The following is a 288,358-nucleotide window of genomic DNA, read 5'->3' as shown; positions in this document are numbered from 1 at the left end:
AGGGGAAGAGGTTTGAGCCTTGACCAGGGATACCCAGTAACCTCTGGAAGCTAGAAGGTTAAGTGGGGAGGCAGTGTCAAGTTGAGACTGTTCCCACGAGGGACTGCAGAGTAGAAGATCGTCCACGTATTGTAATAAGGTGGACTCGGAGTGATCATGATGAAACTGTTTGAGGTCCTGAGCTAGGACCTGTCCAAAAATATGGGGACTATCTCAGAAGCCTTGTGGCAAAACTGTCCAAGTGAGTTGTTCAGAATATCTTGTGTATGGGTCCGTCCAGGTGAAGGTGAAAAAATCTTGGGAGGGGGTCCAGAGGGATAGAAAAAAATGCGTCCTTGAGATCTAGGACTGAGAAGTGGGAGGCCGAGGCAGGGATCTGCGATAAAAGGGTGTATGGATTTGGAACTATGGGATGGATAGGGACGATGGCCATGTTGACGAGGCGAAGGTCTTGGACAAGGCGGAAAAATCCGTTGGTTTTTTTTTAACAGCTAATATGGGGGTATTAAACAGGGAGTGAGTGGGTCTGAGGTACTTTTTGTTTAAAAGATCTTGAATGATGGGTTGGAGGCCTATGAGGGCTGAAGTGGTTAGGGGGTATTGGGCCTGACAGATATACTGAGAGGGGTCACGTAATTTGATAGAGGCAGGAGGACATAGAGCCATGGAGGGGCTTGTAATGTCCCAAGCTTTGGGATTTACAGGGTGTATGAGGGCGGAACTGGAGCTTTCATTGTGTAGAGGGGGGTCGTCAGCTATGAGGGCCATCAGAAAGGGAGTACTGGGGGCTGTGGGAGTGGATATAGTTATGGAAACATGGAGGAGAGAAGGGATGTCCCGTCCTAGTAAAGGGATGGGACACTGGGGCATAACCAGGAAGGAGTGGGAGAAAGGTATGGGATTGTCTTGGATTGTGCATAAAAGGTGAGGGGGGGGGTTTTAATGGGAAAATCTGTTTACCTCCTACCCCGACTATAGGAGTAATGGCAGGCGTGGTAGGGCCCCAGTATTCACGCAAGACTGAGAAGGTGGCTCCTGTATCTAGGAGGAAGGAGATGGGGTGACCGTCTACTATTAAAGTAACCCTGGGCTCCTGTTTGGTGATGGAAATGGTCGGGCGAGAAGCCCCCAGGCCCCGTCAATCTTCCTCTGCCAGCCCCACTACGGCAGGCTTAGGATGGGGGTTGTTCGTCCAGCCTCCCCTTCGGGTGGCTGGGCAATCAGACCCCCAGTGGCCCTTTTTGTGGCATCTGGGTCAAGGGGTGGTAGGAGATCTGGGGGAGGGGCACGCCCTTGACCAATGTCCTTCTTGTCCGCACTTGAAACAAGCTCCTGGGGGGGGGCTTGTTTGTAGAAGGGCGCCCAGGTTGTGGTTTTATCAGCTGGGCCAACATTTGGAAATTGGCCTGATCAGCCTTTTGTTTACGGCATTCTTTCTCCCCCATCCCAGTTATGGAAGACTTTAAAGGCCACTGTTAGGATCTCAGTCTGTGGGGTAGTGGGGCCCTGTTCTAACTTTTTGAGTTTAGCTTTAATGTCGGGGTAGCTTTGAGCCAGGAAGTATGTCATAAGGACATGTCTCCTGTCAGGCGTTTCTGGGTCCAGGCTGGTGTACTGTAATAGGGCTTGAGTGAGTCTGTCTAAGAACTTGGAGGGAGCTTCCTCACTCCTTTGAATTATGTCTTAGAGCTTTTGAAAATTGACTACTTTATGAGCTGCATTTTTCAGACCTGCTATTAAGCAGCAGGTGAAGATATCTCAAGAGCACAGACCCACGGCGGTGGGGGACTGAAGGGTTCTGGCTCAGTCTATGGGGGAGAAACAGGTGATGGGGGCAAAGACGGAGGAGGCTCCTGGGACTTAGTTAGAGGGGGGCTGAAAGGCTCAGGCTTGATCTGCAGGGGGGTGAGTGGGGGAGGAGATGGTGGTGGAGGAAGGGGGAGGGACTGTTGTAGGAGAGGAGGGGGAAGGGAGTGAACGGGAGGCTTCTGCGGGGGAGACGGCTTGCGGGCTAGGAGAACTTGGGGGGAGGCGGGGTGAGGAGGCGGAAAGCTTCGGTATAGGGAATCTCCTTCCATTTTTTCAGGCGCTGGCAGAAGTTAAAGAGATCGCGAGGGATGTTAGGATCAAGAGTTCCCCCTGCGGGCCATTGGTTGTTATTGTCTAGGGGGTATGTCGGCCAATCTTGGGAGCAGTATTTGTGGAGAAGTTGTGGTTTTATATCAGGCGTCAGGGAGAGGGTGGCTAGATACTTGAGCAGGCATTCAAGAGGTGAACTTCCAGGGAGGGATGAGGAGGCTCCCATGGCTAAAGGACAGAGAAGGAGACAAACAGGGGAAGACGAACGGAGACCCTCGGACTGGGAGCAGACGGCAAGGAGACAAAGGGCGTCCCCGATGATCCTTGGGGGTCTGCGGAAACTCGTATACGAGTCGGTTTCTTAGGAAGTGTGGGTCGTCACCCAGACTTCTCTAAGGAGGCAGAGTGCCGGAGTCCGAGGTACCTAGTAGTAGTTGTTTTCGGCGGAAGGAACGGAAGGAGGAGGGGGGGAAGGGAGCGTTCTCATCCGCAAAGGAGTCACCTCGTTTATGGCTGTTGGAGGGGGGCCTGAGGGTCCGCCGCAGCCGTGAAGGCCTAAGGCGGGGAGAGCTCCCTCCTCGTCCCCGAGCGTCAGGGCCTTGCTGGACGATCACGGTCAATGGCGCTGCGATAGCTCGGGGAAGAGCGGCCCGCTCCGGGGGAAAACTTACCCAAAGGCCAAAGAGGAGTGGTGAGTGTGAGGAGCCAGCGCCGGAAAAAGAGGATGAGGGCAAGCTGCTTCTGGTGTCGGGGGGAAGACGGGGCCCAGTTGGGGTGTCCTGTCTCCCGGGTTTCGGCACCAATGAAAGGAAAGGAGCGACACACAGCAGCAATTCACCGGAGAATTCCGCTTTATTAGGGAAAGGTGCTGGGTTATATAGGAAGGGGCATGAGCTGATTGAGGTGTCACTTCTACGGGGCTGGTGGCTATTGGCTAGGTGCTGGGAGTGGGAGGGGGGCGAGGTGTGATTGGGCTTCAGGTGGCGCCGGCGGGAACCAAGGACCCAGAAGAGAAGCAGGAAGTTCGCCATCTTATGGGTGGGGGCACTTCAGGTCCAGTCTCATACCCAACCCAAGATGGGATAGGTGGTTATTACCTTTATCGGGGCCATTCCAATGATGGGTTCTGTAGCCAGCAAGGTGTGATACACAGTAGCTAGTTGTTTTTCTATCAGTGTATCGTACCTCTGCCCCCTTCCAGAGTTGTGACCAGAATCCAACAGGTTGGTGAGTTCATTCATGCCACTGCCAGAGACTCCAGCCATAACTGTCTTCAGTCACATGAACGTCCAGTCCACAGGGCCTTGATGGGTCTATCACAGGTCAAGGTCTGCCAGCCTTGACTGCCTGTTTTGCTGTAGTAAAGGCAGATGCACATGTCTCATCCCAGTCCCACCTGATGGACTTTTGTACCAACTGGTATAAGGGTTTCAGAATTTGTGCCAAGTGTGGGATAAACACTCTCCAGTAGCCTAGAAGACCCAGAAACTCCTGTAGCAATGCTCCAGTTGTAGGGATAGGAAAGGCCTGGACTTTATCTATAACTGCTTCTGGTATAACATTGGTCTTACCCGACCAGTTTGAAAGACAAACCAGGTCCCTGAACCTTGGTGCTGTTCACAGCCTATCCTTTCTCCTGTAAATGTTGCAGCAGTCTAGGTGCTGCACCTTCTAGATCTGAAAGAGAATGGGATGTGAGCATGACATCATCAATATAATGGTGGATTCTCCCATGTAGCCAAGTCCTGGGCGACAAGTCCATGACAGATGGTGGGGCTGTGGAGGTATCCCTGTGGGAGGATGGTGAAAGTCCATTGCCATCCTTCACACATGAAAGCAAACTGTTCCTGACTTTCCTACTCAATGTCAATGGAAAAGAAGGCATTATCAAGATCTATCACATAATGATATGTTCCTAGTTCATGGCTGAGGGTATCCATAAAGCCTGCAATAGAGGGGATAGCAGCATGCATAGAGGGTATGACTTTGTTCAGTTCTCTGTAATCCACAGTCATACACCAGGAGCCATCTGGCTTTTTTTACTGGCCACACTGGGGAATTGAAAGGACTATGGGTGGGCTTTATAATACCCACCTTTTCCAGCTACTGGAGAGTTTCTGCAATCTCTTTATGCCCTCCAGGCAGTTTGTATTGTTTGGTATTAGTCACCTGCTGAGGCACAGGCAAAGCTACAGGTGGGTGCCTAGCATGTCCCCTCAGAACTGCCTTTGCCATGCATACTCACAGTCTGAACTCACCTGCAGTGGTCTGCAGCCATAGACCCTGCAGGATATCAATCCCCAAAATATACTCAGGAGTAGGAAATATATACACCGTATACTCTTGTGGGTAGATGCCCTATTCCCAAAGGGATTTGGGCTTTTTTCACTCTGATAGCCTTCCCCCCATATCCATGTATGATAGTGGGGGTCCTGGGGAACTGCTCAGGGTTACCACGAATCAGTGAACATTCAGCCTCTGTGTCCACCAGAGCCAGGACATGTTGTATGTTCACTGGGGACCAATGGATAGCTATTTCAATATGTGGCCTCCGGTCCCTCAGGGCAGATACCTTGACTTTCCCCCCAGTCAGACTATATTCCCCAATCACCTTCATGTGTGGGCTCAAGTGAGGTTGACTCGCTCTCCAGCAGGAAGTCTTGCAAACACACAGGCCAGACTCGTGTCTCTGTCTCTGACCTCTGCCTCTTTAGTCTTAATGGCTGGAACTGCTGCTCTGGTTTCAGCTGTTGCCATAGCTCTAGTAAGATGCTATTGGACTTCCTATCTAATTTCCTTCTATCTGCTCCTGCCTGTATTAAATTAACCCACATCTGTCCTCATAACCTTCATGGGGCCCTGTAAATTCTCTTGTAAGTAACAGGTCTTATTTCTTTCCAGATTCTCATTGCTTCAACCTCTCCTAAGTCTGCTACTGTACGTGTCACCTCACTTATGGGCTGCCCTAAGTGAGGGGAAAGAATGGCCACTAGAGACCCAAAGAGGGATGTAGGAGCCATTTGAAGTACAATATTTCTCATCTTCATCTGGGCCATAATTCTCTGGACTACAGATGGCATTTCCTATGCCTAGCTGTCATAACACCTGTTGGAATTCAGCATATGTCTGCCCATCTAACAGGAGAGGATGGCAGATCACCCGGATTGGGCCACACAGCACAAAGTGCAGCCATAAGCCAATCAAGGAGGGAGTGACTCCCTAGGGTCTGATGTGCATTTTGTAATCGCTGCATCAAGGCAGGCTGCACTGTCAGGAAGACAGCTTCCCCATCTCTGATCCCGACAGAACAATTCCATCCACCTCCAAGTTCCACAGATGCAGGAGCCAAGCTGATATTGACTCGGAGAGCTTCTGCCTAAACCGGGAGCCCAAATCCACCAGCTCAGCCTGAGTATAGGGGCGGACCATAGAGTGCTCCACGACGTGGGGAGGGGGCTGCTCCTCCCCTTGGGGAACTTTCAGCTGCTAGGTCTTTATTTCCTTTACAACCACTGGGCATGCTTCCAAACAGAAGGGGCCAGTGCCTCTGGCACTAACCCTTCATCCTTCTCCAGCTCCTCCATTTCTGGAGCTGACGGCATGTTTCTCTCCCCTCCCCCGAGTGCCTCCTCTGCTACAACCTGTACCTTTTCTACTGTGCCTCGCAGCAATGCTACCTCAGTCTTCAGAAGCTCTCTTACCTTCACCTCAGTGCTTTGTAGCTGATGTTCTCATGCCACCTCCACCTGTGCTTCCCTCAGGAGTTTGTCTTTTTTCCTTGATGGCCCCTTCCTCCTTCAGAACACCTGGCAGTGCTGCCATCTCATCTCCAATGGCACCTGGCTGCCGGCACTCTCGTGCTGCCTCCTCTCCTGTCAATGTCATCTCTTTATTCAGGGATTCCACAGAAGCCTGCAGCTCACGTTCTCGTGCCACCATTTCTTGGGTCTCCTCTGTAGACCTTTTTAATACTGTGAGAAGCAGCCAACCCACAGTCCCTGCTGCCTCATGGGCACTGTGTTTCTCAAAGGATCTGTTTACTATACCAAGGGCCACCCCTACTGCCTCAAGTGTCACCTCCACTTGCCTCCAGTCCTGGGGTGGGGCCCAGTCCTCTAGGAGGCAAGCCACCTCAGACCACATACCCATTGGGGGACAATCCACTGTTTCCCTCTTCACAGGGGCAGCCCGCTGAAGCACCCCTCCCATAAGGGCAGCCTGTCTTTTTCCTTGGTCAACAATGAATCGTGCCGACTATGCCAATTATCTTGCCAATAGGTTTCAGCCTTGGGCAAGTTCACTATGGATTCAATGTGACCAAAGAAATTGAGTCCAAAACGTTATTTGGTGTGAAAGTGTTTATTACCCAGCTTGTTCTCCCTGCAGTAGGTCAAGTACTAGTGTCTCTGCCTCTGCCCAGAACACTGGGCTGAGCTCTCTATATAGCACAATAATAGCTTATTGCCTAAAGGTGTGGAAGTGGTAGCCTAGTAACAGGCCAGTTACATCATCAGGTGGTTTGAGTTCAGTGAGGATCCTGGCCACAGGAAACCCAACTTCCCCACAACTGGGCTATGTAGGAAGTATGTTTAAAGCTGTACATGTAACATGATAGGAGATTAGCAGGATTATTGTTTGAAGATGAAAAATGGCAACAATTCAGGGTAAAGAAATTGCTGAAGTTTATGACAGGAGGAATCTAGACTGGACTTTCTTCAGTTAAGCATGGTGACAGAACCTTGTGGTCAAGAGGGCTCTGGGACCATCCCTTCTGAATTTGAAGTCGGGTTCTCCTGCTTCATAATCACAGAACTTGGCCAAGTGCCTCTATTTACTCATTTGCAAAGTGGGTATAATAATAGTTCCTCCCTTAGAATGTTGTTATGCATATACCTAATGTGACCCCCAGTGATTCTTACCTAGTAGAGTGGGTTCAAGGAGAGGGAGCTGTGACTCACTTCTAACCAATAGAATATGACAAAGATAATGGGATATTACTCATTTGTTTATGTTACACTGTATAAGACTCAGACCTGGCAGACGGGTTAGAGCTCTTCGTGAGCTGAGTGAAGTAAGCAGCCGTGGTGAAGAAGCACACAGGGAAAGGAACTGAGAGTAGCCTCCAGGTGTTCTCCAAGATCTAAGGATGGTCTCTAGCCAACATCAGCAAAAACCTGGGGCCCACAATAAGAAAGAGGTGAGGAAATTAATTCTGCCAGCAATCTGAATAACCTTAGAAACAGATTCTTCTCCAGGTGAGTCTCCAAATGAGAACGCAACCACCTGACAGCTAATTGCAGCCTGGTGAGACTCTGAACACGGGACTCAGCTAAGCTGTGCTTAGGCTTTTGACCTGCAGAAACTGTGAAATAATAAATGTGTGTGATCTTAAGCTGCTAAGTTTGTGATACTTTGTTACATAGCAGTAGAAAGCTAATACATTATCTTATAATGTTGTTATACATACTAGTTGGGTTAATATTAGGAAAATGCTTTCATTTCAATTATATAATCGTATTCTGGGTGACCTTTTGTAGGGAAAATGGAAGTTCCTATGGCCAGGATCCTCACCTGACCTTCTTCTACTTGATGATGTGATTGGCCTACTGCAGTAGGCTAATGCTTACACACATGTTGGCAATGAGCCATTATTGTTGGTGTTACTATATAAAGAGCTCCACCCAGTGCTCTCGCTGGAGGCAGAGACTCATTGCAGACTTTCCAGAGGCAGATGTGATTCTAGGACTCAACCTGCCACTGTGAGAAAAAAACCTGGTATAAACCCTTTTATCCCCAACATTCCATTGTTGTTAGTCGGCCTCACTGAATCCAGAATGAACTTGGAGCAGAGACCCACCAGTGAGACACTAGTTTATTATCAAATACCAGTTGAGCTGCTGGACTTCTTGCTTCTGCTTATGACTGTAGTAGAGACATGTGTTACCCCTTTAATTGTCTCAAACTCATGAGAAAACACTTTAAATAAAAGATCCTATTCTCACCCTCGTTTGGTAACACAGCCTTCACCACCCTATTCCTAATAAGAATGTTTAAGGTCCCCTTGGGTTATAACTATGCACAAACTGGTTAACCAACTACAGCCTCACTTGGCATCTGCCAAGTCCTTACAGAGCTGCTCAATCCCCCAATGGTGAGAACCAAAGCCGAAGTCACATGATGCAATTATCCCCAGTGCTGCAGAGTGTTAGGGTTTCATGTGGAAGTGAGGATAATTGCCTTGTTTCAAACCCTGTGCACTTTGTCTCCTGGTCCCCAAAGTGGCATGGCTTTTTCTAAGAGTCCTACCAAATCTCTTATGAAACTGAATCTATATCTCTAGTCCTAAACCATATTTTAGAGAAAGGTCCAAACCTTCTTTTTCCTTGCAGTCTAATCACCTAAATCTCTTATTTGCCTAACTCAGTTTAACCCTTACACCTCAGTTAAACCTTCCTCAATTGTCCAGACTGGGTTATATCCCCATTGTAAGTTCCCATCATACACTATCTTTCCTTTTTGCATTATTTGCTTAATGGTTTTCTAAAAGATACATATAAGATTATGAGCATGAGATCATGTGTGTCTTTTGCTTACTGGTATATCAGAAGTCTAGCACAATGCCTGGGACTTAGTAGGTACTGAATAAATGCATGTTAATGAAAGAAGTCACATTTTATAGAGGAAATTGAAGCCCAGAAAGGTTAAATAATTCCCATGGCACAAAGCTAGTAAGAGCCAGAAACAAGATTCAAGCCTAGATTTGCCCACTTCTAAAAACCCTAATCTCCCAACCACCAGAACCAGGAACATAGCCCATGTTCTACTTCCCAAGTTCTCAAAAGAAAGCACAAGTCAAACAAATCTGAAGGTAGGATTTTGTTCTTACATCAGAATAATCAACAAGCTTTTCTGTGCAGATCAAAAATTGAACTAAATATATGCTTGGAAATGCAGTTACCCACTGTTGCCAAGAAAGTTGTCATTATCAGGTCTGAAGCAGAGAAGCTTCCCGGGGTGTCAGATCCTAGTAACAGACCAAAAAATTTATCAGCAGAATCAGAAAGAAAAGGTCCCACGTTACATTCTTATCTCCCCAGAACACACTGGAGGAAGAGGATGTCACCCAAAGGACTTGGAACTGCTGCATGAGGACAGGCCAAGAGCTTGAGGTCATGGCAATTTCCATGTGTTGAAAAAGAAAGCAGTTCTAGATCCTGGAGTACAAGTGAGCCATCCCCCAGGGCCTGTAATCCAAAGGGAGGCCTCTGAAAAAACATACAGCTATTGATAATAACCTACATATATTGGGCTCTCCATCCATCCATCTGTCCATCTGTCAAATATTTACTAGGGCCCTACTATATACTGGGGAATTTTTTAGTTTCTGAGGAGATAAAGAGGAATGCAACAGATTGATCCCTTGCCCTCATAGAATATATGTTCTCGTGCAGTGGAGTTTAAGGGGAGGAGACAATGAACGAATAAATATTATGTAATATAACATTAAGCATTATTAAGTGTTATGAAGAACAATAACAGGGTGAGATAAAGAATGACAAAGGGAGATTTTTAGATAACATGGACAGGACATTTTGCTAAAGTGCCAAAAAACATGGGACAAAAAAAATGATTGCCCATGATTCTATCCTCTGATGTACATACTGGTGCTCCTACAGAGAGGGAAACTGAATGGTAATAAATGAACTTGAGTGTCCAAGAGTCAGACTCAAACTCAAGCCCATCTGATGCCAAAGCCTGCATTCTTGGCACTTAGGCTTTCCAATCCCAGGGATTTGGACTGGTCAGAGCTGAGCCAGATAAACCCTGGCTTGTTGCTATTATTTTTGCTCTAGCACAAACATTTATGAAGTTTGTATGATATATGGGACTCTGCCCCAGGCTGTGGGAAATCACTCTGTCCCTGCTTTAACAGGAGCATACAGTCTGGTGGGAATGTGGACAATTTAGTGGATACTTAGATACAGCAGAGTAAATCTGGGTCAGCACTGAGGGGTCCCTTGGTTGGGAGCTCTAGTGAAGGGCAGAGCTTCTCAGCCCCAACCCACAGCCTCGGGGCCATCCCTGCTCAGCTATACCCTGCTCTGGATCTTGCTCTATGATACATGCCACTGCATATCCCTTCCCAGCTCCATGGTCAGTGATGTCACACTGCTGGTTTGAAACTGGCCACCATAGAAAAATTTGCACCATGGAAATTGCCAACCACTACAAATCAGGGCTTGGATCCCCTGGAGAGCCAGTTGTTGAACATTTACCAGCACACTACTAGACACACTCAAGTATAAGAAGCACTGATTGTGGGAAGAGAGTGGTTTCAAATCAGCTGTGCCACTCACCAGCTGGGGGACCCGAATGGTTTCTAAACCTCTCTGAGCCTAACTTTCCTAAGCTTGACACTGCAACTGATAGTATCTTTCCCCCTCCCTGGCCCTTCTTGCCTGTGCCCCAACCTAACACAAAGGAAAAGAAAATATAGGAAAAGAATTACTACCATGCTTGGCGTGTAAGAAGCCTTCTGTAAAAAAAAGTTAGCCCTGTAGATGATCTGGGGAGCTCAAGGGAGTCTTTCCCTGAAGAGTGGCTCTCATATTGAGTATTGAAATGAACAGAAGTATTAGGCAAGCAGAAGGGGAACAGGGGAAATGTTATGTGATTAGGGAAGCTACCCCAGTCAAAAAGAATCATTGAAAAGGAGGGTGAAGGAAAAAGGTAGAGAACATGACACTTTGAGACACCCTGGGTGGTTCCACTTGGCTAGAGCAGTAGCTACCAAACTCTTTGATGTTGGGACCCCTTGTCACTCTCTGGCTTTTATACCCTCTGTGGCTCTCCATGAACTCTGTAAAATGCCATCTGGCCCCTGCTTCTCTTTCAAATCTCATCTCTCCCAACCATCAGTTCCTACACTGCACACTTTGAATTTTTATTCACTACATAAGAAGTTCTCAAGACATGTTGCAAAGACTCATGGAGTCCCAAGGTCTTTTCAAGGTCAAAATATTGAGGTCAAAACTATTTTCATAATAATACCAAGAAATTATTTGCTTTACTCACTTTCATTCTCTCATGAGTACACAGTGACATTTTCTCAGTACCTGGCACATGGTGGTCCTGCAAATTGGTTATTTCTTTGTTTTCATTTGCTTATCTTTCTCTAATTTGTAAATGAATTGCATAGGTTGTCTCCCTGCTTGTCCACTCACAGTTTATGACATTCATTTGGAATGGTACAATGTGTGGGCTTAAAGTGAAAGGCTTGATGCAATTTTATTCAGGCCTGCTTGTCTAATACTTCTGTTCATTTCAATACTCAATATGAGAGCCACTCTTCAGGGAAAGACTCCCTTGAGCTCCCCAGATCATCTACAGGGCTAACTAATTTTATGTGGCCAGGAAAATTAGTAAGATTGAAAAATATAAGGTAACTATTCTGCAGCTTGCCATGGTAAAATGTGAACGGTGTAGAAATCTGTGAGCAATATATCAAGCATCTACTCTCACAGTGCTTCAGGAACAGAAGAAATCTTTCACCAAGCTGTACAGTCACTGCACAGGGTCTGCCTGTGATCGCAATGATTAGTACCAATACTGACCACATGAATCATGTGGGTGTGTGTATAGTCACAGGGTGCCCTGATGAGCAGGGACTGTGGTTGGCAAAGGCTCATATAACTATCATTCATTCATGCATTTACTCCACAAATATTCATTGAGTACCCAACTGAAGACAAAGCAAGGAATTAGATCCAGTGGGAGGTATAAAGTGGAATGAGATTAGTGTCCTATCTTTAAAGAACTTGGACTCTAACACAAATAAGGAACAGCTGTTGAACTCTTATGTCATTGATTTTCACAATGAATATTAAATCACATGCTATTACTACATTTCTCATTATACAATGGGAAAGCTGAAGCAAGGAGGCTTAAGGCCAAGTCCCTAGAACATGTGCTCCAGCTGGGGAATCAGTGAAAGTCTCCAAGAGGATCATACAGGTGTCCTGGGTCTTTTACAGTGGGCCAGCAGGGAGCATGCTGAGGAAGGGAAACGAGGCGGGGAGCTTACTAGACCACATGGGGCCAGAGACAATATGTGGAGAGTAATGGGAGATGAGGGAAGCATGGAGCCATCCTGGCACACAGTTGGCATTTCATAAGTATCTGTTGAATGAGGATTTGAGGAGAAGTACTAATAAAAATACACAGTATACTAGAACTGTGTATATCTACATATACATATATATATGCATATGTGTATATATGTATATATATACACATACATATACACGTAGATAAATGCATACATATACTTATATCTGTAGCTCTGGGCTGGAGGGGTTTCCCAGCTCCCAGCAAGTTCTCTCTGGATTCAGTGAGACCAAATAATGACAACAGAATATTGTCAGGTTAAAAGGGTTTATACCAAGCTTCTTTCTCATGATGGCAGGTTGAATGCTAGAGTCACATTTGCATCCAGCAAGTCTGTATGCAGCAGGCCCATCTCTGTCTCTGTCTCTGTCTCTGCCTCTGCCTCTGTTTCAGTTTCAGGTACTCTGCTGAGTATTGGGTAGAGCCCTTTATATAGCACTGACAATAATAGCTTATTGCCAATGGATGCATAAGCATTAGCTATGCAGTGAGCCAATTATGTCGAGTAGATTAGGGTCAGGTGAGGATCCTGGCCATAGGAACTTTCATTTTCCCTACAACATATATATATAGGCAGTGAAGAGCCAGAGAATCTTTTAAAGCAAGGGATTATGTAATAAAGAGAATGGCTTAGAAGAATGGATATGGCAGAGGGTGTAGCAGAAGAATTGAAGGAAAGGGAGAATATATAGTTAGGAGGGTTTTGATATTCAAAGAAGAGATAAGGGCTGGCTTGTTTCAGCAGTGGATATTCTTTAAAACACCTTTTCACATTTAAAGTAGCTCATGCTCCCTATAGGAAATTTGGAAAATACAAAGAAGTATAAAATGAAAGAAAATCCATAAGACCAATTGTCTTGCCAATAGGTTTCAGCCCCAGACAAATTCACTATGGATTCAATGATTGAAAAAATGACAAGGAAACATTCTTGGGGTGAAAGAGTTTATAGCCAACTTTATTCCCACAGTGGCAGGTCAATCACTAGAATCCCATCCACTCAGAGCAAGTCTGCATGCAGCAAGCTGGTCTCTGCCTCTGGGCCTCTCTGCCTCTACAGCCTTCTCAGTGTCTGTCCTTGGTGCTGCCACCACTCCAGTCTCATCTCTGCTCTCCTGCAGCCTTGCAGCCCTGCAGCGGTGCCGCTGTGTCACACAGACCACTGGGAAGAGCTCTTTATATAGAGTCAATAACAACTTATTGCCCACACATGTGCAGTGAGCAAGCTGACCAGGCCAGATGATAATACTGGCCATAGGAACCTTCACTTTCTCCACATCAATACTCCAGAGTAATTACTCTTAACATATTTATTTATGTCCAGCTATCTTTCTAGGCATATATCCTCCAGGTAAATGGAGAGATAAAGGATAAATGGACAGATAGGTAGGTGGATAGATAGTTGGATAGATAAGATAGATGATAGACTTAATTGACAAAATTGGAGTCATATTGCTTGTAGTTTTGCATTTCGGGCCTCCCCTACTTCTACCCCCATGTTCATATTGGGAATGTTTTTTCCATACTATTAAACATTTCTTTAAACAACCACAGATTTAGTTTATTGAAATATGATGGAATTTAAGTAATTTGCTATCGTTGGATATTTTCTTTGTTTCCTATTTTGTTTTTGTAGTTACAAATAGTGCTGCTTGGAGCAACCTTGTACATTAGCCTCAGTGTTTGTCTCTGAGTACTTCAGGTTCAATTCTGAAGAGTGAAATTACAGGTTAAAGAGTATAAGCATTTTTAAGGTTCTTGATCTGTATTTCTAAATTGCTTTCTGTAAAGGCTGCAACAATTTGCATATCCACCAGCGCTGGGCAAACATCCTACTGGTGAATTGTATGTTTTGCATCAGCTTTAAAGTATCTAGCCCTGATTGTGTTGATTATGCCAGACCAGTTTCAAATTGGATTTCAAATATTTTGACTTGGATTATGTGTCAGACCAGGACAGTTCTTTCTTGAAGCCAGGCTTGTGCAATGGACTGGGGATTAGATAAGTAATCATTTATATTGCAGGAGTGGAAATGCAGGCTGACGTCGTTGAGCTCATTGCCTGACAGAAAGGAATGTAACTTGGAGAAAGCCCTTTAAAAAAGTGGGAGGATTGATTTTTCAGACACCTTATTGTTAAGTAAGCTTCAGTTTAGGCAGCCCTGATTATTTGGGTCCTGATTACTCTGATTTTTTTTTTTAATCCCTTTTCTGTCCTCTCCTGGGATTGATCAAATCCCAAATGAACTGGGATTTTATCAATTGACTTTTCATCAACACCTCCACCAGAGAACTGGAAGAAGGAATAAAATAACAAAAAGTCAAAGCTGCCCAGGCTTCTTTTTTGATTGGTGGGAGGATAAAATGAGCAAGTATGTGAACACTCTAATAATCTCTGCTCTCTTTGACTCTCAAATCACAGGAAATTGAGAAATTGTCTTAAAAATGATTGGGAAGGTTTTTCTTTCAATCACAAAAGATCTCTGATTTTTTTTAGCTCTGGATGTTATACATCTAATCTTTTGAAACCTCTAATGTACAAAACAGGTCTCATGTTTCTCCAAGAAACTCCCCAGAATTTCGTCATATGTCATCCCACTCATCATTATAACATGCCTCAGTTTGCTAATCTGTATGATGGGCAGGAGGGCTCCTGAATTAGGAACCTGAGTTAGGTTCATGAATTAGGTTTGTGAATTAGGTTCTGGTCAACTTAACTGCAATTATTCTTTGCAGTTCATCCAGGATGAATGCCCTCTGGGAAGATTGGGGGAACAAAAGATCCTCTCTCCTTGGCATTTTCTGTGGGCAAACTATATTCCTTCCCATTACTGTTACACTGTTATAAGTGCTCTACAGATACTATCATATCCAAATGAGAACAGGTACTATTAACAGTGCCACAGTTTACAGACGAGGGAACCGAGGCACAGAGACTGAATAATTTGGCCAAGGTCTTACTCTTAGTAAATTGCAGAGATGAGTTTCGAAACGGAGCCGGCCTGGCTCCAAAGTAAGTGCTCTCAGACATCATGCTTTGCTGCCTCTGCAGGAGAGCCTTTCTCAGTCCTTCCATGGTTCAGATCCCACTGACTTGGCTTCCCAATGTTGACCCCTGAAACAGGTCTATGTCTCCCTTGCTTCACACCGAAAATGGGAACACACACATACCTCACTCTGGTGGTGTGAAGCATAAATAATAAATTGTTTGTAAAATAACTTGATTCATTTATTTGCACTTGCTCACTGTGTGAATTTGTGCAAGTTTACTTACTCTCTCTGTACCTCAGTTTGTATATCTGTCAAATGGATGTAATAATATCCATTCAGAGGACTTAGGGTAGATACATAACACCAGCAGCATAGCTCCCTCTTCCTTGCCTCAATCTTAACAAAAACCCTTTGGGGAAGACAAGGAAAGTATGATTATTCCCAAACTGTAGATTAAAAAAACAAAGATTCCGAGAGCATAAACAAACTTGCTGAAGGTCAGGGTGACTTTAGCCTTGCCTTTCCTGTCTTGAAGTATCCATGAACCAAGGAACCAGGGAGACACTTACAGAAATCACCCAACTGACCACCCGTGGTGTGTTTCCTCCTCTCTGTCCAAAGGAGGCGGAGCCTCAGGCCCAACATACTTTAGAATCTTTGCTTGTAATAAACCTTCTATGTGCTGATGAGAGACAATCATGAATCTTCTCTTAAATTGCTTCTCTGCTCCATGAATTTTAACAACCTAATTCTTTAGTGTAGAAACTTGGCTTCTTGTTGTCCATGGTTAAAATTCAAGTCTCGGATTAGTGGATACATTATACCACCGGGCGGCAAGAGCAATCAGGCCATTCATCCATCTGCGTCTATTTAGGTCAGTCTTTTTCACCTGTAACTGATGAGCCCTTTGCCCTGGTTAACTTCCACATGACTCTTCTCCCTAACTCTCCCAGAATGATGAGAGCCCAGAACTGTGGCTGCTGCAGGGGGTGGAAGGGAGGCCACAGCTCCGGAGCACCTGCTATGTGCCAGGCTCTGGGCGAGGTGCTATGCGTGCCTGATCTCATTTTACTCTATCCACAGCAATCCCTTCCCTGCTCTGCTGATTGAGAGATCTAGATCACATTTTCCAGGAAAAACATGCCAATACGTTGGATTTAAAAATCAATATTCTCTGTTTAGACATCGCCGTGCTGGATCCTTCCTCAGCATCCCTCACCTGACCTACTCTGTGCTCCATGCCACCAGTCACCTGATTGAAGTACAAATCTCAGTGGGTTTCTGCCCTGCTCAGAATCATTCCCTGGCTCCCTATGCCCACAGTTTTCTATCCAATAAGGCACAAAAGCAATCATGCTGGAATTACAATAATAGAGAAGGGCTGTTGGAGCACTGGGAGGGGAGCAATTCATGCTGCTTTGCTGGGGGAACAGTGGAGAGCAGAGGAGGCATCTCAGAAGGCAGCTGAGCTGGGTTTGGTGATGTGTGCAGGGGTCTCTCTAAAAAGAAGGCAGCGACATGAACAAAGGCACTGAAAGGTGGAGCCTGGCTCTGGCTGCCCCTGGGACATGTAACTGGTTGTTATAGCACATGGACTCTTTCTCTCAGGGCTCTGAGGAGCAGCATAGCAGTAAGCAGTGATTTGTTACAGCAAGGCTGTCAGGCAGCTTATCTGATATGAGTGCCCATGTGAACTGCATGGTGATATATGAAACTCAATTTCTATACCAATACAGACAAACAGATTTAGTAGCGCAGTTAAGAAGAGCTTGGGAAAAGCAACTTCCAGAGGAAGACCAAAGCTACCCCTCTGTTGCCCCCCTGCCACCTCTACAGAACACAGCATCACAGATCTGGAGAAAGGCTGTGGAAAGTAGAGCCCCAGAGTTGGGGCAGAATTTCCAGTGTGATAGGGGAAATCATTAAAGAAAAAAATAACCTGGAATTCAAATACCATGTTGTTACTTTAGCTTTTCTCTTTTTGCCTTCTGTATTTGGTTTTGGAAATATCTCCTGTCCTGTGAGGCTAAGAAAGGAGTATCTGTACCGTGGAAAGGCCAATTAGACGCCACAAGGGCACCAATAAAGGGGCTCAGGGAAAAGGAGACTTTCTCGGCTGAGGCATCTCCTAGTCTAGACTTAGAGCTCAAGGGGCAAAGAGAATCCTTAATATTTTCCCAGCTCTAAACAGTGTAACCAAGTACTCCATAGAAGAATTAGGTGTAAATCATAGCTAATAATGAAGAAGGTCTATTTGCCCAGGCTCCTTCTCTGTGTATGTTGCTTTCACGAAACTTGGCAGCCTAAGTTGGAGTTGGAGATTTGTTTCTGAAAATAGATTGGTCCCGAAGTTTAGAGTTGCCATGCCCAGAGAAGAAAATAAGAGGACTCAAATTCAAGTTTTATGATTAGTTTATCTGGCACTCTGGCAGGCTAGTACAGAAACCCTCAGAAAGCTCTCAAAGCAAGTGTGAGAACAGTCAGCATAGACTGCATTCAGCTGAAAGCAGAATTCCCATTGATAAATGCATTTAACTCACCCTCAGCCATGTGCCCCCTTGCACTGCTTCTATATACCCTTATGTCTTCTCTCTAGGTTTGTGCATGTATTTGGATAGTCTGTAGGTAACAACTGGTCTATAGATTTAATGCAATTCCTATAAAAATTCCAGCATGTTTTAGGAGACAGTAATGAGCTTGTTCTAAAATGCGTATGAAAAGGAAATGTGCTTAAATGGACAAAATAATTTTTTAAAGGGGATAAGTGAATAATAAAGAATATAGAGTTCTATTAAGATGTTGAGACTTAATAGAGAGTTAACAGTACTCAAGAAGTATGGCATTGGCAGAGAGATAGGCAAACAGATCAAGAGGACAAACAAAACAGAGAGCCAAGAAATAGACCCCTCAACACATGCCCAACTGGTCTTTGGCAAAGGTGCAAAAACGATTCAATGTAGGCAGGCCAGCCTTTCCAACAAATGGTGCTGTAGCAATAGGGTCTAGGACTGAAGTGTGTCCCCCATTCATATGTTAAAGCTTTTAGGGCCACTGTGACTGTATTTAAAAATAGGGTTTTTAGGAGGTATTTAAGGTTAAATAAGATCCTAAGGGTGGAGCCCTAATCTGATAAGATTGGTGGGCTTATTAGAAGAGAAAGGGAGAGAAATCTTTCTCTTCCATGCAAGAAGGCAGCTGTCTGCAAGCAAGGAAGAGCACTTTCACCAAGAACCCAGCCTTGATCTCAGACTTCTAGCCTCCAGAGCTGTGAGAAAATTAATTTCTGTCGTTTAAGTCACCCAGCCTATGATATTTTGTTAAGGCAGCCTGAGCTAACTAATACAGACAAAAAACAACCTCAACCCTACACCCTGTACAAAAGTTAATGCAAAATAAATCATGTCCTTGAATGGAAAATGCAAAACTATTAAACTTTTGAACAGAAACAGGCGAAAACATTTGGAACCTAAAACTAAGTGAAGAGTTCTTAGATTTTACACTAAATATGATCTGTAAAAGGAACAATTAATAATTCATCAACATGAAATCCAAAATTAAAAATTTTTGCTTTGTGAACAACTCTATTAAAAGGATGAAGAGACAAATATACAGATTAGAAGAAAATATTTGTATAGCATCTGTTGGACAAAGTATTTCTATCAAGAATATATAATGAACTCCTAAAACTTAATATTAAAGTTTTTATCAATGAACAGGCATTGATCAAAGATATTCAGATGGCAGATAATCATACAAAAGATGGTCAGCATCATTAGCTATTGGGGAAATACAAATTAAAACCTCAATGAAATATTTGCTGCCCTCTAACCAAAATTGCTGAAATTACAAAAAAAGGTGATCACACCAAATGCTGGGGAGAATATGGAGAAACTGGCATACATAGCTTGTGGGAACTTAAAATTGTACAGCCACTCCAGAAAACAGTTTGGCAGTTTTTTTTTCAATTTTGGTATCATTAATCTACAATTACATGAAGAACATTTTGTTTACTAGGCTCCCCCTTCACCAAGTCCCCCCCAAATACCCCTTCACAGTCACTGTCCATCTGCATAGTAAGATGCTGTAAAATCACTACTTGTCTTCTCTGTGTTGCACAGCCCTCCGCGTAACCCCCACTCACTATACATGCTAATTGTAATGCCCTCTTGCTTTTTCCCCACCCTTATCCCTCCCTTCCCTCCCATCCTCCCCAGTCCCTTTCCCTTTGGTAACTATTAGTCCATTCTTGAGTTCTGTGATTCTGCTGCTGTTTTGTTCCTTCAGTTTTCCTTTGTTCTTATACTCCACATATGAGTGAAATCATTTGGTATTTCTCTTTCTCCCCTTGGCTTATTTCACTGAGCATAATACCCTCTAGCTCCATCCATGTTGTTGCGAATGGTAGGATCTGTTTTTTTCTTATGGCTGAGTAATATTCCATTGTGTATATGTACCACATCTTCTTTATCCATTCATCTACTGATGGACATTTAGGTTGCTTCCATATCTTGGCTATTGTAAATAGTGCAGGGATAAACATAGGGGTGCATCTGTCTTTTTCAAACTGGAGTGCTGCATTCTTAGGGTAAATTCCTAAAAGTGGAATTCCTGGGCCAAATGGTATTTCTATTTTGAGCATTCTGAGGAACCTCCATACTGCTTTCCACAGTGGTTGAACTAATTTACATTCCCACCAGCAGTGTAGGAGGGTTCCCCTTTCTCCACAACCTTGCCAACATTTGTTGTTGTTTGTCTTTTCGATGATGGCGATCCTTACTGGTGTGAGGTGATATCTCATTGTGGTTTTAATTTGCATTTCTCTGATGATTAGCGATGTGGAGCATCTTTTCATGTGCCTGTTGGCCATCTGGATTTCTTCTTTAGAGAACTGTCTATTCAGCTCCTCTGCCCATTTTTTAATTGGATTATTTGCTTTTTGTTTGTTGAGGCGTGTGAGCTCTTTATATATTTTGGATGTAAATCCTTCATCAGATCTGTCATTTATGAATATGTTCTCCCATACTGTAGGATACCTTTTTGTTCTATTGATGGTGTCCTTTGCTGTACAGAAGCTTTTTAGCTTGATATAGTCCCACTTTTTCATTTTTGCCTTTGTTTCCCTTGCTCAGGGAGATATGTTCATGAAGAAGTCACTCATGTTTAAGTCCAAGAGATTTTTGCCTATGTTTTTTTCTAAGAGTTTTATGGTTTCATGACTTACATTCAGGTCTTTGATCCATTTGGAGTTTACTTTTGTGTATGGGGTTAGACAGTGATCCAGTTTCATTCTCTTACATGTAGCTGTCCAGTTTTGCCAGCACCATCTGTTGAAGAGACTGTCATTTCCCCATTGTATGTCCATGGCTCCTTTTATCGTATACTAATTGGCCATATATGTTTGGGTTAATGTCTGGAGTCTCTATTCTGTTCCACTGGTCTGTGGCTCTGTTCTTGTGCCAATACCAAATTGTCTTGATTACTGTGGCTTTGTAGTAGAGCTTGAAGTTGGGGAGTGAGATACCCCAACTTTATTCTTCCTTGTCAGGATGCTTTGGCTATTTGGGGTATTTGACAGTTCCATATGAATTTTTTAACTATTTGTTCCAGTTCACTGAAGAATGCTGTTCGTAATTTGATAGGGATTGCATTGAATCTGTATATTGCTTTGGGCAGGATGGCCATTTATTTTTTCTTTTTTGGTCTTTTTTATTTTATTTTATTTATTTATTTATTTATTTTTGAAGAACATTATGTTTACTAGGCTCTCCCCTACCCCAAGTCCCCCCCACAAACCCCATTACAGTCACTGTCCATCAGCATAGCAAGACGCTGTAGAATCACTACTTGTCTTCTCTGTGTTGCAAAGCCCTCCCCTTTCCCCTACCCCAACATTATACATGCTAATCATAATACCCCCTTTCTTCTTCCCCGCCCTTATCCCTCCCTACCCTCCCATTCTCCCCAGTCTCTTTCCCTTTGGTAACTGCTAGTCCATTCTTGGGTTCTGTGATTCTGCTGCTGTTTTGTTCCTTCAGTTTTTCTTTTGTTCTTATACTCCACAGGTGAGTGAAATCATTTGGTATTTGTCTTTCTCTGCTTGGCTTATTTCACTGAGCATAATACTCTCTAGCTCCATCCATGTTGTTGCAAATGGTACGATTTGTTTTCTTCTTATGGCCGAATAATATTCCATTGTGTATATGTACCACCTCTTCTTTATCCATTCATCTACTGATGGACACTTAGGTTGCTTCCATTTCTTGGCTATTGTAAATAGTGCTGTGATAAACATAGGGGTGCATCTGTCTGTTTCAAACTGGAGTGCTGCATTCTTAGGGTAAATTCCTAGAAGTGGAATTCCTGGGTCAAATGGTAAGTCTATTTTGAGCATTTTGAGGAACCTCCATATTGCTTTCCACAATGGTTGAACTAATTTACATTCTCACCAGCAGTGTAGGAGGGCTCCCCTTTCTCTGCAACCTCACCAACATTTGTTGTTGTTTGTCTTCTGGATGGTGGTGATCCTTGCTGGTGTTAGGTGATACCTCATTGTGGTTTTATTTTGCATTTCTCTGATAACTAGCGATGTGGAGCATCTTTTCATGTGTCTGTTGGCCATCTGAATTTCTTCTTTGGAGAAGTGTCTGTTCAGCTCCTCTTCCCATTTTTTACTTGGATTATTTGCTTTTTGTTTGTTGAGGTACATGAGCTCTTTATATATTTTGGATGTCAAGCCTTTATCGGATCTGTCATATACGAATATATTCTCCCATACTATAGGGTACATTTTTATTCTATTGATGGGGTCCTTTGCTGTACAGAAGCTTTTCAGCTTCATATAGTCCCACTTGTTCATTTTTGCTTTTGTTTTCCTTGCCCCAGGGAGATATATTCGTGAAGAAGTCACTAATGTCCACATCCAAGAGATTTTTGCCTATGTTTTTTTCTAAGAGTTTTATGGTTTCATGACTTACATTCAGGTCTTTGATCCATTTTGAATTTACTTTTGTGTATGGGGTTAGACAGTGATCCAGTTTCATTCTCTTACATGTAGCTGTCCAGTTCTGCCAGCACCATCTGTTGAAGAGACTGCAATTTCCCCATTGTATGTCCATGGCTCCTTTATCAAATATTAATTGGCCATATATGTTTGGGTTAATGTCTGGAGTCTCTAATCTGTTCCACTAGTCTGTGGCTCTGTTCTTGAGCCAGTACCAAATTGTCTTGATTACTATGGCTTTGTAGTAGAGCTTGAAGTTGGGGAGTGAGATCCCCACCACTTTATTCTTCTTTCTCAGGATTGCTTTGGCTATTCAGGGTCTTTGGTGTTTCCATATGAATTTTTGAACTGTTTGTTCCAGTTCGTTGAAGAATGTTGTTGGTAATTTGATAGGGATTGCATCAAATCTGTATATTGCCTTGGGCAGGATGGCCATTTTGACGATATTAATTCTTCCTAGCCAAGATCATGGGATGAGTTTCCATTTGTTAGTGTCCTCTTTAACTTCTCCTAAGAGTGTCTTATAGTTTTCAGGGTATAGTTCTTTCACTTCTTTGGTTAGGTTTATTCCTAGTTATTTTATTCTTTTTGATACTGTTGTGAATGGAATTGTTTTCCTGATTTCTCTTTTTATTGGCTCATTGTTAGTGTATAGGAAAGCCACAGATTTCTGTGTGTTAATTTTGTATCCTGCAAATTTGCTGTATTCCAATATCAGTTCTAGTAGTTCTGGAGTGGAGGCTTTAGGGTTTTTTACGTACAATATCATGTCATCAGCAAATAGTGACAGTTTAACTTCTTCTTTACCAATCTGGATTCCTTGTATTTCTTTGTTTTGTCTAATTGCCATGGCTAGGACCTCCAGTACTATGTTAAATAACAGTGGGGAGAGGGGGCATCCCTGTCTTGTTCCCAATCTCAGAGGAAAAGGTTTCAGCTTCTCGCTGTTCAGTATGATGTTGGCTGTGGGTTTATCGTATATGGCCTTTATTATGTTGAGGAACTTGCCTTCTATACCCATTTTGCTGAGAGTTTTTATCATGAATGGATGTTGAATTTTGTTGAATGCTTTTTTCAGCATCTGTGGAAATGATCATGTGGTTTTTGTCTTTCTTTTTGCTGATGTGGTGGATGATGTTGATGGATTTTCTAATATTGTACCATCCTTGCATCCCTGGGATGAATCCCACTTGATCGTGCTGTATGATCCTTTTGATATATTTTTGAATTCGGTTTGCTAATATTTTATTGAGTATTTTTGCTCTACATTCATCAGGGATATTGGTCTGTAATTTTCTTTTTTGGTGAGGTCTTTGACTGGTTTTGGTATTAGGGTCATGTTGGCTTCATAGAATGAGTTTGGGAGTATTCCCTCCTCTTCTATTTTTTGGAAAACTTTAAGGAGAATGGTTATTAGATCTTCTCTGTATGTCTGATAAAATTCCGAGATAAATCCATCTGGCCCGGGGGTTTTGTTCCTGGGTTGTTTTTTGATTACCACTTCAATTTCTTTGCTGGTAATTGGTTTGTTTAGATTTTGTGTTTCTTCCTTGGTCAGTCTTGGAAGGTTGTATTTTTATAGGAAGTTGTCCATTTCTTCTAGGTTTTCCAGCTTCTTAGCATATAGGTTTTCATAGTAGTCTCTAATAATTCTTTGTATTTCTGTTGGGTCCGTCATGATGTTTCCTTTCTCATTTCTGATTCTGTTGATGTGTGTTGATTCTCTTTTTCTCTTAATAAGCCTGGCTAGAGGCTTATCTATTTTGTTTATTTTCCCAAAGAACCAGCTCTTGGTTTCATTGATTTTTCTATTGTTTTATTCTTCTCAATTTTGTTTATTTCTTCTCTGATCTTTATTATGTCCCTCCTTCTGCTGACTTTAGGCCTCTTTTCTTCTTCTTTTTCCAATTTTGATAACTGTGACTTTAGACTATTCATTTGGGTTTGTTCTTCCTTCTTTAAATATGCCTGGATTGCTATATACTTTCCTCTTAAGACTGCTTTCACTGCGTCCCACAGAGGTTAGGGCTTTGTGTTGTTGTTGTCATTTATTTCCATATATTGCTGGATCTCCATTTTAATTTGGTCTTTGATCCATTGACTATTTAGAAGCGTGTTGTTAAGCCTCCATGTGTTTGTGAGTCTTTTTGCTTTCTTGGTACAATTTATTTCTAGTTTTATACCTTTGTGGTCTGAAAAGTTGGTTGGTAGGATTTCAATCTTTTTGAATTTACGGAGGCTCTTTTGTGGCCCAGTATGTGGTCTATTCTGGAGAATGTTCCATGTGCACTTGAGAAGAATGTGTATCCTGTTGCTTTTGGATGTAGAGTTCTATAGATGTCTATTAGGTCCATCTGTTCTAGTGTGTTGTTCAGTGCCTCTGTGTCCTTACTTATTTTCTGTCTGGTGGATCTGTCCTTTATAGTGAATGGTGTGTTGAAGTCTCCTAAAATGAATGCATTGCAGTCTATTTCCTCCTTTAGTTCTGTTAGTATTTGTTTCACATATGCTGGTGCTCCTGTGTTGGGTGCATATAAATTTATAATGGTTATATCCTCTTGTTGGACTGAGCCATTTATCATTATGTAATGCCCTTCTTTATCTCTTGTTACTTTCTTTGTTTTGAAGTCTATTTTGTCTGATACTAGTACTGCAACACCTGCTTTTTTCTCCCTGTTGTTTGCATGGAATATCTTTTTCCAACCCTTGACTTTTAGTCTGTGCATGTCTTTGGGTTTGAGGTGAGTCTCTTGTAAGCAGCATATAGATGGGTCTTGTTTTTTTATCCATTCAGTGACTCTCTGTCTTTTGATTGGTGCATTCAGTCCATTATATTTAGGGTGATTATCGATAGGTATATACTTATTGCCATTTCAGGCTTTAGATTCATGGTTACAAAAGGTTCCAGGTTACTTTCCTTACTATCTAAGTGTCTAACTTAACTCAATTAGTATGCTGTTACAAACACAATCTAAAGGTTATTTTCTATTTCTCCTCCTTTTTCTTCCTCCTTCATTCTTTATATATTAGGTGTCAGATTCTATACTTTTCCTCTATCCCTTGATTGACTTTGGGGACAGTCAATTTAGTTTTGCACTTGCCTCGCAATCAGCTGCTCTACCCTCCCTACTATGATTTTACTACCTCTGGTGACAGCTATCCAACCCTAGGAACACTTCCATCTATAGCAGTCCCTCTCAAATAGACTGCAGAGATGGTCTGTGGGAGGTAAACTCTCTCAGCTTTTGCTTATCTGGAAATTGTTTAATCCCTCCTTCAAATTTAAATGATAATCTTGCCAGATAAAGTAATCTTGCTTCCAAGCCCTTCTGCTTCATGGCATCAAATACATCATGCCACTCCCTCTGGCCTGTAAGGTTTCTGCTGAGAAGTCTGATGTTAGCCTGATGGGCTTTTCTTTGTATGTGATCTTATTTCTGCCTCTGGCTGCTTTTAACAGTCTGTCCTTATCCTTGATCTTTCCCATTTTAATTACTATGTGTCTTGCTGTTGTCTTCCTTGGGTCCTTGTGTTGGGGGATCTGTGGATCTCCATGGCCTGAGAGACTATCTCCTTCCCCAGATTGGGGAAGTTTTCAGCAACTACCTCCTCAAAGACACTTTCTATCCCCTTTTCTCTCTCTTCTTCTTCTGGTATCTCTATAATGCGAATATTGTTCTGCTTGGATAGGTCACACAGTTCTCTCAATATTCTTTCATTTTTAGAGATCCTTTTTTCTCTCTGTGCCTCGGCTTCTTTGTATTCCTCTTCTCTAGTTTCTATTTCATTTATTGTCTCCTCCACCGTATCCAACCTGCTTTTAATACCCTCCATTGTGTTCTTTAACGATTGGATCTCTGACCTGAATTCATTCCTGAGTTCTTGGATGTCTTTCCGTACCTCCATTAGGATGTTGATTATTTTTATTTTGAACTCCCTTTCAGGAAGAGTAATGAGGTCCATATCATTTAAATCTTTCTCAGGAGTTGTATTAACAATTTTACTCTGGACAAGTTTCCTTTGGCGTTCCATGTTTGTATATGGCGCCCTCTAGTGTCCAGAAGCTCTATACTGGAGCTGCTCAGCCCCTGAAGCAATGTTGGGGGTCACAGGGGAGTGGTACTGGTGCCTGTGGGGAGGAAAGAGCTGTTCCCCGCCTCCTGGCTCCTGTGCCTGTCTCCACTGCCTGAGCCAGTGGGCCGGGCACACAGGTATAAGTTTTTGTCCCAGAGCAGGCGGATATGGATCCCTGCTTTCCACAAGCAGCCAGAATCCCAGTCTCCCCAGGAACTCTGCCTGTATTAACTTTCCAACCCAGTAGTCATGCGAGTCTCATGAAAGCACTATGAAATGTAGATTTGTGCTCCCAGCGCAGATCTCCGGAGCTAGGTATTCAGCAGTCCCAAGCCTTCCACTCCCTCCCTGCTCCATTTGTCTTCCTCCCGCCAGTGAGCTGGGGTAGGGGAGGGGCTCAGGTCCCACGGAACCACAGCTCTGGTATGTTACCCCATTCGCTGAGGTCTGCTCTTTTCTCCTGGTGTGTGCAGTCTGGCACTGTCCTCTTTCCTGTTGCTCTCTCAGGATTAGTTGCGCCAATTAAATTTTCTAATTGTATCCAGTTTTAGGAGGAAGCCTCTGTCTCTCCTCTCACGCCGCCATCATTAATCAGGATGGCCATTTTGACAATATTAATTCTTCCTAGTCAGGGGCATGGGATGAGTTTCCATTTGTCAGTGACCTCTTTAATTTCTCTTAAGAGTATCTTATAGTTTTCAAGGTATAGGTCTTTCACTTCCTTGGTTAGGTTTATTCCTAGGTATTTTATTCTTTTTGATGCTATTGTGAATGGAACTGTTTTCCTGATTTCTCTATTAGTTCATTGTTAGTGTATAGGAAAGCCACAGATTTCTGTGTCTTAATTTTGTATCCTGCAACTTTGCTGTATTCCGATATTGGTTCTAGTACTTTGCAGTGGAGTCTTTAGGGTTTTTATGTACAATATCATGTCATCTGCAAATAGTGACAGTTTGACTTCTTCTTTACCAATCTGGATTCCTTGTATTTCTTTGTTTTGTCTGATTGCCGTGGCTAGGACCTCCAGTACCACGTTGAATAACAGTGGCGAGAGTGGGCATCCCTGTCTTGTTCCCAATCTCAGAGGAAAAGCTTTCAGCCTCTCGCTGTTCAGTATGATGTTAGCTGTGGGTTTATCATATACGGCCTTTATTATGTTGAGGTACTTGCCCTCTATGCCCATTTTGTTGAGAGTTTTTATCATGAATGGATGTTGAATTTTCTCAAATGCTTTTTCAGCATCTATGGAGATGATCATGTGGTTTTTGTCCTTCTTTTTGTTGATGTGGTGGATAATGTTGATGGATTTTTTAATGTTGTACCATCCTTGCATCCCTGGGATGAATCCCACTTGGTCATGGTGTAAAATCCTTTTGATATATTTTTGAATTCGGTTTGTTAATATTTTGTTGAGTATTTTTGCATCTACGTTCATCAGGGATATTGGTCTGTAGTTTTCTTTTTTGGTGGGGTCTTTGCCCGGTTTTGGTATTAGGGTGATGTTGGCTTCACAGAATGGGTTTGGGAGTATTTCCTCCTCTTTTGTTTGTTGGAAAACTTTAAGGAGAATGGGTGTTATGTCTTCTCTGTATGTCTGATAAAATTACGAGGTAAATCCGTCTGGCCCGGGGGTTTTGTTCTTGGGTATTTTTTTGATTACCGCTTCAATTTCGTTGCTGGTAATTGGTCTGTTTAGATTTTGTGTTTCTTCCTTGGTCAGTCTTGGAAGGTTGTATTTTTATAGGAAGTTGTCCATTTCTTCTAGGTTTTCCAGCTTGTTAGCATATAGGTTTTCATAGTATTCTCTAATAATTCTTTGTATTTCTGTGCGGTCCGTCATGATTTTTCCTTTCTCGTTTCTGATTCTGTTGATGTGTGTTGACTCTCTTTTTCTCTTAATAAGTCTGGCTAGAGGCTTATCTATTTTGTTGATTTTCTCGAAGAACCAGCTCTTGGTTTCATTGAATTTTGTTTTTGTTTTATTCTTCTCAATTTTATTTATTTCTTCTCTGATCTTTATTATATCCCTCTGTCTGCTGACCTTAGGCCTCATTTGTTCTTCTTTTTCCAATTTCAATAATTGTGACATTAGACTGTTCATTTGGGATTGTTCTTCCTTCTTTAAATATGCCTAGATTGCTATATACTTTCCTCTTAAGACTGCTTTTGCTGCATCCCACAGAGGTTGGGGCTTTGTGTTGTTCTTGTCATTTGTTTCCATATACTGCAGGATCTCCATTTTAATTTGGTCTTTGATCCATTGATTATTTAGGAGCATGTTGTAAAGCCTCCATGTGTTTGTGAGTCTTTTTGCTTTCTTGGTACAATTTATTTCTAGTTTTATACCTTTGTGGTCTGAAAAGTTGGTTGGTAGGATTTCAATCTTTTGGAATTTTCTGAGGTTCTTTTTGTGGCCCAGTATGTGGTCTATTCTGGAGAATGTTCCATGTGCACTTGAGAAGAATGTGTATCCTGTTGCTTTTGGATGTAGAGTTCTGTAGATGTCTATTAGGTCCATCTGTTCTAGCATGTTGTTCAGTGCCTCTGTGTCCTTACTTATTTTCTGTCTGGTGGATTTGTCCTTTGGAGTGAGTGGTGTGTTAACATCTCCCAAAATGAATGCATTGCATTCTATTTCCTCCTTTAATTCTGTTAGTGTTTGTTTCACATATATTGGTGCCCCTGTATTGGGTGCATATATGTTTATAATGGTTATATCCTCTTGTTGGCCTGAGCCCTTTATCATTATGTAATGTCCTTCTTTATCTCTTGTTACTTTCCTTATTTTGAAGTCTATTTTGTCTGATACTAGTATTGCAACACCTGCTCTTTTTTTTCTCTCTTTTGTTTGCATGAAATATCTTTCTCCATCCCTTGACTTTTAGTCTGTGCATGTCTTTGGGTTTGAGGTGAGTCTCTTGTAAGCAGCATATAGATGGGTCTTTCTTTTTTATCCATTCTATTACTCTGTGTTTTTTGATTGTGCATTCAGTCCATTTACATTTAGGGTGATTATTGAAAGATATGTACTTATTGCTATTGCAGGCTTTAGATTGTGGTTACCAATGGTTCAAGGTTAGCTTGTTTACTACCTTACTGTCTGACCTCACTTGCTTATTGAGCTGTTATAAACACAGTCTGATGATTATTTCTTTCCCTTCTTTTTCCTCCTCCTCCATTCTTCGTATGTTGGGTGTTTTGTTCTGTGCTCTTTTTAGGAGTGTTCCCATCTAGAGCAGTCCCTCTAAGATACCCTGTAGAGTTGGTTTGTGGGAGGCAAATTCCCTTAACTTTTGCCTGTCTTGGAATTGTTTAATCCCTCCTTCATATTTAAATGATAATTGTGCTGGATACAGTATCCTTGGTTCAAGGCCCTTCTGTTTCATTGCATTAAATATATCATGCCATTCTCTTCTGGCCTGTAAGGTTTCTGTTGAGAAGTCTGATGATAGCCTGATGGGTTTTCCTTTGTAGATGACCGTTTTTCTCTCTCTAGCTGCCTTTAATACTCTGTTCTTGTCCTTAATCTTTGCCATTTTAATTATTATGTGTTTTGGTGTTGCCCTCTTTGGATCCCATCTCTCGGGAGTTCTGTGTGCCTCCATAGTCTGAGCAACTATTTCCTCCCCCAGTTTGGGGAAGTTCTCAGCAATTATTTCTTCAAAGACACTTTCTATCCCTTTTTCCCTCTCTTCTTCCTCTGGTTCCCCTATATGCAGATATTGTTCCTTTTGGATTGGTCACACAGTTCTCTTAATATTATTTCATTCCTGGAGATCCTTTTATCTCTCTCTGCATCAGCTTCTATGCGTTCCTGTTCTCTGTTTTCTATTCCATCAATGACCTCTTCCATCTTATCCATTCTGCTTATAAATCCTTCCAGAGTTTGTTTCACTTCTGTAATCTCCCTCCGGACATCTGTAATCTCCCTTCAGACTTCATCCCTTAGCTCTTGCATATTTCTCTGCAACTCTGTCAGCATGTTTATGATTTTTATTTTGAATTCTTTTTCAGGGAATCTGGTTAGGTCTGCCTCTGCAGATCCTTTCTCAGGTGTTGTCTGAAGTATCTTGGTCTGGTCCAAATTTTTTTGCCTTTTCATGGTGATAACAGTGGCTATAGGCAGGTTGCGGGTTTGTCAGCTGGGAGAAGAAAGTCCTTTCCTGCTTGCTGGATGCCTTGCCCTTCTCCGCTGCCTGTGATGGTTACCCACACTCCTGGAGCAGCCACCAGGTTAGTCCCCTAAGCTTCTGTGGGTGAGGTTTCCATCAGAGCAGCGTGGAGCCCTGTGGTGAGTGGCAGGCACGCCAGGTGCGCTCCTCTGTGCTAGCGGCGACCCTGCCGGGCAGCTCTGTGCCAACAGTGGACTTTGGATCTGGCCCAGGTGGCTGTGCCTTGGGCTGGGATTCCGGTCAGCTGCTGGGAGAGCGCCTGCTCCCTCTGGCTCCACTGCAGGTGCACACGGGCCTCTACAGGGCTCCTCTGGCTCCCCTGCCACCGGTGCGCATGAGTCGCACCCAGGCTGTTTGATTGCACTGCTGCAGGCTCACACAAGCCTCTCCTGGTCTCCTCTGGTGCCGTTGGTGCACGGATCTGCTCTCTGTCCCTTCTGGCCCTGCCGTCCCCAGCACGCGCTGCCACTCTCCTGCTACTGGGCCGGTGTGTCAGGGTCCGCACCAGTTGGAGGAACGACTGGCAGGCTGCTTAGTGCCGTGAGGGGCTTCAGAGCTGCACTGCCTCCCCAGGGTTTAGGGCACTTAAGTTTCCCCAAGATTCCCAGCTGCTGGCTATGTGTACCGCGACAACTTCGTCCAGCTATGGGGTCCCTGTCTATTTAAGACTTGCAGAAAGCACTTGCTTTTCTTTTGTCTCAGTGGCACTGGTTGTGGGGACCTGCCCACAGGTTTTGCTTTTTCGTTTCTCTAATATCCAGCACTCCGTGCACCTTGTGTCTGTGTTCCGGGTTTGGATTTCTAGAGCTGCTTGTTTAGCAGTCCTGGGCTTTCACTCCCTCCCCGTTCTGACTCCTTTCTTCCCACTGGGTTTTGGGGTTGGAGAGCTTTCAGGTCCCGCCTGGCCATGGCTTGTATCTTACCATCTTCATGTGATGCTGTGTTCTCGCAGATGTAGATGTATCCTGGCTGTTGTACTGCATCCACTGGTGTCTCTTTTAGGAATAGTTGTATTTACTGTATTTTCATAAATATATATGTTTTGGGAAGGATATTTCCTCTGAACTACTCATGCCACCATCTTTCCATGATCCCCCCAGTTTGTCAGTTTTTAAAAGAGTTAAGCCTAAACTTACCATATAACCCAGTTCCAGGTGTATATCCAAGAGAAATGAAACATATTCACACCAGGATTTGCACATGAATGTTCATAACAGCTTTACTCATAATAACCCAAATGAGGAGTAAGGATGCCCATGAAATGGTGAACAGATAAACAAGGTGTCAGTTAGCGAATGGATAATCATATACACAATGGAACACTACTCAGCAAAGAAACGGAATGAAATACTGATACATGCTATGTGGGTAAACCTCAAAATATTATGCTGCCTCTTGCCTCTTGGAATACCCTTTATGTGGTTAACTAAGTGTCCTACATGCCCAGGGTGGTGGTTAAGTGGTTATTGTTTATATATATATATATATATATGGACTATTCCAAGCCCCCTGGGACTACAACCAGGAATAAAGAAATAGGACCACAGTTCTGTTTTCTTGCTTTTTAGAACTGAAGCCACTGTTTGAGGGAACATAGGAGATATCTGTATTACACTATAAGAGGTAAAATTCTTGTACAGAGGGAAGACTAGAGAAAAGTATTTATCAAAAATCTTTTCCTTAATTCGTGCCTCATATCAAATTTACCGAGCATGATAATTCTTCCAAGTGGTAAAGATACCTCAAGACAAATGCTGGGCATAAAAGCCACAGGGCATAAATCTGCAAAGAAGTAAAAAGCTAACCTTTTCAAACAATATTGCTTCTCTCTCACTTACCAACTTTACATTTCCCTGTATGGCCCTGGAAGATGACTGGTTAGCCAGAGATGGGTAAGATTCCTCAAGGGAGGAACAACCTAAGACAGGCACAGTCGCAGGGGGGCCATCAGGTGAGAAATTGGGGATCAACAGAGGTGAGGCTTAGAACCTCACCCCTCTGTTTTGAGAGAAATCTTCTGCATCCATGGATGTTTTGTTGCCCTTGTCTAGCTTGGGTTAACACATAGTCTATAGGCACAGACCTGATCATCTACATTTGCTTTCTTACAACACTAAACTATGTTTTCTACCTTTATCTTGCACCTACCTACCACTTCAGCATTTTATTTAAAATAATAATAATAATAATAATAATAATAAGGGAGAAATGTGGGATTCACATATAAATCAACTATAAAAATCAAACGAATATTCATAGTTGACCTGATTGTTTATAGTTCATAATGCGTGATCAAAACCGAAAGTTTCTGTGATGACTGCCCTTGTACTGTTCACCATGTAAGAACTTATTTACTATGTAAGAATTTGTTCACCATATAAGAACTCATTCGTTATGCTTCCAAAGATCGGAGATGGATGAGAATTAGGCTTGGGGTGGATTAATGATTGTGCATTGAGTCCCCTATACATAATTTTATTGTTGTTAACAACCATCTGATCAATAAATATGAGAGATGCCCTCTCAAAAAAAAAATGTTTTCCATAATCAAGGATGAAAGTCAGAGGATTAAAGACAATCAGATACCACTATAGCTCTAATCATGAGCATGTGCATTAGGCCATGTGATGGTGTAATTCCCAGGATCCTTAGGCAGTTTCCAGGAAACCATAGTCTTTAGGTTCTGGGGGCAGTATGGCTGCAAAGCTTAAACTTGAGGAAATTGATAGAAGGATACCTCTAGAAGTGGCACATGTGGCTTAATTTGACACCACAGGGGGATCCTTGCCCAGCCAAGAGACAGAATTAGCAGCTCTTCGTTGTATATCCAAAGTTGGCATTGCAATTCATTTGATTAATTCTGGTTAGGAAGGAGATTCTGGCATGCCAACTAGTTATATGACCTGAGCAGCCAGTGTCCTTCAACTTTTTGGAGGACAAATGTTGTTCAGTCACCTCAGATTGAGTATGAACAAGTCTATGATGCCCTTAGAAGACCCACTATTCTGACCAGCCCAGGGTGTGCCTATCTTATGCCAGCAGGTGCGGCAACCCATTGAACTCCATTCCAGATCTAGAACAGCAATTATTCCTCCTGAAGGAAGAGTTCCCACTAAGTACAGGCCATCAGCTTGCACCAAGCCCCTGCTCTTCATATACTGAGCCACTCACTCCTAATGAAGCACTCAGGTTGGCTCCTCTGCAAAGGTCCTGAACCTGGTGGAATGCTGTCAAGATGGTGGAATTTGGCTTCGTCAAAGAAGTAAAGGTCAAAAGAAGGTGTTGGGAAGGAAGGATTTTCCTCTACACTTTGAGGTTCTTCTATCTGGTTTAAGAATCAAATTGACATGAGACAGATTAACAAGATAAAAAAACCAAAGTTTAATTACATACAAACAGGAAATCCATGCACATGGGATCCCAAAAACAGTCAGGGACAGCAAGGTATATTTGTCATCTGGACCTAAGGAGAGCAGGGAAGAAAGGAAGTCAATTATTAGGAATATGAAAAGGAAACAAATGGTTGCTGGGCAACACAGAAACAATGGGACCTGGGGAGGAATTTTAGCCGACTTTTCCACACCACCCCATCCCCCACCCCTAGTTTACATTATAATGCAGTTATCTATGGTGATACCTCTCCTCCTGGAGCAGTTCCTCCATCTGAATTCTTTTTACGCAATTGGGGAGGGGAGGAAAGTAAAGTTTCTGAGTCTTTTGGGCCTTGGTTGTTTTCAGTTTGAAATAATCTGCATGCCAATTTAGGGCCTACTTGCCCTGAACTCTATGAATGTTTCCATAGGTGAACCTAGAAAAGGATCAAGACTGGTTGTTTCTTTCTCTGTGGTATGTGGAAAGATTTGGTGCAGTGTGGCAAGCTTACTGAAGTCAAGAACAGGTTTCTGAGGTTTCACCTGTGGCTTGCCTCACCAACAACCTCAGGAGTCTCAGGAGTGACCCGAGCCCACCTTCTGATTAGTTAGACTGATTGGCTTTGAAGGAAACATAAGAAACCAGACACAGAAGACCACATTATATGACATATCCCATAAAGGCAAATCTGTAAGAGAGAGAAAATAGATTATTATTTGCTAAGGGCTGAGAATAGGAGGCAGAGTGAAAATGGGCAGGAGAGATTCTTCTGGGACAATGGAAATATTCTAAATTTCAGTCGTGATTATAGCTGCACAATTCAATAAATTCAGTAAAAATTACTGGCTTTACATGAATGAATTTTGCGATATACAGGTTACACTGCCAGAAAGCTGAAAATTTTTTAAAGTTAATTTTTAGTTTGAAAATTAATTTATAGAAAAACCTATTTAAAAAAGATAGCATATTTAGTATGCAAATCGAGCTTTAAGATAATTCCCAGATAATAGAAGTAGCAGAGACCCTTTGTTCTATGGTCTCAAGTTGTAGTCCAGCACTGAGCTTCCTTGCTACTAAGATGCTGGGTTGAAATCAAAATTTATCACGGAAAATAATAAATACAGTGGGTCTGCTGTTATCTCGTGGCACATTATATATTCAAATTTTCAGATATCCATTTCTCAAAGCTGTCATTATTGAAGAAATTATGCTGTTTTGGAGAAATTGTTCCATATTACCCATAAATACTTAAATTAAGAAATCAGGTTGGTAGCAGAAATCAAAATGGTCCATCTTGTACTTGTGTTCTGATTTTAGTAGAAAATTTTCACGCAGTGAAAAATCATAATTGTAGTTTTACTATTTTTTTCCATTTCTCTGGCATTCTTAAAACACAGGCTTGAAAAGTGTGGGAAATAATGGTTTACTGCAAAGAAGTTCAGCTATACTTAGAGATCAAATGAGTCAAACTAGAGAATTCTTGTGAAAGATCAACATATCGTTTGCCATTATGTTTGCTAAAAATATGTTTACTGTAGTAGAACTAACTTTCAGACTGCCAATATGTGGAATCCTCAGCTGCCTCTTTTAATCTTCCATCTGTTCAGTGCTCTGCCACTTTTATTTTTATAGCATCAATATAATTTAGTCTCAATAGAACAAGAGACCAAGAATGAACAAGGTATATATATTACATATGTATATATTCTATGATAGAATATGTGTGTGTGTATCTCATGATGTGCAATAACTTCAGAAGGTTGTTTTTTTTAATTCATTTTTTAAGACTACCTTAAGGATTGTGAGTTATAATATATAAAAGTGCTTGAAAACTATTTTTGACTAAAACACAAGCTGTCATACAAGAGCATTTGGGTAATGAAAAGGAGGTTTGGGTTCTGTTCCCAGCTGTGTCTCATCATATGGCATGTTACCTGGCATCATTAAGCCTCCTTTTCTCATCTTTGAAGTACCATAACAGATTTAGAGAAGATAATCTCTAAAGTGCCTTTTAGGCCTAAAGTCTATGATATAGAGACTTTGTTTTGAAAAAGTGAATTTGTTCAACAGACAATTGAATGTCAGTTTTATATAAGATTGTGGGTAAAATTGCAATATTTCTAGAATCTCTCACCTAGCCTTAGTGCAGCTCCATATTAACAGGTGTTTCCAGTGGGTGGAGAGAAGTAGTCCCTCTCCCTATCAGTAGGTGATTACAAGGGTCAGGGAGTGAGGGCTTATCTGGACCAGAGAAATTTGGTGGAGTCCTTCTGCAGCCGGGTTGCGAGTGACAGGTGAGCAGAAGTAGATGATTATTTATAAGCAATAAATGGGTTTCTCCCACTATTTCTCCCTTTGACTGACTTCTGCTTCACAGGTTATTTGCCCCCAGCAGGGAACACATATTCCCCCTGAGGAGTTACAAAGATACAATGTAGCATATGGAAATACAATGGTCACTGGAGTCAGAATTCTGCCACTTTCATATTTGTCACCTGGGTTAATTTATTTCATCATTCTGAGCCCTAGTTTTATTACATTTAAAACTGAGGTTAATAATATAAACTAGAACTTCTTTTACTCTATCCTATATGTGGGTAAAATTGCAATATTTCCAGAATTTCTCACCTGGCTTTAGTGCATATCCATATCAGTAGGTGTTTCCAAGGGGTGGTGAGAAGTAATCCGTCTCCTTATCAATAGGTAATTACATGGGTGAGGGAGGGCATATCTAGACCAGAGAGGTTGGGTGGAGCTCTCTCTTCTTCTGCAGCTGGATCAAGAGAGATGCCCAATGACTGCTTGTAAGAAATAAATGGGTTTCTTAAACTTTATTTCTCTCTTTGACTGATTTTGGTTTCAGAGGTATTGTGCCCCAGGACTTTTCCCCTGGAGTAAAACTACAAATTTTGATATCCCAGATTTCTGTTTTCATTTGTCTTTAGGTATTTTTTAATTTCTCCATTGATTTCTTTGGTGACTCATTGGTTGTTTAAGTAGCATGTTGTTTAATCTTGTGATTTTTCTCATTTTTCTCCTTGTAATTAATTTTCAGTTTCATCCCACTGTGGTTGGAACAGATTGTTAATATGATTTCAATTTTATTCAGTTTACTGAGACTTGTTTTGTAGCCCAACACATGACCTATCCTGGGGAATGTTTCATGTGAACTTAAGCCAATTAAGTAAAATAGGTGTTGGGCTTGTTTGATAGTACAGCAGCAAGGAATAAGGATTGCTTGCAAATATACAATTTTGCCGTATGTTTGCCCTTCCACAGACCAACTTTTGCCCTAACTTGGGCCCTGGACCTTTTGAGGTACCTAGTTGTGGTTAGTCAAAGTCTGGACACAGTTCAAATGCCTGATGTAATAGTTTCACAATTTCTCCCCTCAGTAGAATTGTATCAATGTAATGTCATAGCATGTCTGCAAACAAAGAAAACCTATAAAAGTTCTTTCTGCAGAAATTATTGCAGTGGTGGTCTATTGAGCTATACATAGGTAAGCTAGAAAATGTACATTGGGACTCCACAAAAGGAAGTACAAATTGTGTCTATGGTGTTGGGTGTTGGAGAAATGAGGACAAGACAAAACATTATGTAGATCAATGTAGTAACTATGAAGAACTCTCCCACTGCTGATTGAATTGAGTCAGTAATTTCAACAATATTTCATCCTTAATTAGGAGTACCACTGCATTGAGATTTCAATAGTTGACTGCAAGTCATCATTCATTTTTATTTGGGTTATAGACAGGTCAAACAGGGCTATTAAAGGGAGAAATGTTGAGAATGAGGACTCTTTCTGCAACCAAATCATAGGCAATGGATCTAATTTTTTAGCATGTTAGTTAATGTGATACTATGAGATGCTTACAATTTTAACAGAGTGTATTAGAGCCACTGGGGTCCACTTAGTGTGGCCAATTGTAAGAGCAGTGGATTTGGGCTTAAACTAATATGAATGTCTTTTAGTTAGAGCATCTATACCTATAATAGGGTTGGCAATTTCATTGGGGTCGCCACTCTGAGGAGTTTTTAAGTTTAAGTAGTAAGAGTGAGAGATATTTGAGTTGCATGCACTTAATGTCCAGTGACACTACCAGTACTTAGAGGTTTCCCTCTTATAATTTTGAAAATATGGGCACTAAGGTGACCTGGGATCCAGTACAAAGGAGGAGGGTTGTCAAAATAAAAAATTATGTGGAGACCAATGTACCTCCAATGAAGCATATAGACATGTGTCCACAGGGATGGTCAATTGTATCCAAGCACTGCTGGGTTCCTAATGGAGGCAAAGGCAAAGGGCTTCCATTGGTGGAGGTCAGAAAAGGGATTTGATATGAATGTGGGGTTCACTAGGGTTTTGGGAGGCGGGCCTTGAGTGTGTTAGTGGCTTCATGGCAGCTGAAAGAGTGGTAGCAATATTAGGAATGGCGTTAGGAGCACGTAGCAATTGAATAATTTGTTGGAATAAGGTTTGCCACTGGTGGACTTTCTGAAAATCAAATGATTAGAGAATCGTAAATCCCTGAGCCTCTCATACCAAATTTTTGAAAAGGGGTTGTAATAGGGGCATTGTTTGAGAGACCCCTATTTTTATTTTTATTATCATTGTTATAATTGAAATGTTATTGAGGCTATTCTTTGCTTGAATTGGATACATGTGTCATCTGGGACAGATTCATGTGTAGTTAAAAGCTCTAAAATGTCTAAAGCCTGATGGCCTGGCCTGTTAAATGCATGAAGCTCAGTAAATGCAAGGAGATTCCTTGTAAGAAAAGCTGAAAGATGTCTTAAGTCAAAGGGGGTTGTTTAAGGTTGATTAGGGCATTTCTTCCTTCAGGGTATTTGGCATAATGATAGATCCATAATACGACCAAATACAACAATACCTATTTTACGTAATATAGGCAGCTCCCCTTTGAAATAATCCAACCACTGTGGATGTGCATATTATGAACAGTGGCAGTTGGAAGGGCCATCCTCCATGCCATTAATACCCATTGGAGGAGGGGAAGTACAAGGCTATGCTAGGCATGGGAAGATTTGGGCTACTATTTGAGGGACTAGATCAGGGATCTCAATAGATAGTTAACTTAAGGATCCAGAGAGACACTGGACATTTGTCTAATTTCAAGGTGATTGAGTTCTGAGTCTGTATTCAAGAGATATAATAATCAATAGACTTCCAGTTATAAGGTAAATAAGCACCAGGGATGTAATGTAGAACAGGATGACTATAGCTAACACTGCTGTATACTGTGTATGAAAGTTAAGAGAATAAATCCCAAGAGTTCTCCTCATGAGTCAAAAAACATTTTTCTTTTTTCTTTTCTGTATCTATATGAGAAGATAGATATGAACTAAATATATTGTAGTAATCATTTCACAGTATAGGTTAGTCAAATCATTATGCTGTTTATCTTAAACGTAGACAATCCTGTATGTCCATTTTATCTCAATAAAACTGGAAAAAAATGAGACTCACAAAAAGTTTTAAAAATTGGAAAGTGATATACTAATGCAAGGAAGTATTATTTTGTGGCTTAGTTATTCAATATTCATTGGGTACCAATTACCAAATTACAATGACAAATACCAGTTTTTCCTGGCTGGCATAAATGGTTAATGAATGATGCAAAGGCAGAAGTTTCAAAACATAAATTAGGAAAGGTGGTTGCTGAAGGATACTAGGATAAATAAAACATACAAGATAAACACGTTATAAGTAAGGAGAAGAGGAGGAGAAAGAGATTTATGCAGAAAAAGAGAGACAGAGAGAGAGAGAGAGAGACTGAGAGAGGGAAAGAGATTTATCCCATAAAATGGCTATCAGCAAAAGAATAATGATTACAACAGAGAGCAACTCATACTGCTTCTCACTGGGGCAGAGAAGGAGCTAAAGATGGGAGGTGGGAACTCTTAACCTTCCTCATTTTACTTAACAGCTTTCTCTAATGCCGCTTGTTGAATTTGTTATCTTTTTACATTAGCATTTAGTCCTTTTTAAAGTTCTTGAGATAATTACTGTAATTATTCTAAAGCTACAATCCACATAAATCATATACCAGGGGTGAATGTATGAATTTTAGAGAACAGAATCAAGGTTAAAAATCGAAGTTATGCTGTCTTATTCTTCCATTTTAGAGGTAAGTCTTTCTTTCCTACCTCTGAACTTCCACGGGACTCATCTATTAGGCTTTGTATTCTGAAATTTGTGTAAATTGTATCACCTCTAAGAGACTGAATTTCTTCAATAGAGGGACCCTGTCTGTCTTATCTTTGATCCCTACTGCCTAACACAATGTCCAACACATTGCAGGTGTCATTCATTATTGTTGAGTGAATGATGGAAGAATGAATTACTGTTAGATAAACTAGCCTATTCCTTGGCTATTTGTTTTGGACATGCTATAGTAGATGGAATGTCTACCCAAAAGAAACCATTAACTTGGAGATATCAAGAAAGAATATTTGACTAGATTTGGAAATAGGCAATTTTTGGCATTCTATTTAAAATAAAAGAAAATTTTTGTCATAAGTGGTGGAAACTCACACTGCCAAGAACTCATAGAAGTTTGCAGATTGTGCAGACCTGGGTGGCTTTTCGAGACCATTCCACAGGATTTTTGGGAAGTACATCAGTATGACTTAGATATGTATGAAAGGGGAAAAAGGTAAAAATTGTACAAGACAGCTTCCTGTCTTGCAAGAACTTATATGTTGTTGGAAAAAATAAGACATGTGTATTTTGAAGCATAAGAGTAAGCTTTAAGAACCAGTTGAGAGGCCAACAGGGGGAGAGGTACCTTGCATTAGGATTTAAAATGGAAGGTGCAAGATTGGGCTGAGTGTGGAAAAAGGGAAAAAGAATGAAGATTGCTCTTCTAAGATCCTAGGGTCCCATGTATGTGAATGAATGTTCTGTGCAACTTGGATCCAAGCTTCAGTTTCTCATCTGTACTGAGGGTTTAATAGTAATGCATACCCTGCTTACTTGCAAGGCTGATTTGTAAATCAAACAGTCATCTATATGAATGCATTTTATAGGTGGGAAAGTGTTGAGCAAGTGATAGGATGGATTTTGCCATTAAGATTGGCAAAAAGAAAGGGTAGGATGTCCCATAGAGATGAATAGCATGAGCCATGAACAATGGAGGCAAAAAGTTACATGGGACAGCGAAAGTTCTGGCCTAACTGGAGCATGCTATATAATGAGGACATATTTATACTAAAGATTTTTTTGCTTTTTGTCTGAAATTCACATTTAATTGTGCATCCTACCCAGGCTCCCCAAGACAGATTCTGTGGTAGGCAGAATTCTAAGATGGCCCCAGATTTCCCACCATATACACACAATGCATAATCCCTGAGATTGTGGATATGATGAATTTTACTCTCATCATTAGACTAGCTACGGCACAGTTGATTTTAAGAAAAGGAGGTTATCTGGGTAGACCTAATCTAAACACATGAGTCCTTTGAAAACATAGCCTATTCAAGATGGTCACAGAACAGAGAGTCAGAGATGCAACTGGCTGGCTTGAAGAAAACCAGCATCAGCACTGTAAACTATAGATGGAGAAGGGTGGGAACTAAGCGCTCAGTGGCGATGGGTGCTGCCATTTGACAGCTAGCAAGAAATAGAATGTCAGCCCTATGAATGCAAGGAAATAAGTTCTGCCAACGACTTGAATGAGGATGGAAGAGGAGCCCGAGCCCTGGATGAGAACTGCCATCTGGCTGACACTTTGATTTCAGCTTGTATGACCCTGTCCAGAGAGCACACCCACACCAGACCCAGACTTCTCACCTGCAGACTGTGAGCTAATAAATGGGTACTGTCTTAAGCTGCTACGGTTGTGCTGCTTGGTTAAACAGCAATAGAAAACAAATCGACCACCTCATAGACACGGCTGCTTTGACCTGGTTCTCACCTGGACTGAGCTCTCACCTGCTGCAGCAGTCTCCTAACCAGGCTCCATGCCTCCACTCTCAAATCTTCTTAAATCATGCATGTTTCACACAGATGATAGAATGATCTTTTTAAAATGGAAATCTGCCCACACCATTCATCTGTATGAAACCTTTCCACACTCCTCACTACAGGATGAATTCTAGCATACTTTTAGCGTGGCTTGAAGTGTCTTTAATATTTTTCCTGTGCCTGCCCTGGTGACCTATATCTTGCTCCTTCACACCAGCATTGCAGACCCACAGCCCCTCCAGGCTGTGCTAAACCCCTGCACCTCTGCTGTTGCTAGTCCTTCTATGGGCATATCTCTCTGCCTTTCAAGATGGAAAACACTTTGGTTCAGTTATTCCATGCCTTTCTTGGGTATACTTGCAGAATTAAATACTTTCTCCTGTTTCCCCACAATATCTAATTAGGATGTCTGTCACAATAGCTGAAACAATCCATTGTATGAGTGCTTATAGATATCTGTCACCTCCCTGGAAAGGAAAAAATATGTCTGGTCCATGCCCAGGTCCTAACCTTGTTTCTAGAACACTTTTAGTGCTGAATAAATGTGTGCTTGAAAAGTATTCACTCAGTGAATAAATAACAGTTACTGTGCTGCTGCTCTGTTCCTTCTTTCAGATTCTGTTTCTTACAGGGCAATCATTAAAGGCATGTGCCTAATCAAGACAAAAATCCAATAGGGTATGATCTGGAGCAAAGAGAGGCTGACACTGAATGAGCTTGTTCCTGTTCCCTGAGGACAGCTGGCTGCTCTGAGACACTTACGTCTTCAAGGGTTAAATATTGAATTTAAGGATTATATGGGCATCTTGTTTCTCTGGCTCCTTTTCTTGGTCCCTGCCTTTTAATGTTTCCTTTTACTGACTAAAGATAAGGCAAGGCCAAAAAGGCAATGAACTTTATCAGTTAATTTTATTACTCATCAGTAGTCCCCCAGAATGTTGATGCAATAAGAAACTCTTAGAATAATGTGGTCCAAAGTCATCATTTTTCAAATGAGGAAATATAGCCAAAAAGATGAATGTCTCCTGCAGGATTTCACCTGAGATCTAAGCCAGGCCCAGAGCACAGATCTCTGGACCCCAGGCTAGCACTGAGACCTTCAGGTCCTCTGAGGGTTTTCTCAGGTCTAGTGCCTCCTGTGCCCTGCATAATGGGTACAGGCACAGTTCCAACAAAATGTTGATTGGCAAAGATGATCCAAATGAATGGCTAAGGTGAGGTAGTTATATATTATATTAATATATCATGTATATATTGTATTATATATTTATGTGTAATATATTATGTATTGTATGTATAATATGTATATATGATGTATATTATATTAATATCCTTTATTAATGCCTTTTTGGTCACCTAATCACTTTTCGGGAAAGGGAGTGATTATAAAAAGTTTATTACCTTTTCTCCCAATTTCTTTTCTGACAGCCAAATTCCTAGGATAAATTCAATTTGCCTAAATAAATAAAAAGCATAAGTGTTTCCATACAGTAGCAATAATCTTTTAGAAGGCATAATACAAAAAAGATCTCACTCATAGTAATGTGTCTAGATGAAAATATTTAATATTTTAAAGATGATTCTCCATACATTAATCTAGAAATTTAGCAGTTCTCATTTAATTATGAAATATTTTGAAGTGATTCAAGTACTAATCTGGAAAAGTAAACAAAAACAACCAAAATATTGAAAAAGATAGATGAGAATGATAAATAAATATTTTAATGTCATAATTTATTGAATCTAAAGTGTCATTGACTATAAAAAAATAATTATTTTTATGTACCATTAAAAATAAAAAATTTAAGCATTTTGAGTTAAATTGTGCTACAATTCCTTTTTTTCTATTGTAAGACAGATTCTGATTTCAGAGATCTTAAAATGTAAAAAACAAATCATAGAATCAATTTTACTGTACATCAATAAAATATGGTATTAGAATATATTATAAAACTATGCTAATTTAAACAAAATAGTGCTAGTGTCAATATACAGGAGATTATTGAATTAGAGACAGGCATTTGTATAGACATTGCACACATGCTAAAGGTGGTCTTTCAAATCAGTGGGGGGAAATGATGGCTGATACAATAAATTTCAGGTAGATTAAATGCAAAGTTAAAAAATAAAATAGTGAAATGCTAGAAGTAAATTTATGTAGATCTGTTAATAAACAAAGGATGGAAAATACCTTAGTAAACATTCTATGAAAAGCAAAGGATAAAGACTGATAGATTCTGTTCATAAAAATATTAACTTCTCTATATTTTAAGACACTATAATTAAAATTATATTAGGGATGATAAACAGGGGAGGAAATACCTTCAATAAATCACCAAGAAGTTTAATAAGTAAAAAAGAATATATAATAGACAAAGATGAAAACAATAGTTACCATATTTCACTGATTCTAGGATGCACATAAAATCTGTATTTTATCATCTCTAAAGTCAGAGGAGCTATTTCAAATGATAAATATTTGTGTAACAGTTTAGTAGTAGAGGGTGTTTTTTTAAAATTTTCTTGTTCATTCATAAAATAATGGGTATGTTTTGCAATCAGTGGTGTCTCAGAGATAATGAAATGCCATGCTTTACAAAAAAATGCACTTAGTCAGTAAACATAAGAAATAACACAGTAACAATATGCAACTCAATTTGCAGAGAAATACAAATTGAAATTATGTACTTAGTTTTGGTCTTTCAGATCATTAAATTTTCTCATGATAATACCGATGTTGGCTGTAGTGCCAGAAAATGCTTCATCTTTTATACAGTTAATAAGATAGCAGATTGGTCCAAATTTTTGAAGAAATAAAATTGGTGAAATGTATCAAAAGTCTTAAAAACATACATTCCCCTTCACAGGAAAATATCCTAAGAAATTAATTATCTTTTTATTTTTTGGCCACCCACCATCCTTTCCTCTTTCTTTTGTTTTTGTTGTATTTAGTATTTTAAATTCCTCTGTGAAGCCATCTTTTTCCTATTATCACTTCATATCATTTGGGTTGGGCTAGTATCTCTCCAGCCCCAGGGCTATGCCATTTGTTTAATGCTTTCCATCCATCCAGCCATAGTCGTAGATTCAGGGATGAGCTCATGACTCAGTATAGCCTTTATGAGTCAGGTAGACTCAGGACCCTTATCCAGTTCCAAGAAAGAAACTTTCCTCTTTTTTGCCGGACTGGAATGCAGGAGAAGTTGTCTTGGAGCCATTTTGTGACTATGTGAAATCTGCTAGTAAATCTAGTATGGAAAAGATTCAGTATTTGGATCAAGCAGCACCAGCTCTAGCCTTGGACTTTGCATTTATGTATTTATTTATTTACTTATCTCCTTTAGTTCAGGTTGGACTTTTTGCCAATTGCCATCAAAACAGAGTCCTAATTGATATATATGCTAAGATGTAATTAAGGATGTGCACAAAGATTTTGATGTAAGTGGAGACATTTCAGGATTATTTATCATAGTGAAAAGTTAGAAATAACTAAAATATCCAACAACAGAGGATGAGTTAAAAATAACATTTAACATTCACAGAGGTACTATGTGCCATGCACTATTCTAGGAGCTTTATGTGCATACTTAGTTATCTAATCCCTCCAAGAACTCTATCACATAAGTACTAGGATTGTCTCTATTTGCTGCTGATGAAAGTGAGACATAAGGAGGTGAAAACTAGCTCACAGTCATCCAGTTAATAAGTGGTAGATAAAAGTAGTAGAAATAAATATGAATCTAAGCAGCCTGACTCCAGAAGCTGTGTTTTATACTAGTTCTCAAATCAATTATGATCTCTTCATACAATGAAGTATGTATCAAACTATTGAAAATATATTTACTGATATCAAATATATTCACAATATATTAAAAGGGGAAAATCAGGTTCTAAAAGTGCATGTAGATTTCCAGTTTCTGGTCCAGCATGTAAGGAACTTAGAAGTTGCCACTCCATCCTAACAAGAAAAAGCTGAACAAACTGAAAAGTGAACAACTTTCCTTGCATCTGTCATAGATGTGAGCTCACAGGGCAAACCATTACCTCCAAAACTGGAGAAACAGGTGGAAACAGAGAATTGCAATTTACTGGAGCAGAAACCCCAGAGCAGAAATCTCCATGGGAACCAGTGCTGGGTAGGAAAACTGAACTGTAACTGAGGGATTGCTGGAGGCTCAGTGAGGACAAATCTAAGAGCTAAAAACTCCAAGGGGACCTAATCAGTGCAAGGCCCCGACACTTTTGTGGGTTTTGCTTCCAGGATCTCCACCAGGTTTTCACATGGAATATTGGAAGAAAAATCCTCTAGTGTTTCCAGCAGGGGGAGAGAAAGGAACTCCTTTTGAAATATGCCAGAACATTCTGTTCTAAGCAAGGCCTGCCCTCAAGAGAAACTATTTAACCAAAGCCTAAAATATTTAGGTTTTTTTCAGAGCCAAACTGACCTAGGGGAAGGAAAATATCTAACTCCAGCCTGCTTTAGTCATCGTGTCCCACCTTAAGTGTGGGGTGTGGGGACTGAGAGCCACATGTGAAGTTTACACACCAGAGGCACAGGCTCACTAAAGTTTCCGGCCCAGTCATAGACTATAGCACGCTTCCCCTCCCCTCACTCCCAGCCATAACAGAACTAAGACTAGACAGCTGTTCCTTTTACCATACATCATGTCCAGCTATCAAGAGAAAAATTACGAGGTATAGCAAAAGTCAAAAATCAGTTTGAAGAGACAAAGCAAGCATCAGAACCAGACTCAGATAGAGCAGGGAGGTAGGAATTATCAGACCAGGAATTTAAAACAACCACGATTAACATGATAAAGAAGGGCTGTAATGGATAAGCAGAGAGCTTGCAAAATTTATAATGTATGAGATGAAAATTCTAAGTATCAAAAAGAGCATGTATAGATATGACATCATATGTGTATCTGTGACTATGTGTTCTTTTCACTTCTCTGCATTTTTTTCCAGAAAACATGTTTCTTAGGTAATAAATACATGATACTACATAAATAGTAGTAAGAAATTATTCCTCTTTACTCTTTTTTTTTGAAATTATGTTGTAGCTAAATAAGGTTATAATTATCCTAGATAAAATATGTTCTAAGCAGTCTAGTATCACCAATTTCATAGGTTCAGTGTAATAGCTAAGCTTCTTTGGCCATGGCAACAAAGCATAGACGTTCAACTTCTTTTATTAGGAGACAACTTTTTTATCTCTTAGCCTTCATTGCCTTTCCATGGACTCATTTTATCTCCTGCTGCCAAGGATAATTTAAAACAACTTCACATCCACAAAACTCCTGTTTAACAGTGTCATATTGATCACTTGTGTGCTTTTTGTTCTCATCTCAACTTGCCCTACTGTTGAGATTTAAGCTGCACATTTCCCATTGTATTGTGCCTCATAAATCTAACTAAATGCCTGCTGTTCCAGGACTTAACACACTCATACATATGCATACAGACACACAGGAACACACAGATACACGTATGTGTACCCATGTAGGCATATATGGCTTAAATGTTACCACCCCAATATTTACGACACAATGATAATTTCAATGCAGCAAAAGTAATAAAACTTTAATGTAGCCTTAAGCATTTAATAGGTGTGTCCTCCAACTCTGAGATACTAGTAAAGAAGATGAATTCTATAAAAGAGCCCTATAAATTCATTAGCCAAGAGAGCTCCCAGTGAAAAGAGGCAGTGCCCATGAATTCCAATGGCACAAAAAAGAGAAAGAAGAGGAAAGAAAAGAGTCGTGTCTTGGGACAGTGACTTGCATATCCATAGGAATGCTGCTAATAATAGAATACCCAACACTAGCTGAAACAAATATAGATGTTAATGTTTTTCATGTGACAATAAATTCAACATAGAAGATTGCTAGTATTGACTCAGCAGCTTGATAACATCAAGAAAATCCTTCTTATCCTTTTACTCAGCTATGTGTCACTTAGTCTATTGGTGTTTTGTCCTTATGCTTGTCACGTGTTGGATACAACATGCCTCTTATAGCATTCACAACTACAAGATGGCATGTCGTAGGTTTTCTATTGTGCCCTTCTCTGCCCAATTTCCAGTCTTAAGTGTAGGGCATGGAAGAATATGAAAAGATGCCCTTCCTCTTTCCTCATTCAGCAGGTATACTTCCCCAGAAGGAAGATTTGACTGACTCACCTCTCAGTATGGAATGCTCCTACAGGCAAATGTCCTACCAGGTCCCCAAGAGGCAGAGGCCATCTTGCTTGTAACATGGTCACATGCTGATCTTGTTCCATCAGCCATGGCTGAGCTGGGTCTACTGCAAGGCACTGCCTGGTCTGTAGGAGTCCATACAGAAGAGAAGCAAGCTCTCGGGCTTCTTTCCTTAAGCTAGCTATTTACATGGTTGGCTCCTGACCTCTTGAGTCATCAGAGGGGCCTCCTTCCAATCCTGCTTAGAGAAGTGAGGCACATTAGTGGGAATAGCATTCAGGAGAAAGAGGAATGGTGATCTACAGGAAGCTACTAGCACTACTAAATCAGATGTGAAGTTGGCTGTTCTTCCATTCATTAACTAGGTATTTCTTTGAACACGCCATCATGTGCCAGGGGCTATTCTAGGTGTTTGGGAGATGGCAGTGGTTTTAACATACAAAGCCCTTGTCTTCTTTGTGCAACACACACACAAACACACACACATCAATCCTTTCTCTGCTCCCCTCTGTCCTGCACTGTGCTTCAGGAGAATCCCCTAGTAGATTTGACTCAGGCTGCCTTGCTGTCTAGCTCTTGGTAGGGTTCAACCAATGGAAGATATAACAAGAGATTGGAAGTTGAGAGGTGAGAGATATTGGGGCATTTCTTCCCCTCACTCCCAGGACTCTGGCACATGCATTCTGGCCATGGCTGCATCCCTCTTGATGAGCTCCCCTAGGGATTCCTCCTCTGGCCCCAGCTCCCACTGGATGATCTGCAGCACTTTTCTCCTTGCTCCTGTGGCTCTAGGTGTGGTAACATCTTCCTTCTACTGCTAGTCCTTGGGTCCTTCAATGTTCCTTGTTGGTTAATCCTTCCTATTCTGTAAATATTCTCTGAATTCAAGTCTCTTGAACCATCACAACTGTATTATGTTTTCTGCTAGGATCCTAGCTCAAGGCTGGCTACATAATTTGTGAGGCCCAGTGCAAAATGAAAATAACAGGTGCCTTATTCAAAAAGCAGAAAAAAGGAGTTTCATGAATGTGAGGTTGTTTTGAATCATCCTTGGAAGCAGGAGATAAAGTGAGTGAAGAAAGGTACTAAAACAAAAAAATTTTTCCTTAAAAATATTTTATTTCTTATAAAATGAAATGGGGTAATAGTGATACATGAATAACAACATAAACTTATATATTGAAAAGCAATCATATTTCTGGCATCATAATTTTATATAATACAATAAATAATATATTAATGTGATCTTGATTGATCATAAGATTTTTTTCTGGCTTTCTTTTCTGAAGGTTAATTTATTTGGTCACCAAAATTTCACTTTTAGCAATTTAATTTCAATAAATAAAATCGAAGACACATCAATTATATGTTGACATATATAAGATTAAATATAATGTTTGAAAACCTATAATTTTGAGAAGGATCTTTCTGCTAATGCAGTAATTGCTGGAGTTGTTAAGAATATTTTATAGGTTGTGACAACATTGGGATACATTTCAGGCAAATTATTTTGAAATATAAATTTAATTACACTCCCCTTCCACAAGAAGCTATTAATTCATGTGGAATAATTTTTATAAAAAGATATAACTCTTTATACAAGTGAGTTCTATGTAAGTCTACCTTTAAATTTAATGTAAATTTATACAATGGTATTTTAATGTTTCCTGTGACTTATGGAAATTGTGTAAGAAACTGAAAGTGGCTTAATGATCTGTATATAGCTCAAAATGACTGATTATGTATACTATCACTGTATCTTCAATTAGAAGGAAAAATTAATTTTAAAATTATCTTCTATCTTCCTTATTAATTAGTTCCTCTGAGGCATCACATGAAAATTGTGTTCTTCTCAGACTCAACAATCTTTACTTTTAATTTCTATTTCTACTTGTGAATATTTAATTTGTAATATTATAGGGGTTTTCAAAACCAGAGATTCCAAACTCTGAAGAATTATAGTAACTCCCTGATATACTTTATTATAATTTCAATGTATATGGTTTTATTTTGTCAGCAATTAGTTGCTGACAAAATTAACTGTCTGAGCACCAGAAATTTCTGTCCTCATTCTTAGGCTGGAGAGTTGATATTGTGCAGAAGCCTTAAGAAGAAGTCCCAGGGATGGATGGGAAGCCAGCCTTCCACCAGGAGTTCAGGAGTTGCCTCTCCCTATGGAATCTTTCCTCTTTAGAGCCATGGCTGCTGCTTTTTCTGCTGCTGGTGTCACTGTCATTACCACCAATCTGAGCCTCCTTCTAGCCCTAGACACTGCTTCAGGGCCCCACAGTACTCTGGATTTCCACGCAGTGTGCAGGTGCATGTCAAGCGGCCAGTCCACCTGTATATGTGGGCATTGCTACTGGACCACAACTGCATGTGTGTTCTCTTGTCCAGAGTATCCTCTGCTCATCTTCTCCTCTGTGCATACTCCATTGGTACCTCGGACTTCACTTACAACACACAAATTTCAAGGTAAAATTATAAAGAATTTCAAGATAGCATTGGTAGTGACCATCTGAGCATGGGACACTGTTCTGCGCAGGTCACATGCCCATAAAGTCAGCCCTAGTCTAACACGCACAGTTCATGAAATTTATATTCCAGTAGAAGACACAGGAGATGAACAGGTAAATAAGGATATATTTAATAAAATACTAGTATTGTGCAATGAAATTTTATAAAAAAGAAACCGCAGCAAGGAGACAGTGTCAGGGGGTGGAGTATATCTACTCTAGCTAGGGTGATCAGGTAAGGCCTTGCTGATGAGAAGATATTTGACACAGATGTGCTAACATTCTGCCATACCAGATTATGAGCCACTTTCAAATTTGCAGGCTCCTTCCAGGTGAAAAACTGATTTGTGACCAGAGAAACTTGTGATGAAAGCATGTTTCACACCCAAGGGGGCAAAGGCCAGTGTTCTGGAAATCCCATAGGAAGCTAGGCACTTACAAGCCCTGAAAAGTCAAGACAAAAACACTTCTCATTGTTTCAAGACCTATGAAAGGAATTTGATGTACAGCCACTCAGGACAAAAATAAGCTTCTTGCTCAAATAAAATATGTTTTATGAGATCCCAGGAATACCTCGTTGGCTGGTGGCCTGGATACTGAGCTTCTAAAACTGTGCAGCCAGGCCCAACACACTGGCCCTAAGGCCAGAGGCCCACTCCTAAACCTAAAGGGGACAGGCATGTGTATATTCATGAGCCCCAGCTCCTTCTCTCCTTTCCAGGGGAAAACTCACATAAAAACTGATGCCAGAACCAATTCTAGGAGTCTGTTTTCCATCAGGCAAAGAAGACTAAACATGCTGACCAGCTTACAAGCAAAATGACTGCTGACTCCTTAAGAATCAACTCAAATTCCACCTTCCTTTGTGGTGTGTTCCCTAAACCCTGAAGCAATATGTGTATGTGTCTCCTTTGCATGCCTCCCTAGGACTCCTTTTAAACATGAGTCTGTATGGCTTTATGGATCTTTTCTAATATGTCTTTTATGATACAATGTGAGTTAGTGACCAACCACACTGAGACACAAATTGTCACTCTCACTCACTTTTGAATGGTTTGATAATGTATCACCATGCATATATCAACGGATAAGAGCTTAGATCCTGGCTAAGCCCCTTCCTTATGCAAGTTAACTTAGTAGAGGCCCAGAATCCTGATCTATAAAATAGGGATTGAATGCCTACTTCCCTGAGCTGTCCTGAGATGTAAGATCATGTCTATAAAGTGAATTGCATGGTATCTGATACTCAGTGGGGTGCTCAATAAATGGTTTGCTCCTCATACCAGTCTTCTTATATGCAATCCATACATAGAAAGTCTTGCAACCAGAAGCATTTCAGAATTCAGAGTTTTCATTTTCATAATGCCCTATTGGGTCAGGAGCAACATGTTATAAATTTAACCCATTAATATTCCTCGGTGATGTGGTATATTCTTCAGTGATCAATACATAGTTTATGCTTAAATTACTGGAATAAAGTCTATTAACAGCTTCAAATCAGCCTTGTTCAGTAGTGTCATACAAGTGTTGCCAACTTCTGAAAAGTATTTCTGGTTTCAAGGTTCTTAGGACTTTGGAACCATGGCTAAGGAATTATGGACCTATGTTATGATTATTGCTAAAGAAGTTGCAACCCCACCAAAAGTTAAGCATGATCATTTCTACCTGGATCGTGGTTATTGCCTCTGAGCTCTTTCCCCATCTTCTCCTCTTGCAGATCTACAGTCCATTTTCCACCTAACAGGCAGGGTTTTTCTACGTCAGCACTGTTGGCATATGGGGCCAGATAATTCTTTGTTGTGAGGGGCAACCCTGTGCATCACATTTTATTTAGCAGCATCCCTGGCTTCTACCCACTAGACACCAGTAACACCTTCTTCTCCCCAAGTCATGACAAACAAAAATGTCTCCAGATATTGGAGACAAATCACCCCGGTTGAGAACCACTGCCAGAGGAGATAGAACACAAAGTAAAAGATGCAGAGCAGACATGATATTATCTATCTTGATAAAGATGGCATAACCACAGATTGTTACAAAGAGCATAGCTATCCCATCTCTGATTTCAGTCCCCTTCCCATTAGGCCAAACTCCCTCCCAGGTGCTAATATAATTTAGTGTCAGTGTAAGATGATTACCTTACTTAGCAAAGGGGAATTAAGATAGCTAATCAGCTAACCTTAAGATAGGGAGTCATCTTGCATTAATCAATATGGGGAAAGCCCAATATGAGAGAGACCAACATGAGGGAGAGACATCAGGGCTTTATACACATACCTTGATCTTAGACTTGTAGCCTCCAGAACTGTGATACAGTAAATATCTAACTGTTTAAGCCATCCAGTCTATTATACTTTGTTATGGAAGCCCTCACAGACTTAAACATTGAGTCATACTAGGCAGTCAGTAATTCTTAGTAATTCCTATTACTTGTTTCTCATTAATAAATTTGGAAAATAGTACTACTTACTGAGATTGCATTTAGGGAAAAAGATGTTATAAGAAACCTGATCTCCACTGTTGGCTCTGAATCCCTGGCAGCAGCATCTTGTCAGCACACACATGCCAGATGTGCTCCCCAACTTTTTGTGCTAATATTTTCTCCCTTCTGGTTAATAATGGTACACTGAACACATGTGGCTTTCCCCAATCCCTCACCCCCATTTCAAAGAAAATAAAGGGATTTTCTTTTAAAGGTATAAAGGAACAAAGAGAACAGGAGAGAAAAAGAAAGCAACAAAATATTGGAAACTAGAAAACAAAAAGGATAAAGGACAACTGACTTAGCAGATCTTAGAACATTGAACCCTATCCATCCATGGAAGAGTCCAGAAGGAAGCTAATATGCACCACAGAGTTGCAGAATGAGTCAGAATGACAACACCAGGCATCTATGAAAGTGGGGGCAGGGGTGGCTGAAAATCAGGGGATTGGTTGAAAATCAGTTTATAACACAGTTAGACCCTTAGACTCCCTGTCTTACATTCAAAGCCTATAGTTGCCTCTTCCCTAGTAGAAGACAGAAGTTGGCTCTGGAGAGAGTGAACCAAAGGGACTCTGAATTAGTGGCCATCTGGATGGAGAGCAGGGTAATGTACTGAAAACAGGGGAATTTGATGAGGATTGTATTCTGAGACCTCTTGCCCTTTCCCCATTAGGGTCTCAGAAGACTGGTCGCCAGGCTTGTAGTCTCCAGGCTGGATCCTAGAAGAGCCTTCTTTGAGTAATCTGCCCCCCCCCCCCCCCCCACCAAGAGAAAAGACATGTAGTTACCGACGCTGCTGATTCTGACCTGCCTTCCCGGAAGGGCAACCCTGTCAGCCCTGCTCATGCCCAGCCAAGACTCCGTGTGGCTTGTTCGGTATTCTGCTCCACAGTATGTGCTGGCAGTCCTGGGGATGGCTGAAGACCTTTCAAGAAGGCCTCTAAACCCCAAAATGGGAATTGGTAGAAAAGAGAGACAATGTTGAGAGAAGTAACTTAAAAGAGAAAAATACCAATTATTAATAGCTTTGTAGAGAAAGGAGCCTCTATTGCAGCCACAAATTACGAACAGGTGATTCTTACAAGGAGTATTCATAAAACAAAAAGAGCACTTGGAAATCTGAAATTAAAGTAGTAAAAGTGAAAAGCTTAGAAGAGTTGGCAGATATCAAATCAAAAAAAATATGTACAAAAAAGTGCATATCTTGTGGCTCAACCGTGGATACAATTTACTTGATCATCTTGATCTCACCAAATACTATGCATATTTTAAGATGGGGAAGCAAAGTTTGTGGAGTATGTGTGTGTGTGTGTGTGTGTGTGTGTGTTTTCCAGCAGGAGGTAGGGAATCCTCATCTTCCATAGCAAGAAGTCAAGATGTAATATCTAAATTGGAGAAATAGTATTATTAGCATGTTATTGAGAAATATTGAGATAAATAAGCAAATTGTTAAAAGGGTTCAAAGCAGTTGTCTCTGGGCACTAGAATTTTTTTTTTGAGTGAAGTGAGTATGGCAAGGCTGACTGATTTTCATTTAATAAGCTTTGTAGAAATAATTAATTTAAAAAACCATTTACAAATTTTTTTTTGAAATTAAAAATTTTAAAGACGAGATGTACCAGCCAACTGGCACAGTGTCTGACATGGCAGGTATTGTATATATTATCATCAATTTTCTGTTCTTAATATTGTAGGATTCATTTTTATTTTTTAATTCTTCAAATGTTTATACTACTCCAGGGAGCACTTCCCCTCCCCACCCCAAACTCTTTTCTGTATACCAGCAAAGACATTTATCAGGAAATTTTGAAGGAATGTTTTCCAGTAGGAATAAAGCAGGGGTTCTGCCCTCTTTGCCACCAATCCACCTCCATCCCTCTGCTGATGAAATCAAGGGTGGGACATTTTTAACCACATTCACTTTGCCAGAGCCTGGAGTGAGATGTGTCTAGGCAGAAAAGGCAGGAAATGCTCTGGCCTTGTTCACATGGACTGAATGCATCAGCTGGAGCTTCTGAACTGACAGAGGAAAGAAACAGGAGGAGGATGTGAGCACCTCAGTTTTCAGTCAGGTGGCATGGGCTGCTCTGATGCTTCATGCTTCCACACTGGATCTGCATCTCTGGTCCTTCTACATGGCAACTCATTAACACCACAAGGAGAATAGTGCAAATTTTAAACTCTAATTGAAAGCATATTAGCATAATGGAATGCGTGCTATGACTGCTTCTTGGCAAAAGCTGCCCTATTTATTAAGCCGTCCTAAAGAAAAGGAGATTTTTCTTGCAGAGGGAAGAAATATCTACACACCACTATTAACACCTTGGAGTTTTAACTTTTTAAGTGGTGTTCATTTATGCTATTTTGCAACATAGTGTATGAAGTAGGAGTTAGGTTACCCTGTATGATACATTGTTACATATTTAACATTATATCATGATGGAAAGACAGATATTATTGTTATTCAAACTTGGCAAATGAAACCTGAAGAACAGAGATGATTTGCCTATAATCACACAGCTTAATAAGGAAGACTCACAGACTTGCATCTTGATTCCAAATTTTTGGTTCTCTCTACCCTCCATATAATTTTATTATATTTGCATATTCCCATATGAAACTAACCCAGAGATCTAAAAAGCACAGAGAAATATAAAGATAGTATTACATGCTAGGACCCCACAAAGAGGGCATTAAGGGTAAGGAGGAGATATGGCCAATGGCCTGAGACAATTAAAAAATATCTTGGAGAGCTGGCTTACGGGAGGCTAACTGTAAGAGCCAAGAGAAGGGATTCTCCTGCAGTGAGATCCTGGTACCAGGAATGGAACTGCCAAGGGGGGAACTGTAATATAGTCACAAGCAGTGAGTTCCCTTCATCACAGGGCACAAATCAGGGATGGCTGGGCAGAGGGAAAAAATAGGATTTTATCTCTGATAATAGCATTCATCAAATGGCAGCAGCTGATTAAGATTCTGAGGCAGAGGCCAGGCTTAGCAGCAAAGAGAGCTATGATCAATTTTCAGTGTCTGCCCAGGGCACAGGAGGATTTTGAAAGCCGTGGCTAAGCATTTGTCATTCCTGGGCAAGAGTCTTTTGTCAGATGCTCCCTTCAGGATGACAGGGTTGTCCTTCAATCCATGTCACCAAGGAGGGCACAAAGGCCCCATCAGTCACAGTCAACGGGTGATTATCGAACCACCACCAGGGTGGCAGTCAGTCTTGGATATTCACCTGAATCAGTAAAGGCACTTTACAAAAATATACACATTTGGGCTTCACCCATATTAGTCGCACCCGTGGACCTTGAATGGAGTGCAGTTGATATTTTTTAAAATTCCAAAGCATATTTAATGTCTATTCAAAATTGAGAAAAATTTATTGCCTTTTTTGTGTAGGGCCTGGTCATACCTGCCTGGGGTGTGTGTGTGTGTGTGTGTGTGTGTGTGTAGGTGTGGCTGTTTCGTTACCTCTTCTTCACTGTATTGATGACGTGATGTGGCACAAAGGGCAACCCTGTCATCCTGGAGGGATCCTCTGACATGAGACTTGCCTAGGTCTCTGGCTGTAGCCAGACTCACACCTGACACTAGACAGATAAGATCTCTGGTAGTTTAAGAGAGATAAACTCGCAGCCCAGGGAAGGAGGACACATGCAAGGAAATCCTTCCATTTGTGACAATGTGGATAGATTTAGATTAGGCTAAGTGAAGTACACCAGACAGAGAAAGAAAACATCACATAATTTCTCTTACATGTGAAATCTTAAAAAAATAAAAAGCAAAAAACCCCCAAAACAAACCAATTAATAGATACAGAGAACAGACTGGTGGCTGATAGTGGTGGGAGTGGAGGCTGGGAAAAATGATTGAAGGCAATTGAAAGGTACAAACTTTCAGTTATAAAATAAATTAGTTAATAAAATTAATCAGGGATATAGGGTAAGCATGGTGACTATACTTAATAATATTCTTATTAATTAATGTTGTAAATTTCAGATTTACTACTAAGAGAGTCTGGACCAGGCTGGTGCCCCCGCCACACACACCTGTCAAGTCTCTGCCCTGACCTTCCAGGCTCAGCCTTTTGTCCTCCCCAGACATCTCTGCCTCTGGAAGCCTCAGATACCCTGTGATTATTAAAGGGAATCCACGAATGGCCTGGGAGGAGATGCAGCTCTGTGGTGTTCGCACCTGCCCCCAGACATGACTTCGGTGAGAAAGAACATTTCCCAGAATATTAAAGATCAGGGAACAGTTGCCCACACTGACACACTTGGGGACAGAGATCTAACCAGAGCCTGTGACAGCAATATAACAACAGCTAGTGTATTAGCTGTTAGCCGAGTGCCAGATGCAGGGCTTTCCCTGTGTGTCTCTGTTAAGCCTAAGAACCCCATGAAGCAGGTATAATTAGGACCCCTATTTTGAGGACAATGAAAGAGGCGAGAGAAGTAATGTCTCTGACCCCTAGTCACACAAAGATTTGGCTGCAGACCCAGGATGTGAAACCCAGCTTCAACCAAGTCCAGAGCCCTTGCTCTCAATCCCTGTCTCTGCACTAAGCCCCTGGCACCGGCCCCTGAACTCTGCTCACGTGTCGCAGTCTGGCTGCAGCTAAGCACCAGGTATCAGAGCTGGCCACGTGAATGCACTACACACTCCCAGGGGAATTAATTGTCAGTGCTTTTTAAAATGGGAAACAAATTTGAAAACAGTTTCTTCAAAGGTTAATTGATTCAACGCAACCCAACAAATACTCTGAATATCAACTCAGTGATAGACACGGGTTTAAATGCTATTGGGAAGGTGGGGGGATGAGAGAGGGAAGGAGAGAGGCCAAAAAGAAGGAATCAAATGGGAAATAGACCTTGTGCTCAGAGAGCTTTTTATCTGTAGGTGAAAACTCCCAGTGGTCAGAACTGGACCTGTGTAAGTTTTTAAATGACTGAGCTAGAAAAGAAGGTGGATAAAAATGTAAAAAATGAACACAAGCCAGGCTGACATTTTACTTGGGCTTAAGTGTCAGGCAGCAACACACACACACACCTGTCTCTGGCTCTGCTCTGCCTCACCATGGTAACCGCCAGGGCCCTCATCTGCCAAGTGGTTTTTATATCCTCTGAGTGTAGCTGGAGAAGAGAATATGCATGGGTGGATGGCTATGTACCCTCGCTCTCTGCAGCCCAGCTACCTGAAATGTGTCTCTCAAAATGCATCCCCTCATAGAGAGCACATCTTGAGACATCTGATTGTTCCCACTGTCTGTCAGAAGATGGAGTCTGCGACAGGTGTAGACCGAATCCCGAGTACACTGGCCTGCAGGGCAGCCCTGGGGTGCTGTATTCGTCTGCAAGGGCTGCTCTAACAATTTACCACACATTGATGGCTTAAACAACAGAAACTTATTTTCCCAAAGTTCCACAGCCAGAAGTCCAAGCTCAAGGTATTCAGTAGGTTTGGACCCTCCTGACCTCCCCACTGGCCTGCAGGTGGCCACCTTCTTGCTGTGTCCTCGCATGGTCCTTCCTCTTGCCGCACGTCCCTGGTGTCTCTCTGTGTGTCCAAATTTCCTCTTCTTAGAAGGACACCTGTCAGATTGGATTAGAACTCACCCTATCAGGCTTTTAAAAAACTTAGTCACCTCCTTAAAGGCTCTATCTCCAAACACAGCCACATTCTGAGGTAGGGTGTTAGGGCTTCAATATATGAATTGGTGGGAAGGGGGACACAATTAACTTCCTGACATCAGGCAGTGCTCTAATCACTTTGATTCCTTCTCTTATTCCTCACAATAAGCCAAGGGTTCAGTACTATTATTATTCTGTTTATATTATTATTAAAGAAACTGTTCTTTCCAGAGAATTTAAGTAACTTTCTATAAGTCTGTATATCTAGAAGGGGCTTGTGTTTATTTTCTAGTGCTGCTGTAACAAATAATAACAAACTTGGTGGCAAAACTACACAGGTTTATTATCTCATAATTGTGTAGTTCCGAAGTTCAAAAGGAGTCCCTGGGCTACACTCAAAGGATCAGCAAGCTGCATTCTTTCCTGGAGGGTTTAGGAGAGAATGCTTCCCCACCTCCCCGACTCCTAGAGGCCACTGTCATTCCCTGGCTCCCAGGATCTTCCTCCCTCTTCAGAGCCACGGCCAGCGGGTCCAGCTCCTCTCACACTGTGTCACTCTGAACCTTTCTGTCTTTTCCACTAGACTAGGAGCTCACTGGTGTCAGGTTATGTATTTTTTCCTCCCTTTAATCCCAGTGCCTAGCACAGTGCTTGCATATTGTAGGAATTCAATAATAAAGCAGGCAGAGAATAGTAACTTGGATTATTCCTTGTTCTCCTACTATCCTACTATGGGAGCCAGAGAAATTTGTTCCATTTCTCTGGAGTTTATATTTTGCATCTGCAGAAGATATGGGGTATTTGTCTAATCTTGAATATCTGTGCCAATTCTGACATTACATGATTCTCAGCCAAGGTACCAGCAGCTCCTGCTTTGCTTTTATTTTTGTTTTTCTATTTCACAAAGTCTCTAGTTTCTCACAGCTCCAGGGAGCCTAATCCTTGTCACTTGTCAGTCACGTCAGTCCCTGCTTTGCCTCCAATTCATTCCTTACTTTCTCATCTTTCCCAGATTGCTTCCTGGACTGTGCTCAAGCCATTTGCTCTGCCTTCCTCCACAAGCCCTTTTCACTGTCAGAGCCTCAAAGCAATTTTCTTCCTCTGTGAAATGTTCTTAGCCAATGCCAGGCCCCAGAGCTCTCCTGTCTTGGCATCGATCACTATAGCATTCAGAGAAAAAAGCTGAAGTATCACTGCATCATGACTGAAGGGACAAAAGGCTTATTCATTCATTTAACAAATATTTGTTGAGCATCTCTTGTTTTCTAGTATTGTACAAGTTCCTGGGGATACAGTAATGAGCAAAAACATTATAGTCCCTGCCTGAGGGAACCCATGCATCTACACATGCTGGATAACAAACAAAAATGCCAAATGCGAGGATGTCTCAAACATGCAACAGTTAGTGGGTAAGGAGGGGTGGGAGAAACAATTACAAAGGGGCAACAGGAAACTTTGAGGGGTAATTATGCAGCATGATTTTGATCATGGTGAAGATTTCATGGGTGTGTATCTATGTTAAATCTTATCCAACTGTACACTTCAAATAATCACAGCTTATTCTATATCAAGTATACCTCAATAAAGCTGTTAAAAACTTAAAGTTGTTCTGATCAAGAAGATAAGATTTGTGTGTGGGGGTGAAGGGAGAAGAAAGGAAAGTGGCTGGAGGCTTTTTAAAAATAGGTGAGAAGATTAGACCTGTTAGATATTTTATCATCTTAAATATCAGAGTTTAGAGATTGTTTAGACCCACCCTTTGTTTCCATCTGGGAGTTCTGAGACCCAGAGCTGTTGTGATGGTTTTCCCAAGGGCCTCTAACTCTTTTCTGGTCATTAATATGGTAGAAAACAACTTCCATCATTTAGGCAAATGCTGAGAACCATGCCCTGTAAGAGGAATGTGATGTCCATTATCTTGCCCAGCCTCACAATTTCCCTCAAAGTAGACATCATTATTCCCTTTTATGAGGAATGAGGGAAGAGGCTCAATATAATATCTTTCTGAAACCCACATAGGTAGAAGACTGAAGAGCTGTGATTTAAAACCAGGTCAGTCTGAGTCCAAAGACAGAGCATTTTTCATTTTAATAAAACCTAGCATTAATAATTACTTACAAAGCATTTCAATTCCCAGTATATGGCATAATTATCATATAATATTATAAAACCCAGTCTTTGAAGGTGATGAAATGTTTTGGAATGAGATAGAGGTAATGGTTGCACAACATTGTGACTGTACTAAATGCCACTGGATTGTTGCACTTTAAAATTATTTATTTTATGTAATGTGGATTTTGCCTCAATAAAAAACTTAGTAAACAAATAGTTAACTTTAGTTAAGGTAAGACACATACATTTCTTCTCATTGAAATCAGTAAAATGGAGTGGTCATTTCCAGCCCTGTATTTTATTAACAGAGCTATTATTTCAAAAACCCTCTGGGAAATTTTTTTCTTGGTAAAGATGCAGAACAATAATATGAGACAAATCAGAGCACATAAGCAGTGCAGAGGATACACCGGCAAAAGCTCTTACCTGTAGTCAGAGCGGCTGCATGGGGTTGGGTAGGCTGGGACTTTACCTACCATATGCCATGGGTGAATCTCTTTGCTTTTTGAAAGCTTAATTTTCTGAAAATGAGCATAGATAGCCTGCTCTGTTTGCTTATTGTGAGGCTCAAATAAAAGATCCAGTTGGAAGCTCTTTCTAAATCTAAAAAATTGAGGCATTTTCATTATCATCCAAAACAGTGTAGTTTAAAGGAAATAGCTCCTCTACTGCACAACCGCTGCTAAGGAGCAGAGATGATGTTCACAATGCATCTAATGAGGTAGTAGTGAATCTGGACAGGCTCCGTGACTCCTGTGGCTAATATAATATGGCACAAGTCACAGGGTGCCAGTTACTGGGCTTAAGACTTAAAAAACTGGCCACTTCTAATTCCTGTCTCTTCTGTCAGTCTAGGAGAAGTCAGTCATTATGTAAGAAGTCTGTTTATCCTGATATTGCTGTATGTGTGAAAACCCCAGCTAGCCTCATGGAGTGCTGCTTCTTCAGCCATCCGAATCCAAGCACCAGGTATTGTGAGTGAAGAAGCCATACTGAACGTCAGTAGAAGGGATATGGAGAAAGATCAAGAAACGCAGTGGGAAGTCAGAGCTGCAACCCCAGGCATATAGCCCCAGCAGAGTGCTGAGCTATCTCCAGTGACTGGGGCCACCCCAGCTGAGACCCCAGTCATTGTGGAGCAGTGATAAGACATTGCTACCGAGCCCTGCCTAAATCTCTACCCACAGAATCATTAACAGATTAAAATGGTTGTTTTACTCCACTGGCTTTTGGGGTGGCTTGTTATGCAGAAACAGATAACTGGAGCACTAAGAAAGACAAAAGATCATGGACCATAGAATTAGGCTGAATTTGATTCCAGGCTCTTCCACTTACTTACTCACTGGGGACCTTAAGTAGCATCTCTGAACCTCAGTTTCCTTAACTACCCAGTGGGAAAAATCATACACTGACATTGCAGGGTTATTTTAAGGAATATACAAAAGATATGCAGACTTGTGAGCATGTAGTGGCACTTAATGGTACCTATAGTAATCTGAGGTTTTAGTCCCACTACACGAAAAAAATGGAAACATTTTTGGAAACATTTTGACAATTAATTTTTTTTTTTTTAGTTTAGTTCAACTGACTGCAAATAGGCTGCTAGAGTTTTCCTAATCAGGGTTTCCCTAACCAGATAGTTTCCCTAACCACTTTCTTTAACCAGACAGTTTCCCTAACCAGAGTTGCCTAGGACTGTGCCCTGCTGGAAGTGCCTTTTCCCTGAGGTGCCACCTCTCACACCACTGGCATCCTTGCCAGTTCTCTTTTTCCCATCTTCCTTTGAACCTGGAGCTCTGCATTGGATATCCAGGGGCTCAATGCCACAAAAGGATTCCAGAGTTAGAAACTATGGGTCTAAATCAAATGTAGGGGGGTCAGTCCTTTCAGCCCCGCTGCTAATTAAACCCCTGGCTGAGAGTCTGGCAGAAAGCATGAGGGTTTGATTTGCAGCCAGCTTTAGACTAGGCACTCTGGACCATCAATCCCTGTGTTGCAGCTGTCAGTCCTGGATGGAGTCTGTCTGGATTCATGGCGGTATTGTGGATGCCAAATACCCACCCCGCCATGCTCCCTGCTCTGCTCCTTCATTTGCTTTCTCCTTCCGTAGCCGCTGTCTAGATGAACGCAGACTGACAGTCCCCCCCTTTCTAAGGTCCTTTAATTTCCTGTCCATCTAAACTCAAGCAGCCTCTTAGAACCTGTTTAGAAAGACTGATTTATCATCTCCAAATACCAACCCCAGGATTGTAGGGGATCATGAGCAGCCAGGCTAGAGATTGGAAACGTGGCTTCTTTATAAATGCTTCAATTAACTAGACAGAATTTTTCTCGCTTCTTTTGTCTCCTATAACAAAGCACAAGTGGGGAAAGATGAGGGACAGTGAGAAGATAGAGCAAGAGAGACCGCGCCCCTTGGGCACCAGGCTCACTTGCCATCACCACGGGAGGAACCTGGGTGGCCCCGGGCAGTCAGACCCGCCACCCTCTCAGATTAAAGGTGTCATAGTTGGCCTCAACCCTGTGAAACAGCAGCCGTAGCACTGCAGTCTTGACATTTATTTCCCTATCTTCCTGTAAATACAGTAACCCCTTAATTAGTGCCCAGCCATCCCGAAGTCAGGCAGCAGCATTTCAATGGATGGCCATCCATTTATCACCAGCTAAAACCTGTCTGGTTTCCAGGAGCAAATGGTGCCCCCAGAGTTTTTTGTGTCAGGAAAGAAAGAGCCAGAAAGAAGCCAGAGCAGCACAAAGAGGAAAGTGCTCACACCAACAGAGCAGAGCTAACTTTTCAGGAGCTGCCGGCTGTTCTCGGAGCCCCAACAGGAGTTGGGGGGCTGATGCACAGCTGCTGTGGGCACCTCTTCTCTTTGCATTTTCCGGAAGAAAATTCACTTTTATGATGCCAGGGGCTTTGGAGAAACCTAGTATATGTGCCTGCTTTTATCCCCACTTCCTAGAGGAAGAACTAAGACTCAGAGAAGTTTAAATTGCACGACTTGCATTCATTTCAATGCAAAAGTTACCTTAAAACATTTATCAGAAACCGGGTGGCTGAAAACAGCAGGAATTTATTCTTTCACAGTTTTGGAAGCTAAAAATCCAAAACTAAGGTGTCAACGTAACCATGCTCTCTGTGAAGGCTCTAGGGATGATCCCTTCTTCACCCTTTCCAGCCTCTGGTAGTTGCAGGCAATCCTTAGTGTTCCTTCATTTGTGGCAGCAGACCTCCAATCTCTGCCTCTATTCTTTCACAGGTCATTATACCTCTCTGCAATTCTGTGTCCAAATTTCTCTCTCCTTCTAAGGACACAGTCATTGGGCTAGGGTTCATCCTAATCCAGTATGACCTCATCTTAATCTGAATAAGGTAACATTCATAGGGTTGGGGTGGTCATGAACTTGGGGGGACACTATTCAACCTAGTACTCCTATAGATGACCAAGCTCAGACTCAGCTTGAGTCATTCTAAGGCTGGTGCTCCTCATGCCCAACAAAGCACTGCTGGGAATGGACTCAAGTGTGTCCAGGGAGACCTAGAATTTGGTCTCTGGACAATGACCTCTTCTGCTTGGTGCCTTGGTAGGAGAGCCAGGCATGGTGCTTAACCCTGGGTGCCAACTGCTCTCTGAAGCTCAGCCCTTCTCCACCAGGATTGCCCCTTCACTCCTGTCTAGGTAACACCCAGGCTTTCTCCTCAGTCTTCTTGGGCTTCACAAACATGATCTCAAAAGAAGTTTCTCTGGCATCAGAGAGCCCTAAAACTGATGTACATACTTAAAAACAGCCCACGAACACTGTCATCTTCCTGCTACTACTCTTTGGCACGTTAGTGAAGGACAACATAGGCACCCCACTCCCAGCTTCCACGCACACACAGCTCTTCTGTGGCTGCTTAATCAGGGGTGGAATGAATTCATAGCCCAACCTATGCCCCTACAAAATTCATATTGGTGTGTCATGTAGTCTCATTGTCAGTTGCATAAGAAAGGCAGAAAAGTGATGTTATAGAATAATTTGCCTGCTATCCTTCTGGGTTCTTGGCCGAGACCCCTGCAGTAAAAGTTAGATTAACAAAAGAAAATGAAACAAAAGTTTATTAACATCAATACCTCCATGTACTTGGGAGAAATATCCAGGGAAAGATGGATAACCCTGAAGCAACCTAAATACCATCTTTAGCTAAAGACAAAAGAAAGAAAGGTGCAGGGGATGCCAGGTATGGGAAGGTTATTGGGAAAGCATGGTAAAAAAAAAGGGTAAAATTTTCTATGTCTGCCTTCTGTATTGATAAGGGCTTAAAGTTGTCTCTGAAAATTAATCTTTGACCTTCCTAATAGAGAAGGGAGGAGGGACACCTTTGTAAATTTATGTCCTGTTCTTGGGCAAATAGGGTAGGATACAAAACTTTTCTTGAATCAGCGTCTTTTCAATTGCCTTCAGCTCAAAATAATCCTATGTCAGTGTGCCGTATTTCAGGGTAGGATATCGTATTACCCTTCATCTGTGTTTTTCAGCAAGTAATTTTACTTCTCTGAGCCTTAATTTCCTTATTATAAAACATCTCTAAAGTCCTTGCTAGAGATCAAACTGTACGGGAGACACTTCAATTTACTTATCTTGTGTAATGCTCCTTGAAGTGGGACAGGCATGATTAGAGAAAGATAGAGTGGTAGACAGAAACTTTCCAGGAGATTTTGGAGAAGACTTTGAGGACTTTGAAGGACTTTGCAAGTGATGGCACTGTTATTATATGTCTTGATTTCCCCGAACACTTACGGCTCTCTTTTTTCTGAGCTGTGTGTCATTAGAGTATTCTTATGCCCCTCATATGTAATTTGTGCCATTTTTGTGCTTGTGACAAGTCTGGAGAGAGAGAAATTTATAATATAATTAGGTAAGAGAAAGAAAAAGATCTGGGTAAAGGAGATGTATGTTTGTAGGAGAAGGAGATGGCTGGCAATGAAGCAAACTGGTGGATAAGCAGTCACAACAGGAAAAACACATAAATAATGTTCCTCATGAGGAAGTAAGAAAGGAAATGATGGGGAAGAAATGCTGGGTGAGCCAGTTCTTTATGCTGTGCACCCAAAGGCAGTATCAGCCCAGAGGGATTTGGGGCAAGCGGAGAAGAGTTTACCTATGTGTGAGAGAAATCACTCTTTCACTGTTTTTTTTTTTTTAACTTTTTATTAAAAGGAGACATTCTCTTTTTACTCAATACCTCAATTCTGGTGCAACTGGAGTTCAGTTTTGATGTATCTATCATACGTAACTCTGTATCCCAACATTGAAGCACGCAGTCAGCACTGTGCTAGTTGCCTCTGAGGAGGAATTTGGCAGGACCAAGGGCAAACCCACCTTGAAAATCTCCCCCAGGATAGTCAACCTGTCATGAACAATTAGGAAGGGAGAAGGCTATTCTCTAGACCAGAAAGAGACATCTCAGGCTGAACGGAATAAGAGGATAAAGACAGAATAATCTATAGATCCAGACAATGTGTCAGAGTCACAGAAGAGAGGGACCTGTCCATGCTTCCTGCAATGCTACAGAAGTGAGGAGGTGGGACCTTCAAAATGACTGGTTCCTTCTGGACCCTAGACAGTCCCTGCAAAATCCCTGTATCCCAAGCATGGCATGGAAGAGTGTCACTCACTAAATCTGAAGGCAGTGATGAAGTTTCAGCGGCTTTTGGGAGAACAAGACACCCCCCACAATCCCCAGCCCTATTAAACATACACATCATGGCACCTGTTATGGGTTGAATTGTGTCCCCTGAAAAGATATCTTGAAGTCCTAATTCCTAGTACCTTTGAATGTGACCTTATTTGGAAATAAGGTCTTTGTGGATGTAATCAAGTCAAAATGGGATCATACTGTATTACGACGGGCACCAATCCAATATGAATATGATTAGTGTCCTTATAAGAGGAAAACTTCCTAAAATCTCATAATTGTGATACAATCCAAGAGAAGAAATTCTCTAAGAGTAAATAAATTTTTTAATTTAAATTTAAAATTTTCCCTCTAGCCAACAGAAAAAAGAGAACCTTCCCCTTTCCTCTCAATTTAACATTTTCTTTAGACAACTTGATATTGTAAATGCTTTCTCTCTCTCTTTGAGATGTATGTAAATCCTTTTTAAAGCTAAATAATCCATTTGCCAGTTTTGCATCCCAGGAAAGCCTTCCTTAGGAGCCATCTCTTAATAAATGTGAACATCAAGGAGTGTGGTGTCTGTCTCTTTGGGAGTTTAAGACTCCCGCCTGACTTCATGATTTAACTTCTTGCTTCTCATAATGACAAGAGAAGTTTTATATTTTCCTTTTGATAAAGACAATTAACATGTATGTAATGGATTGTATCTGCCTGGCTATATAAAAGCATGAGATTTCTTTCTCTTTTGGCAATTTCCTTAACAGTGCCCTGTCATATGCATCAGAGCCCGGTTTAATCACTAAGTTGGCAGGAGATTTTATATTTAATTACTTCCCTGAACAGCTCCAAAAAGGACTGAGGTTAAATTTTTTTACCAGTCAAATTGAATTGGGTCATGCAGACAGACGTTGAGTTGAGTTATTAAGAAGTGAGGCATTACATATGTCTTTGATTCTAACAAGCATAATTTTTTTACACGGTAATACCTTTGAAGTTAGAGTGCATATAATTCATGGCATATTAGGGTTTAATTGACAACTTTTTTTTCTGATATATAAATAACTGTGTGTCATTGGAGTTAATGAAAGATAGTATTTCTTACATACTCAAGGTATAAAAACTGAGTTTCATTCTCACTGTACTTGAAATGTTGTGCCATGTGCCCTGAGTTTGAATTCTGTCTCCTCCACTTACTAATTGTCTTATGTTATTATAGCTACTCAGCTTTCTTGGGTTTAGTGTTTGAATGAATCATGTTATTTCCATGATTAGAAATTTCAGTAGTTCCCTCTGTCTAAATCCCTCAGCATTGTAGAGAAGATTTTTTATTAGACTGCAATCTACTTAGTGTCTTCTACTGTCTGTGCTTTGTAGTAGGAATTCTTGACATCCTTATATAATGAGGTGATGTTGTACTGAGTGGAAAGGTAAGCAAAGAAGTGGACCTATTAAAAGATTTCTACTCCTAATGAGACCGTGGACTGTTAGACTTGGGTCAAAACTCACTTCATTTCTTTGGTCTCAACTTCATCATAAAGAGAAGGTTTCAAAATGGTCTCTAATGTACACATTACACACCACTGGCACATAACAGTTGTGAAATTCTGTGATTCTAGAAGAATCAAGTTTAGTTTTTCAAGTCACTGAGCATCAGGATGCTCCAGTACCTTGGTAGGGTGTTCAAAGATGAACATTAACTTGTGCTTCTCTTTCTGCCCTTCTAAACCTTGCAAGGACTTATTACTCTGAAAAGAGACTCAGATGGTCCCTCTCAGGGTCTCTCCAGCCTTTATTCCCCGCCTTTTTCCCCTACCCCATGCCTGTTCCCTTAATCCCTTAGCTACAGTTAGCTGGAATGTCACCACTGCACTAATCATGAGCCTTGCTCCATGGAACCAGCCCTGAGAACTTTTCTTGACTGAACCCCTGCATCTGAAAATTGAAGAGTAACTTCAGGATTAGCCTGGAGAAGTGCCTTTGGCCAGTATGTTTCTGCCAGGAGCCTGATTCCTGCCTCACTCCTGCATCACAAGTGATGACTATGGGGTGATAAACATTACAATTGCTCGTTTTCAGCCTGCCTTTACCTAGTTTTGCCCCCTTGTTTCCCAGAAGAATAAACATTGAGTGAGCGTGGTATGTGAAGCTAGACTATTCATTCATCTACTCATTCATTTATCAATTACCTACCATGAACCAGACAATCTAACACCCTAGGGATGCAAAGGCAGATAAATCAGATTCCCTGCACTCACTGTCACAGTTTTCCCAAGAGTAGGAAATCTTCAGGGTTTGTGTCACGCAAATCCAGGGAGTGCATTCACACTGTGACTACATGAAGAGTAACTGCCACTGCGCCCCTCCCACCCAAAGAACCGCGTATCACGGTGGGCCCACTTGACACATTTCTCAGCTCTCACTAACATTCAATTGATTTTGAAAGAGAGTTTCAGGTAAGCCAAGCCTACGATGAGCTTTAACTTGAGAAAAGCTAAGTAACAAGAAGTCCATTGAAAAGGTCTTAGATTTGCAGTCTCTTTAAGTTTTGGCTTTATATGGGCCAAAGGTCAAAGAAGGTTGCCAAAGTAGTTCCTACTTGCACACATTCTTGTTCTGTTTTATTCAGACCAGTGTCAACAATTCTAATGATATAAGATACCTCTGGGTTGGTAATTCCCAAAGTATGTTCTATGAAACACAAATAAAAGAGTTATTTGATTAAAGAGTCCTGAGGTTAAATAAGTCTGGGAGACACTAGGCTGAATACGTTTTTCTTTGCAAAGTCTGACAGACAGGAATGTGCAATGAGGAATGTGGATCTCCAAGAGAGGAACAGTGTGTATAAGAGCAACAGAGCACTGTTTTCAGGAAGCAGATCACATGCCTGGTGTTCTGTTAAAGACATTTTGGGAAATCTTTTCCTCCAGATGATTTTTTGACCATGGCCAGGATCACCTGTCAATACACATATCAGTTGGGGTATGGCAATAAGCAGAACTTGGTAAGGGGCCAGGGCACAGTGTATCTCTCAAGGAAGAAATAAACTTGATTTTACATTATTCTGTGGCACTCAGACCATCAAGGAATAAAAGTAAGACTCAGAGGTTCAGCTCCCTGAAGGCAAGGACCTCTTTAGTGTTTGGGGCAATATGTGGCTCAAGTTGGTATTCAAGAAGTGCTTGTGGAAGTAAATTAATGTGTGGGATTGCATACATATCACTGGCTTCAAAATAGTGTCTATAGGTTTACATGCATGAGCAACTGCATTCACTTAATTCATCATAAACATCTTACCATAGTATATATCTAGCACTGCATGTGTGAAAACCTTTTTATCAGCAACACAGAGAAGATAGTACTCGGCTCTAATTTCCTCTGAAAGTCAGTAACACTATGACCAGCAGAAAAATCAGCTAAGCAGCTGGAGCTGAGGGCCACTTACAGGTGACCTTCTTAGCATGTAAATTGTTACCCCTGGGCTGTGCCTGCCCTGAAACTTCCAGCAAGGTCACTGCTACACAAAACAGAGTGGAACAAATGTTACCTTTGTACCTTAGCTGATCCTGGAGTAACACAGAGCAGCCCCAGCAACAAATGAATGTTACTTTTACCTATCCCTTTTGGAGGAAAAACTCAGCAGCCTTGACCTGCTTTGGGGCATATTTTCCCCCAGAAGTATTATTTTTCTTCTGGATTTTAGAAAATGTCCATATTCCTAAGAGAAAAGGAGGGAGCACCTCCCAGGCTATCCCAGTTTTTCTGGCTCTCCTTTTGTGTGTGCCAGCAACAAGCCCAGCTTCCCAAGTAGTTTGTGGGGCTGTTTTTCTTTTCTAAAATGTTAATGCTAATCTCAGAGAAGAACCTGAGCCCACAAGGGAGCATTTGGAGAGAAGCTTAGTCACAAGGACACACGTATTGAATGTACCTGCCATTCCCTGAGCTCTGCAAGGACCTGGAACTTTCAAAGAAACAGCGCCCTTATTCCCTCCATCTTCGGACTGAAATCTCTCCGTTGACGGGGTTGAGCTAGTTGGCGGTGGGCAATAGGAGGGTGGGGCGGTTGTTTATTTGTTTTTGTTTTAATTTTCTTACTGTGAAAAAATTTTAATATACCCCAAAGTAAGATAGTTCAATTATTATCAAGGCTGATCATCCAAAGTATTATATCATAACTGACAGTGGTTATATTTGAAGTATCAGGATGTTTTCAAATTCTACGATTGTCTTCTTTATGGTTATTTTACTCAAATCAGGATCTAAAAAAGGGACACACATTTCATTTAGTTGTATGTCTCTTAGTTTCCTTTATAAAATAGTACCCTACCCCTACTTTTTTCATGACATTAAAATATTGAAAAAGGCTTATGCCACTCTAAAGGAATGTATGTCTAATATCATTCTTTTTTCATCATTTCGTCTTCACTCAGGAAAGGGGAGTTTCCCCTGGAAAGAGACCACTAGTTATACCAATGTTATTTCTCTCCTGCTTCAGAGGAACGGAAGTTTAAGTTGGGCCCATGAATGCCCAATATAAGGGCCACATGGCCCAGTCACCCTCCCCGCAGTTAGACTTGGCTATGTGTGCAAAAGTGATGGTGAACTTTGTATGTTCCAGATGGTATCCTTCAAAGAGAGAGGCATGCTCTACTCTCACTCACTCTTCTTTCGCATTGCCTGAACTGCAGGAATGTTGTGAGCTCTCTTGGGCCAAACAAAACAGCACCACAGGAAAGGCAGAGCCAGAAAACCAAAGTATCAGGGTGCTTGCTGATTTTGTGGAGCACAGATGCCATTCCAGCTCAGACTTTTGCATGAAAGATAAACATCTACCTTGTTTAAGCCAGTTATTTTGGGACTTTGTCACATGCAGCTACATATATATTCTTACACATTTAATACCCATTTTTCATGCCTTCAACCTAATTTTCTGTTCCTGTGTCTTTGGGAAGGTATTCCATCTCCCAAAATGAAGCTGGGTTTCCTTAAATATTAAAAGAAATAATGCCAATATGGATCTCATAGTGCTGTTCTAAGAATTAATTCATGCATGCATTTAGTCAACTGACATTTATTGAATATCATGTGTCAGTTAATATGCTATGCACTGAGTGGGCGTGTAGTGTCGAGGAAGACACCCTTCTACTCTCCCTGCAGGAGGTGACAATCTACCAAGAGAGGGGACAAGTTAAACAGAAAATTACCTTATTGTGCCATAATTTTAAAAGAGGAGAAATCAGGCACAGTGTGCTATAGAAACACACAGGAAGATCATCCAGTTCTGTCAGGGAGGGGTATCAGGGAGGACTTCCAGGGAGGGAGCACGTGAGGCCTGAGGGTGGGGCAAAATGAGATCAAAGGCTCTGATGCATGATGAAGGCATCTTACAGTTATTTCTAGCATTAGAAAAAATGCTTTTTATGCCCAAGCTGTATGTTTTGATAGGTAGTAAGAACTAGAGAGGAGAGACCATCAATCACGAAAGGAAGCCAGTAAGGAAGTTGTAAAGGAGACCAGTGTGGGGAGAGGAGCTAAGGGATCTTCTTAGGAGAGCTGCGAATGGGGCCTAACTCCAGGACGCCACATTGCTGTTTGCCTACTGTATTAGTTTCCTATTGCTGCTGTATCAAATCACCACAAATTTAGTGGCTTAAATGTCCACAAATGTCCAACAGTTCTGGAGGTTTGAAGTCTGAAATGAGTCTTCTGGAACAAAAATCAAAGTGTTAATAGACCTGTATTCCTCCTGGAGACCCCAAAGGAGAATCCACTTCCTTGACTTTTCCAGCTATGAGAGGCTGCCTGAGTTGCTTAGCTCATGGCCTCTTCTGTCTCCAAAATGCATCACTTCAACCTCCGTTCCTGTCATTACATCTTTTTCTCACTCTGGACCTCCTACCTCCCTCTTAAAAGACCCTTGTGATTACAGTAGACCTACCCAGATAATCCAGGATAATCTCCTCAAGTCAAGACCCTTAAACACATTGGCAAAGTCCCTTTTTCTAAGGAAGTAACGTACACATAGGTTCCCAGGAATTAGAGCATGGACATCTTTGGGGAATCATTCTTCAGCCTACCACACCCAGTAACTGTTGTCCATTAGTGAATAGTTAAACTAGGAGGGAAAGTGCTATGGATGTTATTAAAGCAGGTTGATATTCTCAGTATTTAAAGGCTTTTAGAAAAAGAAATTGGGAATGTAGCACAGATAAACTAGTTGAGTAATGTTCCTCTATATAGTGAAGTATCTGATATGTATAGTGTAGTTAATCAGAGCTGACAATGATTGCTCTGAATAATGAATATGTCCAGTCATAAGAGGTATGACTCTTATTATGTTAATGTTGGGAAGCTTAAAAGTAAAGTAGAAATTATGTTCATGATCCACTCCTTTATGTGAGATGTGAAAGGTACCATAAAACACTGACAATAGTAATGCTGTCAAGCACAGAACTTGAATTTTTCCTCTGCCTCTTATAGCAAAAAATCATCTTAAGCAATCAAGACGTAATTTCTCATCTAGAGAAATGAACTAATAATAGGTTAATAGGTTTGCTTGGAGCCTAAACAGAGGTTGTGTGTGTGTGAGGGGTGGTACACGAGAACACTTTGTAATGTCTAATGAGACTCCCTGTGGCCATGCCACTATTCACAGCTATTTAGTACCCACTTCTTCCAGACCCACAGGCGAATTGCCCTTCTCCCACTCCCTTGAAGTTAGAAGAAGCCACATAACTTGCTTTAGCTAATAAAATATAATTGGAGACTCTCAGCTACACTTCCCCTACAGTGGTGATTCTAGGACCAAATCTTGACATTAAGTATTATAAACCCCTAAAATTCTGAGCCTACGTATGGAGTACAACTGCACTGAAGAGCTCCTAGACCCAAAGCAGAATGGGTATGAACAAGAAATAGACTCTTGTTTAAAGCCACTAAAATTCTGAGGGTTTTGATTTTATAGAATTAACCAAGCTTAATCTGATTAACATACTATTACAGAGATAAACCCTTCAATGTGGGAGAGTCTGCCTTGAGGAGATTTTGATGTTGAACTGCTTCAGAGCTTTAAGTCTTTCAGGATAAATATATATAGTAACAATATAAACAGTGATATATATATAACTCTTATTGGTGCTCATTATGCTCAGGGCACCATATCAAGCACTTTAGATTTCTTGTATTTATCTCCATTGTTCACGCTGGTATCTGCAATGCCAAGAACGGTGTGAAGACACACAGTGGGCACTTAATAAATATTTGCTGAATTAGTAAGTTTCTGTTTTCTATTAGGAAGGGATTTTAGAATTCAATTAAAGAGAACTAGGGTTTGATTAATTTGTAATTGATAGAAGTTAATATTAAATTTAAGGCAACTCACTTTGCAGAAGCATTTACTTGTTTTTCATACTTCACCCTTTAGTGCTAATTGTCATCATCAGCCAACATACTGAATGTTTGCTGTGAATATATATGTGTCAATCTTTAGGATTTTCTTAGGTGTTTTAAGATTGTTATAATAGAGATAAGGTAAGCAAGCAAAACAACAGGTGTTATTAGAGGGAAGAGTAGAATCTTTTTATTATTAAGAAAATATCCCAAGTTCAAAAGAGTACGTATGTGTATTTGCCTAGTTTAAAGAGTAATAAGGAAACCTACATGCCCTGTACCATCCCAGAGTTTCACAGAAATTCCAGCTCCTCTGAAATCCTCAATGTGCCCCTCCCTGATGGGCTTACCTCTCTCTATGCAGAGATGATCACCCTCCTGAAATTTGTGTTAATCATTCCCTCTTTCTCTTAATCCTACATGTATACAGTAGCCCTAAAGAATATATTTTTGCATATTTTTGAACTTTATGTCATACTTTGTATATTCTTCTGTGTCATTTTATTTTGCTTAATGATATTTTTTGGAGACTCACTCAGATTGATGTATATAGCTGTTATTTAGTCACTTTCATTACAGTAAAGTATATTATATGACTTCACAGGAAAAAAAATTTATCCATTCATCATTTGGTGGATTTGATCATATCCTTTTTTATTTCTGCAATGAACAGTTATACTGTAAATATTCTTGTACACATGCAAGATTTTCTTTAGATATTGTTTCAGTTGAGCTTGGTTTCAGCCATGGATGTTAGAAATCCAAAATAATAAGGGGTTAAACGAGACAGAAGTGTATTTCTTACTTAAGTGAAGTCTGGATGGGTGTGGTGCATGGCTAATACAGCAGCTCTGTTCTCCCAAGTCTCCAGAGACCCGGTCTCCTGCTCATGGTGCTGCCATTTCTAGGGTGAGGCTCTCTCTCATCCTCAAAGTCCAAGATGATGGTATTCTGTATGTCAGCCAATGAGATGAAGGAGAATGAAAAATAGGTACAAAGAGCACACATCACCTGTCTATTAAATAAGTTTCTTGGAAAATGCTACACAATAATTCTACTTATATCACACTGGCCAGAAATTATGTGGCCACACCTTGTTTCATTGGAGGATGAGAAATCAAGTCATTATTTTGGGCAGTCGTATGACCAGCTAGAAATTCTATTTTCATGGAGGAAGGAGAAAATGGATATGGGGAAAGAACTAGAAAGTTGCACCATTTACTCCTACATAGCTAGGAGTAAAATTTCTGGGTGACAGAGTAGGGGTATGTTCATTTGTGTACAGCAAGGCCAAGTCTTCTCCAAAATGTTTGTACCAGAGGTAGAATTTGAAGATACTCATTCATTAAACAAGTATTTATAGATGTCCTGTTTGTACCAGCATTGTTCCAAGAGTTGGGCTGTGCGAGTGAGCTCACTAGCTCACCCTTGTCTAGAGAAGACAACCAATAAATAGGTAAATAAATAAATGTTATAATGTGGGGAGGAAAGTATAGAGTAGCAGATAGAGTTTGTGGGCATACTAGGTTTAAAGGGTGATCAAGGAAAACAACTCTACAAGGGCCTAAAGGAATCGAACTGAAAGGGCACAGTGGACTGAATTCATGCCCTTCTGTGCTTCCTCTGGCACATAGGAATGCACTTGTCTCTTCTAATAAGTGTCCTTGCTTAGCCCATTAAAAGATCTGAATGTGAAGTTACTGATATTGTATTCAAATAATTATTCTGGTGAGGGCAGAACTACCTGAATGCAATGGAACTATCCAGAAGGTCAGAGGTGAGTCTTGATTTACAATTTATTCATCAAGTACATCACCTGTACAAAGCATTGAACTAAATGGAGGCGTATGAAACATGCCCAGAACAAGAGTGCAAATGCTAGTTTGTAGCACAAAGACAATGAGGTTGCACTGCCATTCAAGTGGGTCCATGAGGACAGGTGGCCTGCCCCAAATGTGCAAGGCTGCAAACTCCAGAAAGCAAGCCCCAGGTGCAGGTGCTCATATTTAATTTTCCCAAAATGTGCTAACAGGGTTTCTTCAAATGCAACAGTCTAGCTAAGGGCTTTTTCTTTGCCACTGTAGTTATAATTCTACTACCACTAATCCAGCTCTCATTGCCTAGGAAAATTAGATATGAACCAGCATGAACATTTATACAACTTGCATATCATACAGACACATTCTCTTTTTAAAGCAATGGTGTGTGAGCTAAATGGTGATATAAAAACACACAGTTTAGCATAGCAAATTCTAGTTATATACTTACTGCCTTTTCCATGCTTGTCTATCCAATCCTTGAAAGCAAACATTATTTGATATAACTTGACATCCCCATCCCTCTGTCCCTATCACACTATTTGATCACTGATTGCTGACTAAACTTTTGCCTGAAGGGCCAAGGAATAGCAGGATGCCAATTTACCCATACCTGACTTGAACTGGGAGCTTTATCCTAATTAGGTCCCAGAGTCAGGCAGCCCAGTGAGCCAACCACAAACAGCAGGAAAGCTGAAACAAAGACAGCAGCCATCATACAACAAACACCATAAGCAAATGTCCAAAACACTCTCTGTGTGAACAGCAAAGTGGGCTCTCCAAGGTGCCTGTTCTGGAGGAGCAGACAGTCTAAGGGGGCATCATATCTATGCAGAACTGTTGCCTGCATTTGCCCCCATCTATATCCAGAATATCCTCACCACCCACTACCTATCTCTTCTGAAGGCTTTCACAACTCACTAATCCACAGATCTTCATTTCTGTCCAACCCATCCTTCACAAAAGCTCTGCAGTGCAGTAGCCAAATGCTAATGCATCTGATACAATTAGGCAGTTAATGATCATGTGTTAAATTGAAGTGGCAGGCATTGGGCTTATATTAAGTCCTTCTGCAGCTACAGAGAAATAATAGATATAATTTAGTAGTCCCAACTGGGAAGCTAGGAAAAGCCCCTGAGAGAAGGTAGAATTTGAGCCCTATGCTGAAGGGTGGGGTCTGTCCTGAGAGGCACAGACAGGAGCCAAGGCATGCAGGCTGATGGAACGGCATGAGTGATGGCATGTTCAGGGAACACAGAGAGATTCGGTGGCAGCACAGACTGTATGAGGTTGACGGGAGATAAAACTGTAGAATGGGCCAGAGTGCGATAGTGGAGGATCTTGAATGCCAGGGTAAGGATTTGGATTTGACTCAGACAATTGGGAGCCATTGACAACTTTTGTGGAAAGCACTTCACCTGTCCTTTACAAAGTCGAAGAGACAAACTCGGGGATCAGTTGGAAGGCTACCACAGGACTCCAGATGAAAGTCAGTGAGGACTTGTCACAGAAAGTGCTAGTGAAATTAAATGGAGGGGACCAGATCGGCAGGTCAGTAGGAAAGTTGGGACTTGGCTGCTGATCTCCTAGTTATGACACTGAGATGGTTTGTTTAACCAAAGGATAACTAGAAACATCATGGGTCTGCCCACATTTTTATCTAGGGACAGGGGAAGAACTAGGCCTAACAAGTAATGTATAGAGACATTGGGAGGCACACATAGAATTGATTTGTGATTAAATCCCATGAGCCCTGCACCTTCAGCATACTGGTTGCTAAAGTCTTTCTTATATACTCACCAGGAAACAGTGCGACCCCAAGTGCAAGGAGGTGTTCTTAGTAAGTGGAAGAGCTTCGTTGGTTCATTCATCAATTACTTATTGATCACTTACTATTTATGAAGTGCTTATAAATAATGAACGAGACAAAGTCCTTGCCCTCAAGTTATTATCGTGTGGGGTTGTCATATAAATAAGGTAATTCTGATGGAGGGGATAGAAAAAATTAAGAAGCACTGTCCAGGAAGCAAGAGGGCAGGGAAAGGAGGGACATTCAAGTCAAGAACAATCTGAATGAAGATTGGGGGGTTTGAAGGAAACAAGTCACCTGTATGGTGTGAGGTGAGAAAGAGCCCAGAATGTGGGCGCAATGCTGTGTCTGGACTGCAGCCTCCCAAACCACCCCAGGTACTTGGGACTGTATTCAGGGCAATGGGAGCCACCAAACCTTTTGAGACAGGAAAAGACAGTCTTATGTTTTAGAAAGCTCACTCCAGTGCAGGAAGGAGAGCAGATCAGAAGGGGATGAGCTTGCAGCTTGATTGTCTGGTATTCCTCCTCATGGGGCTGCCCCTGCCCAATGCACCCTTCAGAAATCTGCCGTGTCCATCAGGAGTCAGCTCCTGGGACACCTTCTCTGTGTCTGCCAATCAATGACAGTAAACTGCTCCTTCAATATTTCCACCATCCAGTTGCATATTCCTCTATTTCCCTTAATAAACCTAACTCGGCAACACCTCCTGGGATATTGAAATCATGAGAACACCCTTTGTAAATTCGAAAGTGTTGTATAAATGTTTGCAGTGTGATGCCAGGAGCAATGAGGTTGTTTGTCTTCCCTGATGGACTGGAAGTCCTGAGAACAGTGATTGGGCACTGAACCTCCCAAGTTCATGTCTCAGCATAGGCAGCCCTCATTTCAGGTGGGCTTTAATGCAGAAGAGGCACTAAAGGACTTCGGAGCTAGACGGACCTGGGTTTGAATCCCAGCTCTGGTTCTCTGGGTAGCCTTGAGCTCATTTTATCTCTCTGAGTTTCAGCTTCTGTATCTGTACATAGAAATAAAAATATTTATCCCACAAGGCTATTGCAAGGAGCAGCAGGAACATATGGGAAGTGCCTGGCATGGTACCTGATACAAAATAGACATGCACGGTAGTCTCCTATTATCTCCATCTTTCTAGTCATGCTGGTGAAACCAAGTCCCAATTTAGGAAATGGTACTCTGAAGTGCTGGTACTCTGAAGAAACTAATGGATGAGCAAGAAAAACTACAATGAAAAATCATTTTGTTCAGGTAAAATTCAATGAACAAGTCCCAGAAAGACGAACAAGCTCCACACAGGACACTATGTTCAAAGGGGATTTTCTGTAATGATGGAAATGTTGTAAATCCTCACTGGCCAGGATGCGGCCGCTAGGGATATGTCTAATATGAATTGTTAATTTTATTTAATTTTAGTACATTTTTATTTAAATAGTGACCTCCAGCTTGTGGCTCCATATTGGTCAGTGTAGGTAGATGCTACGCACTGGGCCAGCCGTCTAAGAGAGTAGGTGAGGGAGGGTGAGGGTAGGAAGTGCAGGGACAGGAGGGATGGATGGGAGATGTGCTTTCAGGGCTGCTGGGAGGGCTCAGTTAGTCTCCACACAGCAGTTATGAGAAGAAAGGGCCAAGTGGCCAGGCAACAAGGCAATGGGGCTCAGGAGGGCGGAGGCCACCCGCCAACATCAGGACAGAGACGATCCTCACGATGTGCAGAGAAGGGCAGCCTGGGCTAAGTGCAGCCCTATCTAGGTTTAACGCCTCATGGTGCTCTGGCAAATGAATTGCATCAATGGCTTGGACAGGTTGATGTGTTAGGCTTTTATGCTCTTGCTTCATGACTTTTGGCTGAACCCAAATTTTAATCCAAAGGCAAGGCAGTTCTGGGGAACAGTGAGCGACTGTCGAGACTGCAGGGGAAAGATGGAGGCTGGAGGAGGATTCTGAGTTCCAGAGTTCTGAGTTCCCTCTCGCGACGTCGTGCATGATCTTCCCTTCAGAGCAAGAGAGGAAAGGGGGCCTGAAAGCCTGCTTCACACTCTTATTCCTTTGCCTGCCTGCATCTGGGCGACTGTCTACTGCATCCCAGCCAGAGGGGTAAGGAGGGGTTCCCATACCCACTGGCCATGCGGGTTTGAGGGGAGCAGCAAGGCAGAGACACAAGAGATCGAGGAGAAAGAGAGGGGCAGCACGAGGGCCCCATGAGCAGGGGTTTCAGCTTGCTGCCATCTGAAATTATCTAAAAATACTAGGGAATCAAAAACACATAGTTCTATGGAATCTATACCTATTTGTTTTTCCCATTTTTCTTTCTGGGTGATATAACCCAAAATTAAGCTTGCACATAAAAGTATAGCTCAGTCCAACAAATATTTATGGCTTGTATATTCAAATGAGACAAAATCCCAGCCTTCCAGGAAGGGGCCAGAAAGAGTGAGACCCTTGTCAGGGAGGAGTAGACAATGTGCAGCAGGTGCACAAAAGGAGGGATCCCAATAGGGATGCAGGGAAGTCTGCAGAGAGATGCTGGAGCTGTGCCTGGAAGGAGGAGATCCCAGTCAGCTTAAAAAAATAAATCAAGAATGTTCTTGGAAGAGAAGTTAAGTGAATAAAGGCCCAGAGACATGGAGCTGCCATTGAAGACACGGACAGAACAATGCTGAGTGGCTGTGTTGCAGGTGAGGACAGGGTCTGAGAGGAAAAGAGAATGGTGGGGAATGGAGAAGGAAACACTGGTCACCGCAAGATTTGGAAGTAATTTTGGATGCATGCTAAGTTCTTTAAATAACAGGCAAAAGGTAGTGGGGAGCCAGTGAGGATTTTTATGCAAGAAAGTAACATGTTCATTTACATTTTCTTTCAACAAACTTTACTGAGGACAAATATTCATAAAGATAAGAAGACCTAGACCGTTTGGTTGGACTCTCAGGGTAGAAACAACAAGACGCAGGCTTTCGGAAGGACACTAGGGCAGCAATGAAAGCAGAGGTCAGAGTGGGGTACTGAGCACCGAGGAGATGCGTTAGGAGACAGCTGACGATGAAGGCCTAAACCAGGGGGGAAGGCATAGTTAGCTGGGAGAGACTGAGCTGGCTGAATCATTGAGACTCAGTGATCCACAGGGGGAGCTTTGGGGTGGGATTGAAAGGAGAATCTGTATGAAGAAATAGGAGGTGTACCAGGGAACTGTTCAATCTGTTTGGAGGGAAATGAAAAGATCAACTCTATTTTCTCTCCTATTTACTCACTGAAGTGGATTGAAAAAATTATAATAAACTGAACTTCAGGGCAGCCATCCACATATAGTCAGTATTGATCATCATCCCAGGGAAGACCATCAGTTATTTTACCAATCTGTCCCAGTAGCTCTGGATCTAAATTTATGCATGCATACATGCACATGGCTGTGTGAAGTGCACATGTATGACACAAATAAGCCTTAACTGATATATGTTTTCTCTTACTAACCACTTTTGAATCGCTGTCAGTTAGGGACAGTCGTTCTGTATTCTCCAAGGCAATGTGCTGAGGAAGAAATGGCCAGCTCAGGATTACCTATCTAATGGTATGTCACTGTTCATTAAGGGTGAGCTTTGGTTTGGGTTTGCCAAAGGAAAGCAGACACCAGCAAATCAGGTAAACACATAAAACAGTTTAAAAGAAGTTTTTTTGAACTTGGTATTTCATGGTTCAAAAAAAATGTCTGGATGCTATCAAGAAATTGAAAAGACAACCTACAGAATGGGAGAAACTATTTGCAAATCATATATCTAATACACACCTAATATCAAGAATATGTAAAGAACTCTTGTAATTCAACAATATAAAGAAATAATCCAATTAAAAATGAGCAAAGAATTGAATAGACATTTCTCTGAGTAAGATATATAATGGTCAATAAGCACATGAAAAATATGCTCAATGTCATTAGTCATTAGGGGGATGCAAATCAAAATCACAATGAAATACCATTTCTCATTCACTACAATGGATATCATTGAAAAGTTGGAGAATTTTAAGTGTTGATGAGAATGTGGAAAAATTGAAACCCTCATACATTGCTCATGTGAATGCATATAGTGAAGTCACATTTGGAAAGCAGTTTGGTAGTTCATGAAAAAGCTAAACATAGAGTTATCGCATGACCCATCAATTCCACTTCTAGCTATATACCAAGAGAATTGAAAACATATGTTCACAAAAAGACTTGTAGAGGAGAACTCAAAGCAGTGTTATTCGTAATAGCCAAAAAGTGGGAACAACCCAAATGTTCGCCAACTGATGAATGGTTAAAACAAAATGTAGTAAATTCATTTAGGGGAATATTTTCAGCCAGAAAAAGGAATGTAGTATACTGATACATGCTACAATATGGATGACCCTTGAAAACATTATGTTAAGTAAAAGAAGCTAGACACAAAAGGCCACATACTGTATGATACCATTTATACAAAATGTCAAATATAAGAAAATCCATAGAGGCAGAAATTAGATTGTTGGCTACCAGGGACTGGAGGAAGGGAGTAAAGAGTAATTGCTAATGGGTCTGAGATTTTTTTTTGAGGTGATGAAAGTATTCTAAAAGTAGGTAGTGGTGATGTTTGTGCAACCTTGTGAAGATACTTAAAATTACTGAATTATACACTACAAAAGAGTGAATTTCATGACATACGAATTATATCTCAGTTTTTAAAAATCAGTTGGCTTCTTGGTTTAGTAGTCTAGGTATTCTTCTGAGGGTAAAGTGTCTTTCTCATTTGCAGCTTTTAATACACATTATGATATACTTAAGTATGGGTAAAATTGTAATATTTCCAGAATATCTCACCTGGCTTTAATGCATCCTCAGGGGTGGAGAGAAGTATGGCTTTAGTGCATCTGCCTTCCTCAGGGATGGAAAGAAGTTCATCTCCACATCAGTGGGTAATTACCTGGGCACCCAGCTTATCTGAACCTGAGAGGTTAAGGGGAGGGCTGGCTGGTTCCTGCTGGAGCAGGAGATATGGCCTCAGACTGCAGTTTGTAAGCAATAAATGGGTTTTAAACTTTCTTTCTCCCTTTGACTGATTTCAGTTTTAGAGGTATTTTGCCCCAGGATTTCCTTTCCCCAGACTTACATTAAGTTTATGTCTTCTAACTTAACCTGCTTGGAATTCAGTTGTCTAGAGTCTTTCATCAATTCTGGAGCCATTATTCTTCAAAAATTACCTCTCCTCCATTGTCTCGTTCCTTTGGGACTTCAGTTAGATGCATGATAGGTTTTTCCACTCTCTTCCATACCTATTAACTACTTTTTCAGTTTTTTATCTCTTTATCTCTCTTTCCTATGTCCTGGTTGATTTATTTAGATTTTTTTTTCCAGTTCTGTCTTGAGCTATACCTAACAGCTGTTAAATCATCAGTTAGGTGTCTAATTTATTATTACCATCTAGGTAATGGCAATTCAGTCTAAATGATGCCATATTGTGTTTATGAATGCTCAAGTGGGCATTTCCTTCCTCTAATAAGCATCTGTGTTCAAAATAGGCGGTTTTCCCATCTGTCCCCTGACAGGAAACAGATGAATATTTTGATGTTTGTAGATAGGCAAAAATTCACAGCAAATTTTGAGTGAATGGCAAACACTAGTTAAGATAGTGTATAACCCAGAAGAGATTTGCAAATTTTTCCCCACTGGAGCTGTTTGTCTACATTTCAAAAGGGTAAAGTAAACACCTGTGGACCTTCCCTTTCTCTTCCTAGAGAGGACGTGCTTACATCAGAGAGCAAGGGTCCTTTCCTCTTTGCGGAGGGGAGGGTGGCAGCTGTGCAGCAGTTCCTGTATCAATTGAGATTCATAATCTCAAGGTTCCTTCCTGTAGAACTGATACCATCTGTACCCAGAAGGTGACCATCTGCTCTTATCAGCCCTAGAGGGAAACTGGAGCACGGGGACCCAGCAGTATTATTGTTGTAAGTAAAAAATTAGATCCCTGATCCAGATATCTGCTGTTTGCTATCAATATGAAATATCTAAAGATAGATAGAAAAAAAACTTCCTCATCCCTTGAGTGGGCAGGGAGTGAGAACCTCATTGATCTTATGGTCACCCTTGCATTAAAGGTGTAGAATTTTGAGGTCCCAGCCTTGTACAGGGGCTCACCCATTTGGCTTTTTCTTCTGTCTTCCTTTCCCTGTGAGGTTATGACAGAGGAATTCAAGATCATCAGAGTTTGATGTATGCCCTTAGGATAAAAACCACTTCACAGATAAAATTTCAGTTTGAGCTCCCAATATCACTTTGTTTTTTTACTAGTTAGCTGGGTTTTCTTTTTCTAACCTTATTGCTGTAGAATTGAAGTATCATAACCTGCACATGTGCGATCAGTTTTAGCAGTAACACACTCATGAAACCATCCCTGTACTCAAGATACTGGACATTTCCATCACCCCAGACGTTTTCTCTCATCCCTTAGTCACATATACCTTTATCCCTGGGCACTTTCCATCGCTACACTATCACCATCACTATAGACTTACCTTCTATCATTAGAGATTCATTTGTAGTTTCTAGAATTTTATAGAAATAAAATCATGTAGTCTGTATTCTTTTTTTGCCCAGCTTCTTTCACTCAACATAATGGTGTTGGAATTAATCTATTTTTTGTGTATCAATAGTTTGTTCCTTTTTATTTACTTTGGTTTTGGACTGTATTTCCTACTTTCTTTCCATCTCATGCTTGCACTAATTTTTTAAAATATTTTATCCAGACTTTTAAGTTGTTTTTGGCAGGAGAGTTAGTCAGAGCATCTACTTTACTATTGTCCAGAAACAGAAATTTTATCTTAATTTCCTATGGTAAGAAGTGTCTGCTGAGACTCCTTGATAGCCATTTTTGGGGGAAGTGAATGAGCCATGTGTAACAAATCCATTTCAGGATCCTAGCTCTCTAAGAATTTTATTTCTTTTGCTATGTTATACCAATGCATTTCTGACATCTCTGCTTCATTTAGGTGGCAGAAGGCATAGGGCTTTATTTAGAGAGCTACAGGCAAGTTTGAGGCAGGCTTTAGCTTCTTCCCAAATCTCCATTAGCCCTTTATGCTTTGGTATGGAAAACTGGTATCTTTTCAATATTCTGTGAAATGCCAGGCAAACACGGTTTGCCGTGTATCTTTTCCCTTTCAGTTTGATTACACCTCATAATTTCCTTCCACACTGACACTCTAAATTACAATAGGATGTAGCAGAAAGTTGTGGGACCATTTAAAAAAAAAATCAATATGTATTGTGTCAACAGGAAGAATCCAGGACATGAACAAAGGATGTTACGAGAGGATCTCTCGAATACCAGAGGACAGTGGCTAGTTCCACGGCAATAGAATGGCATTAACAGGGGCATCTAGAAGATGGTAGTCCTGGAATTTATCCCATGCACTGTACCTCTACAAACTGTCAACATGTTTAAGCAGATAAAATGAGGTTAAAAGCACTAGGTCAGCCCAGAAGTTTCCTATCCAGAGGTAGGAAAAAATGTCAAAAGGCATCTGATGACAAACTGTCTCCTACTATTTGTGTGTCTACAGAGCCTCACCCAGGACTCAGCATACAGCAAATGGTTAAGAAAAAATCAAATGGGGTAACCTATTTAGGGATAAATAATTCAAGCACTGAAGTTGCCTTGGGGTTGAGGTAAGACTTGTTAGCCAATGTTTACTAAATGTTTGCCAAATTCAACCCAAACTCAGAAAATTTCATTGGTCAGCATGGGCCGGACAAGGAGGAAGTGTCAATATGGGTATTGTGGAAAGAATGGACATTAGCAGAAAACCTGTGTTCAAATCCAAGATCTGTCACTGATTAACTGTGTGGACAAGTTGCTTTGGAGGGAAGGAAATGTCTCAGTTTCTTCATTTTTAAATGGAAAAAAAAATCCCAACCTGCCCTGATTAGTATTTTAGTAAATGTTACCACCAACAAATGAGAGAAGAGAGGTGGAATCTCTTTGAAAAGTATACAGTGGTGAATCAGTGTAAGGAATAATAATCACTGTTTTTGCTGTTGGTTATACTGATAACTCAACCTACTCTCCCTTAGAATGGGTGCTTGAGCCCAGGAAAACCTGTTGATTGATTGCTTTTGCAAGAACCACCAAGGCACATTTATGATGTATGGTGAGTCATGCCCTTTCTTCTTTCTCTCTGACTTCATGATCGATTGGAAAATACCTCAAATTAGATAAGACAAAAAAATCATTAAATGGCAACCTCATGGTTCCAGGTGCTTTGAAGGAGGATTTGCCTGAGTTGCACCATGGAGGATATGGTTCCCACAGTGACAAGAGTTATTTTAACCCAGATTAAGATGGAGGACCATAGGCTTTTAGAGCCAGGAAACTCCAAACCTATGCAACCACTGATCCTGACTCACAAAGATGATTTTCCACTCAACAGTCATTCTCCCTTCCTCCTGTTCACAAAAGGCAAACAGGGCTTGCATTTTATTCTGGTGTTTAGTCCCTTACTTGTATGACTCAGAAGGAAAACCCTAATTATTTCAGTCCTGTGGCTCCATTTTCTTCTGAACGTGTTTATTTATTGAGCACCTCCTACATGTCAGATGCTGCTCTAGGTTCTGAGGAATCAACAACAACAAAAAACTCAGTCCCTTCCTTCAGTCTAAAGGGCACATAGATAACAACTCAAAATATATAATATATGTCATATGGGAAGAAGTGGTTTAAGTAAAAATAAAGGAGAATGGGAGTTCAAAGAGAATCACTGAGGGTACTATTTTGGATAAAGTGGTCAGGACTTTCTGAGAGGGTAAAGCTTCAGCAGAGACTTAAATAAGGATAGGTAGAAAGATAATTATAAACACATATTGGTGTATTACTACCTAAAGCACTTTTAGAATAAGTACATCTTCTTTTTAAGCTTTTTATTAATACAGGCACACCTTGTTTTATTGTTTCACTTTATTGTGCTTTGCAGATAATGCATTTTTTAAAGATGGAAGGTTTGTATCAACCTACATCCAGCAGGTCTATCAGCACCATTTTTCCAACACTTACTTTATGTCTCTGTGTCACATTTTGGTAATTCTCACAGTATTTCAAATTTTTCATTATTATTATCTTTGTTATGGTGGTTTTTGATCAGAGATACTTGAGGTTATTATGTACTTGTTTTCAAGGCTTCACAAACTGCATCCATGTGAAACAGCAAACTTTCAATAAATGTTGTGTGCATTTTGACTCCTCCGCACATCAGCCACTCCCTCTTTCATGGCCTCCCTACTCTGAGACACAATAATATTGAAACAGGGCCTATTAATAACCCTATAATGGCCTCTAAATTGTTCCTGAAAGGGAGTCTCACATCTCTCACCTTAAATCAAAAGCTAGAAATGATCCAGCTTGGTGAGGAGGCAAATTGAAAGCTGAGATAGGCCAAAACCGGGCTTCTTGTGTCAACAGTCAGTCAAGTTGGGAATGCAAGGCAAAAGTTCTTGAAGGAAATTCAAAGTGCTGCTCCAGTGAACACATGATAGATGAGAAAGCTAAACAGCCTTATTGCTGATACAGAGAAAGTTTTAGTGGTCTGGACAGATCAAACCAGCCGTAACACTTCCTTAAGCCAAAACCTAATCCAGAGCAAGGTCCTAGCTCACTTCAATTCTGTGAAGGCTGAGTTGAGGAAGCTGCAGAAGAAAAGTTTAAGGCTAACAGATATTGACTCATGAGGTTAAGGAAAGAAGCCGTTTCCATAACAGAGAAATGCAAGTGAAGCAGCAAGTGGTGATGTAGAAGCTGCAGCAAATTATCCAGAAGATCTAGCTAAGATAATTAGTGAAGGTGGCTACACTAAACACCAGATGTAAAATGTAGAGGAAACAGTCCATGTAGGACCTCCATAGCTAGGGACGAGAAGTCAATGCCTGGCTTCAAATCCTCAAAGGACAAGCTGACTCTCTCATTAGGGGCTAATGCAGCTGGTGGCTTTAAGTTGAAGCCAGTGCTCATTTACCATTCCCAAAACCTAGGGCAGTTAGGAATTGATGCTAAATCTACTCTGTTTGTGCTCTATAATGGAACAGCAAACCCTGGAAGACAGCACATCTGTTTACAACATGATTTACTGAATATTTTAATCCCACTATTGAGACCTACTACTTAGAAAGATTCTTCTCAAAATATTGCTCCTCATATAAGATATACCTGGCTACCCAAGCGCTCTTATGAAGATATACAGTGAGATTAATTAATTCATGGGAAGAGGTCAAATTAGCAACATGAACAGGAATTTAGAAGAAGTTGATTCCAACCCTCATGGACAACTTTGAGGGTTTCAAGACTAAGTGGAGGAAGGAACTGCAGATGTGGTGGAAATAGCAAGAGAACTAGAATTAGAAGTGGAGCCTGAGGGTGGGACTGAACTGCTGAATCTCCTGATCAAACCTGAACAAAGAAGAGTTGCTGCTTATGGATAAGTAAAGAAAGTGGTTTCTTGAGATGGAATCTACTCCTGGTGAAGATGCTGTGAAGATTGTTGAAATGGCAACAAAGGATTCAGAGTATTACATAAACTTAGTTGATAAAGCAGCAGCAGATTTTGAGAGGATTAACTCCAACACTGAAAAAAGTTCTGTGGGTAAAATGCTATGAAACCACCTGGCATGCTGCACTGAAATCATTCGTGAAAGTAAGAGACAACTGATGTGACAAACTTCAGTATTTTCTTTTAAGAAATTGCCACAGCCTCTCAATCTTCAGCAACCACCACCCTGATCAATCAGCAGCCATCAACATCGAGGCAAGGAGCAGCAAAGACTTGCTGAAAGTTCAGATGATGTTTAGCACTTTTTAGCAATAAAATATGTTTTAATGAGGGTTATGGGCATTGATTTCTTTTTAGACAAAATGCTACTGCACACTAATAGACTACAGTATGGTGTAAATATAGCTTTTATATGCACTGAGAAACCAAAAAATTCATTTGACTCCCTTTATTGCAATATTCACTTTATTGTAGTGTTCTGGCACCAAACATAGTATCTCCAAGGTCTGCCTATACTAGTCTTCCGGTGTGGCCCAGGAGTAGGGAAACACCACAGGCTGCCACTACAACAGACGACAGAACCAGCACGTAGAGCCACAGTGAGGCATCAGCCACGGCCGGTTTCCCATGGCCTTACAAGTCACCTGAGTGACCAAGCCACCATTTCATCATTGCCAAAACTGCTATTGTGTAGTTTATATGTCCAACCCCCAGTGGGTTTGTTTAGGGGCAGCTATGCAAAACATGGTTCTTCCTAGTGAGATACGAGCAGAGGACTGCTGGAGGTATCAGGCCATGTTTTTCTATGTCTTAAAAAGAGATAGGTCTGTGCCTATAGACTAAGTATTAATCCAAGCTAAACATGGGCAACAAAACATCCACGGATGCAGAAGATTTCTCTCAAAACAGGGGGGGTGAGGTTCTAAGCCTCACCTCTGTTGATCCCCAATTTCTCACCTGATGGCCCCCCTGCAACTGTGCCTGTCTTAGATTGTTCCTCTTGAGGAATCTTACCCGTCTCTGGCTAACCAGTCATCTTCTGGGGCCATACAGGGAAATGTAAAGTTGGTTTCTGTGATATGACTGCCCTTGCACTGTTCACCATGTAAGAACTTATTCACTATGTAAGAACTTGTTCACCATGTAAGAACTTGTTCATTATGCTTCAGAAGATTGGAGACTGTTGAGAATTAGGCTTGGGGTTGATTAATAATTGTGCATTGAGTCCCCTATACAGAATTTTATTGTTGTTAACAACCATTTGATCAATAAATATGAGAGATGCCCTCTCAAAAACAAAAACAAAAACAAAAATAAACAAACAAAAAAAAGAGACACATATTTGAAAAGGCTACATATTGTATGATTCCAATCATAAGCCATTCTGGAAAAGGTAAAACTATGGAGACAGTAAAAAGATCAGTAGTTGCCAGGGGCTAGGGAGGAGACAGGGATCAATAAATAGAACACAGATTTTTAGGCCAGTGACACCACTCTGTCTGATGCTACAGTGGTGGGTGCATGTCATTATTCACGCTGCCTCCAAACTCACAATATACAATACCAAGACTGAGCCGCTGATGTCAGCTGTGGACTTGGGATGCTAATGATGTTTCAAAGTAGTTCATCAGTTGTAACAAATGCATCATTCTGGTGCAGGATGTTGACAGTGAGGGAGGCTGTGTGTTGGGGAGTGGGGAAGGAGGAATATGGGAACTTTGTACTTTCCACTCAACTCTGCTATGAACCTAAAATAATTGCTCCAAAAGTAGTCTATTAAAAATAAAGAGGGAGAGAGAGACACACATGAGCAGAAACAGTACCTCTTTCTCCATTAACCCTTGAGGTGGTAGCAAGCCATCTTGGAAAACACATGGACAGCCAGGTGAGGATGGCTGAATAGGAAATTAGAAGGAACCTTAGGTTGTTGAATTTCTGGACTAACCACCCCTATTGCCACCCTCAATTTCCCTATAGTTTAAACCTGTTGGGATTCTCTATAACTGGCAACCAAAAGCATGTTAATTAATACAAAGCTAATTAATTACAAATATAAATGGCCCAGAATGAGAGGAAAGGAAGGGCCAGTGGCCGGGGAAATCCAGAGCACAAGCCATCCTCTTGTAGGGTCCTGCTTCTGCTCACTGGCACCTGGGCCAAAGTCTGCTCTGCCAGTCTCTTCCCCCAACCCCCCACCCCCACTGCTGAGGAAGCCAAGGTGAGTCACTGACCCTCTGGGGTCACTGTTCCCTCTGTTCCCAAGGGTACTCTCACACTTACTGATTTTTTCAAGCTTCCTAGAGAACAGGATCATAAAGAACTTGAGGGAGACTATCCTCAGGCAACCTCGGGCCTGCCCTGATTGCCAACCACCTCCACTACACATTCTGTCACACAGGCTCTGAAAGTTCTGACACATTCAGTGCACAGGACACAGTCCCGATACACTCACCCCTACATTCCACGAACCACATGTGCAATTCCGTAGGTATGTTCATGGGACAGGTATCTATTTATGCTAGATGCTGTTAGAGTTCACAACTGGGGGATTTAAAAGATTGAGCAGCAAAGTGACTCTGTGACCTTCCTCCTATCTCTTAAATGTTGCTTTGTCCAACATCCTATCTTTAGCCTCTGCCTCCTGGCTCCAAAGACCTCTGAATCACTCTTCTCCAGCCTAGTCGTTTTCCTGCCCTTCACAGGCAGGAAAGAACTATCTCCTCATCCTTGGACTACTTCTTCCCATAGTCACATCACTTCTGCCCTGGAGTCTGATTTTTTTTTTCTTTTTTCTTCTTCTAGGGTGATTGACTCATCCTGGTTAGCCCAGAAGTCTCCTGGTTTTCACACTGCAAGTCCCACATCCTGGGAACCCCCTCAGACCCAGGCAACAGGGAACAACGGGTCATTTTAGCCACCGTGTCACAGAATCTATTGTGGTAGAGGTCACATGTCTTCTCTGTTAATCAGTCTAGTGGACATTATCTTATTTGATCTCTCTAAAGTTTGATGTTGCTCCCCACTTCTTCCTAGTTCCTATGATTTCACTCTGTCCTGATTGTCCTCCATCCTGCTTATTCTATCTCAATGGCTCCTCTTTTGTCTTTTTCTCTCTTAAAATGTTGTTTGCCTAAGGTTCAGTCCTCAGCCTGCTTCACTTCTTACTAAGCCTCACAGCTTTCCAGGGTGATCTATGTGAATTCATCTCCCATCTCTTTGACTGCAAACCTTCTATCTTTCTCTTAGAGCCTCTCATGAGCCCCAAAGCCCTCTATTCAACTCTTCTAGATGCCTCACATCAAGACTGGGCTTGCAGACTGGAGGATTTGATGAACAGCCCCACTTTGCAGACAGTCAACAAAGCTTGTTTATGTCAGCATAGGACAGGTTATGCTGAACATACACAAAGATGAATAGTACATGTTCTCTTAACGTACTATTTTCACAATCTAGTATGAAAGACTGATTGTTTTGCAATTCCCACTAATTCAAGATAAAAAGTACCATGAGTGAGGGCCAACTACAGTAACATGGAGTTCAGAAGAGGAAAGGTTTGCATCTAGCTGGGAAAGTGAAGAGTGCTTCAAAGAGTTGAGCATCTAAGGTGGGACATAAGATTGAGTAAGACATGCAGTGATAGCATGAAGTGCATTCCAGGCAATAGGATTTATGTGCATAGATGCAAAACAGCATAGAAATTAATGTAGAGGGCTACTTGGGTGGTATGTGTATCCATACCTGTGCACATTCCCTCACAAGTAAAACTGGTATATCAGAGAGAGAAGCCCACACTACTCTTTTCCCCACTAACAATGATCACCAACAGTTTATAAATCTTTTTCAGTTTGCTTCATGTTCCTTAGTACCAGCATGGCCCATGTAGCAAACTCCAGTCTGGGGGAAGCAAATATCACATAGGTTTGAAGTCTCAGGCCTCATTCTCTCTCATTTGCCCCTTTTTTTTACTATTACTAAACTAATTTTTGGTTCTTTATATACATACATGTTAGTAAAAATTTTCTTATCGTTAAAATTTAACTTTGTACTCTGCAAAAGAGTTCTAAGAGTTATTAAGCTATTAAAGACAAATGTAAACTGTATTATCTTAACTCTTTATAATCAAGATAAGATTGATAATGCAGATTAAAACTTAATTATGCAAGATAAAAATCTCCATATAGAAAACACCTACTATGAGCTTAATCCTAACCTTGACTCACTGTGAAAAATACAAAAGAAATAAATGATTGTGTCTCATAAACTTCAGTCTTGTTAGGAACATGAGATATGTAAACAATAAATCATGTGGAAAATAGTTAAGTAAAGTGTGGCATGGTTCTGATCATGTAAAATTCCTGGGAAACATTAAAGTTGATGCCAGGTAAGTTAAGAAGGGCTTGAATATCAGAGCTTAGAGAAGGAATTTTACAAATAGTCTAAGTCATGGTCATCAAAGACATTGACCCCATCTCTTGCCCATGAAAGCCATCACAAAATAATCACTGCACTCTGCCTGCTGAGCTAAAACTCAACAGAACATTCCTTGTTAACACATGCTCTTGGCAGCCACAACTGATGGGCAGGGTTTGTCAGGTAAGATGAAATCTGCTCACTAACTTGATGCTGAGTAAAGTCTCTCATTTACAATTTTGGAATCTAATGGGCAGAGAAAGTAAATTATTTGGACAGAGTTAAGACCATGCCAGGAAAAAGCTCAAGTTTCATGAATCCCAAAATCATAGAATAACAGCTAGTGGAACTACTAAGCATGAGTGTTAGAATGTCCTGGGCATGAATATGATTCTATCATTTTCTGTATCACAGTAATAAACAAGTTACTTAACTCCCTCTTGACCTCAATGGCACATCAAAAGCAGATAGTATTATGTATTTTGTGAGGATTAAATAAGGAAAAGCATGGAAAGAGCCTGGCCCTAAAGGTTATCAAACATCTCAGAAGAAATCTAGCTTAATCTCACAATCACTTTCAAAATGCCTTCCAGAACATATAACTGATTTGTGCTCATTCAGCTTGTATTTGAAAGCTGCAAGTTCTCACCAAAGTAAGGCTAATTTTGACTTGCCCATGTGTGTCAACTATCTTATTGCCTCTCATCTCCAAAGTCACCCATTGTATCTGGCTGACACTGAAGATTTACCAGAAAAAGGCACTGGAGAGACATCGCAGGCAGAAAGGGGTTTGCACCCTGGTTTCTGGTGTGCTTGTTCTACAGGCTTCTGGAGTATGCCTGACTTTTCCACCACCAGGCTCTTGCAGTAAATACTTTTCTAGAGACTGTCTTCTACAATGTACACAGTTTTTCCTAGGACCCAGCTCCTGTAGTGTGTGCATTTTCTCTAACCCCAGTCTTCTCCAGTGCATGGTGTCCACCAGCACTCAGCAGCCAGTAGTTTAATAGCAGAGTATCTCCAAGGAGACACCTCTCTGGGAACAGCTTTTCCCCAGGGGACAGGTTCTCAGCAATTTCTGTTGTTGAAGCACTGCAGAGGTTTCTCTGCTATTCAATGAGCCAGAGCCAGCCCTCTCCAGATCCAGGTGAATGGATCGGGTCCAAATCTCAGTGGGCTAGGAGGATGAGGAGGCTCTTTCGTGGGTGTCCTACCTAAGCCCCAGGGGCAGTGGTTGCTCCTGATCTCTTCTGGTCCTATATTCTTTAGAGTTCTCTTCACTTCTTACTGACCAATCCCTCATTACACCAGTACTCTGTGATAGTTACTAATTCTTTATATTAAGCAATCCCTATACAAATTACTATGTGATTTCTCTCTCCTGATTGTACCCACCATGCATCTGATCTCTTACTTGCTGGCTACTTTCAGTACCAGCTGAGACTGGCATTTCCTCAGCAGCATATGCTGAATGTCAAGATTATCCCTTAGCTATGGGAACTGTCAAAGAAAAGTAGATCCAGACGGAAGTTAAAACAGTGAAGGCAACTCTGTTCAGAAACTGTTGCAATAGGGGAAAAGAGACCTCAGTATAAAACCAGGCTCCATTCTGAAAACAACAAATACAGGTGGGGATTTATAGCCAGACCACAGGGTGGGTGGGGGTCAGAATGCAAAACTAAGAGGAAATATGAAGGTAAGGGGGATTCTGGCTAAACTGACTTGACAGGATTCTTGCTGAAGGCAGGCAAGGGTGAGAAGCTACCCAGGGTTGAGAATAAAGAATTTGATCAGATATTGAGAGTGGGCGATCCCTGCTAAGCCGACACAACAGTGTTCTTGGTAAAACTGGACTAAGTGGGAAAAGAACAGTGTCCAAAGTCAAGGCCCAATAAGAGGGCTCAGAGGAGCCTAAGAAGAGAGTCTTTGTCAGAGACACATATACGTGGCACATGAAATCACCAAGGATTCTCTGAAAAACAGGTTACTTCTCATATGAGTCAAGAGTCAGCTGCCAATCAGACAAAAGTTTTCCATTTCACAAAGAATAACATATTAAACTCAAAGTCCTAAGGGTCAAATTAATTTAGAAAATGATAGATTAACAAAATTAAATCTATTTTTTTACTTCAAGATTTCTCAGGACTTATATTTCTTAATATTGTGAATCTCTGTGGTAGGTTGAATGTGGTCCCCCAAAGATGCTCACATCCTGAATTCTAGAATCCATGAATATGTTTCCATGAATATGAATGGGACTTTGCAAAAGTGATTAAATTTAGGATCTCCAGAGGTGAAACTGAATTATCTGGAGGGGCGCCATGATATAATCAACAAGACTCCTTACAAGAGAGAAGCAGTAGTTAGAGTCAAAATGAAGGCATGCAACAACAGAAGATTGGAAAGATCCACTTTAGAAATGCAGAAAAGACATGCCGATGAATATAAGCAGCCTCTAGAAATGGAAAAGGCAAGGAAACAGATTCTCCCCTAGAGTCTCCAAAAAGAACCAGCCCTGCTGACACCAGGCTTTTAGCCCATTGAAACCAGTTTCAGATTTCTGGCCTCCAGAATGGTCAGAGAATACTATGTGTCAATTTGTAACAATTGATTACAAAGGCAATAGGACATATAAATGGCAAGGAGAGAGAATATACTGAATAGCATTTTCCAAATGCTGATGGGGGGCTCCTTGGAAGAGCACCCTGTAGGGTCAGTGTGCTCTGGGTACTCTTCCAGAAATGCTTCTGGATATGCTTCTGGATCTCAAAAGCCTCCCTTGTGGGGGCCAAGAGACCCCTGTCCAAGTAGAGAACATCATTCAGCCATCCCTAAAAGGATATGGAAGTTTGTCTATCAAACCAGCAGGGTTTGTGTAGCACTTAATAGTTAGTTACACCCTCTTATACTTGTTGCCCCACTTGGTTCTCCTCTACTACACACATGTGTGTGCACACACACACACATCCTACTAGATGGCATTAACTACATTTTATAAAGGAATTGAGGTCAAAGAGGTTAAGAGATTTTCCAAGCTGGTAATCCTAGTCAGCTCATGTCCTACTTTCTTTCTACTGGCCACTCTGCCTCTGCAAACTCAGGAAGTTCATATAATACCTAACTTAAAGGAGTGCCTAGTGGAGGTTACAGAGGGTCTTTCCAGTCCTAAAGCCCTTGCTGTCTCTAGCCCAAGGGTAAGTTCATGGCAAAGACCAACAGGCTTGAAACATTAGGGAAAAACAACTTGGTAGAAATAGCTGAAATAATGACATCTCCACAAAAAACTTAAGGGAGGGCACTGGGATGTCGTGGGAAGAGCACTGGACTGGGATCCAGAACATTTGGATTCAGCCTCAGCTCTGGTATGTATAATATTTAAAAATAAACTGTTACACACTGCAGCTGTGTGATTTGGAGTAATTACTTAACTTCTCTGAGCTATTTCTTCCTCCCTTATATAGAGATAAACTCATTGTTTTATGGGTTTGTTCCTAAGATCCAATGAGAAAACAAATGCAATGGTTTCTGCAAACCAAAAACTATCATACATTATAAGATATCTGTTGGGTACTATTTTTTTCCTTTTTAAAAATTTTTTTATTTTGGTATCATTACTCTACAATTACATGAGGAACATTATGTTTACTAGACTCCACCCATCACCAGGTTCCCCTCACATTCCCCACTACAGTCACTGTCCATCAGCATAGTAAGATGCTGTAGAATCACTACTTGTCTTCTCTGTGTTGTACAGCCCTCCCTGTGCCCACCCCCAATATTATACATGATAATCATAATGCTCCCTTTCTTTTTCCCACCCCCTTATCCCTCCCTTCCCACCCATCCTCCCCAGTCCCTTTCCCTTTGGTAACTGTTAGTCCATTCTTGGGTTCTGTGAGTCTTCTGGTGTTTTGCTCCTTCAGTTTTTTCTTTGTTCTTATACTCCACAGATGAGTGAAATAATTTGATACTTGTCTTTCTCCACCTGGCTCCACCTGGAGCATAATACAATCTAGCTCCATCCATGTTGTTGCAAATGGTACGATTTGTTTTCTTCTTATGGTTGAATAATATTCCACTGTGTATATGTACCACATCTTCTTTATCCATTCATCTACTGATGGACACTTAGGTTGCTTCCATTTCTTGGCTATTGTGAATAGTGCTGCAATAAACATAGGGGTGCATTTGTCTTTTTCAAACTGGGCTGCTGCGTTCTTAGGGTAAATTCCTAGGAGTGAAATTCCTGGGTCAAATGGTATTTTTATTTTGAGTTTTTTGAGGAACCTCCATACTGCTTTCCACAATGGTTGAACTAGTTTACATTCCCACCAGCAGTGTAGGAGGGTTCCCCTTTCTCCATATCCTCACCAACATTTGTTGTTGTTTGTCTTTTGGATGGTGGCAATCCTTACTGGTGTGAGGTGATATCTCATTGTGGTTTTAATTTGCATTTCTCTGATGACTAGTGATGTAGAGCATCTTCTCATGTGTCTGTTGGCCATCTGAATTTCTTCTTTGGAGAAGAAGAAAGAGGAGGTTCAGCTCCTCTGCCCATTTTTTAATTGGATTATTTGCTTTTTGTTTGTTGAGGTGCATGAGCTCTTTATATATTTTGGATGTCAACCCTTTATCGGATCTGTCATTTATGAATATATTCTCCCATACTGTAGGATGCCTTTTTGTTCTATTGATGGTGTCCTTTGCTGTACTGAAGCTTTTCAGTTTGATGTAGTCCCACTTGTTCATTTTTGCTTTTGTTTCCCTTGCCTGGGGAGATATGTTCATGAAGAAGTTGCTCATGTTTATGTCCAAGAGATTTTTGCCTATGTTTTTTTCTAAGAGTTTTATGGTTTCATGACTTACATTCAGCTCTTTGATCCATTTATAATTTACTTTGTGTATGGGGTTAGACAGTGATCCAGTTTCATTCTCTTGCATGTAGCTACCCAGTTTTGCCAATACCAGCTGTTGGAGAGGCTGTCATTTCCCCATTGTATGTCCATGGCTCCTTTATCATATATTGATTGACCATATGTGTTTGGGTTAATGTCTGGAGTCTCTATTCCTTTCCACTGGTCTGTGGATCTGTTCTTGTGCCAGTACCAAACTGTCTTGATTCCTGTGGCTTTGTAGTAGAGCTTGAAGTTGGGGAGCGAGATCCCCCCCACTTTATTCTTCCTTCTCAGGATTGCTTTGGCTATTCGGGGTCTTTTGTGGTTCCTTATGAATTTTAAATCTATTTGTTCCAGTTCATTGAAGAATGCTGTTGGTATTTTGATAGGGATTGCATTTAATCTGTAGATTGCTTTAGGCAGGATGGCCATTTTGAAAATATTAATTCTTCCTAGCCAAGAGCATGGGATGAGTTTTCATTTGTTAGTGTATGTTTTCTCTTTTTAAAGACAAACTTGTCTCTAGAGATTTGACCATTTGAAAGACACTCCCCACCAAAGGAAAGGAAAAGTATAAACACATGTAATTATATAACCAGACATAGATTCAGCCAAGCCCCAAACAACTGCAGTATGTCTGCTTATGATTCTGATACTAGCAGCATAATCCCTCACTGAGAGAAAAATTCAGGGCTGTGAACACTTTCCTTTCCAGTTTCTGTACAGTACACCTAACAGCTAAGGAAAGGAGAGCTGGAGCCATTCTTTACACAATGCCAAGGTCTCCATTTTCATTTATTTATATATTTATTTATTTTTTTTTTCAGATAATTATTTTTTATTGAAGGGTAGTTGACGCCCAGTATTACATTACATTAGTTTCAAGTGTACAACACAGTGATAAAACATTTATATACATAATTCTAGATTCCAGCTATCACCCTACCAAGCTGTTACAATATCTTGACTATATTCCTTATGCTATACATTATATCCCGGTTACTTATTTATTTTACCATTGTAAGTCTGTCCTCTTTTTGTTTTTGTTTTTTTTTTTGTGAGGGCATCTCTCATATTTATTGATCAAATGGTTCTTAACGACAATAAAATTCTGTATAGGGGAGTCAATGCTCAATGCACAATCATTAATCCACCCCAAGCCTAATTTTCGTCAGTCTCCAAACTTCTGAGGCATAAAAAACAAGTTCTTACATGGAGAACAAATTCTTACATAGTGAATAAGTTACATAGTGAACAGTACAAGGGCAGTCATCACAGAAACTTTCGGTTTTGCTCATGCATTATGAACTATAAACAGTCAGTTCCAATATGAATACTCATTTGGTTTTTATACTTAATTTATATGTGGATACCACATTTCTCTCTTTATTATTAATATTTTTAATAAAATGCTGAAGTGGTAGGTAGATACAAGATAAAGGTAGAAAACATAGTTTAGTGTTGTAAGAGAGCAAACGTAGATGATCAGGTGTGTGCCTGTAGACTATGTGTTAATCCAAGCTAGACAAGGGCAATAAAACATCCACGTATGCAGAAGATTTCTCTCAGAACGGGGGGGTGAGGTTCTAAGCCTCACCTCTGTTGATCCCCAATTTCTCACCTGATGACCCCCCTGTGACTGTGCCTGTCTTAGGTTGTTCCTCCCTTGAGGAATCTTACCCGTCTCTGGCTAACCAGTCATCTTCCGGGGCCATACAGGGAAATGTAAAGTTGGTAAGTGAGAGAGAAGCCTTATTGTTTGAAATGGTTAGCTTTTTATTTCTTTGCATATTTATGCCCTGTAGCTTCTATGCCCAGCATTTGTCTTGAGGTATCTTTACCACTTGGAAGAATTATGATACTCGGTAAATTTGGTATGAGGCACGAATTCTATTTAAGGGTTGTAATTAGGAAGGAAGAAGAAAAGCTATAGAAGTAGCAGGCGGAAGAAAACATGGGAAGATTGATTATTTCTTTGACATATCTTCTTGTAGAGTAACTTCAGCATGTATAGGTTTTAAGCTACTACTTAAATTGCGCACACACATTAACATAATAGGAGTATAGTTACATAACCAAAGCATATCTGTAATTACCAGCCATCTCCAGTGAAACCAAGTAAACCAGTTAGGCACCTTAGGCATTTGTGAAAACTTATCTATGACATGGTGGATATTGTCCAATTGAACTTGAACAGTCTGAGAGAAATCAGACAAATTAAAACAACCCATTCCTGGGGACTGTTCACATGCCATATGTTCTTTTAACAGTAAATAGTCTGTAGTTGTAAGACATTGGAGCGCTACAATTTGCACTTCTCCAAATTCTTGGTTGAGTTCCAACAGTATAGATCCAGTCAAATTTGTTGTTTTACTGTATGCACAGGCCAGCTTAGATATCTCCTTCCTCATTCCCATGGCAAGTCCAGGAACGGGTGGGATGAGTGCATCTACAGCTGTAGCAGTGCGTGGATCTTTGTTGGGGTTTTTTGATGATCATCTTCTGGCATGAGTCTTCCAGAGAGTGCTGATGTTGGAAGTTCTTTTTCATATCGTATCTTAGTTCATTTTCGGGGTAGCCAAATTAGGCTTTGATCCTCTGTATAAACACAAACAGACCCTTTGCCTACACTTTTATATGCCCTTTATACCCTTGTGTAGAACTCATTGGAGGTTACTACACAGGAACTGCCCTTTTTTTTTGTTTTTGGTAACACTAATCTACACTTACATGATGAATATTATGTTTACTAGGCTCTCCCCTATACCAGGTCTCCCCTATAAACCCCTTTACAGTCACTGTCCATCAGCATAGCAAAATGCTGTAGAATCACTACTTGCCTTCTCTGTGTTGTACAGCCCTCCCTTTTCTCCTACCCCCCCATGCATGCTAATCTTAATACCCCCCTAATTCTCCCCCTCTTATCCCTCCCTACCCACCCATCCTCCCCAGTCCCTTTCCCTTTGGTACCTGTTAGTCCATTCTTGAGTTCTGTGATTCTGCTGCTGTTTTGTTCCTTCAGTTTTTCCTTTGTTCTTATATTCCACAGATAAGAGAAATCATTTGGTATTTCTCTTTCTCCACTTGGCTTGTTTCACTGAGCATAATGCCCTCCAGCTCCATCCATGTTGCTGCAAATGGTTGGATTTGCCCCTTTCTTATGTCTGAGTAGTATTCCATTGTGTATATGTACCACATCTTCTTTATCCATTCATCTATCGATGGACATTTAGGTTGCTTCCAATTCTTGGCTATTGTAAATAGTGCTGCGATAAACATAGGGGTGCACTGATCTTTCTCATACTTGATTGCTGCATTCTTAGGGTAAATTCCTAGAAGTGCAATTCCTGGGTCAAATGGTAAGTCTGTTTTGAGCATTTTGATGTACCTCCATACTGCTTTCCACAATGGTTGAACTAATTAACATTCCCACCAGCAGTGTAGGAGGGTTCCCCTTTCTCCACAGCCTCGCCAACATTTGTTGTTCTCTGTCTTTTGGATGGCAGCCATCCTTACTGGTGTGAGGTGATACCTCATTGTAGTTTTAATTTGCATTTCTCTGATAATTAGCGATGTGGAGCATCTTTTCATGTGTCTGTTCGCCATCTGTATTTCTTTTTTGGAGAACTGTCTGTTCAGTTCCTCTGCCCATTTTTTAATTGGGTTATTTGTTTTTTGTTTGTTGAGGCATGTGAGCTCTTTATATATTCTGGACTTCAAGCCTTTATCGGATGTGTCATTTTCAAATATATTCTCCCATACTGTAGGGATCCTTTTTGTTCTATTAATGGTGTCTTTTGCTGTACAGAAGCTTTTCAGCTTAATATAGTCCCACTTACTCATTTTTGCTGTTGTTTTCCTTGCCTGGGGAGATATTTTCAAGAAGAGGTCACTCATGTTTATGTCTAAGAGGTTTTTGCCTATGTTTTCTTCCAAGAGTTTAATGGTTTCATGACTTACATTCAGGTCTTTGATCCATTTTGAGTTTACTTTTGTATATGGGGTTAGACAATGGTCCAGTTTCATTCTCCTACATGTAGCTGTCCAGTTTTTCCAGCACCATCTGTTGAAGAGACTGTCATTTCACCATTGTATGTCCATGGCTCCTTTATCAAATATTAATTGACCATATATGTCTGGGTTGATGTCTGGATTCTCTAGTCTGTTCCATTGGTCTGTGGCTCTGCTCTTGTGCCAGTACCAAATTGTCTTGATTACTATGGCTTTATAGTAGAGTTTGAAGTTGGGGAGTGAGATCCCCCCTACTTTATTCTTCTTTCTCAGGATTGCTTTGGCTATTCGGGGTCTTTGGTGTTTCCATATGAATTTTTGAATTATTTGTTCCAGTTCATTGAAGAATGTTGCTGGTAGTTTCATAGGGATTGCATCAAATCTGTATATTGCTTTGTATAGGATGGCCATTTTGACGATATTAATTCTTCCTAGCCACGAGCATGGGATGAGTTTCCATCTGTTAGTGTCCCCTTTAATTTCTCTTAAGAGTGACTTGTAGTTTTCAGAGTATAAGTCTTTCACTTCTTTGGTTAGGTTTATTCCTAGGTATTTTATTTTTTTTGATGCAATTGTGAATGGTGTTGTTTTCCTGATTTCTCTTTCTGTTGGTTCATTGTTAGTATATAGGAAAGCCACAGATTTCTGTGTGTTGATTTTGTATCCTGCAACTTTGCTGTATTCCGATATCAGTTCTAGTAGTTTTGGGGTGGAGTCTTTAGGGTTTTTTATGTACAGTATCATGTCATCTGCAAATAGTGACAATTTAACTTCTTCTTTACCATTCTGGATTCCTTGTATTTCTTTGTTTTGTCTGATTGCCGTGGCTAGGACCTCCAGTACTATGTTAAATAACAGTGGAGAGAGTGGGCATCCCTGTCTAGTTCCCGATCTCAGAGGAAATGCTTTCAGCTTCTCACTGTTCAATATAATGTTGGCTGTGGGTTTATCATAGATGGCCTTTATTATGTTGAGGTACTTGCCCTCTATTCCCATTTTGCTGAGAGTTTTTATCATGAATGGATGTTGAACTTTGTCAAATGCTTTTTCAGCATCTATGGAGATGATCATGTGGTTTTTGTCTTTCTTTTTGTTGATGTGGTGGATGATGTTGATGGACTTTCGAATGTTGTACCATCCTTGCATCCCTGGGATGAATCCCACTTGGTCATGGTGTATGATCCTTTTGATGTATTTTTGAATTCCGTTTGCTAATATTTTGTTGAGTATTTTTGCATCTACGTTCATCAGGGATATTGGTCTGTAGTTTTCTTTTTTGGTGGGGTCTTTGCCTGGTTTTGGTATTAGGGTGATGTTAGCTTCATAGAATGAGTTTGGGAGTATCCCCTCCTCCTCTATTTTCTGGAAAACTTTAAGGAGAATGGGTATTATGTCTTCCCTGTATGTCTGATAAAATTCCGAGGTAAATCCATCTGGCCCGGGGGTTTTGTTCTTTGGTAGTTTTTTGATTACCGCTTCAATTTCGTGGCTGGTAATTGGTCTGTTTAGATTTTCTGTATCTTTCTGGGTAAATCTTGGAAGGTTGTATTTTTCTAGGAAGTTGTCCATTTCTCCTAGGTTTCCCAGCTTGTTAGCATATAGGTTTTCATAGTATTCTCTAATAATTCTTTGTATTTCTGTGGGGTCCGTCGTGATTTTTCCTTTCTCGTTTCTGATACTGTTGATTTGTGTTGACTCTCTTTTCTTCTTAATAAGTCTGGCTAGAGGCTTAACTATTTTGTTTATTTTCTCGAAGAACCAGCTCTTGGTTTCATTGATTTTTGCTATTGTTTTATTCTTCTCAATTTTATTTATTTCTTCTCTGATCTTTATTATGTCCCTCCTTCTGCTGACCTTAGGCCTCATTTGTTCTTCTTTTTCCAATTTCGATAATTGTGACATTAGACCATTCATTTGGGATTGCTCTTCCTTTTTTAAATATGCTTGGATTGCTATATACTTTCCTCTTAAGACTGCTTTTGCTGTGTCCCACAGAAGTTGGGGCTTAGTGTTGTTGTTGTCATTTGTTTCCATATATTGCTGGATCTCCATTTTGATTTGGTCATTGATCCATTGATTATTTAGGAGCGTGTTGTTAAGCCTCCATGTGTTTGTGAGCCTCTTTGCTTTCTTTGTACAGTTTATTTCTAGTTTTATGCCTTTGTGGTCTGAAAAGTTGGTTGGTAGGATTTCAATCTTTTGGAATTTTCTGAGGCTCTTTTTGTGGCCTAGTATGTGGTCTATTCTGGAGAATGTTCCATGTGCACTTGAGAAGAATGTATATCCTGTTGCTTTTGGATGTCGAGTTCTATAGATGTCTATTAGGTCCATCTGCTCTACTGTGTTGTTCAGTGCTTCCGTGTCCTTACTTATTTTCTGCCCGGTGGATCTATCCTTTGGGGTGAGTGGTGTGTTGAAGTCTCCTAGAATGAATGCATTGCAGTCTATATCCCCCTTTAGTTCTGTTAGTATTTGTTTCACATATGCTGGTGCTCCTGTGTTGGGTGCATATATATTTAGAATGGTTATATCCTCTTGTTTGACTGAGCCCTTTATCATTATGTAGTGTCCTTCTTTATCTCTTGTTACTTTCTTTGTTTTGAAGTCTATTTTGTCTGATATTAGTACTGCAACCCCTGCTTTCTTCTCACTGTTGTTTGCTTGAAATATGTTTTTCCATCCCTTGACTTTTAGTCTGTACACGTCTTTGGGTTTGAGGTGAGTTTCTTGTAAGCAGCATATAGATGGGTCTTGCTTTTTTATCCATTCTGTTACTCTGTGTCTTTTGATTGGTGCATTCAACCCATTAACATTTAGGGTGACTATTGAAAGATATGTACTTATTGCCATTGCAGGCTTTAAATTCGTGGTTACCAAAGGTTCAAGGTTAGCCTCTTTAGTATCTTACTGCCTAACTTAGCTCGCTTATTGAGCTGTTATATACACTGTCTGGAGATTCTTTTCTTCTCTCCCTTCTTGTTCCTCCTCCTCGATTCTTCATATGTTGGGTGTTTTGTGCTGTGCTCTTTCTAGGAGTGCTCCCATCTAGAGCAGTCCCTGTAAGATGTTCTGTAGAGGTGGTTTGTGGGAAGCAAATTCCCTCAGCTTTTGTTTGTCTGGGAATTGTTTAATCCCACCGTCATATTTGAATGATAGTCGTGCTGGATACAGTATCCTTGGTTCAAGGCCCTTCTGTTTCATTGTATTAAATATATCATGCCATTCTCTTCTGGCCTGTAGGGTTTCTGTTGAGAAATCTGATGTTAGCCTGATGGGTTTCCCTTTATAGGTGACCTTTTTCTCTCTAGCTGCCTTTAAAACTCTTTCCTTGTCCTTGATCTTTGCCATTTTAATTATTATGTGTCTGGTTTTGTCCTTCTTGGACCCTTTCTGTTGGGGGTTCTGTGTATTTCCGTGGTCTGTTCGATTATTTCCTCTCCCAGTTTGGGGAAGTTTTCAGCAATTATCTCTTCTACGATACTTTCCATCTCTTTACCTCTCTCTTCTTCTTCTGGGACCCCTATAATACGGATATTGTTCCTTTTGGATTGGTCACACAGTTCTCTTAATATTGTTTCATTCCTGGAGATCCTTTTGTCTCTCTCTATGTCAGCTTCTATGTGTTCCTGTTCTCTGATTTCAATTCCATCAATGGCCTCTTGCATTCTATCCATTCTGCTTATAAACCCTTCCAGAGTTTGTTTCATTTCTGTGATCTCCTTTCTTGCATCTGTGATCTCCCTCCGGACTTCATCCCATTTCTCTTGCGTATTTCTCTGCATCTCAGTCAGCATGTTTATGATTCTTATTTTGAATTCTTTTTCAGGAAGACTGGTTAGGTCTGTCTCCTTCTCTGGTGTTGCATTTTCATTTTTAAAACAAACAAAATTCTCACTTTTTCGCTCTCTACCCCATTCGTGGCATCATTATTTGTGTCCGAAGCATCCACCTGGAGGAACCATCCCACGCTATGCCCTCTCAATTCCAAGGACATTTTCTTTAAGCTACCCTAAGTAGCTTCTCCATGGTATTTCCTTCTCCTTGTCATCACCAGAAAATGAACCACTTTTGCTACCCAACGGCTCTCCTCCACCACACCACTGTCTTTTCAGCTCTTTGCTCTGACACCCGCACACTAGGACATCCATAAGACCTCTAATCCACTGAACTCTCCATCATTTTCCTCCCTCAGCAGTGTAGACCAGAGGCATTTTTATCACCACTCTCTTGCAAATATCCTTAACACCCTGGCCCCACTCCTTCCAAGGTATCTTCTCACTCCTTTGCCACCAAAAGAATCTTGCCATCTGCTTCACCTGTCCTGCCAACATTTAGCTGCGATATTCCGGGACAGTTGTCCCACTGCTTCTGGCTGGCATCTGCTCTGAATGATTTTCAAAGGTGGATTTACTGTGAAGCTGATGAAGTGGAAAGTTCAGGGCCCCTCACACGCATAACACCTTCCAAAGACCCCTAGTGATGTGTTTACAGGCTATATCAGTTTTGTTTTATTTTGAAATTTTGAGAAGACATATTTGAATTCCTTTTCTTAAGGAAGGACCCCCATATTGTATAAGCTTCAGCTCCCTCAAAACCAAGTCCACCCCTGCCAGGTATTGATTATTTTGAATATTACCTGTGACCACTATGCAAGCAGCTGGATGTTGCTGTACAATAGACCTTGGGGCTGGTATGATCCAGTCCCTGTCCACGTGTACTCATGGTGACATGGGAATCTTACTCTACCCTTTAGCCACACTGGTCTTCCTCCGCTTCCCAGAGCATGCCAGGTTTGTCTCCCCAGGTCCTTCACACATGCTTTTCCCTCTGCTTGAGATGCTCCACTCTCAGCTGTCAGGTCTCCACTCCTGACCATCCTCGTGAAAGCAGATGCACCCACCCCCTGCCTCCTCCACCATCCATGGATCTTTTTTCCAGTCCCTCCTTCACAAAACTGTAAAACTAGATTCTTTTCATTTTTCTGTTAACTTGTTTTTGTGCACATCCTCCAGGCAACTGTATAGGGATAGGATCTGAACATTCACTATTGCATCCCCGGCACTACTATGTAAATATTTTGAGTTAATTATGAATGACACAGACTGTCTGGGGTTGTTAGTGAGGGTTTACAGGTGAAGGAGAAGTCTTAGTGACCATTTGTGCTTCTATCAGACTTCTCGAGGTTCTTTCTGTGTCTAAGTACTGAGCTCTCCCAGCACCTGACCTATCACTGACTGGTTTTCCAGATTCCTGGAGAACCCTGACAGTTTCCAAAGCCTCTGCTGGAAAGCATGCCCGTTTCCTGACACTCTGGGCAAGGAGAGCACTCCTTCAATGCCTTCACGGCAACCAGAGAAAGCCTCGCCTTTGAGCACCTGGATACCTCCTTCTGTGCCTGCAACTTCTCATAGTGCCTCCATTTGCCCAGTTTGGGGACGTGACAGTTGTCCTCTATTAGGGGACAGCCAGTGAAATGCACTCCAGCATGAAAATCACAGTGTATATACTCCTTTATTAAGCTGGAGTCTGTTGAACACAGTATGCAAAATTATATAAAGTTCGGGCATATTCATGTAAATGTTAATTATGTGAAATTTATGTTCTGATCACCTGGGGCTGGCAATATGGTAACCTTAATCAAGGGTTCCCTGAGGGAGGCAGCTCTGACAGCTTTCCCAGGACATGAGGGATTCCAGGTGTGTTTGTGAAGAAACTGTTCTGTAAGGGCAGCTGCTTTAGGTCCCACCCCAGTTACTGTTCCAAACATCTGTGTCTGGTCCCAGCTATTCCCCAACTAGCTTGGGAATAGTTCACCACCCTTTATATGTCACTTCCCTGCCTACTCAATGAAGACATTGGACTAATCAGTGGTTCTTTGCCTGGGCTGCACATTAGGATTATCAGCAGAGCTTTTAAAAATGGCCCATACCCAAACTATACCCCACACCAATTAAGTGCAATCTCTGGGGCTGGGTGACTCGGACTAACCCATATTTATTTAATGGCTCCTTGGCTATCCCCAAATGCAGCTAAGGTTGAGAACATTTGCTCTGACCTATATGATCCCTGGATTTTTCAACATACTGTAAACTTTCATCTGAAGACAGCTTCCAATCTCTGACCAATATAGATCATCACCAACTGAGCTGTCCCCAAAGAAGCCCATTTAACATTGTTCCCAATCATATGTGACCAAAGAGCCTTTCTTTGTGTGATAATTATCAATACCTTATTAATAACTTGGAATACAATATTCCAGAAAACACATCATCTAGGGCCCATCTACAAGAAAACAGTTTTGAAGAGTTTGGTTTTCTGAGCTGTCTGAGACTATAGATTCATGCCTTAGAAAACACTCTGTTGCAAATTTCCAGCACCTTCTAGGACATTACCAGGTGGGATGATGGTTATTTGTACTTATCTCTCTGGTGTTTGGGTTCAGCTCTGTAATTCACATTCTCTTTAGCCCGTTTTATGTCTATAGTAATAAGAGAGGATCCTCCACATATGTTTCACCTGCTTCTGTCGTTTTAAAGAGCCAAACATGAAAGCAAAACCATAAAAGTATAAAATAAATTTGGCAGAATACATAAAGGCACAAAATGCAAAAGCAAAAAAGGCAAGATAAAGAAATTTAAATACATCAGATTTTTAAATGGCAGAACACCCCACAGACTAAAAATAAAAGAAGGAGTAAACTGGGAGGAAATAGCTTCAGCATACATTACAAATCACAAATGTAGAATATGTTAAGGGGTCATATAAATACAAAACAGAGACAAATAGTCCCAAATAAAAATAAATGAAGACATGAGGAGATAATTTGCAGAAGAAAGACATATAGCCCATGTGAAAAGATGCACAGCCTCACTATTGATCAAGGGAAGACAAACTCATAACAAGACATTTTCCACAAATGAGACTGGCACAAAATGTAAGAAGATTGATAACAGCAGGTTTTCCAAGGAACAGCAAAAGGAATATTCTTGCACACTGTTGGTGAGGAAATTAATTGGAAAAGCCTTTTTGGAGGACAATTTGGAGTAGCTAATAAAATTTTTTTTAACTCATATTCCCTCCCACCCAGCAGTTCCACTTATTGCTCTTTACACTGAAGAATGACTTGTAAGTTCACAGGAAGACAGATATAGCTGTCAATGCCATGCTGTTTACGATGGTTAAAAAAAAAATTAAAAACCTGGGCGAAACCTAAATAGCCATCAAATGTCTATATGTGAATGCAAAGAGAAACATCTGAAACTCCAAGAGGACTGGTATGTGGTGGTCAAGAGGATGGCTTTGTCTGCATTATTTCATTCATTTTTTTCTTCTTTTTAGACAAACTGCCTTAATGACAGTGCCCAACTCCTAAGGTTGTAAGTACTAGATAAGTGAATGTATGTAGAGCATTCAGTGCCCATCCCTTATAGTAAGTATTCAAATGTATGTCATGGGTGGTATTTTTGTCATCTTCAGAAAGAGTAGTATTCAATAATTGCCTCTCAGCCAGGAATGTCTTCTTGCCTCTGCTCTGCCATTACTGTGAAAGGCTTTACGTTACCTACCATGGCTTTTGGGAACTTGTATGTTTAAAAATCCTTTTCTCCTCCATTCATGCAGGGCTCACTGAATTAAGTGTTCCTGTGTCAAGGTGACAGAGAGTGTGTGTTTCCTCAGCCTCTGAGGTGGAGCTTGCCACCCGCCTCATGGGAAATTGCGATCCTCGGTCATCATTGTGCTTACTGATGGTGCTTGCTGACTACTGGGACACTTTTCTAAGAAAACCCATTTTTTTCCTTCCTCAGGGAAGATGCCAGACATTGGTGGATGTGGGATGAGGTCATGGAAGGGGAAAGAAAAGAGTTAAAGGGGCATCACATTTTTGTTTCAGACAAATTCTTTGTCAGACTTTGGAGAAAACCTTTCTCAGTTTCTTCTCTAAAATGCATGGACATGCAGCCCTAGAAGAATTTAAGCAATAGCCACAAAGAAAATGAGTTTCAATAAATGAATTTTTCCTCACAGCACTCATGAGACAATGGCAGAGGGTGGGGGAAGGGCTCATTTTAGAGCGTGGAAAGTTGGCGCTGCCCCAGGAAGGATCCCTAGTGGGGAAGCAGTGCCCATGCAATGTGGGGGAAGCAAAGAGACCCAGACTACGGGAAATGTGCAGTGCCTTACCGGAGATGTTTATTTCTTCTTCTCTCTAACATACTTTTTTTTCTCTTCTTCTCCTCCTTCTTCTTTTTTTTAACTTTAGCCTTGCAAGTTAGAAAATCGGACATTCCAAATCACCCTATCAGCTTTTCCCTCCTGCTCACTTGAAAACCTGCTGCTTCCTTTTTACCTCAGAGAGCTGTGCTGCCTGCATGAGGCTTATATCCCAATCACTTCTTGCTGAATTTGACTTGGTTGACTTCTCACCCCATCCCTTTAGGGAGGTTTCACCCAGGGATTTGTTCCTATTCCCTGCCTTTGTTCTCTTTCTCTTCCTTAGAAAATATCTCCATGCTCAGATTTTCATTTCTTATCTGGAGGCAAATGGTTTTAGAGATTCCCTGCAGAATCTACGAGTCTGATGCACGGTTAATACCTCCAAAGCCTGCTCCATCTCCCTGGGTTCTCACCAAAGTCCTGGCTATCCTCTGGATGCGGAAGTGTCAGGGAACATCCTCCATTTCTCTTCGCTAGTGTAAACCTCACCAGCTCTAATTCAAGTCCCACCTCTTCTAAGAAGCCTTCTAGGACCTCCCCAGCCAGAGTGATTTCCCCTAGTCTGAATACCTATGGCACTTAACGTCTATATCACTTAAATACCCCATCATTTATGTAGCCTGTGAAGAACTACAGGGAATGTATGAGGTGCCAACAGATGAAGCTGTGTGCATGTGTTCAAAGAAACATCTCTACTTTCCAGGTGCAGTGCTAGGAAAGGGGAATTCAGAGATGATCAAAATAAGGTTCCTGTTTCCATAGGCTGTTAGAGTCTAGGAAGGAAAACATAAATTTACCACACTTGCTCCATGTATGCAAATCCCCTGGTTGGATTGGATGGTTGGAAGTATCACCTGATCCTTTTTGGGTCAGTTAAACCTAATTCATGAACAATTCAGTGTGACTGAGGACTTTTGATGAGATAATATGTACATAATTCCTTAATCAGGATAATTTTTAGATTAATTCCTGGAGATGATTAGTTTCATGGTATAATTTCTCATTGGTTTCTTTCTGTTCTTATCACTATTGGAAATATCAGATATACAGGACAAATAATCCTGTATCATCACAAAATCATACTAAAATATATATTTAAGAGAAAATGCTATATTACATACATATTTCACATTAAATATACAGATCACATCTAAACACAGAGAATCCCTGAATGATCCCATGTTCTTAAACTTGTTCGCTTTGCCTACCACAACCGCTACGCGAACACTCTTCACAGACCCATTTCCAAAACCTTGAATTTCCAGTTCTCTTAGCTATCTCAACTCCACTACATTTGTTGGCTTAGGTTCTATTTAAACCTGCTCTGCAAGGAGCTATATTTGATTTTATGTTGTCCTTGCTCACAAGATGCTCCAAATATTCAGACTGAGCAGACAATGCTCCCTGAGTTTAGAAGCACTGTTCCTCTGTACCACCTTGATGTTGCTGGCTACCTTTCAGGCTCTTTTCCTTTGACTCAGAACTTTTAAACCCATGTACATACTTTTAAAAAGGCCATTTCATTGACTGTGACTCCTTCGTGTCTGTTCCCTCTTAGATATGATCACTCTCTTCTTTTCATTATTTGATCTCCTTTGAGTCATTTCAGGTACCCCATGGAACATTCTTCCAGCCAGTCAATCTCAAAAGGTGTCTGTCTACACATAGCATTACTATACTATGGCCTTCTTCTGTATAAATCACTTTTTGTTAACATCTTTTATTACTCTGTCTGCCAGCTTGAAGTTATGCCTTCGGCATCAGAACTCCTGTAAGATGTTCTGATTATCTCATACTTTCCACTTTCTATCTCATTTTGGAATTATTCAACTCCATAGCTGATATCCCAGAAGATTATTAATTTTTTGAGAACAGGATCTATGGCTGACTCATACTTCTATTTGCCATAGCACCTAGTATAATGCCTGGCTCATGATAGGCATGCAAAAATTTTTGTTGAATGAATTAATGATGAATGGTTGGATGGATGGATGGATGGACCAGTAGGGAACATGAGGTGAGGTGGAAAAACTCTGGACTTAAATTCAGGAGAATGGAGTTTAGATCTAGTTCTACTTCTGCTTCTCCTTGTGATCCTAGGCATCCATTATATCACTTTGGGTATCAATTTCTCCAAAAGGGAAAAGAGAATATTGAGAGCTGCCTTACCTAAAGTTGTTTGGAAGATTAAATAATTTTATGTGAAAGTGTTTTATGCATTATAAAGAACCTAAAGGTTAGAAGGAATCAAATGGTGACTTGAAGGCTTTCCATGTAAATTATATGTAAGGCATCCAGATTCTTTCTCTGGTACCATCACAAGAACCCTATCATCCTCAGCATTGTATAAGGATAGCAAGATAGGCCAAAGACAATTAAGTACACTAACATCAAATTGTGCTCCTAGTTGCAAGCAGGGGTGAATTTTTATAATTATGTGAGTTTACAGTGCTGTTACATGACAAATAAATTACAATACAGTGGTCCCTCCTTAGCTGCAGGGGATATGTTCCAGGACATCCACCCCCAGTGGATGTCTGAAACCACAGATAGAACTGAACCCTATACCTACTATGTTTTCTCCTTTATGTAAATGCTGATGATAAAATTTAATTTATAAATAGGTACAGTAAGATAGTAACAACAATAGCTAACAATAAAATAGAACAAGAATAACAATAGAGTATAATAAAAGTTGTGTGAATGTGGTCTGTCTCTTAACATATATTATTGTGTTGTACTCATATTCTTGTGATGATGTGATAAAATGCCTACATGATGCAACAAAGTGAGGTGAATGATGTAGGCATTATGACATAGCAATTGGCTACTACTGACCTTCTGACAATATATCAGAAGGGGGGTCATCTGCATGAGTAAACGGAAACATCAGAATGCCAAACCAAAAATCAGGGGACTACCCTATCTTACATTACAAATTTGTGTTGAAAGTTTAAAATGCCTTCCATGTGTTTTACAAACTCTGTGTTGTTCCACCTTGGGGATACTTGGGTGCTCTGCTTGCCTTAGAAAAGGCAGCATGCGTACTGTATTTCCAAGGCCACCACAGCCCAGAGGAAGGGTAAGACATGTAACCAGAGAGTAGGTGTCTGGCTCTACCTGTGATGTCTGAGCTGAGCAGACACTCCCCACCTGCTCAGACCCCCGGTCTCTGTGATTCTTTGCCCCTGCTGCTGGGAAACCCTTCTCCTTGTGGGGTGCAGAATTGGAGTCCAGATTGATGCACTTTTCACACACCTGCCAGTGACTTCAAGGATTCCCAGGGCCTATGCTGCAGCTCATGGGAGGTGGTCTGGGAGGTCTGGCTCACTAGCATTCTTCCATGATTCTCCCCTCTGAGATATGGCCACTTCAAGTCAAATGCAAAACTATCTCTCACCTGCAGTAACTCTCTTCTTGTTTCCACTTCCCTTTCCAGATCTGGGGCAAAAATTCCTGGGACAAAGGGTAAAACTGATAGAAGGGAAAGAGGGATACCTCCTGTTGTACTTTCCCCACACTGCTGATCCTTTGTTCACAGTCTAAGCCTTCCTCTTCCAGCAGCCTCTCCTCGTAAACTAAGTTTGTTCATGTCCCATGAGAATCCTTGGACCAATGGACAAGATCTCAAATGGACCCACCCCTCCCATTAACATGTCTGCATACCCAACTCCCCTTATAGGGCCCTGAAAGCAGGTTCATCATGTTTCCCTGGCACTAAGTACAGGCCACCACCCAGAGCAAATATAAGATTTCAGATATAGGACCTTCTTTAGAGCCTGCTCTTTTTTCCTCTTATGGGTGGAGGCATTATAGCATAGTGGTTAAAAGAATAGACACCTGCATTCAAATTTTGACTCAACCTTGAGCAAGTTACTTTAACCATTCTAAGTGGGCAATGATAATATCTTATAGTGTTGAGAGGATTATCAAAATTGTCCATAAGCTAGATCATAAATCAAGCCTCAAATAATTTTAAAGTATTTAAATTATTCAAGGTATGTCCTCTGGAATTCAGTTAGAAATTAATGATAAAAAGATTCCTAGATGGAGATGGATTAAAGATGGTGGCATGAGAGGAGAGACAGAGGCTTCCTCCTAAAATTGGATATAATTAGAAAATAAAGTTGTTGCAACTAATCCTGAGAGAGAGCAACAGGAAAGAGGACGGCGCCAGACTGCACACACCTGGAGAAAAGAGCTGACCTCAGTGAACGGGGTAATGTACCAGAGCTGTGGCTCCGCAGGACCCGAGCCCTTCCCCCACCCCAGCTCACTGGCGGGAGGAAGAGAAACGGAGCAGGGAGGGAGTGGAAGGCTTGGGACTGCTGAATACCTAGCTCCGGACATCAGCGCTGGGAGCACAAACCTATATTTCATGGTGCTTTCATCATACTCTTCTCATTACGGGGTTGGAAAGCTGGGACAGGCGGAATTCCTGGGGAGACTGGGATTCCGGCCACTTGTGAAAAGCAGGGATCCATATCCGGCTGCTCTGGGACAAAAATTTATACCTGTGTGCCCGGCCCACTGGCTCAGGCAGTGGAGACAGGCACAGCAGCCGGGAAACAGGGAACAGATCTTTCCACCCCCCAGGCACCAGTACCGCTCCCCTGTGACCCCCGACATTGCTTCAGGGGCTGAGCCGCTCCAGAATAGAGCTTCTGGACACGAGAGGGCGCCATATACAAACATGAAACGCCAAAGGAACATTGTCCAGAGTAAAATTATTAAAACAACTCCCGAGAAAGATTTAAATGATATGGACCTCGTGACTCTTCCTGAAAGGGAGTTCAAAATAAAAATCATCAACATGCTAATGCAGGTACAGAAAGACATCCAAGAACTCAGGAATGAATTCAGGTTGGAGATCCAGTCATTGAAGAGCACGATGGAGGGTATATTAAAAGCAGGTTGGATATGGTGGAGGAGACGATAAATGAAATAGAAACTAGAGAAGAGGAATACAAAGAAGCTGAGGCACAGAGAGAAAAAAGGATCTCTAAAAATGAAAGAATATTGAGAGAACTGTGTGACCCATCCAAGCGGAACAATATTCACATTACAGGGATACCAGAAGAAAAAGGGAGAGAGAGAAAGGAATAGAAAGTGTCTTTGAGGAGGTAGTTGCTGAAAACTTCCCCAATCCGGGAAAGGAGATAGTCTCCCAGGCCATGGGGATCCACAGATCCCCCTACACAGGGGACCCAAGGAAGACAACAGCAAGACACATATTAATTAAAATGGGAAAGATCAAGGATAAGGACAGACTGTTAAAAGCAGCCAGAGAGAGAAATAAGATCACATACAAAGAAAAGCCCATCAGGCTAGCATCAGACTTCTCAGCAGAAACCTTACAGGCCAGAAGGGAGTGGCATGATGTATTTGATGCCATGAGGCAGAAGGGCCTGGAACCAAGATTACTTTATCTGGCAAGATTATCATTTAAATTTGAAGGAGGGATTAAGCAATTTCCAGATAAGCAAAAGCGGAGAGAATTTACCTCCCACAAACCATCTCTACAGTCTATTTTGGAGGGACTGCTATAGATGGAAGTGTTCCTAGGGTTGAATAGCTGTCACCAGAGGTAATAAAACTATAGTAAAGAAAGTAGAACAGCTAATTATGAAGCAAATGCAAAATTAAATTAACTATCCCCAAAGTCAATCAAGGAATAGACAAAAAGTACAGAATATGATGCCTAATATATAAAGAATGGAGGAGGAAGAAAAAGGAGGAGAAACAGAAAACAACCTTTAGATTGTGTTTGTAACAACATACTAAGTGAGTTAAGTTAGTCTCTTAGATAGTAAGGAAATTAACCTTGAACCTTTGGTAACCATGAATCTAAAGCCTGCAATGGCAATAAGTACATACCCATCGATAATCACCCTAAATGTAAATGGACTAAATGCACCAATCAAAAGACATAGAGTCACTGAAAGGATTACAAAACAAGACCCATGTATATGCTGCTTACAAGAGAGTTGCCTCAAACCCAAAGACATGCACAGACTAAAAGTCAAGGGATGGAAAAAGATATTTCATGCAAACAACAGGGAGAAAAAAGCAGGTGTTGCAGTACTAGTATCAGACAAAATAGACTTCAAAACAAAGAAAGTAACAAGAGATAAAGAAGGACATTACATAATGATAAAGGGCTCACTCCAACAAGAGGATATAACCATTATAAATATATATGCACCCAACACAGGAGCACCAGCATATGTGAAACAAACACTAACAGAACTAAAGAAGAAAATAGAATGCAATGCATTCATTTTAGGAGATTTCAACACACTACTCGCTCCAAAGGACAGATCTACCAGACAGAAAATAAGTAAGGACACAGAGGCACTGAACAACACACTAGAACAGATGGACCTAATAGACATCTATAGAACTCTTCATCCAAAAGCAACAGGATACACATTCTTCTCAAGTGCACATGGAACATTCTTCAGAATAGACCACATACTGGGCCACAAAACGATCCTCGGTAAATTCAAAAAGATTGGAATTCTACCAGCCAACTTTTCAGACCACAAAGGAATAAAACTAGAACTAAATTGTACAAAGAAAGCAAAAAGGCCCACAAACACATGGAGGCTTAACAACATGCTCCTAAATAATCAATGGATCAATGACCAAATTAAAATAGAGATCAAGCAATATATGGAAACATATGACAACAACACAAAGCCCCAACTTCTGTGGGACGCAGCGAAAGCAGTCTTAAGAGGAAAGTATATAGCAATCCAGGCATATTTAAAGAAAGAAGAACAAACCCAAATGAATAGTCTAATGTCACAGTTATCGAAACTGGAAAAAGAAGAACAAATGAGGCCTAAAGTCAGTAGGAGGGACATAATAAAGATCAGAGAAGAAATAAATAAAACTGAGAAGAATAAAACAATAGAAAAAAATCAATGAAACCAAGAGCTGTTTCTTTGAGAAAATAAACAAAATAGATAAGCTTCCAGCCAGACTTATTAAGAGAAAAAGAGAATCAACACACATCAACAGAATTAGAAACGAGAAAGGAAACATAACGACGACCCCACAGAAATACAAAGAATTAATAGAGACTACTATGAAAACCTATATGCTAACAAGCTGGAAAACCTAGAAGAAATGGAAAACTTCCTAGAAAAATACAACCTTCCAAGACTGACCAAGGAAGAAACACAAAATCTAAACAAACCAATTACCAGCATAGAAATTGAAGTGGTAATCAAAAAACAACCCAGGAACAAAACCCCCAGGCCAGATGGATTTACCTTCAAATTTTATCAGACATATAGAGAAGATATAATACCCATTCTCCTTAAAGTTTTCCAAAACATAGAAGAGGAGGGAATATTCCCAAACTCATTCTATGAAGCCAATATCACCCTAATACCAAAACCAGGCAAAGTCCAAAAAGAAAATTATAGACCGATATCCCTGATGGACGTAGATGCAAAAATACTCAACGAATATTAGCAAACCAAATTCAAAAATATATCAAAAGGATCGTACACCACGACCAAGTGGGATTTATCCCAGGGATGCAAGGATGGTACAACATTCAAAAATCCATCAACATCATCCACCACATCAACAAAAAGAAGGACAAAAACCACATGATCTTCTCCATAGATGCTGAAAAAGCATTCAACAAAATTCAACATCCATTCATGTTAAAAACTCTCAACAAAATGGGTATAGAGGGCAAGTACCTCAACATAATAGAGGCCATATATGATAAACCCACAGCCAACATCATACTGAACAGTGAGAAGCTGAAAGCTTTTCCTCTGAGATTGGGAACAAGACAGGGAAGCCCACTCTCCCCACTGGAGACCCCCAGTACTATGGAGGTCCTAGCCATGGCAATTAGACAAAACAAAGAAATACAAGGAATTCAAATTGGTAAACAAGAAGTTAAACTGTCACTATTTGCAGATGACATGATATTGTACATAAAAATCCCTAAAGACTCCACTCCAAAACTACTAGAACTGATATCGGAATACAGCAAAGTTGCAGGATACAAAATTAACATACAGAAATCTGAGGCTTTCCTATACACTAACAATTAACTAATAGAAAGAGAAATCAGGAAAACAATTCCATTCACAATTGCATCAAAAAGAATAAAATACTTAGGAATAAACCTAACCAAGGAAGTGAAAGACCTATACCCTGAAAACTATAAGACACTCTTAAGAGAAATCAAAGAGGTCACTAACAAATGGAAACTCATCCCATGCTCTTGGCTAAGAAGAATTAATATCGTCAAAATGATTATCCTGCCCAAAGCAATATACAGATTTGATGCAATCCCTATCAAATTACCAACAGCATTCTTCAACAAACTGGAACAAATAGTTCAAGAATTCATATGGAAACACCAAAGACCCCAAATAGCCAAAGCAATCCTGAGAAGGAAGAATAAAGTGGGGGTATCTCACTCCCCAACTTCAAGCTCTACTACAAAGCCACAGTAATCGAGATAATTTGGTATTGGCACAAGAACAGAGCCACAGACCAGTGGAACAGAATAGAGGCTCCAGAGATTAACTCAAACATATATGGTCAATTAATATATGATAAAGGAGCCATGGACATACAATGGGGAAATGACAGCCTCTTCAACAGATGGTGCTGGCAAAACTGGACAGCTACATGTCAGAGAATGAAACTGGATCACTGTCTAACCCCATACACAAAAGTAAATTCGAAATGGATCAAACACCTGAATGTAAGTCATGAAACCATAAAACTCTTAGAAAAATACATAGGCAAAAATCTCTTGGACTTAAACGTGAGTGACTTCTTCATGAACATATCTCCCCGGGCAAGGGAAGCAAAAGCAAAAATGAACAAGTGGGACTATATCAAGCTGAAAAGCTTCTGTACAGCAAAGGACACCATCAATAGAACAAAAAGGCATCCTACAGTATGGGAAAATATATTCATAAATGACAGATCCGATAAAGGGTTGACATCCAAAATATATAAAGAGCTTACACACCTCAACGAACAAAAAGCAAATAATCCAATTAAAAAATGGGCAGAGGAGCTGAATAGACAGTTCTCCAAAGAAGAAATTCAGATGGCCAACAGGCACATGAAAAGACGCTCCACATTGCTAGTCATCAGAGAAATGCAAATTAAAACCACAATGAGATATCACCTCACACCAGTAAGGATCGCCACCATCCAAAAGACAAACAACAACAAATGTCGGCGAGGTTGTGGAGAAAGGGGAACCCTCTTGCACTGCTGGTGGAATGTAAACTAGTTCAACCATTGTGGAAAGCAGTATGGAGGTTCCTCAAAAAGGTCAAAATAGAAATACCATTTGACCCAGGAATTCCACTCCTAGGAATTTACCCTAAGAATTCAGCAGCCCAGTTTGAAAAAGACAGATGCACCCCTATGTTTATTGCAGCACTATTCACAATAGCCGAGAAATGGAAGCAACCTAAGTGGCCATCAGTAGATGAATGGATAAGGAAGATGTGGTACATATACACAATGGAATATTATTCAGCCATAAGAAGAAAACAAATCCTACCATTTGCAACAACATGGATGTAGCTAGAGGGTATTATGCTCAGTGAAATAAGCCAGGTGGAGAGAGACAAGTACCAAATGATTTCACTTATATGTGGAGTATAAGAACAAAGAAAAACTGAAGGAACAAAACAGCAGCAGAATCACAGAACCCAAGAATGGACTAACGGTTACCAAAGGGAAAGGGACTGGGCAGGAGGGGTGGGAAGGGAGGGATAAGGGTGGGGAAAAAGAAAGGGGTCCTTATGATTAGCATGTATAATGTGGGGGGGGGCACATAGTGATAGATATGCAACACAGAGAAGACAAGTAGTGATTCAACAGCATCTCACTATGCTGATGGACAGTGACTGTAATGGGGTTTGTGGGGTGGACTTGGTGAGGGGGGGAGTCTAGTAAATATAATGTTCTTCATGTAATGTAGATTAATGATAACAAAATTAATTTAAAAAGATTGCTAGGTAATCTCCAACTATGTGTAAATTAGGCAACTCATTGAGACAAACTCAAGCTTTGTCTATCTACCTGGTTTTCCTATATATACTTGTATTTCTCAGTTATCGGTAAAATTGCTGAGGAAAAATGCTGCCAACAGAGAATCTAACTAAGTGAAACCTAGTCGTTGCCTCCCTTAGCTACACATGCAGAAAACTGAATGATACAGGGCAGGGGAATCATGAGCTTGGGTTTCCTTCTTCACACGGGAGCCTGTGTCCTCAGAGCAGGACAGTGTCACTCCCTCTTCACACACTCATTTGCAGAAACACAACCGGTTAAATTTCTACAATCATTTTCAAAGGAAACAAGTACACATTGCAGATTTCTGGGGTGGGGGGGAAAGGGTTTATAGCAATGCAGAGTTTACCCAGTTTATCTTTTTATGCTCAATAAATATAGGAATCGCAAGAGGGCAAAACCAGAGATTAAAGACTATTTCTGAGTAGAATTCACAGACTGGAGGCTTTATGGGTCAGGAGGGGTGCTAGCTGACTCACTGGTGTGATAGCTGGAGGGACTGTGTAAATTTTTCCAGAGTACTAAATAATTTGCACTTGGCTGGGGCCAGGACATTTTGTATTTGCACCCAGGCCCAGCATTTCCATCAGCACGTATGCTACTGATATCTCTCCTGGGAAACGTGATGGATTACTGATAAAAATGTGAATCACCATCCAGGGTTATGAATTAACCAGTCCTATTTCACTCAACAAACATTGATAGAGCAACCATATTTAGTTCAACAGTGGGCTAGGGTTACAGTGCCACTAAATGTAAACATCCAGATGGACTTGTTATAGAGAGAGCATTGAATCTCAGATCAATTTCACAGACAGGCTGGTCTAAAAACTGAACAATGCACATAGAGTTGGCAGTTTTGTGTCCTAGTCCAAGCTCTGACACTTTTTCACTGTCTATCAGCAAGCAGGTTTATTAACCTTGCTTGCTGTCACTAAACAAAGACAGAGTAAACCATCTATTTGCAAATATGATAATGAATGTGAAGGCCATTTTAATACAGTTAGGGGGACTCTTTGTATAATGCTGTGGAACAATTACCAAGTGCTGATAACATTTTTAGAAAAGTGTGTAGAAAAGTGCTTCCATTTTTGTAAAGAAAATTAAAAAAGGAATATGTCTAGATACTATTAAATGTATAGGATATCTTTGGAGGCTTACACAGAAACTGGCAATATTGCTGACTTCTGGGAAGGCTTTACAGTATGGATGCTTGAAATGACAAGAAGGAGAATTCCTAAGATAAGGAAACTGAAACCTTTAGAAGTTAAATGACTGCCCAAGGACACCTGGTTAATATCCAAAAAGGCAGGGATTCAACATTATATAGTTTAATCATAGAACTCACTCTGTTATGGCCATGCCCCACTGCCTCCTGATGTTCTGAGGAGAGGATGGCTTCCTGCTGGAAAGTTTACTGACCTCTGCTCTAAAAGCACAGCCCACATATCTAGCCATTATCTGTAGAATTCAGTCTATCAACCATTTTCACCCCATTTCCAGGCTGAAATGCTACTTTGGCTGAGAACACTGTGTATTTCATTAAATTACACTTTATTTCTCTGGAACAAATCAAGGCAAAACCACAGTGATTTCTCTAAAAACATACACAACATTCCTGTCCTGGATCTGTTCTTTTCTTTCACACCATACCCCTGGAAACTAAAGAATCACTTATTTTAAGAGATGATCCTCCCCGGTTGACACCAACTGAAATGTTGTTCGTGTTCAGAAAATGTCTAATTTAATTTGTCAGTGCCTTTCCAAAAGTCACTGTCTACCTCAGAGATCTCTGGCCAGACATCCCCTGACTCCATTCACTTAACTGGAGATGTACACACAGTATTTTGGTTGTGGTAGTGATTCATACACTGACCTCACAATGCCTTTCTAGCTGCACTGTTTTAAGCACCTAGAAACCTATTTGGAAATTTCTCCCAGACCCTTGCAATGAGACCTGCCTGTCTTAAGAACTGGAGCTGAGGCTGTTTTTCCTCTTGGTTTCAATTACCTTAGCAGACTTGAAATTGACATCCTGCTGGGTCTCTACCATGAATGGTGTTATTCCTGTTCAAACCCTGCCCACATCTTCTGGCCCTCCTTCATGCCAATGACTTCATTTCCATTCTGCTGTGCAGTCTCCTCTCTCCTGTGGCTACACCCCGGCCTTTGCATTGTCATTCCCTTGATTTCCACCTCAGAAACACTAGACTTAGAAATCCGAAAATCCCACTGTTTGATCATAACTTCGAAAGCTTCTACCTACAGATCCACAAAACTATTCCAAAATCCTCTTCAAGGATCCAGTGCCCTCATCTCATCAGTGTTCATCTGGCTTCACTCTCTTTCCTGACCAACCTTGGTCCCAAGGTCAAATGCTACAAACCCAGTAACAACAGCATCCTCCCATCCTTCCTTGACTACTGTTTTGCTACATCTGCCAGAATGGATCCCAGCCTTTATAGGATCCATCAATTCCATGCCTCTGCTTCTGTTCCCAGGCTGCCAGGAATAGAGAAAAGCATATAAATGTGAAGACTGATGGCTCCCTCCACCAAGACCTCAGCTCCTGAATCCCCTTACTGGACCCTAAATTCCCTCTCCCACTCACCATAGATACTATACCAAGGCTTTCACACACCCATGTTCCAGTTAGGATTATATTTGGGTTTGTATGACTGAAACACAAAGTGACAGTGGCCTGAATGCTGTACGTTTATTTCTCAACTAGGTAAAAGAAAATCAAAGATCGGCAACCCATGCATTCTAAGGAGATACCACAAAGTCATCAGAACCTAGGTACCTGTCTTTCTGCCCTCAGCAGATGGCTTCTAGCCTTGAGAAACCAACATGACCCAAAATGGCTGCTAGAGCACCAGTCATCATGTTCTAGACAGCAGACAGGTGGAAAGTCAGAAGGACAGAAAGGTACCTCTCAAAGCTGAGGTATCTCCCTTTAGGAAGCCTTCATAGAAATCCCACATAACGCTTCTATTGCTATTGTATTGGCTATACCTTAATCCATGATCACATTCAATTGTAAGAGAAACTGAGAAATGCAATATTTTAGCTTTGTATGTCACTCACCTAAATAAAATAAAGACTAAGGAAGAAAGGAAGAGTGGATCTGACATAAGCATCTAATTGCCTCTACTCCATCTCCTAGAACCCTCTACTCCCACACTGACCCTTCTTCTTTCAATCGACAACCCAACTCTTTTATTGGGAAAAGGGACCATCAGGTGTCAAAGCCCTTCTCTCTTCTTTCCACTTCTAACTAATCTGTTTAAAAAACCCATCCTTTTAACACTTCATTCCTATCTCAGATACTTCTCTACTCCTCCCCAAGGCCAAGACCTGTGCTTTTAATATGTGCAGTTTATCATATGTGAAGTATACACCAGTAAAGCTGTTAAAAATTTTAAAGATTTAAAACTCATTTACTTCTTATTCCCTTGCCATCTGTTTTCCACAGTCATTCTCCTGAAACTCTTTTAGCTAGGATAAACCATTAATATCAAATTGCTAAATTAAAAGTAAGCTTTCAGAAAACAGTTGGTGGTTCCTCAAGAAATTAAACATAGAATTATCATATATCCTCACTATTCCACTCCTACATAAATGCTCCCAAAAACTCAAAACATACTAAAAAACATACATGTACATGCATGTTATAGCAGCACTTTCACAATAGCTAATAGAAACAGCCCAAAATTCATCAATGAGTGAGTGAATAAAAAATCAAGGCATATATTCAGAATGGAATATTATTCAGCCATATAAATAAATGAAGTACTGATGAGAGTTACAATGTAGATGAACCTTGAAAACATTATGCTAAGTGAAAGATGCCAGACACAAAAGGTCACATGTTGTATATTCCATTTATATGAAACATTCAAAATAGTTAAATCCGTAGTGATAAAACACAAATTGGTGACCACCAGAGGGAAGAAGCCACTTAACGTGTACAGGGTTTTACCTTTAAGTAATGGAAATGTGTTGGAACTAGACAGACAGACAGATGATAGATAGATAGATAGATAGATAGATAGATAGATAGATAGATAGATAGATAGATGATACATAGATAGATGATAGATAGATAGATGATAGATTAGATATATAGATAGATGATAGATATAGATATAGATGATAGATAGATAGATAGATAGATAAACAATAGTAGATGATAGATAGATAGATATAGATAGATATAGATAGATAGATAGATAGATAGATAGATAGATAGATAGATAGATAGATAGATGATAGATAGATGGATGATAGATAAATAGATAGAGGTGATGGTTGTACAACATTGTAAATGTACTAAATGCCACTGACTTGTTTGCTGCAGTTAATTTTGTGTTATGTGAATTTCACCTCAATAAATTACTTTTAAAATGTTTCCAGTCCTTGATTTACTCATGCTTTCCACTACTGACCACAATCTATTTCCTGAATTCTTCCTTTCCTTGATTTCTTTGGCATCAGTTTTTTTCTTGCTTTTCACCCATTTCTCTGATCATTCTCAGTGTTTTGCTCTTTCAATTTTTTTGTTTTGTAATTATGTGACTTTGGAGAATTCTCCAGATAGTTTACTTTGATCTTTTTCTATTCTTGTTCTCCCAGGATTCTCACATCCATTATCTCAGTTCTACTAGAAAAAACTTAATTCTCCCACCTTTGGATAAAGCACTTTCATTCCTGAGAAGAGACAGTACTGAAAAAACCCACATGCATGGACCATTTTTCTTCCCATGGAAGGCTGAATGATTTATCTATTTGAAGAATGACAAAATCTGACACCTATTTTTACACACCTTTATAGAGGAAGTTAAGGTGTTGAAGTCCATGTTTCTTATGAGGTCTGTCCTCTCTCTTTATGCACCAGCAAATGCTGGTGCTCTCCTCCAAATGCTGAGTTTAATTGTAGGCCTTTGGAATGAATTTGGTTATTTCAGATCAGAAGGGAGAGTTTTAGGGGACCCAATTGTGGCAACAGATCCAAGCCACATTCACCACATTCGCAAGGCTAGTCTTGTTGGTAATGAAACAGAATATTGATCTCCATCTATTGACATCTTTACTTATTTCCCTGAGTTCTTTTTTTTGAAGGTTCAATGTTTGTTTTTTTTTATTAAGGTATCATTGATATACAATCTTTGCTCAGATTTCACATGAGCAACATTGTGGTTACTACATTCTCCCTATTATTGAGTCCCCACCCTATACCCCATTACAGTTACTGTCCATCAGCATAGTAAGCTTCTCTGTGCTATACTTCCTTCACCGTGCCCCCCTATATTATGTGTGCTAATCATAATGCCCCTTAAACCTCTTATCCCTCCCCAGTCCCTTTACCTTTGGTAACTTTTAGTCCATTCTTGGGTTCTGTGAGTCTGTTGTTGTTTTGTTCCTTCAGTTTTGGCTTTGTAGTTATACTCCACATATGAGTGAAATCATTTGGCACTTGTCTTTCTCCACCTGGCTTATTTCACTGAGCATAATACCCTCTAGCTCCATCCATGTTGTTGCAAATGGTAGGATTTGTTTTCTTCTTATGGCTGAATGATATTCTACTGTGTATATGTACCACATCTTTATCCATTCATCTACTGATGGGCACTTAGGTTGCTTCCATTTCTTGGCTATTGTAAATAATGTGGGGATAAACATAGGGGTGCATATGTCTTTTTGAATCTGGGGTCCTGTATTCTTAGGGTAAATTCCTAGGAGTGGAATTCTTGGGCCAAATGGTATTTCTATTTTTAGTTTTTTGAGGAAACTCCATATTGCTTTCCATAATAGTTGAAATAATTTACATTCCCACCAGCAGTATAGAAAGGTTCTCCTTTCTCTATATCCTTGCCAGCATTTGTGGTTGTTTGTCTTTTGTATGTTGGCCATCCTAACTGGTGTGAGGTGATATCTCATTGTAGTTTTAATTTGCATTTCTCTGATGATTAGTGATGTGGAGCATCTTTTCATGTGCCTGTTGGCCATCTGAATTTTTTACTTTAGAGATGTGTCTGTTCAGATCCTCTTCCAATTTTTAAATTGGGTTATTTGCTTTTTGGTTGTTGAGGTGCATGAGCTCTTTTTATATTTTGGATGTCAATCCCTTATAAGATATGTCATTTATGAATCCTATACTGTAGGATGCCTTTTTGTTCTACTGATGGTGTCCTTTGCTGTTTAGTTTGATATAGTCCCACTTGTTCATTTTTGCTTCTGTTTCCCTTGCCCGAGGAGATATGTTCATGAAAAAGTTGCTCATGTTTATATTCAAGAGAGTTTTGCCTATGATTTCTCTAAGAGTTTTATGGTTTCATGACTTACATTCAGGTCTCTGATCCATTTTGAGTTTACTTTTGTGTACAGAGTTAAACAGTAATCCAGTTTCATTCTCTTACATGTAGCTGTACGGTTTAGCCAACACTAGCTGTTGAAGAGGCTTTCATTTCCCCATTGTTTGTCCATGACTGTTTTATCATATATTAATTGGCCATATATGTGTGGGTTTATATCTGGGCTTTCTGTTTTGTTCCTTTGAACTACAGGTCTGTTCTTGTTCCAGTACCAAATTGTTTTGATTACTGTGGCTTTGTAGTAGAACTCAAAGTTGAGGAGCATAATCCTCCCCACTTTACTCTTCCTTCTCAGAATTGCTTTGGCTATTCAGGGTCTTTTGTAGTTCCATATGAATTTTAGAATGATTTGTTCCAGTTCATTGAAGAATGCTGTTGGTATTTTGATAGGGAATGCATTGAATCTGTAGATTGCTTTAAGCAGGATGGCCATTTTGACAATATTAATTCTTCCTACCCAAGAGCATGGGATGAATTTCCATTTATTAGTATCCTCTTTAATTTCTCTCAAGAGTGTCTTGTAGTTTTCAGGGTATAGGTCTTTCACTTCCTTGGTTAGGTTTATTCCTAGATATTTTACTCTTTTTGATGCAATTGTGAATGGAATTTTTTTCCTGATTTCTCTTTCTGCTAGTTCATCATTAGTATATAGGAATTCAACAGATTTCTGTGTATTAATTTTGTATCCTGCAACTTTGCTGAATTCCGTCATTAGTTCTAGTAGTTTTGGGGTAGGTTCTTTAGGGTTTTCTATGTACAATATCATGTCATCTGCAAACAGTGACAGTTTAACTTCTTCCTTACCAACCCAGATGCCTTTTATTTCTTTGTGTTGTCTGATTGCCATGGCTAGAACCTCCAGAACTATGTTGAATTAAAGTGGGGAGAGTGGGCATCCTTGTCTTGTTCCCAATCTTACAGGAAAAGCTTTCAGCTTCTCGCTGTTAAGTACGATGTTTGCCATGGGTTTGTGATATATGGACTTTGTTATGTTGAGATACTTGCCCTCTATACCCGTTTTTTTGAGAGTTTTTATCATGAATGGATGTTGAATTTTGTCAAATGCTTTTTCAGCATCTATGGAGATGATCATGTGATTTTTGTCCTTCTTTTTGTTGATGTGGTGTATGATGTTAATGGATTTTTGAATATTGTACCATCCTTGCATCCCTGGAATAAATCCTACTTGATCATGATGGATGATCTTTTTGATGTATTTTTGAATTCGATTTGCTAATATTTTGTTGGGTATTTTTGCATCTATGTTCATCAGGGTTATTGGTCTGTAATTTTCTTTTTTTGTGGTGTCTTTGATTTTGGTACTAGAGTGATGCTGATGTCTTCATAGAATGAGTTTGGAAGTATTCCTTCCTCTTCTATTTTTTGGAAAACTTTAAGGAGAATGGGTATTATGTCTTTTCTAAGTGTATGACAAAATTCAGTGGTGAAGCCATCTGGTCCGGGAGTTTTGTTCTTGGGTAGTTTTTTTTATTACTGATTCAATTTAATTGATGGTAATTGGTCTGTTCAGATTTTCTATTTCTTCCTGGATCAGTCTTGGAAGGTTGTATTTTTCTAGAAAGTTGTCCATTCCTTCTCGGTTATCCAGTTTGTTAGCATATAATTTTTCATAGTATTCTCTAAAAATTCTTTGTATTTCTGTGGTGTCCATAGTGATTTTTCCTTTTTTCTTTATGATTCTGTTTATGTGCTTTGATTCCTTTTCTTTCTTAATAAATCTGGCTAGGCACTTATCTATTTTGTTCATTTTCTCAAAGAATCAGCTCTTGGTTTCATTGATTCTTTCTATTGTTTTATTCTTCTCAATTTTATTTATTTCTTCTCTGACCTTTATTATGTCCCACCTTCTACTGACTTTGGGCCTCATTTGTTCATCTTTTTCCAGTTTCAATAATTGTGAATTTAGACTGTTCATTTGGGATTGTTCTTCCTTCTTTAAATAGGCCTGAATTGCTATATATTTTCCTCTTAGAACTGCCTTCACTGTGTCCCACAGAAGTTGGGGCATTGAGCTGTTGTTTTCATTTGTCTCCACATATTGCTTGATCTCTGTTTAATTTTGTCATTGATTTGTCATTGATAGGAAGGGCTCCTATATAAGGAGCATGTTGTTAAGCTTCCATGTGTTTGTGAGCCTTTTTGTTTTCTTTGTACAATTTGTTTCTAGTTTCATACCTTTGTGATCTGAGAAGTTGGTGAGGTTCATACATTTTAGGTTATAGTAACCTTGCCCACCAGTCAGCATGGCCCCAGCTATTGTCCTGGACACTGACCATGCAAACTGACAACTCTCCCCAGCAGGTGGTGAGGGAAACTGGGCAAGGAACCGAGAGAACTGGGATAGTATGGGAAAAGCACTGGTTGCTGAGAAAGGAGTGTCAGGCAGAACAGAGGGACAAGGACTACTGAGTGTCTGCAGTGAGTGTTTCAATCTCCTCTTCTTCCCCATGTGAATGCCCTAAAGTATGTTTACATCTTGTCTGCTCCTCTGAGATCATTTGCAGAGCTAAATCCTTCCAGTTTTCATGACCTTGTAACAGCTAGGAGTGTGTGTGAAGGAACAGGAGAAAGGAGTGATGAGGAAGTTAGCCTGTGGGTAATGGTATTGATAAAGCAAAAGTTATTGATAATCATCATAAAATATGTGTGAATTTTTAAAATTAATTGGCCCTAATGAAAATATCTGTAAAGACACTGCTAGAATGTGCTGAGTTTTCTGGGGAGTGAGAGACTGAAAGCAGAAATCCTGGATATACTTCTAATAGGCTGTTTGACTTAATCAATCTCAGAAGGAATGGGTGATACAAACTTTAACGTTCCTGCTAAAGTTTTTCCATAATACTCTGTACCTCATAATGGAAGCACCTCAGAGTCTTTGCAATCTCTAAAAAGCTTCCTGACTCAGACAGGTCAACAAACTCTACCTCTATGTTGGTAATAACTCCCTCTTAAAAACACCCCTACCAATTCCCTTAAATTTGCCAGTACTTAAAAAAAGAATGCATCTATGTAAAAGCAAAGAAGGTAGACTTCAGAATATTTTTTTTAATTGATCCTTTGTGCAAATAGGCAGAAGAAAGTAAGAAAAGTTAAAATTACCCAGAAAATTAAATTCTATTTAGTTTAAATTGCTGAAAGCATTGTTTATATTGTTGAATGATCTGATCATGGATAGCCCAAGTTTACAGAAAAACCCTTAACTAGCAGTCTGATCACCTTTAGGCCTTTAAATTTAAACTGTCCTTGAAAATATTATCCCAAGAATTGCATCATTTCCACCAAAGGTGAAATTTCTTGGGGGCAAAACCTGTCTCATTAACACCTACATCCTTCACAGTGTAAGTGTTACATAATAGATTCTAGGAACCATTGGATGAATGAAGAGATGATAGGGTGTATGGTTAAACAGATGGTTGCACAGATGGCTGAATGGATAAATACAATGAGTTATTTTTATTATCTCAATCAAAACACTCTTTTGGAAGGGCTTCAAGATGGATCTGTATAATATTGAACTCTGTTGAAAGAGACAGGAGGAGCCAGGGATCATAGTAACACCCAGACAAAACAGAACAAAACTTATCAGTACTAAATAAAGGCTTTTAGGTTTTCTTACATCCTGAAATCATAACCCTCATTAAATTTTTTGTAATATTTTTTGTTTCTTATCTTTTGGTACCCTCAAAATAATGCTCTGTCAACATTAGCTCCAAGGGGGGTGTTAGAACACAACTATGCTCTCGTCTAGAACCTAGCTACTCAGATATAGTCCACCAGACAGCAACATCCCCATCTCCCGGGACAACGTTAGCACTGTGAAATCTCAGGCTCCTCCCTAGGCCTCTCAGCGGTTGCCCTAGAGATTACAATATTCATTTGATTACTATTTACTTCAGGTGAATACTGACTTAATTCTGGGAAAATGTAGCAACTTTGCTCCAATATAGTTCTATATTCTTCTTCCTTCTTTGTGCTATGATTGTTGTTTTATTTATAGATGTGGATGTAGATGCAGATAAAGATGATATGGAGATATATATCTCTAGCAGTACAATATCAAATTATCACTTTGTACAATCTTATCTATTTTAAACAAATTAAGAAAATATATATGTATGTATTTCATGCCAGATAGTTAATTTGAATTCACAAAAAGAAATGACAAATGTTGGAAGTAGTAGACATAAAAGACTATATGTACATACATAGGTTTCAAGTCTTCCCCAGCTCTTACTTCCCATGAGGCCCCACCAGGACTTGTTGGGCATGCACATCCTCTCAGGCAGTCAGTGACACTGAGAGAGTTTATCTTATTCCCAAGCTCTCCCTGTTAAATTTCTGGCCATAGCCCCAGGCTGACAAGGCTGTTGCCTTTTCCTGTTTATTTCTAATGGGTCTTCTCATTTTGCTGATGGTGCCCTCCACTCCAAATGGTCTGTCCCTCTGGCCACTAAGTGCCTGGTTTCCACAGGCGGTCCCACCTTGCCGCACCACTGTGGTCTGGGGTTGGGGTAGCCAGCAGCCCCAGCCAAGAACGCTGCAGACTCCCATTGTTCTTACTCCCATTTCTGCAGCTTCTTATGAATGAACAAATGTTCCTCAGCTTGTTTGCCTTCGTCAGGTCCCAGGGCATAGATGTGGCTGGGATACTTTTCTCCAGTTGTGTCTGAGGGGGAGAATTTGCCATCTTCTTCACTCTGCACTCCTGGCCACATTCATGGGCTTGGGGCTCTTCTTCAGTAAGAGTGGGTCTCTTCTTCTCTGGTCCTGTGCTATTTCTGGTAATTCCGTGAGCTAGGGGAGTATTAAAAGATGATGCAGACATGTCACCTAAGGTTCAGGTGTGAGCACCCTTGCCTTACTCTGGCTGGAGCATTTAGAAGAAAAAGGGGCGGCTCAGAGATAAGGCTGCTGCTGGTACAAATTTAAAAAGATGCTCCTTCCTCAAATAAAAAAACTGTCAAGTTAGTTTCTAATTGCACAACTAAATTCCATACTCAGGCCACCCAGGGAAAGTAGAAACCAGGCAGGTGGCCACTTCGCCTGTACAGGGAAGAGAAGGGGGAGAGAAAGGAGGGAGTGGACAATATCACAACAACCCAGTTGGGTTAAATGTACTGTGCTCACTAAGGTCTGAGCCAAATGTCCATCCTCCCCAGAGCCCCAGAATCCTATGGCTAAAGGGAACACCCAACCGTGTCACTCCTACACTTCCAGCTCTTTAATGCCTGTCTCAGCCTAAAGGATAAACTCTGGAGCACCTTATACAACAGCTTCCCAGTTCTGGCCCCTGCACCCATCTAACCACATACCCTGCCTCTTCTCAACCCCCACTTTTGCTCCAGCAAATAGACTTATGAATCTATAAATATGAAAGGTTGTTTTACACCTTTTGCAAGCACTGTTCCTCTGTCTGGAATGCCATTTGCCCCCACCTTTAGCCACTCAGAAAATTCATTTTTCAAAATCTACCTTAACTGCTAACCCCACTGTGAAGTTTTCCCTGATCTCACCAAGCTGCTAGCCTAGTCCTCCAAACAAGTGCTGTTATCCTATATGCTGGTCTGTCTTCCCTTTTAGCTTATGAGCCCCTTGGGAAGAAGGATCATGCTGTTCTCCTGGGTAGTGGGAGTACCTAATACGTAGCTTCTTCTAAGCAGGATGAGAAAAATCCCTCCAAGACTTTCAAGCAAAAGGACTATAATGCCAGGAATCAGAGACATGGGTGAGAGAAGTGGCTGATAAGCCAACTAGGCGGTAAGTAGTAAGCGTCTTGGTTTGGGTTTCCAAGAAGCAGGCTCTGAGACCAAGATTCAAATGCAAACAATTTATTGGGGAATGCAAGGAATATGGACAGATGAGGCGGGGAAGTGCTCTGGGAAGGCAAGGCAACCACTATAGGGCATCTTATTGGGCCAGATACCAAAGTGGGAAGCTGGAGCTTAATTCCACATGGACACTCTGGAAAATAGTGCAAAGTACACACCTCAGAATTATCCTGGCTAAGAGGTGAGGGAACTGGGATATCAGTACTAGTCATCAGTTAAGAGCTAACCCCCAAGGGAATGACAGCCTGCTCTACATCTACATGCAAACAAAGTGGGTTCCAGCAGCTTGGGAGTAGCCCTCCTATAAAGACACAGGCAGGAGCTGACCTTTGGAAAGCTGGCTTGGAAAGAGATGGTAAGGGGATTCTCAGAGATGTGGGTGGAACACTGATAGCATCAGCTAGAGTGAGACCATTCAGAAGTTAGCAGAAATGACAACTGCTACTACCTCAGCCTTGATTTACAAGTACTGGGCTAGAGTCACTGAGTCCCAGAAGCCAGGAACACATGATAGAAGCTGATGTCCTCACTGTAGACTCGTTCAGCAGACACCAGAGCTTTCTCCTGCTTTCTCCTGCTCTCCAGTCTTCCCACCAGTGACTCCCATTGTCCAAAACCATCTGGAAGCCACTTGACAAGAGTCTGGGAAACCAACGTGTCCTCCAGCAATGCAGGGCAGAGTAGAGCAGAGGAACAGCAAAGGGGCCGGCCCAGGCCTGGCAGACGGCATGACATGGAGGGGCTGTGTTCTCCCCTAAGCCTGGGGCATTAGAATTACCAAGGCCATTTGTTCAAAATGCAGATTCCTGGGTCCTGTTCTGGGCCTAATGATTCTGAACTTTACAGATAAGGTTGGGGTCCTAGGAATCTGATTTTTACCAAGTCCCTGAAGAGATTATTACATAGAATAAAATTTGGGGTCCACTGTAGAAGTAACTCAACATAAATGCTTTGGAGATTTGAAATATTACATCAAATGGAGTATATAACAAGATGAAAATTCCTTTTTTTCCCCCAAAAATTCAAGTAACAAAAATGGTGGTTTCTAGTTCATCTAACTGCTTAACAATGTCTTTGAGTTTTTGTTTTACAGAAAAAGTAATCAAAGTCAAAAGATACTAGGATAGATCCATAAATCCTGAGGTAGCACCAGGGAGCTGAATTGTAGGTACTTTTGTTGGTACACTTTATTATACTATGTTGCTAGTATTATTTTTTTATTTATTCATTATGATTATTGTTTATCATGGCTATCTGCCCCTCCCTCCAGACTCTGTCCCCTGAGAACAAGGATGGAGTCTTATTACATTCTGCATGCCCAGCACAAAACATGGCCAGTTACGTGACAGGAGTCTGGTAAGTGCTCACGGAATTAAGTTCAGAATCTAAAGTTACCCCTTAGCTGGGAAGGTCTCTGAAGTGGCTCCTCCAGGAAGGCACAGTCCAACTCAGAAGGTGGCCAGAGGATATTTTTTCTTAAATTTCTAAAACCCTTTCAGGTTTCCCATAAAATTGGCATTTTATAACTTTTTCTCTCGGTTTTCAGCATTCATGTGGTAAAGTTGTTCAATGATGTGTTACACACAATATACTGTGTTTATTCCAGAATAGCTAAGCAATTGTTAGCATAGAAATTGCATCACTCAACTTTATTAAGAAAAAGCGTCCTTTTCCTAAGACAGTAATCTATTCAGATTTAAAAATATTCCATGGCAAGAATCAGACAAAGCAAGCATTCAAAAGTGCAAATACAAAATAAGAAAAAGATTAGCTGTATTCTAAAATGAAATGAAGCAAAATAGTTTTTCAATTTTACTGTTTCAAGGGAGTGGACAAGAGGATAAGAAGGGCATTAGAAAAAAAATTCCATTGCCACAAAAACTCATATAGGGACATTTATTTACAGGGAATAAAATAGAAACATAACACTGCATGTAAAATAGGAAGCCTGTTAGCCCCAAAGCTAGAGCCATTTGGGAGACAGTTCCCAGAAATTAATTAAGAAGACACACTGAAATCAGTCAGACCTGGGTTGAAATCCAGGAGGCAGCATAAAATATCTACAAGATCTTGAGCAGATTATAAGCTCTGTAACTTTATCTTAGCATGTTGAAAGTAGAAACAATGACACCAAATCTATAGGGCTGGTTAACTAGTGCCCTCATGAATTATTCACCACTGTCTTATTAGTTTGGAGCTTAACAAAAATATGAATTGCCCCTGAAGAATAGTTTTCTGGCTATCTGGCATCCCTAATGAAATGAACCAGCATGGAGAGAGGCAATGCAGGGACATGCAACAGTGAAGGAGCACAGATGTGGGGTCCACCATGGAGGGACAACAGCTGAAAGGCAGAGGGGATGCAGGAAGAGGAACTGTTCCCAGATCAAGCAAGCCAGGGGACTCAAGTTTGTGTATCAGACCAGAGTAGGCAGTTATGGGATAATGATGAAGAGCAAGGACTTTTTGGTCACCCTGGCCTCCACTCCTCACTCCATCACCAACTAACTAGCTGTGTGGCCCAGGGAAAGTTACATATTCTCTATGTTTCTTCAGTTTCTTCATTTAAAAAAGTAGTAAAATAATGCCTCACTCATTGAAGAGCTGTCAGAATTAAGTGTGATCATGTATGTGCTTATCACAGTGCTTGGCACATAATTAATGCTCAGAAAACTCTAGCTAGTAATAGTAGTAGTACCAGGGTCTCTGTTTACAGGCTTTGGTTCAGGAATAGAATGGCTGCTCCAACATGAGTGAGGATTGAAAAGGAAAAATTTTAGGTAGAGGTCTATATAGGCTGGGTTATCAAGGCAGGTGCTCAGGGAAGCAAGGCAAGGTACAGATACAGAAACAAGATACACATGGGAAACCAGGTCATAATAACAGGGTAGAGACGCAGAACGAAAACTGGGACAAATCAGATTTTAACCAGCAGCAAGTATGACGTGATGGAGTAGGGCCAAACGTACAGACAGATCAAGCTGGCTCAGCTGTTGGCAAAGAACTCTGGGAAAGGCAGACAGGCAACTCATAAAAATATCGAAACTGAGGTGTAGTAATTCCTTATCTATCCAGAGATCATTTATCCAGAAGTCTCTTTCACTCAGTAAGCAAGCAAAAAGGTTTCTGAGTAATCTAAGCCACTGCCCTAAAGCCCACAAAACGACATGTATGTCTTTTATTCACAGGAACCATTTCATCTCCTCATTCAGATCCCATTTACTCTTAATCTACAGACAATTTTAACGAACATTTGATTTTCTAGCCCATGACAGACTTGTTGGAAGAAGGGAGAAACTTCCAGGGTGGGAATCCTGTCAAAAAGAAAGGCACTATAAAATTATACAAAATAGAAATAAGTCTTGTAAAGCATAGTAGTCTGGCACCATTTTGTGCAAAGGCAAATTGCCCTGGAAGCCTCATTAACCAAGAAAACACAATATAGTACTGAAATGTTCATAATGATAATTTTGAGTCCTTTATTATAATAAATAGTATTACCAACTACCCAGTAGATCAAGCCAAAAAACCAGAAACCACTTTCTTTGCTTTTTCCTACATGTCTAATCCATCAGCAAGCCTTATCATTTATACATCCAAAATATGTTCTGTGTTTATTCCCACATCTTCTTTACCTCAGTTTCCACCACTCTAATCCTAGCCACAACCTTCTCCTGCCTGATCACAAAAACGGCTCCTAATCGGCCACAATAACCCATTCACCTAAGTGAGCTTTTAAAACAAGTATTAGTATATGTCAGTTCCCTGATTTAAACCTCTGGTAGCCTTTTTATTACCTTAACTGAAAAATCGGTGCTCAGCATCCCATTCCTGAGACATAAGATCTGACTACTCCTCACTGGCACACTCTCCATCTCTCTCCATGCCTTCCCCTGGATCACACCCATCCGAGACCCTTGCACTTGATCTCCCTTCCTGCCAGGCTCATCTCCCAGATCTTTACAGGCAGCAGCTCAAATACCACTTCCTCCCACAAGTCTTCACTGACCACTTCATCCAAAGTAGCCACCCTGTCATTCTATTCCTGCACCCTGTCTGAGAGTCTGTAAGGCATTTAACCAGACTGGTGTGGGGACTAGGCTCCTGCCCAGCTGTCACCTAATAGCTGTGCTTTAAACACATTCCCTAATTTCCCTGTGACTCAGCCTCCTCATCTCTTCACAACAGTTTATTCACGCTCCCAATATTGAGCACTTACTATGTGCCAGCACAATTCTAGGCACTGGGGATTTAGCCAGAACACACAGGCACAGCATCATCAGTTATTAAGAAACTCACCTACCCTCACCCACAACTTCACATCTGCCTCAACTCCACCCCAGGGCCCTCTGGATTTCCCACCATCTAGCAGTTAAAAAGGTGAAGGTTGGCAGAGCAGAGACTCCCCAGAAGCCTACGCCCGTGCGCCTGCCTGCATCTGTGGGCGTCTGTGCTGGAACAGTTGTTAATCATGCTTTAATATGGCTTCTAGAGGCAGCAGTGAAATAGAAACAGACAATAATTCCTTTTTGGATCTGGATAGAAGAGACAGATGGTAAACTTGGCATGTAAGTAAATGTATATATCTTACAGGGAAGTATATGCCATGGAGAGAAATCAATCAGGGAAAGAGGAGAGAGATTGTCAGTATAAATGAGATGGTCAGAGAAGGTTCACTGGCAAGAAGACATTGGAGAAAAGATGGGAAGAAGGCGAGAGAAGGAGCCATGTGGGCACAGGGGGAGGAGTAGCAGGACAGAGAGACCTTCCGGGAGAGGTCTGGCCAGGAAGGACCTTCTTCACAGGGCGGTTTGAGTGTTAAATTAGTTAAACTTAATGAATGAATGAATTGAATGACCCTAACCCTAACCTTTAGAACAAGGCCTCATATATGACATGTTAAATAATTTTTTTAAATTTAGTATTTTTACCATTATTTTGGAAGTTTGCTCCATTGAACAAAGCTCAAATGTTTTCCCCCCAGGGCTATAATTTTATTCCTCCAAACACCCTCTTAGGGTGTTCCAGGACCTCCTGGGTTCCACTGTGACCTGCATGCTCTCATGACTGCATAAGCCAACCCATTCGCCGGCGTCTCTGGAGGTGTCCAGCCTTGGGATAACAGCGTCCTTTTCACGCCTCAGGAAACTGCACCATCAGATCTTATGTGCTCTTCCTCCAAGGACAGATTCCATGATATTTAGAAATTCAGTTTGAGTGGGAATCCTTAATAACCATTCCCCATATGTTACCTTGGAGACTCAAGGTAAAGTAACATCTTAGCCACTCTTAACATTATTGCTCCTCTTCTTCCCTTAATATCCTGCCTGCCACTCTGCATTTGCCCAGGGGTTTGAAAGCTTCCCCTAGGGCTTGCTCAAATCCCTAATCAGCACAGCTTCTGGTTCACCTCCCAATGAGCAATGACTTTTCCATGATAAGGGCTGTGACCCTTACTTCAATCACAAAGGAACTCCAATTCTAGGGGAGGGTGACCAAATCGTGAGGCAGATATGGGTGCCCAAACAGCTGTAAAATCTCCCTACAGACATACACACACACACACACACACACACACACACACACACACACACACACACACACACACAGAGTAACCAGTATGTCCTGTCCCACAAATGTAGAGCACAAATATGGCTATATCACCTCCTTCTCTTTGACTTGAATGTTTGAACACACTGATGCCCTATTAATAAGAAGTGGTATCTTGGGATATGCTCAACTCTAACTTAATCCCACAATCTCCAGGGAGTTTACACAATGCAACAATGTTCAGACCTGGCCTCTACCCCAAGATGAAAGAAAAGTGGGTTGATGGGTGTAGGGTGGCCCTGTCTTCCCTCTGGTGTCACCGTGGGGGCTGGTTCTGCCTAGGGTTCACCATGCTTGTGCCCTCACTTGGACTCTGAGGTCACAGGCCTTTCAGATGACACTCTCATCTTCAGGATTCTCCCCTACATTCCCTTCACTGGGCCTGTTAGCCCTGTATTGAACTACTGAAGGGGCATTCAAGAAACGTCAGAGCAGAAAGACAAGCCTCTCTTGATGATAATATACTCAGGCATTTCAGGTGAGAAAGCGAAGGCTGAGGACATTTGTACCTGACACGATTTTATTTGACCCTAAACATCATAATACAGTTCATTAATTTCTTCTTTTGTCTGATTTGGGTGAGCCCTGTTAGACTTGAATAATTACATATAAGAACAGTAGTATAGCTAGTGTAACTCTTCTAATACATTGGTTACCTACAGAAAGATATTTTCATATAGAAACTGCATTCTCTCCTCAGTTAAAAATATTTGTTAAAAGCAAATTACTAGCAGATGGAAGCCCTCCAGACCTTCCCCAGCAAGGGAAAGTACTGCTACTGTGGGTAATCAATGCACAAGGTCCAAAGACACCAACCTGTTTCCTCACTGGTGCTGAAATGACATGAGCGCAGGAGACATCATTTGCTCTTAATTGTGAACCACAGTGTAAAGACATGATGCTCTGAGGTACATGATTTGAATAAGTTGGGAGAAATACATTCCACTCACTAGAATTGTTAAGGGGTTTATGAAGCAACACATTGAGAAAGGCTGATTCCTGGCCAACAATATCCATGGCTGTCCTAATCTGCAGATTGGTCTCCACAGATCTTTTAGACTAGAGCTTATAGAAAAATCTCAGTTTCCTCTGAGGGAGAACTGACGAGGAATTGATTCTCTCCAACTCTGAATCATGTGTGCCTAAGCCACGGAAAGCAAACATATTTATCTAAAGGGCCAGCTCTGATCAATAACAGATTCTGTGTCTACATCCAGCTGACAGCCAAGAGTAAAGTCTGCTTAGGATGGGAGGGGCATGCACAGGGTGTGGAGTTTGTCTCATTCATCTGTCTGAGTCCCAGGGCCTCAAAGGGTACCCAGATCACAAAAGGCACTCAATCAGTGTGTTGAATGAATGAGAGGATCAACTAATTAATCCATCCCCTCTGGCTCATAGCCTTGAAAAATTGCAGGGTTGTAGAAATCAAAATAAACTAGTAGATGTTAGTTCCAGAGTCACCAATGACCTGGTTTAGTATCTTAACCACTGAGTCTCAATTTTCCTCTCTATAAAAGGAATACAGCAACACCTACCCTGATTGATCAGCAACTGAAATAACATGCTATCCTGAAAACAACTGAGTGCTATATATTTTTCTGTAGCTGAATCCATCAACTCTCCAATTTCCCATCAGCTTTTCAGAGTAAACCTACTTCTTTAATCCTGTCTGACCCTCAGGACCTCCTAGAGATGTGCAGATTATTTTTCAGATGTAGCCTCTCTGAGAAACCAGCCTCAGAAGGATGGAGAAAGACTAACACGAAGAACATCTCAAAGGTTGGTTAGCACTGCATAGACTCACTGGTAAGGAAATTGTTAACTCCAGAGCAGAATTACATGGTGAACTTTACAGTAACATAATGAAAGGAGAACATGAAAAACCTAAGTGTTACATGGTGACATTTAGATACAAGAGGTGGTTTCAGAGGTATCTCTGTGACAACCAAAGGCAGAGTGGAGCGAGCTACCTTTTGCAGCTTGTTTCTGTCAACACAAACTCTCACATGGTTTTATCTGTTCTAGGTGGGGCACCTCTGTATTCCACAAAAAATTTTATGTATTCATTACAGTAGATTTCCTACTGAGTTTAAATGATTCAGAAATGAAAATCCTTGGGATGTTAGAGAATCACCCTCAAACTTTTGTGGGCAGCATTCCAACTCCTCAATGCTCAGGCCCCATTTCATTCTCTCTCCTCTGCTCAGGTCTCTCCAAAGGCTTTCCACCCACTTGGAATAAACCCCAAGCCCTTACAAGAATGACAAGCTCTGCATGATCTGGTGCAGCCTTACCCCTGCACCTGCGTCTGCTCTGCACCGCACCGCCCTGAGGCCACTCTGCTGGGGCTGCTATTCCTGATTCCGGCCTCCAGACCTTTGCCTGAGCTGTGCTCTTGCCCTGCAACGCTTTTCACCTCGAGGTTCACAGGAAGGAAGCTCTCCCTCACTTCTGTCAGGGCCCTGCTGACTTATTACCTCATCAGCCAGGACTTCCCTGGCCATTCTCTTTAAACTAGTAACCCATACCACATCATTCTCGGTTCTCTAACTCTTTTAATGCTTTTCTTCATTACTCTTATACCATCTGACATTATTTTATATGTGTGTGTACACCTACATATGTATACATTTGTTTATTTGCTTTTGGTTTATCTTCCCTTATCAGGAATGTAAGCCCCGGAAGGCGGACACTTTGATTTCACTGCTCTACCCCACTGCCTAGAGCTGTAGGCTGGTGCGCACTCAATACAAAGGTGCTGAGTGAACGCCAGCCCTTCCCCCCGAGCCTACTCTCCCTGGTGCTCCTCCACGCGCTTCCCCACGTGCCTGCTGCGTCGCATCTCCACGCCCGCACTCGTGGGCGTCCGTCCACCTAGGATCCTTTTCCCTTGGTCGTGGTGCCCATCGGGTTCTGTCTCCCACACAGGAGAGTGGATGGAATTGACGGGGAGGAAAGGACAGGCGCTGGGAAGGAGGAGCTTGCCGGAAAACGGTTGCCCCTGACAAGGTTTGTGGCAGAAACACAGAGAGAACTGGAGGAATCATTTCCCGTAGAGAAGGAGAGGGAGTAGCGAGGAGGAGACACTGAGCAGCCGTCCTCATCAACCTCAGCCTCGGGCCTCAGAAAAGCAACGCGGAGTCTGCTCTGTGCCGCACCTAGAAAGCAGTCCTCTCATTTCTCCTCCTTTCTACCTTCCACCGACCAAAACCTTTCTTGTCCCTTCAGGACCAATATAGCTGCCCACGCAGAGGCTCCCCGACCCGGTCCCCCAGCGTTCCTGCACCCCCACACCCTTGCATAGGTCCTCATCCAGGAGTAGGTTTCTTTTTTTTCCTCTACTTATTATTATTTTTTTTCTCTAACTAGGTAGTAAGCTCCTTGGGAGACAAAGGTATTATAGACTTGTGAGATATGTTTGAATCCCGTCTCCAACACTTAGTACTATATTTCATTGAATCTAAGCCAATGTAAGACAGAATTATTTTATGTACCACTAAAAACAGAAAATACTGCCAATTAACTGTAAAACACCATCGATTGTAAATGCATCCTGATTTGCAGAGATCTGAGAATATGAAAAAAGTACATCAAAGAATCAGTGATGTTTAGAGGGTGTGTGACTTTAGACAAGTGGCTAAACCTCTGCAAACATCAGGCTTTCCATTTGTGAAATGAAATCCGTACTTTCCATTCATTCAGCAAATGTTTACTGAGAGCTTAAGTGTTGCTATTTTTTTAGTTGAAAGGAACAGGACTGGCTCTGGGTAACTTAAACAAAAGAAGATTTACTGGAAGGGTATTGGGAGCTAGAGAACTAAAGAGAGGCTGGTGAAGTAAGCACTAGAGGGGCAGGGAGTCCTGGGAAATAGGAACATGGCAACAGTCTCCCTCCAGGAGGAGTCTGGTCAGGTCAGAGGTCTGGTACTAATAATGCTTCCACTTGTCCTTGGGTAAACTCAGGAGCCTCTGATGGATGGAGCCTGCTCCCTGATATAGGGGTCCCAGCCAACATCTGCCCTCTTTGGCTTCCACAGGAGACAAGCACCTGAATTTGCCATCCCATCAAGGGAACACACAACAGAAGGGAGAGAATTCCCCAAAATGATTTGGGACACTGTTAGGAAGGCAAGGAAGGGGGAGTGGATGTTATGTGGCAAAGCAAAAATCAAAAGAGAAATTTCATGAGTTCCTAATACGTGCCAGGGAACAATGCCCCCAGTCATGATCCTTGCTTTCAGAGGGGTTTCTATCCATGAAAGAGGCAGGTATTACAAGGAAAAAAAAAAGATATTTTCATTAAGGAGAAGAGACTGCCACGAGGGGGAATAACTTGCGGGCCCTGCCACTTGGCTGAATCTAAGGGCACCTTCTCGTCCTCGTTTTGCATGAGCTCTCAACTGCTCTGACACAGCTGATCATTCCCTCTTTGTGGGTGTCCTCCTGGTCTCCTCCTTCTTCACCAACTCTTCCTTCTTTGCTGGATCCTTTATCTCCCTTCAGTGTCAGCAGGTGCCAGGGCTCAGTGCTCGGACTCCTATCTGTTCATACCCACTCTCTTGGGGAGTCCATCCAATCTCAAGGTTTTAAATAACATGTGTATGCTGAAAACTGATGATTTTATTTCTCCCCAGAACCTCCACATTGAACCCCAGACTCATATCCAACTGATGTCTCTATTTCCATTGAGATGCCTAATCAGAGGTTCAAATTTGTCATGTCTGAATCTAAATCCTCATCTTCCCTTCTGCCAGGCCTGCCCCATATTCTTCCCCACTTCAGGCAGTGACAGCTCCATCCTTCCACAGACCTTGGTGTCACCCTTGACTCCTGTCGTTCTCTCATCCCCAGCAGCTATGCATCTGCAAATCCTCTCGGCTCCAGATCTGACTGCTCCTCATACCTCCATCACACCACCTTGGTCTAAGCCAGCCTCATCAATCCTGAGCTATTGTAACAGCCCCATATTGCTCAGTCTCGTTTCTTCCTTTGTCCTGCTGCCTTCCAATTTCAGCATAAGCCCTGAACCATCTTTTAAAAATCTAGATCAGATCGTGCACCCCTCTGTAAAATCTTGTGATGGTCCACAAGTCCTCACACAATCTTCCTTCTAACCTCTCCAAAGTTTATCTCCTGGCTCCCTTGCTCATTTACTCTGCTTTGGCAGAGCTTTTGCCATCGCTCTTGCTTCCTTCCAGAATGGTCATTCCTCTGGGTTCCTGCATGGTTTCCTCCCTCACCTTTTCTGGTCTTTACCAAAATGTCATCTTCTCTATTAGTTACTCTCTCACTACCATATTTATTTCAAACTACACCCACCCCCCAACATATACCCACACACAGTCCCATTCCCAATTTTCCATTTTATTTCCTCCATGCCATTCATCATTATCTGGCATATGGTATATTTTATCTGTGTGTATGTTCCCCACTAGAATGTAAACTGCATGGGGCCAGGTCTTTCATTTGCTGCTTACAATATTACCTGGTATATAGTATACTCTCATTAAATATTTGTTGAATGAACAAAGTTATCTAATCTTTCTGAATGTCAGTTGAAGAAAATGTGAGCAAATAACTCATGCCTGCAATATAAGATACACATAAGAAGCCAATCAAATACTGTGCCTTGTAAACTGAGCTGCATTATATACATGCAAGGAATATGAGAACCTGCATTCTGCATGGCCACATTTTGCACGCTGCCCATTTATCAGTCTTTTACATGCTACCTGTAATATGAGTTAAACACCAAAAACATCTTTCGGTCCCTTTATAACAAAGGTACATTTCCTATCCTCTTCTCACCATGTCCTTATTACTCACCCCCTCCAAAGAACCCCACATGAAATAAAAAGAAGCTGAAACCCCTTACAAAACAATGTTACTGAATAATAATAATAATAACTAGTTGCATTTCTGAAAACATGTTTTTTAAGCACCCAAACATCTTAGGCTTTTTTAAAGAAAAATGAAGCATCTTAGTGGGCTGAGCTAGTAGGAAAGGAGGAAGATAAATACACATGCGGAACTGGCTGACCCCCTCCTGTAGAAATATTCCCTGTGGCTAAACCATCAGCACTACCATCAAGTTGACGTCTTCCTGAGACAAATATGATCTGCGTTCATACTGTGTCAGCCTCCAAACCAAATGAGTGCTTGGACCGATCTCACCTGGCAGGCTGGCAATACATAATTATAAATCCTCAGCTGGCAATTGCACATGTTTCAGTAGATTAGGAAAGGCAACTCAACAAAGACTAATTGAATTCAATGCAGTGTGTTAGGGAGGAACTGATTTTCTGGCATTTGTGTTCCATTCAGGAGCTTCCTCCCTCTCCATCTTCATGGCTTACCTGTCCAATCAGACACATTAGCTGCAGAAGGACTCGGTCTTTTTGTAAATGCAGTTGGGGGAGAGGATTATCAAAGAGAAGCACCTGGCATGAGGCACAGCCAAAGACGACCTAAAAGGGAGCCTGTCATCCTGCTGGGACTCCTGTGCTTCACTTGTGAGGTCATGCCTGGAAGGCTGCCCCCAGCCACTGCTGCAGAGGCAGGGAAGGTGTTGAGGGAGGGAGAGGGGAGAGGGTCATTGTGGGGACAATATGGTAGTAAGAGCTACAGTGTATTCAGTGCTTACTTTACATCCGGACTGGTTAGACATTTTACAAGCATGCATTCTAGAATTTCGAACTAACTCTGTGAGGTTGGTACTAATATGCTCACCGTTCTACAGGTAAGATAGACTCAGAGAGGCTCTATAAGGCTTCCAATGGCATGTGCTAACACTCACAGTACTTTGAGTTAAGGTTTTTTTTATGATATGAAGCACCCAGTCCTAGATAGTGGATGTACACACATATATACATACACACACACCCTTGTTTCCTTGTCAAAGGCCACAGAAGGATGTTGCTCATAAAACTGCCTCTGCCTGTGCACATTACGAGAAGAACTTATCAGGCTGGGCTGCACTTCCAACAATTTTGACTGGGCTCTGGCTGTGTGCCCCTCAAGAATCCACCCTGATGTAGATGGTAAGATATGGTTTCCAAATCTAGGCTTTTATAAAGAAATATTGCCATCTGGTGGACACCTGCCCACACTTCTTACAAATCTCCATAAAGAACCTCAAAAGCAAGGGGAAGTGACACATCTTGAACTTGACTTGCTCTCTTTTGGCTTCAACTCTTTCAGCCTCAGTTGTGGGACCCTTGTATGTACTGCACCATTAAATAGGTTTATTCTTTTTGTAGATACACATCAGTCATCAAAAGTTATTTATCTAAAAATAGCATGACACTATCCACTACCACCCATAAAATTCAAGTCCTCCATCATCTCCATCCACTCAGTTATTCAATCAAGCAAACTGGCAATTATTTTACACCTCCTCCTTCCTCAGTGCCCTCCCCTGGCTCCAGCATACAGTCCCTCACCAATGTTTTGTCAATCCTATCTCCAAAATATCCTTCAAAACTACCCATTTTTCTCTCCATTCCTCTGGTTACATTGCTGGTTCAAACACCATCTTGTTGCTTGCACTTATATGATAACCTCCTAACTCATTTCCTTGCTTCATATCTGGGTCTGATCTATATTGCTAAACTCATCTCATATCACTCTTCTGCTGCTGTTCTGCATTCCAGCTATGTTAGCCCTCTTTCAGATTTTGATAATTTCTGAAGCTCTTTTCTACCTCAGGACCTTCACACATAGTGTGAAGGTTGAATTGCTCTTGGCCCTACAGCACCCATTCATTTTTCAGGCAGGAATTAAAAATATTTAACACTCAATGTAAATTAAGTCTTCACTATTTTTTTATGACATCTTATTTTTTACTATTAGGGCATTTTTTTTGTAATTAGACATTTGTGTGTTTTTAAAACATTTTCCAATTCCTTACCTACCTCATGATTTAAGTTCCATGAGGGGAACAGATATATGTGTTTAGTTAACCTTTGTATCTCTGGTGCCTAGCAGAGTCATAGGCCTAGGAGATTAAAAAAGAAAAGATGGAAAGATTGAAAGCTTACTATTATGACCAATATTACTACCATTGTTAATAATAATACCTGCTTTCTTTAAGCATGTAGTTTCTTTAAGATGCTGCTGTCATTTCACCAAGAAGGATATACAGATGGTACTATGGACTGAATGTTTGTGGCCTTCTCAAACATGTGTTGTACCCTAACTTCCAAAGTAACTGTATAGGACATGAACACTTTGGGAAGTAATTAGGTCATAAGAGTGGAGTCCCGCAATAGGATTGTGTCTCTCCTTATAAGAAAAGGAAGAGAGAGAGCCCTTTCTTTCTCTGCCATGTAAGGATATAATGAGAAGATGGCTGTAGATCAGGAAGAGGGTCTTCACCAATAACCTGACCATGTTGGCACCCTGACCTCAGACTTCCAGCCTCCAGAACTGTGAGAAATAAATGTTTGTTGTTTAAGGCCCCCGGTCTATGGTATCCTGTCCCAGCAGCCTGCACAACATGAATAGCAAACAAGCACATGAAAAGATGTTCAATATTACTGGGTGTTAATAATCTCTCTACCAAAGGAGAATTGTGTTACCCTTTGCAGTTGTACCAAACTGTGTGTCTCTGTCTCAGCCACTCCTCCCAAGCTAGCTCCTAATTCTCACTTTATGTATAACCAAAGGGCCCAGTGAAGTGTTTCACAAAGGACAGCAGTTTGTTCCTCCAAAATCATATCTACGAATCACCTAGAACAATATTTTCAAGTTGAGTGTCCTGACCCATTAGTGAGTCAAGAAACCCACTGAGTTAACTGCAACCAGCACTGATTTAAGGGGTGAAATAGAAGAAAACAGCCACAAGCAATATTTACAATATTAGCATTTTTTTCTCCAGGAAACAGAAAACTTTAAGAAGAGAACCCATTTTTACTTTTCCATCTCAGTGCACAGAAAGAGCACTGCCATTCAGCTTCCTGAAGGAGAACATTCCACCCACTTCCAGGCCCTCTCTAGGCCCCTTCATAGTTGCCTTAAGGAAGGAGCCAGCAGTTGCTTATTGGAGAGTTTGGAGCCTGATTCACATCAGACCATTTCTTAACAACGATCTGATCACAGACCTACAACCTCTTCTGTTTCAAGTGCCCGGGTGCGGTGGCACTCACACCCTGGGCACACTGTCTCTTGGAGGAAAGCCTAGCAATATCTGGGCTGTCTGTCAGCTTTTTGGTCTGCAGTGTGAGGATGAGTCCTCCAGCCTTTCCCTCTTGGCACATCAGCTTAGGTGAATGAATTAGAACCTTTGCACAGGCCTTGCTGGTTTGGACATAGCCAGTCTCCACTTGAGAGACTAGAAATCCCAGGTTGGCTTGCAGACCCAACTCGCCAGCACAGCTAAGCAGACATCCCTGCTATTTCATCAGATAAACCTGGTTCTGTGTTTTCTAATTTTCTATTGGTCCTTAAATATGAAGCTCCCTCAGCAGGGAGCCGTGGAGGCTTGGGACACCAAAACCCTGCTTCAAACTCTTAACAAGGAATACATGTAACTTTGGTAATATATAAACTAGATTCATTTCATGAATATTTTTAAATGTTACTCCCGTCATTCAGTGTGCCCTGCACACACACACACACACACGAGTTCCACTCAGAACCAGCCAAGGATCAGTAGACGTTTGAGGAAAGCTGCTAAGATGAAAGTCGCAGATTAAAAACAAGGAATTCAAAATTTAAAAAGAAACAACATGGGTAGTGAACAGAACAGGAAAAAAAAATCTCCCCCAAAACATATAATTAATATTTTCAAAGAGATGAGAAGATATTGCATGCATATAACCAGAACATTTACTATTTAAAGTGTGTATGTGGGGGATAGGAGTGAGAATGGAGGCATTCAGAGACTAAAAGAGATTTTTTTTTATGTCAAGAAAGCAAAAACAACTGTCCGTAACAATAAACATCATCAGAATGTATATCTCCTAGAGGGGAAATTCGTAACAGGTGATGCACTTTTAGACAAAAGTGTGATGGCCCAGCATAGCATTTGATTTGGACATTTCATAAGTATTGCTCATATACAAAAAAGAGTATACAATACCATTAATATAACACTAAGAGATATATACACACAATAATAGTATGTATTTTGTAAGACCACAAACAAATAAAAAAGATACACATCAAGATTAGAATGTTTGTCTATGACTAGGATGTGAACAGGAATAGGAATAGGGTAAAAAGGGTAGAAATGAAAATTCAGTCAAACAAGAGGAGGCCCTTGCACACATTAATAATCAGGGTAAATCAAGAACTGAGACATGATTAGCTGAAGCTTCCACACCTGAGTTAAAAGAGGCATTGTCACTGTATTATGCACAGTTCTTTCAGCTGGAAATGACAGAAACCTGACTGGTACTAACGAAAGCAAACAAACTAAAAGGAATATACTGCTTGCTTAGAAATCCAGGGGTAGTTCTGCTTCAGGGAGAGTTGGATCCAGACTCAAATGATGCCTACAACTCTCAGCTCTGCTCTATCAGAACTTAGTGGCTGAAAAATAACCATTTCTTTGTTCATGAGTTTGTGTGTTAGGAATTCAGAAAAGGCTCAAAGGGACAGTTCATATCTAATTGACTCGGTGTCAGGTGGTGTTCGGCTAGGGCCAGAAGTTTCTCTTTTACAATAGCTTCTTCATTCATGTATCTGGTGCCTCGGTGCTGCTTGTCCCTACTCCTACACACACACACACACACACACACACACAGTGAATTAGAGCTTAGTTTTTACTCAATTGCTATTTCTGTAAAACTACTCTTACGGTAAATAATTTAACACATCTAAGTTCCTTATTTCCATCACCTCTTTGGTAATTCAGTCTATTAATATGCACTGATGGAACCTAGGAAAACATTCATGGCCTTGCAGCTATTGTTCTGGGTCAATATTTTAGTCATTAAATGGGGCTACCAGGCTTCATAGACTAGAACTCAGTATATACAAATCTTGGCTGAGAGCAGACCCATTTCTTCTGAAATCAGAGGGCCTGCAGGCAGACCTCACTGCATTATGAAATTATTATAATGTGTAATGTGTTATACAAATGTGGGGGCTTATTAACAGCTGGGGAGTGGATACCATATCTGTGTAGAAAAACCTCCTTCTTTTCAACTTTGGCTTACTGTAAAGGTTGTTTTTTTATATTAAAGCCATAGAAGACTTGGGGGTTTTAGTTTTGGTTTGTTTTGGCAAAAGGAAGGAGTATAACTACTGGTCCCTTCGAGAAAGAGCCATCTGGCCTCACTTAGGGGAGCCTGAGAGAGACCAGATCTGCAATCTCTAAACATTTCTCATGGCGCACCTCATCAATGAGGACTTTGAGTATGCAGCCCCAACATATGTATTTTTATTTACATATGTACCTGTATTTTACATACTGTATGAACAAAGGGAAAAGACACAAAAGAAATGTAGCTATAATTTCTAATATTTTTATCCTGCCCTCAGTGGACTGTCTAGAAGACTAAAGTCAGAACAACCAGAGAAGATGTTTTTGCAGTTATCAAGTGAAGTTTTCAAGAAAATTACTTACTTGTCAGGTTTGTTATTAGGATGCTAATTAATTTAACGATGTTGGTGAAAATAGTACCCTAGCCTTTTTCTTTTAGAAAGGAGGAGTAAGCATGCAGTTATGGGACAGGAGTGATGAATACTCCCAGTGTTACCAGCCTAAGAAAAGAGGTCAGGGTGACAACTCCACTGTGAGACAAAATTAATATTTGTAAAGGGCTTAGAGCCAATCAGATTAAAAGGCAGGGTCAAATGCAAGATTCATTATTATTGCCAGGTTCCCGAATTCCTAGCAGATTCCAAAAATGTGACCTAATCTACCAAGAACTTTGGCAGATTTGCAGACAGAATAGCTTGAGGGAAGTCTCCAACATTGCACCCCACAATGTCCTCAAGCTGCGAATGAATAGAACTTGACATATGTCCTTCTAGTCCCAGAATAAGAGCCTCTGCTCTCAATAGAACTTAGTTTCCTTGCTTGACATGCAAAGTCTCCCATGATCTGGCCCTGATCTAGTTTTCATTCATTCATCAATATTTACTAAGCACTGCTATGTGTCAGGCAATGCTGTAAGAGCTGAAGATACAACAGTAAACCACATAGGCATAGTAAGTTCCCTCATGGAGTTTATAGGTTGATGAGGCAGACAGTAAAAAAATAAGTGTACAAAACACTATTATATAATGATAAATGGAAAAGAGGCATAATGCGTGGTTTAGATTAATACAGGTGATTGCTGCTTACAGTTAAGAAATATTAAAGAAACTGGTTTTATCCTCCTACCTGAAACAACCTAAAAACAGACTAAATATATGAAGCAACAAATATCTATGCAAAACACTATACATCAGGTGAGAAAAGGACAGTGACCCTGAGAGATGGAAAATAAATAAGGGGAGTCCTACAAGTCCCCCAGCTTACTTCCGTGAGTGAGTTTCCATGCCCAGCAGAGAGGGGGACTCAGAAAGATCCTGGAGGGCAACTTGAGTTGAGAAGATGGAGATTAGAGCTCAGGGAGATCAACGCAGCTGGAATTCATTGGACGGAGCACAAGAGAGGAGAGAGCTGATCAGAAAGAAAACCCGGAGACTAGCAAAGGTCCTCTCTGAGTGTGACGATGTGTCTGATAAATATGGTGAGTGATGATGCACTCATGCAAATGAAGGCAGGAAAGAGCCATCTGTAAGGATTAGAGGCAACAGTGGCTGATGCTGACACAGGGCCAGAAATGGGGCCACTACCCATCATCCAGACTGGAAACCTCAAGATTTATGAAGCATTGGGTAGACATACATAACTTGCTTCAATAGGGGGAAAAATTAGCCCTAGAGTGGTAACTGCTCCAATCGTGCCAAATAAATTTTAAAAGTGAGACCTAAAAGGATAAATTGTTTCCAAGTAACTTAACTATCTGCCAGAACAAAGCTCAAGGCTATTGATAAGAATGCAAAATTTCTGGCACAATCCATCAGAGACCTCTGGAGGAAGACCCATGCCCAAATTGGTACTGGGACCGTACATGACTAATACCTATAAGACTAATCCTAGTAACCCAGGAAATAGGAAAGAAAACAGTGATAATACACCTGGGGAGGATTTAAGCGGGAGAAGAATGTGATCAGAACACTCTTTAAGTTAATGTACCTTTATTATATTCAAAAATTTAAGGTGATATGTAGTCTCAAGATGGGGTGGTCTCAAGACAGAAATAGTCCACATTTTTAAGTTTTAAAATACTGACATAATAGAATACTACCAACAACAATGCCAAGATTTTAAATCAGTATTTAAATTATTTGTAGAGTAATATTTCTAAAGTAACACTGAGATATAAAAAAATGAGCATTTTAATCATATTTTCTGAGATTCCCCCACATGCTGAAAAACATTTTACATATTTTGAGAACCATGCAGTGTGAACTGGAGTAACCGAGGTTGCAGGCTTGGTATTTTCCATTCTCACCAGACTATACAGCTAAATGAAATTAGCAGGTCTGTTATCAGAGTGCCAGAGAGAATACTTTCCATTCCCATCACAATTTAGCTCACAGGTCTACAGAGTTGACCGTGTCTGAGTCAAAAGCCAGTAGCACAGGCTAGATGGATGAATAACCTAATCATCATCTACCAGGCTGCTTCTCTTTCTGACCCTGCAGGAGCTTTACATATTCTTCAGGGAAGGACTGCAGTGTGTGGTTGACAAAGAGAATGTTTCTGTTGAACCATTAATCACTTAGCATCCCAGTACACCCCACATGAGGGCCAGCATCCAGCTCTTCTGGCCGGGCTGTGGACATGAGTAAGGGCCTGGCACTGCTCAGACTGACACTAGTTACCCTTGCCCGTGTGCTTCTGTAAGTGAGAGCACTGATGCTGGGTACCACTGGCAGGGAAGGAGAAAAATGCCAAACCTCCACTGTGAACCCGGAGGCCGGAGGGATTGTGGGGGAAAGGAAGCTTTCAGGAAAACTAGAGGAGAGTGTTATGGAAGACCAAGGGCTAAAAGGGGGTCTTGCCCCATCCAGTTCACAGTCTTTCCCCTGGAGCCTGACGCTCTCCTTTCTTCCACAGCTCTCCTGGCTTTTTCCATCCAGGCTTGCCTCTGTTCTTTGGGACCTCACCCCTCCTCCCCCAGGATAATTTATTTTGCCCAGGATGTCCTCAATCATTCTGTCTCAGAGAACACAAGCCAGAAGGAGGGAGGAGCCTCAGTCCTCCACCTAGCCCTCTCTCAAGTGGAACAGCATCTGAAGGCAGAATGGAGAACACTAGGGAGGACCTCATCTCCTTGGAGGAATGAGAAGGAAGAGGAAGAGCAGGAGAAAGGAGGACAGAGCGGGAGGAGTATTACCACTGTGCTGTGTAACTATCACTACTCAGAACTTTCAGATATACAGACAATATTTTTTTAAATAGAAAACTGAGATACATTGAAATCTGAGGAATTAGTAAGATCTAGGATGCAGTTTGCCATATTGAACATGTTTTCTAGTCTACTTGTTTACACCCGGGGTTGCCACACTTTCTCTCTACAGAAGCAGATAAATAATTTTGGCTTTGTGGGCTATAAGGTCTCTGTCATAACCATTAAACTCTACCATTGTAAAGCAAAAACAGCCAAAGACACTAGGTAAATGAATGGGTGTGGTTGCATTCTAATAAAACTTTATTTACAAAAACAGATGGCCAGTTGTCTGGCTCTCTGGCCATAGTTTCCCAATTCCTGGTCTACACAGTGTCTCTTTTCTTCTTTTCATTACATTTTTAATATGAGAAAAACCCTACATTATTCATAGAAAAACTATCTATTCATTGTAAAATAAAAGAAATCATGCAAGATAAAAAACTGTAAGTTACCTGAAATCCCACCACTCTAAGAAAATCAATGTTAACATTTTGCCAAACATCAAGGCTAACTAATGCCAGTCTGAGCAATGCCAGGCCTTGTATAGTGTGTGTGTGTGTGTGTGTGTGCTTCTTGATACACGAGTGAGAAATTCTATGCATGTTCTATAACTTGCTTTCAGTGCTCAAAATTATATTGAGGGCATCTTTTTATGTGAGTATATTTAGATCTACATCTTTTCATAGAATCCTTAGACAGAGGTATCCCATATACTCTGGTGGACATCATTTGGGTGCTTCCCCTGATAGCCTCTATCTCTCTACTTCCTACATGATCACTGGTTGAACCTCTCCAACGATGGGAAATTTGCTAACTTTTGAGCCCATATATATAACCTCTAGACAACAGTGCCTGGGAACTTCTGCTTTTCAGAGCTAGAGGGCCTAGCTATGCCAGAAAGCTCATTTTGAGTTAGTGCCTCAATATTGGGTCACTCCCACCCAGGCCCCTGAAAGCTTCCACCCATTTGAAAATGAAGCTGTGTGGAATTGCCTACTGATCTGTAAGCAGAGTTTTGATTATAGCCGCTGCCTGTGGCGATACACGTTTCAACAAGCTACTTGGGGATTTCCAAGATTGTGGGTGCTTCTCCCTGACCTAACTTCTACACGGGAAGATGGCAGCCTTTGCCTGAGCAGAAAAACCAGTTTGTGAAACACTTACCCAGGTAACCTATTCAAAAGGAGGTAGCTCTCCATAACTTTGAAGGCAGGTTCAGGCAGAGTGTGGCCATGTGCAAGAGGATACATAAAATCCTTAGGGAGCAAAGCTGATATCCCATAAACACTGTTCTGAAGTCTATGGAGACCAGATCATCTACAAGCTGGATGTTATTAAATATTGAATAGAAGTCACAGAAGTATGGCTTCTTACATATCAAATGCAACTAATTTTAAGCAGTTGTCCTGAGTTATAAAACCACTTCTCTTGCTTGCTTCATGAGCAGTTTTAAAAAGCAGAGCAAGTCATTGCTTTTAGTAAATTTAAATTCTATAGAATTGGGGCTTTAGAGATGATTCTCTGGTAGCTTCTTTATCTTAAAGACCACCAAAGGCCAGTAAAGTTAAATGATTACCCCAAATTCACAAAGCTTGTCAGCAGCAAGCTTAATCTCAAAGGCTTCATATCATAATGCATGATAGTTAGTTCATTGCATGGCCACTCTTTCATAGCAACTGTTTTATTTATTTATTTATATTTACTTATTTGTTTATCTCAAATGCCATTGGAGGGGTGGAAAATAGGTGGGCCAGAACATAAGAGGGAAAGGAAAAAAGAGTTAAAAAAGAAGTCTGGAGAAAGAAAGAAAAACAAGAAATTAAGTGGGCTTCTAGTATGAGGAAGGTAAAGAGTGACTAAGAATTGCCTAGGTGCTATGTGTAAGCCCAAGGAGTCAGGCCCTCCTGGGCTGGGCTGAATATTCCTTTTACAACTGACTGTAAGCCCAAGGGAGAGCTGGGGCTGACCCACCTACAGCAGATACAGGTGGAGGTTCTCCCAGGTCCTCTGATCAGGGCTGACACACCTATTCCTAGGCTGGTGGGGATACTGGCTCCTGACCACTCACAGCTGTGTGCATCAGTGGGCATTTCCCTCAGGGAACGCTCTGTCCACAGCTACAAGTCTTCCCAGGAATGCAGAAGAGGGAGATATAAAGTCCCAGTCCCTGGACCCAGTTTGTTCTAACTCTGAAGAGATACCTAATTCCAGTACCCCTGGGCTGTAGGCGCAGCTATAACTATGTTCACAGGCAGCTTATCCTGCCTGATCCTGCCAACTTCACTTCCTTACAGATGTATCTTTCAACCACTTACCAATAAAGCTTCATTTAAGATGTTTCCATGTAACTCCAACTAAGCTACTACCCAGATCAACACTTTGTACCTCTCTCTCAGAATTGGGACTAAAACCCAGGCTTTGTGCCTCATTATCACGTTAACCTAAACCATTCACAACTGCTACACCTCTTTCTATCCCTAAAGCTCTTTTTACATACAACCTGACCTAACCCAACCCCCTACCAAGGTGTGGGATGCTGACCACCACTGTGTTCTATGGGATGACTTTGGTAGCACTGGATGGGCTCATTTTTACTTTAATAGTTGTTATCTTAGCTTGGGATTTCCCAGAAGCAGACCCTGAGATAGGGCACAAGTGAAAACGATTTATTAGCATCCAGGCCAGCTTCTCTGATGTGCTACCTATAGAGTTGTACACACCTGTACAGTCACATAGGGCCCCAAACTTGGTTTAATACTCTACTGTTGCCATCTTGAAATTCTGAATAACTTATGGACATTTTTCTATCTTGTTTTGGGCTTTAAAAATCCCATAGTTTGTCCTGATAAGGATATGTTCCTAGGACATGCTGGTAGGGGAGTAGGAAGTGGAACTCAGAATGGTAAGAAGGGCAAGCAAGAATGAGATACCAAATGATGTGCTATAGGGAGGGGAGAGAATTGGGCCCAATCTTATAGGGAGCTCTGTAGGCAGTAGAAATCCACCCTAGAGTTGTCCCTAGTTGGGGCAAAGGAACCCGATGGAGTATCTGTACCTCCATACTCTCTAGCCCCTGGCTAAAGGCTGGAGTGGGGGTGGAGGATATGAATTCCCAGGCACTTCCAGCTGTCCCGTGCACAGGCAAAGCAAATTCTGCATCTGAGGGTAGTGCTCTGACACGATGCAGATGCCAGTGGTGGGAAAGAAAGCACCCTGGAGCCAGTATGCAGGAAACTGGAAAAGGATCTGAGGAGACGTGGCAGAGCACTGACTGCAATTGCTGTAATTAGGCATGTACTTCAGTGGGATCCAGGGTAAGAGACTGATGATTGCTTATCAAACCCATGATTTCATGGGTGGAATTACTAATAGCAATAGTAATAAATGTAAGAAATAACAAAAGTCAATCAAAAACATAAATTAAAAAATTATATAGGAGGTATGGGGATGTGAAGATGAAATGTGAATGGACACATCAGCATGGTAGAAAGAACACTGGATCCAGCGCTGTGGGTAAAAGCACAAAGTCAGGGGCCAGGCACATTGGTTTGACTCTGCCACATATGGACTGCATGGTTTAACCTCTCTGTGTCTACCTGCTAGGGTGTTAGGAGGAATAAAAGAATCAGTACACATAAAAGCATTTAAAGCAACATCTTCTAGGGAAGTGTTAGCTCTTATTATTCCTGCCTTCCTACTAACTAGATCAGTGCTTCTCAAACTGTCTATGGTATTTTATTTTCAATCTGTTGCAGGCTGATGCTTTTATACAATAATAAATACAAAATGGATAATGTGGAAAATGAAATAAAAGGGACATGTAAAATACAAGGCCATATTTTTAGTTATTAGATTTAACAGGCAGATAATTACTTGGTCAAATTGCTATAAATGTTTCTGCATGCTCATCTTCAATTTCTATACTTATCCCACTACACATGGGTAACAGTTCCCAGACTGTCACTGTTCTATGGACCATACTTTGAATAGCACTGAATTAGAAAGCCTTCAAAAAGCATTTAAGTTCTTGCTGCCTCAGTTTCCAGGTTTTTGCAAGAATGAATGAGGTTATGTACATGAAACATTATGTGCTCTAGAAACAGAAATCAGTGGTAGGGTTGTAGGAGTCTATTCTGCAGTCTGCAGACAAAGATACAAACTCCAGTGGGTGACAGTCTCAGTCCCTATTGGCATCAGGCTGTTCTGTTCAGGGTGTATCCTTGGAAATGTGTCTGTGAATCTGTCAAGCATTTCCTATCCTACCACTGTGCAGAGAAAGGAAGAAAGGGCTCCCCAAGGTAGGCTGTGGCATGCACCCCAACAACTACTGCAATCCACAGGTTGCTGTGACCACAATCCTGAGACAAGTTATCCACCATGAACTTTCTCTACCCACAGCCCTTCTCTAGCCTTATCAGATGATCTCACCAAGAAGAATACTTGAGGAGGAATCAGGAGGAAGGTCAGAGTGAAGACAGTGTCCTCATGCCACTCCTTGGCTGCTGGCTTCCCTGAGACTCACTTCTCTTCAGTTGGTTTCACCCAACACACAGAGAGCCCTCACCAGTGTTTTTAGACTCCATTTCAAGTATGGGCTCTGCCCACACTGGTTCTAAGTTGACCTACTTTGGTCTCAACTGCTCTATTATCTCCACTTGTCAAACGAGAAAGCAGATACCTAAGGATGTGCAGGATGTCTGCTGAGTTGTTAGATTCCTGCACATCTATCATTTTTACTCTTTCTGGACCCTTTTTGGACGCTGCCTGGACTTTTTGATCCCCGTTTTCAATGAACTTTAGAGCAATTCTTGGCACAGTAGCAAGTGTTCAATGAGTGTTCCTTGAATGGCTATATGTATAGATAGTTTGAAGTCTGTGGAAACAGAAGTGGCTCATCAAATTACCCTACCCTGAATCCATCCAGAAAAGATCAACCAAATCAATTGATTCACTGCACCGAACTCTACCAGGTACTGGGCGTTGGGAAACAATTTCATGGGGGAGAGATGAAGAGGAAGCTCATGATGGGTGGGTGTACTTCAGATGGAACAATCAGCAGTAATAGCTCCATTTTCTGGGAAACGAAATCTCTCCGTGGCCCCAGGGCCCTTTAAATTTTACTGTGACTGTTTTCTTAAGAAATTCCTGGAGCAGAGCCTAACTTTTGTGAAGGGGGTTGGCAGCGAGCATATTCCTGGCCCAGGGGACGGTTGACATAAGGGTTGGCGAGGCGTTAGCACGCGAAGAAACTTCCGAGGAGTTCGAGCAGCCCCGTGGAGGGTCCATAAGGGGCCGGGGAGATGGGGCGGAGTGGGCGGGGGAGCGGGGTCGTGAGTCCTTGAACCCCAGGGCCTCCGCGAATTGGAAAAGCAAAAATGCGAATGGCTAAAGCGGCCAGACGTTTGCGGAGCTTAAGCTTCACAGCTCCCGACCTCTCCCCTCTGCCGACCCCGACCGGACACGGGTTCGGCGGCCCAAGTCGGGAGCAGCCAGGGCGGCAGGGCCGGAGGCAGGGCCAGGGCCGGAGGAAGGAGCCGCGGCCGCCGCCGCCCCGCCCGTCGGGCTGCCCGCCCCGCCCACCCGGAGCGAGGCGGAGCCGGCGCCCCGGAGGAGCAGGAGGAGGAGGAGAGGTCGGAGCCGTCTCCAGGAGCCCGTAGAGACAGAGTCCCCAGCGGCGGCGGCGGCGGCGGCGGCGCAGCACCGGCAGGCGAGTGAGCACCCAGCGGTGGGTCCCGTCCTCTCGGGGACAGGGGCGCGGCGAGGGGCGTCGGCCGGCAGCCTCGGGGGCCGCCTCGGAGTTCCCGGGCTGGGAAGCGAGATGGAGGGAGGGGACGGAGGAAGGAAGGAGGGAGGGAGGGAGGGAAGGGTGTCCCGGAGGGCGGGGACTGGTCGGGGCGCTGGGCGCCAGAGACGCGATGGGGGAGGGCGGGCATGGGACTGCGGGACCGGGAGACCGACGGCGCGCTCGCCCTGGGCCGGCGAAGGGCGCGGGAAGCCGGGGACCCTGGGCCGGGGGCCGGAGCGCGGGGGAAGGTACCTCCCGCCCGGTCTCTTGCTCGCCGGTGAGGGACCGGGCGCCCGGGGCCCGGTTGAGGTTGGAGGCTCCGGTGTTCCTGGCCCTTGCTTGCGGCGGTGCCAAGTTTTGAACTAGGGCCGGCGTCGGGGGGCGACCGGGGCGCCACGCCCCTCTTCCCTACTTTCTTCCGCCCTTTCTTGGAACAGGCTGTCGGGTGCGCAGCCCTGGGACGGGCTGGGCGCTGGGGGTCTAGCTGGGAAATAGCGGGTCTCTGAGAGGAGGACCCAGATCCCATCCCGCGAGCGGCCCGGGCCAGTTAGTGACCCGGAGACTGTATTTGCAGGTGGTATGGGGACGTTAAGGCTCAGACTTGAGTCTTGCGTGATTTTTTTTAAAAGTAGTGCCCGGACACTTACTGTGTATCAGACTGACTTCCTTTATTTTATTTTTTAACTAAGGCATATCAATTAAAGGTAAGTTTAACACGCTGTTACTAAAGTCTCCTGACATTCACTCGTCCCTCGCCTTATGTTTGTGTCTTGAAAACTTGACTTAAACCATTCATAACTTTGGAAAAGGAGCTCGTGATTCTCTTTAAATCATCGCCGTGGAGTGAAACCCTGGACAACTTGAAATCTAAATGAAAGAGCTGATGAGGCCTGTCAGCCTGTGGCCGCCCCTCTCGGGGCGTCGTTGTATACAAACAAGGGTATAGAGAAGGAAATGAGCAAAACCCGGAGAGAAGGGAGGTCCCCTGCGCCCACGTGTCAGGGCACGTTTAATGGCTGCTCCGAGTGGAAACAAACCGGGAATTTATTAGACCTTGTGGAGTTGGACAAACTTCACATGATGAGCTTCCTTCCCATCAGTTATTTCCTCTCCTCCCCTGCTGTCTTTGCGGACACTGTTTACATTTCCTGGGGCTGTTGTAGCTTCGTCTGAATAGATTGTCTATAATGAATCTTTTGGATGTTGTCAGAGACAGGGTCTGTGTCTGTGTGTTCTCTGAAAGTGGAGTTTGGCTTTGTTTTTAAAGTGCTAGTCACCAGACTTCACCATTGCCGGTGCTTCTCAGCTCTAGGTGTAAATTATTGCAAGAAGGCGGCCCTCACCTAGGAGAACCAGGAAGGCAGGCGGCGCAAGAATGACAGGGTTGGGTTTTACTATTGCCAAAACAATCACATTCAAGTGCAGAACTAGTTCGGTTAAAAAAAAAAATGTATGTATTAACAAGCCCCTTTTTTAATAGACAAACATAACGATTCACACATATGTAATTTTTTAAAGTAACCAGATGTTTTACAGACTTTTGAATGATAAAAGGACTTTGGGATCAAATAAGCAGTCCCTTGGCCTTCCCTAACAGTTTATTAGCACTATAAAACCCTGGTTTAAGTCCAAAAAATGCTGAACAGTCTAATGACTGCGCCTTTAGACTTAATAAAAAAATGCAGTGGTATTTTTACTGTGTTTAACCCAGGTAATTCACTAGGTATTGATACTGGACAGCTTTTAGATTTGTGTAGAAATACATAAATAGGTGAATCTGTGTTTCACCAGAGACTGAAAAGATTAATACTATAAAAATTCTCCGTGTAGCAAGGTCCAGTCTCATCTGAAAAGACTAGCTCTCTAACAATGAAATTCGTGGCGTTGGGCTCCTGTTGGCACTTGTTGAAGCACAGGGGTCATTTGTCAGGTTGTGACAGTGAAGCGCTTCATAGTCAAAACACTTGAGAAAATGATTAGCTAATGCCAGATTAGTTTTTGTTAATGTTGAAACTCTCTGAGAGAAAAAAAATTCAAATTTAGAATTATGTCATTTACTGGATTGGATTTGTATTGGGTGTTTTAAGTTTTTTTTTCTAACGTGTCAGCTTAAGTTTAATTTAGGGATGTGGAAGGCAAATACATTTTTCTGAGACCTGATTTGGAAAAGAAGCAGTTTAACAGTGGTTTGGGTTGTAGGTTTTAGTATCAGACAAATGTGTATGGGAATATTAATTATTTAACCTTTTTCAGTCTGACATGTGAAATGGGGATGATAGTGGTCTGTATCTTGAGGGTTTTTATCAAAGCATATGAATTTATCTTTGGAAACACTTTGCAGCTAACACACAATTAATTTCAAAATTATTAGGTATTTTGCTTATCTACCTTACTCTAGCAGCAGGCTATTGGATAAATTGCAAGGTGGCAGTTTGAACCTCCTGGAAATGCTAGACAGAGCAATTTTAAATTTCAAAGAAGTTACCTGATTTTATAGATAGATAGTAGATATCTATCTATAAAATATTTGTGTACATATATATGTAATGTTTCTACCACAGTTATATGAATAATTATGATTAATGTTGTGACAGTTTTAATATGCTTTTGATGCTGAAGTTACAGTCATGCAGTATTTTTAGAGCCAGGAAGTCAGAACATCTTATTAATCATATTTTAAATTTAAGAGAATTTATATTTTAAGTTGTGTTTATTAGCCCTGGGTAGGAAATTAAACCAGGAACAGAAGTATTTATCATTAACCAAGTATGATTTTTAATTAAAGTATGAAAAAATGTGACCCAAGGGTATCCATTTATTTACTTTTTCTTGTACTGATGTCCAATGCCAACAGATAAGCCATAAGAAGTATTTAGGACTGTTGGATGCATTTCATAAATGTTTTGTGAAAGCATTGTGACCGTAAAAAGGGTGTTCAGTTAATTCAGGGAATCTACTCATCACATCATTGGATCATTTGCAAAAATTTTTAAATGCTTCCATCTTTAAAACAAACCCCTTTAAGCACCTGTTTCTTCTTAGTGCATGTCAGGTGCATAGGACTGGATGGATAGGAATGGTAGCTCATGCCACAGGTGACTTCTCATTTTACTAATTGTTCCACAGGGACACAGAGGTGGTGCTTTATAATATTTTTGAATAGCTGTAAAGGATACAGTGCCATTATGAATTGTTTCTTGCCTATGACATTATACTCTGAAGCAGTGGAGGACTTGATTGAATAAATTATTGATTCTTTTCACTCTTAGAACATGATAGCATAGTGATGGATTCGTGGCTCATGCCTCTAAGTGTGTAGAGTGTGGGCAAGTTACTTAATTATCTCTCTGCTTCCGAGAGGTATTGTGAGGAATAAATGAATTAACCTATCTAAAGCATTTAGAACAGTGTGGGGCACATAGTCTATGTTCAATAAATATTAATACTAATTATTACTTACAGAAATTTTCTCTTTTTAAGTGTTACATATGAGCGGTTTTTATTTTTATAGCAGGAAAACAACTATATGAAATTTTAATATTTCCCCAAAATGTAAAAATCTCAGTAATTTAAAAAGTCCTGCCAAGCAGTGCTTATGATATAAGACAATATAATTAGGCAGTTGACATTGCATCTTTTAAATGCAAAATAGATAGCATGTTAATTTGTTCAACAAATCAATTCTCTTATTTTCCTGTTAGAAACTGAAAAAAAATCGGTAATCCATGAAGATCACATTATGATAGGTTGAGTAGGGGAAGGGCAGTGTGCACAGTTATAGCACATTATTTTACAGTTACAGCTAGGTTAAAAAATATTATGCATAGTAAAGAAAGTCTAGAAGTAAGTACAGATGGATGGTGGGATTATGGTGCTTTCCCCACTTTCTCTCCCCATTTTCCCCAATGAACATGCATATATAATAAAAATAACCCATTTGTATAACAGTTAAACTCAGTGAAAGCTCTGGTTTGCTAGCTACAAATGGCAGGATTTTGTTGTTTTAGAAAAACACTACCTGTCATAGCAGTTGAAGAGGTCTGTAAGTTAAAAGTCAAAAACCTTTGTAGTGAAAATTGTTTAGCAGTAAAAGAAAGGCCTTTTCAGAAGTTTGTAGCTTTCTCTTCATAAGAGATGTTTAAAATTGGGGTTTACATACAAACCAAGGCCACCAAATTGACTTTATGGAAGTTGTCACTTCCCAGATCCAGACCCTGCATTGAGGCTAGCTATGTGTATACAACACCTTCAGCTGCCAGATGCCTCCCTCATGAGGAAGACATAAACACACTTAGTTTAACAGAGAAGTTAGATAAAACACAGCACAATTGTGACTCCATTTATTGAGCTGGTCTACATTGTGGGTGCAGGTCTAAGCCCTTTACATAGTAAGATCTTGCTCAGTCCTCACAACAGCACAGATGAGGAACCTGAGGGTCCCTAAGTGGCAAGACCAGAATTTGACCCAGAGTTGCTGACACCGCATCCCACTCAGTAAGCACTCTGCTAAGAGCTGCAGTGGGGATGCTTCGCTGAAAGGTGAGGAGGGCTTTCTGGGGGAGTTCTGTTCAGAAGCTATAAATCAAACCAAGAGAAACAGGAGGAGAGTTCTTTCAGGTGTGAGATGACCAACCTGAGAACTACCAGTGCCTTTCCACTGGGCTCAGCCCTCTTCAGCTATAGAAACTGAAGCTTCCAAAATGGCCTCAGAAACCCAGCAGACCTGAAGTGATGTGCTCAGTAGACCTCTGCCTGCTCTGCACTCCCAAAGAGGGCCTTCAGAGTACAGATGAAGGAACTAGGCTGCTGTGTCCTGTTCTAGAGCCAGCTTAATCCAACAGGTCCTGTCCTCTCCACTTTTCCTCTCTGAGGAGTATGAAAGGAAAGTACTGAGCAAGGGGCCTTGGATCCAGGGCAGAGTGGAGGTGATTTGACTGAAGGTTACTTCTAGCTGGATTTTTCCATTTATTGCCAAGTCTCTTGAAAAACATTTCTAATGTCACTTAAATGTTTGATGTGTCATGTCAGGCTTTACCGGGTATCGTTGAAGTGTGTACTTGTTGTCTGGTTGCCATCCTCTGATAAGGAGGTTTTTGTCTTTTAATAGGTCTACATTTCAGAGGATTACTGTATAATAAAAATCAGGGTGTCGCAGATTGTTAAGGCTTTGGATACTTTCAACTCGCTAAAGAATTAGTAGCTAAAAGAAGAATTTCTTTTAAGTCTGCCTTAGTGAATCAGTTGCTAAGAATCACTGGTAATATTTCCTATTCATTGATTGTAAGCAGGTGAATTTGGGACCAGCAGATCAGGAAGCCTTATATTCTGTGTGCTTTCTCACAGAACAAACTACCATTCCCCTTACAGTCAATGTCACCTAATTGACATAGGATCCCCTTTAGTTGACCAAGGAGAAAAGCATTAAATTCTGGTTTAACTTGGGCTGGTGTCATCACAAATGCTCACTGGAGTGGGCTGGGAATCAGTTGTCATCTCCACACTGGCATTCCATGTGTAGAGAGTTGCCTTCATTTGGAATGGCTGTGTGCAAACCCACATGAACCCATTGGGGGTAAAATCTTAACTTTGCTAATATAAAATAATCAGGTTTTTATTTAGCCACAGATGCTACTAGGCAAGATGTCCTTAAGCACAGGACATTAAACTCTCAGTCTCCACTGGGACCCTTTTACTAAGATTCCAAGCTTACAGTGATCTCAAATTTTGTCTGCTTTTCAGGCAGAAATTACTACAGAGGAGCAACAGTTTAGCCCTCAATGTGAGCTAAATAATGCTAAGTATGGAAAGTAGAATCAAAATCCAAAATCTTCTTGGACTTTATTGAGGCTTAGTGAGGACTTTATTGATATAAAACCATCACACCAAGTTTATTCAACCAGAATCTTGGGCAAATTGGGAAAGTGTTGAAACCAGCAAACTTGGTGCTGTCCTGTACCTAGACTACAGAAACCTTTTGAGATATTAGAATGGGGCCTGCACATTAGACCATGGGGCTTCACATGGATATATAAGGTCATGATTGACTGCTCAGACAAGTTGTCAGGGAGGGTTGGATGTTAGGCCAGAAAGAAGGATTGTACTGTGACTTTTTGAGAGGGCTGCCCTGAGCTCTTTTATACCTCATTCACTGCCCAAGAGTGCCTGGCCAAGGAAACAAGTGGGGGCTCAGCCCTGCTCGAACACCCATGAGTCCTGGGCTAGAACTGCCTCTGCACTTCCAGGAAGGGGCACTTCTTTCTGACACCATCAAGCCTGCAGGGCTAAAGGCATTTGGGGGGTTGCCTTTTACCAACTCACATAAAGCCATGGTGTGGCTAGAGCTGTGCATCTCACAGCCCCTCAGCCACAGTTAGCCCCTTCAGTAATTCTAAATGCCATGAGCTGGCAGTCTGGCACACAGTAGGTGCTTAATAAATGCCAATGGAATGAAGGAATAAAACCATGGTCTCTGCAGTGTGTGCCAGTGAAATGCATAAGCCAGTGTTCTTTTTTTAATCAAAAAGTAAAATGGGTCGTGTCTGCTGGGAAATGCAAGTTCAGTGGTGAATGTTTCCTGTGATGGGCTTCTTCCGCTTCTGCATATCATTTCTTAGGGAACAGGTGAAGACCGGCACTTGGGGAGTTGCTGACATTATTTACTGTCAGTCGAGAACCAACAATATGCTAAGTATTGCAGATACACGCGGGTATCCCTGCACCCCTTTTGGAGCCCAGCTGATGAAGCCACTGGTGACCCAGAAAATGTGCAAAGGGATTCACGTTATTTGTTGACCAGCTATGGGTCCTCTCTTAGGGATAGAATACAAAGCACAGTGATGCAAGAAAGAGCCTTTGGAACTTACCTATGAGCAGCTGCTTCTTGCATGAAAAGATATCTCTAGTGTACGGTAAAAAGTGGAGAGCCTTGTTGCTTAAGCCACCAAAATCTCAGAAAAGGAGTTTGTGTGTGTCCCCCTCAGTGCCAGGTGATGCTTGTTGCATGCTTTCCCTTTTAAGCTGATCCTTTAGAAAGCCTCCTCCAGAATTAACTTCCTCTTCTGGCTCCTGTCCTGAGAGGCAATTGCACAGGTAGGATAAGCCATGTTTGGTGGATCAAACTGCTAAGACAGTGGTTCTGAGGCTAGAGGTGCTGGCTTGTACTTAGGACCTTGGCCTCAGTGTTTTATGGAAAGACTACACTGTGAAACGGGCAGAAACAGGAAGACCTTTCACATTTCATCTGGTTCAGTGTTGCCTTCTTCAGGCAAACTCAGATTCCCAAAACTTGTGGAAGTAGCAGGAGATAACAGTTCCGAACCAGGATCCCTACAGAACTTCTTTAGAGAGCAAATTTACCTTTTGCATTTATAGTAAGATTTGATTTTACAAAATTCCAGGACCTTTTCAAGAACATCTCTCCATTGAATTATGCAGATTATTCCAGCACATGCTTTACCCACGTTTTTGACATAAATACTTGATGCAGCATACTTCAGCCATTACTGTCCGAATCCAGACAGTGAATAAATGCCCCTGGCATGCTGCCTGGGAGGTAATCCTAGCATTTTTGTCTTTGCCTGCTGATCACCTATAGTTGTCTGGCTACCTTCTGGCTATAGGTAATCTCAGGGGTTCAGGGACACTCACACCCAGCAGGTGATATAAAACAGGGCAGAGATCAACCTTTTCATATACTGTGCTCACCTCCTGAACTCTGGACTCAGGTTTCTCTGATTTCCTGATATCGACCTGAGAACTCACCTGGCTTCACAGGTGAGTTCACAACCCAGGCTTCATAGACCCCTTGCAAGCTGAAGTCCTCCTTAGCTTTGTGTCTTCCAAGCTGATCTTGCCCTGTTCTTCACACTCATGTGAAAATGACCTCTTCACTTTTTAAATAGGTAATATATTTATATGGTCCCCCAAAACCTCACAACCATGTAAAAAGGTAAACATGGAGAAATCTTGCTCCCCTCCAAGCATTTCCCACACTCTTTACAGGTTGCAACTTGTAAATACAAGCAAATGAGAACATGTATTTTTATTCTTCCCCTTTCTTTCACAAAAGGTGATGTCGTATAGATACTATGCTGTGCCTTGCTTTTTTAAATTAGCAGTATGGCCTGAGATCTCTGTCTCTCACTCTGTAACAGACCAATAGGTTTCCACTGTGTGGGTGTATCACAGTTTATTCCAACCAATCCTCTAATTGTGGGCCCTTTAGATTGTTTCCAGTCTTTCCCTATTACAAACAGGGCTGCAATAAATAAAGGTGTAATAGGTCATTTTGCTTTTGTGCAGGTGTACCTTAAGGATTCCCAGAAGCAGGCCTGCTGAATCACAGGGCCCAGTAATCCCCGGCTGGAAGGGTTGACTCATTGCACCCTCTCCCTGGCCGTGCCCTGGATGGCTGCTTCCCCACAGCCCCAACAGCAAGAAGCGTACCAGCTCTTTTTATTTTTGCTAATCTGGTTGGTGAGAAATGGTAACTTGGAATTGTTTAAATTTTCCTAATTATGAGTGAAGTGGAGGTTTGGGCCATTTGTACCTCTTTTCCTGTGTGTTGTCTAGACCTGCTGGTCCCCCTGCGGACATTTATTGACCTTTCCTCCTGAAGCAAGCCTCTTGCCTACATCGCTGTCGAAATCTTTTAAATACAGACTTAGGAATGTGATGGCCTATTTGGGCCTAAGGGTAGAGTGGGCTGCCAAATTGCCAGTGCAAAATCGGGAGAAGTGCAAAGTAGGGTTTTATGCCAGTTGCTAATGTCTGATTTATAAATAGTTTTCAGCTAATGGTATTGTTAAACTGGAACTTCTCCAAAACCATCATGAGGATGATCTTCTAGTCTAGAATTTCTCCCTCTCAAACAAAAACGAGAGATTGAGATATATAAATTCCAATGCCATTTCCTGCAAAATCTTTTAAGAAATCTAGAGTTTTCCATTTCTGTGCACTTCCTAAAATGCTATACGTGTTGCATTTTTTTGTTTACCTGCTGAATTAAGCTCCTGCTTACCCTTTGATTTCACCATCCGAGAGCTGTCTACTCTATTCCCAAGGTTGAAAGAGAAGAGTGAAGTTAAAGCATCGTACAACATAAGGAGACAACCAGAGCTCAAGATTCAATGATGGGCCTCTGGTGGAGAACATCTTTCTTTCTGAGGTCTTTCTTTCATTCTTCTTCCCATCTCATCTTTCACTTAGTCAGCTCTTAGGATACTATGTTAGTATAAAATTAATTTTCATCTTTTTAAAACTGAAATCCATCAAAAGAGACATCACGGGTTAGTAAAAAGATGGCTATGGTTTTCTTGGGTGGCTTTTAAAAATTCATACAAGGCAGTCCTGTATAAAGTTAGCTAACATTGCCATCAAACAAACACCAAGAATATCCCACAACAACAGCAAAAACCCTCTTCCCCAGAGTCCCCACATGTAGCAGTGGCCCAGGAAAGCTCCAAAGAGGAGGCCTCCCTGCTGGCTGTCCACTGGGGACCCCTCGGCCCTGCAGACCCCTCCCTGGCCCTCACACTTGGCCTTGCACTCAGAGCCAGTAACAGCCTGAGATTGACAAGTTCTTTTCAAGTCTGGGACCTCTTTGAGGTCCTCTTCTGCTCCATCTCTCTGCCTATAGCCGGAGAAAGTTCTCTGCTTTTAGGGGCTTATTTGGTTCCATTTGGCTCACCTTGATAATCCAGGCTACTGTCCCTGTATGAAGGCCTATAACCTTAGTTATATCTGCAAAGTCCCTTTAGCCATGTAATATAACATACTCACAGTTCCAGGGATTAGGACATAGGCATCTTTGGGGGACCATTCTGCCTACCACAAAGAGTGATCCTGATATCAGAGATGTTAAAATGTAAACAGGATATGCTGCTTAGAATTGATGGAATATTATCTTTGGTTTAGGAATTAAGGAGCTACTGATGAATATAATGCAGTCAGCATGTTAATAGTGAGCATTCAGGTGTTAGCTATTGTCATCATTGTAATTAATATTATCATAGTGCTTACATAATACCACCTTTAATTTGAGTTGAAGTTATTTGGCAAGCACTAATTGAGAGAAAACAGTGTGCCAGCCATTAGTTTGACAATGATGGTGATAGTTATTCCTTGAGGGACAACTCCGTACCAATAGGTGCTAGGAGCTTTACCTATGCTTTCTCTCTTGGGTGTACCCTCTAAGGTAAGCACTAGTGGCTTCCTTTACAGGTGAGGAAGCAGGTTCAGAGAGGCTGAATGCTGCCTAAGAGCCCAATAGCAAGTGGTAGTGGCATCTTGCTTTGAATCCAAGTCTGTCTGACCCTGCAGTCTTTGCTCTTACCTGTGCCACAGTTCCTAGTGGCACTATGTGAAAAGTGCAACAGGGGGAGGTGTCTGTGAGGTGTTGGGGCTGCAGGGGTGGCCTCCTAGAAGGGGAGGAAACACGGGAAGAGACATTGCCCTGTGACATGTCTTTCTAGTACTCAGATGTTGCTCTGCTATTAACTGTTTAGCTAATTGAGGACAAAAGTCCTGTCTCTTCAACATTTTTCCAGTTTTTCAAAAGCACAAAAATGATCTTTCTTTCATTCAGCAAATATTTGTCAGTTACCTACTCTGTGGGGATACAGCTATGAACAATATTGTGATATTGTGACTTATAATAAATATAGGTAGTTCATCCCATTCCTGATACAGAGGTCCTAAATTTTCTTAAGTGTAGAGACTCATAAAGGTGTCATTTGTTATGTTAAATGGGGCAACTTTTGGACCACGCCTTAGGGGGGATGGGTTCCTAGGAGAACCACAGTGTGACCAGAGGGTTGGAATTTTAAGTCCCATCCCTCAGACCTTCAGGAGGGGAGGGGGGCTGGAGGTTGAATCACACTCCAGTGGCCAATGATTTCATCAATTATACTTGTATGATGAAGCCTCCATAAAATCCCAAAGGACAGGGTAGGAGACCTTCTGGGTTGGTGAACACCTAGAGGTTCAGGGAGAGGGGTGAACTTGGAGAGGACCTGGAAACCCTGCACCCTCCCCCCATTCTGTGGCCTGTGCATCTCTTCCATCTGGTTGTCCTGAATTATATCCTTGTATAATAAACTGGTAATTTAGTAGATAAAATATTCCTCTAAGTTCTGTGAGCCACTCCAGCAAATGAATGGAACACAAGGACAGGAGGTCATAGGAACCTCAAAACTATACTGGGTGGGTAAGAAGTATAGGTGATAACCTGGGCCTGCAACTGGCATCTGAAGTGGGGGTGAGTGCGGGGGGTGTCTTGTAGGACTGAGTCCTTAACCTGTGGAATCTGGTGCTGTATCTGGGTACACAATGTCAGAATTAAGTTGAACTGTAGGACAGCCAGGCTGATGTTGAGAATTGCTTGGTGTGGAAACCAGCCTCCCCCTGAAATCAGAATTTGTAACCAGAACCCTTTTATATACTGTGTATGATTTTCAAAAGGAGAAAAGTTCAGCATTGGGAAATTTCTACTTTTTAGATTATTTTAAGTGTAACTGGTACAAAGGGGGAAAGAGAAAATGAGAGTGGTTTAACAGAACTGGAATAGAAATAGTGCCTATCCAAATTCAATAAACTGCTCTAAGATCACAGCTCTAGAATTTTCCCAAGACACAAGTGCAGATTTTCTATCTTATGCTCTTCAAATTAGGTAGACATTGTTGAAAACCAATCTCATCATCTTCCCCTCAAAACCTGCTTCTCTTCCTATCTTTCTAAGTCACCTCACTGTGTCCATCCACCTCAGATGCCAGGTTCTGAACCCTGCATCAACTGGAATCCCTCCTGACTCATCACCTCTGCTCAGCTCAGACCTCCTGGACCCCACAAACCCTTGCTGCATCCACACCTAACTAGTCCGATGCCTGTTCTTTACCCGCACTGTCTCTCAGCTGGATTATCACCATGGCTTCCTAACTGACTGCTGCCCTCTGTGCTGCCAACAGTGATTCTTCTAGAACAGATCTGAGTATGCAACGTCCTGTCTAGCCGTTCCCCAAAGTCTAGTGCTTAGGCGTTCTCTCTGTCCAGGTTCAAGGCCTGGATGGCTTCTTATAAATTCTGGAATCTTGGAAAAGTTATTTAGTTGCTCTGTGTCTTGGCTTTCCCGTCTCTAAAATGGGTGAGATAATAGCACCCACCTCACAGACAGGTGGTAGACTTTATGTAAGTTAATGTGTGTGGAGCACTTAGGGCAGTTCCTGGCACAGAAAATCCCTAGGGGCCATTATTATCCCACAGCCCTTAATAGCATGCCTAGAGCTCATTTTTCCTACTGCTCTCCACATCACCCCCTCCTCCTCCCAGTGCCACACAAAGCTTAGTCTTCAGAAAGAACTCTTTGTTAACAGTCTGCAACTAGGGGCACATGTGGAGGGTACATATTTAGACATTTTATTGCACTTTGAGAGTTATTTCGCATCTCCTGAATCCATTAAAAATTGGGCTTACATTTTATATTTCATTCTTCAAGGCAGTTCATTTTTACTGCAGTTTATAAAACTACATGATGAATTGGAAATAAAACCAAAAAGCTGATCTTTTACCACAGATAGTTTGAGAAGCACACACACCCTCTCTAGTTGATTCACGTTGGCCAGGTTACCCATACTCACTATGTAGCCTTAAATTCTCTGGATTTCTTCACACTATTTTCTCTGCCTAGACTTTATTACACATTTATTAAGCACCTATAATGAGTTCCAACCTTTGAGGACATAAGGATGAGTAAGATACTGTCTCTACTTTTGAGAAAGTTTCCCTTAAACTACCCGGTGAATTCCTGTCTGTCTTTTGAAACCTAGCATACTTTCATTCTCTGTATCTTCCATTAAGAGAACATTTATTAAAAGCCAACTGTTTAAGAGGCACTTACTGTGTTCTGTTCCTGCCCTTGAGGACCACCAAGTTAATGGGAGAGACAGACACAAAACAATGACAATAGCCTAGGAGTGTTAATCTGCAATGTGAATAAGATGTAAGTATGCTTGGCTTTGTCTTGGCTGGGGCAGGGGCATGCAGTGGTCAAAATGGTTTCACAGTTAAATAGATGCAGCAGCATTGAAAGGTGAAGATCCAGGTCTTGAGGTCAAGGCCAGGACCAGAGCCTGGCTTTGCCACTGACTGTGACTGAGTGAGTGACTACCTCTCTGTCTTCGTCTGTTCAGGCTGCTATCACAGAGTACCATTGAGAAGGTGGCTTATAAACACAGAAATTTATTTCCCAGTCCTGAAGGCTGGGAAGTCCAAGATCAAGACACTGGCAGGTTCAGTATTGACGAGAGCCTGCTTCCTAGTTCATAGTCATCTCTCTTCTCTTCTCACTGGGTCCTCCCTTAGCAGAAGGTCAGGAACAACCTGGATCTCTCTTATATAGGCACTAACGCCAGTCATGAAGGCTCTGCCCTTGTGTCCTAATTACCTCCTAACGGTCCCACCTCCAAATGCTATCATACAGGGTTTGGGATTTCAACATGAATTTTGAAGGGACACACTCATTCAGACCATAGCATTCTCTAAACTTCCTCATCTGTAAAATGGGGGTCACAGTACCTGTTTACCTCACAGGGCTGTTTTGAGGCTCCCCTGAAATTATATAAATAATGTGCTTGGGACAGTGTCTGACATATACTACTCTGTAAGTGTTAGATGATAATATTCTTGCTGTCACCTTTTTGCTCTTTTCTTTACCTCCCTCTGGACAGACTTAAATTTTTCACATCTGGGTTTCTAGTGGCATGCTCCTTAACCAGCATACTAATTATTACATTGGATTATGTAGGTTTATCTGCCATATTTCTGTCACCCCTCTAGAATAAACCCCTTGAAATCAGTGACTTTTTCATATTGTCAGTGACAGGCAGTGTCCAGTAGACTCACTAAGTGTTAGAGATTTAATATTGTATTAAAATATTCCAACTCTGAGCACTTCTTTTAAAAAAACTTCATGAAAAGTCTAGTTGTTGTGGACTGAATGTTTATGTCCCCCGGTGCCAAATACACATGTTGAAATCCTAACCCCCAGCATAGTGGTATTAGGAGGTGAGGACTTTGGGAAATGATTATGTCATGAGGGTGGTGCTCTCATGAATTGGATTAAGTGCCTTTACAAAAGGGACCCCAAGAGCTGTCCTTCCTCTTCCACCATGAGAGGACACAGAAGGCATCCACGAAGCAGGTTCATACTGAATCTGCTATCACCTCAATCTTGGACTTCAGACTCCGTAACTAAGAGAAATACGTTTGTTGTTTAAGCCACCCAGTCTATTTTTGTTATAGCAGCCTGAATGGACTAAAATACTGGTCAAATATTAATTTCCACTTTACAAGTAAGGAGACTGAGGTTCTTTCTAGAAAGTTTGTTACTTGCCCAAGGTCATAGAGCTAGCAGTGGCAGAGGTGAGATTAAAACCCCATGCATCCTGGTTTCCTGCTTTGTGCAGCCTTGTCAAATCTACTCTGTGAGCTGGGGGACTGTCTGGGTGCTGGCCAGTTTCAGAACTGCTTATCACCTGGCCCCACCTATACCAGGATGGCTGAGTGGGCAGGAACCCGCCTGGAGAGACCTTGAGACATACCCTTTCTCCCACATGTCTCTCTCCCTGCTGCCCAACTGGTATTTTATGGGTCACACCCTCAGCGATGAGGGCCCACCTGAAACCTGGGGGTGAAGGTGGGGAGCACAGGTGGCCTGAGCTGGAAGCCCAAGACTACAGGAGAATGGAGGGAGGAGGGAAGGTCTTGCCTAAGAGTGGATAATTTGCAACTAAGACTGTAGGGCTGAGTCCAGAACAGGGGCCCAGTGAAGTTGGGGTCAAAGATGGGAGATCTCCTATAAGGATATTATTCAAAGGATGGGGAAGTCATTTCTTGGAATTCTTTTCTCCTCTGTGTACATCTTGGTGCATTTCTCTCCCCACTGTCTTTGAAAAGGGTACCCTTTACACTCTGCTCAGGAATATACTCTGAATATAATCCATTGGATTGGGTGTAATCTTTATGATGAAGTCAGGGCAAAGGGGATTCACAGCAAGGACTATGACCTCGAACTTTCTCATCTTGAGAAGTTTAAAATTTAGAACTTGGTACATTAGCTTGTCTTTTTTTTTTTTTTTTCCATTAGAAAAAAGAAAGAATTCTCAAAGGAAATAGGAATTATTGGTTCAGGCAGTCTTGATAGTGGAAGAGACCATGGTAGTGGCTTGCAAACATGCCTGTACTAGAATGAGAATCAGCAGGGGAGTGATTTTGAGGGCAGCTGTCTCAGAAAGCATCCAGGTGGTTGCAGCGTGGTCAAGGGTGGGGAGCATACAGGATAGACAGTTAGCTCTGTCTCTGCAGTACAGATAATTGACACAAGGGGAAGTTGTGATGTGGCCACGCATGAGTCTTATGGATGCTGGCTTGTTTTCCTCATCTAATTATGGGGTCTGGGAGCAGCTTTTGTGCACAGTTTCTCACTGTGCATCAGCCCACAGAATCCCTTTGTTCAAACACATGGAGGTCTACCCTTTAGCTGTCTCAGCCATCCCTTAAAAAACAAAACGCTCTTCCCATGTCAGAACAAATTATTGGTGTATGATTTGACGTTCAAATGAGAAGGAATATCTTTGAAGGTAGGATGTCACCATTCCCATTTGGACAGTCGCCCACAGTTTAACAGCACAGTAAGAACAAGAAGTAGGCTGGGAAAGAGGTCTTGACCAAGGTCTGTCTCTCTCTCTGGAGCAAGTCACACCACTCAAGGACAGTTTTCCTGGAGAAGCTGAATCTTGAGATTCTGCAATGTAAGTGCTACTCATGGCCAGGTTCTTTATGTGGAACCTAAGAGCCGATTATTATTTTTGAAGGGCTTGTGTAGACTCTTGAGATTTGACTAGAAATGGCTTTAGTGGTCCATAAATTTTGTGTCATGTCCAGTAGCGTAATTTCTTTTTTATCAGGGATTTAGTAAAGGAAAAATTGTAAGAGAAGGTGGCCTGTAAAATTCACATTCATAGAAACGGTTTGTGGGTTTGTCTTGCTAGAAACAAATTTGTTTTTGGAAGTTTGTTTGGATTGAATGTCCGCTCCACACAGACTTCCCCCGTTCTCTCCTGAGAGCTCACAGTCTTCTGTACGGTAACAGTTTCCAGAAGCCTCTGAAAGTGGGAGTCCCTTGGGAACTCTTATGGTCCCACACTGAAGAAAAATGAAAAATGAAATCTAAAGAGTGTGACTTGGTTTTGAAACTAACTTCACTTTTACTACTTTGATGATAAGAATGAGAGGGAGGTAACTTTTTGTATGCCTGCTCTTGACTAGGCATTACGACACCATAAAGTATAATTAGCTCATTTTATGGAAGAGAAAACTGCAAGTCAGAGAAGTTCCATAACTTGCCCAAGGCTGCACAGCTCATAAGGAGCAAAGCCAGAATGCAAACCCATGCCTGCTTGACTCTATGTCCTGCCCTCTAGTACTAAAAAACCCCCACACAATTCAGCCAGTGTTAAATTTCTAGTACCTTTAAGAGATTTTTATTGTCTGGCAAAGATTGGCCTGATAGGCATATAAAACATAAAAGCATTGTAAAACCCAAGGCTCAATGGAGTCAGCATCTGTGTGAGGATATGAATCCAAGGAAGAGAAAGTGGCCCTGCTTCCTGGCAGGTACCATGTTTATAAAGAGCCCCATGATCTCTCATGCAAGTTTGCTTTTAAACTGGCTCATAATGGCTGCAAAGCCTGGAATTATGAGTTCCCAGCTCAGTTGTCTTTATTATTTGTGTCTTGCCCTTGTTGAATGTGGAGTTGTCCTAGGTGGGAACAGTTTGCTGATTGCTAATATGCCTTTGGTTGATTGCTGCACTGAATGCAAACATTTTGGTTATTTCACCAGAAAACAATGCTGAGGAAGTTTAGAGTAAATGTTGGAAAAGTGACAGAATTAAAGGGTTGGTGTTCTCCAGAATTTCTAAACAGGAACAGCTCAGGGTTGGCAGTCTGAATGGGGAGCTAGGGGACAAGTTTGGAAGCTGTGTTTGCTAAGCAAGTATAGTTTTTTTTTTTTACTTTGAATGTTTTGTAATGTTTTCTAAAAATGTTTTTAAACTTACACTTCATAAGGTGAGAGAGTGTTCATTGTCCTTAATAAAACGACGGCTCCTGTAGTGGCAGAGAGTGGAGGCCTGACTGGCAGCAACTAACCCCAGCTCTGCCACTTGGTCCTGTGTGACCTTGACCAAGTTATATAACCTTTTTGTGGCTCAGTTTCCTCGTCTGGTCTCCTGGAAATTGGAGGTGCAGACAGGCCTTCTTCCTGCCGGTATTGGGATGGATAGATAAGTTAGCATCCATAAAACACTTAGAACTGGGCCTGACAGAGTAAACTAGATGCCCAGTAAATGTTGCCATTGTTATTTTAATTAATTTGAGTTTAATTTAATTGGAGGGGCTGATGGAAATAATGGTGGGGAGGAAGGTGCTGAAGTTCCCAAGCCTTCTGTCAGTTCTGCCAAGATAAGTAATGTGTTCAGCTCAGTGATTTGCAGCTCATGTGTTTTATTCTCACTGTACTCCAAATTTATATTTCTAAAATAGTGTATTGGTAACACCCCTGAACTATTTGTTTTTTTAAAAACATGTTATCATTCTAGCTGTACTTTCAAAAAATGTTAGATGCAGCCTCTGCTAAAAATATATATGCAGGGATAGCTCTGAGCCCAGAAAGTGATCAGGAGCTCCACACACGAGACATTCCAGGTGCTGTGCAGAAGGGGCCTCTTACTTGGCACTGACTGACGCCTAAAGTCTGATCTTCTGAGAAGCCAATACCTGCATCCTTCCCCACAAAACGAGTGAACAATGTAGTTTTCATCCTGCAATGAGAAGAAGTGTATCAGTTTTCTGTAGAAATACACTCTTTTATGGTCCTAAACTCTGATATATTTGTCACATAGGTTCTTACGTGAGGAATACTAGGGACAGATTTCTTAGTATCTTCAGGTATTAGGAGAGAATGAGAGAATTTGTGGTCATTTCTTATCTTAACCCTTGATATAATTAGAAGGATGCTGTTTAATTCTTACTCAGTGACTTGTTTCTACAGGAAATAATTAAGTCTGAATGCATTGTTCTCCTGATCTAATTTGATAACCAGCCAACATGTAAGGCTTAGGAAAGAAGAGCGAGTAGAAACAGGAGCGTGTCATCTGAGTTCTAGGTACAGACTTATGGGATGTTACAGCCAAAAGGAGCCATTGTGGTTGTGGAGTCCAACTTCTGCTTTTTACAGATGAGGAAACTGAGGCTCAGAGGTTTGCCTGAGTTCATAGAACTAATTGCGGCATCCCCAGGACTCCTGATTCCAGCCAGGTCCAGCTGCCTGCTCCACTCACATGCATCTGTGGCATAAGGGATGTGCTGTAAAGCACCTCAGCAATAAAACTTTCTGCAGCGATGGAAATGTTCAATGTGTCTAGTAGGGTGGCCACCAGCCACAGGTGGCTCTTGGGCACTTAAAATGTGACTAATGTAACTGAGGGGTTGGATTTTTTGTTTTTATTTAACTTTAATTAAAATTTAAATTTATATAGCCACAGGTAGCTAGTGGCCATTACTTTGGACAACACTTGAGGAGGAGAACAAGGCCTGTCCTCGCCTCCTACCTCATTCTCACCAGGTAAGAGACTTTCTTGTCCAGTGGTTCAGGCACAGTTGGCCTTGTGCCAAACAAGGAGAATCCATCTGGGCCACTCACCCCACTTTCTGGATGGAAGGTGGCTCCCCTTATAACATGAGGAGGTTGGACCAGCTCTCTCTCCGAGGCCTCATGACTGCAGACCTGGCTCTCGGCTGAGCATCAGTGTAGCCTAAAGCAGGGTACTGAACCTGCCTGTGCCTCAGTTTCCTCCTCTGTTACCTGAAGTTAACACCTGTTCTGCTTCCCCACCCCCACCCCCCAACCCCTATGATATTGGGAGAGGCCCAGATTAGAAAACACTGAGAGGAAATCCCTTTGCAAACTTTTTTTTTTTTAATTTAAAAGTCTTTGACATCTGGAAATATTTTTAGTTTTGATATGAGTTGTTGGTTGGTGTTTTTTTTTTCTGTAAGACTGCAGTTGGTGAACTCACAGTGTCAAGGTGATCCTTAATGTCAGAGTAGAGATGATAATAACTCACAGCCCATATGAAGTACAAGCTAGACAACATGGTACTGATGACAGATGACAGATTTGATAATTGGGTGCTAGTTTTTCATAATAATCTTGGTTAACGAGGCATTCCCGCATCTGTCAACTCCAGACCTGTGGCTTTTCTTTCTTTTGCCCCTTTGTTCACATCAGCCTACATAAGTCCCATGTGGAATGTGTGGTACATGTGTCCTTCAAAAAGCAAACAAACCCTCTACAGTGGTCTCCTTGGATACTGCCTCTACATTGGTGGTTCCCAAACCTGGTTCACAGGTAGTGGTTCTCCTCTGTGTGTCCCAGCTCGCTGGTGGGCCTCTACTGTCTTCAAAAGGGTGTCACCAAATGTTAATCAAGGCATGAAATGTATTTCTGCTACCACAAAATAAGTAGGTCTTCTGACCTTATGTGAGTTGGGGTACAACCTGCTCTAGATAGCAAACAGTGTGGCAGAAAGCTGGTACCAAGGAAAGACAGCTAGACTGGCACTTGAGAAGTTTGCCCCCAAGCATGTAGAACAGCCCAGGTAGGCCAGCAATGCAGTACTAGAGGGTGACCCTGGAGGGTAATCCAGTGTGCATGGCTTAGCTGTAGATGCCCCTCAGAACCCTGGGAAGCATTGTTCCACTGCAGCAAGATTTGCTTTGTAATTATGATTGAATAGTTAGTGTTGTGTTGAGTCTTTTAATTCTTTCATTGGTGCCACCAAAAACTGTAGTATCTGCAACTATGCCAAAGACCGCTGTTTCCTGCCCCCGAGGTCCCTGAGGATGGCTGCAGGGGCTGCAGCAGGACCCAGGGGCATGTGTCAAGCATGCTTGCCCAGTACTGTCAGAGCTGTCTCAAATTTATGTTTCCCAGATCAATCTTCTGAGGATTCTTTCTTCAACAGGTTTCCTTTGATTCTAAAGAAAAACAAGTTGAGAACTGCTACTCTAGAGCTGTGGGTCTCAAACTGTAGTGAGCTCCAGTTACCTGGAGGGCTTTTTGAAACACAAATTGCTGGGCCTACCCCCAGAGGGGTCAGTGCGTCTGAATCGGGGCTTGAAAACCTGTATCTCTAACCAGTGGCCAGGTGATGCTGATGGTCCTTGGACTGCATGTGAGCACTGAACCACTCATTCTAGAGAACAAAGATAATAGTACTATGTTTTTAATAAAAATGTTATGTTAAATATAACATACCTATTATGTTTCAGGTATTTTGTTAGTTGTGATAAATTTAGTATCATTTGATGCTAAAAGCCTTGTATCTCTCCATTTTACAAAGGAGTAGATTGGGGCACATAGAGTTTCAGTAACTCACCTTTCACTAAATTGCTGGCCATCAGTGAACTGAATATGAACCAAGGTCTAGGTAATGCTAGGATGTCACTTGCCTATCTTACAGACCAGTGGTTCCCAGCCTGTGGTCCAGCCTACGGGGATAGGGTTTATTGCAAGGGGCTTGAAAATCCATATGTAAAGCAGGCATGCCTGCAGACTGAATGTCTCACATATGACGTCTATTGTCCAAACACATTTTTGTGATAAAGACACTATGAAATCATATTGAATGTCTCAGCTGGACAAAGTCAGTGTAGATAGAGCATTTTCTCACACAATGGATATTAGGAGGACAGCCAGTATTACTGAGTGCCTGGGAAGTTGTTTGTTTGGTTCATTTCCCAGTCCTCATACTGGGAAAGATTGGGAATTATTTCCCTTAAGTACAAGTTTTAGTACTAGTCTGGTCTCCTTGTTTAAGTCTGGGTCTTGGTTTGGCAGGAAGGGAGACACAATAGTAACCAACTGATTCTCCTTTGAGATGGTTGCTGGATGAAGTAATGCTCTCGTGTTGGTTGATTCCACTGGGAATTCCTGCAGCCTGCCTTCAGCTGCCTGCCCCAGTTCCTCCATTGCCAGGGCCCTGCCGCCATCACCTGCCCACAACCCTGACCCAGCTTGCTCAGTCTGCTTCCCCTCCCTCCTTCCTCTCTCTGCTCCGTAGCTTGCCAAGCCCAGGCTTTCCTCCTGGAATCTATCACGCCCTGCTGCCTGGATTTCTTCTCCATCAATTATCTGCCCTCCCAGTGATATTTTTGCTATTATACTGTCTCATTCAAGTAACATTTTTTTGGTATACTCACCGTGGAGCAGAAATGTCTTCCTGTCTCCCAGCAGATGTGTTCAGGCCTGCCAGCTCTGCTCAGAGTTAGGAGAATCACACTCCTGTGATGTGTCTGCCTTGGGCTAAGAACTAAACTTGCATCTTCTACCGCTGTCCACTTGTGGGTCCTTGGATAAGCTGTCTACCTACTCTAAGCATTGGTAAAAAGGGAACATAACTTCCTACGATTGTTGTGAGGATCAAAGTCAAACAATACATGTAAAGCACTTACCATAGGGCCTGACATGTAGAGTGTAGCGGGCTTCAGGAAGCTTGCCCGGGAAGGCAGGACTAAGTCACCGTGGTGCTCTCCCCTCCACATCCTGCTGCACCCAGCCCGATGGCTGCCGTGCTCTCCCACATTTTCCCCAGTAACCTAGATCAGTGTTCAGCCTTTGTCCATTATCATGCCATAAGGAGACAATTTAAATAAGTGGAATTGAGTTCATTTAATTAGCTTAATTTAAATTAACTTAAATTCTCCCTGATGAGATAAATAGTAAGGAATAATAAGATTTTGTTGGGTAGGATTGAGCTTTGGAGGGCTGGCTACACACCATTGTAATATTTGAGAATTTTTGCTTCCCTCCCCCCAAAACAGTTTCCACCTGTCCCAGTGAGAATGCATGCTTTAGACCCCATGCTTTGTGAACTCCACTAGCTGCTCCTGGCCCTGTCATTCTTGGTCTGTCCTCACACCTCTGGTGTCAGCAGAATTCTGGCCTCTGCCTGCTGCTGCTCTATGGCACCCTCTCAGTCTGCTTTTCTGGCCCACACAGAAAAGCTGGGACTGAGCATCCGAGATGCCAAGGACAGGGTCCCATCTTGAGGGAGAAAGACACATTTCAGTCTGAGACACAAACAGAAGCATGGTGGACAGAAGGAACAGGGTCCAGCAGGAGCCTGGGCTAGGACAGGGGAGAGGGGAGTGAGTGTGTGGTAGTCGTGGAGAAGGCAGCAGGCAGGCAGGTCCGGGAGAGGTAGCGAGCAGGATTAGGGCAAGGGGCAGTGAGGGAACCAGAGTTTCAGAGGCACTGCTTTGCACCCCGCTCTCTCTAACGATTGTTCTGTTTTCCTATAATCCTAATGTGACCTTAGAAATAACAACTGCCACAGGTGCCATTTTTTGAGAAACTATGCTTCTGGGGAAGTGGTGAATGGCTTTCAGGCAGTGAGAGCGGAGTATGCAGAAGTCAGGTGTCCCACAAGAATCAGATGTTGGGTCTGGCAAAGCAGCAGGAGTGGCCGGCTGGAGATAGAGCCTGTGCTGGCCTTGCACACAGGGCTGGCAGCTGGGGAACAGTTTTCAGCAGTGCTTCCTTTTTGAGTCTCTGATCCCATTTTCTCCTTTTTTTCCATTTGCTCTCATTTACAGTGCCACATATCCTATAGACATTAATTGAGCCTTTGCTCTGTGCCTTTCCCTGACTGCCCATTCCCTGTCTGCCGAGGACCTCTGGATCTCTGCTGAATGTCTGACCATTTCAGTGTCCACAGCACCAACTTCCTCAGCACTGGCATTTGGATGCCCTGTGGGCACCTGCATATCAGCTCATTCTTCTGGTCACCAGCCTTGAAACCTTCAAATGATCTGGTGCTGCTTTTATAGTCTCTGGTGATGAAATCACAGCAGAGCTTGCAGATTAGCTCCCCAACTGACACTGCCAAGGTTTGCCCAGGCATTCGATGAGTATTTCCTTCTCCCTTTTTCCTCCCCGTTTTTCTCCCCCTCCTCCATCCCTCTCTGCTCTCCTCTCCCCTCCCTCCCTTTGATCTTCCTTCCTTTTTTTGTAGCTAATATTTATTGAGCCAAGAACTGTGCTGGTTGCTTCGTGTGTATTTTTCATTTAATACTTAGAACTATGAAATTATATATTATTACTGTTTTGCAGATAAGGAAAGTAAGGATCAAACAAGAAGGGTAACATTCAACTTCACCTAGTTAAGTGTCAGAATTAGGGGAAACCTGGAGGTCTGTCTGACCTAAGTCCTGCTTTGACCTAGACCATGAAAACAGGGCCCAAATTGGTCTCTCCTTCTCTTGTCCCTCTCTGCTCCCAGCCACCCCAGATCCTGCTAGGTTTACTCCTCTACAACCCAAATGTGATTGTGTAACTACCTTCCTGAAAGTTCCTCAGTTCATGAATGACTGACATCCAAGCCCCCCACAGCATGGACTTAGTTTCTACCACTTTGAAGACATCACCGTACAGTGGGAACAACATGGATTTTGCACCAAAGACCTGGGTTCAGTTCTGGAGCCTCCACATCCTGGCTGAGTGGTCTTGAGCAGATAATTCATTTCTTCCAGCCTCATTAGTTCATTAATTCAGTGATACTCATGTGTCTCTGATGTGCTGGTACTGAATGAGGGTTTTGAATATCCATTAGTGAAGAAAACAGACATAGTCGCTGCCTTCAAAGAGTGTCCAGACTGACCTCAGTATCCCCATCAGTACCACAAGGCTGCTGATAATCCCCAACTCGCTGGGCTGCTGTGGGGAGTTGACAGAGATGGTGGCATGAATGCACTTTGCTGCGTGTGAGGTGCTGCTCGCCTGAAGTTACATTTTCTTCTGTTTCTGCTCCAGGAGAAGTCCCTGCACGTTCTAGTAGCTCCTTACTTACACTGTGCTCTTCCCAGTCTCCTCTACCTTTAAACATCCATGTGGTTTTAATGGTCCACCTTCAAAGGTATCTTATCCATTAAACCTTTCTAAAACTTCCCTGCTTCATATGAAGTTTCATTCATTCATTGAAGGATTCAAGAATATTTATTAAACTTTTTAGAACAGTGTTTTTCAAGGTGTGGTCCACAAGGTCAAATATATTTTTATAATATTAAGATGTTACTTGACTTTTTCATTGTATTGCCATTTGGAATGATGCTGCAGAAGTGACGGCAGCTAGTCATTAATCAAGGCAGTGGCTCCAAACTGTACTGGTGCTCATGTTCCTCAGCACCATACACCCACTGCATTTTTAAAAAGCCATTTTCATTTAAAAGTGTCCTTGAAGTAGTGAAAGTGATAACTTATTAAGTCTCAACCCTTGAATACACATCTTTTTAATATTCTATGTGACACAATAGGGAGAATAAAGGTCTTCTGATAATAGTGTGATAATTGTCTCAAGGAAAAAGACCTGTGCAATTATTTGAGTTGCAGGCCAAACTGGATACCTTTTTCATTAAAAAAAAACACCAATTTTACTTGAAAGAACACCTGATAGACTATGGCTATTCAGACTTGGATAGCTGGTGAATATTTTCTTGAAAAAGAACAAAACCAGCCTATCACTTCAAGAAAAACAGCTGTCAGTATTTGTTGCCAGTGACAAAATTCTAGCTTTCAAGCAAAAACTGGGATTGTGAAAAACTTGTATCTGCCGCCATAAGCTTGACAACTTTGCAAAGTATACTTGAAGAGAGTGCACTTAGAGACTTCCTGGTAAGGTCAGTGGTGATGCTAATGAGTGTTCTTTTCTTGATATCGTGTGATGAAATGTGTCAACATTTCAAAAACCTGCATAACTCCTCAGGGAGCAATGTGTGATGTTACCTTGAATGGGTAAAAGTTATTTTCAAGTGCAAGGTAGACTAATAATCTATTTTAATGCAGCAGAGAATGAAAGGGTCACTGAAAGGGTTTCAGCTAACCTCCAGAAATCATCACTTGTTAAGTTTTGGGGTAGTAGCAAAGAAGAATATCCACAGTACCTTTTTAAAGAAACTTTCCATCTATATGCGTGCAATGCCAGACTTTCTTTACGTACGTACTGGAACCAAAACAACATTTAACAACAGATTGGACTTAGAAGCAGAAATGAGAATCCAGCTGTCTTCTATTAAAGAGATTTGCAGGGACTTGACATTAAACAGATTTACAAAAATGGAAAACAGTTCCACTCTTCTCACTAAATTTTCTTTTAGAAAACATAGTTGTTTTTCATAAGGTGTTTTTGTTCAGATCTAATGGACTTATCATTGTCATATTTTTAACACAATAATATTTTCAGAATGTCTGTTTTAACTTCTAATAGTAAATATATCAATACATTAAGCCAAATAAACAAAGGCTCTTTATGATCCTCAATTTTTGAGTATATAAAGGGGTCTTGAGACCAATGAGTTTGGGAACGGCTGTCTTAGAACTGTGTGTAAGCAGTCCTAGTTACTGGCATTCATCAGGGAAGACTTAAGTCCCTCCTTCAATGAAGTTTATCCACAAATACCAACCAAGGTAGTCCTGGGTTTTCAGGCACTACCTAGCTAGATACAAAATCAGAATAATTAGCATGAAATGATTATAGAAGAGCGTGCAGTGTTCTGTCATCCATGGCTAAGCTAGGGTTGCATATATTGTAAGTGAATTAGAGATGTAAAGGAGAGCAGTTCATCAAAGAGACTAATAAACGTGTCCTCCGTGCCTATAGCCCCCTCTAAAAAGTCCAGTTTCTACTGAGGGAGGCAGCCTGGACTGTTTATTAAAAATGGGTGGCTAAGTGCCTGGTGTGACTTCTCAGCCTACCCTTCTCCCTAAGCCACAGCTGGTTGGGTCAACATTGCCCCCGCCCTAAGGCAGCCATAGTCTGACAAGCATCCTGGTCTGCAGTGAAAGCCTCAGCCCAGTCTAAAGTTACCCTGTACTAACTGGATTCTTTATAAGAATCTGTGAGTCAAAGACACCCAGAACAGGGAGAGTTGGCCAGTGACATTCTAACATGTGGGCTGGACAATCACAGGTAAGCTAAGAGGCATGCTCTGAGTCAGCAGAAACTATGAGGAAACGGAAGCTGAGGGGAGACCCAAGATGTGTGGCACGAGCAACAGAAGCAGAGGAAAAAGGGCTGAGTCATCATGGGAATGGGAATTCCCCACTCCACCTTCCTGCTGCTGCTGGGAGACTAAGGAATCTAATTCTTAAAGCTGCCTCAGCTCCTCTCCATTCTTCAACTGCTTTTTTTATTCTCAGTGAGGCCTGAGCCCATGGCTCTTGATGCCTTGTGTATCTTTACAATAAGCCTCTCATATTTGAGGTCAACCGAGGGAGTCTGTTTCTTTCCACAAAAGAGCTTAACACACAGGAAGGTGATCGGATGTCAGTGGGGAAGGTTAGGGTGGCGGTCACCTTGGAGCAGATGGAGTTAGCAGGGCCTGACAGGACTTGAATGGCAGAGGACGCCCCAGGCTGTGGCAGCAGCATGGCGGAGGCATGTGTGAGGAGAGGGAGAGGAAGAGATTGGTTAGCTCAGTGGCCTCATGTTGGATAGGGCATTAGAGAGCAGAGGAGGGCAGACTGTAGCAGAAGGTAAAGGGTCCTGTAGGTTCTTGAACAGAGGACTGAAAATGGAATTTAGAGAATAGACTGGCTCAGTGAATAGGAAGGATCTGAGGAGAGAGCATTTGAGTCGGGGAAGCTGGGCTTGAGGCTGCCGTGGCAGGCCCACAGTACGGTTGGGGGCACCGGCCACCTCGGCCCTGCTTACAGTAGAATGGGAAGAGCCTGGCTGGCTCAGTCACCTGAGAAAGGTCTTGGCTCTGAGGGATGGTTTTTCTTGCTAAATGCCCTGTGCCCATGTTAGAACATCCCAGAGGCAGCACTCCTGTTGACTGGAACTGGACTGGTCCTTTTTTCCATCTCCTGCCCCATTTTCTAGGTCAGAACCTCTTCAGGCAAAGTATGAAAAGTATCACTGGGGATCATTTGAATAAAATAATTTAGGGCTTTTCCAGAAGTCAGAACTACAACAAGGGTACCTTTTCTTCCCTAAGCCACATGTCCCTAGTTTGGGGTTTCTTGAGATTTCAGGTAAGGAGTGTTAAATTTTATTTTTGTGTTTTTCATACTTAAGTTTTTTTTTCATAGTTGATTTAACTTAGAGTTTTGTGCTGCCTGACTCAGCTGTGCTTTTGCAACTAAGTGCCCAACAAGTCTTCCTCCACATGCTCTTGTCTTTCACTTAGTGACACGTCTTAGGAGGGCATTTACACCTTCCAGTGAAGTGTAGAAGGTCCCTACCTTTTAAGGGCCTGTATCTTAATGACAGGACTTAAAGTTAGGTATGAGTAGAAAAAGAATTTCAGAAATTTTGCTGGTAAGCATGATGTCTTGTATTTTATCAGCTAGTTTTTAACTCATAAAAGTGTGATATTCCAAATTAGAATGAGCTGGGTACTGAAATGGGGTGAGCTGAGGTAGGAAGCTAACTAATCCATTTCTATTAACCTTAGCAAAATGTTTAACCATGAAGCAATTAATTGACTTTACCTCTCTATATGCCATCCATAAAATGCTGATAATTATAATACCTCCTTCTTACTCGGGACATGAGAGTTAAATGAACTAAAATGTCACTTGACTGGTAATCACATTTGAGCATCTGCTATACGTCATATACTCTGTGTGGTTAGGGTAGAAAACAAGATAGAAACGGGGCTTATAGGTGAGTACTTCAAACTGTGCTTAGTATGTAGTAAAATATTTAGTAAATGGTACCCATTGTTGTTTGAGAGAGGTGCACTGAAGTTCAGAAATTCTTGAACAAGTCAGAGTTAGCCAAGGGAAGGTGTAGAAATGCAGGCCTCAAGCATAAAGCATCCTGTGTATGCCAGTCTCAGCAAGGAATGGTTGTCCTTGTCCAAAGCAAAGATTGCGTTATCTGATGTATAGTAGAAAAGTCACATATTGTGCTTTTCACACGCAGACACGCACAGCATTCATGATCACATGGCCTTCAGGCACTGAGAACGATGTCTATGTTTAGCCTGGCAAGTAAGTGAATGTCTTTTATCAGTAGGACATTCATTTAGATCGTAGGCACCCAGAAAGCCTATTTTTCAGATAATGGTCACATGTTAAATTGTGAACATGCATTTTGTAAGAATTCTGTAATACTGATCATAAGAACATCTATGGAGATAAAGTAGTAGAAAGAAGAGCCAATTGTGAGTGATTTTATTAAATTCTGAATTTTTATTACCCACTTAGGAACGTTGTTATGAGTCCCGACTCACATTCTAAAGCCAGTGAGTTTCCATGTGCGTATTTTTGTATTGGGGTCAGTGTGTACATCCTCTTTGTCGACCTACTTTTGCATCTTAACTTTACCCTTCACCTGTTTCTTCACACCCCACATCTTTCTCCTTGTAATGGCAATGAAATAATCCCCTACACTGATAACGAAGCACTGGTTTAATTTTTTGTCCAAATATTGGACGTAGGGGTTGTTTCCAGCATTTCACAGTGAGGAACCATATTTGCTATAAACATCGTGTCCAGATTGCTTTAGTCAGCAACTTCTTATGCACCTTCTGGAGTGGCACAGTCTGCCAACGTCTTGGAGGTGATGTCAATTCATTAAATTAAGAGTCTTTAAGAACTGGCATTCAGGATTCCCTAAAACAGCATCTTATTCTTTGGCTTCTTTTTGTCTTCATTTAATTATCAGATATGTAGGGAGGACCTATCGTGTGCCAGGGAGCACCAGACACTGGTGAGCAAGGTAGGAAAAATCCTGAACTGACAGTGCACATGGCAAGATGCTGTGAGAGCAGAGATCACCAGGGAGACCCTGCGATCCTGTAAGCTCAGTATCAGCCAGGCTTCCAGGGGAAACGTGGACGTTTGGTTCGGGTGTGGTGTTGTCTAGATACAGTACGATGTAACTATTTAGGTTAGCTGCAGCTGCTCGGGTGGGGGGCAATAAAAAAATTAAAAAGCAATACAGTCTGTGTTATTTCTAAAGTTGACCAACAAAATAATGGCTGTGTTTGAGCCTACATGGAATAATGGAAAGGCCTGTGAATTCAGTTAGTCCTAGATTAGCCTCTTAATGCTGCCATTTGTAGACTTACGGTTTTGGCAAAAACAAACCTTCTGAACTTCAGTGTCCTCTCTGAAGTTGGTATAGTATTTTCCATCCTTGAGTTGCTTCTATTCCCAATGCCAGCAGTGCCTGGCATAGAGTAGGAGTTCAGCAGTTGGTTACTGGCAGAAAAAAAGAAAACATGGATGGATAGATGGATGAGTGGTAGGTTAGATGGATAGATGGATGGATGGGTAGAATGATCACTGTGGATTAAGAAAGTCTTTAGGGCCTCTGAGCTAAATAATATCAACACATCTGCAGCAAGTCATGTTTGCTCTATTAGCTTGAAGTTTGCTAAGCAAATTTTCTCACCTCTGAGTTAGGGGAGACCAAATTAAGAAGCCCTAAACCTATGTTTTGTCATCTCACATATAATAACAGAAAGCAGGACTAACTGTGGCCCTAACAAGTAGTGGTTAGTTTACATTTTCACGAAGTCTGGAGGAGGAGTCAGCGGCTTCTGCTATTTGCCACTAAAGATTTAGGCCTTTTTATTCCTTTGATCCCCCATGTTTGCTGTGTTGTGTTTTTAAAATATAGATTTGCTTTCTGGTGATCACTAAATGACTGTCACAGTTCTGTGCCTTGTGACCAGTTTCAAACTTGAGAACCAATGAGGTGCCTATCACACTGCTCCTGTCTCTAAAGAGGAGGCAAAACCATTTCCCAGCGTCCTCACAAAAATTCCCCTCAGGCCTTGCTGGATTGACAAGGTGCAAGCCCACCCTTAGGCCAGGGTTCCCACCTTTCATTAGCTCACAGCTTCTCTGCCTGAACAGACCAGGCTTCTGCCAGCAGGGAAACACTGATGGTTATATGTAGGGTGGACAGCCACAGTGTTGGCCACATTTTTACGCAGCAAACTGGAAAAAAAAAAGGTAGAAGTTCGAGTTTAATGGATATGATTTACTTATGAGACTTTGTTATCCATGTTAGGGGATTCAGGATTTGTAAGGCCCCAGTTAGGGTGTTAAAGAGTCTGTTGGTTTTAAGCTAGGTAGAAATGTTTTTGTGACTATGTCCCTTTTTTGTGCATATGAGTTTTGTCTTGTTTTTTTTTCCCATCCTTTTTGAATGGCAGAAGAAAAGAGGAGTGAAACAGTTAAAATAGAAAAATATTTTCTGGAGCTACAACCCTGACTACTCCCAGAAGCCCTATGCTAAAACCAGCCAAAGGACCAGTTTCAAAATACTTCCCCAACCAAGCTAAGTGAGGAGAAGAAAATGTACAACAGTATCTGAGGGAGACTGGGGAGCTGAAAAGAGGTGTCGGTGGAGCTTTGCAGAAGGGAGTGCAGGAATTTGAGGGTCATTCAAAATGTCACTAGTGTGTAGTTTATGTTGGCTCTGCCCACGTGCAGTGTTCAGAGAGCAGAGGAAGAAAAGGAAGGTACTTGTGCAGCCTGAGAAGGATGCAGAGACAACAGTGGAAGTCTGGAGTTAAATCACACATGCAGGTTCTAGGAGTCCAGACTTGTGGTTAAAAAATAAACTCAAAGTTTTTTGTGGGAGTTTTTTACTTGGGTGACAAAGTGCTTAATAATCAATATCTACCATCATCCTCTCTTGGACAAGGCACCCAACAACTTACATTCCTAAATGATTAAATAGGATTCCATTTCACAAACATCAAAACTTTTAAGCGTTACAGAAATACATATACATATAAATAAAAGTTCACCAAGATTTGCCTATGATTTATTGCATTTTATATGTTGAGGAGGTAAAAGGGTAGAACTAATACTGACCGATGTTTTCTATTTAAGTTAACTCTCATGTTAGAACTTGATCATATCCTTGAACTATGCTGTGTCTGACTTGTTTCTCAAATGATTAGATATTAATAATATCTTTTTTTATAAAAGAATTCCAAAGACTTACATATAAAAGCTCCAGAAAGATTTTTCTTTAAGGAGAAAAGACACAGTAGACAAATGCCACGTGAGTTAACTCTGATTTGGAGTTTTGCTAAGAGGGCGGATACAGGAGAGAAAGGTAGACTCAGACAGAGATACTGGTCTCTGCGGGTGGCACACACAGCCACATGCTAGGAAAATGCCTGGGGGCTGGGACACTGTCTGTTCCCTTGGAGCTAACCCAGACCACCTGGTGTATCACGGTGAACGGGACTCATTCATGAAGGAAAACTCTGTTCTGAACAGGACCCATAATGAGGAAGCAGCCAGAAGGCCCGAATGTATTGGAGATACCTAGCAGGAGAGGTCTGTGCTTCCTTCTGAATCTCTTCCCAAGAGTTTGCTTAATATTCCACAGTACTTTCTGTGGTTGCTGGGCCCAAACTGCTTGGAAACATACAGCAAATAGTGTAGCCAACCACTTGGCGCTGAAATCTGAGCCTGCCATATTCAGAATTAACTGAAAGAAGCACTCCCATTACCACAGATAAGGCAGGCAGTCTCTTTATTAGCTGAATTCACAGAGCATTTTTTTAAGGTAATAAAGCTTTAAGGCTTTAGTAAGAGGCTAATGGCTGCAAAACATGTCAAATGCTTAGTTAAAACTCAGGATATAGCCATGAGTTTCTATACATTGAACTCAGCCATCAAATCATTGATCCTCAGGGTGTGGGGCACCCAAGCCCACTCCCCAGTGGGGTGTTTCAGAGAGGGCATGTATATCAGGATCTAAAGGCAGGGGTATATGTTGTTTAAAAAGCACACATTATGTGCTGATTTGCTTGGGAAGGGGTGAATATTTATTTTCATAATACAAACATTATAGAATACAAACAATAACGAAAGTTAAGTTCAATAAAATATTTCTGGCTGGTTGAGAATATGTATTCATTCAGTAACCCCAAAAAAGAAAATGTTTTTATTGGGAGCTGTACCCCTTGGGCCCTGGGGGTACAGCAGTGAACATGGAGTTTGTATTCCAGTGAAGTAGAGGGCTAATAATTCAATAGGATAGAAAATAGAGTGCCAGAATTAGGAAGAAAAGTACAGCAGGTTAAGAGAAGAGAGACTAGGGCCTCTCTGAGGAGGTAACACTGGGCACAGAGGCCCGAGGAAGTGAGGCTGGCAAGTGTGCAGACCTGTGCTGTGTGAGAAGTCACAGCGGGAGCAAGAATCAGTGTCTGGATCATGAGGCCAGGGGTTACCTGGCATAACTGAGGAGAAGGGGGTGAGTGTGGCTGGGTGGAGTGACCCGGGCCAGCTCCTGGGGGCTGGTCAGCCAGGGCTGGGCTTGAGCATCTGGGCTAAGTGTGCCGCAAAGCCTTTGGACGGTTTTGCTCAGGGCAATGAAATGGTGTGATGATGCTCATGCTGCTGGGGGAAGTCTAAACTTGGGGTGGGAGGAAGGGCAAGACCGAAGCCCAGAGACCAATATGGAGACTGCTGAAGTCATCCAGTGGGGTGGAGGAGATGCTGAGCTGAGATGTGATTGGATTTGGGAGCTGTTTTTAAGGTAGGGCTGACAGGACTTGCTGTTGAATATGTTACTGGTTGAGTTTGTTCTCCTCTGTCCCTGTCCCCACCGCAACAAAGAATTGAAAGGCAGACACATAATAGCATAACAGAGCGAAAGTTTCATTTGAATACACTCCGTGGAGGAGAGGGCCAGAGCCAAGGTAGGCAAAGGCCCTGAACTTTTAGGCAGGAGGCCCTTATATTGTGTGCTGTCCAGGAGGCGCTTTGACTGATAAGGTGGGGCTATTTGAATCACAGGTGCCATAGAGCGTCGCTCAGTGAGCAGTCCGTCCTCATGATGGGTTGTGATTGGGCGGTACTTAGGTCTGCTGGGATTTGGTTGGGCAGGAAGTGACCTCCCTGCAAAGCCTTGTTGTCTTCCCGTGGGCCCTCAACCTGGGCAGAGTCCTGATGGCTTTGTCTTTGAGCCTTACCTTCCCCCTCCCTGGCTGCTCATGCCTGTCCTTCTACCTAGCAGACTGACTGGGTGTAAAGTAGGTGAGAAAAGAGTCAAAGCAGAGTGAGAATTTGGGCTTGAACAAGGGTGTGAATGGTGGAGTCACACTTTCAGTGCTGGGAGCCCCAGGGGAGGAGCAGGGTGGGGAGATCGTTAAGAAATTGGTTGTGGCCATGGTTAAGTTTGAGATGCCTACTAAGGCACCCTCGGGGACACATTAAGAAGTCAGTCAAATAAGTAACTCTGGGGTTCAGAGAAAAGGCTGGGAATAGGGGTATAAATTTGAAAGTTACCCGATTTGGGGAAGAGGAGAGATTCCAGTGAGGGAGGCTGAGGACACATGTCATAGTTTCCCAAAGCAGCTACGGAAGGGCACATCAGAAACTGGTTCAGGAGGGTTCTGGATGAGGATGGGATTAAGTTAAATTAAATTAAAAAATGGATGAAATAGAATAAAATACAATAAAAAATGGTTATCAAAATGGGTATGAGTTCTAAAAGGTTAAGAAAGACTGTGTTAGATCATCAGTATCCACAGCTGTTCATAGAATTAGGGGAGACATGTTCACAGGAACAGAAGCCAGCTTTGCAATACAAAATAAATAGGAACCTAATTTCAGAATTAGCTGTTCCATTACTTTTCCGCTAGGCTACTGTGGACATTTCAGGTCTGGGCAATTAGACACAAACATGTATGTCCCGAGCTTTTTTTTCTTTTTCTTTCATTTATAGGAAACCTAGGGTGTGTTAAGTAAAGATCTCATTCTTGAAGGAAGGAAAACAAATACATATAAGTATAAAGTATGGCCCATGTCGTCAGAAGACTTTATAATCTAGTTGGTCCACGAGACTACGTAAAGGAGAAGAGGTCAGGCCCAGGAGAGGGGTGGAGCGTGGAGATGGCTAGCCGCTCAGTTAGAACGTCCCTTCCCTGCCTTTAAACCCCCTCTCAGTGGTACATGGTCAGTGACAGATTTTTCTTCCTTGGCTCTGGGTGGTGATTTTGTTTTTTTCTGGTGTAGTGAGTCTATGCTTGTATACTTCCTGAAAGGAGGGTCAACAACTTGACTACGTAATTCAAAATGTATGTGAAATGGGAAGGCCTGTACAAATGTTGGAAGAGGTGCAAGCTCCTGTTACGAGAGGCAACAAAGGAGGCTTTACCCAGGAAGCAAGTGGTGGGTAGAGGAACATGTAGGTGGTACCAGATATGCTGGGCTTCTTAGGAGCTGTCTTCTTCCTGTTGAATTATGGCTTTGAATGGATTATGTTGAACACAGATTTGCTTGCTTGTTTTTATAAGCCATTGATCTCTTGATGACATAAGAAAAGAAGAATATACCCTTATAATTGCTCTATATTATCTACTCCTTTAACTGGTTTCAATGACAAAAAGATTCTCCCTGCCCTGCCATGTGTTGGTTGCTACAGTTTAAGACTGAACCATGCAGCAGAGCCAAAGCCCCCAAACCAGGGTGGGATAGTTTATGACCCGCTCCACATGTCTTTGGACGTGTGGGACCTGGAGGGAGCCACTCACAGCCTCACCTAAGGAGCACTTCTCATGTACCTCTCCTTCAGGGTCCAGGGCTGGAAGAAGTATCCTCATCCACAAGAAAGGTCTGGCAGAGGTAAAGAAAAACCTTCCAGGTCATGTTTTTCTGACCCAGGTTCCAGGCAGTGCCCTTAATGCGTCATGCCCTCATTATGCCGCCTGCCTGTGTGTGACCACTCTTTCTCTGTCTCAGTGTCTGATAGAAAGCGAGTCATCAAAATGAGTGATAATGATTAGAGAGCTAATCCTTGTGGACAAAATGGTTATTTTCAGTATGTAGCAGAATCTCAGCAAGAACAGTAGCATAAAACTGGAATTTTTAGAGAGAAACATAGTTATATATTATCAGTGATAAATGCTGCTAAATTGTTTTTCTTTCTTTTTTTTTTTAAGTTTCCTGGGGCTAATAAAAATTCAACCCTATTCTTTTCTTGAATATTGTTCAGCCAGAGTTGGATTTTGAAAATATTTTTTTTCGCTGAAAACTACCCAGAAATGCATTGGAGATCATAGTTTGTGGCCAGAGAGAGTCTAAGGCTCATCTCTTCATCCATTCCTATGTCAGGAGTTCTCATCATGTGCACTGAGCCTGGCTAATATTAGCTGAGCTTCTGGGGCTGATAGCTTTGAATCAGAATTTAATGGTCAGCCCTTTACTCTTACCAGTTTGAAGTCTTTTTGCATCCTCTGCTGACTGAAGGCTGCATGGGAAATTTTGTTCATTAATCCTGTTGCAAGGAAAGGAGTGCTCTTGACATTTATGCTTCCTTTGATCAGACAAGACCTGTTTGTGGCCACTGCCTGTGTCAACAGTGCTGTAGCAGAAGATCAAGTGTAGCCATCGTCTCATCCACAATCCCTGGTGATATTCTTTTCTGTAATTCTGTGTGGCCCAATTTTTCACTATCATTCATTCTCTACAGATGTATCAGCCACCTCTCTACCTGTCAAATACTTCCATAAAATAATATCCTGTTGGGACAGTATTTATTGGAAACTGTGTTGTGTTCTTCTTCTTTGTCTTCTCAGATTTCTTAACTCTGTTGAAGAATAATTGTGTGAGCCATTGCAATGTGTAAGGCCCCGTAAGATCCCTAGTTAACAAAGGCACATGAAAATATGTTTACAACCCTGTGTAGGTAAGTGAACTAACTTATTTTAGGAAGGTTTTTCAGTATCAAAAGTTAGAGCTGAGAGATGTTTGGTAAGCTCTAGTTCACAACAGTAAATTAAATTCAGACCAGTCTTCTGGCTAATTGTTATTTTTTGTAAGCTTAAGTGATTCCTAGTGAAGACGAGGCCATCAACCACTTTTTGTGCCTTGCAAATATTATTCAGTATGAATTGTTGCTGTAATGATATAGGATCCCTGACCCCCAGACAAACCTCCAAGATATCCCAGAGTGCCCCATAACTCAAAGGGTCCAGATTAACTTCTGGGGGGTAAGTCACGTTTAACATGCAGTAATTCCCATGTAAAACTTTGGAACATAAACCTTAGTGTCCATTTCATGCACCTCCCAAACTCTAAGTAGGGTGACCAGACATCGTGGTTTGTATGGAACAGGGGACTTTAAGTGCTGAGACTGGGAATTCCCCGGCACACCAAGATGAGTTGGTTTCCCTAGGCAGAAATAGGATCCCTTAGAAAGGAATGTCAATAAATACTGTCTTCTAAACCAGCAACTTATCTGTAAAATGGAGATGATTCCATGTTCCTTGTGGATTGTGATAAGGCCTGCTCACTACTCCTTTCTGTGGGGCTGGGCAGCTGACTGTGGGTTTTCCTTGGAATTGAGGACCAGTATCATCTCTGATGGGGCAGTCTGTCTCCTTGTCCTCCAGAGACCTGTCACCTAAAAGGGCCTTGGCTGCTCCCTCGGGGTGAGTCAGTGCTGGCTCTTCCTAATGTGAGGATGCTGGAGATTCCAGGTGGTTTCCATTGGCCCCATGGTTCTCACTCAGGTCACCTCTTTGGGTTTTGCCTGCGACTGCCTCTCAGGTAGTAAGTCCTCTTTCTGATCTGAAACTCTTTGCTGCAGTACACTAAGTTGTTTGCAGCACCCAGAGTACAGATGCTCAGCTTCTTCTGGGGCATTTGCACAACAAACTACTTCTCTTGCCTTGCTCACACCTCCCTCTTTTCATCTTCTGGTCAACCCTGTTAATTCTTCATACTTTAATGTCAATGCCACTTCCTCCAGGAAGCCTTTTGTGATCATCCAGACTGCTCTAGATGCCTCTTCTCTGCTCAGAGTCCCTGTACTTCCTGCAGTTAGATTATGTGCCACTGGAGCCATAATTGCCTCATCAGTTGTTCACATGACTTATTGAAGGCTCCTTGGGGAGAGGAACTATATATTGTTTTCTGTTTTAACCCAGTATTTTCCACATTGCCAGGTCTGGGGTAGGTATAGAGAGGCAGGATGTGGAAGAGCCAATACAGATCAGACCACCATCATCTACAGTTCACTTTGGCCTTGCTGTGGCCCTGCCATCCCTGTCCTTCCAGTCCTCCATGTGAGACAAAGCCATTCTAGATTTTTCTCAGAAGAATCACTTCTTTTCCATCCAAGGAGCACCATCCAGTTGAGTTAGGTCTTCCTTTGCTCTGTAAGGCACTGAGCTCATTAGGAAAATACACACACGAACCAACCCAAACTGCCAAGGGTTACATAAAAATCACTGGGGAGGCATAGGAAATGAGAATATTATGTAGGGTGGGGGCATACGAGCTTTTTGTTTATTTGTATATACACGGAATAAAAATATTTCTGCTATGATGAATTTTAATATAATGTGAAATCTTCCTCTCAGTTCTGAAGATGTGATGATGACTTGCAGGCTATCCTGTATTAAATTGTGAATTTTGTATGTTTCATTTTATAATTTGATCCAGATTATTTTTCTTTCTCCCTAGTGAGCATTAATAGTTTCCTGTGAATTTTCCTGATATTAGGAAACAGATGTTCTGTATTTTTATCTGAGTTTTTCCCAAATGCTGAACCAGGACTTTTGTGGTTATATGCCTGTGCCTCTGTGTGTGTGTGTGTGTGTGTGTGTGTGTGTGTGTGTGTGTGTGTGTGTGTGTGTGTGTGTGTGTGTGTGTGTGTGTACATAGTGAATTTTTGAGGAATGAGTTATATCAGAATTTGCAAATAAAGGCCTAACAGATAGCTACAGAATTATACAGATTTGTCCAAGGCTGGAACATTGTTGGACATTCTGTTTAATGTAGTTTGGTATTGTTTTAACTAATGCAGACTTCTGGCCTACGAATGCATTAGAACTGTCTCATGATAGAACGCTTGCCAGAATAAGGAGTGGCACAGCGAAAAGTACACAATTAATGCAGTCTGTACTTTAATGCTCTAGTTTTTAACCAAACCATATTATTATTATTATTATTTTTTTACCATTCTCTCAACTACATAAAATGCTCCCCCATCTCTCCATAAAACAGTGAATAAGCACCACGTCTGTGGAGCAGAATGCTAGGCTCTTTGAGACAGAGAAATACAAATAAAATACGGACCCTTAGGACCTTATACCAGTAGAAGAGTTGAAAAATACACTGAAATACTTGTAGTAACAGGTAGAAAGTGATAAAGGTTGTGGAAATTCAAAGAGAGGAATGGCTCAAACATTGAGCCAAAGAATGAGGGACTACTTGGAAGATGATGTGATGTTCATGGGTTAAAAAACAAGCAAAGCAACACTTAATTTAAGTCTAAGTCATTCAATTATTCAGCTGCATAAGGATGGTCCATTATATGTGGAATCTAAGAAAAAGCCAAACAAACACCAAAAATGCAAACCTATAGAAACAGAGCTGAGAAGTGGAACCTGGGGGTTGGGGAGATAGGGAGAAGTTGGTTAGGGGTACAAATTTTCAGCTGTAAGATGAGTAAGGTCGAAAGATCTCATGCAAAGTATGGTGACAACACTGTGTTGTGTAACTAAAATTTGCTAATAAAGTAGAACTTAAATGTTTCTCACTATCCCTGCCCCCAAAAAAGATGAATATGTGAGGTGATGGACATGTTAATTGACTTGATGGGGGAATTCTTTCACAATGTATACATATTTCAAATCATCACAATATACTCTTTAAATATCTTAACAATTTTATTTCTTGTCAATTATACCTTAATAAAGCCTAAATTTAAAAAAAAAAACATTTCTGAAGAGCCTTTATGTAGCAGGCATGGTTCTCTGATGCTTTGTATAAAGGCTTTTTTTTTTTTTTTTTTAATAGGAAATGGTGTAGAGTCGGTGCTTTGGGTAATAATCTGTTTTGCCGAGAAGTTTCTCTCTTCATTTTACCTCCCATGTTTCCCTTCATGAAGGAGCCCTTGGATCAGAGAAAGGACTGAATCCAGGCTTGGCTACCTCCAGGATTCAGTGACCCTGTTTAAGCCCTGGCCTGTCTGCATCTCACTTTTTTCTGCTGTATGGTGGGAACTGTCATACTCCCCAGCTCACTCATGAGGTCGCTGTGAAAATCAAAGTGGGTGTTAGTGGACACTGAAAAGCAATCAACAGCCAAACATGTTGCCAAGAAGTAATGTCATGGAACATGAGGTTTATATAAAATATGGCTGTTGCTTATTATGTATTAAAATGCTGTATAAATGAAAAGCTGGTTATCTTAAAATTGCAAAATACAGGAAATATATTTGTAGCAAATACATATATTAACTTGACTATCATACTATAAATAACTCATTCAAATTCATTCAAATTCAAGATCCTACTACATGAATAAGCAAAAAGTATAAACTTATTGTTTTTCAAGGTGACAAATCATTAATAAACTGGGAAAGAATGTTTATTCTCACTAATTAAAAGTGCAAATTAAAGCAGCATTAGGAATACCAGTTTATATATAAAATGTCAAGTTCTCAAAAATTCTCCACTATTTTGTTAGTGGTATTATTGTATGTTAATAAAAACCTACAAATTCAACTGTTAGGGATTTAGGGAAGCTGTGAAAATAAGCTAAAGAAATGAAAGCTAAAGCATAAGGATATCCAGTGTAATCTTATTTATGATAATAAAACTGGCAATAATTTAAATATCCAGCATTAGGAGAGTGATTTGGTAAATTAGGATTTTTCAACATGAAGAACTATTATTAGGCCCCTTAAACAGTCATTGGGATTATGTGTAGAAACACACAAGCACATTTAAAATTCAAAGTAAAGTGGAAAAAGAAAATAATACCTATCATTTATGGAGTCCTTCCTAGTGACACTGAGCCAACATTCTCCCTTTTTATCCTCATAGCAACTATGTGCTAAAGGTATTTTTACACTTCAGAAAATTGAGGTTATAGAGATAAATTGTCCTAGGACTTGCAGCTTATTAGTCAAGGAGCCAACATTCAAATGTAAATCTGTCCAACTCCAAAGCCTTCACTAGGTTTACTACCAGTAGCATATGAAGTATGGTTATAGTCAGGTGTAAACGTGTCTGTCTATGGAGGGTAACAGGCAACAATAGATACTATAGGACGGTGGGAATGTGGGTCAGTTCAAAAGAAGCTTGCTATCCTTACAAAATTGTCATTGAAAACAAAAACAACAAACAAGCAAACAAAACAACTGCCATTGCCCTTTCAACAGACAAATGGAAGAAAAATATATTGAGTGTAACATTTCAACTAATCATTCACTCTGACTTCTCATACATTCTCTTAAAGGCAAAATAAGAATACATGTGTATTTTAAAAATTTCTCTCTATCTTTGGCATAATCAGGACACCTTTTCCCCTACTTATCCACAAATTAGTTGAGGACATGCATCACCAGCTCCTCCATTAAAAACAAAATTTTATCTCTAGAAGCAGCACTCTGTGGATTAAGGACAGTGATTAGGTGGAGGAGTTTCTTTTGATGTAAACCCAGACTAGCTTTTCTGAACAGGATGGCCGGTCTCAAGGCAGAGCTAATGGGGTGGCACCGTTTGGTTAAAGTAGGCCAGTTCACCCATCCGGGGGTACCCTTTCCTGGGGCAAAAACCATTGCACAATGGGGGAAAATGTCACCATTTTGGTTCCTACTGTCTTTTACATTTGGGCTCAAGTTTTGATTCATGATTTTTTGACACATATAGCATTACTTTATAAAGTCAATAGCCCCTACATCTAATAACATACAAATTGCTGTGATGGACTCAAGACACAGGGCTTATTTCTTTCAACCTTATCTCACCTTTGTGGAACATGTCCCTTTTATGCCTACAGTAAGGTCTTTTACATGTTTCAAAGGCCCTTTTATATCTGTTTTGCCACTTGAGATAACATCATGTCAGAATTTGCCTAGAGAACAATGGAGACATCTGGAGAACTGGAAACATCCGGCATTCCCTTCAGTGTGGTCCATTCAAGGTGGCTCCCCATTTTGAAGATGGGGAAATTGAGGCACATATAAATTAAGTGATTTGTTGGAAGTCACTGGTAGTGAATTTAAGTCTAGTGTTCGCTCCATTCTTCAACAGTACTTATGTTATTTTCTAGAAAATGAGACTGGAAACAGATAAGATTAGAATCCAATTGCCATTCAAAGCTAATGATCTTCCAAGGCTGTCATTTTGTAAGTGCAGTACAGCTTATAGCGATGAAAGGAGTCTGGCAAGTTGTCATGTACATTCTGGACAAGTCCTATCTAATAGAACTTTTTACAGTGATAGAAATAATCTACATCTGTGCTGATCAATACAGTAGCCACTTCTGTGCCTGCTTGATCACTTGAAATATGGCTCATGTGACTGGGGAAATGAGTTTATATTGTATTTAAATTTAAAACCCTGCATGTGCTAGTGGCTGTTTTTCTGAATAGCACAGTTCTAGACTTACTATGTTCTTGGTGTCCTTATGTTCAGGGCTTCTTGGTGACTCCACTAGAGTGTCTCAAAGTTAATTAACAAGGTCAAATCAGGATTCTTGATTTTCTTTCCTCTCTCAGTCTGTTTCTCCCTCAGTAAAGCCACCATTGACCCAGTTGCTTGAGCCAAACCTATGTGTCATCTTGACTCCTTCCTCTCCCTCACCTCCTACATCTACTTCATCATCAGGTCCTAATTGTTTTGCCTCCAGAACCTGTACTGAATCCACCCACTTCTCTCCATCTGTACTGCTAAGTCCTGGGCCAAGGTACCATCGTATCTCCCCTGAACAATTGAGTGGCCTCAGAACTGGTCACCATTGATCCATTCATCCACAGTTGCTTCTTGTAGACTCCTGCATACAGCTGCAAAGGGCACTGTTAGACTTGTCTGTAGTTCACATCACTCCTTGCTTGTATGGAAAGATTTGTAGAACTTACTGCTGTTCAATGTTTCTTATTTGCTTCTTTGTTTTTTTTCTGTCTCGCATTACAAGAGAATGTAATATCAGGAATACCTCCAGCACCTCCAGCCATGCCTGGCACATAATTTTCACTCAGTAAACCTTTCAATAATAATTCAATTAATGTTTATTATGGAAGGATATGAGATAGCAAGAGTCACAGTACAGTTGGTTGTTAACCATTTGGTTGCTAATAACTGAGATGATGCTGACACCCATGGGCCCACGGGAAGCTGGTGCTTTCTTTTACATTCCAGATGCATTAGGAAGGGTGGGTGTTATGGATAATTGCATTTGTCTGTGAGTGGACAGGCAGGGCCACCATCCTGATGCAATATCCGACGTGAACGAGAAAGAGTTCACTTTCTCCCTGGAGATCTGTGTATGTCCCAGATCTTGAAACTTTTGTCTTCCCTACTGTTAAAGAAAGAGGAGCATGTCCTCCTTACAAGGTCATTTTTTATTTTCATCCAAAGGGAATTTAGGTAATGATGGAAAGAAACATACTATGGAATCCAGAGTAGAGAATGTCAAAGCCATGTCTGGACAGCAAAAGATTTTCAACATGAGACTGTTGGGGGTTTTTTTCTTTTTTTTTAACAAAAAAGGTCTTTTGAATATTCTCATTTCAAGTTATGTGAAACGAAGAAAACATTAAAAAATAGAGTTTTGTGACCTTTTTTTCTTGAATATTACATTTTTTAAAGGAAAGTATTTTTCCTGTCATTCCTTTATAATAGAATGTTTTTGAGGGCATGTTACTTAGATGAAGCTGATGATCTTGTTGGAGGTGTGACAAAGTCAGCCAAGATGTATTCCATCTCTTCCCTCTAGTACTGAACAGGCCTAGGAAATGACCATCCATCCACATCCTCCCTGCACACACCCCCAGCACAGGCTGGATTGAGAATATGAAGTTAAAGCTTCCTTTGTTAAAGTACATATTTGGAGACATTTTATTCCAGTGTGTTTTTATGAGGCCTCAGTTTACATCTCTGTCCCCCATCCTTCCAGTGTTGTTCCAGCATTTTCCTGTGCGTGCCTTTACTGAGCATCTGCTGTATACCAAACACCTTGCTAGGTCCTGGAAAGACAAGTTAGACAAATTCCCAACCTTCAGAGATTCTATAAACGAGTGGGCAGAGAGACCAGTAAGCAAAAACCTGAAACAGAGGAGCCACTTGCAGACATGGAGGGAAGTGACTGTGGCAAAACAATGAGAGTAGAAGGCAGTAGAACATAGTGGGAAGCAGGTTTGGTATAGCCGTGAAGAGCGCAGGCTCTGGAACCAGCCTATCTGGGTTCACAGTCTGGCTCTGCCACTCACAAGTCTTGTGACCTTAGGCTACTGACTTAGCCTCCCGTGCCTCAGTTTGCTCGCCTGTTAAAAGGGGTAATAAAGAAACCTACCCCATGGCTGCTGAGTGGGTAAAGGAAGCTTGCAAAGCACTTGGAACTGTGCCAGGCACATGGCTCCATAAAAACCAGCTTCTATTACTATCAGTAGGGGTACTAGTACATAATTATTACATCAATTAAATGAATACTACCAGTACTACAGAGGAGTTTCCCCTAAGCCAGCCAGGGGAGTTCACAAAGTCTCCCGAAAGAGGTGACTTTTGAACTGAGACTTAAAGACAAAGCCGATAGGTAGGGAAGGGCTGTGTTTGACATAAACAGCAGAATCTGGAAGGCACAGAGGAGTGAGAGAGTGGGGGGCATTGAGGCACCTGTAAAGAGGTCTGTGGGGCAAAAAGGACAAGATGTCTGGGAGAGAATGTCCACGAGCAGGGACCCAGCACACGAATGCCCAGGAGAGGGGGCTTTTGAGACTGGGCTAAGGACCTTGAACTTGATCCTAAAACCCAGAGGAAGGACTTCCAGCAGGTTCGGGGCTCAGCATTTGAAACTGGGTGACAGCATCCCGCAGTGGCTGTGGCCCCTGCCCTTTGATTCTGAATAGTGTCAGTGACCTTCCTGTGATCTGGGCAGGGAGTTCACATGTGTGAGTCTGATTTTTCTCACTAGGTGTGATTTCTTTGGGGACCACAGAATAATGAAATGAAAAGAATGTGTTTTCTTAATTCATTTCTACTGCTTCTTCCTCTCTTACTCCCTACTCCTGCTAAGACAGAGAGATGTCTGCCTTACAGACCCCTTTCAGAATCAGGTGAATGTGATAGACCCTTCCCTCAGGAAGACAAGAGTTCCAAAGACCCCATGTTAACCTCCCCCACACCCCCACTTTGGTTATCCAAACAGGCCACAGACCCAGTGCAGTCTTTTTCACCCCAGGCCTGTGTGTGGTGTTTGTGCTCTCACCCCAAACTGGTTTTGATTGATTTTGCTAGCATATCCCATTATTGTCCATCTACCATCACTGCTATTTTCTGACCATGTATCCTGACAGCAGCTTGGTGGTTGTGATTAAAACTGAAAGTAATTATTTTCTTTTGGGCCATCCAAGTCTAACTGGAAGTATAGTGGCTGAGGACATGGGATCTGGAGGCAGACCGCGTGGATCAGAAACCCAGCTCTGTCACTGTCTTATAACCTTGAGTAAGTTACTTACCCTCTCTGTGCCTCAGTTTCCTCACTACAAAAGGGGAATGATTAACATGCTTACCTCTTGAGGTAATTATGAGGGTTTACTGAGATGCCATAGGAAACTGCCAAGAATAGTTCCTGACACATAGTAAGCACTATATATATAAAATACTTTTGCTAATATTATGTTATTGTTTCTTCTAAATGACATCATGAATGGGGTAATGATGGATTACTGAGAGCAGCAAAATAGATGAGTAAGGTCTCCAGGTGCATTTGACTTGTTTTGGAGACTTGCCAGTCCCCAGACTCCAAGAAAAGATTCCCTAGGCCTGTGCTGTCTGGTGTGGTGGTCAATAGCCACTGTGGCTATGACCTACTTGAAATGTGGCTAGCCCAAGTTGAGAGGTACTGGGTCTTGGGGATTTAGTATGGGAAAAAAAGTAAAATGTCTCATTAATAATATTTTTATATTGATTCCATGATGAAATGATAATATTCTGAAAGATTAAATAAATGTATTATTAAAATTAATCTCATTTGTTTCTTTGTGCTTTTTTAACATGGCTACTAGGAAACATAAACTGATATATGCGGCCTGTGTTATATTATATTTCCATTGAACAGTACTGCCTTAGGCTCACCATTATCAATAAAACAAAACTTTGTGGTTATTTGTGACCAGGTGACCATTATTAGAAAGCCTTGGACATTCCTCCCCTACCCTTCAGGTTATTTGTTTGTTAATTGATCCTGTAAAGAGAGCCATGGCTTGGTCCTGTAGGAAAGGGCTTGAGGGACAAAGGCAACAGCAACAACTAAGGAGGTTCCCACTGACTTGGAGGGGTTTGGATGAAAACACTACCATTTATAGTTATACTGGCCTCAGACTTTCAGCACTCCCTCAAGTAGATGAGAGAATGCTCTCTATTCAGAAAGTTGAAATATGTAGGCAAAAAACTCCCTATTCCATCAGGAGCCAGAAAAAGCTTTGCTAATCTTTAACTAAAAGAATAAATAGTCAAAATTATGGCAGTCACTTGGGATTGAAACCACACCCTTTCCAAATGTGATTTACTTATGGAATGTTTGTTTCATTCTATTTCAGATTCATTGCACCACTTAAAACCTGCAAACGGTGGGCTGCAGAAAGTCTTGCTGGTAAGTTCTCTTTCATTTTTAAAATAAAGTGACTGTTTGACATTACTTTTGAAATGAAACTCACACTTCTAAGTTAGCTGCAACCACACCAGCACTGTGATTAGATGACTCTTTTTTCACAGGTATTTTTCCCTCCCTGAAGTTATTTAAGGTATTTCCATGCTTTAAAATATAGATCAATCCATGTTCTTTTGCTAAAAACATGGTCAGGGAAAAGATCTGTGATTACTTGCCAAATACTATTAAAATAAAAACTTTTTAAATAATGAAACTATTTCCAGACCCCTTTTGATCATCTGCTTATTTGAAGCAGTATCCAAACAACAAACTGTTACCTCAGCCAAGGAGTTCAGACAGTCCTTTGCACCGTGTTGTAGTGCAAATTGGCTCACAGGATAACATATTAGCTTTCTTACTGCTCTGTTTTTTCTCTCATCTTTCTTTGAATATAAATGTGATTGTTGTGAGATAATAGATGTGCAGTAGTAGAAAACTTCCTTTAGGACTAGGAAAATACTATATGTTTCAAGTGAAAAAAGTTATGGGACATTACTCCCTGATAGTGTGGCCTTACGGTTATTTGCAATGTGTAGCAGTTAGTTTTTGCTGCATAACAAACCACCCTAAAATTTACTGCTAGAAATTTGACCCAAAATATACTGATTCAAATACCAATCATTGTTTTATCCTACAATTCGGTGAGTTAGCAATTTGGGATGGGCAGCTGTGGTGTTCTTCTGGTTCCAGCTGGGACCATTCATGTGTCTGCATTAGCTACAGGTCCAGGTCAGCCAAGCTTTGTTTCTGGGGATCACCAGGCTGTTGGCTGGAGTGATGACCATGACTAAGACATATGTCTCACTGTCCTGTAGGCTACACTGAGTTTGGTCCTGTGTGGGTTGGGCCGGGCACCAACAGAGCACAGAAGCGTCTCAAGGCCCAGACTCAGAACTTGCTTCCACCAATTCTTTTTTTTAAAGATATCATGGATACACACTTTTATGAAGGTTTCACATGAAAACATTGTGGTTACTACATTCACCCATATTATCAAGTCCTCCCCATACCCCATCAAAGTCACTGTCCATCAGTGTATTAAGATGTCACACTGTCACTACTTGTCTTTTCTGTGCTACACTGTCTTCCCTGTGACACCCCACACCATGTGAGCTAATCATAATACCCCTCAATCCCCTTCTCCCTCCCTCTCCAGCAACCCTCCCCACCCCTCCCCTTTGGTAACCCCTAGTCCCTTCTTGGAGTCTGTGAGGTTGTTGCTGTTTTGTTCCTTCAGTTTTGCTTCGTTGTTACACTCCAAAAATGAGTGAAATCATTTGGTACTTGTGTTTCTCTGCCTGGCTTATTTCACTGACCATAATACCCTCTAGCTCTATCTATGTTGTTGAAAATGGTAGGATTGGTTTTCTTCTTATGGATGAATAGTATTCCAAAGTGTATGTATCACCTCTTCTTTATTCATTCATCTACTGATGGACACTTAAGTTGCTTCCATATATTGGTTATTGCAAATAGTGCTGTGATGACCGTACGGGTGCATATGTCTTTTTGAATCTGGGAACTTGTTCTCTTTGGGTAAATTCCTAGGAGTGGAATTTCTGGGTCTAATGGTATTTCTAGTTTTAGTTTTTTGAGGAACCTCCATATAGCTTTGCACAATCATTGAACTAATTTACATTCCTACCAGCAGTGTAAGAGGGTTCCCTTTCTCTGCATCCTCACCAGCATTTGTTATTCCTAGTCTTTTCAATGTTGGCCATCCTAACTGGTGTGAGGTGATATCTCATTGTGTTTTTAATTTGCATTTCCTGATAATTAGCTATGTAGAGCATCTTTTCATGTGCCTGTTGGCCATCTGAATTTCTTCTTTGGAGAAGTGTCTGTTCATACCCTCTGCCCATTTTTTAATAGGGTTATTTGCTTTTTGGGTGTTGAGGCATGTGAGTTCTTTCTATATTTTGGATGTTAACCCTTGTTGGATATGTTGTTTACAAATATATTCTCTCATACTGTAGGATGCCTTTTTGTTCTGCTGATGGTGTCCTTTGCTGTACAGAAGGTTTTTAGCTTGATGTAGTCCCATGTGTTCATTTTTGCTTTTGTTTGCCTTCCCTGAGGAGATGTGTTCAGAAAAAAGTGTTCATGTTTATATTTAAGAGACTTTTGCCTATATTTTCTTCTTAGAGTTTTATGGTTTAATGACTTACATTTAGGTCTTTGATCCATTTCAAGTTTACTTTTGTGTATGGAGTAGGCAATAATCCAGTTTCATTCTCTTGCATGTAGCTGTCCAGTTTTGCCAACGCCACTTGTTGAAGAGGCTGTCATTTCTGAATTGTATATCCATGGCTCCTTTATCATAAATTAACTGACCGTATGTGTTTGGGTTTATATCTGGGCTCTCTCTTCTGTTCCATTAATCTGTGTTCTTGTGCCAGTACCAATTGTCTTTTTACTATGGCTTTGTAGTAGAGCTTGAAGTCAGGAAGTGCAATCCCCACAGCTTTATTCTTCTTCTCAGGATTGCTTTGGTTATTCTGGGTCTTTTGTGTTTCTATATGAATTTTAGAAGTATTTTCTCTAGTTTGTTGAAGAATACTATTGGTATTTTGATAAGGATTGCACTGAATCTGTAGATTGCTATAGTCAGGATGGCTATTTTGGCAATATTAATTCTTCCTACCCATGAGCATGAGATGTATTTCCATTTATTAGTGTCTTCTTTAATTTCTTTCATGAGTATCTTGTAGTTTTTAGAATATAGGTCTTTTACGTCCTTGGTAAGGTTTATTCCTAGTTAGTTTATTATTCTTGATGCAATTGTGAATGGAATTGTTTTCCTGATTTCTCTTTCTGCTGTTCATCGTTAGTATATAGTAATGCAACAGATTTCTGTGTATTGATTTTGTTTCCTGCACCTTTGCTGAATTCAGTTATTAGTTCTAATAGTTTTAGGGTGGATTCTTTAGGGTTTTTTATGTACAGTATCATGTCATCTGCAAATAGTGATACTTTAACTTCTTCCTTACCAATCTGGATGCCTTTTATTTCTTTGTGTTGTCTGATTGTTGTGGCTAGGACCTCCAATACTGTGTTGAATAAAAGTGGGGAGAGTGGACATCCTTTTCTTGTTCCCAATCTTAAAGGAAAAGCTTTTAGCTTCTCACTGTTAAGTATGATGTTGGCTGTGGGTTTGTTATATATGGCCTTTATTATGTTGAGGTACTTGCCCTCTATACCCATTTTGTTGAGAGTTTTTATCATGAATGGATGTTGAATTTTGTGAAATGCTTTTTTGGCATCTATGGAGATGATCATGTGGTTTTTGTGCTTCATTTTGTTGATGTGGTGTATGATGTTGATGGATTTTTGAGTATTGTACCATCTTTGCATCACTGGAATAAATCTTACTTGATCATGATGGATGATCTTTTTGATGTATTTTGAATTTGATTTACTATATTTTGTTGAGTTTTTTTGCATCTGTGTTCATCAGGGTTATTGGTCTGTAATTTTCTTTTTTTGTGGTGCCTTTGCCTGGTTTTGGTATTAGAGTGATGCTAGTCTCATAGAATGAGTTTGGAAGTATTCCCTCTTCTTCTGCTTTTTGGAAAATTTAAGGAGGATGGGTATTAGGTCTTCACAAAATGTTTAATAAAATTCAGCGTGAAGCCATCTGGTCCAGGGATTTTGTTCTTAGGTAGTTTTTTGATTACCAATTCATTTTTGTTGCTGGTAATTGATCTGTTCAGATTTTCTGTTTCTTCCTGGGTCAGCTTTGGAAGGTTGTATTTTTCTAGAAAGTTGTCCATTTCTTCTAGGTTATCCAGTTTGTTAGCATATAGTTTTTTACAGTATTTTCTAATAATTCTTTGTATTTCGGTGGTGTCCGTAGTGATTTTTCCTTTCTCATTTTTGAGTATGTTTATGTGTGTAGACTCTCTTTTTGTCTTGATAAGTCTGGCTAGGGATTCATCTACTTTGTTTATTTTTCTCAAAGAACCAGCTCCTGCTTCCATTGATTCTTTCTGTTGTTTTATTCTTCTCAATTTTATTTATTTCTGCTCTAATCTTTATTATGTGCCTCTTTCTACTGACTTTGGGCCTCATTTGTTCTTCTTTTTCTAGTTTCATTAATTGTGAGTTTAGACTGTTCATATGGGGTTATTGTTTTTTCCTGAGGTAGGTCTGTATTGCAAGATATTTCCCTTTTAGCACAGCCTTCGCTGCATCCCACAGATTTTTCAGTGTTGAGTTATTGTTGTCATTTGTCTCCATATATTGCTTGATCTCTGTTTTTATTTCATCATTGATCCATTGATTATTTAGGAGCATGTTGTTAAGCCTCCATGTGTTTGTGTGCTTTTTTGTTTTCTTTGCATAACTAATTTCTAGTTTCATACCTTTGTGGTCTGAGAAGCTGGTTGGTACAATTTCAGTCTTTTTTAATTTACTGAGGCTCTTTTTGTGGCTTAGTGTATGATTTATTCTTGAAAATGTGCCATGTGTACTTGAGAAGAATGCGTATCCTCCTGCTTTTGGGTGTAGAGTTCTGTAAATGTCTGTTAGGTCCATCTGTTCTAGTGTGTTGTTCCGTGCCTCTGTGTCCTTACTTATTTTCTGTTTGGTTGATCTTTCCTTTTGGGTGAGTGGAGTGTTGAAGTTTCCTAGAAGGAATGCATTGCATTCTATTTCCCCTTTTAAATCTGTTAGTATTTGTTTCACATATGCTGGTGCTCCTGCGTTGGGAGCATAGATATTTATAATGTTTATATCCTCTTGTTGGACCAACCCCTTTATTATTATGTAATGTCCTTCTTTGTCTCTTGTTACTTTATTTGTTTTGAAGTCTAGTTTGTCTGATACAAGTACTGCAACTCCTGCTTTTTCCCCCTATTAGTTGCATAAAATATCTTTTTCCATCCCTTCACTTTTAGTATGTGTATGTCTTTGGGTTTGAAGTGAGTTTTTTATAGGCAACATAGAGATGTGTCTTGTTTTTTATCCATTCAGTGACTCCAAGTCTTTTGATTGGTGCATTCAGACCATTTACATTTAGGGTGATTATCAATAGGTATGTACTTATTGCCACTGCAGGTTTTAGATTTGTGGTTACCAAAGGTTCAAGGATAACTTCTTTACTATCTAACAGTCTAGTTAAACTTACTTAGTATGCTACTACAAATACAATCTAAAGGTTCTTTTTTTTTCCCTCCTCTATTCTTTATATATTAGGTGTCATATTCTGTACTTTTTGTCTATCCCTTGACTGACTTTGGGGGTAGTTGATTTAATTTTGCATTTGCTTAGCAATTACTTGTTCTACTTTCTTTACTATGGTTTCATTTCTTCTGGTGATAGTTATTTAGCCTTAGGAACACTTCTGTCTATAGCAGTCCCTCTAAAATACACTGTAGAGATGGTTTTGGGGAGGTAAATTCTCTTAATTTTTGCTTAGCTGGAAATTGTTTAATCACTCCTTCAAATTTAAATGATAATCTTGCCTGATAGAGTATTATTGGTTCGAGGCCCTTCTGCTTCATTGCATTAAATGTATCATGTCACTCCCTCTGGCCTGTGAGGTTTCTGTTGAGAAGTCTGATGATAGCCTGATGGGTTTTCCTTTGTATGTGAACTTTTTTCTCTCTCTGGCTGCTTTTAAAAGTCTGTCCTTAACCTTGATCTTTGCCATTTCAATTATTATATGTTTTGGTGTTGTCTTCCTTGGGTCCCTTGTGTTGGGAGATCTGTGCACCTTCATGGCCTGAGAGACTATTTCCTCCAGATTGGGGAAGTTTTCAGCAATTACCTCCTCAAAGACATTTTTTCTCTCTCTTCTTCTTCTGGTACCCCTATAATGCAAATATTGTTCCGTTTGGATTGGTCACACATTTCTCTCAATATTCTTTCATTCTTAGAGATCCTTTTTTCTCTCTGTGCCTCAGCTGCTTTGTATTCCTATTCTCTAATTTCTATATCATCTACTGCCTCCTCTACTTCATCTAATATGCCTTGAAATCCTTCCATTGTATCTTTCATTTCAGATACTGAATTCTTGAATGTTTGTATCTCATTCCAGAATTCCTCCCTGAATTCTTGAATATTTTTCTGTACCTCCATGAGCATGTTTATGATTTTTATTTTCAAATCTCTTTCAGGAAGATTGATGAGTTCAGTTTCATTTGGCTCTCTTTCTGATGTTTGTGGTATTTTGGTTTGAACCAGGTTCCTTTGCCATTTCATATTTGTAGGTGGTGCCCTATAGTTCCCAGAAGATCTACTCTCTGGAGCTTCTCAGCCCCTGGAGTGGTGGGGGGGGCTGCAGGGAAGCAGTGCTGGTGCCTGTCAGGAGGAAAGAGGTCTTTCCTGCTTCCCAGCTGCAGGCCTGTCTCCACTGCCAGGGCTAGTGGGCTGAGCATGCAGGGAGAAGCCTCTGTGCTTTGGATTTGTAGCTGCCATAGGCAGGGCTGCCCTCTGGCTGGCCTGGCTCAATGGCATGGGCAGCCAGTTTGCGAGTTGGTGCTGGCCAGGATGAAGGCACAGCAGGCTGCATATCATGGTTGGGGGCCTCAGAGCTGCATAGTCAGCCAGGGGGTTGGAGCACCTGAAGCTCCTGAAAGTTACCAACCTGCTGGGCAGAGTGCACCCAGACACTTCTGTCCACCTGCCCTTTCTCCTGAGCAGCAAACTCTGTACAATCCTTGCCCCTTTAGCAGCCCTCCCGCTGCTAGGAAGTCTCTCAGAGTGCCTGCCTTTCTTTTGTCCCAGAGTGGCGGAATGTGGATCCCTGTTTTCCACAAGCATCTGGAATCTCAGTCTCTCCAATATTTTACTGTCTTAGCTTTCCAACCCCACTAATCTCCAGAGCACCATGTAATGTAGGTTTGTGCTCCCAGAGCAGATCTCCAGGACTGGGTGTTCAGCAGTCCTTGGCCTCCACCCCTTCCCTGCTGTGTTTGTCTTCCTCCCTCTGGTGAGCTGGGATGGGAGAAGGGCTTGGGTCCCTTCAGATCATGGTTTTGGTACATTACCCTTTTCCTTGAGGTCTGCGGGTTTCCCCAGGTGTAGACAGTCTGCCACAGCCTTCTTTCCTGTTGCTCTTTCAGGATTTGATGTATTTGCTATATTTTCTTATTATATGTAGTTTTGGAGGAGGTTTCTGTCTCACCTCTCATGCTGCCATCTTTAATCTCTGCTTCCACCACATTCTATAAGGCCAGCCTAGATTTAAGAGGTTCCACATACAGATTCTACCTCTTGGTGAAAGTAGAATTACTTTGCCAGGAGCATGGATACAGAGAGGGGAAGAACTGTGGCCATTCTGCAGTCTAACCATACAGTGTTTATGAGACACATACAGACAGCTGTGATGGAATGAAAAGAGCCAGAGAGTGAGAGGACTCAGGTCACATGCCCACATCATGGTTCATCCTCTCACCCCATTCCGATTGGCAGGTCCTAGGATCCTGGTCTTACTGTTTTCCATCTGGAATTTCAACCAGTTCAGCAGGTTCCTAGGCGGTCTTGCCAATACCAGATTTTCCATTCTCCAGGTCCCCTTTCATTTTACAGAGCACTGCCACACTAGTCATCCTCAGGTCGTCTTTCAGGATGTTACTCCTTTGTTCAAAGACTGTCAGTGGCTCCATGTGCCCCAGCACACCAGTCTAGACTGGTCTCTCTGGCTTCTCCGTTTCCATATCAGGCTTCATCCTCTCTTGCTCACTCCCACTAGTCCCTTTAACCTGGCCACGCACTGGCCTCATTGCCATTTCTTTTGAGGACATCTCATGCTGCTCACCTCCTTCTCTGCTTGGGAATCTTCCCCGTTTCACAGAGTTCAGTAAATCTTCCCTTCTCCATAACATGGCCTTCCCTGCCCATTCCTGCCATCTGTGATCTACTGCTCTGGACCTCTTCACAGCCAAACACTGTCTTCTGTGGGTTCTTCTTCTTCACCTTGGCTAGTCTTACTTCCCCTGTTGCTCTGTCAGTGCTTTGAGAGCAGAAGGCTACCTATGCCTCCCTTACAGTCCTCAACACAGGGCCGGGAGACTGGCAGGTACTCAGTCAACCAGGAAGCATCATGGACATGACACTTGGTCACCACCAGAAGCTCGTGGGGATCTCACAAGGCATCTCTTGGAACATAAGCTCAGAGTCCCTTCCCTTGGGCTGTGCACTCATTAGGTCTGGAGTAGATCACAGGAATCCTAAAGCACTCAGATGATTCTGATGCTATTGCTATGCAGTTGGCAACCACCTGTTATGGAAAGAATACAAAATTTATATGAGGCGTGGGTTTGAGCCTGGCTGTGCTACTTCCTGGCTCTGGGACCTTATAAACTCAGCCTTTCTGAGCTTCAGTTTTCTCATCTGTAAAACATAAAATAAATAAAATAAGTTATATTTAACTCAAGGATTCCAAAGAAGATAAAAAGGATGATGTATGTGCAAGTGCTTTCTAAATTATAAAATATAATTAAAATGCATTAATTGACTATGGATCTGCTGGTAGCCAGTGTTAGGAAAGAGGCAGTTACCTCTGTGGTGGTGGTCATGGTAGTAAGTAATCGAGTGGGAGCAATGGTGGGATAAATAATAACAGCAACAGTAGTCATAGTTAGTGTCTACTATTTATTGAATGCTGACTGTGTGTCAGGCATTGTGCCAACCACTTTACATAAAATTATTTCAGATTCACAAGAAGCTCTTCCTCTTCACTGCATTTGTATGGTAACTACACCTTTAGTGAAATTAATCCTTTGGGTTTTTTTCCTCTTCAAAATACCTAGTTAAAATGTACTCATCCCTGAGAGAAGAAATAAGTTGCTATCAGCCACTGAGAACTTATCAGTGTCAAGTATAAGGTCCTGTAGGAGTATGAGCTACTTTGATTTGTGGCAGGATTGGTGCCCTCTGGTCACCCAGCTGCCCAGAAAGGATGGGCCTGGGAGTTGATGCAAGGAGGCCAGGATGGTTGGGGGGGAACTGAGAGATCTGCTGACCTGACAGTGTAGCCCGGGCTATTCCTGGTCCGGGGACACCACCTTCTCAACGTGCTCACTTGGAGCTTCCCCACGATGGCCACCAGAACAGGCAGCATTTGTAAAATTGTCTTTCATCCACCAACCAATTTGCTTTACATTATTTTGATTGCTGTTGATCTAGAATATGTGCCTATCTTTTTTCAAAGATTTTTGAGGTGGCTTTTAAATCACAAATAAAATAATTAGATTTAGAAAAACAGGAAAGGAAGGAAATGTATGGGTAAGGAAAAGTAAGGTGAAGTCAGAGATGAGGTTGGGCCCCTAGGGCATAGTGAGGGCCCCATACAGTCGCCAGCAGGTCCCATAGTCTTGCACTGAGCTTCTTTCTGAGCAGTCAGTACCTGAAGGAAAATGTATTCAGTTCACAGTAGTTCACAATGGCTGGGAGATAGAAGCATGCTAGTTACTGAGAAGAAATAAGTTTAATCGTGATTCAAGACTTCGAGTACTTTCTCCAGAGTGTTCATGAAGAGAATACCACATAAGGTAGCGAAAAACATCCTATAATAAATAGAATGAGGAGGACTCCCCTCGGGTAGGCGAATGATGTAACACCCAAGTGCAGTCCAAGAAAAGCCCTTCCATTTTGGGTATGCATTTCTCTGTTGGCCTTGGCTTAATGGCAGCATAAAATTTAACAGTTTCAGCTGAAATAACAAATATCTATGTTCACACCCCTGCCCCACATGATAGACTTCATAGACAGTCATGGCTTTTGATGTGAGCCTGGGCATTTGGCTGTGGATCAGAGTGGGCATACAAGTTGAAATCTACTTACCATCCCTGTTATAAAAAAATAATGAACAACTTCCTGAAAATACTCTGAATATTATTTTTTCCCACTCCTAAGTCATTCTTCACCCTGACTCAGTCTATAGAGTGGCTTTTTGATACACAGAATTTACACTGACTCCACTGTGAGTGACCTGTGTGGCCCTCTTCCCTTGTTCCTCATGTGTCCCTCCTTCTGGCCTGAGCCCCATGGCTCTAGGTCTGTTCTGATACAGGAGTATTTAGTACCTTTTGAGAGACAGGTAGTTTGAGAAGCTTGTGAGCTAAATAGGGAGTAGCAGACTCCAAGTACTTGTCTGATGGCAGCAAAGTATAACCTGGGCTACTGCTGTCCACTTCTGGGACTCTTGTTCCAGTTGGTAACTTTCATATTTATTGCAAGAAGCAGCATCTGGTTGGTAGCAGCATTGGAAAGATGAGCTATTTCCAGAGGATGATAAGTGAGTAATGTTAAGCAAACAATTTTTGCAGGATGAAAAAGTTTTAATTCTCAAGATCATTGTCAGGGAGGAGCCTAGAATTATACAAAGACTACCCATGAATGGGGATTTCCTTTTAGGTTCTAATTTCATTTACATCGGGCTTATTCATCAAAATTATTTCTGTTTTGAGTAACAGAAACCCAACTTAAACTAGTTTCTTGATCTACATGACTATCTTTATCCATGTTGCATGAGCTTCAGGCATAGCTGTGTCCAGGGATTCAAGAGATATCATCAGGCCATTATCTTTCACTCTTCATCTTTTGGCTCTGCTCAACTCTGTTGGCCTCATTCACAGGCAGTCTCTCCCTCACCATGCTGCCAGAGGTAGCCATCAGCAATACATTTCCATCATCCTCACAACTACGGATCTCAGTGAAAAGAGAATGCCTCTTTTGCTATCATTCTAACAATAGTACCAAGGAGGGATTGGCCCAGTTTGGATTCTTTGCCTTTATCAACTTGGCCAGAAATAAGTAATAGACAATAAGCAGTGTCTCTTTGGCCAGGGCTTCTCCACGTGTCCCTTGAGAGAGGGTGGATCCCACCAGAATTGTAATGAGGTTCCTATAAAAAGAGGAGTAAGTTTGTTATCAAGAAGGAAGGAAGAAAATAACATGCCAGGCCGATAAAATTTTTAGGTATCAGAGTCCACTGATTAAGAAATTCTTAACATGGGCTCCGGTAAATTGGAAAGGTTTGAAATTAGATTCAGCTTCAGTTACACTGACTGCCTACTCCAGGTTTGGCATCATGACCAAGCCTGGCAACAATGAACGTATGGAGAGGTCAAGGAAGGGTGACCCTACTGTGGTGTCAGGTAGGCAGCTTTCAGCCTAAGGACCTCATGTCACATCCGTAGCATTAGAGTGGAATCACCTAGAGACAATAAGTAGGCTTCAGTGGATCTATAAGCCATTGAATGAATCAATGAATGAGCTTCTCTAATTATCTGCAAAATTGTGTGTATGCACTTTTTTTTACTGGAGAAAGGATTCATGCCTCCATCATTTTTTCATAGGACTCCCTGGTCTCCTATTGCTTAAGAGCCATTGCTTCAGACTTACTAGAATTGTTTTAGGCTGGGCTACCTTAATATTATGTGCTTGTTTCATGTCTTGGTTCAACTAATAAAGTGTAGCATCCGTGATAAACATAGCTCCTTATGAAACAGACACAGTGACATTGTGGCTGAGTATGTTCCATTAAATTGCATGTTGAGGTTTTTAGGCATATATGTAAACTTTTCACAATCGTAATTGCCATTTACCTAATGCTTGCTCTGGTGCTAGCCTCTGTGCTAACTGCCTTATGTGAATTGCCTGAACTATAATATAGTCATACACAGGGCTGTGTTTCTGCAAACCTCAGGTCCACTACAGTACCACCTGCTGGAACCAGCTCCTTCTCGCTGCCTCTCTGGAACTATAGGTTACATACAAACTCTGAATTTTTCCTCTTCCCCATGTTTGTTGTTGTAGGTCCACTTCTGTTCACCTTCCTAGCCACAGATGATAGAATCATAGAATCACAGAGTTGGAAGAGACTGCTAAGATCTTGCAGTTCAGGGGTTTTCAAACTCTGCTCTTTGGTTTTCTAGCTCAGGGGCTCCTGAAAGGGAAGGACAGGCAGGACCCAAGTCCTTTTCCTGCTTTAGTCCCAACTGTCTGCTGAAAATCACTCATCTGGGAGAATGAAACAATTCCAGATTAGATGTCAGGCTTAACGTCGAGTCCAGGCTACTACCTTACTTACCTACCTGTGTGACTCTGGGAAAGTTGCCTAAGCTCTCCAAGCCACAGTTTCCTTATCTGTGAAAGGAGCTACTAAAACCTGCCTCACAAACCTCTTAGGGGAGTGAGCGAGGTAATGTGTGTGAAGTCACTGACCTCCTCCCTGGCACATAGTGCTTAGCAAAGGTTGGCTGTTCCTAGTACACTGCACAGTGTGACTTGGGAGACATAATTAAGACATGGTTTATTCTTGTCTCTCACTGTTCCTTTAAAGACTGTTAGGTGGGGTGTGTTTTTCCCCATTTCCTTTTAAAATTTTGATCAGACCTATGACCCTTCTAGTTACTCTGAGGTAATAAAAAGTTCTGTGGCCCCTTTAATTCACACACACACTCACTCACTCACTCACTCACCTCAGAAGTTGGAAATGCTCACTCCAGTTGATCAGACCTATGACCCTTCTAGTTACTCTTAGGTATCTTTAAGTCACACACACACACACACACACTCTCACTCTCTCTCTCTCTCTCTCTCTCTCTCTCTCTCTTTCTCTCTCTCTCTCTCTCTCTCTCTCTCACCTTGGAAGTTGGAAATGCTCACTCCAGTCTATGGTCAGTACTCATTTCAAGAGAAGACTTCCCTCCATCTTGCCACTGAGGGCCTCCCCTTCCGCCCACTCACTGCTAACCACTTGAGGCCTCCTCAGGTGAGAGCGAGGGAGGAAAGTTCTTAACTGATAGCTACTGTCACACCCTGCCGGGTTCCTGAGCCTGGCTCATGGGCAGATAGACTCTCCTGGCTGCTTCCATGGCTTCCTCGAGGACTCCCACCAGGACTTTCCCCCTGGTTCTCCCAGGACTCAGGCAGTGAGTCTCCCTTGGCTGGCTGCTACCTTCTGCCCACAGCTTCTGATTTCCAACCAGCTTCTCTCTTCAGAGACCCTCATGCTCAGGCTGAAGCCCTGTGGGGTGGGGTTTTAAGGAGACTGAGGCTGGTGTTTCTGATGCCAGAATTCACCTTTTCTAATCCCAAGGGTAGGGGACAAGCAGTCGCCTTCTCTGCACAGCCGTCTGCTCTGCCACCTGAGCTTGTTAGCTGCCCTCTCACATTTTGGTTCCTTGGGCAGGTGTCACATACCATTCCCCAAACTCTAGGGGACATGTATTTGAAACCCTTTTCTCTAGGCTTTCAGTGAAAGCAGACCCCTTCCACCCTACCCACCTCCGGGAGGGTGGGAATGAGAACATTTCTGAGGAATCTGCCTCCCTCACTTTCCACTGTCCTGAACCTGTTTATGTCCTCCATATGAATCTTCGAGCCAGCTAAATCAACTTATTAGGAATTTCCACATAATGTTCTGACCCCTTGCTTTGGAATTTCCCATCTGTTGCATCTTGATGCCTCAGTGGAAACTTCCACTTTAGCATCTTGTTAAATTGACTATTAACCCTTGGCCCGGCACAATGAACTCCTCAACACCTTCCTTCTGTGCTAGAAAACTCTCCACACATGGGGTGCTCCCTAACTTCCTCCCTCCCTCCCTCCCAAAACTTCCCATTCTGATTTTCACATAACTTGGAGTTGTTGGAAAGATGCTGCTCTGATGAAGCCAAGCCTGGCTCCTGCAATGCTCCCACTGATGGGGTCAGAAATTGGGGAGGGAAGCTCGTCTGAGAAATCCACATGGGCACACAGATTCCAAGTGGCAGCCAGCCTTTCACAGACACCCTGTTCTCTTAGCCCCCAGGGAAGCCTTCAACCTTGTCTCTAGGTCAGTTTTCCTTACCATCACACCAAAGTACACTTGATATGACCCCAAAAGGAAGCCAGTATTTGGAAACTCTGCAGTCAGAACCATTTCTCATGCACATGACCATAACAATTTCTCTTGATCTGAAAGCTGATTTGGTATGCTTCATGGGGGCGTTTTGATCAGGGCTCCTGGCAGACTTTACAAACCCTGCAAAGTCAGGCTTTGAAGAATATGCCCTACTGCCTTCCAAAGACACCTCCCTCCCTGATTTTGTGCAGTTTTTGTATTATGCTTAAGCATTCTTTGGTATCAGCAGATTATTCTGCCTTCTCTGGTCCCAGCATTGTGAACTTGGCCTTTCTGCCAAGGTGACTCTCTTTTGTCATGCAAAACTCGGGCCTCTGTGACAGTAGATCTCATGATAAGTAGATTGCTCAGTGTTCAAGCAGTGTCTAAAGGCATGTATAAAGGCAGTGTCTTAGTTCAGCAAATGACATATGCTAGCAAGATGACTGGGTCAGCTAAAAGTTGGAGTCACTTTGAGGACCATGACCCAAGAATGTATTAAATACATTTTGGGTAGTTCCATCGTGGACTGGTTTTCCTGGCAAGACTCAACATCATGCATCCAGATGTGAGCCTGGTTTATGTCCTCATGTTACTTTTACTGGCTGTTTACAAAGATGGCAGGATGCAGCTCCTTCCCTTCCTTCCCTCCCCTCCTACCCTCCCTTATGCTGCAGATGATGTCAGAGACTGAGGCCAAGAAGGCAGCACTCAATCCTGTAGCATTGCTCACCTGTCTTCCTCTCTTGGGCAGAAGGAAGATAGTGGTTTCCATTTGGCCATTCAAAGATCCAGACACATGAAACAGCTAACCTGCTATTAACTGAAACATACTTCCTCTTTATAAGTTTTGCAGTAGGAAGGTGGCATAGTATAGGCAAATATACTAGAGTTCTTTTCTCAGCTACTGAACCACTTTGGGCAGAGTGCTTTAACCTCTTTGAACCTCAGTTTCCTTTTCTGTTAAATGGGGTTAATGCCAGTTGCCTTACAAGATAGCTGTATTAAAGGAAACAGTGCATGTAATGAATTCAGCATAATGGCCTGTCACATAGTATATGTTCAATAAATGGAGCCTGTTCTCATTATTCGCCTTTGACTTTTGTGATGATTTCTTTAAAACTTAAAGCTTTGAAAAAACATAGCCCAATTCTCCAGCAGTGGTTTTTTTTAAATCAAATAGGAATTTGAGAAAAAATGAAAATATGTGCAACTATCTGCATTAAAACAAAAAAAAAATGACCATCTTGCAAAACTCAGTCTTTGTTGTGTACCAAGTGGTTTCTGGTTTGCACAGGCAGCTTGGCCCAAAGGCCGAGAATAAAGCTCAACCTGCTGGCCTCAAGCCCATCACTAAAGACCAGTGAGCCCTCGGGCAAGCGACCTTCTCTCAAAGGCTCAATTTAACTTCAGTGAAGTGAGGCCAATAGTGCAGAGGACCATGGAGAGAACTGTGAAATAATCTATATGAAATGCCCCCTGTGAGCACCTAAATAATGGTGGCCCTTATTTTGCCATCACAATATTATCTCCATTTTACAGATAAAAATTTGCAGGATACTTTTTTCCTTGTGATAAATGGCTTCATGAAGAGACTTTATCTGTAAAAAGTTGTTCTCTCCATTTTGTTCAAGAAAGAACAGGAACATTTAGTAGCTGGTTTGCTAATAAATACCACACTGTAGCCATACAAAAGCAAGCTAGATTAACTAAAGTAAACAACTTTCTGTTTTTTTTCAGGCCTCATCTCACTTCCTTGTTAAGATTTGGGTAAGGGATTTTGCCACTAGGTGAGGAGAAATTTGTATATTATTTTTGTAAGACTGTGAAAATATGCAAATATAGCTATATTTAGCTAAGTACTTTAAATTCAGATTAGTTTATTTTGTTCTCTTTCAATAAGACTGGCAGAGTTTGCACCTTTGCGGAGCCTAAGGTCGTCTTGGAAGGAGATTTGACTTTTCTGGAGGAGGAGGAAGAAGCAGGGCCTGAACCAACAAGACGGCTCAAAAAGGGGCTGAGGCTTGGCCAGGCAGGTGTTGGACAGCTGGCGGTGGTGGAGCAGCTGGGGTTTCTGACTGAGGAGATTTGTTGCCTTTCCCAGGACCCTGCGGGCCTTCCCTTGAGCAGTTCCCCTAGGAGCCCCCCGGGGCATTGGGCAGTCCTGAGCCAGTAGAGCACTAGTCCCCCTTGCATCTGACCAGGTGCCCACGATGTGCCAAACAGCAGGGTTTTGTACAGAATGAAGGCAGTATCATTATTTGTGAGACTGCTTTTGAAGTTCCTGAACACCTTTGATGAGTGGATGATTATGCAGGTGAGCAGGAGATCTGCTCATATGTTGTGTCTGACTTGCTCACCTCTGCAGACATAAGAACTCAGGAGTACTCTTTACATGGAAGCTTGAAATGTGGCTGGTAAGCCAGAGAAAAGGGGAGCATGCTGCCTTGAGGGGAGAGACAGGTAAAGCAGTGGGACTACTTGAGTTGGTCGGTCAGCACGTGTTCACTGAGCGTCCACCCATACTTGGGGCAGGATAAAGGAGCAGCAGCAGTGAGGCCAGCCATCTCGTGCTCTTGGCCTGCTCCTTAGTCCACTCCCTAAGGCACAGACTGAGGCCGTGACTTAGAGAAACCATCTGTTGTCATTTGTGGACGAGGCTTTGGGGGGCCCTCTTGCCAACACGCTTCCCCACCACCAGCTAGTGGTTGCTATGAAGCATAAGCTTTAGGGTCTTCCACTGTCCAGGGCCCCTTCTCATGCCCTGCAGCTCATGTGGTATTCCTAGTTTTGTATTCTTTTTCTGAAGACCCCCCCTCTCCACCTCCAGCCAAATTGTTTCAGGCTCAGGATTCACAAAAACTGAACCTGTTCCCAGGTAAGGGAGATTGTCACTCAGTCTGGATCTTTGCCTCTGCCCTGTTTCTCAGTCACCTAGACACTAAAACTCCCACTTGCATACCCCAGGAACATGCTCCGCTCCTTGTGTGTGTCCTCTTCTGCAGCGGGACTCGAACTCCCCGCAGCTCCAGACCCTTTAATTGAGAGGAGGGTGGCCCAGTGAGGTTGCTGTCTGGGTTCCTTCCTGGCCACCAGACACACTCCCCAGGGTGGAAAGGTCCACCATTCCCGCAAGAAGGCAGGGTGCCTGCTCTCAGGCCTCCAGGGGCTGTGTGCTTGCTTGGAGGGGGCCCTGCAAAGGAGCCGGGTAGGCGGGAGCCCTGTGTGAGGCATCAGCTGGCCTACATGGGCACAGTGGAAAATTCTCCTAAAAAAAAAAAGTAATATCCTTGAAACTGTATCAGCTTTGGCAAAACTGTTCAGTCTGATCTCCAGTTTTAGGAAAATGGGCCAGCCAACCTACAGGACTGTGTTGGTAAAGTGTTGCTCACTCTCAGCTCTTACTCATGCCCCTTCCCTCTTATTGCACAAAGGGCTGGGTGCTTTGCTAATCAGTCAGAGTTAAATGTATTAAGAAGCAGCAGGAGGGGAAAGACCTTTTTTTTTTACATGGATATCTTTGCAGCGCTCTGCCAAAATCCACGTGTGGAAGTTCCTTTTTCAGTGAAATGCTGGCCAATATTGCCCCCTGGAGGAAAACTAGAGAATTTCTAGTTTCTAAGAGCCGTCCAGGGCATTCTGTCTAATAAATAATCTGGGAAGTGTCCGCCTTGGATGAGGCAGGACAGTGAATGGGGCTGAATCTATAAGGTTTTTAGTTTTTCTGGTTTGGGTTTTTCTTTTTCCTTGAAACAATTACTTTAAAGTTAGGGTTAAACTGCTTTTTTTCTATAAAGAGTAAAATGGTTAAAATGCTAACAGGTTTAAGGCCTACAGCTATTAAACTGCAGCAGACATTTCTGCCAAGTCTCCACCAGGGCTGGTGGCCAATCCTTACTGGTCTTGAGGTTTCATTCACTCCTTGAAGCTGTGGCAAAGACATAAAACCAATCAGAAAATAGGAATTTTCAACCAACCACCGGATAGCTATTAGTGATCCTCATTTACAGGCTCCACTTCATCATTGCTCATGTGGGAATCTTTTGATTTAGTAGCTGTTAATTTAAATTATTTGCCTCAGTTCATTTATACTTGTTCCTAACAGTTGCCAGAAAGTAGCTTTCCGTCATGGGCTGACCGGGTAAGAGTTCCACCACTACTCCTTCCTACACTTTTTTTTTCTTCCTACACTTTTGTGTCTCTTTAAAAGCAAAATGAAAAACAGACTTAGAAGGATAATGGTTGAAATATAATAACCTTCCCATTAGGATAGTGGTTGAAGTACAAAAACCCTTCCATGTATTTCATCTTCTGTTAAAATCTGATTTTATCCTGATGCCTTCATTAATCCTTTGTTAATTACTCAGCTGCTTTCACTACCCAGATGTGACCTGATTGTTTAGCTTCTGTGTTGTCTCTATAATAAGAGCCTTCATAATAAAAATCTCATCTACCGAGTGATGGTTTGTGTCCCTGGATGAATGTTCACTATCTCCATTGTTCTGGATATTCATCCCTCTAGTGAAGGACACAATTGTAGTGTTTGTATTAGTAATGCTTTTAATAGTTTTTTTCCCCCTTTCTCTATTCTCTGAAACCCAGAGATGCACTTCAGTATTTAAGAGCATGGAATTGTTCAGAGTTTGTTTACTCATACATCAAATGAACTGCCTACTTGGAGCTGTTTTTCCTCAAAAGAAGGATATGAAAGGAAGCTTGTGTGCACACCTTGTAGGTTATGTGAAAATTTTTTGCAATACTTGACAAAGTTTCTAGTGATTATTGATCATATTTTTATATATTGGGTCTACTTTAATTTTTCACCTCATGCAAAGTGCAAATGAGCTATGTAAGAAAAACAATTTTGGCAGAATCATCTGTTTACTTTTTGCCCCCAATGTGTGGAAACTAATGGTCCTCAGCACTGCTAGGGAGAGGGCATATATTTCCCCCAGGATTATTTCCTGGGAGACTCCTGTTTCTTTCCCCTTGGCTCATTCTGACATAACCCAGAGGAGGGAATGGGCCTGGGGAGCTGAATTTGTGCTGGCCCAGTCTCAGTCCACAGCACAGGCTGGCTTCTTTTCTTTATGAACCTGTCCTCATTGCCTGTGGCTGCAGCTGCCACCTGTGTTATTTGGAGGACAATACACACACATACGTGCACATACCTTTCTCTCTTGGGCACCTGTCCCCTTTCCACTATTGAAAGTGGTCATTAATCTAATGTTGAGACAGCCTGATTCATTAGTGAAGCCTTGATGTTTAGGTAATTGCAAGGCAACATCAGAATGGTTTGTAAGGTCCTTCTAATTTCAGAACATTTTCAAGCTTTCATTATTATTCACAAATTACAACATGCTGAAGTTTAGACTCTGCTGACTGGGGTAAACAGGAAGGAGGGCAGGCTTTAGAAATGGGTATTTGGGATAGGGCAGATAAGGGTTCATATTTTTAGTAAAGAGCAATGTTTTATAGACACTTTGATGGCATTTAATGGTAAGTACTATGAGATGAAACTGGAGGAGGTGCCTGAGACCCAGCCCTTTTCCCCATGCTTCCCAGCTGCAGCCACAGCAACTCTGCCATGTTTCTCAAAGGACAGGCTCTTGCCCATCTCCTCCTGGAGCAGCCCCTCCAGTTACAGGCATAGCTCACTTCATTGCACTTTGCCTTATTGCACTTCATACATCCTGCATTTTTTAGAAATGGGAGTTTTGTGGTAACCCTGCACTGAGCAGGTCTATCAGCATTTGCTCACTTTGTGTCTCTGCCACATTTTGGTAATTCTCAAAATTTTTTCAGACATTTTCATTATTATTATATTTGATCTGGTGATCGGTGATCTTTGATGTTACTGTTGTAATTGCTTTGGGTGCCATGAACTGTACCCATATAAGACAGTGAACTTACTAAATGTTGTGTGTGTTCTAACTGTTCCACCAATTAGCCATTCCCCCATCTCTCTCCCTCTCCTCAGGCCTCCTTATTCCCTGAAATACAACAATATTGAAATTAGGTCAATTAATTACCCTACAATGGCCTGTAAGTGTTCAAGTGAAAGGAAGGGCCACACATCTCTCACTTTATATCAAAAGCTAGAAATGATTAAGCTTAGTGAGGAGGGCATGTCCAAAGGCTGAAAGCTAGGCCTCTTGCACCAAACTGTTGGTCAGGTTGTGAATTTAAAGGCAAGTTCTTGAAGGAAATTAAAAATGCTACTCCAGTGAACACACAAATGATAAAAAATTTAAAAAAAAAGTAGAACAGCCTTATTGCTGATATGGAGAAAGTTTTAGTGGTCTGGATAGAAGATCGAACCAGCCACAATATTCCCTTAAGCCAAAACCTATTCTAGGCAAGGCCCTAACTCACTTCAGTTCTACAAGGCTGAGAGAGGTGAGGAAACTGCAGAAGAAAAGTTTGAAGCTAGCAGTGGTTGGTTTAAGAGGTTTAAGGAAAGAAACCATCTCCACAACAGAACAGTGTAAGGTGAAACAGCAAATGATGATGTTGAAGCTACAGCCAATTATCCAGAAGATGAAAACTAAGATAATGAATGAAGATGGCCACACCAAACAACAGATGTAAAATGTAGATGAAAGAGCTTTCTTTGGGAAGAAGATACACATAGGACTTTCATAGCTACGGAGTAAAAGTCAGTGTCTGGTTTCAGAGCCTCAAAAGACAAGCTGACTCTTGTGTTAGGGGCTAATGCAGCTGGTGGCTTTAAGTTGAAGCCAGTGTTCATTTACCATTCCAGAAATCATAGAGCCTTTATGTGCTAAATCTATTCTGCCTTTGCTCTATAAATGGAACAACAAAGCCTGGATGACAGCATATCTGTTTACAACATCATTTACTGAATATTTTAAGCCCACTGTTGAGACCTGTTCAGGAAAAAGAAATTCCTTTAAGACATTTTACATTACTATAATGCACCTAGTCACCCAAGAGCTCTGACAATGAGATTCGTGTTGTTTTCATGCCTGCTAACACCATATCCATTCTGTAGCCCATGGATTAAGGGGTCATTTAAACTTTTAAGTCTTATTATTATGAAATGCATTTCATAAAGCCATAGCAGCCATAGAAAGTGAGTCCTCAGATGGATCTGGTCAAAGTCAATTGAAAACCTTCTGGAGAGGATTCACCATTCTCAATGCCACTAAGAACATCGTGATTCATGAGAAGAGGTCAAAATATCAGCATTAACAAGAGTTTAGAAGAAATTGATTCCAACCCTCATGGCTGACTTTAAGGGGTTCATGACTTTAGTGGAGGAAGGAACTGAAAGTGTGGCAGAGATGGCAGGAGAGCTGGAATTAGTAGAGCCTGAAGATATGACTGGATCGCTGCAATTTCATGATCAAACTTGAATGGATGAGGAGTTGCTTCTAATGGATGAGCAAAGAAAGTGGTTTCTTGAGATGGAATCTACTCTTGGTGAAGATACTGTAAAGATTGTTGAAATGGCAACAAAGGGTTTAGAGTATGACATAAACTTGGTTGATAAAGCAGAAGATTGACTCCAATTTTGAAAGTTCTACTGTGGGTAAAATGCCATCAAACAGCATTGTACTCTGCAGAGAAATGATTTGTGAAAGGAAGTCAATTGATGGGGCACACTTCATTGTTACTTATTTTTAGAAATTGCCACAGCTTCCCCAACCTTTAGCAACCATCACCCTGGTCAGTCAGCAGCCATCATTATCAAGTCAAGACCCACTACCAGCGAAAAGATTATGGCTTTCTGAAAGTTCATGTGATGGTCAGCATTTTTTAGCAACAAAGTATGTACTTTTTTTAGACATAATACTACTGAACACTTAATTGTATAATGTAAACATAACTCTTATATGCTAGTAGGAAACCAAAAAATTCATTTGACTCCCTTTATTGAGATATTCACTTTATCATGGTGGACCAAATCTGTAATATCTCTGAAGGATGCCTATTCTTGTTACCGGAGTATTTCATAGCCCTTAAGACAGTCTATATTGTCTTGTTTTTGTCTTTATGTGAGAGCTTCATGTCCACATCTAGAAGAATACTGGCATACAGTCAAGACTCAGTGAAAATTTGCTGAATGAATGAAGGAACTCAAAAACAAATAAACAAACATATTCAGTGTCCAGAGGGACAATATCTTTTGTAATCATGCTTTAAGATGAAGTCTCCTGACACAGAAATGAAATATATTTTTTTGTCTTTCCAAATCAAAATGTACCTGTAACATGCCAGTGTACAAGGCCATTTAGCTGAAGTGGAATAGACAGTTGTATCAGTTGGGTCTGCACACTGATAGGAGCTTTTTAAAAAAAAGTTACTGATGTATCAATAGCCTTAAAATATTATTTTAACTTTATGAATGAATTATTAATATATAAATGGAGAAAAGCTCATAAGTAATCCATAGGAGGAGAGAGAAAGTTTTATTTTAGCATTACATCAAAATTATAAAACGGCCCAAGATTCTACAATAAGAGAGTGCTTATGTAAAACAGAATCTTACCACGATCATTAGAAGTCATGTCTGTTTACTTCTGTGGGCCAGTAGTGCATGACCTGAATCTGATCAGGAAGAAACAGCTGACAAGCCCAAACTGAGGGGCATTCCACAAAGTAACTGTCCTTTACTCTTAAAAAAAATCAGTATCATGAAATACAAAAAAAGTCTCAGGAACCATCCCAGGTTAAAGGAAACTAAAGAGATACAACAATTAAACACAGTGTAGAATTTTGGATTTCTTTTGCTGAGAAGGACATTATTGGGACAATTGTGAAAATCTGAATATGGCTGTAGGTTAGATCACAGTAATGCATCAATGTTAGTTTTCTGATTTGAGTGATTGTAGTGTCTTACATAAGAGAAGTTCTTACTTGTAGGAAATGCACACTGAAGTATTTAGGGGAAAACATCATATCTGTCTCCCTCCTTTCCTCCTCCCTCTGTCTGTCTGTCTCAGTATCTTTCTCACTCTCTGCTGGGGGGAGTGAAGGGATTAAATACAGTAAAACGTTGCTATTTGAGAACTCCAAATCCAGGTGAAGAATATCAGAATTCTTTGTACGATACCTGTAACTTTTCTCTAAGTCGTCTGAAGTGATATCAAAATAAAAGTTTTAAAGCATGATACTTATTGAAGAGTTTGTAATCACAAGGGACATGCCTTTGCTGAAAAAGAGCAAAATAAAACATGGATAAGAGTGTATTTTTAGCTATTTGAAAAACTCAAGGGGAAAATACTAGAAGGAAATAAAGCAACGTGTTAACTTTTGTTTTCTATTATCCATGTTAGTATATCTTACACATTTTTCTCTAACTTGAAAAATTAGGAGGAAAAAAATTTTTAGAAAGATGATGGCTCGTTCTCAAAGAAAGAAGGTTTAAGTGAATCCTGCTCTTTGTGTCTTTACCGCCCATTCTTGTAGAAGGATGCCTCATAAGTATGTAGACATACATATACATCCTTTTTTAAACTTTTGTTTTTCTTTAATGATATTTTTAGAGAAATGCTATATTGGGCAAGAGTGTAAATGAGTTGAGCTCTTAAGCCTCTTCCAACCTTGAATTCCTTGATTTACTTTCCACTAAAGAAGTGGAAGTCCGCACCTTTGCAATCCATACGTGGTGTTTGGAACTGAGTACAGAGGATGGATGAGCCATTCAGTCCGTCTTCTAAAGATGTTCACAATCCACAGGTAAACAAATGCATTATTATGAACCTTTAGTAGGTCCTATGGGAGTATAGCAGCTCCTATGAGGGACAGACATGTCTTGGGGCAGGGGTGGTGGTCAGGTAGGCAGGCATTGACCTCTAGGCCTAGAAAATGAGATCTTGCCATTCAGAGAAGGGTAGCAGAGCATTCTAGGTTGAATACATTCTAGTATATCTAGCATATGCTCTCACTGTAGCCCCCTGGATTATCATTTGGAGACTCTTCTGGGAAGGGGAAAGTCTTTTCTTTTCCTACTGAAGTATAGTTGAAAGTATATTAGTGTCAGATTTATAACAGTGATTTGACATTATAAAATGTTCATCGTGATAAGTATACCATACCAAGATCTTACAATGCTATTGACTGTATTCCTTATGCTATACTTTCATCCCCGTGACTTAACTTATTTTAGAACTGGAAGTTTGACCTCTTGATCCCCCTCACCTATTTCACCTATTCCCCCCACCTCCTTTCCCATCGGGCAACCACCAGTTGGTTCTCTGTATTTATGAGTCTGTGTCTGGAACTGGTGGTCTTTGTAAGACCTGGGGAGCTCCAGGGTCTGCAGGGTCTGCTTCGCAGGTGTCAGAGGAAGGCAGGAGGCATTTTCCTGTGGCTCTGGAGGAAAGCTCCCATGAACTTGTGGCTTCCATTTGCAGAATCACTGTGCAAGTTGGCCTGATTGGCCCCACCATGGAAAGTAGATGCTACTTAGATACCCCCAGGGAGGACAGAATTAAGGGTGATGGCAATACCATGTTGGAGAGTTTGCTAATCTCTGATGTATTCAGTGCTGGAGCATGCTATATTCATCTGTAATTATAAATAAGACCAAGGGGTCAGCTCTGCTTGGCACTTGGCCTTGCAGCACTCTGTCACTGTTTCTGGAATCCCAGGGTTATCCCAAAGCTACATTGCTGTTGAGAAATGTGTTTCCACTTTCCCTGGACAGTAACTCATCTTGCAGCCCTGGCATCATTTTCCATTCCAGTCATGGGAGCCTGAGGACACCAATGCTAAGTATTTTTAATCTAGTTATGACCCCACATAACTAGATCAAATAGAGGCAAGGCAGTAGCTAAGAATCCTACAACTGGGGGAAGTTGGAAGCTTTTCCATTTATCTTGGGACTTTTTTGTTTAACCATTTTAGAGCATGATTCTTTACTCAGCTGTTATTTCCATTTTAAAGATAAAGGTTGTTAGGATTCCATGAGCATATAACCTCAGAACATAGAGTAAGCATTTAATAACTACCAGTTATTATTAATAAACATTGACTGGCAAAATGCAGGAAGAGAGAGCAGTAGATTCTTGGTCAGGAGACCTGGTTTCTAGTTCAAGCAATACCCCAAAAATCCTAGAAGTAAGGAAAAAGCTGGAAAAAGGCCTTAGAAATCTTCTAGTATCTAGTCCAACAACTTCGTTTTCAGAAACTTAGAAAAGTAAGAGCTCTAAGTTTATTACTGAGATTTAAATGTTCTCCCACTCATTATTCAGCAAGAGGAATAATCACGCCCCCACCATGTAATTGTTGGAAGGGCTACACGAGTAGCGACCTCAAGCTCCTGGCACGGTATCTGGCAACGGAGAAGTCATTACAGTCCCCTTTATCGTTGGTGTAGTTTTCTGCACCTTCAGTTACCTGCAGTCAACTGCCATCTGGAGGTAGATGATGCTCCTTCTGACCTGTCATCAGAAGGTCGGGAGCAGTCTGACCCCACAGTGCCTAAGTCACACTTCGTCTTAACATATAGGCATTTTTGTCATCTCACATCACCACAGGAAGAGGGGAGAGAGTACAGCACAGTGAGATATTTTCAGAGAGAGATACCACATTCACATAACTTTTATTACCATCTATTCTTGTAATTGTTCCCTTTTATTGTTAGTGTTGCCAATCTCTTACTGTGTCTAATTTATAAAGTAAAGTTGATCATAGGTATGTATGATAGGAAAAACATATATATAGGGTTTGGGACTATCCATGGTTTCGGGCATCTACTGGAGGTCTTGGAACATGTCCCATGTGGATAAGGGGGTAACTGAGGTAATTCATATTAGCTGGTGGTGTTATTGTCGATTGCCTGTTTAATTGTTTTTCTCTCTTATTGGACTTTGAAGGTAGAGACTTGTCCTCCTTGGTTATCATCATGTCCCCACCATCTGGGGACACATAGTAGGTGCACAGTCAATGTTCACTGAATTATCGATTGAAGAAAGTATCTTGTTAAAGGTAGAATTTTAGACAAAGTCTGGATCTGAACCCATGTCCTAACTGTAAAGTCCATGTTTGGCACACTGGTCCACATTGGCTTCCTTCTCTCTTTAAGGTTAGACAACTTGCTTCATTTCTTTGTCTCCTCAGTTTGGATATGATCTATTGGGTCTCTCCTGTCCTGAGCATTATGTATGTGACCCACCCTTTTTGAGGAGACCCATGTTTGTGCCTGACCAGCCACTAGGTGTCGTAGTTGACCGAATATAGGAGAAAGGAAAAACAAAAAGCATTGAACTGGTTGCCCTACCAACAGTGATCTTGTAATTGGAAACTAGGTGCCCTTGAATGAGTTTGGGGTCACCTTGGGGAGGGAGGCAGTTGTTCTAGCATTTGTGTGCATGGACTTTGGAGCCATCTATGGGTTACAGCCCACAGCTCTGCTCACACCAGCCTGGAACTTCCCAGGGCCCTTGTGTCAGTGATGTCATGCATATAACATGCTTAGCATTTGGCCGGGATGGAGGAACAGCTCTAGCAGGTTAGCAGCTATGAGAGCTACTCCTGGTATTTGATACCATAAACTGGTGCTTTTCTGTTCTCTGCCAAGCAGACAGGCTTCAAAGCCTCTGCGCCTTGCTCCCTGCTTTACAAAGCCAGAATTTTAAATAGTCCCATAAACAGCAAATGATGGCATATCAGTATCAGGGAAGCCTAGAATATTTGGAGGGATATTGGAACTCCTGGGAGAGTCACTGTGGGGCTTAATCAGCACAAAGCAGAGTGTTTTGTACGTACATAGCAGGCTCTCAGGGTAGGGTGGAGGTGGGGGGCAACAGGGGTGGTGTCACAGAATGCACCTTGCTGAAACTGTCCAGAGACCAAATTCCTTTGTTGTGTGGACCATCATTCAAATCTTGGTGTCTTGTTTTGTAAATAATTTAGGGAAAATCTTCTAGGAATAACAATGACAAGCATTTATTACACACTTACTATGTGTAAGTTATTATGCTAAACACCATACATGCATCATTCTAATTAATCCTCACCACAGCCCTATGAGGTAGGTTTGCATATTATGCCCATTTAATAGATAAGGAAATTTTGGCACAGAAAAATTGTAGTAATAATAGCCAACAAATACTGCATACTTACTGAAAGTCAGGCAGTATTCTACAACCTTTAAGTATCCTCCTTGCAATAACCCTGTAAGGTACGTACTATTACTACCCCCATTTTACAGATGAGGAAACCAGGGCCCAGAGAGGTTTATGTAGCTTTGTTGAGGTCACACAGGGAGCTAGTAGAAGAGTCAGAAAACAAGCCCTAGCCCACCTGATTCCAAAGTTTTGTTTTGTTTCTTACCACTGTGCTCTACTGCCTCCCACAGCCCTTTGTGTGTGTGCAGTAGGTACTTGATAAGTGTTTATTGAGTCGAATAGTTCTCAGACTATAATTAGCACAGGGATGATTCTAAGGAAGAACTCTACAGGTCTTCATACGCCTACTTAACACCTCCACCGGCCTTCATTAGTATTATGGGATACATATACCATTCCACTTGTTGGATTCTGCTCCTAACTTTTTGTTGGAAAAGAGACATCCTTCCATTGGAAGTCAGGAAAAGGCTGTCACTGTGGCAGATGTTCTTAGAAAACACTTCCACAGGGAGCATCACAGCCCATTTTGCTTGCTTCCCTTTTTCTGGCAGACAGCTCCTGGGATGTTCGTTCTGGTACAGTGGTGTCTGGCCACGCCTCTTCAGCCTCTGAAAGCTGAGGCCAGGGGGCTGCCGGCGTGCCCTCCCTTGGAGCTGCAGCATCAGTGTATGCTCCCATATGCAGACGGCACCCAGCAAGCCTGGGCAGGCACGCTCCCCAGTCCTGCTACAAGGCTGATGCCACGGCACATGAAGAGCAGAGGGGACCTGCCTCCCCAGTTAATGAGCTGGCTGCTGCTACCAGGAAGTATATCTGTCATCACAGTGCCGATGAGGTCTGAGGAAGGAGAACAGGACCCAGGCCGTGCTACGCACTCCCCAGGTATAAGTCAGCACCAGGGTTTGGTTGCTTAGTTTTTTGTGTCGCTGCAACTAGAAACCCAAACGCAGTTAGACTCAAACCCTCCTCCTCAAACAGATGATCTCAAGCACTGAGACTTGCTTTTGTAACCCTTCGTGCTGTTTTTTCTCTTCAAGTGAGCTGAGCCATCTTGAGTCTTCCTCAGAACTTCTCTCTGTGAGCTAGAGGCCCAGAGTTCATCCCTCTCAAGGAAAGCAGTGTTTTGCCTTCTGAATATTTCTCCCTCTAAGTATTTTTCCCACTGTGACCAAAGTATGCCTTTTAGAGGGAGAGGGGGAGTCTGGGGCTGTTGGAGGGGGAGGTGTAATCAATAGAGCAAGGCTGAGGCTCAGAGCACCATTGCCCCTTCAGCCCTACGACTTGTCACCTGCCGTGCTCGCCTCCCCAGGGGATGCAGTTGAAAGGGGGTTGGCGTTTGCTTGGTCATTAGCAAAGCTAGTGGACACTTGAGAGACAGGAGGGAGTGTAAGTGACAAGCCAAAGGAGATTCTGGGCTCGTGTGGCTGCCTGTGTTTCTCCCATCCTACCTGTTGTATCATAATGGCACACTAAGGAAAGGCACGCCACAGTGTGGAGGAGGCGGCCGGCAGCCCCAGGCTCTGACAGCCAGGCCCCACCCAGCGGTCAGGGACTGAGGCACACCCAAACCTCAGCCAGGGCCACTGAGGGAGAAGCCCTGGTTCAGAGAATCATGAACTTCAAAATGCAGATTACCCCTGCCATCAGATCAAGAACGTTATTTTACCATCCCCTGGCCCCAAAAAGTTGGAAATTCAAAGTAGGTGTTGATTTTAGAGATTTTGAGGTCCAGACTCTTCGTGGGGCTTGTGAAAAAACTCAGGATTGAGAGGTTTGAGCTGGGTCCCAGAGGAATCGGTGGCAGTATTGGGACCAGAACTGTGCCTGTGCTCACATTAACTATGGAATAAGGTGAACAAGGAAGCAGGACCTCATCTCACACAGGTGTGCACAAGCACATGCAGACACACACACCCCAGGTGAACAGACTACTCTGCTTCTCACACAGTATCAGATATTTATGTTTCATTCTAACAAGTTGTTTTATAGCCAAGTAGAAATTGTTAAGCACTGAGCTGTACCATGTTGCCTCCAGTGCAAACCTACTCCCCCCACTGAACCCAGAAGGTGGGAGGCTGGTGTCCAGAGGTATCACCCTTTGGGCAACAGGCATAGCACCGTAAGCTCTTTGAGATCCACGACCAACAGCTTTGTCATCAGCCTGTTTCTGGCCTGCAAAGCCCCTGTCGTTCTGCAGTGAGTTACTGTAGCAGCCTCCCAGCTGGTATCCCTGACTCCAGCCTTGTCTCTCCCACCCCATAATGCAACCAGAGTGGGTTTTTATAAACTGCAAGCCTGCCCATGCTACTCCTTTTTCCTTCTTTCTTTGTCCCCCTCTGAATAACTAATCTGTCCTCTGGATTCAGGTGCCACATAGATGTTCCTCTGGGAGGTCTTCCTGACTCATCAGGCGTGGCCTGGACTGCATATTGCACCCTCTCCCTTACCTCTTACAACATTTGCCACACTGTTTTGAAGTGCCTGTCCCCCACTGTACCTCCCCAGATGTTAAGCTCCTTGAGAACAATGAGTCTGTCTTACCTGCTTGTGGTCCCATGCCTGGCACAAAGCAGATGGGCATTTAGTGCACATTCACCAGGCACCTCTGCAGCTCAGACATCAGTTTTCACCTCAGTCTATAGTGCCGAGCTCTGCATGTTCTTCTTTTAAAGCCTTAGAGTCCTGATGATATCAAGGCTGTCATGTAAACAAACATAAGTTTGCCAGTCATGAGTCCGGGGACCAGGATATATTTAGCACAGTTTGTTGACAATGACTGTTCATCATTATGACCCTAGGACACTGTAAAGTTCCTACGTGCCCTTGAGTCATCAGAGGTCAATTAAATTGTTCACTCAGCGAACATTTTGTGTATCTACTTTGCACAAACCTTGTGCTCAGTACTAGGAGGTGGATAAGGATGGGTAAGACAGGTTTTGCCTCCTAGAGTTGACCATAAGGCTTTTATATTTTGCTCATGTTTCTTCCTTTGTCGAACATTTAAAAAGCACAAAAATAAACAAATGACAGTCAGCCTCTAAGGAAGGCCGGACCCACCTTTAGGGTAGTGGACCTTGCAGGATGGGGCCAGAAGACAGTGTTGGCTCTTCACTCAGTACTTCATCCTGCCTTTAGGGACACAAGGGCACATCAAATGCAGACTCTGCCTCAGAAAGCCCATAACCTAACAGAAGAAACAAGATTTATACCTAAGTACCTCTGAGACAAAATAGAAAATAAAAAAAAAAAATTTCCTGAGAAGATGTATCTATTTGGACTACAAATATCAGCAAACCCAACTCAAAATGGCCTAAACCAAAAGGGGATTATTCTCTCACCTGAGAAGAAGTTCAGATGGAGACCGTCCCCAGTTAACCAGTGTAGCAGTTCATCAGTACCAAGTTTGTTCCATCTGTCACGTCATCATCAGAGCATCAGCTAGCTCTCCTCATAGGTGCAGAACAGGCAACCCACCTTCTCTTATCAATGCCAGGGATGCAGAACTGCTCCCTCTGCATCTCTCTATAACAATGAAGAGAACTTTTGAAATCCCCCTGCACACTTCTCCTGTTTCATTAACCAGAACCAGGACATGTCCCTAATGAATGGAATGAGGTTGTTTTTGTGGCCTAGACCAATCCGGATCTACCCTTGTCACACGAGGCAAGAGTACACTTGTTCTCAGCGGAAAGGAAGGGGGATATGGCTAATGAGTAGCAGCTTAAAGTGCCTGGTATAGAGGGAATCATAAAAAATCTCACACAGATCAGGCGGGCCCTCGGAGAGCTGGCTTCTAATGGGGAGGGCCTACAAGCTGCTCATTGTTCTAACGAAGAAACAGGTGCTATGGCAGAATTTCAGGAAGGCTTCCTAGAGGAGGTGACATCTGAGGTGTAGATGAAGCCTAAAAAGGAGAGACACAATCAGAGTTTTCTTTCAGGAAGAATACTCCAGCTGTGAAAAATGGATTGGCAGGGTTCTGATGGAAGGTTGAGAGGCCAGGAAGCTGTCGCTGTATTACATTAATCCAGCAGGGAGCTGCTCCTCATCCTGACAGGGTGTTGGCCATGGGGATAAAAATACTCTAATTTGAGAAATATTGCAGAGCTAGAGTGAGCAGGACTAGGAGAAGAACAGCGAAGGTGCGGAGGGGGGAGGGGCAGTCCAGTGTGACTCCAGGGTGTCTGGCTGGGGCAGCTGCCGGAGGATGGTGATGCCTCTCCCTGAGCTGGAGCCCTCAGCAGTAGGTGGAGGTTTGCGGTGGGGACGGGAATGCTGAGTGCCTGTATGACTGGAGGGAGGCGTGGGAGGCGGGTGGGTCAGAAACAAACTGGAGTAAGCATGCAGGGCCTGGGGGCTAGGCTGGGAGGTTACACTTGAACCTCCTACGAATTTGCACAGAGAGGTGGTGAGGAGACATGGAGACAAGGAAATGCTATGGGCAACATTAGAAAGGTCACACCTCTGTGGGCACAGGCAGGACACTGCAGCTTCTCGTAGTGGCGGTGAAATGGGCTTTGGGCAGTCTAGTGGTAGGGAGCATGAGACCACCGACGAGGGTGTGGACATGCTCAAGTGACAGCACCAGCCAGGTAGGGGCAGCCTCACAAAAAGGAGAAGTGATAGCCTGCTGTTAGCTTGGCAGAGGCTTACATAGACCATCACACTCAGTGCGCACCACCTGTCCCTGGGGGGCATTCGCCCATTAACAAGGACAGGAACAACCACAGAATGCAAGTCCACAAGAGACTTCTGGCACTTCTGGAGACAGAACTCTGCTCTCCCGACTTCCCCAGTGCTCTTTTTACTGCAGATCCCTTCAAAGAAGCTTTATTCACCACTGCCCAAACAGTGGGCTAAGTGCTAGGATTCTAGAACTTAAGAGAACAAGCCCAGTGCAGCAGGCAGAGAAGAGGATCAAAAAAAAAGCAAAAAGCAATGGGGCACAAAGGCAGAAAACAGCTGTGAGTGAGCCTGGCACTTTCTCCACTCAGAGGAGGTGGGGGCCCAGAGCACAGTTGCGCCCCCCACTGGGGGCTGCCCTGGGCCCAGGCTCAGAGCTGGCTTGCCTGACCAGCACACCTTGCTTTACAATGTAAGTGACCTCGATGGTAGCTGGGGTCATGGATCATCTATTCGTTGTAGAACATGAATTAGAGCTCTGAGAGTATTTGAAAACAGAAGTTTTAAGAAAAATTCTTTCAACATATTTACTGAACACACACTCGGTACTCTGCTGTGTTCCAGGTGCTGGGTATCCAAAGGTAAACTGGAGGTCTTGCCTGCACAGAGTTCAACAGGGAAGACAGGTGCCTGAATTTGCCATTGTAGTACAATGAATTCAGTGTAATGGTGGCACTGTAGGAGGCCAAAGGGAGGTCACTAATTCAGCCTGGGAGTCACCAGGGCAAGTTGCTAGGAGCTGCAGTATAGATCAGATTCAAGCTACCCTTCCCTGCTTTAGGATTTTTGTAGGGACACAGAGACATGAGTTGGCACTTAACATCTAACAGCATCTGGCACATAGCAAATATACATGCAGTAGATAACATCTAATATTATTTGTAATTAGATTAGTAAAGGGATTCGCTGAGAATGGAATGTTGCTAAAATAATGATATTTAGTCAACTGTCCATTGCATAGTTGCATAAAGCTAAGAAATTGAAGTAAATGAAACCAACCAGAACAGGACTAGCTAATTGTTTTGCACATACATGCCACCCACAGTTGATTGGAGCCAGGTGTTGAGAAGCACTAATTAACTCATATCTGGGTCCAGCAAGAAAGAGCACTGTGATCCATTAGTGATGTCTGCCGTGGGTACAGAGCAGCACGTATGCCACACAGCTGCCATCCTTAAATTAGAATAATCAAATTTCTGGGATCTGACTGTATCAAACCTATTAACCCCACCCCCTGCTCACTTGGCATTTTGCAGAGACAAACAACAATGCTCTGTTTGTAAGTGAAGTTTTTAAAAGCAAACAGACATTCAAAGTTGTCTGTCAGAATCTGGGTACCTCAGCCGAGTCTCCTGTACTTGCTACAGATAGACAGATGCCCTCTGCCTGGACTAAGTGCTAGGATTAGAGTTGGAAGCAGAGCAACATCCTGAAACACCAAGAAAAGATGAATATAGGTAATTAATTGCTATGTCAATTAAATTATATCTCTCCCAGTGATGGGAAAGTAGAGGACCATGTGTTAGATTTTCTGTAAGAGCTAATGTAAGGAAGGAACTGCCACCTAGAATATCCAGTTGTTTGGAGTTTCCCATTAAAGGGTCAGCCCAGTCAACCAGGAATGAGCCACACCGAGTTACCACCTGGAGCAGTGGGGTGGAGCAGAGACCGCAGTTTCTTGTGTCCTAGTAATAACTCCTACTGAAAGACAGATGTGGTACCAATGCCCTGGTACTTGGTCACCCTTCACAGTCATTAACCTGACGTCTCTTGTGCTGTGTTAAATGCTGATTAGGTTTAGAAGGGCAGCCATGAACTCCAAAAGATGGGGAAAGGCACATTGAGGACCTGAGTTTAGCCTGTTAGGTTTGGGGAAGCTTCCTGTTTGCTCGTCCTTTTGGTTTGGCATTTCTAGAATGTCCCCAGGATGACCCTTCCTACCAGGCTTAGAGATACAAGAGACTTCTTGCTTTTCATGCTAGAAAGTCATTTAGATTTATCTTTTCAGGATGCTGTTGAATGAGAACAAGAGCCAAGTTATGGCATTTTTAACTTACCCAATTCTCCGGGGAGCTATTAGAGGAAGCAGTACATCAGCAGGCATTTGGGGTATGTGTACTTTTGTACTCATGGTCCAAAATGCAGCAACCTCCACCTGCTGGAAGGCCCTGCCCTGGGCAGTGCTGCCCTGGACGTGCCACACTGCGGGCTCTGAAGGAGGTTAGGCACCAAAGCCCTACACATCCTCACCATAGGCCGGGCAGCTGATGGTGTTTGTGCTTCTCTCTGAGCCACGGAAAGCTTTTTGCTACACATAGTGTTATTCCTAGAGACAGACCATTAAACATTCTCCCTATATCCCAGCGAAAAAGTGCCTTAAAGACTCTGCCTTACTTTTGAACAACTATAGCTTTTACTTAAAAAGCATAATGTCATTCATTTATTTAGTGGCTAATATATACATATTTATGTCTGGCAAAAACATAAATGGCCAGGCTAGCCCTGGAGGCTGTGATTTTTTAGTACAAATCTTTTTTGGAACTAGATAGCATATCAATGGATATATGGAGGGGAGGGCAGGGATATGTATGTGTGTGTAAATGGCTGGGATGGTCCTGGGTGACCCATATAATAATAGTAGTTAAAAACTGTTGGAATAACATTTAATGCAAAAGGAAAACAAAACTATGTGTGTCTTTTTTTAATGGTGAGCAAAACTAATTCCTTCTTATTTTTTAAAATATTTAATGTGTAGATAATTGCCTACATAAAACATCATAAGATATGACAATACATCCAATAAGGGTGGTGGGGGTGGGAAATCTTTGCAAGTCACTGATGCTGTAACTAAAATGAATTGTTAAAGTAAACTGAAAGAAGTAAAGTTTATCCCATCCATGTAGTGCCAGTCTAAAGTGAGTCTAACTCAATAAGAGAGTATATAAACATGGATAGGATATTGTGAGAAATGAGTGGGCCTGAACCTAAGCCCCAGTTACAGCACTCCTTCTGTGGGAAAATATGCTCCCTAAGTACCTTCTTTGAAACCCTGCTGCTCTTTAAGTTGGGGGGTCAATGAGATAAAGTGATCACCTGCTGATCTGTAAAGTTCTCAGCACTAGTCCATCATCCAGCATTTACTGAGTAATTGCTGGGTGGGCTACGCCAGTGATAAGCATAGCAGGGTGAAACAAAAGAAATACTGGCTCCAGAAGCTTATGCCTAGTTGGAGAGAGAAGGTGTGCGTGCAAAGCAAGCTGAGAACTTCCACAGAGCCTGAGCCTGCGGAGCAGGAATCCTGCAGGCAGCAGCCTGGAGGAGGGACGTGAGGCCAGTGTGGTTAATCAGGAAAATGTGGAGTTGCACCAGCAGAGCATGTTCCCTATTCATTTGTAATCCCCAGAGGCACACCAAAGACTCGTTCTCATTCTTTCTGGAGAGGCTTGCACAAGTGCGGAGCGAAGGCTGCCGTGAGTGTCACAGGATCCTGGAGTGCTGAGCAGTTGGAAACCACAGACTGCATGTGGCATTACCTTATTAGGAGAGGTTCGGGTCTTAGTCTTTGTTTCTTTTTCTCTTTTTTTAAAGGAAGATGGGCTCTGGGCAGGCTGGGCAGTGTTGCACCTCCCATCCCTGAGAGTTCCAGCTCTGAAGCGCACTCTGGTGAATCAGAGCCTTTTTGAGATTTGGGGCCTGACTCGGTGTGTTTTGTGTCACTTTCTGGTATAGTCTGCAAGCGGGACTGGCCTTAACCAGTGACTCAGTACCAGAAGGCAGGGTCCTTGCCATACTGGCGAGGAGGAGCTGTTGCCTTTCATTTCCCTCAAACCTTGAGGTCACCAAAGGGGAGTGGGGCTGCCGGGAAGGGGTGAGTTGGCTGTAAATTCCTGAGTCTGGGGCTGTGTTGCATTCCCCTGAGAATGCTGACAGCCTGTGGAGAGGGGGATGTGGCTGAGGCAGGTCTGCCAGGTAAGGCATCCAGATCAACCACTGTGTCCTGGCGGGAAATGCCTAAAAATAGGACGTTTGCTTGGTTCTGGACGTTGCCACTGAGAGTTGCTTCCCAAGTGCTGCAATCAGCAAATAATTGCATTTGAACCTTCCTTATGGTACTTTCCTTTAGCTTTTAGGAGCACTGAGTCCTTGTTAACTCTTTCTGCAGTGGATAAAGGGGGTGACATTCCTATCCAAAGGGTTTATATAATGATCAGAAGAAGAAAGCAAATATGTGTGGAGTGTTTATGTTTACTGTATTCCAGAAACTGGAAGCACTTTGTGTGCTTTGTCTCATTTGATTTTCCTTACAGTCCTGGCAGGACTTTTACATTATCATCTCCATTCTGCCGATGAGGAAACTGGGGAGTGGGGGTGTTAAGTAACCCATCCAGAGCCTCACTGCTAGTAAAGGGCAAAGCCAGGATGCACACCCAGATCTGGCTACCTCCACATTAATTACCAGACTATTCTTCCTCATAGACAACTTTTCATTTAAAGTCTTTTACAGATCTTACTGCAACTTTATTCTCCTGCCTTATTTGGGGAGGAGGGGAGCTTCCCCCTTCCCCAGGGTAGTGAGAAGAGGGAGAGGCCTTGGAAAAATAAGTCAGCGATGAATTTATTTTGAAAAAGGAGGGTTTGGGAGGGAAGTGTTGAGCTGGCCGGCAGAAAGGGAGAGGCTATTCTGGACTTCGCATGTGTTACGGAAGAATGCGTGGAAATGAGTGGGAGAAACAGAAAGTAAATCAGGACAGGACAGGATCCAATAGAAGGAAATGCCACAGTCAGCAAGGAAAGGGGTGGTCCTGCCCTCAGAGGCAGCATGTTAATGATTAGCCCTCTGCAGACTTCTCATCTCACGTGCTCTCAGCGGTATGCAGAGCTCTCTTGTTTGGGGGAGAGTTTTGCCCTCCAAAACACAAAACCATGACATTTAATTCTGAGTTTCTGCAAGGACTGGATGAAATCACCACTGGAAAAACAAGAATGGCAGCACGTGTTAATTACTTCAGGAACTCTTGAGAGTGCAAATAAAACACCCGCCACCCCAGGAGAGCCTCCCTCTACCCTTTCTTCTTACTGTCCCCCAGACCCCAGTAGCTTCCTGTCTCTTTCTTGCTGCTTAGATTGCATGTGCCTCGTATTTCCCTTCCGGAGAAAAAATGCATAAAGGAGATTTTTGTTAAAGCAAACTGCATCTTCCCAGAAGCCTATGGTATCCTTGCTGGGCTTCTCCGACCTTCCTTACAGATCGATCAGCCAGTCTCCTACCACTTGAGTTCTTCTGCCACCAGCATCTGAAAAGCCAGGAATTTCTTTATTGATCTTTAACCAAACTTTTAAATACTCAGGACTTCACCTCTTCAAAAGAACAATTTGCAAGCAGAAGAATCTTTTAAAAAGTGAATCATAGTCTCCCCTTTGCAGGTTCTCTCCCTTTTTATTTCCCCCTAAAAGGAAGGCTCTTTATCACTGCCCTCCTCTCCTTCCCTGCCTCCTCCTATGCAGACTAACAGTCTCTGGTTTTAATATAGCAAGTTCTGTAACTATTTGTCTTTTGCAGATTAGGATACTGAAATGTTGCAGCCACTCTGTGGGTTCCCACTCTGCCCCAGTGAATAGAACTATGCTCTACCATCCTTCTCCTCATGGCCAGTGGCCCCAAGTCCCATAATATCTCTGCCTTGGCATAGGGAGCCGACATTGTTTGCATAGTGTACATTCCTGGACAGCTGAGCTATCCAGTTTAACCTTGAGAGCATCCCCATAAGTTTGTGGGTGTTTGTTCCGGGTAGAGGGGGAGAGATGGTGACTTTCATAGGTCACACATGATGCTGCCCCCCCACACACAAAATTCCATGTCTTTATACTCTAGAGAGCTGAAAATTGCATTGCTAAAATTCACAAGGTACTTCGGTCTTTTTGTCCAGAAGCAGACAGCATTAATACTTGCTTCTTATAACGTTGTCTACTTACCTAACTCCCATTAAATAAAAGCCTTTAAAAAATAGCTCCATGTCATGGGAAGTAATCTTCATTAATAAAGATGCTATAATCACACATCTTTCTTAAAATACACTCTTGATTATGATTGGTGTCTAATGAGGGAGACTTTAAAACTCTTAACCCAAAGATCTAGTCTTAGACCACTTAACAGTCAGAAGAGTCTTTATGCTTTTAAAGCTGCATGTTAGGAATTATTTGCAGTTTTGTGTGCATGAAGGTTGGTTTCAGAAATGACTCAGGAAAGACAAAAATAAGTTGAAACTCACCAGTTATTTTACATTTATTTTGAGTGAATTATAATCCCCACTGTCCCCTATCCCCCCACACTCCCCAGAAAAAAACTTTAAAAATGCATTCCTTGCTTTAGGGATATCTAGCTGCCTTTTGCTTTCAAACTGGAATTTAAGCTTCTACATCATTATCACCCACCTTCCTTTCATCTCTTTTTGCTTTCCTTTAGATTCTCTAAGAGAATAAATGTTTTAGAACCTTGAAATCAAAATAAAACTGCAACTCCCTTACTGGTATTCATTAGGGTTTAAGCATGATTTTTTTTTTTGCACATAATTTAAAAATTAAAACACTAACTGGTGGATTTAAGCCAAAACCCCTATTTTTAGAACAGTATTAAGAAATGCAGATTTTATTTTAGGCCATGCAGACAAACAATAATGGGGGAGGCTCCTGGGCATTTCTCCATCCCTCAGCGATGATCTGGTGTGACCACCTTCTTGCCTGGGTAGCTGCCTCCCTCCAGGTGCTTTTCCCAGAACAAGCTACATTCGAGCCTCTGATGAGTCCGTTTCTGGAAAGAAAGGGTGTTTGCAGGATTAATTTTTAAAAAAAGAAAGAGAAGAAAATCAGCAAGAACAATAAAAAATAGTTCTGTAACTTTCCTCTTAGATCTAGTCAATTTGAATGCTCATTGAGCTTGGGTGGGAAAACGTGGATTATTTTTAATTAAGGATGGAGAAAAGTTCCCTTATGTATTCTTACAGAAGTCAGTAATGCCTTTGTCAGCAGGTAGTTTATAGGGGAGTCTATTTTAAAAAAGGAGAAGGCTCTGGCCTTTAATTATCCCAGCTGGTATTCAGCTTTAGAAAGTCAGAGTACCTGCTGAGTATGTTAATTTAAACACTTTATAGTATCTTAACTCTGCCATTCCTCCACCCAAACCAACTCCCCAAAGAAAAGAATTAAGAGGAGTTAGATGATACAGGAGTGCTTTATACCTGCAAGTCTTAGCCTCTGTTTCTCAGGACACTGGGCTTTAATTAAAATCTTAAGGTCAATTTCTTTGCTCCTCATGCAACTTCAAAGTCATTTATTCATTGATTCATGGATTCCCACTTTCCACACATTCAATCGGTAAATATTTAAGTGCAGGGATATGATCAGATTGCCTACCTGTAGACCTTAGATTCTAGAGGGACAGAGAAACAAGTATATAAGGGGGTTATTCTAGACTGTGGTAAATAATAGAATCATTTCCACAAATAATAATAAAATATCCACTTAGTACCCAGAAACAGGAGATGCTCTTAGAGAACCATCTTTGCAGAGGGGCTCTCAAATTCACTTTCTAATTTGCCCCTAACTCTGTGAGATAAAGGACACAGGTACCATTTTCATTGTCTTAGAGGAGAAGAAATTGAAATTCAGAGAAATGAAGCTGTTTATCCAAACTTATAAAATTCCATGTGGGAGAAGCAGAATCCAGGGCACATGGATTCATTCTGTCCTCTTCCCTTCTCTATACTATGTGTCCTGGGTCGCACTGGGCCAGCAACTTTTAACATGGGAGGGAATGGGGCCCAGAAAAATGAAATACATTGTCTGGTCACACAGCTGCTTTTTGTCAGATGGGGACTAAAGCCCAGGACTCTATTCTAAATATACCGTTTAGTGCAACAACTCAGATCAAAAGCTTATGGGGTCCCATAGCCAGTGTTTGTGGTGGTCTGGCCATGCTGGCTACTGTAAGAGCTGATTTAGGTACATCTTCTGTTGACCATTATCCCTGCTTGGTCTGTCAGTTGGGTATAGGTGCCCACCTCAGAGAAATGCGTATTATTTATTTCACAACACTTACGTAAATATTTATTATGTGCCAAACAATGCTCTAAACACATTACAAACGTTATTCTTTCCTCAGTACAACCCAAGAAGATAGGCACAGTTATTATTCTCATTTTACAGATGAAGACAGGGGCACGGAGAAAGTAATTGACTTGTCCTCAGTCATACAACTAGCAGGTGGCAGAGCTGGTTCAACCCAGACAGCCTGGCTCCAGTGTATGACTTTAGCCACTATTCTAGGCTGTCGTTTTAAGTGAGATGCAGAGTTCCTTGGGTGATAGGCTAGGAGAGACAGAGAGTTGGGAGCTGCAGAGGCCTGGGTTCAAGTCTCAGCTCTACCCTTTACTAGGTGGGTGATTTGGTACAAATGAGTGAAACTTTCTGGGCCTCGAGCTTCCTGTCTGTAAAATGGGACTACCACATACTTTCTGGGGTTGTCATGAGGAAATGAGATGGCATTTACACAGCCCCACAGAAAAACACCTGAGTCCTCCTAGCAGCTGCTCAGTGGGTAGCAGCTACACTTGCATGATTCTGGAACCGTGCTTTGTCTCCACCCATTTCTATAAAGCTGGACTAACATGTGGACTCTCCACCAACTACAAATTGGCACCCCCTCTCATGAACATTCTTTACATATCTGAAAATTGATTAGATAGGGGTGCCCGAGCATGGTGTGGGGCCCAGAGAAGAAGAAACACCACAGGTAGCCGCTACCTTGCCCTGGTTCCTGAGAATTTCATCATGGGCTCTAGATTGTGCATATAGCAGTTGGCAGTTTGAAAACCCTGCTGTTTAACTCCGTAATCTTGCTTAGAAGTGGAGGGACCAGTTTTAAGAGCAAAGAACTGGAATAGGTCTACTTATGGTCAGATCCCAATGCTGTGACTTGCTAGCTCCAATTTACTTAATTTCTTCGTGTCTTAGTTTCTCCCTGTGTCAAGTGAGAATGATACTAATTCCTCTCATAGGATTAGAGTGAAGATTAAGTGAGGTGGTTCTTGTAGAGCATTTAGCAGTGCCTAGTACATAGTAAAAACCCAGTAAATACTCTTAAGATTGTTTAGTATTACTATCATCATTCAGGCATGCCCTTTGAGGATCTGTCTCTCCCTCTCCTTCCCTCTCTCTCTCCCCTCCTTCCTCTCTCTCACACACACAAACACACCCAGAGTGGCTTATTATGTTATTATAGTACTATTTTCTGTATTCTACTCACAAATAAATACCATTTTCTCCATCTTGATATATTTCCAGAGAATTGTTTAGCATCCAATTGATGTTCCCAAATCTTGTAGGGACCTTTGAAAAAAGCCAGAGGTTTGGCCTGCCTCATACCTTAGTCCCTCTTTCCAATGACAAAGAATTCAGTTTATCAATGAATAGAAATATGCAAATATATTAGCATTACAGCAGCCTTTAGTAATTGTCCTTTGTTTTCTGAGTTTTAAAAATATATATCATAAATGTAAACAGGGCTCTTTTTTTGGTGACAGGATCTGGAAGCCAATTCAAACATAGACAGGTATGAGTAAACTTAAACTGTCTGCTTTCCCTAGGACCTCGCCTTGCAAAGGATCCTTATATCCAAAGGCATCTGGCAGGTCTCCTCCTTACCTAATCCAGCCATATCTAGGTTTCACTCTCCTGTGGCCTTAGGCTATGTCAACAGCAAATAGAAACATCTGTCATCTGCTGCGTAGAAACCTTTGTGCCATGGGTTTGGGTAAGGCTTTTATTGTTTGTTAAAAATTTGTTGCATTTTCCTTTATTTAACTATGTTTTGATGTTGTTTGGCCTACCTGGCTGACAAGGGCAAGAAGCTTGCTTCTGCATCAGGTACTAGATACAATGCATACTAATTCTCGATGCTGAGAATAAGATTCAACTTCTGAAAATACTAGGCAATGTTTTACTTTCACCCAGCTTCACCCACTCCTTCCCTACTTCAGATCCTGGAAGGTGGCTTAAGTGATAACACTCCAATCTAGAGACCCTATTATTAGTAAATCCAGTGTTACTGGGAATTTTGCACTAAGCAGAGACTTTTCTTCCTGATTAATCAGTAAACAGCTTGCATATTTACTCTTCTAATGAGTAAAACACAGTATTGTGCATTCTGCAGTCAAAGTCTTTAGCATACCTGTATACCATCCAATATATGTTTACTGTTTTCCTTTAAACTAACTCATTTTTTAATTTAGTCTTTTCCCAATCATCCTCAAAGCCACTGATCTAGTGTGTAATTATCCTTATCTTTTTTTAACAAACATTAAAATGAGTATTAGCTATAATTATTAAAGAATGTTTGCCCATGTGCCACCAGAAATTGTATGTTCCAAAGAGTGGAAAATAGCACTCTTTGATGTAGAGACCAAATGATATAATTTGTTAGCAATCTCTTACAGAAAGCAGTGACTTTATTTAAAATAAAAAATAGTCTTCATTTAGGTAATGTGTGAAAGGAAAGGAGCGACACACAGCAGCAATTCACCGGAGAATTCCGCTTTATTGGGGAAAGGTGCTGGGTTATATAGGAAGGGGCATGGGGTGATTGTGGTGTTACTTCTACGGGGCAGGTGGCTATTGGCTAGGTGCTGGGATTGGGAGTGGGGAGAGAGGTGATTGGTCTTTAGGTGGCGCCGTCGGGAACTGAGGACCCGGAAGAGAAGCCGGAAGTTCGCCATCTTATGGGTAGGGGCCCTTCATTCCCCCCTTTCTCCTCTATGGGATTGTGGACGTTGCTTTCTCTCTGACTGCTTCCTGCTGAACGGGCGGAGAAGGGAGTGAGGGCTTGAGGACCGGGAGGAAAGGGTTGATAGGACCCCCCACAGTAAGGGCGAGTAGATGTGGACTCCTTCAGGTTGGAAATCAGTGAAGGTTCCCTGTAACCGTAGGTAGAGGACTTGTTGATTCTAATGGTGCCAAGAGGATACGGGTGCCAGAAGCCAGGCATCTGCGGCCATTGTTTCCAGGAACGGTTTCCAGCGGAGAGGGGTCCATCTCAGCGTGTGGTGAGGAGGTTACGTGAGGGTGAGGGATCTTCTGTGGCTAAAAGCTGGTAGTTCCTGAGTAAAAGCTGGTTGAAAGTTTGATTAGAGATTTTACCAACTTGGGATTTGATAAACTTTACTATACAAGGTAAGAAGAGACAGGTGAGAAGAATGATTATTATAGGGCCTGCAATGGGCCACAGCCAGGTGAGGAAGGGGTTTGTTAGTATTGAAGAGAATGGGTTGGAATTGGAAGCAGAGTGGAGGCTGGAGGCAAGGTCGGTGAGTTTGGTAATGTCAGTTTCTACAATGCCGGATTTGTTGATGTAATAGCAGCACTCTTCTCGAAGGAAGATGCAGGTGCCGCCCTTCTCAGCTGTAAGCAGATCTAAGGCCTGCCGGTTTTGAAGGGTGACCTTAGCTAGCGAAGTGACCTGTCTTTGGAGAGAGGCCAGGGAATCGGCAGTGGATGTCAGGGCTCCCTCAAGTTTGGCATTGAGATTGTTAGTTGCCCATAGAGAGTGACCCAAGGCTCCTCCCAAAAACCCTGCCCCAATGGCTGAGGTGGTCAAAGAGATACCGACCATGATGGGAAGGAAAGCAGTCCTTTTTGTGCGTGAGGGCAACGGAGGTTGGAGCTCAAGAAATTCTGCCATGCTGTAAAGTGTAAGCTGTGGGATTAGGGTGACGAGAATGCAGGGTATATCGGAGTTGGGAGGCAGTGAGTTGAAAAGACTGCCAATACACCAAAAGAAGTGACCTGGTTGCGTAAAAGTCTTAGAGCTGGAGGTAGGGGTGTAGATAGAGAGACAGTGAAGTGCGCTGGAGTGGGGAGGGGTTGGGCCTACACAGTGGTGGATGGTGAGATTATCTGCGTATTCTGGTTCCCATAGGGGTATGTCTGCCAGGGGGCGGAGGGGTTGTCCTTCTGCATGGAAGGAGTAGTTGGAAATATTAAGGGGCACGGCGGCCAGCAGTGGGCGCTGTAGTGATGCACACAAGAAACAATTGGCGGTGTTGAGGGTGTGGTTGAGAAAGATGGTGGTGTCTTGAATGAGCTGTAACCAAGACTAGGAGCGGGGGTAAGAAGATGAAGAGGCGCTGTCAAGAGTTTGGACAATAACTTTTTCGGAATGTCCGATGTCTGATGCAACTTGAGAGATCTGGGAATGAGAGGGAACGTACTCTCGAGAGATATGAAGGGTACCGTGGGGGGGTCGAGGACCCCCCATAGTAAACTGAGGCTGTGACTCCGGTGGCCCATCGAGAGTTCCAGGGATCTGGGATTAATAAGGAGAATGAGCTGTTGGGATATTTTATGAAACGGTTGGAGGAGTAATACTGTGGGTACTGGGAGTTACCCATGTAGTGAATGATGCAAGACCTGTAGGGACATCCCCCGTAGGTGTCTGGCCATCGCCTGCAACAGGCTTGTTTTTGGTCATAGAGGAAGCAGAGGTAGGGAGAATAAAGGTAGCTGCTAGTGAACACTTCGGTGGAGGGAGGAAAGTGGAGGTATAAAGGCTCGGAGCAGCCTTTCAGAGGGCAGTCTGATGTGGCAATGAGGGTAGTAACTTTTGTTTGATGCTGTGTGTAAGTCTGTCTGACTTTGAATCGCCATACAAAGGAGGCTGGGGTGGTGGGGAAGACAATAGGAATGAGAAAAAAAAGCGAGAGAGCAGTAAAGGAGGAAAAAGTCATGATTTGGGTATGGATGGCAAAGGGGGTGAACGGGATTTTGGAGGAGAGAGGACAGTAAGGTCAGGAGTCTGGAGGAAGGGAGAGTCTCTAAAATTTTGTAGGTTAAGAGATCCTTTAGGTGATGTGGGGACAGAATGGTAAGGGGCGCCCCGAATGTCAGTTTATGAGCTTCCTTCTGCAAGAGCTGTCCAGCGGCTAATGCCCGTAGGCAGGGGGCCCATCTCTGAACTGTGGAGTCTAATTGCTTGGAAAGATAAGCTACTGGGGCAAAGGATGGGCCATAATGTTGGCCTAGGACTCCTAGAGCTTGACTGGACCTCTCATGAATGTATAATGAGAAGGGCTTCGACAAATCAGGAAGATGGAGAGCTGGGGCTTCCACAAGGGCTCGATGGAGCTTAATGAAGGAGCGTCGGGGTGAGGAGGATAATGGTTCTTCAGGGGGGCCCTTGCTGAGGTCGTATAGGGGTCTTGCCAACAGGGAGAAGTTAGGGATCCACGCTCTAAAATACCCAGCCAGGCCTAGAAAGGAAAGGATTTCTGTCTTGGTTTTGGGAATGGGCAGGTCAGAGAGGAGCCGTTTTCTGTAAAAAATCTTGGGAGGAGGGGTCCAGAGGGATAGAAAAAAAAAAATGCATCCTTGAGATCTAGGACTGAGAAGTGGGAGGCCGAGGCAGGGATCTGTGATAAAAGGGTGTGTGGATTTGAACTAAGGGATGGATAGGGACGACGGCCATGTTAACGAGGCGAAGGTCTTGGATGAGGCGGAAAGATCCATTGGTTTTTTTTAACAGCTAATATGGGGGTATTAAACGGGGAGTGAGTGGGTCTGAGGTAATTTTTGTTTAAAAGATCTTGAATGATGGGTTGGAGGCCTATGAGGGCTGAAGTGGTTTGGGGACATTGGGCCTGACAGATATACTGAGAGGGGTCACGTAATTTGATAGAGGCAGGAGGACATAGAGCCACGGAGGGGCTTGTAATGTCCCAAACTTTGGGATTTACAGGGTGTATGAGGGTGGAACTGGAGCTTTCATTGGGTAGAGGGGGGTCGTCGGCTATGAGGGCCATCAGAAAGGGAGTACTGGGGGCTGTGGGAGTGGATATAGTTATGGAAACATGGAGGAGAGAAAGGATGTCCCATCCTAGTAAAGGGATGGGACACTGGGGCATAACCAGGAAGGAGTGGGAGAAAGGTATGGGATTGTCTTGGATTGTGCATAAAAGGGGGGGGGTTTAATGGGAAAATCTGTTTACCTCCTACCCTGACTATAGGAGTAATGGCAGGCGTGGTAGGGCCCCAGTATTCCCGCAAGACTAAGAAGGTGGCTCCTGTATCTAGGAGGAAGGAGATGGGGCGACTGTCTACTATTAAGGTAACCCTGGGCTCCTGTTTGGTGATGGAAATGGTCGGGCGAGAAGCCCCCAGGCCCCGTCAATCTTCCTCTGCCAGCCCCACTACGGCGGGCTTAGGATGGGGGTTGTTCGTCCAGCCTCCCCTTTGGGTGGCTGGGCAATCAGACCCCCAGTGGCCCTTTTTGTGGCATCTGGGGCATGGGGTGGTAGGAGATCTGGGGGAGGGGCACGCCCTTGACCAATGTCCTTCTTGTCCACACGTGAAACAAGCTCCTGGGGGGGGGGCTTGTTTGTAGAGGGGCGCCCAGGTTGTGGTTTTATCAGCTGGGCCAACATTTGGAAATTGGCCTGATCAGCCCTTTGTTTATGGCGTTCTTTCTCCTCCTCCCGGTTATGGAAGACTTTAAAGGCCACTGTGAGGATCTCAGCCTGTGGGGTAGCGGGGCCTGTTCTAACTTTTTGAGTTTAGCTTTAATGTCGGGGTAGCTTTGAGCTAGGAAGTATGTCATAAGGACATGTCTCCCGTCAGGCGTTTCTGGGTCCAGGCTGGTAACTGTAATAGGGCTTGAGTGAGTCTGTCTAAGAACTCAGAGGGAGTTTCCTCCCTCCTTTGAATTATGTCTTGGAGCTTTTGAAAATTGACTCTTTACGAGCTGCATTTTTCAGACCTGCTATTAAGCAGCAGGCGAAGATATCTCGAGAGCGGAGACCCACGGCGGTGGGGGACTGAAGGGTTCTGGCTCAGTCAGTGGGGGAGAAACAGGTGATGGGGGCAAATACGGAGGAGGCTCCTGGGACTTAGTTAGAGGGGGGCTGAAAGGCTCAGGCTTGATCTGCAGGGGGGGTGAGTGGGGGAGGAGATGGTGGTGGAGGAAGGGGAGGGGCTGTTGTAGGAGAGGAGGGGGAAGGGAGTGAACGGGAGGCTTCTGCGGGGGAGACGGCTTGCGGGCTAGGAGAATTTGGGGGGAGGTGGGGGGAGGAGGCGGAAAGCTTCGATATAGGGAATCTCCTTCCATTTTTTCAGGCACGGGCAGAAGTTAAAGAGATCGCGAGTGATGTTAGGATCAAGAGTTCCCCCTGCGGGCCATTGGTTGTTATTGTCTAGGGGGTATGTCGGCCAATCTTGGGAGCAGTGTTTACGGAGAAGTTTTGGTTTTATATCAGGCGTCAGGGAGAGGGTGGCTAGATGCTTGAGCAGGCATTCAAGAGGTGAGCTTTCAGGGAGGGATGAGGAGGCTCCCATGGCTAAAGGACAGAGAAGGAGACAAACAGGGGAAGGTGAACGGAGGTCCTCGGACTGGGAGCAGACGGCAAGGAGACAAAGGGCATCCCCGGTGATCCTTGGGGGTCTGTGGAAACTCGTATACGAGTCGGTTTCTTAGGAAGTGTGGGTCGTCACCCAGACTTCTCTAAGAAGGCAGAGTGCCGGAGTCCGAGGTACCTAGTAGTAGGAATCTTCGGCGGAAGGAACGGAAGGAGGAGGGGGAGAAGGGAGCGTTCTCATCCGCAAAGGAGTCACCTCGTTTATGGCTGTTGGGGGGGGGCCTGAGGGTCCGCCGCAGCCGTGAAGGCCTGAGACGGGGAGAGCTCCCTCCTCGTCCCCGAGCGTCAGGGCCTTGCCGGACAACCACGGTCAATGGCGCTGCGATAGCTCGGGGAAGAGCGGCCCACTCCGGGGGAAAACTTACCCAAAGGCCAGAGAGGAGTGGTGAGTGTGAGGAGCCAGCGCCGGAAAAAGAAGATGAGGGCAAGCTGCGGCTGGTGTCAGGGGAAGATGGGGCCCAGTTGGGGTGTCCCGTCTCCCGGGTTTCGGCACCAATGAAAGGAAAGGAGCGACACACAGCAGCAATTCACCGGAGAATTCCGCTTTATTAGGGAAAGGTGCTGGGTTATATAGGAAGGGGCATGGGGTGATTGAGGTGTCACTTCTACGGGGCTGGTGGCTATTGGCTAGGTGCTGGGATTGGGAGAGGGGAGAGAGGTGATTGGGCTTCAGGTGGCGCCGGCAGGAACCGAGGACCTGGAAGAGAAGCAGGAAGTTCGCCATCTTATGGGTGGGGGCCCTTCAGTGTGCATCACCTTGTATGCACTGTTCTACACTATTTTTCTTCAAGTTCTTTGGACAATACCTATCATTTAGGGTTCTAAAATGTATTCTTCTTTTAAGGTAATAATTGTACTTATCTCATAGAGTAATCGTGAGAGTGAAAGCTCTGAGCACGGTGTCTGGCACACAGTTAGGGCTGTCAGCTCTTTGATCTGTGGGGATGTTTTCCTCCCAGCTGAACTGATCAAATCCTTGGGATCACAGAACTTCTGAATTTTTTGTAGCTGGTATAGTGGCTTGCTGCCAGAAGATGCCCAACATGTATTTATTAAATGATTAAAGATCAGGTAGTTGTAGAGTAATCAGGAGAAGTAAACAGAGACTGAGTTCATGACGCTACAACATTTCTCTGTACCAGTTGATTAGTGTCCATTATTGTAGATGAGTCTTTTTGTGACTTCCCTAATTCAAGTCATTTCAGAAAGTGTTGGAGAATCCATCTCTAGCTAGTTCCTCCTCATTCGTGCCCCCGCTAAGTAAAAAGAAGAAAGAACTGAAATTCAATCTCAGGATTCTGAGGTTTTTGATTCCTAAATTTGTCATTGGTCCGAAACTGCTTGAAATATTGGAACAGCTTTTCAAACGACTATAGCCCATGTTCACAAACTCAAATGCTGAAGGTCCCGGGACAGTGTCGTGGTGAGGCCAGGCCATACCCTGAGAAGCATGTGCTCTTCAGCTCCAGCCCAGCAGCCACCTGGGAATATGCTGTCTGTAAAGAAGCCAGAAATCTGGATTTTTATATGAAAACTCCCAATTTCTAAATGTTGGCTCCATTGTTTGGTCTGGGTTTTTTTTTTTTTTCAAATAATTCTCTATGGAACAAATAATAAGGTCTACAGGCCAGCTCCAGTCCTCCAGCTGCCAATTTGTGACTTTTGGCTTAGATTTTGCTTCCTTGATTGATTTTAAAGTTTGTCCTTAAATATATAATTTTTTTTTCAATAATTCTAATGTCAAACAGCTACTTTGTTATAAACTCTTAAGAATGCTAGAATCAAAGAGTGATTGGTAACTCTGGTGCTCAGTTTCTATTACGGGTGATCCCAGCTCTTCCAAAATCTGAGAATAAGCTATTGGCCCTAACACATGGTCTCTAGTCTTTCCCCTCTTTACAAACAAGAGAAACAGGAGTTAAGAGCACAGGTAAGTTGGTAGGGACTTTGGTTAGAATATGGCAAGCTTTCTTCCAGAGTCAGTGCGTTTTTGTCATGCAATAAGGAACAGCTTAGAAAAATAATCCATGTCAGCCGCCCATGTCGGTGACCTTACACAAGAAGGTGACCTTCAAGTCCAGGTGAGCAATCAGCAGTAATAGCCAGGAACTCTGTCTTGTTTATTCTTCCCAAAGACCAGAGAAGCTCTAAAGAGCAAGCAAAAAAAATTTAAGTAGTAAATGCTTTTCAGTTCTCAGCACTAATAAGTTAAGTATTTTTCTGTCTCCTTACTCCAGTATGTATTTTATAAAATGAACTGTAGTCCAAACTAGATAATAAACTATGTAATTGATGCATGACCTTCATGTCCAAGTTGAAGTGGGAACAAACAGTGTGGGGAGGGTATTTGGGGAGGGAGGTAGTTCATTTTAACTCTTTCTTTTTTGAAGAAGAAGAAGTAGTAGATGAAGTATTCAACGGATGATTCTCTGTCTATTCATCCATATTCATGGAATACTTGCTAAATTATCTATGTGTTTCACACCCAAATAAAGCAATGATCTTTCCTTACTCTAGATCAATAGTTGGCAAACTTATTCTATAAAGGACCAGATAGTAACTATTTTAGGTTTTGTGAACCATTTGGTCTCTGTGACAGCAACTCAGTTCTGCCACTGTAGAGCAAAAGCATCCATGGATGAATAATATATCAACAAGTGGGCATGCCTATGTTCCAATAAAACTTTATTTTAAAAATTGACAGCAGACTGGATTTGGCCCACAGGCTATAATTTGCAGAACACTGTTGTAGGTGAGTGAGAAAGAAATAGGGAGACTTAATTATATCTGTCTATTACATTCTTAATTTCTTTTATTGCTCAAACCAACAATAGCAAAATAGCATTCACAGTCCTATCTAGCAAATGAACTTCATCTTCCTGTGTTCTGACCACTCTTTGTCCATCTGCAAATAGTTTTTACCTACCTGTGAGTAGTATAAGGAAAAACATTTTACCTAATGTAATATTCTGAACATTTTCACGTGGCAGTGCAATCTTCAGGCATTTTGCCTTCAGTGATACAAGATGCTCCATCTAGTGACATACCATAATTTATCCACTTCTGTGTTTCGTGAATTTTTATTTTTTCTTCATTTGTAATTTTTCAGTAAATAATACTATAGTGACTATCTCTATGTATTTGTTTTTGATTATATCCTTAGGATAAATCCCCTGGGGTGGGATTATTGGTTCAGAAGACATGAACATTTTTATGCTGTTTGAAAAGGACTTGAAAGAGTTACAGCTACTTGCCAGCCCACAGCAGTACCAGTTTCACTGGAGCCTTCACGGCCGCATTAGGCTTAGATTACATGCAGGCCACTTTGTCTCTGAATATCTGAACCCCCTGTATTGGCTCCATGCCCAGCTCTGGTTTGCTCTAACCTACAGGAGTAGAAACAACACTTCCTTCACCACTGAAGCCCACCTGCCAGATATTCTCAGCAATGGGAGGATAGTTAGGAGTAAATCTCTAATTCCAAGCAGACAGCTGTGAAGCAGGCTCTTCCTTTGAAGGTGTAGGTCTTGAACACCACTTCTGAGCAGCCTTCCCTGATGCCATGAGCCAGCTGGAGCCCCTCAGCCCTGTGATTTCCCAGCACAGGGCACACCCCCATACAACACGCACTCCACTTCTCCCCCGTGTCATGTCGGCCTCCCCTCAGGGCTCTGTCCCTGGCACCTCACATGGGGCCTGGCACACAGCTGGTGTCCGGTGAACTTAGGTGGAATTAAGATCATATTGTGTGGATAAACAGTGTGCATGGGCCATCAATGGGCAGGAGGTTGTGGGGACTGGCTGCATGCCCTAGCAGAGCTGGAATTAAGATGGCCTCCTGAGACTTAAGCTGGTAAAAGTCCAAATACAATGGAGGAGATGGACCACCTGAGATGCAACCTCGATGGGCAGGATCTCAGAGCAGGAAGAGCTAGGCCCAGAATTATAATCATGACCGAGCTGAGTGTGTCAGAAATTGTGGTCCTTGGGGTTCCCCTGTGTGAGACAGAATGTGTTAGGTGGTCTGCCGGTAACCTGGGCGGGGGAGGAATCAGCTGATGCTTCCTAAGCATCACCCAGAGCAGAGACCTGCTGGACCTGAGGTCACCCGAGAGGCAGGCCAGCCGGAGGGACAGTGAGCTGTCTCTCCGTGTTGTTCACCTCCTATTGTTTAGACTGTGTGCTCCCCACATGGCCTCCCAATGTCCTTTCTAGCATCTTCCCTGAGGCACCTGATCCCAGGGAGAGCTGTCCTGTGAGCGAGGAGCATAGCCCCTGGTTTGTCTGTCTGTCTGTCTCCCTGAGCTTTCCCAGCATGGATCATTGCCTGAACAGATCCCCTCTGGGGACACTGAGGGAGTTTTAGAACCTGCCAGGCTGAGTCCTAGACCTGACTGTAGTGTCCTTGTGGCACTGCCTAGCCTGAGCACACAGGTGGGGGTGGCCAGTCATCTTCTTACGGGGCACCTTCCCATAACCTCTCCCCCCTGCTTCAGAACGGTCAGTTGGCCCTGAGGAGAGCTGACTGTATCTTCAGAGAATGGACTTTGGAGTGGGGCAAACTCAGAACCTCTTATTTTTAATAAGGAAGAAAGAGGCCAGTATGATTAGGCTCATGGGGGAATATAGGACTTGCAGCAGAGCCCAAGGATGGTCAGGACTGTGGACCCACGGGGCAGGCGGAGCAGCCAGAGGTGCAGAGTGCTCTGAGCCCACGGTCACCACCAAGGCCACTGCAGGAGTTACTACTGTTTCTTCAGTGGCTGCTAGAATAATTCCTGTGATCTTCTCACTGGAGTGTTAGGATCCCACTAACTGCAGGCCCACCCAGCAGAGTTACTGAGCCTCCCAGACACTGCCATTTCCTCCACTGTCTTATCTCACTATGCAACTTAACTCCAGTTCAGAGCCTGCCTCTTTGAGTTGGTGGCTGTGAGACTGCCGTTTACATACTCTTTCTGAGTGTGTTTTCTTGTTTGTGACATGGTATAATATTATATGCCTTGCCAGGTTGGGGTAAGGATTAGAGATAATGTGAAAAGAGAAGCTGGCACATAAGGCACATTCAGTTAGTGGTGCTTACAGTGTTATGTGACTCAGTCATTCATTTAACAAATACCTGCCAGTCACTGTTCCAGGAGATGGGTAGGCAGCATTGAAAAAGACAGACCTGGCCCTTGTGGAGCTCAGATTCTAGGGACAGAGGCAGACAAAAACACATAGAACATAATGTCAGGGAGCATTCCATGTTCAGAAGAAAACTGAAGCAGAGTAGGGAGAAAATGACAGGATAGAGTGGTAGCTATTTCAGTCAAGGCAATCAAGGAAGCCATCCAGAGGGCAATGTGAGCAGAAGCCTGAAAAAACAGAGAACAGCCCATGCCCATATCTTAGGGAAGAGCATGCCAGGCTGGGGGAACAGCATATGCTAAAGCCTTGAGGCAGGAGCAGGCCTGGCATGTTTATGGAAAAGCAAATACACTGCAAGAATGAGAGGAAGAGTAGGAAAGAAAAGGAGAGTAGTGGCCAGGGACCAGCTCTGGGGTCTCGCAAACCATGCTAAGACCCTGAAATTATTCTAGGAATGATAGGAAGTGACTGAAAGGTTTTGAGCAAAAAGAACAATGTGATTGGATTCCATTTAAAAAGCTTCACACTAGCGACTGATTATAAAATAAACTGTAAGGCAGCAAGAGAGAAATGGGAGAAGCCAATGAAGGCTGGTTAGGGGTCTAGGAGAGAGATGAGGATGGCCTGGGCCACGTTGGAGGATGGCGGTAAGCAGAAGCCATTGGGTTCAGGATGTGTTTTTGTAAGTGGTGCCAACAGAGCTTTCTCTGGGATTAACTGCTGTGGATAAGGAAGAAAAAGAGTCAAAGAACAATTCCAAGTACTTGGGGCATAAGCATCTAGATGGATGGTGCTGCCATTTCAAAGACGGGGAAAGATTTGGCAGTCACGGCGGTGGGGGACATCCAGAGGTTGCTTTACACATGTTAAGTTTAAGGTGCATTTTAAATATCCAAGTGGAGATGTTGAGAGGCAGGTAGGTATCAGAAGCCAGAGCTCCAGGGAGAGGTTGAAACTGGAGATAAACAGAGGGAAGGCTCGGGATCATTGGAGGGACTTGACATAGGGCAGAGTTCTGCAAGGACCATGACTGCATCTATTTTATTCACCTCTAAATACCCAGCACAAGCAGCTAGTATGAGTCTGATGAGTAAACTGTGGCTGTAAAACTATTGCACAAAGAACATAGTTAAGGGAAAAATAAAAATTACTTACTGAAAACTTGTTTTATTATTCCAAACAAAAAATAGAAACCTGGTGTGTAGTTTCTTAATAATTGACATATGATAAAATCAGTTTGACATGGAAAGAGAACTTTGAGGCCATTTTATGCAAAAATTCAAAAGTTATGGGCAGAGGATGGTGTGATGAGTAGACAGGGTGACAGAGCATGTGTAGGGGCCACACACTGACAATAAATAATAAATAATATCTTAGACGTCAGTGCACTACTCTTGTTCAAATGAGGATGTTGCAGTTAATGCAAGAAAATAGCATTTCTGTTAATTTTTTGCATTATGTGCTTCCACAACTTCTAGGCTCCAGAAGAAAACTGTGTTTGGAAGGGAGAGAGTTTAGTGGGTGTTTATACATTAAAAGGAGTCTTCATATTGAAATGGGTAGGAAACACGGGCCTAACCCAAGCCCTTTGCTTTACTGAGGCAGAAAGGGAAAAGGGGTGGGGTTAAGTGACTTGCATAAATTGTGCAGCTCATTAGTTATAGACGGACCCTCAGTCTCCTTCACCTGGCCTAGGGCCCTTGCCACCATCCATATGCCTGTTCTCTCTTTCAACACCAACTTTTTTCAGACCAGTAAATGAGGTACTTAGAACAGAATTCATTCATATTTGGCCATGGAATTATTATAGTGATTTATTTTGCCAATGATTTTATATGAGAATTATGATTAGACTTTGCTTTATCTAATTTCAGAATCCATTTACAATTCCCTAAACACATTCCATTCAGCAATGTGAAAGAATAAGTAGTCCAAGACAGGTCAATGCACTTAAAATCTTTAATTTGCAGTAGATGATTCACCAAGTGAATAATTCTCATGTCAAAAATTAAGACTTGATTTTAGTTGCAAACATTGTTTCAAGGAAGCTTGGAGGTCCGTGTATAATTTCAGGGAGGGATACAATTGAATATCCACAATTCTTAGTTCAAATCATGGCTCCACAACTCGATTACCTTTTTGGACTTTGGCCATGCTAACTCAGTCCTCCAAGCCTCTGTTTACACATTTACACAACTTTCTTTCCAGCATTGTCGTGGACATCAAAAAGCATACATACATTTGTGCCTGCACAGGCAAGGTCCTGAGGACGGAGATGACCCCTCTCATCTCACACATGGGGAAACTGAGGCCTAATAGATGTGACCCAGAGAAACTATTCTCACTTTAGCCTGGAATCTAATCCCCTAGCTTTTAATTACCCACCGGCTCAGTCCTCATCTCCTAATGTTGCTGTTTTCCCCAGGCGGTCCCAACCATGCCACATGGACAGTTTCCCTGGCAGAGGAGGTGTCTGTGAGGGGCCCTTGCCCCTGCGTTGGCATCGCGAGTTGGAGCTGTGGGCTGTTTGAGTGAGCTCCACTGATAGGCTGCTCCGGTGGCTCCATGACTCATGCAGCCCTGCCACCCTGCCCTGCTGGCCCTGGCCCCAGCACAAGGTTCATTTACGTAATTGCACAACAGGAGATGAGTCCAATGTGGAGAGCAAGTCACTTCAGGTGCCCTGGGTCCCGGATCTCCAGGCCGTGCCCTTGGCTTCCACCTGTGTCTCGGGAAGGAGCAGCCTTCCACTACAGCTTGGTGGGGGCTTGAGGGTTATTTGGGTTTTGGAGGATTTTTTGGTTTGTTCTTTGTCAACTGTCACATGTTTGGCAGGTACTGGAATGGTGAGGGTTGTAGGGGGGCAGTTTCTATGTCAGGCAGGGAGGAGGTACCTTCTGTGGAGTCAGAGTTCCTGCAGGGAGATCTTCTCCCACAGTGGCTACAAGTGAAATGGCAGATGCATGAGTCACTCCTTAAATGGGAACAGGAAGACGTCGTGTTGATGCCAAGCCATTTTCAGTTCAGTTATGAGAATTCATCCCCCGAAAAATGTCAGCATGCATCTCCATCCTTCCCCCAAGTGCAGCAGGTCCAGCACCTGGCTCTGTCCCTTGTGAAGGGTATCTCAGCTTTAGTTTGAGGGAATTAAGGAAATTGGCCTATGTCTTTGGTCTGCATCTGTTACAGCATCAGAGAACCCTCTTTGCCAAAGAAACATTCTATCTGAGCTATTTTTTGGAAATATTTTCCCTTGTTTCTCCTTCCCTTGGAATGGTAATACACTCTGTGGTATTTTAGAATTTTCTTCTGTGTAAACATTTTTCATGTTTTTCAGATGGGAACTGTTGTTAGTGAAGATCACCCAGAAGTTACACTGTTTTCAGGGATTCTCTTCTCCTTTTAATGGAGTTCTCATAATTCCCTTTTTCTTAAATCATTCAGTATTTTTGATAATCATCCTATTACCTCCCATTTATTGGATGTTTAGATCCAGGTACCATTTTAAGAACTTTACAGATGCATTTAATCCTCCCAACACCTCCACCAGGTAAAGGGACTATTATTCCAGTTTTGCAGATGAGACAGAGGCTCAGGTTGAGCAATTTCCTGAGTCATAAAGTTAGTTAAATGGCAGGAGCCAGAACTTAAGCCCTGTTCCTAACAACTCCCTTTGCCAGCATTTCCTCCAAGTGTGGTCAGCAGAACACTGATCTCCTGAGATGTTCCTAGGAAAACACTTCTGTGTGCATATAAGTGGGAAAATGCTGCAAACCATATGCCTCTTGCAGATCATAAATGCACTATTAGTGTAGAAAGACTGAGAAGTCTCACATGAAAAAGCCTGACTACCTTTGTTGGAAACAGGGCTTTCCAAAATGCACACGACATGAAAGTTTATGTCCACATACATCTATTAAGTTGTAATACATTTTGAGAAACATCCCTCCAGCATAAGATGGCATGTAGGCTCTTGGCTTTGGAGCCCAAGTACCTAGGTTCAAGTCCTGTATCCAATTCTACCTAGGTAAATTATTTAGCAGCTTTAGTCACACAGCACATCTAAAGAACTTAGAAGAGTGCTGTGCAAGTAGATAAGTACTTGATGTTCTCAATGTAGCAGAATCAGTCAAAACATTTGCTACCTGTGGGGTCTGGTTACAACCAAAATGCTATTTCATGGTGTTCAGAAAACACATCACAAAGGAAGCACAGCCTGCCTCCCTCTTCTTTCTCTGCACATCCTGACTCAAGGGCAGAGACCTCCCTTTCTTTTGGGGCTCGCTCTAGCTGCCCTGGATTCTCTCAGCCCCTAACTATCTGGCTGGTCCAGATAGCAGCTCAGACCTGGTCTCTGGTCTCTGCCCTTCAGTCAGGATTAGCATGTAACTCCTCCTGGAACAGGACAGCTATCAGGGTTAGCCACATGCTTGTGGGTGGCCCAGGCAGACTCTGCAGGAAGAATGTGCTAGTGAGAAAGGAACTCAAGTTCCCTATTAAGGAAGGCAGCTACCCTTGCAAACTGTTAGGCCCTGGATTTCTAGAAGGGGAAACAATTGCAAAGCATTGCACTTTCACTCAGTCTCCCTTTCCCTGCAGCTAAAGTGGCAGCTCCTGGGGCGGGGGATGGGGAGGGGGCACTGGAGGAGTAACCTGCAGTTCTGAAGGTTCAGCTCCCTGCACTGGTCTCTCAGCCCCCAGCTGACTTGAGCCACCTCCTGGGAAGTCCTGCAACAGGCAGATGCCAGTGGGGTCTCACTCTTCCCATTTCCTGCATATTCTGAAGTTGATACTACAGTGACTCCCAGGATGATTAGGGAGAAGTCCACTGGGGAGAAAGAGAGCAACTGTAGGAATTTACTAATTTTTAAAATGAATCCTATATATTTATGTTGCCCTTCTTATTTTTTTCTATAAACCGTGTCTCAAAATGAGAAATTAAAACTAGAAAAATGCACCAGCCCTCTGTATGAGCAACATTGGTTGGATGCTCATGATATATTTATTGTTGGGTAAAAAATGAGATTTGCAGAACTATATGTAAATATGACTCCATGTGTTGAAAAAATCACCTACATGGGTGTGATGCGTATGCTTGTGAAGGTCAGAAGAAGGTATAGAAGGAAGGAAAAAGATTATGGACAGTAGTTACCCCTTGGGAGTGAAATTAGAAAGAAAGAGTTTTAACTTTATCCATTCACATGCATATACTCTTTTTCAACATATTCCTTTTGTTACTTAAAAAAAAGGAAATAATAAAAGGCAAACACCCAAGCTAGCTCCAAAAATAGGGCTAGACTAAATAGTAGTGGTTACTAATGGGTGTTGCCTGACTGGCCAGGAGGCTTTGCAGTGAGAAGGAAACTCAGACCAGACGAGAAAATGGGCCAGTTCCAGTCGCAGTCGGCACAGGGCACACTCACCTGCGTGGGCTGCACGTGGCCTCAGAGCCTGGGTCCTCGCAAATTTTTTTTGCTAAGTTTTGCTTTTCCTCTCCCACTCCTTCCCAAGGAAGCTGCACAAGCTGCTCTGATAGTCCGGGCTTCCACTCCCTCTGAATTGCCCATGGCCATGATAAAGCACCTTTCTTTAGTCACCCAGGCCCTGACCAAATGGAGGGGCCACCCAAGTTCAAATACAAGTGTACAGCTGTTTTCACGGGGCCACCTCTGCAGAGTTGTCTCCTCGTGAAAGTCCCACCCCCAAGCCCTGGAGCCCCGGCCAGGGGACGGATCACAGGGGATGGAGGGGCAGAGCCGGGGTCCTGGGGTTCTTTCCCAGGTCTGACGGGCCTCGGACAAATCATCACATTTCTTTTTGCCTCAGTTTCCTCATATGCCAGATGGACAGAGAAATTTAATTACAGGGTGGTTGTGAGGCACAATAGCAGAAGTGGAAGAGCTTCCACAGGTAAAAGGTGGTGATGTACAAAGAGTAACTGGCCCGGTGGGCATTACTGTTAGCGGCACTGCACTAGGACCGCCCGCTCCATGCCTGAGCTGATTGCTCTCCCAACACTGGCTTTCCCCTTTGGTTTGGAGGCACAGCCCCTTTCTTTGCAGCATTCAAAGTACTTGCTGTTCTAGAAATCCCCACTTTGTAGTAAGACACTCAAGGGCCTGAGAGGTTGAACAGTCTTGTTTTCTCTACTTTCCCAGACGCCATCATCAGAAATTAGGAAACAGGGCCCAGGGTGACACTGACCCTCAGATTTCATGTTCTAGGTGCTAACTATTTAACCAGACTCCTCTGATATAATAGTCCCTTTATTCATAGGGCACTCAAGCTGACAGTCAGCCCACATTCAAGAACATTGGGTGACATACCATTCAGATATATTTCCTGAAGAGCCTTCTGTAATGTTAAACATTCTCCTTTATGATTGTAGGTTTTGGTTCCGGGTGCCAGTCATTCAGAATAGTGAACGTGTAGGCACAGACATCAAATCTCAAGGTTGAATGGAGCATCTGAACTTGTCTAGCTCATGTATGTTACACCCTGTGTGATTTTCTTTCCCCCTTTTCCACTTTCTTCATTCATTCCAAAACCATTTTAAGTAGACATTGCACATTCATTTGTTAAGTATTTATTGAGTGCCACCGTAAGACATGGGAAGCGAGCACAAAAAATAAGCACACAGATAACCACATTACAGAGCAAGAGGCAGTTAAGTGCCATAGAGGCAGAACAGTGTAGTTTAGACTATTAAAGAAGGAGTAGATCACCGCCATCCACCTGACATACCAAGAAGGCACATCTCTGATCATGTCATTCCCTGCTCAAATCTTTCAGTGGCTTTCAGTTGCCTACAGCATAAAAATTCAAACTTATGATGCTGGCAGCTAACCTTTTCACTCCATCCTGCATCCCTTCTAGCTCTTCCTCATGATGTCTCTGCTCTGGGCAAACCTAACTACCTGCCCTTCCCTGCACACCACAACCAGGGCTTTGCCAGCCTAAGCCTTTGCCCCTTTGTTCATTGGAGGGAATGCCCTCCCCTCCTACCCCAACCCCGTAGTGCAGGATTGCCTCCATAGAGCCTGCCCTCATTTACTGCAGCCAGAAGGACTCTCCCTCCTCTGAACTCCCCTTGGACTGACCTCTCTCTCGCTTCTGATGCTTCTTTTCTGCCTAAAGTTATTTATGGATGCATCTGTTTTGTCTCTGCTGAATTGAAAGCTCCTTGAGGGTTTGTTTATTTGCACATCCTCAGTGTCTACTGAACGATCGGAGCTGACTCCTGATAAATCGTTGTGGGAGAGAGGGAGCGGGTAGTTTTTGGTTGGAGAATCAGCAGAGACTGGATGCTAGAAGGAGCCTGACATGACCTGGAAGCGGGGGTGGAATCTCAGCAGGGGGAGTTGGGAGAAGCCAAGGCTTTCTGAGGGAGAGTAACAGGGCGAGTCACAGAGTTCAATTTCAGGGATCTCTGGAGTTGCTGCACATGGGATGATTTTTCCTTTCCTTTTCTTTACCTTTTTTTGGTTATGGGGCCCCTTTGACTAATGCAGTGGACCTTCTCCCCAGAAAATGTACATACCCACAGCATTTTGCAGAGGGTCCCTGGGCCCTTTAGGGGTAAAGAATCTCCAAAGCAAAAAATAGTTGAGAGAAGATGGGGAAGCTACAGTCTGTGGTTTCAGCTGTATTGCAAGAGTTGCTGGGCCACAGTCCATGAAAGTTGCATTTACTTCAACAGTTAATTGGGAGAAACTGATGGCTTTATTTTATTTGGTTTTTAAAGTTTTTCTTAAAGTATAGTAAGATTGATAGTATTTTTTACAAGCTGAAATACACATTTAGCTAGCACTTGGAATAGTCCCCCATGTCCCTTCCTTTCAGAGGTGACCACTAGCCTGACATCTAACAACACAGATTAGTTTCCTGTCTCCATGCCTGAGGGACTCCTATGATACATGCTTTGTCCTGGCGTTTCAGCCCGACTTCTTTCACTCTTCATGGTGTTGGTTAGATTCACCCATTTGTTGCATGTGTTTGGAGTTCGTTCCTTGTCGTTTGCTGTCCACTGAGTTATTATTCTCCTGTTATCATTCAGGTGGTTTCCATCTGGGGGCAGTTCTGAATGGTGCTACGAATATTCTACTGCGTGTCTTTTGGTGAACACATTTCTGTCGGGTGCCTATCTAGGACTAGAGTGGCCCTGTGTTAGTGTTCTAAGTGAATACTGCCATAATTCACATTCCAACCAACCAGTTGATGGTTTTTGAGAGGCATCCAATGATGAGAGATAAATTTGAGGAAGATTTACCCAACTGTGGCACCTGTGATGGCTCAGAGCTGTGGCCTCCAAGTTGTGTTTGGAGTTGCCCTGGGAATCTGTGAGTCCCCTCAGGGTCTGCCCCTGGGGAGAGAGAAGGGGAGGCTGAGTTACGGTGGTCTGGCTCCTCACTCCTGATCACGCTCCAGCAGAGCAGGCGTGCTACAATCTGTTTAACTGGCTTTTGCCAATATTGGAATTACTAGCCCAGCTGTCTGACAGGTTGACAGCTGTTATGGGAAAATTCAGGGAAAGCAAGAAAAACCAAGACCATTGCTGTCATCTCCCAGCTCGTATCAAGGGGGGGCCTGACCAAAGGTTGATGGCAGGGACAACCCAGAGAGGAAGGCACAGACAGAAACATAGAACTCCTAGGACTCACATCTTTGGGTGTCAAGGGACAAGGGCTGGTCTCAGAAACAGAGCTAAAGCTTTGAGGCTGGGTAACTGTAATAAAGATTGTTTCATTAGCAGGAAGAGTGAAAAGCCAAATCCAGAGAAGGGCCCCCCATGTTGAGGAAGGGGAATCAGACTGCTGGCAGCCTGTCTAGACAGGGGTCCTGCAGACAGGTCTGGGCCAGATACAGATGCAGGAGTCCTCTGCCAGCCCTTGGGAGTGGATGAAAGAGAGGGTGGAGAGGGGAAACAGGCACTTGGGCAAATTCTTCAAGAACAGCTGAGCTTAGAAGACTCCCGGAGGGAAAGATGTCAGCCTGGGAGACAGAGCAAGATGGTCAGAGGCCCGGGGAGGGCTGGGCCCAGGGACGGAGGGTAGAGGCAGGAGGGTGGGACAGTCCAGCCAGTGCCAAAAAACAAACTTGTCCAAAGAGTTCTTCCGCTTTTTCTAGAATCATGAAGTTTCACGGGAGTGCCGCCTTCACCCTCAGTTAGGGTCAGCACTGTGTGTATTGTGCTGTTATCTTTGAAAATTGGCGACAGTGTGCCCTAGTCCATGGGAACTCAACCAGAAATTTCAGTTTGCTCTGCTACCCTTTCCCAGAAGAGTAAAAGAGAGTTTACTGTGTTTATGTAAATGGCTCTATTTGTACGTATCTGTAAACACTGTTTTCTCTCCTGTATGCTTGCCAGCTTTAGAACCCACTTTGTAGGAAGACTGCCCTGCCCCTTCCCCATTTAGGCAGGTCCCAGTTGCGATGTCTTCTAGGGCTTCAGAAGCAACTCTGTGCTGCCCCTCCTGCCCCACGTACATAATTCTTCCAGGGCCCCAAATGTGGCTTTTAGTGTTACCTGCACGGTTTACTTTAGTGACACAGTGCCTACCTGAATTGTTATGAAATATATAATTATTAAAAAGTTAAACCAGTGGTCTGGGTAGTCCTGAAGAGCAGGAAAGGGAGGACCTTTCAGAGAAAAGCAAAGAAGAGGCACAGGGCAACTATATTGTGCTGCCTTGATAAGGATGAGGGAACTGCAGCCCAGAAAGGGCAAGCAACTCTCCCAAGGCCACCAGCTTACTCCAGGCAGAGCAGTCAGGGAAATGTACTGTGTACCTGAATAGCCCTGGTGTGTTCAAGTCCAAGTCACCCAGAGATTCTTCAGAACACACTCTTGCCAGGACCTACCCTGCACATCTAACAGCACAGATTAGTTCTGTGCAGAACACAGGGCAACTGCTGTTCTGATTGTGGTGGTTTGGGGTGAGGTTTGGACCTAGGGCATTGTCAGAGCTGTCCAGGTGAAAGGCAGCCTCATTAGGAATCCAGTTTTCTAGTCACTTTGTGGTTTCTGCCTTTAACTCCACACTACCACTTATGTGCAAGTAGAATCTGCTTCTAAGAAAGTAATCATGCAGTGGGTTATATTTAAGAGAGGAAAAGCCGATACTTTCCTCCATTTAAGGAACATGTAGAATTATTAAAAGTGAAAATGCACTAAATATTAAGAGGGGAAACACCTGATAGGCTACAAAATAGCCCATCAATAAGAATAGACTACTTGTCAGGAAATTGACTAAGAAATGGGAGTCTCTATTTTTCCAGTTATATTCAGAAATTTCTTATTGGTCACATAAATTTGCATGCTAAATTAAAATACAATTAAGTGGTTAACTGACCTCATCTAATATAGATGGTATATGAGAAAATACTTTATAATTGCAATCATTTAATGGCCTTATTATTATATCAGGCTTACCACATTAGAAATAGAATACCAGCTTCCAATATTAGGTGAAGGCAGAAGTGACATACAAACATGTGGGAGCACTTGCATGTGACACTTAAGTAGGTTTCCCGGGAATTTGGCTGGGGATAGTTTTCATTTGTAAGAGAAGGCGCAAGCACGCAGCAATCATGTGACTGCCATGACTGTTCATTTATAAATGGCAGATAATGGCTGTTTCTATAATACTCGTGTTTATTCAGTCTACTAAAATCAATCTCATAATTTTTTCATACAATATAAACATGTGTCATTTATTTTGACTTATATTATGCATAGAAGTGTTCCAAAGAATTTCATGCACTTCTGAAACTATCTCAAGGCCAACTTTTGATAGAATCTGCACAACCTTCTAAACTCATATTTGGTCACAGACAACTTCCTGCTGATCTCCTGTGAGCTCTTTCAGCAGTTTAATCCCCGGATTCATTAAGGATTTGCTTGGAAATGTATATTATACTCTTGCCGCTCATAAGATGAATTACCCTGGGACACAGTCCCCTTATAAGCCTCACCCAGGTGCCTGACCTGCCCAGGCTGATTGAATCAGTGGAGGCGTTTGGGGAAACTTCTTTCTTTCCAGAGCTTGCAGCATCAGAATTATACTTTCCTATATCCATCTTCAAGGGGTAAGTGCCACTGAGGCCAGAGGCCAGTTAAGGAGCTGCTTTTGAAACCAAGGGCAGCGTTATGCTAATTAACTGAAGTCTGTATCACCTTTCCCTTCATAAGTACACAACAGAGGAAAGCATACATGCTAGGCTTGTACTTTGAAAATTCAAGAACTGTGCTCAAGACACAGAAGGAGTTGTATAAAATGCTATAACTTAGAGATGTTTATTATGATTCCTAATTGATATTAATTAGAATCAGAGCTAGACATTCAGTTTCTCTGTGTTAACCTGTGTCCAGTAGATAATGAATCTGGTAAAGTATTACCTGAAGGAATCCTTTTGTAATGTGACATGATCCCCATTTGTTCAGAATTTATGGTTTTCATACACTGAGTTCAGGTCCTTAACTCTCACCTAAAATACTGCCACAGATTCCGGTGTCATTATTTCATTGAATTAAGTATTTATTGAATTCCTGCCCTATACCCAGCATCAGGAATATATTGTCCCTTACGTTTCCTGAATTACAAAGAGGAAAAATGGCAAATCTACCACTTCCTGCGAAGGCCATCCATCTGTCTCATAACAAATCAAATCAGTATCTATTTATTCTTTGTATGTTATATATAAAAGAGATAAAGAACTCTGTAATGTAGGGTGTTAGGCCTCCAGGGACCTAATGTCAAATAGATGATTAGACAAAGAAAGACTGATTGATAAAGTAGATGTGAGCATTTATGAAAAGTATGATGAGCACAGCTGTAAGGCCAACTCTTGGGACTTGTGGTCTGGTAAGTTACTAGCATACCAACAGAAGCAGGATATTTGAAATAGTTCTGGCCCAGAAAACTGGGGCTGAGAGTAGCCATAGAAACTCTTTTGGGGGCCTTACAAGCAGTAATCTTTCTCGATGCATTCCATTTGATGCTCATGCTTTGTGAGATTGAGTTTATATCAACAAAACAAGCAAGTTGTTGGTGGTAATATGTTGGTCGAATGTGTAATGTATTTAAATTAGTGTCATCTTTCCAATTGTTTTAAGTGATAGTCTGTCATGATTGTTTGTTTAGTTTGGACTTTCTCAAAACTTCTATATCTCACTTAAATTAAAATGTTAATGAGTTTGAGTTAATTCATATTTCTGAGGAGTTTTATATCACTCCTTAAGATGAACTGCAGACATTCTGAGACTTCACCAGAACTCAGTGAGCTGAAGTAGAAGTGTCCCTCCTGGGTGCCAAAGTATTTAAACTGTATTGATGTTCCTAATAAGGTTTGGACCTTAAGTGACTGGGCTTTAGTTTCCTCTTCTGTATTTCCCAAAAGAAACACTTAAAAAAAGGAGGGGAGTGAATCAACAAGTTTGCTTTTAGAGCGAGAATTCTAATCGATTTACATAGGGAATGAGAACTACAGGAAGCTACCATGGGGATCCCTGGTCTCTTCAGTACTTTCCCTTTGAAAACAAAAAATCTTTTAGGTATTATGAGGATTAAAACAACAAGTACTTTTACCATAAGGGCCAGCAGGAGTGTACATCTTGCTGGTCACCCCAGGAATTCAACAGATTTTGCTTTTCCTCAAAGCAGTTATCAAGTCCAGACATGTTTCCTGCTAGAGTTTAAAGGGAGAAGGTGAATTGAAAGAAGGAAGAAAAATTAAGTATCCCTTTGGCGTGTACAAGTGGTGGGTGTCTGGACCACAGTGTTGGGCCTTTAGTTTTTTGTGGGTAAATGCCAGGAGAATGCTTCCTGGCAAGTTAAACTTTGGTGTCTGTGACCCAGGTCCTGAGTGCCATATAAAACGGGACAGAGTGCTGTATAAAACCCAGATCATGGCTGTTTTAATCCCATCTATGCCTCCTCAAAGGGCAGTTACCTCCTCTGCTGAGCATAAGGCTAGATCATGATCTGGAGGAGGAAATGGAAGATAATTAATGAATCTTCCATTTTTTAATGACAGAACTCATCTCAGGGGGTTAATAATTGTTGTTATAGGTTATGCTTAGGATCTTAGAATTTTACCAACTTTTTATTCTCAACATTTTCAAATATATATGAAAATAGAATGCATCCTGTATACCTATTACCTGACTTCAACAATTAGCCATAAACCGTGACCAATCTAAATTCATCTGTCTCCTCTTCCACTTGCCCCACTCTTCTGGTTTTTAATCATGAAAGATTAGTTTTGCCTTGAACTTTATATAAACGGAATTAGAGAGTGTATGCTCTTTTGTGCCTGTCTTCCTTTGCCGTGTGTGATGTCTGAGAGTTTCCCACTTTGTTGCACAAATTGATAGTTGGTGTCCCTTTTCTTTCCACCTATTAGAAGGCTTCCGGCCTGAGCCTCTCAGTGGCCTGCCCTCCTGCTGTTCCGCCTCGCTATCTTTCGGGCCTTCTTGTCCCAGCCTCTCCTCCCCTCATTCCCGAGGCCAGCCCTGAGCCCATGCCCACTGGCTCTCGGGCGGCCTCTCCCCCTAGGCTCCCCACTCTCTCACAGGTGCTCAACAACACTCCTCTGCTTTTGAAAATGCTCAGGTGACAGCCATCTCTTGAAACAATCCTCCTGCCCCTAAAAGTTTCCCTCCAATTCCTTGTCTTCACCACGCTGCCACCTTTCTCTAAATACCCCCCTATACTCTCCACCTCAATTCCTGAATTAATTGTTCTCTCTTTGCACCCTCCCCAGTCAATGTCCATCCGCCTCATGGCATGCAAGCCACTTGCTCAGAGGTCGCCAGTAACTACCCATCACCAAGTCCCATGAGCTATGCTAGCTCTCTCGTTCCTGTACACTTCTACAGTGACTAATAACTGCCCCTTCTCCAAGTTTTGTGAATAACAATTGCTGGGCTTTTTTTTTTTTTCAATCATAAAAGTATCACATGTGGTTGAAAGCACAGACTCCAGAGTCAGGCTGCCGGGATCATAATACTGGCTCCTCCATTTACCTTCACCCTGACCTTGGCTATGTTCTAAGTGTCTGCTTCCTTCCGCTTCTTTAATCCAAAACTGGGGAAAGCAATAGTAACAATTTCATAGCATTGTTTTGAGGATTATGTAAGCTAATATCTGTAAAGCTCTTAGAACAGTGCTTGCAAGTATAAGTGCTATATAAATATTAGCTATTAAGGCTGAAAAATAAAAATTATAAATTGCAGGAGTGCATGAAAACATTAAAAATCCCCTAAAATTCTCACCCCCTAGCAATAGGTACATTTTGGAGTTTATTCTTACAGGATGTTTTTTGGGTATAACATACTTTTAAACATATTCAGGTAGCATTAACTTTTGCCCTTCCTCCCCCAACTCTCTCACTTCCCCTAGCCTTTGTGATGGTGTTGCCCTGTCCTGTCCTCGGCAGCTTCCCCTGCCCCTTCTCTGCTCCTCTGAGGCCCCCTTCTTTTCCCCACCCACATGAGGAAAGATCTGACATTTTCTTCAAGCTCTACCTCCAAAGTCTAGAGCCCAACCACCACTTCTGGGCTGTCAGTGCTCTTCAGCCCAAAGAATGAAGTCTTCTTCATTCTTAACATTTCCTACCCTTGCATCCAGTCTTTTCTTTGCATTCCATGGCCTTCATCTGTTTGCAGTCTTAGGCTGTTAACTCCTAATAACAATGATGATGACAGTGATTGGTAACATTGTGTGATTTCTGTGGGCCAGGCTCTTTTCTGTATGATTTCATTAAATCATTACAGTCCTATGAAGTAGGCTCTCTTGTTAGCCCATTTTAGAGATAGAGAACCTAGGAGTTTAGCAAGACTAAGTGATTCCTTCACCATCAGGCAAAACTAAGTAACATAGTCCAGATTTGACCCCATCTGACCCCAAAGCCCAGGCTCTTTATCATATTGCCCTCCCCTAGACCTTGCATGGAAGTGTTCCACCTTGTCTTTCTCTGTCTCCTATCTCTATTCCAGCCAATGTAAGGTTGCTCAGTTGTTTCTCTGATAATACTCCCTATCTTGTTGCTTCTGCTCAGAAGCCTTTGGTGGCTCCCATTTTCACATAACAGAGTCAGCTTTAATCCACTCTCTACTGCTCCCTCAATAACCATTCTGAAATTTTCCCCACTACTTTGCTACCACCTAGCAGTGCCTTCCTTTTGAGGACTGATTCATTTAAGAACTGTATCTTTCATGCCTCTGCTGCTTGCTCAAGCCCTCACTGACCTTCCCTTCTCTAAGATTCTTATGCTGGCAGTTGTCATGCTTTTGGGTCACTTAATATTCCTTACTTACATGAACATAAATGTCCATCCTGTTGGAATTATGAGACTTTATGCACCAGTCCAGTAACCCACACTCCTTATTTGTCAGTGGGCTCAGCCCAGCCAGTACCTGTAAACGCAGGGGCCTGCACATTCTCTGTGTTCCCTAAACACCTTCCTCTCTTGGCTTTACCCTACCTGTACCTTCAAGCAGGAGGAATGACTGCCTGGATGCCTCAGTCTGAAATGGCTGCAGCAGCATTTGGAGCTGCCTCACTGCCAGCTCCACCCTTAGGTACTGGCTGGCTGGCCTGAGTGCTCTCTGGGCAAGTGCACAAACTCCCATCTGCTGAACAGTATTACAGAGCATGCCCTCTGCACCAAGCGCATCAGATATTAGGCCTTTCCTACAGGAATCCTAAATATCCATTCTTCTGTTTTGTCAGCCCACCAGGAATGAAGGGGGAGTAGCTATGTTGTGGACAACATCCTGGGTAAAGAATCCCCTTGCAGGCACCCTCCAGTCCTGCTCACCTAGGGGAGGTGGTAGGGGGTCCAAGGCAGGTCCTTCAGGAAGGCAGATGAGGAGGACTCCCAGTTGGTCACATAGATGGAAAGGAAGGTACACGTTTTCCGGGTGTGGATATGCAAAGGGCCATAGACATATTGCCACAGGTAAGAGGTGAAGCCCTAAACCAGGGCATTTGGAATGTCTGCCTCCTCTGCTGGACAGATGGGTCCTATGTCCTCTGCCAGGAATAACTTCCTCAAGATGAATGGTCTGTGCATTCTGTCCCCACTCTAGTTTATCCTATGATAATGCCAGGAATGTAGATCAAATATGGTTTAAGTAGACTCATTGTTAATTTATTTAACAGCTAGTTTCTCCTGTTTAAAAGTCCTAAGTCGGAACCCCCCTCCTTCTAACACAGTGGTTCTTAAGCTTTGGGGAACATCCCAACCACCTGGGAGCTTGTTAAACTACAGATTGCTGGGGGCCCCACCTCTAGAGTTTCTGATTCAGGAGGTCTGGAGGCAGGGGATGAGAATTTGCTTTTCTTAGAAGCTGCCAGTGATGTTAATGTTATGGCCTGCTGGCATGGAGTCTGGAGGAGCTCTGCTCTGGGGGGCTTCCCTCTGGAGTCACTCCCGCTCTCCACATCCTTCTCATCACAAATGCTTCACAACTCAGGGAACAGTGGAATTGGATCTTGGAAATGTTCTTATGTTGCTGGAACTCATTCTCTCACTTCCTAGAATATCATTTGCCCCCAAAAGCCATGAGCTCTTTTGAGCAGGAGTTGTGTCTTCTGCTTCTCTGATCATTCCCACTTCCTCTCTCTAGCCCCAGCCTGCATGTGCAGTCATGGCTGGAGCGCCAGGGTGCATTTCAGCCCTGGCACTTACTCGCTAGGTAATCCAGAGAGTTTTGGTTTCCTCATTTGGAGAATGAGTTAAATAACACCAAGTTCATCATGATCTCCAGAATAGAATGTTAGCTAAATAAAAAGCAAGGTACAGAGCCGTGCATATAACATGCTCCCATTTGCATTTTTAAAGACAGATATACAATAATTGTTTGTATATGCATGGGACGTCTTCAGAAGGAAACGAGAAACTGGTAACAGTGATCCTCTCTCAAGAAGTACAGAGTAGAAGGACAGTTCATTTTTGTCATATACCCTTTGGGACTGTTGAAAATCTTTACTATACACATATATTCTTTTAAAATTTAAAAACTTGTTAATGAAATAATTGTAATTTCTTTCTTAGGGATGTTGTAAAGAATAATAACTTTACATGAACCTTTATCACAGTGCCTGGCATAGAAAAGGCACTCTGTAAATGTTAGGTTTGTTTTCAATATTAAATAAGTTCATCCATTTATTTATTCTTTCACTTATTCATAAACAAATGAGACATCCAGCTATCCTAAGCTAGCCATGCAGACATGAGCAGACCAATTCTCAGCCAGTCTTGCTTTGCCAGGAGGACAGTAAAACTTCTTTGTAAAAGTGCTTCTCTGTGTTGTCTGCTAACGCACACCTCTATGTGGCTGGATCCTGGCCTGGCTACCCCAGAAGCAGCTGGGTCCTGCACGTCTGCAGGCCAGCATCAGAGAGATACTCCCCAGGGCCCCCCTTCACTGGCTGAAAACTAGTTTGGGGCACAGTGTAGGGGTGGAGAGCAGTACTGCCCTCCAAATCTGGGTGCCACGCAAGCAGCCAGCCTGTGCGGGAGGTGAGTGCTTGCAGCACCAGCAGTGGGCCCTGACCAAGTGCCAGGGAGTCCCAGGGACTCCACCCAGTCTTCCCAGAGCTCTGAAGGCGACCAGGCAGGTGGGTAACCTTTGGCTTGGAACACTCAGTATTTTGTGGGGATGCTTGTGGGAAGGAGCAGCAGGGTGTATCCTGTTTCTAAGAAAACAAACACTGGACACATAAACACCTCAGGGTGATAGGCTCATGCTGGCTGATGTGTTGGTTGCTACACTGCATGTCTTAAGCTAACCCAACTATTTACTGAGGCTCCATTCTCTGCGTTAGTCAATACAAGAGAGAAGATGGTGTGGGATAACCTGTCTGATTAAGGGCGTGGCTTCAAAGTAGGAGAGATCTGGGTTCAAATTCGGTTTCTACCACTTGCTATCTGATCTTGGGCAAAACTTAACCTTTCTGAGTGTCAGTCTCAATAGATAATGATACATCCAACCTGTATGGTTGCAGATAATATTAAATGAACTTAAATGAACTAATGTTTCTAGACAGTGCTAGATATCATACCTGGCATACAGTAATAATGAATAAATGTAACTGCTACACTGTTGTTACTGAGCTGAACTTCCCACAGAGGGAAGACAGTATTCACACATACAAAGTCCACTACATGGCCATAAGCATAAACAACACAGTTAAGCACTGAAATGAAGGGCGTTACGGGCCCTTTTGGGAGCTTGATGATTGCTATAAATCCTCACTTCAGAAAGAATAAACACAGGCACATACACCAAATTTTGCATACAATTTCAGGGGATTCATGCACACCTCTCCCTGCCTGCCCTTCTCATGCATGGGCCAGCCCTAAAACGGGCCCCTGAACCCTTGAGCTGTAAGCATGCAGCAGGAATTCATAAAGGGAATGAATCACTGCAAGCAAAAGTAGTTAGGGCCTACTACTACTGCTAGGGCATAAAAGTATAAGAGAGAATGTAAATAGGCCAAGAGAAGCAGGAGAGAACATGGGTGCAGACTTGCAGGTGGGAGTAAACACAGCCCACAGAGCCAGCGAAGAGGGTGACGGTCCCCTGGTACTACAGTAGTAGGGTAATAGAGGTTTTGGGTGGGGCCTCTGGAATTGGACTCCCTGGGCCTACGTTCACCCAAGCACATACCTACCTTCTCTGGGGCTCAGTTTCTTCATGTGTGAAAAGAGGATGAAAATAGAACCTACTGCACAGGGTCATTGTGAGGATTCAGTAAGACAGTGTATTGACAGTGATTGACGTGCAGCCTGATGTCTGACATAGATTCAATTCCATGGGAACAAGCTACTTTAATTGTTCAGATTTGTATTATGGTGGCAAAAATATTAAGTTCTGGATTGCAAAGCTGAGCCTTTTGGACTTTTCCTGGAGGTACTGGGGAATCCTTTTTTGAGATGGAGGGAGATAAGCTGAAAGTGGTACTGTAACTGAGTATATAGGAATCAGGATAGATGAGATTGGAGAAACATATGGGACATGAGTCCTGTTGCAAGGCTGAGGCCTGTAGTCCTAACGTGAGGTGCTGGGAGTCAGGACTGAGGTACAATAGAAGCTGGGAGAATGGAGAAGAATAAGATGGGGGGGAGGGGATTGTCAAAGTTGGCCAGGATCTATGGTTACACTGTCCAGTAAGGCAGCCACGGTGACTGCTGAACACTGAACATATGGTTAGTCCAAATTAAGATGTGCTGTGAGTATAAAATGCACATTTAATAATTCTTTTAAAAACATCTCAATTTCTTTTTACATTGATCGCATTTCAGTTTTAGTCATATTAGGCTAAGAAAATAAAAATTAATTTCACTTTTTTTTCATGTGGCTACTAGATAAATTTAAATTCCTGTATGTGGTTCACATTTCTATTGGACAGCACTTGATCTAAGGAATTAGAAGGAGCACTGAAGCAAAGGATACCTCAGTGCCCAGGACAATGGTGGTGTCACTACTGAGAAAGGGACATCAGGAAAGTTGGGGGCAGGCAGCAATGTTTCCTTGGGTTTTCATGGATTGTGTTTGAAGCCACTGCGCACCATTTGAGTATAAGTTTAAACAGGCTTTCATTTAGTCATTGAAATTGAAGGGTCGGGACTGCATACAAAGTGTGTTGTCATAGCTAAAGTCATAATGGTCAAATATCGTCTGCTCTGAGGACCAGTGTGGGTCAGGCAGGTGCTGAGTAATTTACATACATTCTTTCATTTCCTCCTAGTGATGACTCTATGAGGTAGATACTATTATTATCCCTTCTCATTTTACAAATGAGAGAACTGAAGGTCAGAGAATTGAAGCAACTTGGAGAAGTAAGTGACAAGCCAGAATTGGAATTTGTCCAGCTACAAACATCCCTTGTTCACTCTGCTACCCCAGGTCTTCCCGGACTGAGCGTCTGAGAAAACAGTCCTAAGCAGCAAGAAATACAGAAAGGAAGATCATTAGACAGGGAAAAAGAGGATAGGCTAGCAGCACTATCTTGGAAAGAAACACTTTCCAGGAGGAAGTGGCTATTAAGAAAACATATTTATATTTTTGTAGCAAAGAAGTATTTTAAATGATAAGAGCTATTTCAAACTGAAGGTAGGTTAAGGTCATTGAAAGGAGTTAGAATTTTCCAGCACTTGTGCAGAGCTTTGAAAAGTTGAGCACAGATAGGAAGTGACATTCTTTTGACATGTTTTAACTCCCAGACAGAAATAAACATGGGTAGAACCAAGTGGCAGAGACTCTGATAATCATTATCAGTGTTTCTTAGGAGGACCTATATTGAAATCACCTAGGAACTGCTTAAATTCAGATTCTTGGGCCCTGCCACAGACTTACTGAATCAGATTCTTTTTAACAAGTGCCACTGGTGTTCTAGATACACAGAGAAGTTAGGAACCCGCTGTTCAGGCTCTGCGGCTCCCTCCTCTAGATATGCTCCCCAGGGCTGGCTCACCTCGTGGCTCCCTGCCAGCTTCTCTCCTGTGTCTTCAGCAGTAGCCTCACCTGGAATCTGGGGCAGTCCTTTTAAATAAGAGCAACCAATTCTCCTTCACTTAGATCTTCTTCCAAGGACACTTACCTCCACACTTCCTACCATCCTTGCTGTAGAGCCCCCCTATGTGAATGAGCAACAGGCCATAAACAGAGATATGTCTGCTTTGTCCGGTCTTCTGGCTGACACTTGGCCCTGCTTTCTCCCAATTCCTTCCCTGTGGCCTTGATGTTCAGGCAGGCAGTATAGAGTGGTGATAAAGAGGATGACTTTGAGAGTCAGGTGGCCCTGAGTCCCAGCTCTGCTACATAAATCAGTGTAATCTGCAGCAAGCTTTTTTTTTTTAACCTCTCTGTGCTTCATGAAAATAGAAATTACTAAAGAATTTGTCTCTAAGAAAATTAAATGATGTGCTTCATGGAGTTTTCTTACCTGGCACATACTAAGTATTCAATAAATGGTGGCAATTGCTAAATTTTATCCCTATAATAACATCATCATCATCATCATCATCATCATCATCATCATCATTATTCAGGGACTTGAATGCCTTGAGAGAAAGCTGTTCTCACTTGTTTTCATTCTGCAGTTTCTGAGCCTTGGTGAACTTCTCTTAGAGCTCCAGTCACTCTCTCTACCCCATCCTAAGCCATACTGTCCACCCCTCCACACAGCCCTTCCTCGTCCCTGCCTCTCATTTCCTCCCTGTAGGCCAGCAACTTGTTCTCTTTGCCCTGAGCTCTCAGAAGTGGATGGGAGCAGCCAGGACATACAGGTGGTCACAGGTGCAGCCACCTTTGGCCTCCGGGCCTGTGAGCCATGGTTAGGGAGGAGAGAATTTTATGTCTTGCCTATCCCTCTTTACAAGTTTGGAGTTTGAAGTTTGGTTCATTCAGCCATGATGGCATAATAATAATAGACATCAGAGCTAATCTTTGTAAGTTTGGGCCCTGCCACAGACTTACTGAATCAGATTTTTACAAATTACAGATATTTACAGATTACCAAACAACAGATCAACAACTGTGTATTAGCCAGTGTTCAGTTACAGCAGACATACAGCACTCTTGGCGACGTTAGCAAGATGGGCTTTCATACAGGGGATTAAGCGCATGTGGCTGGAGGAGCAGGCTCTCAGCTTCCAGACCAGGACTGCCTTCCAGACCTCACCACAGAATGGGCCCCTGGGGAAAGTGGAAAATCGGGAGGCCACTGCCACCACGCAGCTTCTTAGCACCATAGTGCTAGTGAACGGACACTGGGGCACCACCCCCTCCACAAAGAGTGGCTTGCCCGCTACTCTGCTTGCCCGCAGAGACAAGCCAAGCGGCCTGAAACTGGCTTCTCACTTCCTCTGTCCAGTTCTCTCCTGCATACATCCCGTCCATGGAGCCGCGCCGTCGGAGCCCTGGCTGCAGAGAACCTGGGCATCTTAGTTGCCCCGGCAGCCATACAAAGTACCCCAGCCTGTGTGGCTTACACAACAGATTTGTTTTCTCACAAATCTGGAGGCCAAGGTGTGGGCAGGATTGGCTTCTTCTGAGACCTCTCACTTTGGCTATAGGCAGCTGTCTTCTCCCTGTGTCTTCACACGGCCTTCCCTCCATACCTGTCTGTGTTCAAATTGCCTCATCTTAGGAGCACACCAGTCCTTGAATTAGGGCCACCCGAACAACCTCATTTGAATTAACCAACTCTTTAAAGACTCCATCTCCAAATACAGTACATTCTGACTGGGAACTTCAACATATAAATTTACGGGGACACAGTTCGGCTGATAACACTAGGAGATGTAGATTTTCACCTGCCATCTCTGCGATTCAGCAAGGCGCAGGGCAGGAGAAGAGTAGTGCACATGCCCAGGGGGCTCAGAGCTCTGCTGGCAAGCTGTGCTCAGAGGATGCTGGTACCTACGGCTCAGCAGAAGTATTCTCTGTATGAGATTCATATGCCTGTTTTATCTGATGCTCTTAACAGTCCTTTGGGACAGAAAGTATTATTATCCCCATTTTTTCCCATGAGAAAATTGAGGCTTAGATAGCTTATGAGTCCTGCCTAGGGTCCTAGAGCTAGGAAGTGGCAAGGGCAATAGAGAGCTCAGGTCCCCTGGCCCGATCCTTGATTCCAGACCCTGGGACTAAATATCCAAGGCATAAAGGCTGTGTCACAAGTTCCAACAGCGGGCCTGGCAACTGTGCCAGCAAATGTTAAAGGAACAGATACAGCCCAGTTGTATAAGATTTTCTGATTTTTCAAGAAATCTTTCTTTTAAGGTAAAACCTCCAGTTTTCAAATGTCAACTATCAATTTAAAGGTAACATACACACTTACAAAGTAAGCCTATTTGGAGCCCAGACAAACCCATCTGCAGTCTGGATTCAGCCTGCAGACTCTGATTTAAAATAGTAAATGTTCATGAGAATAGAAAAACTTAAGAGTCTGACCCCGCACCGATTGCATTTCCTCTAAGGCTATGTTGCAAAGATGTTGCTACCTGATCATCATACCTTGAAATTCTTCTTTTGCTGTCTGAATTTTTCTCTTCTTTCCAACGAAACACATGGTTTTTATCTTGTTACTGAGCCCAGTATTCAATATTTGCATGCACAGGGTCATTTCTGACAGGTGCTCCTGTTTATCTTCCCAGTAGCCTTCTGAGACAGGTATTGCTGCCCCCGTTTAACAGATGAAGGACAGACAAAGAGCCAGAGTAAGACACTGACAGTTTATGGCAAGATCTGAAGGGAAGTGGAAGCCTTTTTTTTTTTTTAACCTGCTCTTTTATCCACAAGGGGTATATTTGCTCAGGAACGTTGGCTTCCCTCCAGTGATTCAGTTACTGGCCAGGCCATGAGGACTTCTGATTCATGTGTTGGGGCTTCCCGGCGTATGATCTGTGACACACTTGCCCTCCCTGCTTCAGTCCATCTAAACAAAGATCAAAATGCCCATATTTCCCTAATGAGACATCTTGTTCCTAATAATTTCTTGGAACCCTGAGAATTCAAATGAACAACATTAAAAGCAATGCAAATTATTTGAATAGCTAACTACTGTGTATGTTTATTCAAATCTGTTAGCCACATGTAAAAAAATGAAAACAAGGGTTACAGAAAAAATAGCCATAATTTTATCAAACTGGGGGTCTGCACAGGCATGCAAAGGCTTTGGCCCTTCTGGGTTAGATGGCACATTGGTGGCTCAGCATCTCCTTGATGTATCTCCTGGTGCTAACCTCAGTCCTTGCCTGCTAGTGGCTTGCTTACCTTATGGATATGAGTGGGAAGCCTGTCCTCCAGGGCACCAGACAGAAAAACAGATGCATTCTGCACCAGAGGGTTGTTGCACAAACTCGAAGCAATCAGCAAGCCTACAACTCCGGGTCACGTAGTGTCAAGGTCACCCTTGTTAGCCAGTTTAATCAGAACCATACTGTGGACTGTTTGGTAATTCCCTATGTTTGTGAATCAACTTAATTGGAATTGCACCCCTGCCTTGGTACAGTGGGAAGCATGGCTTCCAGGGTGAAAAGGCTCGCAAGCTGAATCGAGGCTTAGGAGCTGGGTTAAACTGGAGCAAGTCTTCCTAACTTCAGCTGCCTCATCTGAATAGCAAGATGCCTTTCAGGGTTATAGTGATGCTTCATGTCCCAATCAGTATGAAAGCAACACGTGCCCGCTCAAGGTTCCACACAAGTATCAGGTGGTGTTTGCCTTGGAAGCTATTCTTGGAGTAAGAATAAAGCAAGATTTTATCCACATAGTAGCACAAACAAACAGCTAGACATCTTTGCCATTGAAGGAAAACCCTCTGAAGGCACAGAGATGTTCAGAGATGTTTGTGTACCAGCCTCTCGGGCAGGTTCTGCCCTAGCCCAGCTGTTGAGCTGCAGAGCAGCTGCAAGTCAGGAGGAAGTCCTCAGCTAGACCTCCGGGTCCTAGAGACACCTCCCGCCGCTCAAGTCACACAGCAGTGGCCCTCTCGCAGTTCAGCTCAGAGAGTGTAGTGGCCCTCTCGTACTCAGCTTGAGTACCTCCGAGAGGCTCCTCAAATTGAAACAATAATTTTGATCTGATTTCTCCAGAGGAAGAAGGTTATAATAAGGCATTGTGTTCTTTCCCAGCGCCCTGGTGTACAGCTTTTTCTGGGATTGATCACAATTGCTCCCCTTTAATTGACTTGCAAAAGCTATTCCTACACAACATGCAGTAGGAAGTTGTGCTAATCCTTGCAGCTGTGAAAATTACCTGCCTCCTAAATTCGTGAACTCATTTTCTAAGTGGATATTCCATATGTCAGCAGAAGGAAGTGAACTTTGAGAAATTGTATCTGAGTTGGGAGCGCGAAATAGGTTGGCAGAGCAGGAGATGGGGACTGGGGCTCCAGGTGAAGCTGAGGATAGAGGGGTCCCCAGTGGAAGGGAGCTGGAAGCTGAGTGACAGGGGTGAAGGCCCTCAGTGAAGGAGCAGGTCAGAACATTGATGTCAGATTAGGGAAAGCTGGGAGAGGCTAACAAGCGTGAATTGTGAATTGCTAGCTGTTTTTAATCGTGACTATAATACAGCCAAGAAGTAAGAAAGTCCCCCATGTATTAGATGCAAAGTTTTTTGCCAGTTTTAGAGAGAACTACCCGAGCGTTTTATGAAGAGAGCCTGACTATGGACTTTGCTTATGGCCATATGGGTGGGAGCAATGACCCATCCAACCCTGATATGTGTGAACTGTTCTACAGTTACAGGAAAACTTGCTCAGGCCTTGGAAACTTTATGCCCTGGAGGTTGAGAAGAGAATGCTTGGCGTTATTCTCATGCAAAGGGAACATTTAGAAAGTCCTTAGGATGCTGCCTAGAAACCACCAGCCGCTCTGAAAGGGTGTCGTGTTCACATTCTGAAGGCAGGGGGCCAGTCTTCAGAACCTGTGCCAGCTGGCAGGGGAACCCAGTTTGACGTGCTGTGGGGAACAAAATGTGGAACCAGCAGCACTGTGAATCCAGGCACTTCACACTGCTCACAGTGAGGTCGCCTACTGCCTCAGTCCCATTGCAAAGACTGCTAATAAGCACTTGCCTGGGAGCACAGAAGGGGGCTGGGCCAGGCCACTGGGTGCAGGGACTCCACAGGGAGGAGACCCTAGGCCTCTCCTTGGGTGGGGCAGGCAGGGTGACTGAGGAATCTGAGGAAAAGGCAGCGAGGCAGGAAGTGTGGAGAAGCGAGGTCACCCAAGGCCATCTGGCCCTGCCACGTGATCCTCCTCCCTGTTCCCTCCACTGCTAGGGCTCCTTTATTCTAGGAGACCTCTCTTTGGGCTGTCACAGACCACCCCCCTTCTACCCTGACACTAGACTGCAGCAGAATCACCGAGGGCCATGCTGAAAGAGGGGCTGATATCCACAGCCCTCCAGACCTGGTTCTGTCAGACCCTCGAGGCTCATTGACCAGAGAGAGGCAGACATGGGGAATTCTCATTCATTATATTGGGTGTGTCCCCTGAGGACAAATATAAAAAGCAGCTGCTATTTATGGAGTGCAAACACTACCTGTGCATCAGCGAGTTGAGTCCTCAAAAGCGTCAGCATCCTTATATTACAAATGGGAGCACTTGGGCTCCTAGAGGTTAAGTAACCTGCCTGTACTCACCCAGCTAGTAAGTGGCAGAGGCAGGGTCCAAACCCAGGAATGTGAAGCTTGCTGATTAGGCTGGATTTCAAAGTTCAGCACACAGTTATAAGCAGTTTTATTTGTGCATTTGACTCAAAACTGTTACCTCTGGCCTCGGAGAATACAAGCCTGACCCACATCCTGGAACTCAGCCATTGAGAGCATTCCAAGTGTGGCAGATAGAAGTCAGGTGAACGCCGTGGTGCCCACATGGTGGACACTGTGGAGCCAGTGGATTGCTGGTGTTTTTTGCAGTCTTGTCGAGTCTAAGCTTTTATGGCAGATGTGCTTCATGCGGCAGCTCCCCCTGCAGCAGGTGAGTCAGCCTAGATTTGCCATTGGCGCCACAGTGCCCTCAGACTTTGCTGAGCCCTTGCATACCACAGGGGAAGCCTACCTACTGTCCACCTGCTCCGATGAGTCATAAAATTGCCACATTGCTGCCAGTCCTGCCAGCTCTGCATTTTCCTCCAGTCACCACCATGCCAGCAGAGAACTTAGCCATATATGGCAGAGGCACCAAGCTGTGCTTTTCCCCAGCCTGCCTTCCTGCACTTGGACGACCAGAGATGGGTTAAGGCTCAAGGCCCAGGATGTTTCCTTCGCTTTTCACCAGGTGGCTGGGAAGGGGGAAGGAAAGGGCAGTCTGGAATCCAGGGGCTCACACCAGAGAGGAGAGTCAGATGATGACCAGGATTAGCAAGTGCCCTGCACCAGGATGAGGCCAAAGGAGGGAATGATAAAGTCATATTAAATATGTCAGGCTTCAGGCCGCTCAGTGCATCCCATTTGACATTTGTTGTGGACCTATCACTGAGAGTCTTTCAGCTCAAAGGTTCCCACTTTTTCTTGAATAAAAACTTCCTTATTTGCCTAATGTTCTCCAAATGATTGCAAATCTTGATTGCACAAAGGGTGCATTTTGAGGTGCTAGGTTTTCCAGAGGTACTCTCTTCTATTGCCCGTTTCTGTTGCTACAACTTGCATCAGTGTAATTGTTGGGTAAGAGAACCAAAATGAAATAAAATTAAAACTTCTATTAAAGTCCATAGCAGTAATATTAAACTGCACGTGTAACATGGCCTCTGTTGCATGTGCTCACATTTGCTGGAAGCCCCCTAATCTACTGCAAAATGTTTATGTGTATGCATTTCCTCTTAGAAATTCCTAAAAAAAGGCTACTTTGTGCTGTTTGTTAGGGTGCACGGATTAAACTGCTAGTACTGGATTTCTGCAAACCAAAGATTTATGAAGGTGCTCCAGTGGCTAACAAGTGCAGATACCTAGGCCACCAAAGGTCATTTTAGTAACTACCTCATCGAGGCTGTGATGACTGGAAAATGAATCCTCCTCCCATAAAGTAACAAAAAGCACTGTGAATGTTTAAACAGCTCAAAGGTGACTTACTCATCTTTAAGAAAATTCCCTTCAGATTTCAGGTAGAAACAACAAGTGAAGATGTCAAGCAAAACAGCAAGCACCAATAACATCGCCCACGCGAGGAGGACTGTGCAGCAGCTGCGCCTGGAAGCCTCCATTGAAAGAATAAAGGTAGGAAGCCTTGATGAGGTTAAACGTGTTTTCTAGTCAGTTCTGCTCTCTGAAGGCCGGGTCACATTTCAGAGAAGGTAAATGCACACTTAGTGCAGCTTGGTACCAGGATGTTCCTAGAGCAAGATGCGAGTCTCAGAATCCTAACTTTCATTTCTACTGGCATGAGCCTCTCTGGACAGAAAACCTAAAACTGTGACAGGATTTCCTGAGGACCTGCCACAGTCAAATCCTGTGATGTCTACATTGGGGACGGGTTCCAGATGAACCTTATAAAAACACCCTCTGGAATTTATTAAGTATTCTAGAGTTATCAGTACAGCTGTGGTAGCCATTCATAACAAGTGAACAATTGGGGGCTCCTTTTTAGGAGAATACAGCTTTTTAATTGTGTGGGGACTTTAATGACCACATTCTGCACCCAAGGTGAGTAATGCCAGCCTTAGCTGAGATCTGGAAGAAACTGGAAGGCATTTATTAGGTCATCTGACTTGACATCTTTTCTGCTTCCAAATCTGAAGGGAGGACTAGGCCATGAGTGCCCTGGAATGTTGTAATGCTGTTTCTTAGAAACTGAAACAGTCACCTGATAAATTCCTCTGGGCCTGGAGACAGTCGCCTGTCTCCAAAACATGAGACCTCTCATGCAGTATTTGACAGGACTCAGCAGCCCTGTGCTCCTTGCCTGGGGACAGTGATCTGATTATTCCAAGGGATCTCCCACCCAGACTTTTCTGCACATATCTTAGCGTTATCCACCTTTAACTCATGTCAGGAAGGCACTGCACCTTCCCTTAATGGTTTTGTCCCATTTTATTTCTCCGGCCCAATCTTTAACAGTAAAATCTTGAAGTTCTACTAGAACTTGACTCTCTTGACTCTCAAAGTTTGTGATCCAAGCACATAATTCAGTTCTTAAACTCTGTTATGCATTCCATTCAATTTTTTATTGAACAGAAACTAAGATAAAATCTTCCCTTAATTCACATACTCCTCCTCCCCACACTTGTTGAGAAATTTCAAACCTACAGAGGAGTTCTAACAATACCCATATAACTCTACCAGGATTCACCAATTGTTAATATTTTTGCCACATTTTCTCTCTCTCTCTCTTTTTCTGTCTATACATACACACAACACACTTTTTTTTTTCTTGAAACCACTCAAAACTTGTTTATAGACATCATGGCTCTTTAGCCCTAAATACTTCACCACCTATCTCCTCAATTCAAGGGCATTCTTCTTCATAACCACAGTACAATTATAATATTCAGGATCATTTAATAATATTACCTAACACCAAGTCCATTTTTGAAGAATCCAGGCCACTTAGTTTTCAGAATGGCCCTCACCTTGGCTGCAAGTAGATTCCAGTTAAATGCTTTGGCAGGAATGCCAGCTAGCTGGTGGTATGTCCTAGTGTGCTCCCATCAGGAGACACGAGGTCAGTGTGATCGTTTGGTTAAGGAAAGCTATAACTGCCATGTTTCTGCAGCTGGAAGTACCTTTATCCCTTTGTAACTAACAAATAAACTTTGAGACTCTGGTTAGCCTGTTCTCCATCAGTCTTCCACACAACAGGTGAGCATTCAAATACACTTTTAAAGTTTGTAAATAAAGCATTTTCTTTCTTATTTGTTTGCTTTGGTTTGTCTACATGTCAGGTTTCAAAGGCGTCAGCAGACCTCATGTCCTACTGTGAGGAGCATGCCAGGAGTGACCCGTTGCTGATAGGGATACCAACTTCAGAAAACCCTTTCAAGGATAAAAAAACTTGCATCATCTTATAGAGGAATAGTGAAATGGTTCCTTGCCTCTTCTCAACGAAGCAAATTATGAGCAACTCCTTGAAGAGATTTACCTTCAGCTTGTTTGGTAACCACTGCTAATAACTAAAAAGCTCTTATCTTGGAATCATGGACTCTGAAGTCTTTATTTTCCAAGTTGTCCTTTCTCTAAAATACCCTTTACTGATTTAATACAGAATAACAATCTTGTTTTCCGTTTGATAACTATGGTGGCATATTGGGTGACTGCTTAAGGAAAGTTGGCCTGGGTCTTTAAAAAACAGAATTATATACTTTTAAATATATAAATGATCCAGTTATGTCAAAACACTAAATTATCTAAGCACCTGTCTAGATTTAAATCCTAAAAACTTTATATTGCAGTATGTTCTTAAGAGGGGTGTGCCATATACCCTGTACAGTATATATGGGTAAGGAGTGTTTTGTGTATATATATTTGTCTTTGTATATACACATATTCTATATTAAAATTAGAATTTCTCCCTTTGCATACCATCACTTCCTCAACTCCAGAAGTTATGCCTTTCTCTTGAGCTGTGTGTAGGTAGAGTAAAAACCTTTCATTTAGTTACTGTACACAAAGTAAAGAATGTCATAAAGATTGTATTTGTTGTAATCGAGCAATGAAATCATCTCTCCCCTCTTGTAATCTTATTGACTGCTGAGGCTACAGTAAACTGTGCCAATTAAAAATTTAAAAACAAACTTAAGTTTTTATAAGAAGATTTTAATTTTAATACCTTTTATAATATGAAGTATTAGTTCCCGAGGGGCCCCTGGGGCTTTAGAGACCCTGAGTCTAGGAGAGGAGAGCCCCTTGCAGCTCTACTGGCAGCTGTGCCCCCAGGGCTCACATTCTCAGCCCCAAACTATCCTCCTTAATGATTGGAATAAGAGAGTGCACACTAGCCCAGCTGCGAGAGGAACAGTGTGACAACCAGCTGCTCTTATTGGCCAATTCTTTCTCTCCCTGCCTTCCCTTTACCTTTTGTATCTTGCTGGAACATCTATTTTGAAAGGTAACATTCACCTCCCTTCCCCTCCCCACTCCCAAGTGGGTAGAACATGGTGGGAAAGAAACATACAAAAACCATGAAGGTACTGACAGTGTCAGTGTCATCCCTACCTTGTGCACAAACTATCCAAGAGAGGCCCCCAGAGAGGGGCTTGGATTCAGTGGTCCTACTTGGGCCCAAGGGTTCCAGCAACTGGGCTTTCGGTTCCTTGGTTTTCCTCTGGGCATGAATATAGCTCTCACAGCTTCCAATTTCCACTGGGGATCCCAAAGAATCTCCTGTGGCCAGAGGGTATTTTATCAAAGAGGAAGTGAGGATACTTTTTTAAAAAATGCTCACGTAAGGGCCTCAACCATAGACTAGACCTTTGACATTTTAATTCATTCTCAGTACATTAAAAATAACTACTAATAAAGGATTTTAAAGTTACTCTCAAAAATCATTCAACCCCCAAAAGGAATTACGTACAACAGTTTTGCCTAGTTCTGTACATTCTTGCCTTGCGTGCATACCCCTTTTAAAATCTAATATCTGGGTTTTGAGTATTATGCTGGTTGTGGATACAAATGCAGTACTATTTTTTAAAACAGCTCAAATATCTTCAGTATTTCTCCAAGTCACCTATCTGTTCAGCATTGTGAACTGCCCTCACTTTTCCAAGATTATGTGAAAATCATACCATTGCCCCTAACCTGTGTCATCTACCCTTGGTTCTGCAATATGCCCAGTTCCTAAGTAAATTATAGTCACCTGTTTAGGAGAAAGAAAGATTTTACCTTTCAAAAGGTGAAATTTGAAATGTACACTAAAGAGAACTTTACATTTATTGCTTCACTTAAGGAGACTTTTTAAAATAAGTATATTTTTCTACTCACAGTTTCAGAACACTAAATCTTATTTTCACTCTGATTTTTAACATGTTTTCTTTAAATATTTATAATGTAGCTTGTTATTAAAATATTTTCATGAAATTACTTTTGTTACACTGTTGTGTGCACATTTTTGGTAGCAACGATAGTTTATTCTTTAGTATTAAAACACATTCTTTTATCTAACAGAAAACAGATATGTTTTCCTATATACTTGTTAATATGCTTGTAGTGGTAAGGAATGGTCTTGAGGTCCCAAGAGATTTCATTTTATTTTTGCTGGCCAGATATCATACAGGCTATGAGTAAAAATGTCATGTAACTTCCTAAGCAGGTGTAGGGCAAGTTCAAGAAAAGGGAAATCAAATCCTTTGATGCTGGACCCAAGGGGAAAATATTGTAGCTAAATGTAGATTTACTTATAACTAGATCTGTGTGAGAAAATGTATGTATACATACATATGATATGAAGAAGTCACTTTTATTTATCAGGTTTTATTCTACTTATTAAGCCACCATTTAACTGTTCTGCAGCAGCTGGTTTATGATAAAGGTGGACAAATGCCCAATGTGTGTTGTTTTTTCCAGCTACCACTATAATGACGCACCAACCACATATACACATGCAACTTCTTGGCATTATATCTCTGAAGCTATTTAAATATGTTCACTATACTTTGTCTTCAGTGCTGCTTCATTAACAGTGATTTCTTTTTTGTTGTTCTATCTTTATTAATTCCTCATAAATCTGTCCAATTGAGGCCTCAGGACCATGGTAAGATATGCAAGACAAAATTTTATGACTCCAAGGTATTTTATAGAAACACTTTTTTAAAATAAAACACATATACTAGGTGGTTCACAAGCTATAGGTTGTAGCTGCTTTTCTTTTTTTCCCCCAAAAAGAATCAGGTTTTTACATTTCCATACCTTATTAAAATGAAAAGTGCCATACTTATCTTTTAAAAGACCTAATTTGCTGTCTCTTTGTTTGGACTGTTTTTGTACTTTACTAATCTTGGAACTATCAGAAAAAAAATTATACAAATGATGTAGTAATTTTGAGGCATAGGTTAGTTTAGATAGTGGAGGATGTGCCAAACTTTCTCTTCAGATGCCTTTGCTCAACCAATTTACAGTTCAAATAGTGTCATCTGAATGGTTATTCTTAGTTTTTGTTTAAGAACTTATATTGGCCCAAGAAGTGAATTATAGTACATGTCAGTCCTTTCTCAATAAAATAAATACATTGCCAGAGTGTGT

At 42.2% G+C, this 288,358-nt stretch overlaps 1 protein-coding gene and 1 long non-coding RNA gene across 7 annotated transcripts; one reads left to right on the top strand and one right to left on the bottom strand.

Moving 5' to 3' along the window:
- The first annotated feature begins 157,289 nt into the window (after positions 1–157,289).
- GNG12 (G protein subunit gamma 12) lies at positions 157,290–285,316 on the top strand. 3 transcript variants are annotated; one of them, XM_057500310.1, is made up of 4 exons: positions 157,290–157,623; positions 203,354–203,406; positions 283,284–283,402; positions 285,067–285,316. In XM_057500310.1, the coding sequence occupies exons 3-4, from the start codon at positions 283,310–283,312 to the stop codon at positions 285,190–285,192; spliced, it is 219 nt and encodes a 72-aa protein (XP_057356293.1). In that variant the 5' UTR covers positions 157,290–157,623; positions 203,354–203,406; positions 283,284–283,309; the 3' UTR covers positions 285,193–285,316. The 3 variants fall into 3 exon arrangements, with proteins under 3 accessions (XP_057356293.1, XP_036789031.1, XP_057356294.1); XM_036933136.2 differs by having other exon boundaries at positions 157,295–157,619; XM_057500311.1 differs by lacking the exons at positions 157,290–157,623; positions 203,354–203,406 and adding an exon at positions 262,078–262,154.
- LOC130683364 (uncharacterized) lies at positions 210,744–236,442 on the bottom strand. Of its 4 annotated transcripts, none has more exons than XR_008997033.1 (3): positions 230,039–236,442; positions 223,214–229,483; positions 210,744–214,315 (listed from the first exon to the last, which is right to left on the bottom strand). It is a non-coding gene; the product is annotated as an uncharacterized LOC130683364 (long non-coding RNA). The 4 variants fall into 4 exon arrangements; XR_008997035.1 differs by having other exon boundaries at positions 223,214–229,188; positions 230,101–236,442; XR_008997034.1 differs by having other exon boundaries at positions 223,214–225,385; positions 226,380–236,436.
- Positions 285,317–288,358: the final 3,042 nt, after the last annotated feature.

This window comes from Manis pentadactyla, chromosome 4 (assembly GCF_030020395.1).
Source record: "Manis pentadactyla isolate mManPen7 chromosome 4, mManPen7.hap1, whole genome shotgun sequence".
Lineage (NCBI taxonomy): Eukaryota > Metazoa > Chordata > Mammalia > Pholidota > Manidae > Manis > Manis pentadactyla.
The sequence above is the reverse complement of the archived record's forward strand: the minus strand, read 5'-3'. Positions and strand labels throughout refer to the sequence as shown.

What these genes read in the sequence shown, in the direction of transcription:
- GNG12 (XM_057500310.1), top strand. Translation starts at nt 283,310, where the DNA reads ATGTCAAGCAAAACAGCAAGCACCAATAACATCGCCCACGCGAGGAGG. An exon ending in CCTCCATTGAAAGAATAAAG is followed by an intron (nt 283,403 to 285,066) that starts GTAGGAAGCCTT and finishes TCTACATGTCAG; the next exon opens with GTTTCAAAGGCGTCAGCAGA.